Raw genomic sequence first — 288358 nt, 5'->3', positions numbered from 1 at the left:
TAAGGCAAGGCAAGTCAATCACATTTTAAAGGAGGACATGATCCAGGCAAAGTGAAACATTTTTGATGTGTGTGTTTGTGTTTAATCTCTCCTGATTGATCAACAATACTTTAAAAGGATTGTGCTTCAAATGTATAGACTGAATTTCAACCTTTCCCATTGGTCAGGGTCTAAATTCACCACCACCTTACAATTTGCCATAAACAATTGTGGGTAATTCACTAAATAGCAGAACAATAATGCATAATGAATAATGACTGTGTTTTAACAAATTCTTTGGCATAGAAAAATGAGGGAACTCTACTGAAATTTATTTTTAAAATATTAGCAGCACAGAGAGGAACAAAACTGACTCTCAGGAAGAAGGCAAAAATCTGCAATTGGCTAATGAAAGTGATAGGTAGCAATTTAACATTGTACAAAATGAAGCGCTAACTTCTATCTACACCTTCTGGGACACATTGCAACTGGGGCAAATAGCATAACTAGGTTTATACAAGGATCCTCTAACTACAGGATAGAATTATTGGTAAGTCTCCAGCAGCTACCCCTCTTCTTAGAAACATACCTTTGAATACCACCTCTGAATACCAGATATAGTCTGGGGCATCTTGCCTTGTTGAAGCAACCGATTGGCCATTGTTGGCAGACAAAATGTTGAATCAAGTAAACCATCGGTTAAACCCATCCTAGGAATCCTGCTTAAAATTTAAAAAATCTATTAGATCCACACACTGCAAGGTTATATAGAAATGAAAGACTGTCCAGGAATTGATAAAAAGCATTTGATTGGATTTTAATAACAAAAACTCAGACAGCCCAAGCCTAAGATGTAAAGAATAAGCACAGGAGCCAACTCCTAAGGGCCATGGTGGCTTTGGCACCAATAAAATATTTGAGACCCCCCCCCCCCATTGATTGGCACCAGTGTGTTGCACTGTGTCATGTGATCAGTTATGTGGGGCAGGGCTTACCTGGGTCCCCACAATATTTTATTCAAGCTGGCACTCCTCAGAATACGGAACACTTCTGCAAGGTCCAGTAAACTAGAATGCATGCTTTTTCTTTAAGCACTTGACTCAAAAGGCTGCAGTTCTTTGATGATGAACTGTACCGCACCCACTAAAGAAACCTGTCAGTGGTTACCTCTCCTTGTGTGATGGATAAGTTGTCTGTTGTTCTGATAAAATATTTTGACACCTGAAATTTAGAAGCTTGTCAGAACTCTGTGTGTTGGCACAGAGGTTTCTTCTTAACTGCAAATGCCACAAAACACTGTGGAAATCTCCTATATATTTGTGTAGCATTGGGCAGCCTTTAAAAAAAGCACCACCTAGTTAAGGAAATTTACCTCTCTCATGTGAGACCTTCTGTGAGATTGTTGCACTGCAATGGCCTATGATACATCAGGGGGTCTAACATGATCTGCCAGTGATGACAGGCCAGTAAATGATTAGGAATCCTCTATCTCCGTAAACCATATGGCAGATGATAGGAAAGCACTTTAAAAAACACACAACTGTTTCTTGAAGATGTTCTTTTCCTGGTGCTCCTCTCTAATCTTTGACCTGATCTGCAAGAAACGATCATTCTGGTTGCCTTCCTGAGAGGTTTCTGTGAGTCACACTAAGGTGCTTGCAATCCATCAAATGCCTACACAATAGTGTCTGTACAATATTTAGCTTGCAGATCTGCATATATCTGAAATAGTTAAAAAGTTATAGAATTTAGGAGAAGAGGGTAGTACTCTCATTTCCTAGGATTCAACAGCACCAGAATCATATATCCAAAAGTTTATTCAAAAGCATACAAGAATAAGAGAGGGAATAACACACTATTTATTTATTTTTTGCAACACTTTTATTAAAAACACACAATCTGCACTGGAAAATGTACCACTATTAAAATAGTTGGACTGATTATTAACATAAACAATAGCAACTTATAACTGTGTGCATATCCATTTGCTAATCCGGTTATCTATCGTATTATTGCTAGATAATCTTTGAAGAAAATAAATTGTTAACCTAACACAGCTCAAAAGATTGCTGGATTTTTCCGATCCTTTGTTTCTATGTCTGTCTGTCTTACTTTGTATTCCAATAGCACAATCTCAGGAATATCCATGACACATTGTTCTGATAATTAAAAGCTATTTCTTGTCCCCAACCGATCCATTTCACTGTGAGTGTGTTAACATGAAACATTACCCAGCTCTGAGGTCTGGATATTGATTACTTCCAACTGTACATCTGCTAATATGTTGGGTTTTTTTGTGTTTTTTTTTTTTTGGTAGAATAGATAAATGTGTTTACCCCGACACAAAGAAACATAGATAGATAGATAGATAGATAGATAGATAGATAGATGATAGATAGATAGATAGATAGATAGATATCCTACTTTCATAGCCAAGAGATATGAGAGAGAAAGAGAAAGAGATCTACAGGAGGTTTAATTGTCCCATTCCACTTATTTCTTTACCTCCTCCTTTGAATCAACAAGTTCCAAGCCAAAATCCTTTGCAATTGTTTTTATGAAGGGCAAATTGTTGTTTGGAAGTAAAACAAAGAAACAGCAACACTTTTTTTTATAAAAAAAACCCAAACTTTTAAAACAACAATGCAACAACAACTGAAAGTTAATAATCAGATGGAGAAGTTGATACGGCTATTTTGCTGGTTGTTAAAAAGAGTTTATAATACATTAAACTGACTCCAAGGAGTTTAATTTTCCAGTGCTTTTACAACCACCAACCTTTCTTATTGAGAAGGTCAATAGGCACAATATGAAGTCTTGTAAATCATAGCCTCACTATGCCTGTAATATCTAATGTGACCCTATTCACACATCTTAAAAATTATAAAGCCCAGCAAATGCTGTATATCAAACAAATAAATCAGGTGCCATAAATATAGGCTTCCTTTTAGTTCTAGACAGAATAATTCGCCCACATTTCCCATGTTTGAAATTGTTTTTCAGCTTCTCCAGCAAGTCCCCTTCTTGGTATTCAGAAAGCAGACCTCCTGCATTTAATCTTTTAAAACACTTAATAGGACCAAAGCTGCCTGAAAGCAGTTTCTTTTAAAGAAATGACCTCACTTAAGTCCTTAATGAGTACAAACATGAAAGAAATGAAACAATTACATTGCAATCATTCTTAATATTTGATTTTAAATGTTATCATTTAAAACTGTGGTATCCATCGAAAGGAAAAGAGTAATGGCAATTAAAGTACAAGGGTGACCTAATTTTCTATTCCACTGTCTCAGGTATAATATTTTATGTCTTACATTTATAAGAGATTCTTTGTATGCAGACGCCAAGCGATACAAGAACACCGGCCTTTTTATGTGGATCGGTTCAGGGAATTAACTCCCCCCCTCTGCCATTTGTTTGAGCCACAGCTGCTGCCACTTGTGTTGTAAATCTTCTGTTATAGTATTCAGAGTAAACTTCATACTTGGCTGAAGGAAATCAGACAATATAAGAGCTTGCTAACATTCTAAAAAATACATTGGTGAGGGACCTAGTACAAGGCCACACATCCCCGTGTTTTTTTTTTTGTGTGGTGGTACAGAATCTGCTAGAAGGCCTGTGGCCATTTTATAGCGCTAATGATGTGTTTCATGGAATATATTTCCCCTTCTCTCAGCCAAGCTTTAGTGCCTTACAGTAGAGAACCAGAACAAACCATACTGAAATAAATGAGGTTTGACTTTCTAATATAGCTTAAGGATGAGTTTGATAGTTCTACGACTGTTTTAGGAGAAATTAATCCACTGAGGTACGATATTTGTTTTATATGCCTAAAGTTCCCAGATTAAAACTTTGTTACCCTCTATTAAGGACTGGTTCCTTCCATTTCCCACTCCTTATCAGTTCCATCCACCCGTTTTTCTGTTCCCCTGACCTACTGGCCTCTCTGCAAACAAGTATTATCCTCTCTCAAATATTACCCTCTTTCTCCATTTTCCTATCCCAAATAGTTTCTTCCTTTGTTATTCCTTTGGCCGCAGGTGGCGATGAAAAGGACCACATTCTTCTGACACTAAAACTACACACCTCTGAATGCAGCATTGGCGAAGCAATGGGATGTAATAGAGGGTATTTCCCCATCTCTTCCTCCAATATTGGTTATCTTCAAAAGAGCTCAGGACTCCAGCCCCTGTGTGGAAGGGGAAATTTCAGTAAGTGTAGCTTGCATGACTATTTATTTATTTCATAAATTTATCTACCTTTAGATTGCTTAACCTCACCCTGCCCCTCCCTGCCAGCAACGCCTCCTAAATTCCACACTTCTACACAACTTATTAAAGACTCAGGAGCCATGTGCTCTTTTATTTCAAGCCATCATATGTAGAAAGTCATACTCCAGTCTGTTCATAAGGGACAGGGCTGAGAAACTTCCATCAGCCCCAGCTAACCATTGCCATGGGTCAAAAATCATGGGAACAGCAGTCCAGCAACATCTGAAGAACCACAGGTTCCTCAACTCTGTTTTATGGCATGTGCTCTGCAGTCAAAAACAGATGTGAGTTACGAACTAGCAGTAGCACAGTTAGATTCAGGCTCCATTCAGAAGGCACTTTATTCAGTCTTCCTGTTTCCCTACCTGTTGATTTCCACACTATGTGATCTTTCACATGACATAAACACCACTTCTGGAAGTCTAGTGGAACCCAGCAGAAGTTCAGTGCTAATTTCCATGTTACTTGTTTCCAGAAAAGAGATCTGTTTGCAACTCTGTGAACTTGGTTTCCATACAATCTCACATCTCAGCACTGACCAGACCCAGTGGACCCTTAAGGCCCTTAACTTTCTTAGCTGTGGACAGGCTGTTAGTCTTCAAGTTTTAACATGTAACAAACAAACAAACAAACAAACAAACACCCTCCTGGCTGTGATGTCTGCTGGAGGCATAGCCAGCTTTTATGCCTGACTGGCAGGCCCCATGGAAGACTGGCTCTGCCAGGTCTACTACCAGAGCATTACTCACCCAACAGTGCCTTAATTGGCACAGATAAATGTTAAATTTTGGAGGGCGATTCTGCCAGTCCCTGCGGCTGTCCGGCACCAATGCTGACATTGGCCAACCACGAGGCCTGATAGCTCTCCTCATTCATTCCCCGGAAACCACACTGGGAAATCGCCACCACTTTCTGAGTTATGGTAAGCAGTCTTAACATGTCAAAAAAATAAATTGTAACTATAGCATCCCGCTTTGCTTTGCTTAACTGTACAGTAAAGGATGAACCCATAGCTAAATTTTGGAACAAATTATTACTTTATTACAATAGCAACCTAAGCCTAATGGATCACACAATATCTTTGAATGCTTTCATATGAAAAGTAATAAATAAGCTTATAGAATTCTATTTATCTCATCTGACTATATGAACTATGAAGGTAACTTCCAAAACGCTTCTCTTTTCAAATCCTTAGGAGCGTGTTTTCCTTTGCTGCATTTTTGCATAGATATACTTCATAAATATGATTACAATTTTCTCTCTGATACACTTTCAATTTACTATTTATATTGGCCATATATTGAATATCAGTGTCACATCAACTACAGAGTGACTGGATAAAGAAGGTCGTAGAAGTAGCCATTATTTTCATTTTTTAATTTGCTTTCCACTGCCATGAAATTTTATAAGCTTAATATTCTTTTAAATTATCCTTTCTGCACCCAATCACGAGGGATATGTATGTGACTTTGAATGACATTTGCAGTTTAGAAACACACAGGTTGGTATCTAAAATTCCCAGCTCCTGAGGGAACCCAGAGAAAAAGCAATATTCCCACAATGGGAAAGGAACACATATAGTAAGGTTAATTAGATAATTCCAAAAAATGCTTACCTGCCTGGGCTGACCTGCCATCTCTCCCATCTCAAAGCAATGACTAGAAGGATAATAAGTTAAAATAATTTTGTTGCTTAGAAAATGCTGTATTGGCTGACCGTAATTGTCTTTAGGAGCAATCCTCAGAAGTTTAATCAAAGTGTCAGATACCAAAGGATTATTGGTACACTCACAAATATACTACAGCATAAGCTTTCATGGACCACAGTCTGCTTAATTAAAAGCATGAAGTGTTTTCTTGCGTTGCAACTGGGAGTGGGAATTGTAAACTGGGAGGTCAATTTAAAGGAAAACGGAATGCTGAATTTCTGTATTTCATTTCCCTCTGACTTCCCCATTTAAATAAGCAGCTAGTAAATACTGGGAGAATAACCACAATATTAATGACCACCCAGCATTTATAAAACAAAGCCATACACCAGAGGCAGATTTAGGACAGTACGATTGGTTCCGCCGCACTGGGTGCTGAGTGTAGGGAGCACTGCATGGTGTCGCAACTATGACATAGTGAATTAAGCAGAATGGAGGGCAAGAGGTGGGTTCGTATTTTGGCCTTGAACAGGGTGCTGCTGAAATTTTAAAGACCAAAATCTGCCCCTGCATACCCATCTGCTTGTAAGTACAATGGTACCCCTAGTTAAGAACTTAATTCGTTCTGGAGGTCCATTCTTAACCTGAAACTGTTCTTAACCTGAGGTACCACTTTAGCTAATGGGGCCTCCCGCTGCTGCCGCACCGCCACCACACGATTTCTGTTCTCATCCTGAAGCAAAGTTCTTTACCCTAGGTACTATTTCTGGGTTAGCGGAGTCTGTAACCTGAAGCATCTGTAACCTGAAGTGTTTGTAACCCAAGGTACCACTGTATCCCCAATGAGTTCAATAGGACAGAATTCTAAGTAGAACTGCAGCCTTATTTTACTGAGCTGAGGTGTAGCACCACATTTTAAAATCACCTCATGAGGAGATGTAAAAATGAGAGACTGTTCAAACATGAAGCTGGTGCTTCTCTACATAACCACCAGAAGGAGAAGGCAGCCTTAAGCCCACAAATAGGCTGAGGGAGGAAAGTTGGCAATGAGGGTGCAGGTGAAAGAGAAGCTTTTCTGAAGCCTCCTCAATCATTTTCACAAGGGACAAAATTTGTAATTACACATTTGCCGTATGCAAATTGAATGGAGGGAAATGGGAAGCGAAATATCAATTTTTAAAATGCATTTTTTTTTGGGGGGGGGGTGTTAATTCTCTAGACTAGATTAAAACACTCAGAAGTAATACACCCCAGTATGCCCATAGTGTCATTTTGTGAGATTGTATTCAGTCTTACCCAGAATCTTAGCAAAAAAAGAGAGAGAAGGAACGGTGTCAGGTTATTCGTTATGCTTCAAAATCCCTTGGGATAGAAAGATTGGGAGGGAGATAAAAGTGTGCTGAGGATACCACTGAAGGCCTACTTCAGACACTTACTGGCTCATCAATCCTTTTGTGTGGTGGAGGAAACAAGTGCCTCTTTCTACCACATACCTAAATTACATGTCATACAGACCCTTCATAAAGCAACTTATCAGTATGAAGCCCTAATTTGCACAAAAGAAGAAGAGAGGGAGATCATGACAGGGAACACATACACACAGAGCCTTTTTTCTAGCTAAAGGGGGGGGGTGATTTGTAATTATTTCAAACAAGTAGATTCCAATAAGGCATTGAAATGTGGCTGGCATATATGAAAGAAATAGCCAATTATCTCAAAGGTATGTGGTACGAGGGAACAAAAGCTGTGAAATTTGCATCTTTCAGGCTCCTTGTTTATACAGCTGTAAGCAAAAGACAGATGTGCAAAGGAAAGGTTGTTTTCTCTGAGGATCAGAAAATATAACATGGTAAACCTCACCTGTGTTTTATGGCTGACTTTCTGGGGAAACAGGCAAAGGGGTCTTTAAAAATGTAGGCCACAGATCTTAAAGGTGCTGAAAATCATTATATTTTAGTAGGACCAAATATGCTGTGGAATTTAAGGTTCCCAGCCGTCCTTCATTCTACAGGGATGTCCCTTTTTGCCAAGTCATGACATCTCTACAGAATATAACAAATGTCCCTTATTACCACACTCCCAAGTTCCAGGGCAGCTTATTAAAATTTTGTCACCCTGAAACTCAAGCTGGCTCCCTTATGTGAAAAAAGCGCTAGCAGCTCAGACGTGAAATGGATTGCCTCATATTTTGCTAGCAAAGTTAGATCTCTGAGCGACTTGAACCCAACTGAACAGCATCTTGCATTTTGCAGCTGAAGAGACCTTACTTTTTTTCCTAAGGAGTTAAGCAGCTCTTCTCCTGATATTTCAATGTGCAGATATACAAAAAACATAATACACACCCTGCTGAGGTGGCCTGGATTGGACCAAAACTCATCAATGGGATGAGCTCTTAGCCATCAACAGCTGGAGCCAATCTGAAAAATCATGGAAGTTGATGTGAATGCTTAGGCTTGACATACATCAGGAAAATTCCTGACGTGTTCTGGTTTTGGGGTGTAAAAATTGGTTTCTTTTTTTTAAAATTGGTGGGTTTCTTTAAAAAAAAGCTCAACAACTTTGCAGGTCTCAGGAATTTTACTTTTTGAAATGTGGCAACCCTATGAATGCTTAGCTTTGGCTGCTTCGAATGATGATATGTGCCTGCAGCCACCTTACATCTCCTTGCTTTCTCTTGGCCTTCAGGCCTAGGTAAAATCAGGTCTGAGCTAATGGTCTCAAGCTGAGGACGCTCAGCCAATGTCTTCCCTTTTTTGTGCAGCCTGTTTAGATGCCCTTATGAAGAGAATGCAGAGGCCAATTTAATCAAAGCTCCCAAAATGAAACATCCAACCCAAACCAAAGTAGTTTGTGCTACTATATGTCAGCTGACTTCTTCTGAAACAACTTCCTTAAATGGCCAAGTGCTTTCTTTTTCACCCTTGTCTGGAACTCAAGCTGCAAAACAAGGGTAGACTGTACATTGATGTCAGTATTGTGGGTAAAGGTAAAGGTAAAGGTACCCCTGCCCGTACGGGCCAGTCTTGACAGACTCTAGGGTTGTGCGCCCATCTCACTCAAGAGGCCGAGGGCCAGCGCTGTCCGCAGACACTTCCGGGTCACGTGGCCAGCGTGACAAAGCTGCATCTGGCAAGCCAGAGCCACACACGGAAACGCCGTTTACCTTCCCACCAGTAAGCGGTCCCTATTTATCTACTTGCACCCGGGGGTGCTTTCGAACTGCTAGGTTGGCAGGCGCTGGGACCGAGCAGCGGGAGCGCACCCCGCCACGGGGATTCGAACCGCCGACCTTTCAATCGGCAAGCCCTAGGCGCTGAGGCTTTTTACCCACAGCGCCACCCGCGTCCCCTAGTATTGTGGGTAGTAGAGGCAAAATCACCCATCCCATTGGTATGATGCCATTACTTTAAGAGGTAGTCTTTGTGGGTTGGTTTAAGCTAATTCATATCTCCAGAAAGTTGCCCTACTCCCATTTTGACTGCCGCTTCTATTGTTTCTGACTCCTGCTTTAACATCTGCTTCACTTTTTAGCCTGAGATAGGGCCTTCCTCCAGACAGCATCAAGCCTTTGAACTTAAGGAGAAAAACACTGGGACACTGAAACAGATAAGCCAAACTGGTTCACTGAGCAGGGAGGCATCAGGAAAGATATGTTCTGTCTCTTTTCTAATACTACACACAAAAACGCCCACTGTGAAGAGGCGGGGGAAGGACTAAAATTACGGCATACGGGATTTCCCCCCTCTTAAATCATTCTAAAATCACAGAGTACACTTTTCAGAACCCATCAATTAGGTATTAACTTTCAGGGGGCAATTTAGGATCAGGGGAATGTATTTTATTATAGTGTTATGAGTTTGTGGGTGCTAGAAGCTTCTAAATTCCTGGAACCAGTAAGTGTTAGAATTTAATCAAGGCTTGGGGTGTTAAAACTGGCTGCCAGATCCGTGTTTATCAAGCTGTGTACTAGACATTTCTAATTCCCTAGAATAGCAAGTGTCAAAAGACAATTGAGCCAGGCTAGCCTCCTGTATTGAGGTGATAGCCTGGGTGATGAGCCATTAAGACAACAAAGGCTGAAGAGAACTTGGTGTGATATGTAAAATGAATGTGGCCCCTCCCTCAACAGATAAAGCCTGACTGTGAGAGAAGCAAGACCCTCTTGGAGTGTTAATGCCACGAACTCCTCCCTTGCGAGCTGAGGCTTTATGTATGTGTAAATAAACCATAAATCTTAGATACCATGGTCGTCACCGTACCTCATTTCCAAAAGGAACACTAACCCTGGGTAAAGTGCACCTGGAACCGCTAAAATCTTGCACCACTTGGAGAATGGAGTAGCGTGCAACAATATGTATTTAAGTCATATACATATATATAATCAGATGGCATTTCTATCTCACGCATTTCCACTGACTTTTACTGTACATCAACAAACATGGGATGTATGTGGGTAATGCTGCAGAAGCAAAAATGGTGCTCTGTATTTGCCAAATGGTGTCAATATCCCTCCTTTCTCTCACTTGCTGCATTTTAATTGAAACTATAAGGTCAAGTCAACAAGACTGAAACTGGTGCATATTTCTTGTGCCCAAGATGCTCAGATTCATCTTCTTTTTCTTAAGAAAAAACAAGAATACTTTTTCACCCCTTCTGAACTATGCATGCCAATATATGGACATATTTAGCAAAGTGCCCTTGGGAAATAAAAGAACATGTGAAACTCATTTTTTATTTTCCAGTAAACTTCACAACACTCTCTGTGATTCCATCCTTTCGATGGATTTCTAGTTTATCTTATGTGTGAGAAATGACCTTCTAACCTATGTGTGACAGTTGTTTGGCTTTTATTAAGTGCCTTGTTCACTAGCAACGTTGGGGCATTACTCATATATATTTGTGTGTGCTACCTCAGTAAGCTATGGAGAATTATTTTTATATTGTTAAATGCAGTCTCTGGCTGCATGCCGCTTAAACATGGCTGGTGTCAGGGAGAAAGCTTGCCAATTTAGTTTTCAGATGTGTCTGAAAGACAGCTTGGATTTTCCCTCTATATGTGAATTTGTGAACATCTTCAATTTCTTTCTTTGGAAGTACAGCACTATAGAAAACACACACACACACACACACACACACACACACACACACAGCAATACAATTCACTGAAAACCACCCTGTGAGTGTAACACTCAATAGCCCTTTCACATCCTCCAACATCTATCTGATGGAAATAGGGATGTCCCATTCCATGATAATTTTGCTATTTATACTCCACACATCTTATTGGGTTGTCCTAGCACTCTGGGCAGCTTCTAACAGACATAAAAGCATAATAAAACATTAAACATTTTAAAAAACCTTCCATATGCAGAATTGTCTTCAGGCGGCTTGGGGGTTGGATAACTCCATACCCCCCAACATTTCTCCAATGAAAATAGGGACATCCTAAGAAAAAGCAGGACATTCCAGGAACAAAACATAAACTGGGACAGCTTCTGTAAATCACGGACATCCCTGGAATATAGGGACACTTGAAGGGTCTGCCCTTTGATGCTGTCAACCATTCTTTGGCATTAGAAGAGAAGTAAACTCTGTGTGGTTTATAATGAAAGCCAATATTAGCCTGTAGTCCTGTACTGTCACTGGGGTTTGCTTCTGGGTAGGCATGCATAAGATGGAACTGTTGAAGTTGTTTTGAAGTAAATGTTACTACCATCTCACTTTACTGATTTAACTAAGGAAAACATTTCTAAAAAGCATCCAGTATTAGCAATATTCCAGACAATGCAAGCTGTAAATTTATAATTTTGTTCTTCAAAAATAGTAGCTCAAAAAAAAAGCTGACAGGTTACTCTAATTTGCATATCAATTTATTTTCCAAATGAGGCTTATATAGTATTTTCCAGTTTTGTTTCACAGTTGTGCACAAATCGCACTAGACGTTGTGTGCCTGACTGAGAGCATCCTTCTGGCCATTCAGCATGTGAATCAGTATTCTGATCCATGGTTCCATTTATGTTCTCATGTTCAGATGGAGTTACTGCACAAAAAGAATTCTGAATTCAGTTCAGTGGAAGAAGGAACCTTGCATGCAGCTCTTTACGGACACAGAGACAGCCCTACAGAAAGGAGAGGTAGGTGTGCATGTTGGAGCCACCACACATAGAATGAAAATAGTTCAGCAGCCTCATACACCAGCCTCATACCCAGCACTGCCCTTCCCACGTTGAGCATATTTAACTGAATGTGCTTTGAAGCCCCCTGATGATTGGGAACCCAATTACAAGGAGGCTGTTGAGTCAAATACACATAGAAATCCCCTTCAGACCTTCTTGCCCAGCGTGGGAAAGCTGGGGTGGTACAGTCAGGTCAAGTGAGTGAAGAGATATTGGGAGCAAAGCTGACACTCACAGCCGAGTGAGAACCTGAACAGGACTCGCAGATCTAGGTGACAACGGTCTGTTTATTAGCGAGGTTCTGTTCAGCTCCTTAGCACAGTATTTTCCTAGGCCAAGGTAAGACCGAGGAGTCTAGAGGCTGGACTGTTAAGGACAGCACAAGCGACCCCCCTCACTTACGTGGAGGCTATGTTGTGAGGCCCGTGAGCATAAGTAAAATCGCATAAGGTGGGGAGCATCCTCCAAGCACCCTTTCAACGTCCTCTCCACTGCTCTCTCTTCAATCCACACCAAAAATACCGTATCCAAAAATATCCACAGCTAGAACTTGAAACTCTGGAGCTGGCAGGAGGCTGGAAGACATGTGGGAAATTGGCTATTGCTGCTGCGCTTCCCTGCACTTCAGCTGTTAGGCGGGGAGGCTGAGCAGCGTAAACAAAGCCCCACTGCACCTCTGGTCTCTTTGGGGCTTCCTCTGCCCTCATTGACGTACTCTTTGGACTCCATGGAGGGTCTACTTATGAGCCATGAGGACTCTTCAGCTCTCTCCTGCCATTTCTGACTTTGAGTGGAATTATTTAATTATTTCCCAGCGCTGCGTACATAAAAGTCAATTCCACGTAAGTGTGGGGATGTCTGTACATCGTTAAGTCAATGTGCCTGAAAACAATACACCCACTTAACATGTAGTAAGTTCCATTAAACCTAGTGAGACTTTCCTTCTGACTAAATGTGCTCATGATTGAACTATTTGCCTTTTGCTTCCTGTATTTGACTACTGGGAGAAGGGAGCCCTAATAGCGCCAGTACTAAATGAATGCAGCGTAATCTCTTCTTCACTTATTATGTTTTAATTTCAAGAAATAAGATAAATGTGTGCTAATTCAAGTTCCTCTACGGGAGCGGGAAAAAGAGCATGTGGAAATCTCCATTAAAGACTCCCAGCTAACTGCTTCCCACACCTGCAAGAGATTTCAAAGACATAAATTAGATTGAGCCCAGCATCAGCTTTGTAATATTCAGCTCTTTGTGCATCTGATAGGAAATCAGATTGCAAGTCCTTCCAGGAGAGTGCATTAAAGGTGACAGAACAAAGCTCTTGCGGAGGCCTCATGAAACAAAGACAATACCGAGTATTAATTCAGTGTCCATTTTGATTCCTTGCACTCAGAGGGGAAATGAGGATTGAGTGACAGCTTTATTTAGTAAGTCATAGGCTGCTGAAAATTTCATGAAAAGATGCAACTTGCATGCAAAACAGGAAGGCTTGTTATTAGCAGCCCCTGATAAGGTACAGTAAAAAAAGAGAGAGAAGTGAATAATTCTCATTAGATGTCACCTGTTAAACAGCATGAAATATAAATTAGCTGCAAATCTGATCTACATAAAACGGGCTTTGTGTTTGTGGTAGGAACCTTATCAGACCATCTTTCATTGACATGAGGACTTTTTATTGTATTTTTTTGCCCTTAGTTTGGAATAATAATAGTTGCAGTGTTTGTTGTGCTCCCGTTTGGTCACAAAGATTGCACTATAAATTTTGAGGGGGGGTTTTGGGGGGGGAGGCATATTTGCTTCTTATGTGTTCCTTTACATTTTTGTACCTTCCCTTTAAAAATCTGAGAAGTGACTACTAAAGTCTCATGTAGGGTTGGTCAAATAGGTGTCCAAGAAATTCATTCTGGGTAGGGTTGCCATATGTCTGGATATTCCAATGATGGGGGGATTTCAGGAAATTGGCAGAATGTCCAGGCTTTTTATTTTTTACTTCTTGAAATATGGCAACCCTATTTTTGACTTTAAGGCTACATGCACCATATATTTAAAGCACATGACTTCCCCCAAAGAGTAATGAGAACTCTAGTTTACCCAGGGACGCGGGTGGCGCTGTGGGTTAAACCACAGAGCCTAGGACTTGCTGATCAGAAGGTCGGCGGTTCAAATTCCCGCGACGGGGTGAGCTCCTGTTGCTCGGTCCCTGCTCCTGCCAACCTAGCAGTTCGAAAGCACGTCAAAGTGCAAGTAGATAAATAGTTAACTGTCCGGCGGGAAGGTAAATGGCGTTTCCGTGCGCTGCTCTGGTTCACCAAAAGAGGCTTAGTCATGCTGGCCACATGACCCGGAAGCTGTACGCCAGCTCCCTCGGCCAACAAAGCGAGATGGGCGCCGCAACCCCAGAGTCAGTCACGACTGGACCTAATGGTCAGGGGTCCCTTTACCTTTACCTTACCATATATTCAAAGCACATGACTTCCCCCAAAGAATAATGAGAACTCTAGTTTACCCCCCACACAGCTACATTTCCCAGCACCCTTAACAAACTACAGTTCCTGAGGGAAGTCATGTGCTTTAAATGTATGGTGGGTAGGCAGCTGAGATGTGGGACAACAGCTATCTAAGCCAAACTGACCTGATTTATTTAGTGCTCTGTGGTTGTAAGATGTGTGATTGTCACAAAGGATGAGAGTCTCCATATGATACCCATAAATGAGAATTTTATGTCATGCTGAAACATTGTGCCTGGTTTGTGCCTTGCACTGGGGATAGAGTACAAACATATGGACCACTGAGGTCATCAGTGACCAAAAGATCAGCTCATTCTGAAAATGATCCAGTGTTATTTGCAGAGTGACGATCAGCATCAATTGCATTAAGAGCCTTCTGTGCCGTTGGATTCCTGTAGTGAGATGGCCTGATAAATTTCTGAGATGGTGATCTTTGTGATCTACCACAGCTTGACACATTTGCAACAAATACTTATTTTGTCTGCTCATTGAGGATATTGTCGGGGAGAGGCAGGGCTAAAACCAGAGTTTCCCCATCAGAAGCTTACTCATCATTTTTGCTGGGCGGGCATCCATTTGTTGAGTGTGTACCTATGCCTTCATGTAAGTGCAAGCAGTGTGCAGCAGTTTAGGGAGGAGCAAATTTGAATCCCTAGAAATTATGTTCCTGGGGCATCCTTGAAATATCTGAGCTTGTGTCTCGCTGTCAATATTTGAATTCACAGGAAGCAGCTAGGCTTCTCAAACGTGCATGAAACTCATCCATGCGTTCCTCCAGCTTCTGCCTGGCCTGGTGGAACTTATAACCTCAAAATCAATATTTTTCTTTGGAGAAAAATGCTTTGTCAGTGCCTCCTTTGCACTGATAATCATAATCACCTCCTGCAGTTGGTAAACCTATCAAACACTTGTTCTCCAGCTTAGTGCAGAAAAAGTGCACACTTAGCACAGAAGAAAAGTTCCAGTCATTCATTTACCCCCACAGTTGTATGGGAATCATTAGCAACAAATGAGGGAAGGTTGGGAGAGCAGCCATAGTAGGTCTAGTTTTCTCTTTTCAGTTTTAAACATAGCAGGAAAGTGAAGTAACAACACTTACACTATCAACAGGCACGCAGAGGTTTTTGTCTGTGAAATAGTCCTCAGCCAGTGTCCAGAAGTCTCTCATCACAATTGTAAGATGTACTCTTGGCACAAAGGATGGTGACCGAAATATTTTATTTATAAACTGAAGCAAATATTGGGCATGATGAAAAGCCACCAGAAATCTATGTTCTCAGTTCCATTTTGACCTGCTCTCCAGAGCTTGTGTGTTAGATCTGGACTGGAACTGCTCCTGACCCTGGTGAACTAGAACACACAAACACAAAACATGGACTAGGCCCCTCCACATTACAGTGGTCAGGAATACAATGGTACCTCCAGTTGTGGACGGGATCCGTTCCGGAGGCCCGCTCGGATCCCAAGGTTTCCGCAACCTGAGGACCGCTTCTGCGCATGTGCAGAAGCAGTCTACTGCTCAGTTCTGGCACCTCTCGGGTGGGGACCATTGCCATTCTAAGAGAACAAGGAAGGCATTCATAATGAGTTCCGACACCTCTTTTTCTAGAAAAATAGCACTGGCTATATCACATATTTGTATGCATCACAGTATTGGCAGTTTTCTTTTCACCCCCCCAGTGCAGAATTTGCTTTCCCCCCTCAGCTTCACACGCAGTGTTTCTCAACCTTGGGTCCCCAGATGTTGTTGGACTACAACTCCCATCATCCCAGAGCTCTGGCCTTGCTAGCTAGGGATGATAGGAGTTGTAGTTCAAAAACATCTGGGGACCCAAGGTTGAGAAAGTCTGATAAGATTTTCACAGAGCTGTCCGTCACAACCCGAAGTGCTCTTCAATTCTGTTAGGATTTTTTCCTAAAATAGTATGATATGCTGACAGTAACAGGTGGCTCTCGTAATCTCAGTTCTGTATTTCACATGGTAGAATTTAGAGATGCAAATAGCCCAGGGTTGATGTTCAATTCTTTATAAATCTGCAGTCCACTGTCCCTCACAACACAGAGCAGTGTGGCCCTTCTGCACCTTATGGCTCAACTCATTCTGCACCCGTGATCTAAAACATGTGGCTTTCTGTAGTCTGGCCTCAGTAACTGCAGGCATCCTATCGACACAGTCTGCTGCCTGCTTAGGATCAACATAGGACACCTATCAACCATGGAGCTATACTCAGGTTCAACTCAGAAAAAAGTGAACAGAATGATAATACCATCAAAAACATGGAATGGGCATGGTTCTTTACTAACCAGGAAGTCTAACTTGGATGCCATCATTTCAAGGTTGACCAAAAAATAAATAAAAAAATCCTTGCATAGCATATGCCTTTAATACTAGGGTTTGTTTGTTTTTTACAAAAATGTGGGACTTTTATATTCATAGTATCAAAATTAGGGTCACTGCACATGATGTGTCATTGCACGAATCCTTATGAGTGCCTGGATGTGCCCATAACCCTGTGGCTGCACATGCAGGTGTATCTGTGATCTGCTTCCATCTGTTTTCCCTGTCATCCTTTTCTTGGGGAAGAATAAAAAGCCCTCTTCTTTTTGCAGTTGGGTGTTTTTGTTAAGGTGAAAAACCAATGGATCATCATTCACCAAAAGGCTTAAATATCTGCTGAGTTTTCTTTCCTGGACATGTTTATTGTCCGTAAGGTTGGGTTGCAGCTATTGTGCATGTTAGAAGGAGGCGGTTATGTTAAAAATATATATCAATAAACGAGCGACATGAGCAAAAAGATAAATGCTGCATTATTTAATGCTTTTATTTAATATTGATTTTCTTTATAGTGATCATAGCTGGAGCTTATGGTTATAACTGCTTTTTACAACGTGGGCATCTTGTATGAAATAAAAATATTTGATGACACAAGGCTTATCACTGGATAGTGTACACGAGGGGCTTTGTTAACCACCCTGAGTTTTTGCCTCAAGCTGTGTAACTTCTTCAAAGATATTAATTTCATATGTTAATGTCTGTATAATCAAAGGGTCTTATTTACAGACTGGGACTCGCTTAATTTGCACTCTGTGCTTACCAGCAAAATTTTTACATGTTTCAGGCATTAAATATACAACTTTGTCACTTGATCACAAAGCTTTTTCTCTACAATAATGGTCAACTGGTGAGCTATGGGAATACGAACACACTAATCATAAAACAGCTAATGTTGGAAAACTATTCAGGAAAAGGATACAGAAGTTAGCCTTCTGTTGCTCGATACGTATATGCATACTGTAAATTAATACAATGAATTCTCATTCAAAAGTAATTATATATCAGTGAAGTACATACACGCTCTTCAGGCATTTTAGTCATGCATAAAAGCAATGTATCGAGGAGGGAGAGGTATGCTAAGCTCTGAAATCAGTCCACACAAATTTGAGTGTGAACTTGCAAGCCAAGGCTTCATCTGACCCCAACCCACCTAGTAGAATAAGGACACCATACAGTGACTTTGGATCTCCTGAGATGGGAAACCTGTGCTTGTGAAGGCTCTCCACTTCAGAGGTTCACACTCCAACTCATGGAAAGTAATAGGGACAACAGCTTAGGACACTCATATCCACTCTCCCTGTTTGTGTGTTGCTTTTACAAGTGAATAGAATGCCTGAAGACTTGAATCTTTGCAATAAAAGGGATGTGCAGTGACTACAACATTCACTTTGTATCTGTAGCGTTTGGAAGCAGTCAGATCTATTTTGGATCTGCTCAGTGTCCAATATTTGTTATGTGTGTTTTGATCTGATCTGTTAAATCTGAAGGTCTCTCTCTCTCTCTCTCTCTCTCTCTCTCTCTCTCATACACACCTCAGTGATTACAATGGGGAACCTAAGAATGACTATATAGCCTTTCTTTCCTGTGGGTGGTTTTAGCAAGCAAAGGAGCTTCTCCAGAGTATACTTTTGATTTTACATTAATAAAAAACTTTAAAAATATGTATTAGGCAGATCCAGTCAAAGGCTTTCATGCAGGAAACTTTAAAGTCACCACTTTCATATTTCTGGACTTTATTAGCAAAACCAGAAGGAGCACAAGCAGTGAGATGAGCTAATCTTGCCACTGGTCAATGACAGTATAAGGCTGCAGGCTTGCGATGCTCACTTCTTTTTCATGTTCAGGGGCCAACAATTTGCCTGGAATATTTCTCAGTAGATATGTATCTGTCTGTTAAGCTTTGTAATTTCTGCAAAGCCAACCCTTCTGATGGGATGAAGCTTGCCAAATTTCAGAAAGATGGGTACAGTGGTTCTCCACAAGGGCAGACTTTACAATTGGGGTGGGGGTTAGTAAGCACATTCCCTCCCCTAGTTTTTTTGTGGGCAATTGGTGTGAAAAATGGTAACATGAGGAAAGCGCCCCCTGGATATTAAACTTGTCAAAGTTCAGACAAATAGATTCAGAAGCTATTGTGCTAGGTTATTTTACCCTCATTATAAATTGGAATAGTCAGGTTTTCCCCCCTCACTGACCCCACTTCTCTGACACAACCATGGTTTGCCGCCATGACTCAATTGAAGCCAGTTATATGTAAGGCTACACAGGTGTTTTTGTCACCTATGATGTCTTATCAACCTTGAACCTATAATTTCAAATACTAAGTTACAACCAAACCATGGCTATTATTGATGCAGACGTATAATGACAAACCTGGTTAATGCTATGAAGCAAAAGGGGTATGTATAGGAATTTACAAGTGAGATAATTCAGAAATCCATTTTTTATTCATATTGGACAATAGATCCCAAGCTAGCTAAATATTCCGGTTTTTGAACACGGATTAAGTGTATAAGCAAATCCATAGTTACAATGAGGGGTGAGTATATAAATATTTAGCTCTGTCAGCAGCTGAAATAGGAACTGCTCACATTTTAGTTTTGTGAAATAATGCATATTCAACCTAAAAATGCAAACCTAAAAAAGGATGCTCTGGCTAGCAATGTAAGAAATACAACTTTGTCCTATCACGGTAACTAAAGAGTTTCTGAAAAATAATGGAATGAAGTGGCTTTATTTTTATTATTTTTTTAAGAGGAAAGAAGTCTTTCCTTGGGCTATTATAATGAAGAAAAAGTGTTCCAAATGTGAACTAATGAAGTACTAAGTAATGAATATTTAATTTGTATAATTTACTGAAGTGTGCCACAGAATCAGAGCTCCATTCTTCACAAACATAACGTTCATTAGGCCCATAGTGTAGCCTGCCTGCAATTATTACTATTTTTTCCTCCTGGACTATTGCAATAAATAAAAGCCGCAAACTGAGAAGGAGGGGGCAGAAATCCTGGAAAGTACAGGAGGCAAATAGCAACGAAGGACTGTGGTGTCCACCAAAAAGAAGTAAACTACCTGTTTTCACTCATAATAGAAAAGGGATAAGCAGGCAAAAGAGCACGAAGAAAAATAGAAAAGGTAATAGAGGCTTAGCTTAGCAGGCTTTTTGCCCGTCAGTGAAAACATTATTAAATTAGCTTCGCTGATGGAAGGAATCTCACAAAAACAGAACAGTATGATGACTTGGTGTGAGACTGTAGCAGTATTGATGGCGGGGAGATAAGTGCTACCAAAACTGTGCAGAATAAACACATCAGACTGAGGCGATCATATTTTTCATGTGATGTGATGTGAATTTTAATATAAGCATGGAGGAAAATGAACATCTAAATAGCACAAGATGCCCATGAACAAAGGGGCAAGCTCCCATAGGCTGCAGCTGGAATGGTAAATATCAAGCATTCTTCTTCTTTTTCTTATATTGAAAAGAATTGGGTTCTGTCGTGCAAGAAATGCCTTGCTTCCCAAGCACAGATCCATGTTGTATATTTGCATGAGGGAAGCTCGCATATTTTAAGCAGAATCGAGACAAGAGGGATAAGCTGATGAAAGCCAACTCTTCATAAATTCATTTCACATGATAGGAGAGACAGTAGTAGGAAGTAGTTAGGTGTCCCCAGTTTAACAACCTAAGTTCAAACACCCTCCAACACAGCCATGAAGTTCATTGGGCAAATCCTAGGATAATCACTTCCTGTCAGCTTCACCTACCTCACAGGGTTATTGTCAGGATTCAGATGGGCTGGGAGGGAAGGTGGGATTTACATCTAACAAAATAAAAATGAAATGTCTGTTCCTGGTGAGGCATTTCCCCCCCCTTTATTTAGTTAATTGCAATGTTTATAAGCCATAGCTTATATACCATATAAGCCTCCATAGCCTCCAACATTTCTCCAGTGAAAATAGGGACACCCTATTCCAACATATATAAAAGCAAAATAAAACATTAAACATTTTAAAACTTTCCTATACCGTACAAGGCTGCCTTCAGATGTCTTCTAAAGGTTGTGTAGTTACTTATATCCTTGGCTTGGTGTGTTTTTTGCATAACTCTATACCCTCCAATACCTTTCCTATGAAAACGAGACGTCCTAAGGAAAAGAAGGACATTCGGGATCAAAACTGAAACAGGGATGACTCCTGTAAATTCAGAAATGTCCCTGGAAAATACAGGTAGAGACATTTGGAGGGTCTGCTCTACATTCAGAGAGTGCCCAAGCAGTGCATACTTTCCTTTGCCTGCAAAGGTGCGCCCAGGTTATCTGAAGTTGCAGCCTCACCAAGCTAATAACTCGCATTTCTTAGCAAAATATTGTGCCAGTGACCTGTTCTCTGAATACCTGATGCAATGTGACCTGGGAGGGAAAACAGCAGGCAGGCTTGTCCTTGCTTTTCAATCGATTTATCCAGCTTGGGCTTTGCATTTTCCCCTTCCCTCATGCAAATCTCCCTATCTTCTTTATTATTTCCATAACTCACTGTTTGAGTTATTAGAAATGATTAATATGCACAGGTAGAGGGGGTTGCTCTAGGCAATTATGATCTGTCAAAAGATGATGCCAGGCAGTATTTTAGCATAGTTTCCAAAAGGGAGTGAGAAAATAAAGAACAATTGTCAGGAAATCTGGGTGTTTTATGTGGGTTGTGTCCCCCCCCCCCCCCCCCGCTGTCTGTAGTTGAAAATGAGGAACCGTAATGTTGGAACTCTGACACTGGGAGGCCTCAATTACCATAAGAACTACTGATGCCTAAGGCTGGCACAGTAATCTAATAAGGTATTAAGAAGAACATGATTTTGACAAATTATATATTCTAGGGGTGTAAATAGGCATCACACTGTGTGCTGCGTTTCGTCTCCCGTGTCCCTGAATGAAAGGGTAAAATTGCCCTTGCTATGGGTCACACTCATCAATTTGCATTCCTTTTCTCAGTGCCGTAAGTTAGCAAAAGTGCTCCGTCTGGAACCATTTTTGGACAGCTGGCAAGCACAGTCTATGGAGAGGCCCCCTGCCTGTCTGCTGTAACTCCTGCCCATTTCAAGACAGAATGGGCAGCTAGTTGTACATCATCCACAAGGATCGGCCTTGGCAGCTTCAGGTATCAACATATAAAGAGCCTGGCAGGGTTCTGAACCGAAAGTCACTCCGTTTAACAAGCCATTTGCTGGAAGCAGCAGGAGGCAGGTTATTTTCTGAGCAGGAAAGGAGGCTGTGAGTTCTTTAGTGCATTATCTCAACTGTTCTGGAGAATCTATTTAGGTTGCAGGATGCAAAAACATGAGAGCTGAGAAACCACTGGCGGAAACACAGATCAACTGTAATAGCAAGCCGCTGATTCTAAGCCTCTTCACATGGAAGTTAGTCCTGTCAATGCAAACGTATTAGGAAACACTTTCAGGAAATGTCAACTGGTCACACATTTACAGAGCATCTTAGTGTCAAAATCGGTATTGCTACAAAAGTTGGGCGCTGCCCCCAAACACTGCTGAGCTAAGGCAAGATTCCAGGGGGGTTCCAAGCACTCACCCAAGGTCTGTGTTCCTTTGAGAATCAAGGCACGGTGGAGGCTATTGTAGCTTTACAAAATCTGATCAATTCACATATTTACACCTGACTTTGAATGGAAGGAGTCCAGATCTTACAGCGTGGTCATCTCAAGAGGGGGTTGTTTCCCACAGCAGTGCAGCCCTGGAGTCCAAGTCATCTTTCCCAGCCTGCCTTCAGCCAGCCTGCCCAAGATGGATCTCTCTTTGATCTACCTTCTTGTTCCCAGCACACCTTGTCAAAGGAACTCTTTTCCTGTCATCTCTCTCTCTCTCTCTCTCTCTCACTCACTCACACACACACACACACACACACACACACAATCAACTTGGCAACCTTCTGTTCTTTCCCAGGTGAGGCCCTGGCTTGGAAAGGAACCTTAGCCTGTAATTTTCCACTGCCCAGGAATCTTCCCATCAGTACTCCAAATATTAACTAGATTCTGACATTCATTAATTTCTTGGGTTTAGCCTCCCTTTCATAACAATATGTTTCATGATTTAACATATCATAGGATGTATGCAAGCAACCATGCATGTTCTTTCTGTTCCGAGTAAGATATCATTTACTCATGTATGTTTTGTTATAAGGGAACTCAGTGCTTCCAGTTTAGCACCTAAGTAAAAATGCTATTCAATTAACAACAATAACCACCACCCTTTGGGTTTAACATACTGTGTTAACGGCTTTCCATATTTACTCAAGCTCCAAAAATGCCACAACACTTACAGCTATAAAGGGCTTAACAAGTACATTATTTAGTTAATGTTTGTATGATATGATAAAGAGCCAGTGTGGTGTAGTGGTTAAGAGCGGTAGACTCGTAATCTGGGGAACCGGGTTTGCGTCTCCGCTCCTCCACATGCAGCTGCTGGGTGACCTTGGGCCAGTCACACTTCTTTGAAGTCTCTCAGCCCCACTCACCTCACAGAGTGTTTGTTGTGGGGGAGGAAGGGAAAGGAGAATGTTAGCCACTTTGAGACTCCTTCGGGTAGTGATAAAGCGGGATATCAAATCCAACACTCTTCTTCTTTTCTATCCTATGATTAGTTCCAGTTTCACTACTACCTTGGGTCTGGATGACTGTCAGTAGCAAAGTGAATGACCAAAGTCCAGGTTTTGTATGTTCACTAGGATCGACATATAGACAATCCCTGTGAAGTGGGATCAATTGGAAAATTGGAGCCCTGGGAAGAGGAATAAGGGTCTTCTAACAACTCTCAGCACCCTTAACAAACTACAGCTCCCAGAATTATTTGGGAATAGCCGTGACGGCTCAAAGTGGTATCATAGTACTTTAAATGTGTGGCATGAATGTGGCCTCCACCACTTATTGAAATGACCAATACATCTGCCCTTTGTTTCCTACTCTCTCTTCCATTTCCCTGCCTTTCCTTTCTCTTTCTGTTCCCTGTAGACATGACTGTCCTATGGGCATTTCCTAATTCTTCTTATGGGCTTCGTTCCAAGTCTGATCTCCACTGGATAAGCATGATCAGTTGCTGCAGTTAATGATACATGTAAATTATCATTAGCAGCTTTTAGAGTTGATGCTTGGGTGAGAACAACAGGGACCTCTCCGTTGAGCCACTCAGAATGCTACAAGGCATGTGCCCTGCATGCATTTTGAGCTTGAAATACATTCTTCAACAGGAGAAATCAGAAGCTTTATATGAAAAAAATGAATTCTTGTAAACTCCTGCAATGGATCATGAGATACTAACACAAATGAGCAAGTAGTTCCCTGCAAGGGGTAACTCGAACTGTATCCTAGGTGCCCTTTATTATTCCTGAAGCTGGTAATACAACAAAACAAACTGACTGATTTCTGTTAGGCATGCATTCAACCTTTTCAGCATAGTGTAAGAAAGAATATGGTGTCTGCAGTCCATGTCAAAGATGTAGAATCAGCATGAAATGAAGACCAGCCCAGACATCTCTGCTGGTGCATGGAAGCACGGGAAACACTTTCCAAAGGAGGATTTCTGTACTTCTTGCTCAGCGTCCATGTAGACATGCAGAGAGAAAATGTTCTTCTGCATTGCTACAAACCTCCATCTTAAAATGCAGTGCTCATTTTCAAACATTTAAAAACATATGGCTATTGCCCTAGCCCACAACCACAGTTAAGATATACTGGAAGAGCAAGAAATGAGGTAGAATGTTTCTCGAAAGGATTGTTATCCTAGACACAACCATCCTTTCAAATTCACATTTCCCCCAATGTTTCACTGCAGTTCTCTAACCAAATAATGTGTACAAAAATCTACGAAGGAAGGTTAATAAAAATGCATATATTCGCATGAAAATATCATGCAAAAATGCATTGTATTAAGTAAATTTGCTTTTAAAAAATGGGTATATGAGCCAAAATTGCTCACAGTGTATATTAGGATAAGTTTGTAGAAAAATGCCGATGACTTTTCCAGAGAATACGTTTTTTTAAAAACAAAAAAGTTGCAAACTCATAGACCTGGAGTGAAAAACTGAGAAACTCAGATTGACAGATTCTCCCATCCCCACCAGTGTGAGAGCGTAACAATGAAATAACAGAGCAAGTAGAAGGAAGGCGTATTGGAAAGGAAACAGCATGACTAGACTTGAGGCAGAAAAGCTACAGATTCTATCTACTGACACTATCTACTGTTGATATTCACATGAGAATGAAGTGCAGTCTGTAGATCCTCTTTTTTATTTATTTGAGACAATTTCAGTTGCTGCACTGCATGTTTGAAACAGTCCATGAACGTAGTTGAACCGCTAAACAATCGGGTGTTGGTGTTTATAGGCACAGAAAGGTTTTCTCTCAAGGGAAGGATAGTATCAAATGATATGTTTTTGGCAAGATGACAACCACCAGCATCTGAAATGATAACATAAGAACAACAACATTAAAAATGTCTTGGTACTTGTATGTTCCGTATATTCCATCCAGCATCTCTCTTTCCCCCTCCACACTGTCCTATCTATTAATGCTTCTCGTTTGCTATGGTGTCATGTTACTCATATGTAGCTTAGAACTACCTATTCCAATGATAAATTATTAACTTTGATACAAGTTAATCCTTTCAATGTCACTTCTTGCTGCATTATTAGAAAATTCTGTCTTGTCAATTTCGAATCCAGGGGGTTGGGGGGGGGAAATAACCATAGATTTTGAGTAAAACTGCCATCAATGCAGAATATCCCAAGAGTAATTTCCATAGGAATAACAAAGTGTTTTTAATCTTCCTATCAATATTAGACTTCTTCAACTTATTCTTATCATTTTTATGCATATTCCCTCTTCCTGGGAGAATTTTTCTCCCTTCCAATCTAGCCTTTTCATTTGATGGAATTATCATTCCTTCTGCACCTCCCCTGCTGTTTCATATCAGCACTGAATATTTGTTAAGTACAGTCAAATTAATGCATTTTTTAACCTGGCTTATGAAAAATGTTTGCTTATTCAGCAAATGGAGCTAAAGATGTAAATTATGAAATGATAAAGCATAAGGCTGCCACAACTTTAGGCCCCAATTCTGTATGGAGATGACTGCTGCAAACTGCTGCCCAAGAATAAGGAACAATAAAACATGTTTGTTACCTGTAAGAAACACTCAGCATCACACAAGATGGAAGCCTAGCTGGTTGGTAATTTTTAGAGAGCTCTGATTTTTGTTTCAGATGTTCCCAAAACAATGCATTAAAAATCGAGACATTTATAATTTGCTGGTGTATTTGCTTGAAATGCTTCCCTGTGTCCATTTGCACTTCACACTGTCTCTCATTTCCCCTATTCACACACATAAATACGCTTACTAATCAGAAAAAACATTCACATGCAAGTTCTCTCACATAACACTTGCACCTCTTTTTATCAAATACCCTCTTTCACAACATTTGACAAAAAAGGAGATTGTTCCCTTTTCTGTTCAATCAGCACACATTCCCATCTGTAACTAGGCTTTATATACTGAGTTTTTAAAGTTCAGAGTGCCAATCATAAACATTTAATAACACCTTAACTAGGAAGTGTGTCAAAGCACAACAAACTAAAATGGTAGGTCTTATTTGCAAATATGTACAGAGGTTCCAAACACCTGTATTTTCCTTGGCCTGTATTCACAGTGGTTTTCTTTTCTTTTGCTGAGTTTATCAGGGGGACAAGAGGGGTATAAATGACAAAGTTCATATATGTATTCAGTGCTTTAACTTGATATCGCAGCAACTTCTCTATAGATATAGGAACTGCTGTACAATATTATTCAAAGATGGCTTTGGCATCTCATTTAGATGATAGATAGATATAGATGATAGATAGATAGATAGATAGGTAGGTAGGTAGATGATAGGTAGATGATAGATAGATAGATGATAGGTAGACAGACAGACAGACAGACAGACAGACAGACAGACAGAGGGGGTTGTAGATAATCTGCCCCTGAAAATCAGCAGAACTCTCACTTCCAGGGTAAAGCAACCCCATCTGTTTTTACTGTGCCACATGCCATAGCTGGTTAATTTTATATGCCAAGTTTAGGACTTCAAAAACATTAGCTGGAGCGAACAAAAAGATAGTTGAAACTATGAGCTCCATTAGGGACCTAGCTGGAGGCTTCATGTATACCTCCATGCCAGAAACCGAGCTCCCATGTAGCTGTCCTGTTGCTGCCTCAGACAGTTTGTGTGACATCTCCATCCTCTAAAGTTCCAAGATGAACAGATGGATATAAATCTCATAAACTCTTGTTGAGGCTAAAATTTAAAATATGCAGCAAAAATGATAAACAAGCAAGCCATCTCCTTTGTATGCAAGTATATAAAGATGGATATTGTGATGATTTCCACAAATGGGGGGCACACACACGCTTTCTCTCTCTCGGGACTACAACACCCATAAATATCCAGCTATTTTCTCTGAATGTGTGAAAGGAACGGTGTTTCTCCTTCACTATTTTATTGTTTTAAACGCAGAAAGCTAAAAAGCTGCTATTGTTGTCATGCCGTGGTGACAATGCTTTATCAAGAGCAACTGAAAGGCAGAGCTGTTTGCATGTCAGTAAAGGATGCTGCGTGATTACAGCTGGCACGGTTGTAAATACTGCCAATAGACGTTTGCCCTAAGTTCGCATATGTAATGGAGCAGCATCATAGTTCATGAGGCCAGAGGAGAGACCTGAGAATGAATGCTCATAATACAGTTCTTGAGGCTAAGCATTAGTTTAGCTTTGTAATAGGCAGCTAGCTACGTTATACTGAGCCAGATCAGGAATTCATCTAGTTTAGTACTGTCTACGCTGATTGACAGCTGCTCTCCTGGGTCTCAGGTGCCAATCTTTCCCAGCCCTGCTACTTTCAACGTGAAATGCCTGGAATTGCACAAAGTGTGTACTCTATTACTGAGCTGCGGCCCTCCTTCTAAAAAGAAGATGCAAACACTATCGTACTCCTCCAAATGCCAACCCTGAAGCATGGAAAGAACTCAGGTTCCATGAGCTGTTAGTTACCATAGGTCTTCCCTCTGCTGGTCGTAGGCTGGCAATGCTACCTTCAGTATAGGGCCAGGTGGTGATATTTCAGGCAGAGGGGATCAAAAGTGATTTAAGAATTACAGCAATTCTTTTCAGATGATTGTGCTTGGATAAATTCTGGATTTTGAAAGCAAGTACCGTATTGATTTGTTGCAGATTATTTATTAATACTTCATAATACCTGCATTTTCCCCCTTTTTCATTTATAAGCAAAAATGATTTGAAACCCATGAAGCTCACTTGGGCTATGTTTACATTAGTGGCTAAAACAGAGCAAGGTCATTTCCCCATGTAAAGTCCCATTTACATACCAACGAGGAGGCAGGGATTACTTAATTTGTTTTCCTGTGCCTGTAAGCCACTTGCGTGGCGAGGCCCCGGGCCCCGTGGTTCCCTTAGATAATAAACACACGGACACGAATGTTTAGGTTCATGGGATAAAATAGGCTATAACTTTATTGGTTATAGATGTGAGCAGTTTGGCTTAGGCGTTGGGTGAAACTGGACTATATCCTGACTCCTGCCCGTCTGCAGGGGGTCTCATAAGGGTAAACCACTGGTAGGGGGAGCCCTATGATATACATCATATTGAGGCACCCCCAGGGTCACTGATGGGGTTGTGGCATGGCCCTAGCCCCTGCCCAGGGTTTGGGTAGAATCCACACCCCTGGATCCCTTTAACGGGATCCCCTTAACGAGGAGCGGCAGGCGGAAGCTACAACCTCCCCTCCCATAAACAAGGCTTACCCAGTGCCTAACCTTACAAAGTTGTGACGATTGCTACAAGGTAGACGAAAACCAAATAGCTGGTGCCAATTTGCCAAGTGGAAAAATTCCTACGTGGCCCCAACAATATGGCGGCTGACATTAGTCCATAGCAAGGCCGTTGTCAAGCAAGGCATAAATAGAGGGTGTGTAGGCTGGAAGATCCAGTGAGGTGGCGAAAGAAGAAGAAGAAAAAGAGTTTGGATTTGATATCCCGCTTTATCACTACCCGAAGGAGTCTCAAAGCGGCTAACAATCTCCTTTCCCTTCCTCCTCCACAACAAACACTCTGAGGTGAGTGAGGCTGAGAGACTTCAAAGAAGTGTGACTAGCCCAAGGTCACCCAGCAGCTGCATGTGGAGCAGCAGGGAATCGAACCCAGTTCACCAGATTACAAATCCACCGCTCTTAACCACTACACCACATTGGTCTCCCCCCAGCCGCGCTGCCATTTAAATAGCGTTGTTGTTGTTGTTGTTGTTGTTGTTGTTGTTGTTGTTGTTGTTGTTGTTGTTGTTGTTGTTGTTGTTGTTATCCTGGAGTTTTGATGCAGTAAAAAAAAAGTAAAATGCTACATGGGGAGATAGGAGCAGTGTTTCACCAATATAGCAGCATAAAACGATTAAAAATTAAGCAATAAAAAAGACAAGGTAATAAATCATTACAAATGTAAAAAGTAGGATGTCATGTGTCCATCTACATTATCAAAACCTTTCCTTAATGTTAAAAACCATGACTGTAGATCTGCCCATTAACTACTACAAAAAATGGCCCTTAATGACTTTAAAATTAAAACATGCAACAGTCAATCTATACCCTTCATCCATACAGATAACTAGGGTGTCAATATTTCGGGTGTCTATACAGATACCAGGGAGATAACTTATATATACAGTAGAATGCTGCCTCGTCCTTCATCTCATTCAACAAAGAAAAGTAAAAAGTATGGCTTCCTTATCTTAGTCCCACCCCTCTCTTCAGAGTATGCTTTTTCACATTCTAGACCTCCTGCACATAATACTTCTCTTCACTGTCAGTTTCAGGCCTTTCTTCCTTTCTCAACCTGTGACCACCATCACAGGATATTTGCGTCACCTGTTTGGCTTCAGCTGAGTTGAAATACAAAATAGAGAGTAAGAAACTTAAAGCTGAGATGACACAAAGGCAGAGCAGAGAATGTAGCTTGATGTCCTGAGGTAAATGTAAAGCATAATTGATTTAATTCACACAGAAATGAAAATGCATGTGTATCAATGAAGGTTTAAAATATGAATGCCTAAATATCTATTGGTGAAAAGGTTTAACATGGAGCTTTTCTATGGGGCTATATTAAAGCAAAGGAGAGCACTCTGAGCTCTTGCTGAGATAATGATTAATTTACTGATTGTTGCTCTCTGGTAACGTGAGTGTTGTAACCTTAGATGATGAAGGTATTGAGTTGCAAGTATCCATTTTGAAGGGTGTTGCCTTTGAGTCTTTGTCTCCCAAACTTCATGGACTGAAGATGTAAATGAAGCTCTCCTAAAGGGAGGGTAAGGCAATAAAGCCTGGAATGTAAGCTGTGGAGAGAGAGCTTTGCTTATAGGTCTGTTTGGATTATTTCATATTTTCTAAGATGCTGAGCCTGTGCTGGACAGTACAAGACATATTATGGATATTTTTGATGCACATTAGCTGTTTTAATTCTGTGAGAAAGTTAGTTCAGCCAGTAAAAGTTTGAATAATATTTTTATTTTTATATTTTTATGAGTCTGGATAATTCTTCAGTTCCAAAAGGAGTCAGTTTCCATGCCTGGTGAAATATTAATAACAGGAAATGCATATGGGAACTTCAGTATAACTTGAACCTGTCCAAGTACAGTGAACTTACCTAGCAAGGAGAAATATGCTAATGTGAGAGAAGCTGAAAGCTTCTGTGTGCATTATATAAAAAAATAAAGTTTCTTTCTTTCTGATTTCACAAGTCTATGGACAAAAATGGATCAAAGGACTGCCTTACACTAAATACATTGCCCTGTGAATCTTACATTGAAGGCTGGTGTCTCAAGTACATTTAAAAATATATGCAGTCAGTGGCAAAATGCTAGTCCCAGCTAATTCTTTTGTGATATCTGCAAAGGCAGTGTTGAGGGGGTCAGATATGATTTTCTAGATGTCTGACTTTATATGGAGATGACTATCATCATACATCCCCATTTGTATTTCTTTATCTGCCCCGTCCAGTTATGATGTGATGGCTGGATGAATTAAGATGTTATTGATTTCTTGCTAATCTCACTTGCTCCTCAAAATTGTATCACTTCCATTTTGACATTTCTTCAGAGTATGCACACATCCCATTCTGTGCTTCTTCAATTTACTACTACATATTACTATCCTTTTCGTAGCTTTGCTATTACTTTCCTGTCGTGTGATGATCATTTTTCCAAGAGAGTTGGTTTTATGCAGTTTTTAATTTCCACATGTGGATCTGTATTAGCATGTTTGCCTGTTTTAATTTTCAGACATTCTTAGCCAATATCAGCCACAAGCAGCATGGTCAGTGGTCAGGATTTATGGGAGTTCAGTAGCATCACACCGGGTATCCACGATTTTGGCCAATATAGAAAAGTGGTCAACATTTTATACAATTGCAGTGGATAAAATGGCTGCCACAGTAGGATTAGGGATTTGGCAAGGTGTCTTAGAAACCTTGCTGAGTACATTGTGATTTGCTCAAGCCAGACACCAACTGTGTTTGTTCTAGTCAGTGCTTCAACACATGCCCAAAAGAGTAGGTACACATCGTCTTGCTTAGTCACATCTGAATGTTTTCATGTTTTATGTCTGTGGTGCATATAGACTTTCCAAGGCTTGACTCAAAGTAAGTAAAGGTAAAGGGACCCCTGACCATTAGGTCCAGTCATGGACGGCTCTGGGGTTGCAGCACTCATCTGGCTTTACTGGCCGAGGGAGCCGGCGTACATGTGGCCAGCATGACTAAGCTGCTTCTGGTGAACCAGAGCAGCGTATGGAAATGCTGTTTACCTTCTCGCCGGAGTGGTACCTATTTATCTACTTTTCAAATGAATCAATGGCTTGTTTAGAGCATTTTATAAAGCCAAAAGAAAAGGTCATACTTTTCCGGAGTAGCACAGTCCAAATTAGAAATATCTGTCAGAGGTACCAAAGTTTTCTCTTGTCAGCGAAGTTTGGGACAAGTGTTGGAAGTAGGGATGCAAAACATCTATGTTCATTTTTTCCCTCATATTATGTTCCTGATCAGTTCCCCCCAGTAAAGTATTATCAGTTTCCTATCTCTCTGATCTCTATCTGCATTATTCAAATGACTCTGCTAACAAGTTCATTTTAACTTGAAAAAGGGGAATGGTTTTTGTCCCAGGAGCTGATTCCTTAGGGCCAAATACGTGGAAGGCATCTTTTTCCAAACAGGGATGAAGATGCTGTGATGATGCCATAAGCTGGCGGAGTATGTTTTTGGCTCCAGATAGAGCAGGCAGTGCTGTCATTGTTATATCAGTTTCCAGAGATAGGACGTTGTTATGTTTCTGTGTAACAGGATGCCAGCCTGCGTGACATGGGCTATTTCTGAACAGATTTTGATGCGACCCCTTTTCAGATTATTGAGCATGTGGCATTTCTAAAAATGTTCAGCTAGGTTGTAAAAATGAAAATAACAGCAGTCCAGGGTGTGGCCATTTTGGCATTTCCTAGAGGAACATAGAACCCAAATAAACATAGCTCAAATAAATTAAGCACATTAAAAAAAAACAAAGCATACTAATTCTGCTTGTGGTGTTTTGTCTGTCAAAAATTCTACACTGCCAATATTAAGGAAAAAAGCTGTCTATTTATTTATTTGTCACCTGATAGCTTCTAGGCAACTTACATTCAGGGTAAAAAAGTTAAAAACATAATGTCCATCAATAATGAACAAGGAAAAAACAGCAACCTCAGAATATCAAATGATAATTAAAAAGTAACATGATGGGAGAAAACACACATATTTGTGTTTTTAATGAACTACTTGCTAAGCATTCAATACTCTTCAGAACAAAGTGGGGTGGGGGGAGGAAAGCTGGAATGGCAAGAAGGCAACCAAACCAAGTGACAGATCGCAATCCCAGTGAATCAAACAATATGTAAATGGAGATAATCAAGAAGGATAACAGGAATGTGTGATCAAAGCGAAACACTCCCACCTATGCTCTTATACGAGTACATTAGCGCCATGCAACTGCAATAAAAGAGCCCAACAAATGTAACTTAGAATCAAAGAATATGACACCAAAGGAAAGCATGCATAATGAAGTCAGAAATCAGCTTGAAGTGCAATGACTAAGGCACCAATAATTACAAATTTCCAAAATCCAAGGACTTATTAAAATATATTGAGATAAACAATAAACAATATTTTATTAAGCACATTTAATAAGACGCATTTGGGTTTGTAGCAAGCACAGGACAAGTATAATTTAGTTAGCTCTTAAATAACATGGAGGGTTACATTTAGCATGAACCATATATGTATGTTACAAACAATAAACCACTAAAACCATCTGAGCTCTTCTGATTACCAAACAATGACAAAAAGGGCTACCTTTCCAATAATATACTCGTCCTCTCCCTTCATACGCAATTATAGGCACCCATCCATTTACCAAGTGCAGTAAATGCTTGAGAAGTAGAAGCATAGAAACTTTCCTAACTCCACCTTTATATTTACAATAAAACACATCCTAACAAAGAAATTCTTTGCATCCTCAGTCACGAAATTAAAAGACTCCTGCTTATTGGGACAAAGGTGATGACAAACCTAGACAGCACCTTAAAAAGCAGAGACATCACCTTGCTGACAAAGGTCCGTATAGTTAAAGCTATAGTTTTCCCAATAGTGATGTATGGAAGTAAGAGGTGGACCATAAAGAAAGATGATCACCGAAGAATTGATGCTTTTGAATTATGGTGCTGGAGGAGACTCTTGAGAGTCCCATGGACTGCAAGAAGATCAAGTCTATCCATTCTGAAGGAAATCAGCCCTGAGTGCTCACTGGAAGGACAGATCCTGAAGCTGAGGCTCCAATACTTTGGCCACCTCATGAGAAGAGAAGACTCCCTGGAAAAGACCCTGATGCTGGGAAAGATTGAGGGCACAAGGAGAAGGGGATGACAGAGGACGAGATGGTTGGATAGTGTTCTCAAAGTGACTAACATGAGTTTGACCAAACTGTAGTGGAAGACAGGAGTGCCTGACGTGGTCTGGTCCATGTGGTCACGGAGAGTTGGACATGACTAAACAACAACAACACAGGAATATGGAGGGTGGAAAATATCAGTAGTATATATTTAAGATAGGATGTAGTTAATAGGATGTGGAAATGCAATGGCTGAACTGGAAAGTCCCAGTGGGGAAAAAATAGATCTCTGGTACTCTTGCTGTGATTCCTTTAAGGAGGCTTTCAAGGGAGGCCTTGGAAGAAATGTGCTGTGGGAAGGCTTACTAATGTATAGCACACCAATGTAATTTATTAACTAACAGAGGATGTTTACAGTAAATCAATTAGCAGTGAATGGGAAACTGACACCTTTGCTTAAAACCACAGTGAGAGTGAGAAATGGATGTAATTTGGCACCTGACCCATCTCTCCTTAGAAGCAGTAATGACAAAGGCATTAGAGTCAATGAATGCTGAAGTTAATAGAAGTCAGTGGTTTGTAATTTAAGCCATGCAGATGATATAGGATTAATGGTCAAGCCTAGTCTACAGCTGCAAGACCTTCACAAGTAAGTGCAAACTATAAATTTGGACTTGGAATAAATATATAAAGCTGACTAACCAGACTCTGGGATGCGGGTGGCACTGTGGGTTAAACCACGGAGCCTAGGGCTTGCCGATCAGAAGGTCGGCGGTTCAAATCCCCGCGACGGGATGAGCTCCCGTTGTTCGGTCCCAGCTCCTGCCAACCTAGCAGTTCGAAAGCACGTCAAAGTGCAAGTAGATAAATAGGTACTGCTCCCGCAGGAAGGTAAATGGCATTTCTGTGCACTGCTCTGGTTCGCCAGAAGTGGCTTAGTCATGCTGGCCACATGACCCGGAAGCTGTACGCCGGCTCCCTTGGCCAATAAAGCGAGATGAGCGCTGCAACCCCAGAGTCGGTCACGACTGGACCTAATGGTCAGGGGCCCCTTTACCTTAACCAGACTCTGCCTATGGATACTCCTCAGTAGCTGGCAGAATAGCTCAATGGTAGATAGAGCATTGCATGCAGAAGACCATCTCCTCAGATAGGGCTGGGAATGCCTCCTGTGGAAAACCCTGGAGACCTGCTGTTGATCAGTGTAGACAAAACTAGCTGGCTTGACCAGTGGTCTGACTTAGTACAGTATAAGTATTCCAACTAGAAGATGTTAGGATATTTCCGTTCCACCTTAAAAGGGGGACAGGCTGTTGTGAGTCACAGCCTACGTATTTCCTGCTCACAGGAAGTTTATGTTTTTGTATATAGCTTTTGCCTCTCTCTGCACCTGGACATCGAAGCAGGCAGTCATGTTTTCTTTGTTCTGACCAACGCTGAATAAAGTTGTAAATAATGCTCTCCTGAGTGCATCTTCCGCTGTGCGAACTCTGCTGAAAGAGCGTGCACCAGCCTTGGAATGTGGCGTGTTATTTCTGAGGCTCGTGTCACTAATTGACTGATACTGTATCTACGGGAGATCGATGGATCGTCCGGAGACGGCATGGGGGCATGATGGCTTTTGTCTCCCTGGCAGTATCCCAACAGAAAACACCATATTGCATACCCTTCAACATTCCTCAGATGAAAATAAGGACATTCTATTCTACATCACTATCCTGGTCAAGGAACCACACAAAACTGCAGTATTTTAAGCTTAGAAAAATTTGATTTTATGTATTGCATATAGGGAAGCCTAGGGGGAAAAGAAAACCCCAAATCAATAAATACAACAAACTCACTCTGTGTGTGTGTGTCTGGAGACTATGTGGCGCCTATATGATTTTCAATAGTAAATAAATATTGCAAAATCAGAAAGACAAGGACTACCTATCCAGGCATTTGGATAGATAACTATTTTTTGCACCACACATCCATCCGTTCCTTTGCTTTTGCCAGCCAAAAAATGATGCGAGCTACTTTTATTTGTTTATTGTTGTTGTTGTTGTTGTTATGTATAAATGTAATAAATGCAAAACTGGGGAACAGAGCTATGTGAATTGCAAACTGAAGATTTAAGAGTGAGCAGGATTATTCTTAATCATTGCCAGTAGAGCTCTTGGTGTTGCTGGACCCTGAAAGGCCAAGTTTTGTAAAAATTATCTATATCTATCTATATCTATCTATATCTATCTATCTATCTATCTATCTATCTATCTATCTATCTATCTATCTATCATCTATCTATCATCTATCTATCATCTATCTATCTATCATCTATCTATCTATCTATCTATCTATCTATCTATCTATCTATCTATCATCTATCTATCATCTATCTATCTATCTATCTATCTATCTATCTATCTATCTATCATCTATCTATCTATCATCTATATCTATCATCTATCTATCTATCTATCATCTATCTATCTATCTATATCTATCTATCTATCATCTATCTATCTATCTAATCTATCTATCTATCATCTATCTATCTATCTGGTGTATGAACTGGGCTGTCTCACTCAGTGCTTCTCCTGCAATGCAATATTTAAACTAGAAAAGACCAGACAAAGCTGGAGGAGGTGGTGGAATAGAGAGCAAACAAACAGCAATGTGAAATTCTGCACATATTGGCTTTCAGCTGAGACAGACTTGTAAATCTCCTTCTGACATACCTGGAACCGTTGCCGCATGAACTGGAGTCTGGGATGCAGCTGTGGCAATGTGTAGGCTCTGTACCAGATGGGGACTTGGCTAAGGGCTTTATATCTCGCCACCACTTGGCAGGTACAGTTGCATCTCTGAGGTCACCATGCCCAAACCATTGATTCTGGAGAAGTGCTGGAAAGGTCTCATGGACATCAGAGGAGCTTTGAAACAATTCCAAATTGTTATGCTTTCCAAAGTATAAAGTCTTAAAAAAAATAAAAAGTGCTAAGAGTGAAATAAAGCATGCCGCATGAAAAGGCACATTTTCTGCACTGCTGAATGTCACATTCCTATGTAGATTTTATATGGGGTCTCTTGGACAATTGCCATAGAAGGTCAGAAGATGGAAATAGACTATCATCTTACCTGCACACAACACTATTCTCCTGACCTCTAGGATGAGAGACAGCACCCTGAGATAGTTGGCTGTTGATTGGCTTATACAATTGGCTTACCGAGGAGTTGTCCCCACATATGGTAAATTTAAATTACCACTTAGCAAATGGTAGTCTGCATCCTGCCAGGAAGTCAATAAAGGATGGCTTACTCCCAGTGATTCTTGATATAAATGAGGTATCTGATATTTGAACCTTTAAAATACTGCATTAAAAGAAATTTCCCGGTTTCTTGAGTTCTCTGGAGTAAAGTTTTTTTTTTAATGGCCTTGATAATATTTCCACATATCATTGTATCATAGTTATTTATTTGAACATGGCCTTCACTCACACAGATTTATGATGCAAAAAAATGTAGTTTAAAGTGGTTCTCCACTGCATGGATTTCAGTGGTTCTGCCATCACCCCTGGCCATTGACTGATGAGAATTGGGGTCCAACATCTGCAAAACCTCGGGTTCCTCGCCCTGCTTTGCACACAGTGCACTCCATTGAAGTTAATGGGGTTACACAGTGTATAGAATTGTGTTGTTAATTCGCTGAATACTCAGTCCAGTGCCTCAGGCAAAATTCAACTGTTACTTTAATTCATTTTTTATCATTTAAAATAATAATAATTCTTGAAACTAGATGTGGTATAGTTTTACAGTTTAATCATTTTATTACTTACAAAAGGGATTTTAAAAGCAATTCAATCCAAAATGGAATACATTTGCCTGAAAAGAAAAACAGAGCCAGATGAATAACTGAAACCCTCTATAAAGGAAATTAGGGGCTGTTACTGATAACTGGATGAGATTTATAAGCTGGGAGGAAACTATCAGGAGGGAGAGAGAGATAAATAATCCTCAGGTGGAACCATTAAGTAAAGATCAATTGTGACAATTGCAGAACAGCTTCCCAAAGCCCTGGCGCTATATTGCCTTTCTCCATATTAATTAAAGATAGTCAACAATTACAGCATTCAGTTGTTTGAAAAGAATCTTTATACTTCCATTCCTGCAAATACGGCTGCTCTGAATACATTGGGGGTTTTCTTTCTTTCTTGTCCTCCCCCCCTTCAACATCAGTTACATTGGGAACTTTCTTTGCACAAAATTATGTGGCTCCCTCTGATTCTGAATTATCTTCTCCACCCCCCAGGGATACCTGCCATGAACATTGTTCACAAGGGGCTATCTCCAGAGATGCTCTTTTGGTTCAGGCAGCGGCAGAGATGAGAAAGGGATGGGAAACTTTCCAGCCTTGAACTTCCACTCATTTAAGGTAAGATCCAAACCAATGTGATTTGCCTCCTATATTCCCAACCTGTCCCCTTCTCTCTGAAACTGAGAGCCATTCACTTATCTTCAGATCTAAAGCAAAGTTCTTAGATTAGAGCACTCACATGTAAAACTGATTTCATCTCTTTGGTATCAGTGGGAATAACCCATTTAAAATGCCTTCCCACACGCTGACTCTCAGGAACACATCTATTGCTGCTGTAAGGTGCATTGCCACAGAAGAGCATTGACATTAGATGCTGAGGAGGTTCTGTTTGCAGCAATTAATCTGTTGCTTCATTTACATCTTGGAAGTCATTCAACAAGCAATGAGCATGCATGTGAAAACTGGCTCTGAGGGGTCACTGGTTTCAAAGCCTTCAGCAGTTTCTGAACATACCGTGCCTGCATTAGAGAAAGGCTGGCCTGATCTTCATATGCCAAAGAGTCTATAAGTCTAGAAATGGGTGCCTATGACTTGCAGTTTTACTACACATGTGTGCAACCCTTTTCATACCTTTGGGCTTATGCGAAAAGGTCAAAAGATAGAGCTAGCAGGACATGCTATGTTGGAGAGGATGCCAGCAGTGCATCCCCTCCACAAAAGGGTTTGATTGCCTGCAGGATCAAAGGGGAGAGGTGGTCATTGAGATGATGTCTGGCTCCAATTCCCAGCAGCCCTAGCTAGCATTGCCAATGGTCAAGGATGATGGGAGTTAACAGTCCAACAGCTTCTGGAGGGGAACAGATTCCCCACCCATGGTGCATAGAGTTGCTATAATATTCTAATTAGAAGGGGAAATTTTGTATTTTGTGGTATTGACACAGCAACCAATAGACCCTACCATTTGCTAACAGATCAAGTCTTAGGTTCAAGGTAGAAGAAATTCAGTCTTAGACTATTGTTGCTGCTAAGATTATATCTAGAGAAGCCAGAGTGTACATCTTTAAAAGCCTCAATAACAGATTTCCAAGTCTTGAAATGCAAAAATGCAACCCTTTTCCTTTCCTGTCTGCCTGTCGTTTTTTGGGGTTTTTTTGAACAATCAAGTTAAACCTCTTATGAGCTGAAATCCCTTTCATAAAGCATTAGATGTTTGCTCTGAAGTTTGGATTAATGTGATTGTTACCATATTGTTTTTTTAAAAAATCATTTGCATTCTTATTTTTATCCCCAAATGCTTCCTTGCACATTTCAGCATCTCACGTGGATGATATATTTACTATGTTTGGCAGATGTTAAAATGTTTGTTATGGTCTGATGCAGATTAGCAGGTTTCATTTTACTGTCATGTTCCTTTTCTACGTTGGAATACAACAGTTTTTATTTTCCATTACAAGAAAAAGTCAATCATACCAGGAAGAAGTTTCCCCACATCATGCATAAATTTCCATATAGCACTTAGAAATGAATTTTAATGCATATGTTATTTCCATTTCATGTTCCATTTAAGAGCATGGAAACTATAATCACAGAGTTGTCTTGATTAATTTTTACTGAAATACGTATAAATTGTCATAAATACCAATTTGTACTTTGTTGTGCATTCTAATGCATCCCCCCCAGCTCCATTTGCATCAGTAAATATTTCCTGCCTTTAAAAGCCTGTCTTCTGTATAAGTGAAAAAAAGAAATTTCACTCATCCAAGTGCTTTCATGTATTGCCTTCTGCTCTGCTCATGGAAGAAAACAACGGGAGACACTTGCATTCATTATAATAGAGGGCAGTGACTAGACAGCACTGGCTGATAGTTGGATGTTACAGCCTTTCTATGTCCTGCATGTATCCCTCTTAAAATTAAACTTTCTGAAGGCTGAATAAGTGCTAACCAGGGATGGCTGGTGCTCACTGGGACTGGTGGGGTGGAAGCCTGGGAGACCAGCCTAGCCTCCCTCACATGGTTGTTGTGAGGATTAAATGAGGAGGGCAAGAACCATGTATGCCAGCTTGACCTCCTTGGAGGAAAAAGGGGAGATCTAAAGGCAGTAAATAAATAGACCTGGGAAAGGAGGAGGTGGAAGAGGACTGGAAGAAATTTAAAGATTATTTACAAAGATTTTATAAACTGTTTGAATGTTGAGAAAGTGCATGAAAGGAAAAAATCTGGCATCAGTAATCTAGATGAGAAATATATGAGAATAAGTTGAATCATAAAGATGAGATTTGAAGTAAGGTTATATCTAAACTAAGTAGTTAAATATTTGATGGAAATATTTAAAGTTAGAGGAATAACATATGAGAATTAGAACATGAGATCTGGAATAAGGTAATAAATTGCGGAACATAATTTTTGTTCGGGGAACGCAAGAAAGGGAGACGTGAGGAAGTCCAGAAGATTTTGAAAAAATACATGAAAGGATGTGATTTGTTATTTCTTTTTCTTTTTCTTTTCCTATAATATCTGTGTTTATTATATATTTGGTGTTATATACTTGGTGATTTTCTTTTCTCAAAAAATTGCAATAAAATATTTAAAAAAATAATAATAAAGGCAGTAAATAAATCAAGCAATGGGGAAATAGTACCTGCCATAGAACATAGTCAGGCACCTGTTCACCTGAATGTTGGCTCTCTGTATGATCACCTTGGCTCAAAAGTTTCCATTTTGCCCAGAAAGAATCTAAAATAGGGGATGCGGAGGTGGTGCCTGCTAGATGTTGTGTGCTACAACTCCCATCACCCCTGACCATTGGTCATGCTGCCAGGGCTGATGGGAGTTCTAGCAAATAAGAGCAGGATTCTTTTGCAGTTCCTATGGACTCCTGGTGTTTGAAATGGAAAATGGATCCCTCCGTGCTTGTGTGGGAAGCCTTGAATTCACAAATGCATGGTCTCCTCCATCTCCCAAGTCAATATATAGGAGTTGGGTTGAACGTATGTGCTGGAAGCAAGTTTGTGCATGTGCTTACAACTGGGAACCAAGCACAGAAAGGCTTCTGTTCACGTTGTAGCAGAATATAGTAGGAATTTCACTTCAGACCTTTGTGCTCCACACACAAGTGTCATAAGAGGAGCTGGACATGGGGAGTAGGGCTGGTGTACATGCCCAACCCACCTCCTCACTTTAAGTCAAAATGTGTTCATTCAGATGCCTGCCTAGGGCTCAAAATGATGCTGTATTCCTAGTAATCGGCTATTCAGACCCCTGCGGTCTTGAGAGCCCTCTTGAATACTGCAATATACACAATTAGAATCAAACATGTGCCCCCACCTTTGTCAACAAGGACAATCACCTTTCTTTTGTTCATCTTTAAAGCATCCTTCCCCAAACCACTCTCCATAGCTGGTGCATGGTTTCAATGCCCGTTTAGCGCACGTGATATAGCTCAGCATAGGCGCCGACTCCATGGGGCTTGAGGGGGCCCGAGCCCCCTCAAAAATTCGTTTGGGGGGCTCCGCCCCCCCAATAATCTCCGGCGCCCCTCCAGCAGAGCGCCATCGCCGCCCCTCCCCCAGCCCAAAATGCACAGGGAGGGGCGGGCTGCATGCCTCCTGCCCTCCTTCCCGAGCAAAAGCTCCACCCAATTTCCTTTGGAGCTGATTAATAGGCGCAGCACGCTCTCCCCTATTCGCTCACGAGGAGGCGGCGCCACTTTATTTGCATATTCATGAGCTTATTTATTATTCATGAGCTTTCCCGGGCCCCCCCAATATTTTTTATAAGTCCGCGTCCCTGTAGCTCAGTTGTATACAATGACATGTTTGAATGCTAAGATCTGATCACAATAATGCGCTCTCTCTCTCTCTCTCTCTCTCTCTCTCTCTCTCATACACACAATTCATTGAAGGACATACCTTTTTTCTGGCACATAATCTTAAAAATGCTCATTACCTAAATACTGGACATTCATGCCAGTGTAGCCAGGTTTGCAAGTAAAGATGAACTGTTTGCACTATGCGTGTTGGTTGAGTAGACAGCCCACAAGTGCATCAGGAGACTAATGCCCACCCACCCTGGCCACCGCCACCAAATCCTCATGCCCCAGGGTATCCTGACCCTAAATCTCGGATACATATCTGTTCCATTGCAATTTAAGACTAGTTCAGAATCATTCACAGCTGTAGTTACTGTTAAGCATAATTGGTTAATTTGACACTGAAATGGGAATGTGTGTGCATTGATGAAAAGGTTTAATGTGAAGAGATTCCATTGAAGCCAAAGCACAGGAAGAAGAGCTCTCTCTGAGCTCTTGCTGAGTCGATAACTAATTGTTTTTTTCCTGCTAGCTAACATGTGAGTGTTGTAACTTTAGATCAGGTGCCAAAGGTATTGAAATGCAAAATTGTCATCTTGAAATGGTGGTGGCTTTAGTCTTTCTCTGAACGCCACAGAGAACTAAAGGATGTAAATGGCTCTCCAAGAGAGACTGGAATGGTGGAAAGACATAGTCTAGATTTTTTGAATTATCATTTATTTCTGAGAAAATCCTGACCCAGTGTTGGACAGCACAAGACATTATAGAGATGTTTTAGATGCATCATTTGATGCTTTTGTTACGTTTTCAGGAGTCCTGCAAGTAAAGTTTGAATAATATTTTAATGTGTCTGGACAATGTTTTATTTCCAAAAGGAGGTAGTTCTTCTGTATCCAGTTGCTTCAAACTGCTGGATATTAATATCTGCAATAGTTACTGTGTGATGAACTTCTGTGGCTGTATTGTGATAGTTCACAGGTGGCTCTTGCAGTGTATGGTCTTGCCTTAAATGGAAGGGAGAACAGGATAGCCATTTTGTGCGTTCCAGTGCTATAATTCTCTGACTGAATAGTTCCAAGTTGCATTTCACAAATTAGCAGCAATTCCAGATTATTCTTATTTTTTACTAAGGCTGAAAACAGGAAATGGAAGCCAATTCTACCTCATTGACGGGTGTTCCTGTATGAAAAGCTATGGCTGTTGTGTTTACACTAAATGTTTAAATGTACATCTGAAAATGTATCCTACAGTGTGGAGCAAAATCCACATCAAGTCTAAGGAGATATTCTAATTCCAAGGGGTGAAGGGGAGAAACACATTACCAATTTAGTTGCTACTATTCTGAGCCCTGGAGGCTTAATGTATTCCACCGTAATGGTGCATTTTCACTATATTAGTTAAGATTGGCAGCACTTTCATCATGTTCTCCTTATTTTCCGAAGGTGGCAGATTTTGTGTATCATAACATTGCCATAAAAATATGCTTTTGGCTCCAATCTGAATAAGGATTGCCCTTAGAGCATAATAATTTTATAAAATTACAGGTGAAGGTAGTCCACTGGTTTCAAGTAATTTCCATGCAAAAATATGAATGGCTTTGGTGCATTTGGGGATCATTTTCCCCAGATATATATGGGAACATAGGCGACAGACAAAGAAGGAGTAGTTTATGTCTAGGTTTATACATAGCAAAGGGAAAGGGGTTGTAAGTAGGGTGCCAATGATGATGAGCTTGAAATTAACAAAAAATAAAAATAAAAACCCAGCAGAGCTGAGATGTTCAATATGAAAGTGACTTAATGACATTCTTCAATCAGATTTGTTTGCATGGATCCCTGTGGCTGATAGATTTTAAAGTATGTCATGGGTTTGCATTTCCCCTGTTTTCACAGCTTGGGCCACAAATGTAATGCTGCTTTAACCCGAGGGGAAAACAAGACCCTTCTGATTAGATTAACGGTGTCCAGCATTAACTGGAGATATGTCAGCATTTGGAAAAGATACAGAAAACTCTGAGGGTATGCAGAGGTTAGGAAATAAGCCCTGGATAGGTCCGTGAAAACTCTGCACTCGACATACTGAAAGGAAGTATAGCCTTATTTAGGCATCCTAATTCTTCTCGTGATGAAAGGGCACTATTGAGATAGCTTTCTTTCTTTTTCTAAGAAACATTTTGGCAATCTGTATCCTGCTTAATTGCAGTAGTCTCTAATCAGTTGCTAGTCAAAGCAATGAAGATAAAAATCAGTTAAAACTGTGAAATCAGTTAAAATGCCTACGGATATAAAAGAGGCTTCAGCAGGTGATGGAAATTCAACGGGGAAGAGGCCTGTCTGACCTCAGCTAGACCGAAATTCCATAAAATAGGGCCCATGCGACTGAATATGCAGCTGCTGGTGTCTACGATCCATGTATTTGAGCCCCAGGATACTATTAACAGTGTCTTCTCTGAGTATCTCCCTGATCAGACAGGGATACAGTGAGTCAGATAGCACTTAAGGTATCCTGGACCCAAGTTGTTTAGGGCCTTCTAAACTACTACAAGAAACCTGACCTAGTCACATATGAGCAGCCAGTGCAAGCTTTTTAGCACTGGGGTTATGTATTGGCAAGAGCCCACCCTCCTAAACAGTCTGTTCTGTTGCTGGCATCCGTTTGTATGAACAGAGAATGGAGGAGTGCGCCTTCGGGGGTCGTCAAACCATTGGGAGGTTACAGCGTCTGCTGAGTTTGATATAGGAGAGACATGTTTTATGGCAGGTAGGGCAGATGAAGGTGTCCAGCTTTGCTGCTGCAGGTGCACCATGTCATTTCTCCCAGCAGTTATTCCTCCTTTGGTCACTGCTGTGGATGCACAACCCAACTGTCTCCAGGCACTGTGATTGTCTGCAAGGGATTTCCATATGGTGGGGTTAACGTTGGCAGCCTTCTTGTCACGTTTGCAGACATCTTTGTAACGCAGAATTTGCCAACAGCATGGGGTGGACTTTGGTAATCTTTCATACTATGCAGCCCTGTGTGAGTGCAAAATTTGGCACCCCCTAATCGATCTTCTCAATTATGGATCTTCTTAATTTTGCACCCCCTGTGCAAACTGCCCACACCATCTTAAATCCATGCTGGTTTTGGGAAGAAAGCAATAATGTGGAATAGAATGCTGAAATGAATCTAAGATACAAAACAAAATCTCTATTGGATGAGACTAATAGTCCATCGGTCCAGCATTCCGTGTCCCACTGTGGTCAACCAGAAGGTCCTCTGGGAACCAATAGTTCTCTCTTGTAGTTGCTTCCCAGCCTCTGTTATTCATTTCCATAGTGCCTCTGAACTGGGAAGTTGCACATAGCTAATGTGATTGACAGCCATTGATTGTCTCATTCTCTATTAATTTGTCTAACCTCCAAAATAAGTATCAATTGATGGCCATTATACATCTTGTAGTAGTGAGTTCCATAAATTAATGGCATGTTGAGTGAAGATGCACATCTTTTTGACTGCTTTGAAACCCTTGCAATCAAAGACATGGCTTAACAAGAAAAAGAGATGTCAGTTTAGAATAATTCCCTTCAAAGTGGAGCTTATTGCCTAACCCCAACCATGGGTCTTCCTTGATTCTCTGTGTTTAGTACAATGTTGCTTTATTCCCATGAAAACCCTACTGAGTTTTGCAGCATTTACCTCCTCATAAGCATGCTTCGGATTACAGACTTATTCAATATGCCTATGATTCCCCCTACAGTGGGACTAATAAAGGTAAAGGTAAAGGTACCCCTGCCCGTACGGGCCAGCCGTGTCCGACTCTAGGGTTGCGTGCTCATCTCGCTCTAGAGGCCGTGAGCCGGTGCTGTCTGAAGACACTTCCGGGTCATGTGGCCAGCGTGACGAAGCTGCAGCTGGCAAGCCAGCACCAGCGCAGCACACGGAAACGCCGTTTACCTTCCCGCTATAAAGCGGTCCCTATTTATCTACTTGCACTTAAGAGTGCTTTCGAACTGCTAGGTGGGCAGGAGCTGGGACCGAACGATGGGAGCTCACCCTGCCGCGGGGATTCGAACCGCCAACCATACAATCGGCAAGTCCTAGGCACTGAGGTTTTACCCACAGTGCCACCCGCGTCCCTTTTAGTGGGACTAATAGAGTCTATTAAAAGACTGCTGAAAAGGAAGTTAGCACACATTCCATTGGGTATTTTACTAATGTTCCACTGAAATTAATGATGATATTAGTGGGGATATTGTAAAAGTATATTAAAATTAGGATGGATATGAAGCAAGAGAGAGATTTGTTCAGTATTTGTGTTTCCGTTTTACCCCTCTGCAATATGGTCTGTAAACTTTATTGTATGTACCAGGCCCTATGACAAACCTTGTACCTTTTTATCAGAAATGGATACCAGTCTTTTGAGCAGTACAAAACACAGGCATAGAGAGTTTCCCAGGTTCTGCTTTCTAAACTTTCTTTCATGACTCATTTGTACCTCAAAGATTTGTCTGTTTCTCAAGAACAAAACATTATTATTTGAAGGCTGCAAGCCTGACAGGGTTCAAACTGCAGCTTCTTGAACTGGATACCAACACAGTGCCTGTCTCCTGGTGGGCTTAAGTTTTTATTTTGAGTTGCGCCTCTCTAGCATTTCAATTACAGCCCACAGCACCATGACTATGTGAATTCTTGTGCTAAATTTAATCAAGTGCTCCTCCAAGGTGGAAAAGAACATATCTTTGGAATTAATGGAAGGAGACAAATGAAATCAGTCCCCAGGATCTTACTTCTGTCCATTCACAGCCAAAGGATGTCCCAGAGCAAAGACCTTCAGCAGCAAGTGAAGCCTGAAGCCTGATAATGTAAAAACTTAAAATCGCAAGGTATGAAATCTATGAAAAATGGTACACTTCATCTGGGCTGTAGAATCAACAAGAATCTAATAAAGTTAATCAGATCATCACCATTCAAGTGCACATCAATTTGAATTGTTTCTCCATTATGAAGTGCTTGTCTGTAAATTATTGCAGAGAAAGCCATTTTCAAATTAATGTTGGAGCCATTAGAAAATACAAAGGGCATTTTCATTAATTAGAGACAGCTTTCTCTCCTCTCTTTTCATCATTACCTTTGCTACCCAGAATCAGTTTAGTGCTCAGATTTATTGACATATGTGATTCAGTGGCAGTATTTGTTTAGAGTTCATCCTATACCTGGTGGGATAAACTCATTAAGTGTAAATGAATAGTTATGTAGTCATCATCTGAAATGAGTCGGCACAGTCTTCTGAAGTCATTATGAAGCACCTGAACACAGCTGGAGCAAAAGTCCCTGTGAAGGTTATAGCTTCACTCCAAGTTTAACCAACATTTATGCCCATTATTGTCACAGAATATAATCTTGGTGAAAGAAAATAGGATCTTCATTTTATTTGAGGTTGGAGTTCTTCCATTCTGTGGACATGAAGCTTCCCAGTAGCAAGAAATTAGTGGGTGCGGACAGTGCTAGAAACTCAGATATATAAGCTAGACATCAAATGGCTCCTTAAACCAAAGTTACAGTTGCCAAAGCGGAATGCAAAGCTTTTGGGCCAGATGGCCCTAAAGTCACATTTTTCAATACAACTTTCTGGTTCCTGAAATCCGTTCTGATTGTGCAGAGAAAATATCATGGATAGAATTATACAGGATGTGCTGTTAGTGTGTGGAAACAGTCAAGATCCAAGGATCCCCAGGCACGCACCTCCAGATGGTGGCGACATCAGGCGCCATCTTGGTGCCTGGGCATCTCCAGTTGGTCACAAGTGGCCAATAGTGGCAAATTGTGAGCGGGTGTGGATGCTTCTCAACAAACCGCACATTGTCAAACAGGATTGGCATTGTCAAAGAATGCAGAAAAATGTGTTTAGTCCAGAAAGCTAAGAACAGGAGATGCATATATAGCTTCCCTTTCTAGATAGGTATGGGGAAGCTGAGGCTCTCCGTTTGTTTTTGAACTTGTAGTCTCATCATCCCTGGCCCTTGGCCATTCTCGTTTGGGCTGATGGACATCCAACAGCATCTTGAGGGCCACAAGTTCCATTGTTGTTGCAGATATATGGTGGGTGGACCCATGTGTGACCAATCTTGCCCTATTCAAGCAGAGAACATGTGGGGGAAATTGAGGGGGGGGGTGTCTAAGTGTTGTTGGTGCCAGCTCCACCACCAATAGCCCTTCCTGACAACTTCCTGTGTTGAGTGGGTATGTCTGAAGGGGGACTTTTCATGCATTCGGCTGAAGCACTTAGACTCATTCCAATCAGTGGTGCCCTGTGTGACGCCCAGATTCAGTGCTCTTCTGCCTCTCATGCTCTAGTCACACTGCTGGAAGGATACTGTAAGCCAGGAACGTCCCAACAGGTAGATCACTGAACATTTGTGGTAGATTACTGGCTCCCCCCAAGGAAGCTCAACAAGTAGATTGCAGTCTTTTGGGAAATGGCCACCCCTGCTGTAAGCACAATGAAAAATACACGCTCTCCGCCTTTTTCTCAAAAACAAAAATAAAAATCATGCTTCATATGTGAGATGTCACTGCAAACTTTAAGAGGAATGACATCAAATTCCATATTTACATTTGAGAGTTTCATGCTATGATCCTAAATAAAATATGGGGGGAAATGCTGCACAACAGAGACAGGAGCAGGATCATCTAGTGTCAGGCTACTCAAGCAAGCTTTGGGACAGATGATGCCAAAAGGCCCTGACTCTAATAGAATTAACAGTTTTTATCAGTGTTCTCATAACCTGTTCCACATAATTCAGTTTTCCACAGACTATTATAAGCAATGAAGCCTTGGATCAGGTCATAGATGATGCCACCATCTGTTGTTTCAGAAACCAATGTCATCATCATTACTCTCTTGTTAATGACACACAGTCTTGTGGTAGTCAAGAAGGCCTTCTCTTCTCTTCCCCAACCATTACACCGATGTACCAGTGTGTCTATCTATATCTATATCTATATCTATATCTATATCTATATCTATATCTATATCTATATCTATATCTATATCATCTATATCTATATGAAAGATTATGGCACAGAGATGTTTAATGCAACTTACAAATGTGGCAAAGGAATATGACCACAGCTACCATAGCATCAATTTCCAATCTGTGATGGTGGTATGAAGTACAAAACTTTGTAGTCATTATCAGCTGTTCGTAGCAAATTGTTTCACTTCAAACAGGATGGAGAACAAAATGTTCTCCATCTTTGTTTGTTAGTTGAATACCACTCAAATATGTAAACAATGTTTTCCTCAGAAAATTAATGGGCATGGCTAAGTTAGGACCATTAATTTCAGTGGAGTAAAAGTCAATTGAATACCACACACAAGTTCAATCTCAAACCATCAATAGTGATTTTGTCCTATACTAGTGGCTAACAAATTCATATTTATTTATTTAAAAAACCCAATAATATTAAAATATTACTTTTTAAAATGTTTGCTCTGGTGCGGAAGCAATGGTGGTGTGGGTCGGGGCAGGCCCCTGCAGAGGTAGGGGGCTGCTGGTTGCATGGACTTAGGTTGCCATGCCAAGAATGAGAGTCCCACCCCAGACCTCAGACAAGGTCTGCCCAGAGAGGTTCAGAGAGCAAAATCTGGAGCCACCTCAGGATAAGTACTGCAGCAAAGCCACAACTGTATGTATGATTGTGGAAGTTCCAATTTCATTCTTTATGTTTCTGGAAACATGATATACAGTATACCATCAAGTGCTCAAAACTGCCACCTCTTGATTGCATAATCTTGTCATTTTGCACAGCCTTTTTTTTTTTTATAAACACTTAAAAATAATAATAATCACAATATCCTTTAGCACTGAAAAACCACAGAGGTTAATAGTCTTCCAGAATCTCTATTAAAGGTGACATAGTGAGCAGTGCAAATATGGTATAATGCCTGTCTTTGCATTTATTTGCAAATATGTACAGATATGCTCCATGCAAATTAATCCTCCGCTGCATTATAGGGAAGGAATCATGTTGTGTGGTCAAAAGGGTGGGGTAGAGGTAATCTGATTTAAGCACAGCATGTAAAAATTAATTGAAAGTCAGAACTCCATAGTGTTTATTATGAAGTAATTTCACACCAGCTCAGGATTAATAGGTGATTACTATGTTAATTGAACGGCAGCATGCTTTAGTAAAATACAGTGAATTGTTTTTTTTAAGCCCTCTATTTTATCTGGGGGATTTGGTTGTGGTTCTGTAAAAAAATAATTATTTTCTTCTTTTCCTTGAAGAAAACTGTTTGAAATTATTTTGGTGATAACCAGGTATTCTGCAAAGCTATGTAACATGGCTCACGTGCAAGCCAGCCTGCCAATTTTCTCTTCAGGGGACTATGCTTTGAACATGGCTTGTCCCTGAAATAAAAAACCCTTCCGTAAACCTCCGATTGGTTTATTTGGGCATGTTGACTGCTGTAGAGATGAAAATGGAGGTCATCCAAGAAAAAAATGTTAGTTTTCCTCACCTTGTTGCTCTCCTTGACGGTATGATATTGATGGTGATGGTGATGTTGATGTTGATGATTAAATTATACCCCACCCATCTGACTGGGTTTCCCCAGCCACTCTGGGCGGCTTCCAACAGAATATTAGAAACACAATAAAACACCAAACATTAAAAACTTCCCTTAACAGGGCTGCCTTCAGATGTCTTCTAAAAGTCAGATAGTTGTTTATTTCCTTGACATCTGATGGGAGGGTGTTCCACAGGGTGGGTGCTACTACCCAGAAGGCCCTCTGCCTGGTTCCCTGTAACTTGGCTTCTCGCAGGGAGGAAATTGCCAGAAGCCCTTGGCACTGAACCTCAGTGTCCAGGCAGAATGATGGGGGTGGAGATGCTCCTTCAGGTATACTGGGCCGAGGCTGTTTAGGACTTTAAAGGTCAGCGCCAACACTTTGAATTTTGCTTGGAAACATACTGGGAGCCAATGTAGGTCTTTTAGGACCGGTATAATATGGTCTCGGTGGCCGCTCCCAGTCACCAGTCTAGCTGCTGCATTCTGGATTAATTGTACTTTCTGGGTCACCTTCAAAGGTAGCCCTACGTAGAGTACATTGCAGAAGTGCTGTGATGCCAAATGGTTCGGACACATCTGCCCTCGCTGAAGCTCAGAGAGTTGGAGCTGGATGACCTTGGGGGACGATGGGGGAGCCAAAAAGGGGACCCCAAGAATTGTCTGAACTAGTGAGCTAGGAGTAAGGCGTTGGATCGAGAAGAGGGCTCCAGTCAGGTGACAGAGAAGTGTTCTGCTCTTGTGATATAGGATGCCTCTAGCCAAACACCTCCTCGAGTCGAACTGCTACTGCAACTCCTCCTGTCAGTGAGGAGCCCTCCCCTTCTGGAGAGGTGACCAGGAGTCAGTGCTGATTCCACCTCTGTCACCTAGGAAATGGAGATGCCAATGCAAAGAAATACCATTGGCTCAACTCACTTGAAGGCAGGGCTTTTTTCGGCAGGAGTTCACTGGAGCTCAGCTCCGGCACCTCTTTCTCTGGAAAAATAGCACTGCTTGAAGGAGTGCCCATTTGCTTGCCCACTCCCAAGTCTCTACCATTTGCTGTGTTAAGAGCTGTGTTTCAAAGGGAAGAGGCGTGTGTCCCTGTCAGATCAATGTCTTAGCTTGCACTTAGCCATGCAGTTCACTTGCTGTGCCTTGTAACCCTCACCTTGCTTATGTAGCCATCCACACGTGTCTCTCTCTGTGTGTGTGTGTGTGTGTGTGTGTGTGTGTGTGTGTGTTTGGCAGAAATAGGGCTGCAAGTTTGAGTTCTTTGTCCAGCAGTGAGGACCAAAACAATAGCATCCTTCCACGTTGGTTGTAACTTTGTTACACTGACTACAAGTTGCTATACAGTGGTACCTCAGGTTACATACGTTTCAGGTTACATATGCTTCAGGTAACAGACTCCGCTAACCCAGAAATATTACCTCGGGTTAAGAACTTTGCTTCAGGATGAGAACAGAAATCATGCAGCAGTGGCGCAGCGGCAGCAGGAGGTCCCATTAGCTAAAGTGGTGCTTCAGGTTAAGAACGGAACTCCGGAACGAATTAAGTACATAACCAGAGGTACCACTGTATAGCCTATGGGGTACTAAGGCTCTGTACACACCATAGCTCTGAGGCTCATTTGAAGCGTATTTTTACCCTCAAAGAATTCTGGGCTTGTTGCTCTGAATTCTGACTCTGTGAGGGGTAAACTACAGTGCCCAGAATTCTTTGGGGGGAAAGAATGGGCTTTGAATAGGCTTTAAAGATATAGTGTTAAGTACTTAACCCAAGGTACCACTGTATAGGGAATGTGTCATAAGCAGTTGAGGTTTCCACTTGAAAAGGATGTAGCAAGAGTTCCCACAGATCTAAACATGCCAATCGAAGCTGCATGTTTGATGCCACATGGGGTGAAATAGGATAGTTGCTGCCACATTTCTGATTCTGCCTAATGTTGAGAAGTGTTACGTAGGGAGCAGTTCGCTCCACAAGTTTTCCCCAGCTGACAAAAGTGCAAGTGTAGAATGAGGACATGCGTATGATCTTTTTTATTAGCTAAATAAAAATGGCCTCTGCTAATGGCCCGTTATAATATAAACCAAGTGTGTATGTTAAAAACAAAGTAATGCAACTACAACCTAATGAAGCAGACTGCCTTACTGGAGGGAAACAGAATAGCGAGGCACAGCTGGGATCTGAAAATGAGAAACTGCAAAGTTATTTGTGGAAAGAAAAAATGGAATCTCTTCTGCAGCCTGATGGAAGAGTTGATAGGGAGTGCGACCTTTTGGCTCACCTTTCCTCTGGAAAATGTTGCAGCCCAGACTGGGCTGTTTGAAATACCACTATTGAAATATGTTAATTCCATCACTGCACTGCCACAAATGCTGAGCACGATCCCTCCAACTTTTTCTCTGAGAGACACGGTTCTTTCAGACATAACATACTTCTTTCTAAGTACTTTAGAGGGCAACAAGGAAAGAAAATAAGAGGCAAGGGAAGTAAAGAAAGCTAACCTAGATTTTATAATTGTGGGTAATTACAGGATGGAATAGAATCACATAAGAAAAAAGTATTTATTTTTGAAATATTCCAGTTACAAAGTAAAGGGCTAGGATGGATCAAAACGTTGTATAAAACCCCCCTGGCGCTGATGTGCCATTTTGCACATTTTCCTTATCAGAGTGAAAGATCAATGTAGCAGTGGAGTAGAGGCAAATGACCAGTTCTGTGTTTTGAGCTACATGCTACAGGCTGGCTTTCCATGTGGATGAGCAGCCACTGTGGACAGCCATTTACATCACCCTTTATGCCACTGTTTGCTCATGTGCATTGGGCCTAAACACAGTTGGATTAAGAGAGGGCAAATGCTGAATTATTCACATAGAGACGATGAGGTGTGAGCTGATGCCATCATGAAGAGTGCATCATTCACTGCTTGACTTGCCCTTGGTCTTCTTAAGTTATATAAGTTGTGGTTGAAGTAACTTCATGGTATGGGGTAGGAACTCAAGTGAGAGTGCAAGGAAAGAGTTTACCTATACAGTCATACCTCATGTTACATTTGCTTCTTGTTACGTTCTTTAATGTAATGTCCCGCGGCGACCCGGAAGTACCAGAAAGGGTTACTTCTGGGTTTTGCAGCTCGCGCATGCGCAGGAGCACAAAATGACATTACACGCATGTGCAGAAGCACCAAATCACGACGTGCATGTGCAGACGCGCCGCTGTGGGTTGCGCTCTTTTCATGTTGCAAATGGGCCTCCAGAACGGATCTCGTTCTCAACCAGAGGTACCACTGTATCACATTTCAGTTAGAAGTGGTAGTTACTGATTTTGTTTAAAAACATTCCTAGACAATGGGACACCGGTGGTGCAGTGGTCTAAACCACTGAGCCTCTTGGACTTGCTAACCTAAGGTCGGCAGTTTGAATCTGTGTAATGGGGTGAGCTCCCGCTGTTTTAGCGCAGCTTCTGCCAACCTAGCAGTTCGAAAGCATGCCAGTGCAAGTAGATAAACAGGTTCTGCTGCGGCGGGAAGGCAAACGGCGTTTCCGTGAGCTCTGGTTTCTGTCATGGTGTCCTGTTGCACCAGAAGCTGTTTAGTCATGCTGGCCACATAACCTGGAAAGCTCAGCCTGAAAGCAGAGATGAGTGCCACACCCCATAGTCGATTTTTACTGGACTTAAACATCCAGGGGTCCCTTAGCTTTTACCTAGACAATATCCTAAAGTGGCTTAAAACAGTATGTTAATACAATCACAATAAAACATATTGGTATAATAGAAAATAACCTGAACTATGTTTAAAAACTGGCATCAATGGTTGGGTTTCATGGTACTTACTCAGGCTGCTAATCTGACATCACTGGCATTGATTTCATTGAATTCACTGAGGACATACGTCATCAACAAGAGATAAATATAGCACAATTGACCCTTGGCTTGCTAAACCACCCTGGGAACTTGCTGAAAAGCTGGGCATAACACAAATAAATAAACAAACCCCACTTAGTGGTATTCATTGTGCTTTTAAACACACCATATAATCTTATATAAATATCAGTCTCCTCTTCAAGAGATTAACTTGAAGAGGAGATCCCTTCAGGCAGAAGATCCCATGGAAACATGCAGTACATCTGTATAACAGAAATCTGGTTGAATGAAGGGGAAGTAGATGTCCTCAGGGTTTTCTGTGCAGTACCAGGCATAACTTGAAGGGTAAGAGGGAGAAATAGCTGTGGTTTATTAGGATAGCATCCCCCTAATTAAGTGTCCTGTCCAAGAGTATTGTTGAGTGGGAATTTGAGACAGAATTAGGGTTCTGTAACATACCACCCACTGCCTATCTCCTGGTCCGAGATGGCAGAGCTGGGTTTGGGGGTGATGTTGAGGAAACCGGAGGTTTAGTATTTGGGGATGCCACGTTTGGAGTGACTTGGTATTTCACGGCCACCAGGACACCCATGGGATTTTCTCAAATTATATTGGGCCCAATGCATGTGGCAGAACTAGTCTTCTGTACAGTATGCCTGCATCTTACGCTGGAATTCGGTTCCAACGGCAGTGTGTCTACATCAAAGGCATGTATGGTCAAAACTTGCGTTACCCACCACTATCCAGCCTGCCTTCCACGAAGCAGTGAGAAAGGGCATCCACAGCAGTCCCAGAGCTGGTGTGCCAAGGATGCCCTGCCCAGGAAGCAAAGCTGAGAGAGCATAAAAGCTCTTTGTGCCTGGCGCTGCATGGGGTCCTTTCAGGTGCTCCCCTGCTTCAGGGGTGTGGAGCCTCAAGCCTTCCAGTCCTCTCTGCCTGACCTTCAGAACACTCACTAGGCCACACACCTTCCCCCAAGTGTTTCCCAAATGTTGTCACCTGGTGGGAAGGTGTCCTTTAACTCTGATAATGCCTCTTGCTTGTCTGGATAAAGTATACAGAGGTTGTGTGTGTGTGTGTGTGTGTGTGTGTACAAGCTAGGCTACTGTACAAAGGTAAAATTTGCCTTCATTGCTTCTCCCTCTTGCCCCCAACACACCATTGATGTGTGGATTTCGGAAGGTTATGCAAAAAGGAAAGCAACCCTCAGGTTGGAAATCTTTCCGCACTCACGCAACTTCCTTGGATGTTTTCGAAGAAAATGTTAAAATGAAGATTGAACAGGCAGAGCTCAAGAGAGTGGGCTTGAAAACCTTTGATTCTGTTGGCTCATACGCAGAAGTGTGCATATCTTTTGATGTCATCGTCATCAGGTGACGAACACACATCGGTGAATGGGAACCTAGGAATCCCAGAGAAATGAAGAGAAGAAGAAGAAGAGTTTGGATTTGATATCCCGCCTTTCACTCCCTTTAAGGAGTCTCAAAGTGGCTAACATTCTCCATTCCCTTCCTCCCCCACAACAAACACTCTGTGAGGTGAGTGAGGCAGAGAGACTTCAAAGAAGTGTGACTGGCCCAAGGTCACCCAGCAGCTGCATGTGGAGGAGCGGAGACGCGAACCCGGTTCCCCAGATTACGATGAGCAACATTTCCTTAGCTCCAAGACACTCTGATAGGAGGAAACGAAACAAAAAGCAGCCGATGGAGAGGAGAGGTTTGGTATGCAAGGGAATTTCACGTATAGGATGTGGTGCCTTGGTGTTCACCAAAGGCTATCAGCCAGGCATTTATTAGAGATGTTTCCCCAGCTCTTTTCGTCTAGCGCTGGGAAGATAGGGATGCTATCAGTTTGACATTTCTGTCAGAACTGGTATTTGAACCACTGGATGATTCTGACAAATGCCATTGCTGTCATCTGCTATTCAGTTTTAATTATGTCTGACTGACGCTTTCAATGGTAGCAGGAAGAAAACTTAATTAGCTGCTGTGAAGGCTGATCTACAGGGCTGGAGGACTTCAAGCAGTTTTGGAGGAGACACCTTAGAGTATCACCATTTCACAATCTGATTAGACGTAGAAGAAGGATTAATTGTCCTATGCGTGGAGGCTTCTTTTTATATTATTATTCTCTGGAAAGACTTTAATAGGAATATACGTCAACAGGAAACACAGATTCTGCAGCTTAACGTGTCAGAGCAGCTGCAAATTTGAGTTGCAAAGTACCTTAGTTCACAAGGAACTGCTGCGCTAGCATGTTAGACGAGTCCAAAACTAATGTTAAGGGTGCAAAGGAAAAATATTATATGCTCAAGGGAACATCCGGCAAATGAACATCTGTTACCTTAAAGAGAAACATGCACACCTTCAGCAGCAAATCTGCAAGCACCACACAATTCGAAACCCCTGAAAAGCAGGTATTTTCCTAACCTGTCACACGCTGTATGAATAACCAGTTTGAAAAGGCTGTACTAAGGATTTCTACCACCTATCACTGTCTGCCATCAAGTTGTTAATATGCCTACAGATCCGTATTAGTAAGGGGCAGTGAAAATATGCTTATAGGATGCAATTGAAAATTGTGTTTCTACTGCTGGCTGCAGATTCCCTGTGACCGTGGCCTAGAAGCAGCAGACAGGCTGGTAAACCTGAATGCTAATGCGAGTTCATATTGTTTTATATATATTTTTAATGGAGTCACTATAGGAAATAGATGTCAGGAAGGGTTCTAGGCAAGACTTCTCTCTAGAGCTGGCCCAAGACATGTTGTCCCAGTCCCCCTACATACCATTCAATGCATGGAAACTACATTGAAACTTACCGTATTTTTTGCCCTATAGGACGCACTTTTTCCCCTCCAAAAATGAAGGGGAAATGTGTGTGCGTCCTATGGGGTGAATGCAGGCATTCACTGAAGCCTGGAGAGCTAGAGGGGTCGGTGCGCACTGACCCCTCTCGCTCTCCAGGCTTCAGGAAGCTCTGCGCAACCCTAGGGAGCCCGGCGCGAACTGCCTGCATTCCGAAGCCCAGGGCACGCTGAAGAGCGTGAAGAGCTGAAGAACGTGCCTGGACTTCGCGCAGCTCTCCGCAAGCCTGGGGAGACCGGCGCGACTTCCCGCCGGGCTCCCTAGGCTTGCGGATAGCAGGCTGTTCTCAGGGCTGGGGTTGGGGGAAGCTCGGGCTTCCCCCGCGCCAGCCCCGCGCCTGGGGGGGGGGTAAATAATTTTTTTTCTTTATTTCCCCCCCAAAAAACTAGGTGCGTCCTATGGGGCGGTGCACCCTATGGGGCAAAAAATACGGTACTTGAACGCTGGGGACAGGGCAACCATGTCCCATTGCTCTTGAGCTTGGCAGTGCAGAGTAGGGTTCACTGGGGAGCCCGTGTCCTCTCTGCCTGCACAAATGCTGCAGTGCAGCAGAGGTGGTGCTAGCATGCATTATGAGAGCCAAGGAATGCACGCACAAGTGTGATGCTTTCTGGACTGGCTGGCTGTTGCTCTGCGTCCCCCAACAGGGAAGAGAGGTTAGAGGCAAGAAAACCAACTAGCCGAGCTGGGACAGTAATACAGACTGTCTCAGGAACTCATATATGACACTATCAAACTTATAGTTACGCAAATCCAACTAGTAATAACACCCACAACATAACTGGCTGTGTTTAACTACAGTGGTGCCCCGCAAGACGAATGCCTCGCAAGACGAAAAACTCGCTAGACGAAAGAGTTTTTCGTTTTTTGAGGTGCTTCGCAAGACGAATTTCTCTATGGGCTTGCTTCGCAAGACGAAACGTCTTGCGAGTTCTTGCGAGTTTGTTTCCTTTTTCTTAAAGCCGCTAAGCCGTTGATAGCCGCTAAGCCGCTAATAGCCGTGCTTCGCAAGACGAAAAAACCGCAAGACGAAGAGACTCGCGGAACGGATTAATTTCGTCTTGCGAGGCACCACTGTATATGACTTCTTTATACATCATATAAACATACCTCTTTTCACATTATCACATTAAGTAGAAGCAATTAAAGACCAAAATTTTGAACAGGAAATACAAATAGATCAGTTCTTATATACGTAATGTCCAAATAGAAGCTTTTTTGTGTTCCCTGTATGTCTTTATGAATACAAGTGTCAGACGTGACAACTTTAAGAAGCAGTAAGGTAAAGGTAAAGGGACCCCTGACCATTAGGTCCAGTCGTGACCGACTCTGGGGTTGCAGCGCTCATCTTGCTTTATTGGCCGAGGGAGCCAGCGTACAGCTTCCGGGTCATGTGGCCAGCATGACTAAGTTGCTTCTGGTGAACCAGAGCAGCGCACGGAAATGCTGTTTACCTTCTATTTGTATTTCCTTTTCAAAATGTTGGTCTTTAATTGCTTCTACTTAATTTGATAATGTGAAATGAGGTATGTTTATATGATGTATAAAGAAGTCATATAGTTAAATATAGCCAGTTATGTTGTGGGTGTTATTGTCACTGTCTCAGGAAGACAGAGACAGCTTTTGGAGGTGGATCAGAAGGAAAAGATTCAGGCACAGCCCTCTCTATCTCATGCTCAAGGCAGCCACCTCATTTTGTTAGTGGTAGGGCTGGCTCTACAACACTCCATTAATAATAATAATAAAAAATGTAGAGGGATTTGTTGATTTTGTAATGGGCAACAATCAGCTCTGTCCACAGGCTGGAATGAATACCACCCTGTCTCACACAGGGTTTCTCAGTTGGATAAATGGGACTTTAGCATGAGTGGCCACTTGTCAGGGCTTTAGTTTTGCTTTAAATGTAGCTGTTGTTTTCCATAAATTAAAGGTAATAAGAATGATACTTTTCTGGGCAAAATATTTTTGTTAGGAAAGTGCACTGTAAGAATTTGCCGTGAGATTGTCAGACAAAATGTTGCTTGGAAAAGTTTCCTTGCCCTCTTTCCCCCATCCTCACCTCCAAAAAAGGCCTCATTTCTGTTTCCTATCTGAGCAGTTGTAAATTACATAGTGGAACAAGATTGCCATTCACCATTCCACCCAGCCCTAGCCTGGGTAGAATACCCTAGCCTGGGGCCGAATAGCTGAGGTTGACTAAATTGCTTGTTGTGGCTTTCTGACTTGAAGCAAATGCCCCTACACAGCTCCACTTCAACATACATATTCAATAGCTTCTGAGAAGAAGGAATTGTGAAACTTTGGTGAGATGGGCATTCATTCTTGATGAACGTATAAAAGTGAGCCAAAGATGAACACCTTCCACATTCTCTAGTACTACCTTGTGAATATGCTGGCTTTTAATTTTTGGAGAACTGTTTTAAGCAACATGTTTTGTATTTTTCAAAAATATATATGATCCCACCCTCCAGAAAAAGGTTAGTTCCAGCTTTGGAAAGCTCAACAGATAGGTCATTAAATAGCAACCCGCTTTTCACTATTCACTGTGATCATTTTAGGACTATCTCCAATCAACATATGCTTGTCTATTATCAAGGTGCAACAGTGTAAAAGAAGACCCTTTGTCTTATCAGTGAGGAAATGGTGTTGCTTTAGAAACCACACTTGAAATTAAATGGTGCAACATTTAGATATGAAACCTTTATAATAAAATGATACAGATGACATAGAAGTATATAAAAAATAGTTAGCAGGATGAATAATTCACTAACTATTGCATGGTATAAGTCGCTAACTAATGTGCGTTGCCTGCCATTTAATAGTGGATATATCTGAAGAAATATGGAAATTGGAATAGTTTAATAACTTTCTATATGAAAGATGATGAGACTGCCTAAATGATTAAAAGGGAGATATGTTATAATGAACTAAAGCCACTCAAGTGTAAGGTAATTTTAATTCAAACCTCCATCTGCTTATGTATAATTAAGACTCATTTAACAAGTTAATGCCTAACAGAGAGAACTGATAAGTTTGGTATTAAAGAGCTTAAGAGAAGTAAATTAAACTGTCGAGTTGGAGGAGCTCTCATTTTAATTTCCTACACCTGAACCTCAACCAAATCTTCTAAGGGGGCATTTCTTGACTCTGCCTAGGCAGCCAAGTAGTAAACCTGAAAAGAACGTAAGGGAACTAAAGCCAACTCTCTTTTTCGAATTCTTGATACCAGGGTCTTGTTCGGGAGGCTGAGGGAATTTTTGCCAACATGAATATTTATTTAGCCCAAACTGCTCACTGGCATAGCATCTATATGACATTAAGAAGATACTTTGCATGCTGTCAAAATATTTATGCATTGCAGATCTTGCCAGAGGGGTTAAATAAGCTAAAAAATATGGATTTCTTTGAAGTGCAAAAAAAGGGAAAAAGAAGGAGATTTTGAATTCTATGATATTCCCACTGCCTAAGTTTATTTTGTTCTTTCTACATATATCAAGGAAGTCCAGCAGTTAAATCCACGGCTTTTTTCCCATTTCTATTATACAATTTTAAATATCCCATTTTGTTTAAGTTATATTTTCTTTTGACTCTACTGTAGGGATGGGCATTTCTTAAAATTCACCCCACTGCTTAAAGTTCTCCCCACCTTTTAAAGTTGTCAGCACAGCCAGCCTTGCTGCTAGCACTGAACGTGTCTTTTGAAAAGTATTTGCAAAGCAGGTCTGAGCTCCAGCCTTCACTGCTGGGTGGTTATCTCTGCCTGAATTAAGACAAAAGATTCAGTTGCTGACAAGCAGAGGCAGCAAAATGAAAGGACTGCAAAGTCTGCATGGTTAAATAATACTTGCAGGTTCTTAAGTATTGGCTCTGCCTAGGCCCGATAAAGATTCATAGGGATAAGTAGTGTTTGCCCTGGGGTGCCCCTCGAATAAAGACACAAGAAACATGTTGGGGGGTTTTAAATGAGCAACAGCTTTATTTAACTACTAGGCGCTGCTGCCTCTGCTCATGTTGCTCACCAGCCCGATCCTGCTTTGTTGCCACTTTCTTACTCCTCAGCCTGCAATGTTGCTGAGACGAAAATGGCAGCCCTGATAACACAGTAGCAACTGAGCAGTATGGTTTCTGGGGGGCTGTTGTGGCCTGCCCTGGCTATTTCTCTGCTGCATGTCTGGTCCAGCCACCTGTGCCACTTGCTTGCTCGCCCTCCTGCCTGCCTGCTGTTCTGTCATCAGGCTGCAGTTGGTGTGGCCACCTGTCACCGACCCTCCAAATGTCCCTATTTCCCAGGGACAGTCCTGGATTTACAGAAGCTGTCCTGGTTTCTTGATTTGATCCCACAGTGCCTGGCTTTTCCTTAAAGGTAAAGGGACCCCTGAACATTAGGTCCAGTTGTGACCGACTCTAGGGTTGCGGCGCTCATCTCGCTTTTTTGGCAGAGGGAGCCAGCGTACAGCTTCCGGGTCATGTCGCCATCATGACTAAGCCACTTCTGGCAAACCAGAGCAGTGCACGGAAACGCCATTTACCTTTCCGCCGGAGCGGTACCTATTGATATACTTGCACTTTGACATGCTTTTGAACTGCTAGGTTGGCAGGAGCTGGGACAGAGCAACGGGAACTCACCCCGTTGCGGGGTTTCGAACCGCCAACCTTCTGATCAGCAAGTCCTAGGCTCCCTATTTTCACTGGAAAAATGTTGGAGGGTATGGAGTTAGGCGTCCCCTGAGCCAAGGAGATAAGTAACCATACAACCTTTAGAAGACATATGAAGGTACAGGGAAGTTTTTTTTAAAAAAAATGTTTAATGTTTTATTATGTTTTTATGTATGTTGGTGGGTGGTGGTTTCACAGAGTCCCCAAATATAAGTGTCTCTAGCACCCTGTGTTAACATGCCTTAGGCAGCAAAATGTGTTGGGCTGGCTTTGCAGGTATTAATGGAGTTAGTGCCTCCTATTCTCAGCTGGTGCTCAAGTGCATTCTCAGACTGGCATTGAATATCGCTGATGAGAGCACCAGAAGTACCATACGAGATGTGCTCTCCCTTGTCTGTCGTCCATGGCAGGTCATCCACCACAAAAGCAATGCAGTTTCTGAAAGCCAGACTAGACTGGATCCTGATAATTTATCACATACATGCTAAGTGATGCTTATAGGAAGCCATTCGCAATCTCATGGGCCTATTTTACTAGTCTTCTTTGACTATAAGTTGTTAGATATAATGGGCAAGGTCTGAACATGCAGATGGCAATTTGCACTGCTCCGGCCACCCTAGTCATATCTGCGGGATGCATAAACGGCTTTAAAACATGTAGTTTAGCTTTAAAATATGGAGATCTACTCCTCATAATACTTTTTTTCTCTGCAGCATAAATGTAAGGCTTCAGTCTGAAGTATGGCAAATTTTAAAATTCTGGGTCCAATTATTTTAACCTTACTGTTAGCAAGGGTTATTAAGCGTGCTATTAAAAATAAGAATAGTAAGTAGATACACTTCTTTACCATGCTCTACAGTCCCAAAGGCTCCCACAACAGCTTTCAGATCAATTAAAAAAAGTCAGGTTTACAATCTAAAAGACATGACGAAAAGCAAACAAAGTGGGAAAAGGGGCTGTATACCCGCTGGGATGTGGGTGGCGCTGTGGGTTAAACCACAGAGCCTAGGGCTTTTGCCGATCAGAAGGTCGGCGGTTCAAATCCCGTTGCTCGGTCCCTGCTGCTGCCAACCTAGCAGTTCGAAAGCACATCAAAGTGCAAGTAGATAAATAGGTACTGCTCCGGCGGGGAGGTAAACAGCATTTCTGTGCACTGCTCTGGTTCGCCGGAAGCGGCTTAGTCATGCTGGCCACATGACCCGGAAGCTGTACGCCGGCTCCCTCAGCCAATAAAGCAAGATGAGCGCCGCAACCCCAGAGTCAGCCACGACTGGACCTAATGGTCAGGGGTCCCTTTACCTTTACACAGCATACATTTAATGGACATGAATTCCTCCAAAGAATTCTGGGAATTAGTTTGTTGAGGGAATTGTAGCTATATGGGGGAGAAACTACAGTTCCCAGGATTCTTGTGCTTTCAATGTATGGTATGTATGCAGCCAGGCACGGGAAGGGAAAATGCAAGCAGAGATAAAAATGCACTCAGGCACCAGCTGTTCTTATAATAATGGAGCAGGAACAGTTCACATAGCCTCTCTAAGCTGGCCCAAGACATTTAGTGGTGTGAAGCAAAGAACAAGTTTCCTGCTCTCCCCAATTCCATGTACAGAAGCCCACTGGGTTGGCTGTTGAATCTTACCTCTATCTTGGCAGCAAGGTATAATTATCCGGTGCAGGGCTAGTTTGAGAGGTGCACAACAGGCCAATGGTTTACATATAGCTCTGATCTCCAGTGGAGAGGAATGTCAGGGGAGGGGGAGCTAAGGGCAAACAGCTGTGTGTTTGTATGCTGCCCACCATCATCTGCTGCCTGAGGCACATGTCTCATTTCGCCTGGTGGCAGAGCTGTTCGTATAGCCTGATGGAATGGCTGCTGCTAGGTGACAGTCGAGGGAGATCCAAAGGCAGCTGGTCTCTCAACAGAGCTAGTCCTGCATCTTTAGAAACAGAAACCGGAGAGCAATACCAAGAAGCGGCCTCCATGGCCTAAGTCTGCAACTTCAGACAGTTATTAATCAGGTACTTTCATTTCATCCAGATGGAGCCTGAAACATGCTGTGTCTGCATGTTTCTTTGCTCTTTGGCAAGAGTTTGGGGTCTCTGAACAGGGATTTTTTAGTTTTTTTACTAAAAAAAACCCCAACCCCCTTAATTGCTGAAAATATAATATTCCTCAAATGAGAAATAAAAATCTGTTTTTTGTTAACTACACGAAATGAAGAGCTTTTAACTTGGCAATCAATTGTCTTCATCTAAGAGATATTAATGAGACCCCTTCCTAACATGAGGAGCTTAAAGCGACTGCCTTCTTTTGCTATAGCCCAAATTTTATGTTACATTTTTTTAAAATAAAAACAACAATCAACATTAAATAAATTAGAACTGAAGCAGACCAATAAAACCTACATTGCAGAGAACTACTTAACATATACGTGTTCATGATAGCCAGCTGGAAGGTAAAACCCCAACAAAAATACAAAGTGTAAGAAAAATATTGGCATGAAGATTCCTGCCTTTTGTCTGTGCAAGGCAGTTGTTTTCCCCATATAAATGTTGACAAGTAAAAACACACCAGTAAAAGTATCTCAGATTGCTAGTTCTTAGTGGAAAAAGGTTTCTGGTGAATTTTTCAGTACGTTAAGTCTCACTGAATGGGCTTACTCCCATGTACATAGGAGAGCAGCAGCTGTGGGAAAAGGCAACTTTCCTGCGTGGGATCACTAGGACAGGAAGTGAAAATAAACTGCTCCTATCATATTGCCATTACACAAAACTATGGTGCAACTGTACTTGAAATACTGTGTGCAGTTCTAATTGAACCACCTAAAAAAGTATATTGAAAACACAACCAGAATGATCAAGGGGATGGAGTAAATGAGGAAAGTTTACAGCATTTGGGACTTTTTAGTTTAGAGCAGGGTTTCCCAAACTTGGGGTCTCCAGCTGTTTCTGGACTACAACGCCCATCATCGCTGACCACTGGCCCCCCTAGCTAAGGATGCTGGGAGTTGTAGTCCAACAACAGCTGGAGACTCAAGTTTGGGAAACCCAGGTTTAGAGAAAAGGCAAGGAAGAGGTGACAGGATAGAGGTTTATAAGATTATGCATGGCATGTAGAAAGTGGATCCAACAAAGCTGAATGTTGGAAGATTCAGGACAAATAAAAAAGTACTTATTCACGCCACACATATTTAATATGGAACTCGCTCCAACAGGAGGCGGTGAGGGCCATCAACTTGGATGTCTCTAAAAGAAGATTAGACAAATTGATGGAGGACAAGGCTATCACTGGCTGGTAGGCACAATGACTAGGTTCTACTTCCATTTCACAGAGCCTCTGAATGCCAGTAGGCAAGGTGTGGTCGAGGTGCTTGCATCTGGTTGGCCACTGTGAGAACATAATACTGTACTAGATGGGCCATTGGCCTGATTCAGCAGGCTTGGCTTACTTTCTTAGTAGGATTGCATCCTAAGTCTAGCAGGTGGTTTAACGTGGCGGCAGGTGGCTAAGCAGGTAAGCTTCGCGTTTAGTGTGCATTTTTCATTTCCTTTTTTAAAAAAAGCATGGACTTAGATGCCTTTGAGTTAAACTCTTGAAATCAGAAAGATGGCTTAGAAGTAAAAGAAGTGCTGCCTCAATATTTTATATTCTTTTTGCTTTGTTTTGTTTTGATCTTAAGACATTAGTAATTCTTTAACAGTAGACCAGAGAACTGACATGTCTTGTGCAGTTTGTTTCAAGGCAATCTTTTCCCAAGCAACTGGTGTCAATTTTTAATGCTGAACACAGCATTTTTAGCATGAAAACCTGTTAAAAGAGAAAAAGACATGACACATTTCATGTTTCCATTGATCTCACAGGGAAAAATAAAAGTGCTTTTTTGCAACCGAAAACCAATTTTCTTCCAGGAAGGGATAGAAGGGGCAAAAAAAAAAAAAAAAAAAAAATGTTATTCAACTGGAAAGCATATCACATTATTTCCCCAAACATATCTCAATTACATATTTATGACTATTTATTATCCACCAACATTGCTGAATGAAGTTTTGCCTGGTGTGATAAAAGTTTGCTACAGTTATTTCCTTCATTTTCTGATTGCTTTGGGCTCATTACTTGTACAGGCTGAATATTAAGTCTGCCAATAATGATAGCAGAATTGCATTATTTTATTATGCTTTAGCGCTCCTACCTCACTTCTCATTTTTTTCATTAATAAATTAAGGGTTTTAAGACCTAGAAAAACTATATGCACTGTTTCATATACCACACAACAACTGTAGGTTGAGTACCGAGTCCACAATCACCAGAAGCAACAACTGACCCTTTTTCTGATGCAAAACTAACTACTGGGGCTCCTGCCTTAAAATAATCAGCACAACCCAGCAATATTATAGAAAATCTGCTGAAAAACTGGGAGAGTAAATAAGCATTCATAGGAATGCTCATAAACTAGTTCACATATTTGACATTTTAAGCAGAGTTCTCAAATATCACGTACGCAAGTGGAATTTAAATTAAAATCAAAGGAGCCCTTGATCATTTTTCTTAAAGATAAGAAATAATTTATTTCTCTTCAGTCTTCACAAATACCACATATCACCTAGCTACACAACCAATGCTATTAACATATCACTGAAGAGTTTCTTACCAACACTTTACTTGGACAAAGACAATTGCAATTTAAAAATTACTGTACAATGTGCTGTTGGATAAAATGCAGTTCTTGAGCTTCATGAGGAGATGTGGCATGTGGTTTAGAAACAGACAGAACATACAGTGTTAAAAAATTTAAACTGCCAAAAAGCAAGAGTAAGGTAGAAAGGATTTTGTTTTGGCATTGTAGTTTTTAGTAAAGTATTAAAAAAGAAATCTAGAGAAAAAGACCCGGTTTTTAACTTCCAGTACATAAAATTGGGTACGAAAGTAATCAGTTCATCCTTTTTAAGTTTTGCTTTTTCCTTAAAATAGAAATCAATATTATGAATATATTGCAGAGTAAAGAAAGACTGCAAAATTACCAGTTAACGAAAATACTATTGTATGAAAAACCAAATGTAAATTTACCAAGTAATTTGCTTACAAAAAAGATCAAACTATAAACAGTCACAAAATATATAAAAAAATGCCACTTTGAACGAGGCAATTGTACTCTACCGAAACTGGTAGTAGACTTTCCCCCCCCAGAATAGACATATTCATACTGTAGTAACCGATAAAAAAGCATTGTGTACTTTTGTGTCGTCCGGAGATTTAGCACCATGTGTCATAAGTTCCTGGATAGTCATCCAGTTATCCAAGATCTTCTTGTTCCTCTTTTTCATCATCTTTTTGTGACTGAGTTCAATGATGTTAATTTCCTTTTTGCCCTCACTGCTGCTTTGAGGGCTCTCTTTAAGACACTCTAGTCTGCTACGCATCATGTATTCCCGCCGCCGCCTCTGCTCCTTGGCTCGCACCAGGTGCTGCTTCCGTTCCTCTTTGCTCCAGTAACGACCCATCTTCATTTCGCTCATTGTATCATCATCCGTTGTCATCCCGCTGCGCTCCTCTTTAATCTTTAAGGCACGTTCCTTCAGGATTCTGTCTCTTACAGGTCTTTTGGTGATATACCTCGTCCCGTCGCTCCTTATTTTCACTTTCCACTCCATCTTGGGCTCCGCACACTTCTGCGAATCTTTGCACATGTTCACTAGGCTGAGCTGGCTCTGGGCATATTCCACAGCAGATTTCTGCTGTATCAGCTGCATATAGCTTTGATAATGCTTAGCGTGTGCAGGGATATTCCCATACCTGTATGAGGAGCCATGATATGGGGACAAATAAGGAATCTGCTCGGGGCTCTGCCTTTCTTGCTCTGTCGATTTGCTACTTTCTGAAACCGTTTCCTTCTCCTCAACAGAACTGTTTTGTTCAGCAGCTTTGGTTTTGTTTGGTGTTGTCTCCCTGCCACTCTGCCTCGAAGACAACTGGTTAGCCACAAGGGTACTCCTGAGGTTTTTCCTATTGGTGATGCTAATCATCCGCTGGAGAGAACTGTCAGGGGATCGCTCCACATTCAACGGAGTGCTTCTGCAGCTCTCTGCTGTGTTGTAAGCGCTGGAACTGTCTTTGTCCGATTTCTCTGGGTGCTCGATGATGTCGTCCAGTTTACCCCCTGGAAGGTCTATACTGGTGTTATAATTCCTGAACGTACCACCCTGCAGTGCCCAAATGTCTCCGTACTGGTCTTTCACTTTTTGAAGCCGGTGAGCCTGCATGATGCTCTGACACTCGAGCTCAATGTTCCTCAGTTCCTCATTGAGCAGCTGCAGCTCATGCTCCACCCCATCCTTTTTCCTTCGGTTGCACTCTATGGTACTGCTTGAGTAATACAAGTCATACTCGCCATGCTTTCGGATCTTACACTTGAGTTCCAGCAGCTGGCGAAACCTTTCGCAGTCCTCCTCCTGGTTACCAACAAAATCAGACTCAATGTATTCCCCAGACACTACGCTCTTGTTGCACTGGAGCTCGAGGCTTCCCAGAGTGTCCGGGCTCTGCCTCGGTTCCTGCTGGGTCTCTGGGGTCGGCTTGTTCTGCCCTTCTGGTGCGTTTTCTTGCTCTGAGCTCTCGTCGTTGCGCTGGCTTTCGTCGGTGGGGCCCACCCCACTGTCTTTCTCGTTGTTGTTAGATGATGAGGTAGCAGTATCTGTTGTGCCGTCTTCCTCTTCGTGCTTTTTGGGCTATAAAATCAAAACGGCCCACAATTAATCTTTATCACAGGTATTAAATTAAATATCTTAAATCAAGTTCTCTTCTGTGTAGTCACGCCCACCCTGTGGAACACCCTCCCATCAGATGTCAGACAGATAAACAATTACACAACTTTCTGAAGACATCTGAAGGCAGCCCTGTATAGTGAATTTTTTAAAAAAATGTTTTATTGTGTTTTTATAAATGCTAGTGCCTGGGGCAACCCAGTCAGATGGGTGGGGTACAAATGAATAAATTTATTATTACACTGCTGGCAGCACCTGCATACTTGTGGAAATGAACATGCTCCTGTGCAAATGGGAGAGAGAGAGAGTTTTGAATTTGGAACAGGAACAGCTGCATTCAAACCTTGGCTCAGTTATGGATTTACTGATGTGACCTCAGACAAATCACATTGTCATAGCCTTTGTTCTTCTTTCTGTATAGCATGTGAATAATAGCGATCTAAGTTAAAGAGTTGCTACGATGACCAAAAAACCCCCCAACTGATTGACATGTACATTTCCATCAACATGTCTTGAATGCAGCCCTTCAGACCACTTCTCCAAGCCACCCCTAAAGCCACACTCCCTCTTCCCAGGCCAAAGCCCTCTCCAGCCCTGCTCCATGGCCTCCTTTAATGCTGCCAACTTGCTACAGGGCCTAGTCCAAAGTGTTGGTACTAACAAATAAGGCCTATGCAGCTCAGGATTAGGTTACTTAATAGGGCCACCTTTTGCTTTATATACCCCAGTATCTGCAATCTGCAGAAGAGCTTCTTCTGCAAGTTCCAAACATCTCAGAAGCCTGCTGTACAACAGTTAACAACAGTTAACAATGCCAGTGGGGTATGGGGAAAAAAACCCAGCATGGACTATTGTAGGTGGATAGTATTTTCTGTGTTAGTTACTATCAGGGCTTTTTCCCCAACCAGAACTTGCTGAAACTCAGTTCCGGCACCTCTCAGGTGAGTGCCATTGCCATTCTAAGAGAAAGAGAAAGGTGTTCATGGTGAGTTCCAGTACCTCTTTTTCTAGAAAAATGGTGCTAGTTGCTGTGTTTTACTATAATAACAATTTTTTCCTACTCTATCAACCACTCTGGGAACATAAATAACTACAGGGCATACATATCACTGAAAAGAACACTGTGCTAGAAGATATTTGACTTGGATATGCATTCAATGCATGTTCATGTTCTGTATATTCCTCTCTCCTCTTAGCTTGTGCAAGACTGCATATCCAGCTGCCAAATACATATACATTTACATATACAGTGGTACCTCGGGTTAAGAACTTAATTCGCTCTGGAGGTCCATTCTTAACCTGAAACTGTTCTTAACCTGAGGTACCACTTTAGCTAATGGGGCCTCCCGCTGCTGCCACGCCGCTGCAGTGCGATTTCTGTTCTCATCCTGAAGCAAAGTTCTTAACCTGAAGGACTATTTCTAGGTTAGCGGAGTCTGTAACCTGAAGCGTATGTAACCCGAGGTACCACTGTACATACATACATACATACATACATGTGCGTGCCTGTATTGCACTGGCAGAATAAAAGCCAAGAAAGGTTTGCAATAACATGTACCAGCCAAACAACATCATCAGCAACCCTTAACAGAAATTGACCCTGGTGGATTACCACCACCTTATCCCTATTGATGAATTTCAAATTATACTAGGAATGCCATCCACAGTGATGGGAATACTATTTGTACCTTGGGTGCTATTATAACAGATATTAGTGTTCACACTGGCTCTGTACCAGTAGAAACTGGCACCATGGTGTGCTCTGCTAAGAAGCATGTCTATTTCAAATGCTAGCTATAATTGTGGCATGCAGTTGGCAGTAATTCTGTATAGCTGACTCGGGTGTCATAGGCTGAGGGCCCAATAAGGTAGTTTGTCTGCCAAATTTGTAGAGGATGTATTTGTCATTGGTGGTTGGCAGTCCAGATAATGTCTTTTACTTACACACACACACACACACACACACACACACACACACACACACACAGTATCTCTTGCTCTCATCTGCTGCACTCCTAATGATTTTGTAGAAAATTGCTAATAGAGGTTCTCCATTTCGAATATACCAGTAAGGGGATTATATGTGTCACTGTATTTTCCTTTGGAAAACGTCTAGTTAAACTCTAGTCTCCCATATAGTTAAAACAAAATGGTCTGCCTTCTTTGGCCATTATGTCAAACATTTTTGTGGATCCCTTTTAACTCACCCTCCATTAACTGCACCTATTTATTTCACCTCTAATGCTAACAGCATTATGTGTCAGAGCAGTGAAGAGGGGCATGTTTTCTCCCACTCCGCCCCCCACAACTAAATAGTGAAGTCATTTTGTCCCATTTCCCTTACACAATTTTCATCCAAAGTGCGCGTAGTCTATTTACAATAAATCTAAGTGCACACAGCACCAGGCAAATGTGCTTTCTCCTTTAAGAGGTGTAATTACACAATTAAGCATAATGGCTAGTAATAATAAAACACGATGTGGGAAAATATAGGGTACCCATAACAGGAAACAAAACTCTATGAGGCTACACTGTTAGTAATTGCTATTTTCCCTCTACCTAGACAGACAATGATGGACAAGGCAGGGGAATTAGTGACATACACATAAAGCCTCATTATTACCTTCAAGAGCACAAGCCTACCAGCTAGTCTTTTATGCACAGTTGTTAGAATAAATTGATGCCAATAGGTCACAACAGTTAGAATAAAAGCAATTAAAGTGTGTTGGAGTGTAAACTAAACTAAAAATGAAATCAAAAAGTTGACGGAAGGGTCTACCTGGCCAGTTCTGAGCCACTACGTTGATGCCTTAGTGTGTCTGTCATTAGGATTCTCAATGAGTGCTTGACAGATTACCCATGTGTTTGCTGATATTATAGCTGAGCTATAATTCTAATGTTCCCTCCCATGTTGTACAATTTTCAGCAAGCAAGAATGTTAAAGTTTCTAAAATGAGAATGGTAGAATCTAAAGTTTGCCTTAAGACATGGCCTTTGGCCTGTTTTCCACTATGAGGAATACTCTATGTGTATGATAAATGGTTCGTATATATCTGTAAGTTCTAGGGCTCAGCCTTGATATTAGCCTGTTGGAGACCTGACCCACAGTTGTCTATCATACATAAGACTCTCTCCCTCCAGATGTCTCAATTTACAGTTGTTGATTCTATACTGTGACTACATTTTGAAGTCAACAATTAATGAGGTCCAGATGAAATCTGCTGTATAGATCCTAGCCCAACCACAGCCATTGCTCAGCTTGAACTTGATACATCAGAGGCAATTTGTTAAATACCTGTCAATCTTTGGGATTAAAAGTAGGTGTGTTGCACATTGTCTCTCCCAGGGAATGAGCAGTGTGGGTCAGTGCAAACATCAGCAGCCATACACAGAAAAAAAGATTCCTCTGTAATGCTAATTTCATGCCTGGCATCTATCACTATATAGAGCAGGGGTTGGTAACCTGGGGCCCCAAAGACCAAACGTGGGCCTTGTCCTAATTTAATGGGGATGAGGAGACTGGAAACACAGGAGGGTAGGAGAGGAAAAAGGAAAAAAGGGTCAATGGAAGGTGGTGTGTGTGTCATGGGGGTAGCTCCTCCATGCAAGTGGCCAGCCTTAACCTCTGAAAAGAGTGGGTTCTCCCTTCCCTGGCAGGCTGCTGGGCATGAAGGAAAGTGACCTGCACAGTTTGGCTCTGCCCATCACTGCTATGCAGTCCCCAACAGACTACCTCTGAGGGAATGCTGCCCTCAGAGGGGGGAAAAGGGATTATCCCAGCCCTGATTCTGTTTCTCGTGCTGGGCAAGCTACAGTTTTCCTAAATTCCCTCACAAACATGCTATGACCAATCTTAGAGAGCAGCTGAGGGAGCCGCTTTTTAAAAAGGCATTGTTAACTTCAACTACATTTTAAAAAACAACAACCCTGTTGCCAAGGGGTGTAAAAAGAACAACAGGGTAAATATGCATTCCAGAGTTAAGGTCCGCCTCTTAACTGGCAAGCATTGGTGTGGTGAATGTGACGCAGTAAGACTGAATAACAAGAGCTATGTCTTACAGTGTAACCGGTTGATTCCTTTCTTTGTTCAAAATGAACAATTTCAGCACAGAACATGTCGTATTAATTGTTCTTTATGGGTGCAAATCTCAATGCTTCATGTCACTAATTAACCCACATTATGAAGGTTTGTGGGAGAATGCAGAACTGAAAGAGAAAAAGTGCCTTTGATTAAGCTAATAGGATTTGGGTGAACTGACTCTAATTCAGCAGTATTTATTACCACTGAGAAGACATGAGCTAGTTCCACCACTGCATTTATTAATCTCTATGCAGGATCTTTCAAGAAGATTAAAAGCGCTACACTGTCACTAGCCAATCTTCAGCATCATTTTATTTAGCTTATTTACCCTGTTCTATAGCCTCAAGAAGCTCTAAAATGGCTTGCAAAATATTCTCACAATAAAATCAAATTCAAGTCCAGTATCAGGAACAACAGCAACCCTGTGCTTATATGGAGCCACATTTACTTTTTCTTATCCTGCCCTCACTCTTGGTCTTTCCTTGTCCTAGGACCCTCGTACCTATGGTACCGCCTCTCCTGGTATGCCCCACGGAGGACCTTAAGGTCCATAAATAGCAACACCCTAGAGGTCCTGGGCCCTAAGGAAATCAGATTAGCCTCAACCAGGGCCAGGGCCTTTTCAACGCTGGCTCCGGCGGCCTGGTGCAACGCTCTGTCTCATGAGACCAGGGCCCTGTGGGATCTGATTTCTTTCCGCAGAGTTGTTCCGCCTGGCCTTTGGCTTAGAATCCATTTGATTCCCTCCCCCTCTTTCTTTTTTCCTTTCTCCTCCTGTGATGAGGCTGCATTTTAATGTTTTAATGTTGTGTTTTAATCTTGTTTTTTAAGTGGGGAGGGTGGGGTATAAATACTTTTTTTAAAAAAATATTATTATTATTTCTCTACTAGGCAAGAGCTCTCATTGAAGACACCAGAGGCAAAGGGATGGGGACAAGAAACCAAACCTCACTCAGCAAGTCTTCCCCTGTTGGCACCAGCTCTCACTGAAGACTTCTGAGGCAAAGGAATGGGACCAAACAACTGAAACTTGCTCACCCCCATGATATCCAGGCCTGTGTGTGTGGAAATCATTTTTGGTTCTGAGCTTTTTGTGTGTGTGAGGTTGTGGAATATATCAGGGCTTAGTGGCTGGAGGGATGGAATGTGCAAATGCTGAGTAAAACAAAGAGAAGACAAATGTTTGTGAATTGGCAGGGCATTGCTTAGGAAGGAGGGGAGTGGGCAAACCAAATTAATCTGGTGGGAAAGTAAAATAATAGGGATGCAAAAATGTATTAAAATCCTGACCTTCCTCCTCCTCACATTTCGTCTTATACTGCAGTTAGAACCCCCCTCATTTGTCACTATTTGTGGCATGTTAATGGCAACGCTCTACCGAAGCCTAGGAACAAAATTTCTAAATTTATCATTTGATTCCTTGTTTATTAAAAACGTGAACCTAGTAACATTTCAGACTCTGCGTTCTGTGTCAAGCCTACCTGCTCCACTTCATTGCCTGCGTATTGCACTGCTTCATTAGGTGGTTCTTCCAACATTTCCAAGTTTAACTCCTCTATGAATTCGTTCCTTTCATCATCCAGCCATCCTTCTTCCAGCTGTAAAGAATATATTAGTACATTACTTTCGGTTAGTGGGGAATGCATGCTAAAATAAGGTAAACCCAAATGGCAATGCCTGACTAGTTCTTTTTTTATCATAATGACTCTCTTTGGAATACTGTGGTCTTGGAGCTCATCTCTCAAAAAGGCAGAGGGGGGAAAAATGATCATTAAAAAAATTGGACTCTTAGGCCTTTTATCCCTTTTTGAAACATATCACCGATTTTCTCTCATAATGAGGAGGCTTGCATGCACAGAACATCATTTCCTTTCAAAATGTGCAGAAGGCATACTGCATAATACCGAAGCTGTCATGTTCTTTACTTCTAAGGGTACCAGCTTAAAAGAATCCAGAGATACTAATATATGGCCATGAGACAATTGGCTTCTTTCTCCCTAACAACCTCCACCCCAGTGTTATGCCTCACCGCCTGAACCGCAACAACATCCTCATTGTGTATTTCAATCACATTTGTCTTATTGATTTCTCAGGTAAACTTCCAGCAGCAGCAGCAGCAGCTACAACCACAACAACTACTACAACAAAAGAGTAATTGATTGACAATGTGCCTTTAAGGCATGTTTTGTTTTCCAGCTGTTCCTTAGGGATGCCTTTTTTAAATAAATAAATCAGGAAGTACTACTTTAAAATATGTTGGTAAACTAACTTGCCTAAAACAGAATGAAGTCAATTCTGGGCAATATAACCCAGAGCATTTTCTGTGTGCATCTGAGTAAACTTTTCTGTGTAGAAAGCTGGGGGGGGGGGGGGGAGAATACATATAGTAGGAAAGAGGAATACTAGTGTCAATATTCTTCGTATCAATTGGATAAGTTGAAAGAGTTTTCGGTAAATAAATCCAGCCATCCTTGCTGGATTCAGAAGTAGGCACTCAGGAGTTAGATTGTCCCTGTTTCAAGTTCAGGGCATGGATATAAGGTAAAGGGACCCCTGACCATTAGGTCCAGTTGTGACCAACTCTGGGGTTGTGGCGCTCATATCGCTTTACTGGCCGAGGGAGCCGGTGTACAGCTTCATGTGGCCAGCATGACTAAGCCGCTTCTGGCGAATCAGAGCAGCGCACGGAAATGCCGTTTACCTTCCCGCCAGAGTGGTACCTATTTATCTACTTGCACTTTGACGTGCTTTCTAACTGCTAGGTGGGCAGGCGCTGGGACTGAATAACAGGAGCTCACCCCGTCGTGGGGATTCGAACCGCCGACCTTCTGATCGGCAAGTCCTAGGCTCTGTGGTTTAACCCACAGCGCCACCCACATCCCTCCAGGGCATGGATATTAGACAAGAATTGTAATGGATATCAGATTAATCATATTTGCTGCTGGTTGCTTCCTATTTGTCAGAAACTACTTTGTTAACAACAGTTTTATTCTACTAGATCCTTAATGTGCCTTAACTTGCTTTTTTATTTTACTGAAAGAAAACCTAAAGCATGTAGAGACATGGGACACATTTCCTGGTTTTTAAATCGTTAGTTCAGATGCACATAATCAGAATAGGGCAATTTCCAATCTCCACGTCTAACCCTCTATATCCATAACTTTCATTGTATTGTCACTGAATGGTGAATGATAGCTTGGGAAGAATAATAGGAAAATATGTAGCTGACTTACTCATAATACTCTTGTCTTAGATTAGGCAAGAATATCTTAATGATTATTATATAAACATTGGTGGGGTTTTTTCTTTGCTAAAATACATGTATGAGAAAATGAAAATTTACAATACTGCAAAATAAAAAAATAAAAAATTACTCTCAGTGATGGCCCTCCTTCAAAACATCGATCTAGAACATCATTTCTATGTCAAAGATTGTAATTACTAATTACCTACAAATCTGAGCTCACAGGCAAATATAGAAATTCAAAACAGCAATATTTTATAAAGATTATATACATGTATATATTTACAGTGCTTATATTCTGAGCTTAGCTTTTTAACAGCACTATCCTATGAATGTCTATTCAAATGTAAGCTCCACCGAGTTTTGTGGGACTTACTCCCAGGTATGTGTGCATAGGATTGCAGCCTAAGTCAGTGTTTGACTTCAGACAATGCAAGTACTTAGTCACATGCTTAATTTAGGGTGTAGTTCTATACACACTTAAGTTACACTGAGAGGATGGTCCAAGACCACCCAGAGAACTTCATGGCTGAATTGGGATTTAAACATGGGTCTCCCCAGCCCTAGTCCAATACTCTAACCATTACACCACATCAAAAGTGCTTCTAGATCCCACTCCTGGCAGAATTAGCATGGTTGAAACAGTAACTGTAACAGGATGTGCAGTCCCATTGCGGGAATTTAGAGCTACTTTTGTTATTTTGTATCAACCACAACCGTTATTTTGTATCAACCACAACCATGATGGCCATGCAAATTTTGCTAGCAATAAGCAAGGGCTGAAATGGGTGATTTGTACTTGACTGCAAATTGTATATCCATAAAACACTATGTCTGGATGTGTCATTGCTGTACTTTCTCGGTCACTTCTGTGCCTTGATAATTTCTGTGCCTAACCAAGAAGCTTGGAAACCAATGCCTTCCAGATATGCGTTGCAAATTAGGATAACATCTTTTCTTTTCCCTTGACCGTTTTATCCGCACAAGAGAGGCAAGAAGAGACTAATGCTAGGCCCCAGGTAGTCATTGTTTGTTGTACAACTGAATCCCGAAAGACAGATGCATCACTGATATAAAACCCCTTAAGAGCCTATAAGCAGAATGTTTCAGCAAGCCATTTATAGTTTCAGAAAGTTATCTAAGCCTACAAGAGCCACAGCCAAGCTACATAAACCTGAGGTGAATTGCTTTCCTCTGCCATACTATACAGCTGCTTTTATCAGCACCATTTAGAATGTGTAAGACTATAAAGGAAATATATGCTTCGAACTGTGATCCTCTATAACTACACTAGTCAAAGGAAGGCTTTCAGGTGACATTGAATTACATTTATTCAATGTAATTTATAGAGATTGTGCAGTTACCAGTGCTGAAAAATATCAGATCAATAACACAAGAAACAAGTGGCAATATAACCAACTTTGCCTGAACCAAAGACAGATGGATACAACAGGGGCAACAGAACGTCCTTTTTGCTTTGTAGCAGGATATAAAAGGAAGTACAACTAGGTGTTTTTCTTCCACTTTTCTCCCTCCTCCTTTTAGGAATCTGCATACTAACTCTGCCTTCCAAAATATGGAAACGTTTTCACAAAGCAGCAGAACTGTTTTCAGTCAATGAATGATGGTTATTCATATTTGCTACAGACCTTCAAAAATACGATTAGTTCCAAACTGTGTGTGAACATGATATTGTAATTCCATGTACAGTTTAATACTTGGTTTGCTGTGCAGTGAAACTTCCTTGTACTTATAAATATTCTGGAAATATGTGGAAATCAGAAAAGCAGCCCATATTGGAATTTCAGACCAACTTAGATCATATGAGAAATCAACATGCATTTTCTGCTGCATATGGGCAATTTCAATATTTCTTTGTGTTTGGTTGTGTATTCTACTAGACAATCAGCTGCGTTCTTATAGGTATGTATGATTTTAAAGGCTCATTCAGCTAGTACAGTGGTATTCAAGCTCCCTTTAACTTTGCATCTGCAGCTACAAAACAGTAAAGGCCATCTATTCTCATTTTCTCCATTCTGACAGGAACTTCTGTGTTGTCATTTCCCCGCCAGCTGTTCATTATCTGCGGATGGCAGTGAATGTATGTGCCCTGCGAACCACCCTCATTCTCAATGCATCTATTTACTCTAACCTGCATCTCTGGTCTTGCTACCAGCAGCACAATTTTCTTGCATTCGTCGCTGGAGAGCAATGCCACTGCCTCCTCCCGGTTCTGGACATCTTGGCCATTTATCTATAAAACAAATGAAAGTGGCACATTAGTTTCCATTTCCACAGCGCAACACACAATATAGAGCAAATACCAGCTCATTTGTGGCAAATGTATGGACAATGAAGCTCACACAATGGGCTCATCTTCAGCCCCCTCAGTGGTAAGTGCCTTCACTCAATTATGCGCTTACTGTAAGAGCCATATCGATCGTTGAAGGATGGCGGACATCAGAGGAAGCAGTTATGTTCATAAATGTCCAACCTGCGCCCTGGCAACATACATCTAGCAACACAATTAACCAGCCCTTGACAGGTGACGTTCATCTTTCTCTGTTCAGAGTAATGGAAGTGTCAGTCTGAGATAATAGTGCTGGTGGAAGCAAGACTGGTAATACTACAGCTGAAATCAGTCATACTGGAAGCTTAGAGAGAGCCAATTAGAGGTCTACAGCATTATCTCTCACCAGGCAATACTTACAGGCCACTGCTGATTGCTGGTTCATTTAATCATTTGATATTTGTGTGTGCGCACCAACACACATGGACGGACACACACACACACACTGGGTGCCAAAATTCATACTAGAGGCTGAAAATCCCATACACCCTTACTAGGGAGAAAACCCCATGGAACACATTGGGACTTCTGAGCAATCATGTATGCTGTGCACACTTAAAAGTGAATCTACAGTTGTTGCTTTTTAACTTTCTAAGCACAACTTTGTGATAATGCCAAACAGTGGCCAGTGTTAAGTATTTCTTAGTGGGTTTGGCAGCAAATCCAGGGACCAGATGAACAAAATACAAAACTGCTCATCTTTGAAATTCAAACCATTCTTCTTATGTGAGCGTTAGCAGAGAATATTGCAGTATCTTTATGCAGCGCAGCCAACCTTTCCCCATATCTTATCTTTCCATTTGCTTTCTTCACAAGCCTTTTTCAAGGTGTCTTCCCTCACATGAGTACTATCATGTGATGGGGGCAGGTGGGCATAGTCCCCCTCCACTGCACCACTACTGCTATTCCCGCAGTCATCCAATGCGCAGAGGCAACAGTGACACACACATAAAAGAGTAGAGCTAGGGAACATGCCACTTTGCTTCCAGATGTGCAGTGGTGATTATGGAGGGGGAAAGAATGTCTGAACAGAGTTACAGTCATGGCGGGGAGAAAAAGAAAAAAAATGCATGAAACATTTACGACATCTGAAACTGAAATTAGCAAATTTAATTTTGGATTAATTGGGAGCTGCCAATGTAGAGCTCTCCAGTTGTTCTTGGGCTGCAACCCCCATCTTCCCTGACCACTGGACAAATTGACTGGGGCTGAAAGAATTTGGAATCCAGCAAAATATGGAAGGCAACATGCCAACTACCCCTGACCTGCATTGACGCATCAAACATAAAGTGGCTGGTTGTAAGAATAATTTTGGCCAAAATATATCTCTCATCTCAAACCTCCAGGTGTTTGTATATGAAGTCACCTGTGTGCATGAACTCTCAAGTCAGCATTAAAATCTTCTGTTCAGTTCAGAGAAACTGAAGAACAAATCAGCAGCGTATGAAATGAAGAAGCTAATTGCCTTTTAAAAACTCATAAATTTATTGTATGAATGCTTTAAAATATATCGTATTTTTCTATGTATAAGATGCCCCCATGTATAAGACGCCCCCTATTTTAGGGGACTCAAAATTAAGAAAACACCCCTCAGCACTACCCGTATATAAAACGAGCCCCAATTTCAAACCTATTTTTTTGGTAAAAAACCCATAGTCTTATACATGGAAAAATACGGAAAATATATTTACTGCAACTTCCTTAATTGTGTATGGATTCAAAGGAGTTAAAGTATCTCAAAAGGGACCTCAACATTTTCACTTTATGGTTGCAACCAAAATCTATGAAAAATGTTTTAGAAACAGTTTTAAATTTTGTTTTATATCTATTGCATATTGGCTAGGGGATATTTTAATAAGGTGATTAATAAATGGAATGCATAAATGAGCGAGTGAATTAATAAATAAACAGGGATCTTCCCCCCACATGCTGACTAGCTATGGAGGAGAGGGGCTCTTTTATGCTTTCATTTTTTCTCTCCTACGGATTAGCTATGACTTGCCTGCCATATTTCCCGAATTCCAGTATAATCATGAAAATGTTTAAAATAATTTGTGATGTTTAAAATAAAATGTGATGCTTGCTGCAGCTTTCAGTTATCTCGGTTCATTTGCCTCTTTTCTCCTGCCCCTGTTGCCAATGCCTGCATTCAGAAAATACTGCAAAAATGGAATCTTGATGCAATTGTGCATAAGACTGCATGAGGAAGGACTACCTTGGTGTGGCATTTCATCAACAAACAGAAATGCACATGGTGCATTTTGGAGGAACGCCGCACAAGAAGCCCCTAGACAGAAAGCACACTCTAACAATGACATTAAGTTTGCTTTCTTGCAGTGTTTTTCTACTGTGAACTTATCAGCAACAAGGATGAGCAAGAGGGCACAAATGAACTGGAGGAGGAAGGCCTGGCTCCAGATTCTTTTTTGTGGGGAAGGAAGGGAAAGGCATCATGGGCAGTTTGCCACCAATGGGCCACTGTAAGTGCCAACCATTCTCCACTACAGTTCCTTGGTCCTTCTTCTGTTGCATCTGCCAGCCTTGCCCATCCCTCAAAGCAGTGATGGTGTTGTAATGGGCCGTGAATTGAGCAGCTTCACTCGGCTCCTGGCCAGAGCTAGGAAATTCTGTAAGTGAGCATGCAGGAGAGTAGCAGGGCAGTAGTTTCAGGCATCATCAAAGGACTCAATGGAAGTGGGCCCTAGCAAAGGACCCAGTATGTTGGGTACCGACACTGTGCCTGGGAGGAACTGAAACCCCCACATGCACTGCACTACGAAAAAGTTGGAAAACAAAAATGGAGCAATGGAAAATGCCAAGTATGTAAGTCCTCCTTTGACATAAGGCCACATAATTTGGAACTCCGGTATCCAAAGAGAAATTCAGATGGCAGATGTAGGAGGCTGCCTTCTACTACGGCAGGCTTTGTGTCAGCTCAATATTGTCTGCACTGACTGCCAGTGGCTCTCCAGGGGGCCAGGCAGGGTTATCTCCAAGCTGTCCATGAAGATGCCAAGGATGGAACATGGGACGTTCTGCATGCAAAGCAGATGCTCTACTAGTGAATAGCCATTCCTCGAGGACTTTTTGGAAGTGCCCATGACTCCAGTGGGTTGTGTACTACAGCCATAATCCTGTAAAATAACTACGTAAAAATCCAACAACTATATATTTCATCATGTTGGAATGGCTGCATAAGTGAGTAGTAATGGCATTTTATTTGGAAAATTAGACAAACACAAGGAAGCAGTTCAGCATCCTGAGAAGAATTTGGCCTGCAGAATCCTGTCTTTTAAAAGAATTCTTTTCACATAAACCTTGTATAATAAAATTGTCAGATCCCCTTGCTCTGAGTTATCTCATCCATAAGAATGGGTACTGAGCCAGCACATTGTCCAATATGAAAGGAACCTCCTAACCACAACTCATTTTCCGTTAAACTTAATGATCAGACTCCAACTCGTATATCACATTGCCACACACATAGAAGCATAGAACCAGAGAACTGTAGAGTTGGAAGATATATCTCCAAGGGTAATCTAGTCCACCCCCTAAAATGCAGGAATCTCAACTAAAGCACCCATGACAGATGGTCATCCAACCTCTGCTTAAAAACCTCCAAGGAAGGAGAGCCCACTACCTTCCCAGGGAATCTGTTCCACTGTCAAACAACCCTTACTGTCAGAAAGTTCTTCTTGATGTTTAGTCAGAATTTCATTTCCTGTAACCTGAATCCATTGGTTCAGGTCCTACTCTCCAGAGAAGAAAACAAGCTTGTTCCATCTTCCATATGACAGCCCTTTAGATATTTGAAGATGATATCTCCTCTCATTCTCCTCTTTTCCAGGCTAAACATACCCAGTTCTCTCAACCGTTCCTCATAAGGCTTGCTTTCCAGACCCTTTATCATCATGGTTGCCTTCCTCTGCACATGTTCCAGCCTGTCAGTATCATCCTTAAATTGTAGTACTCTAGGTGTGGTCTGACCAAGGCAGAATAGAGTGGTATTGTTACTTCCCTTGACTGGGGCACTATGCTATCTTAAATCCCAATTCTATCTTCTGCAGCATTAGCTATCCCTCCTAGTCTGGTGTCATCTGCAATTTTATATCATGGGTATCACAAATATTGGACATAATTCTTATAGATTAGTTAACAACATTGCAAAGAGAACACTGAACCGAAATAAGAAATGATGTTTTATATGACATGGTCCAATTTTATTGAGTATATGCAATCTATTGAACATGGCTTCTGTCTATCAGCTTCTCATGGGGCACTGTGGAGAATTCGTAGAACTGCTAGCATATTGGCAAAGCTAAGTAGGGCCCACTATGATTTAAATTTGCACATATTTTTGTATACCACTTAGCAAGTTTTTCAAATATTAAGCAGTTCAGAAATGGTTTAAAATATAAATAAGTAATATTTTCTTGAACCAGAACAACCTGCCTTTGACTGGACCAGAAATGGGCTACCTAAGCATCAGGGTTTTTTTGCTTTTATCACAGTGTACACAGAACTAAAAATGCCCGTAACATCAAATTTTGTTCTTTTTTTATCATTTTCAAAAAACAGTTCAGTGTTCAGATCTGTTACATGGCCCATTACTTTTTAGTCCCTCTCTGCAAATTCATATCAGTCCAACATCTAGTCAAAGTAAGGTAATGCAATATGAGAATTCCCTCCTTCCCCCCATCATATGATGTGTGCACTGCAAAAAAAGAAAATAAAAAATCATATCCCCCACTATACAAAGAAATAAAATAACATATCCTTGCAGAAGCCCTCACACTGAAACACGACTTATTATATGCCTGCAAAGCAAGGACTGTTTTAGCCAGGCAGCTTGTAGATCCTATTGTGTTCCAGAGATTTGTTTGATTCTCAGAACTGATAGCAGAGTAAGAAATAAAGCTATGTTTCCCAGCAAAGATGTTTCCTGAGGAAATGAAAGACCTGGTGGGATAGAATCAGATTGATCTTGTAACATCCAGCAGGCTCTCAGGAAGGCTGAATTAATGCCTAGCAGTTGCAGGGTTGTTTGTACAGAAGCAACTTGCTACTATCAACAAGTATCACCAGACAACAAAAGGAAAACTGCACAAATTGCATAAAAGGGATAATTGGTTCGCGCACGTGTGAGCTTGCTTCAGTCCCCGTGCTGGGGAAGCAGCGGCCATGGACAGGAATGGAAAGTGTTAGGTTACTAGGGAAGGGATGCTTGATTTCATATTTTTGACAACAGATGCTGCCACTAACATGTATTATAGATCCCACCCGTCTACTTTCCATCTTCTAATGTTGTTATGCATTGGCTGAACACAGCAATGCCATGATGGGCATTTTCTTCAGAATTTCCACTGGACTTGAAAAAGGCTTGCTGGGAAGAAATGTGGTCTTAAGTTTCTGTTCTGTGGAGTATGGTAGGAGCTCTTCCAGGCTTTTCCTGGGCCTCCATAGTTTCTATTAAAAATGTATTTTTTACTCAGAAAGCCCTGGCAACATGAGTCCACGGTGCCCGGCTCTTCCTTCCTTCTCCTCGCTCCTCTGAAGCACGTCTCTCCCTTGTATGCTCCCTTCTCTGAGCATCCATTAGCCCCAGAACCAGTGCTGTGGCTTACTCAGTCAGCCATCATGTGTCGATGTCACCACCAGGAGATGGCAGCTAAAAATGAATAGAATGGCTTCCACTTCCATTCTATTTATATTGTTATACTTTTTTTGGGGGGGGGAGTAACCCCTCCTAAACTCAAGAAATTAATGAATGCCAGAATCTAGCTAATATTAGGGATATGAATAGAAAAAACATGTTGCAGAAGTGCACCAGCCAGGCAAGCAATCCCTGGGGCTGGCTTCTGCAAACCTGCCTGACCAGGGTAAAGGTAAAGGGACCCCTGACCATTAGGTCCAGTCGTGGCTGCCTCTGGGGTTGTGGTGCTCATCTTGCTTTATTGGCTGAGGGAGCCGGTGTACAGCTTCCGGGTCATGTGGCCAGCATGACTAAGCCACTTCTGGCGAACCAGAGCAGTGCACGGAAACGCCGTTTACCTTCCCGCCGGAGCGGTACCTATTTATCTACTTGCACTTTGACGTGCTTTCGAACTGCTAGGTTGGCAGGAGTAGGGACAGAGCAACGGGAGCTCACCCCGTCGCAGGGATTCGAACCGCCAACCTTCTGATCGGCAAGTCCTAGGCTCTGTGGTTTAACCCACAGGCGTCCCTCTCCTGACCAGGGTAGTTAAGAGGAAAGCCATTAAGAGACAAAGGTGCTGATTGCTGGTCATTATCACATCGTAGGAAGGGTCTCAGGTCTGTGAAAAACAGGGGTTACCAAGGTGACAGGGAGGGGTATGAGGTGAGAGGGGAAAGTGTAATTTTACAGAAGGCCTGGATTTTTGGTGAGAGGTGTGCTGGGAAGAAGGAGGAGGACAAAGTCTACTCCTCTAGGAGCTCCTGGTGAAGCCAGAACTCCATGTGGGGACTGGAGGTCAGAACCATATTGGAGGAGAGACTGTACCACGACACCTGGAGCCATGACTGACTGACGAGAGGGGCAATGAGAGACACTATTGGGGTATAATGTTCTGTATCCCCTCCATTGCAGACTTCCAGGTGTAAATATGTGTTAATGAACCATATTTCTTAAAGGCACTATCCTCCCAGGCACCCCAAACCTGGAACCCCCTGGAAGCTTGCACTGCTCATGAAGATTGGGGGTGGCGTGATACAATATTTATAGACTGCATTAATCAATAACAAAACCTATAAGCAGTTAACATAAACCATTGTAAAATATGCATAAGAAAATAGCAATAAAATAAATATTTGAAAACAAGAAGGTAAAACAGAAAAAGATAAAACCAGCTGTCGTAAAACAAATACTAAAATCACATATTTGGGTGTACCTTAACAAGATTTTGCCTGCCTAATATTCTACAGAAACAATGGACTGTACGTTTTTGAAGAACCGTAGTGAGAAAGCATGCTCATAGTTACTTACTTGCAAAATTCTATCTCCTTCCCGGATCCGTCCATCTCGGGCAGCGATACTGTTTGGATCAACCTACATGAGGTGGAAATGCCATAGTTAGTTCTAAAATAAGTTTGCATTTAACATATGTTTAAGGCGCGGTGGGGATAGACAAGTAAACCAAATCACTATTAGAAGAACCCTAGATGTGGGGAAATCAGAGGAGTTGGAGCTTGATAATGCTCAGGAGAGACTAGGTGTGTTAAAAAGTTCATACCCTTTATAAAATGTTTTGCATGGCCACTTTACCTATCAAGCTAGACTTCTGAGTCCTTATATCACAAAGAAAAATAAGAAGAAAAGCCATTACAATATATGATTTACCTTTCTTCAACACTGATACAATATACTAAATGGTTGGTTTACGTAGTTAAATTTTGCTTTAACCTAAATATATCTTGAAGGCTCCATTCAAGGTTTATCAGAGTCGCAAAACTGTTCCTTGACTAATGGCCACCTTTTCCTTGATGGAAATCTGAAGCCATTTATTTTTCCTTGCCATGCTAAGAGTCATTTTTTGCAGCAAAGCCTCTCTAAGCACTCGGCTTGCAAGTTACATCTTATAAAGATGACAATACCTCCCCCTCCCAAACAGGTATTATTTTCATATTGTGTGTTGTTGGAGAGAAAATGTTGTGGAAATATTTCATCTGGTATGAAAAGAGAGCAATTGCAGCCACTCAAATGAAGGGAAAGGCAGAATGGTTCAAAACAGAGCTAAGGAGAGCACTTTTTAAAATTCAAAGACAGATAAAACCAGCAGAACTCTTTTTAATCTTTGCAAACTAGTAAGAAACCTATACTGTAGGCTTATCAGTTACCTAACTGACCTCAGCTGCTGAAGTATGATGGGATCTTGATGGGCTTCAAAAACAACCAGAAGTTTTTAATACTATCAGTACTAAAGGCCTAGGGACGGATAGGTCTGTACACCAATTTTAGGAAACAAGCTAAAAATGGGAGTAAATAAAGGTGTAAAAGCACCGTCCAGCAGTTAGGCTGCATTTGTAAATACTGTAAATATTTTATATTTTTATTTGTTATAGTTATACATCACTCTTCCTCCGGGGATCTCCAAGCAGCCTGCATACATTCTACAGGTAGCAATCTTGACCCTTGGCAGGACCAAACCCTCATGGTTTCAACATATGAACTGAATGTGCCTTTGGACCAAATATTTTCACCAGATATAGATTACAGATCTAACTTCAAAACAGTACTTTCTACTCCTTGGGAAAGGGGAAGGGGCAGTGCCTGGGAGGGGGGAGATCTGGTCCTTGGGGGGAAAAGTCCTAGATTTCATTGAAGCACATTTCTTGGAGCTCTCTGATGTTCTGCAGCTCTGAACTACTTGGCGAGGTGTCCAATCATGGTCCATGGCTTCTGGGTGGCAGGAGAAATACAACTTCTGACTAAAATGAATGTACCCCCACCCCCCCAAAAAAAATCCTCCAATGGTTCTAAAGAACTCTAATGAGATAAGAGACAGTGAGTCCTTGTTAACTAAGGTATGCACTTGAGTAAGCACTTCAGGAAGGATGCTGAAAGGCAGCAAATAAACAGGAAATGCTCCAAGACAGCATGAATGTAGAAGTTAGAGACACAGAGGAAGCATAAAAAGAATGCATATGGCAAGGCAATTTTATTGCAGTGCAATAAAAAAAAATATTGATTGGAATGGCACCAGTGGACAGAGTCAACAATTTTGTATAGGGGTAGTTCATGCAAATGGTATGGACCAGAAAAGCAAGCAAGCAAGCAAGCAAGCAAGCAAGCAAGCAAGCAAGCAAGCAAGCAGAAGTTTGGTGAATCTCGTAAACTCTGTAAGTATGGCATGTAGAAGAATTATTGTTTTAATTTGTGGAATGGAGCCAGTCTCTTCCCAGTAATCAGAGCTACTCTGGTTCTGGAGCGAGATTAAAGGGAATAAATCCTATAAACTTCAAGGAGTAAGAAAAGGATCACCAGGCAAGTCAGAAAGCCGAGGGAATAAACTCTGGAATGAAGGGGCAAGTGGGAGGCAGGCAGAAAAAGTTGTCAAGGAGCTGCAGGTTCTCTCAAAGAGTCCAGTTAACAGTACTAAGACAATGTTTCACCTAACTTTTAAAGCAACATTCTGACTTTTCAGGCAATTCGCTTCATGGTAATGTTGCATTTGACACATTTACGTTAAACAAACTTGCCTGCAATGACAATTATATTACTTGGGCGGCATAGTTTAGGCAGTTTGCTAACAGTTTACATTGGAAAATTGTCAGAATTCTGCTAGCCAGGCTACAGAAATGCTTATTTCTATTTCCCCTTTACCACCCCCCTCACAGAACTTTACCTCACTGATATAAATTCCTGTGTCTTCCTCGTCATCCGTGCGGTAGCAGACAGTCAAGCCCAGCTTTTCCTGGCTGCTAACACGACAAAGTTCAACTTCCTGCACAAAAAAATAAAAAATGCAGCACAGCGAGGTGGTTATTTTGAGACTAAAGTCTGTTGCGGATACAATATTTTACATTGCTCTATAAGGGCGTACAAAGTCTCCAATCACCTTACCCCAATTACTTGATTCAGGATCGAATACTTCTGGTAGTAGTGAAAGCTATTTTCATTTATTATTGCCCTGCTCCAATTTTCACAGTAAAAGCATTCTTTCCCCAAATAAACTAAAGTGGGAAGCCATTAAGCAAAATTTGGCATGCCTTCAGGGGTGCCAAAATCAAGAACGAGAGGCCGACAATATATCACACAGTCATTTTACTTCTGTCAAGCCAACTATTGATTTATGGGTCAGGGGAAAGACAAAGTATTCATCCATCAATCAGTCAATCTCCTATGATTGTCAGCCTTCCATCAGCCACATAAACCATAAACCAGAATCAGAGTTACCTGCCAAATCACATAAAGAACACAGTCTATTCTTAGGTCCAATATAAATAATAAATAATAATTGGCAACTTAATTCATTTCATGTGGTAGGTTTGTCCCTGAAGTTCCAAGATATCAGAGTTCCTTGGCTATTAAATTATTCACAAAAACATTTAACACACTTAATGAACATGAAGTTAGAAGATACCTATAACCGAATGTAAACTAGGAATATAGGCAGTTGCTTTATACTGAGCCAGACCATTGGTCCATCCTGCACTGACTTGTAACAGTTCTCTAGGGTTTCAGGGAAGGGACATTCCCAGCCCCACCAGGAGATGCCAGAGACTGAACCTTCTGCATGCAAATCATATGCTGTGCCACCAAACAACCAGCCTTCCCCTGACTGCACCAGTGTTTTGAACTTAAGGTAGGCAAGTTGACCCCTCACGTCATCCTACACCAACTTTGTGCCTCCCTGAGGTTGGCCTACAACGCCCATCACCATCAACCAGCACAACCTGATGGAAGCTGTAGTCTAAATTTTAGACTACAACTTCCATCAGGTTGTGCTGGTTGGTGGTGATGGGCGTTGTAAGCCAACCTCAAGAAGGCACAAAGTGGATGAAGGTTGCCCTACAGAAAGCCTATGTGTACGAGTGTCTCAACAGAGATGCTGTCAGACAATTCATTACAAGACATTCCTTTACACACACACACACACACACACACACACACACACACACACACACACACACAAAATTATTTGTATGCTGCTTTTCCACTGTTTAAACCATGCTCAAGGCAACCTACGACATGAACGAAATACATAATTACAATGTAACAAAAGTAGTCATAAACAAGAAATAAAACATCACAAATACACAATCAAACTGAGCAAGTTCCACGTATAAGATAACAAGATCTAAAATAAAGATACAAAACCCCCCACAAAAGCAACAACCCTCCCTGCAGCAAAACACCCCAGTCCAAGAGACTGTTCAGCAGCACCGGCTTTTGCAGCTGGAGTCAGTCAGGGCCCTGCCCTCGCAGGCCAGGTGGCAGTACCAGATGCCACTAAGCTTTTTGTGGGGCAGGGGGTGAGGGAAAGGGGAGAGCCAATTCACTTCATAGAATGATTTAGGTATCACAAAAGTAAGAAACTATCCAATATGTTTCACAGCTCACCTACTTTTTCCTTCCAATGCACTGTCTACTCTGAACACTTGGTAGTTGTTGTTTTTTTCCAATTGTTTATGTGTGGGTGTAAGTATGTAAAAGTGTACAGTGGTACCTTGGTTCTCAAACGCCTTGGTACTCAAACAACTTGGAACCCAAACAATGCAAACCTGGAAGTAAGTCTTCTGGTTTATGAACTTTTTTTGGAAGCTGAACATGCTCCGTTTTGAGTGTTACGCTTCCGATCTGAGTGCCACACTTCCATTTTAAGTGTTACGCTGAGGTCTGTCTGTTTTTGCTGTTTATTTTGTGTTTTTGTTTTTGCAGCTCTTTTTTCGTGACTGTGTGGAACCCAGTTCAGCTATTGATTGCTTGTTTTTGTGACTGCAGCGCATTGTTTACTGTTTTCATTTTATGGATCAATGATCTCGTTAGATAGTAAAATTCATGTTAAATTGCTGTTTTAGGAGATGTTTTTAAAAGTCTGTAATGGATTAATCCATTTTGCATTACTTTCTATGGGAAAGTGTGCCTTGGTTTTGGAATGCTTTGGTTTTGGAACGGACTTCTGGAGCGGATTAAGTTTGAGAAGCAAGGTACCACTGTATGTGAATAGTGTCTTCCACAAATGGGAAGATGTGCAAATAAAAATATAGCACACTACCACCTTTTCTCAGAAAACACACCCCATACTCCTGTGCTTCAATGTGTTTGCTATTTAACCTCCTCCTCCTCCTTCTTAAAGTACTAGCTATATAGTCCACTCTTCCTCCCTGGAGTTCAGAGGTCAGAATGCTATACATGGAGTTATTCTATTGTATCTTCACATAAACAAAAGAAGGTAGGTTAAGATAAATTATAGTGGCTTCCCCCCACATTACAGCTAGGCAGGGGTGCGCCTGATGTTGTTCCTTTAAAAAGGGAAAGGATCCCTGACAGTTAGGTCCAGTTGCGAACGACTCTGTGGTTGCAGCGCTCATCTCACTTTACAGGCCGAGGGAGCTGACGTTTGTCCACAGACAGTTTTTCCGGGTCATGTGGCCAGCATGACTAAGCCCCGAAACCAGAGCAGCACACGGAAATGCCGTTTACCTTCCCGCTGGAGCGGTACCTATTTATCTACTTGCACTTTGACGTGCTTTTGAACTGCTAGGTGGGCAGGAGCTGGGACCAATCAATGGGAGCTCACCCTGTCATGGGGATTCAAACCTGCCAAACTTCCGATCGGCAAGCCCAAGGCTCAGTGGTTTAGACCACAGCACCACCTGCGTCCCGTTGTTGTTCCTTTACCAGCTCACTATTCAAAAACACCACATTGGTCCTTATCTTTTCTAGGGTTGGGTTCAAGAATATGACTTTCTGCATTTATAAACGTAGTTCTGTGAATATAATGTTCTCAGTATTTTGCCACAGAAATGACCTTTTAGAACAATTAATTAAATGACAATGACTCATACTGTGAATGATGAGAAACTAGGTAAAGGTCATCTTTTCCTTCTGAGTCGGAAAAGTACGTTCAGCAGAAGAGGTTATACTCTCAAAGGATAGGAGAAGAGGTTAAATTGCTCATCCTCCAGGGTGATGGAATAGTGGGCTGGGGACTATAACCTTCCATTACCAGGTTAAAAGTCGTTATTCCCTCCAGCAACTAGGTTAATACTGCAATTTCTTCAGGTGATAGAAGAGTAGGTTGTAAATGTCACCCACTGTGTTAAAACTTTTCTTTGACTTACTCCCTGGAAGGAAGAAAGAAAAGATTTACTCCTTGAAAGAAAATGGTTTAAGTGCAATTGTTTGGGATTCTGCAAAAGTTTGCTAGAGAGCCACTATAGGAATCTTTAACCTGTATGTGAACGTATATATGTTAAAAGTCATAATTTTCACACAGAGAGCAAATCGCTAGTTATAAAATTATTGCAGAGTTTTCCTTCGTTGGAAAAAACAAACCAACACACACATATCTCTATTTTAAAACTGAACTGCTCTCAATTGACTCATTACCTTAATTTTCTGATTGGGACTTGGCTTAGGAACAGGATTCGCCACACTAATTTAGTCCTTTTGCTCTGTGTTTCAAACAAAGTAAGGATAGACATATGGGGAACTATTTATGTGGCTTGATATAGACTCTGCTTAGATTGAAAATACCCGGAAATATGTAGGTAATAAATAAATACCGGAAAACACCCATTAGTGTATTGGAAGGATATTAACCGAAAACCAATAATGAGCTTTGCTTGTGCTTCTAAGAAATGGAGACAAAAGAACATCTGCATTATTTTTGTCTTGCCCTTATCAGAGCTAAATCTTTAGAGTATATTTTGTGGGAAATATCTTTATGACCTCTGCTTCTCAGATTTGTTCATTTGCTAACTTATGAGATGTCAATGGACATGATACACACATTTTTACACCTATTTTCCCACAGTCACAAAAGCTAGAATCTTGCTTGTAAGAAAAGAACACTAGCATTGATGCTGAATCCCGCACACGGTGCAAAAGTTCATGCTTTCTTTCCTTCACCTTCTTCGCTTGTGCAGATCAAGGAATATACATGCAGCAATGCTGAATCCTATCTTTTCAGTTCCACCATGGCTGCCCATCTCTATTCTGTGCATGTGAAATGCATTAAATTCAGCCCCATTGTATTTGCAGTAAACTAAAATATTCATTTCAGTCAATTAGCAGTCTCTTGTTTTCATAAATATTCTTCCCTATGGCAAATGGAAGGCCCACACATGTCAATGCCATTATGTATAATACATGGAGTTTGAGACTGCAAGACGCCCAAGAAAGTATTGTCACAACAAACTACCCTATCCTTTCAGAACTACTGTCTCTACTAAAGCACCAAGTCAATTTCCTTTATGTATTAATAGTTAGGAAACATAAACATAACAGATGGCTACAGCAGAAGATTCGGTGGGGAGGGGGGGAACCTGTTGGGGGAAGAAACACCTCTCTCTGCCTTCAAACTAACTAGGTTGCTGGGGCAAGAATTGTAGCACCATTATTACTGTTGCTACTACCACAATTTGCAAGAGTTTGAAGTGGTACAAATGGATTTCCTACCACAGTTATATGCAGCATTAGCTAATACAAGCAATGGCTATCTAATCAGGCTTCCTGCAGAAGTTACTCATGTCACTCTTCATATAGTACTAAATATATGGATTTCATAACAAATGACAATCTGTATCCATCCCCCCCCCCAACCTGGTGCTCTCCAGATGTTCCCAACTACAACCATTATCCCTAACTGTAGGGTGTGCTGGTTGGGCTGATGGGAATTGGTGGCAACCACATCTGAAGGGCATCAGGTTGGAGAAGGTCTAGACACTGAAAACAGTAACATGAAGTGGCTCTTATTTCGTAATAGACATGCATAGGAATGTGCTGTAAGTCCCACCGAGTCCAATGGGGCTTATTGACAGGCAAGACAGTTTTAATGGGGGGCAGCAGGGATAAAGCATTTTATAGGAAATGTTTCAAAAGCTACATATTGTGATTCTGCCACAGTATATGTATGAAGCATTACTATACTGATGCAAATGCAAGTAATCAATGTCAGACTCTATACAGAGTTATGCCAAGGTTCCATTTCTTTCCTTAATCAAGAATCATGTTTATATTTCCAAATTTCTTATATGTTTAGTTAAGTTTATGAACACTGACCTCCACTCCTTTCTAAAAGCAGCACTGAACTCCTATTCCTTAGACATTTTCATTGTGGGAGGTAATGAACATCTTAGGATTTTATCAGCATCCATTCCAGTTACCCCTTGAGCTTTTCTAGTTTGCAGAATTTACAGCCTATCGTGCCAAAACGTCTACAGAGAATTGGCAAAGTTCAAGATTTCTCTTTTAAAGCCACTGAAATTCTTCACTTGTGAAAACAACTTAACGTAATAGTCCTCCTTTCCCTCTCCAACGTTCCCAGAGTGTTATGATATGCAGATTTCACATCAGCAATGCATCTGCGGCTATTTGGATGGAAATAGAAAAGCTATGGAGCAAGACAACCTCAATGTAAACAAGCTGGAGCTGCTGGCAGTTGTGCATTTAACAAAATAAAATTGCATTCCCCACTGTATTTCCACTTATCAATTTTGACAGAAGACCCTTCTGGCTTCTCATATACAGAATTGAAAAGGACAAATCGCACTGGATGCCAATTTCCCCCAGAATTGATTTGGTTGTTATCTTACCAAAAAGAAGTGGAGAGTTATCTCTATTTCACATGGTGCAGGTAAGACAAAGATCCAGGGATTTCTCCCTTCATAGTATATGTACCTTTTAATCCCCAACTCCCAATGCTTGTCTCATTGAATTTTCAGTGTCTCAATGATTCCAGCAAGCAATTTCTCAGACATCTTTATCCTGTTTTCAAACTCAGCTTACCAAGGTGGGGATATAGCAAAAGTAGAACGAGCAGGAAACCCAAACCCCCATTCATCCCTGGCCACTGAAATAATGAACCAGACCGAGGCAGTCTTCAGCCAGTGTTGCCAAGGGATGCATAATGCTGTTCTGCAAGCTGGAAGGGCCTTCAGAGAAGTGAGTGGGGCTAATATTGATATGGGATTGTTGAACTGCGTATTAATAAAAATCCTGGAAAGATAATGTAAGTCTGGCTTTTTTGTGTCAACTAAGAAATCTCCAAGGTCGCTTGAGATGCTTAAAAGAGCGCTAAAGTAAGTTGAGTAACAGAGAAGGGAATGAGCCAAACGCAGCTGGTCTCTCAACAGAGCAGATGGAGCAGCTCTGCAATCCCATCTCTTCCTTCTGCATCTATATACTTTTTCAGCATACTTAAGTCTTGAGCTTACACTGTCTCTGCAGACTCTTCGGGGAGTATGCCTCATAAGTAAGCCAAAGAGGAAGAAACAATTTATTAAGGATTAAAGACTTCCTGGCTGCAGAAATCTCAGCAGCTGTCAGCACACTCTTCAGTAAGTTACAACTACTGTAACTACTTCAGAATCTTCTCTGTTTACCAGTTGCGTATTTCCAAACCCTTGCTGGAAAATGACGTCTTGATCAAAGCACTGTTTTCTTCACAAAATAAGGTGCTTCAGTTTATTAGGAGGATGTTTAAGCTCCCTCAAGAATGATGGGTCCTCTAATTTTGACTAATATAAAACCAGCTTTTCTATTCATACTTCACAGTTTCTACAAGCAAGAGGGGAGCCCCAGCTGATGTCAAGAACAGCTCTGCCGGATGAGGCAAATATCCATCTCACCCAGCACTAATTCTCACGCTGGCTAACCTGATGCCTCTAGGAAGCCCACAAGTATGAGTTCAGCATTGTATTTTAATATTTTGTTGGAAGCTGCCCAGAGTGGCTGGGGAGACCCGCCTATTATTATTATTATTATTATTATTACATCAGAGCAATAAGGCAAACCCACAAGTGAAGAAGCTCAATAAACAACAATAGCAAGTGTGATGGTAGAAAACCAGCAGCAGTCTGGAGTTATCCAGTGTATTGTTCAGAATGGCACATGTATACTACTGTCTCCTGTGGTGTAGAGGTTAAGAGTGGTAGACTCGTAATCTGGTGAACCGGGTTCGCGTCTCCGCTCCTCCAAATGCAGCTGCTGGGCGACCTTGGACTAGTCACACTTCTCTGAAGACTCTCAGCCTCACTCACCTCACTGTGTGTTTGTTGTGGGGGAGGAAGGGAAAGGAGAATGTTAGCTGCTTTGAGACTCCTTAGGGTAGTGATAAAGCAGGATATCAAATCCAAACTCCTGGATGGAAGTTGTGGGTGTGTGCTTGGTGCACACATCCAGGGGGACATGATAGCCACCTGATAGATTGGTGCCATTCTAGAGGCCAGAACACCATAAGGGAAAACACATGTTTCAGAAACATTTGGGGAAAGTTGTCGTGCACAGGTGTTTATATGCTAGTGCTAGAAGCCTCTGAACCAAGATGAGTGACTTGGAATGCTTGGTGCTCTTAAAGGAGAACATAGATACAGTGGGCATAATGATAATTTGTTTGAGCATGGTTATATCTGAACAAAAGCTCCATAGAAAGGGCATGAAAAAGCATACTGCATGTTGAAAAGGATGTTGATTCAAAATAACTAGAAATATGAAAAGGGGAAGCTCACCCCCAGATTCACTGTGGTTTAGGTTTAGTAAATTGATATTTAATAAATTACTTCAAAAAGTCCTGAAATGATTTACAACCACAGGCTAAGGAAATGCATGCTCTGATCACAACAAAGAGGTAAATTTTCTAGATACTCTACGTGGCAATGCTCTAGAACAGTTGGTCATACTATCAACCAGAGGACAGACAACCCTGGACCTAATCTTAAATGGTGTCCAACGTGTTGCTGAACCGAATGACCATAGTATTATGAAACATAAATCATAAGTGAACAATTGCCAAGGTAATTCAACAGAGTGACAATTGACATAAAAAAAGAAGCTTCTGCAAAATGAAGGGATTGGTAAGCAGGAAGTTGAAAGGCAAAGTCAAGAGGGTCAAATCTCTTCGAAAACCACAATAATAGTTCAGCTTGAATGTATATCACAGTTCAGGAAAGGTGCCACCAAGACCAAGACAATGCCAGCATGATAAATGAGCAAAGTCAAGGAAGCTATTAGAGACAATAAGGCTTCTTTCAGAAAATGGAAGTATTGTCCAAATGAGGGGAACAAAAATGAACACAACCGTGGAAAAAGAAATACAAGCAAGCAATAAGGAATGAGGGAAAAGAAATGGGGGGAAAGGGAAAATGTTTCTTGAAAGCAACAACACTTATTAAAATAGTAGAAGCAGGAAACCAGCTAAGGTTGTAGCCAACAAAGCTGTCCCATTGGTGCAAGGACTTCCACTAGCACAACAGGGCTCCCCGCACCTGTGGAACCCAAATCTATTTTGGAGTAGATTTGGGAAATGCATAGGGAATGAGGCGAGAGAAGAGGGAGAGGAAGCCCTGCTGAACAGCCAGAGGTCCCTCCTGGAAAGTGGCCAATATAGCAATTTTTAAAAGGCACCCAGTGTTAGGGCCACAGCTCAGTGGCAGAGCATTTGGTTTGCATGCAGAAGGTTTCGGCTTTAATCCCTGGCAGGGCTGGGAGAGACTTGCTTGCAACCCTGGAAGGCTATGGGCAGTCAGTGTAGAGTCATAGATAATGCTAAGCTAAATGGATCAATGGTCTATCTCAGCACAAGGCACCCAAATGTAAGGGTTGCATTAAAATGAAGACTTTCACTCCAAGAGCTGTCCTTTTGTATATAATGATAATATTTAGTTTCACAGATGGTTGCTGTGGTTCTGCCCCATCATTTCAGATTAACTGAATGTCAGCATGTCATAATTAGACTTCACCAGTTTCCCCCTGCATAATAGTGGAAGTCCTAATTTAGTTTTGTTATGGGTTCATCCTCCTCCTCCTCATATTACTATTGTATACTTTGCTGAGCAAACATCGCTGTTGCTTCTTTTGGCTCAGGAAGTAAGGGGAGAGATTTATTTATCGCATCATCATATTTCTCAGCAGATAGCCACCCAATCAAGATGCAGGCAATACAACAGATGTGCCGGCATATGTTCCGAGGAACATTCATCTAGCCATCAGAATACACAACTGCATTTTGAAAATTGCCACAGTTGCTGCAGTTCCACACATCTGAGCATTTGTTAGCTAAAACTCTGTGAAAACTATTTTGGCATGTTAATTAAAGTCAAGTTGCAGAGCAGAGCGCTTGCATGCTCGACATCTGTTGGAAATCTGCTTATTTTGCCTGAATTGCAGTTTAGGGCTCTTGCATATGCCAAATGCTGATAAAACACTAGGCTAATGACCATTTCAATCTTTACTGCCTCTATGCAGAGGTCACTGAAAAATGTTTTCTATGTGGCAGAGGTCGGCATGGCAGTTCATATGATTTTTATAGCACTTGTCAGGCTAGCTAACTGCTCAGGGCTAGCAGGAATCACCGTGGCACTGAATGGCCATGAATGAAGGAGGAGGAGGAGGAGGAGGAGGAGGAGGAGGAGGAGGAGGAGGAGGAGAAGGAGAAGGAGAAGGAGAAGGAGAAAACTGCAGACAGTAACTGATGTTGCAGTGCAGATACCAAGGAATGGTGTCTCCAGTACATGCAGCTAATCCAGTGATACCTGTAATGCAAGAATCTCCCCTTATTTTTATGCCCAAACACCTGGAGTAAACCTCCCACTCACAATTCAATTGCTATGTGATCCCATGTTTACTGGAATTCACATGCCATAAAATTGGCTCCCTCTTGAACCAATTCAAAAGCCTCTTTTAAGGCAGACTGAAAATATGGCTTTGAAATATGATGTGCATTTCTGAAACATTTCTTGAACAGTTGCATGTTATGTAGAGAATACATGATGATGTGATGCATTAGCATCCATATAAACCTACAGAAGTGGGTGATTTATATCAGCTCATTCACAAAAGGAGAGAAAATTGCAGGAACCTTCTGCATGGAAAAAAACAAACAAACGAATAAAAGGTAGCATAGCCATGCCAAACAACAAGCTCACTTTTCTTCATTTCCTTAGGGGTGGGGTGGGAGCCATAATGTGTGACATTAATGCATAAATTTTATTTATCTTTCAAGTGAAATGAGGAGTAGGCCTGTACTTGTTTTATGAAACAAAATGAAAATCACCAGCTTGATGTATTCCCTACTCTATTGTTAACACCAACAGGATGATTAGCGATAACATTGATAGATTTACCTATGTCAGCTTTGTGTCCTTTTTCCTTCCTCCCTAGTGATACTCCTGAGTTAGGGACACAATTGAAGTCCATAAATTGGGATATTCATTACCAGTGACAGCTACAGATGATGGCAATCTCATCTGCTCTGAATGCCAGCCTTTCCCCCCTAAATGATGAGCACTTCTAAATAGACGTAAAGATTAAGAATAAACAAGCATGACAGAAACTGACTTGATATCCTGATTCACCTCAGTGATCCACTTATGTCTAGATTAGATAACAAAAAAATAAAGAATAAAAAAAATACAAGGAAGTGTGATTTAGAGGTTAGAATAACTGATACGATATTGGCTTGCCATCCCGATTACCAACTTCCTCTATGACCTTAGACAGATAGTTTAACCAAGTTTGTCTATTTCTGGCCCACTTAAGACATGACTAATAATACACAAGTGCATTACAGCATGGCATTGCCCTCTCTTAATGTTTTTAAAATGCATTTGCTTAAAAAAAATGGGGGACAGATAAAGCTTGATTACAGTACAGTACCAAGAATAATGAATACATGTATTTATAGTCCCAATCAAGGTAATCCTATGAGCTGCTTCCTGGGCATAGCAGTCCATACCAACAAGCGCAAGGCCCTGAGAGCTGTTGTGAGCTGATGTTTTCCCCTATGAGCAACATTGGTAGCCAGAGTATTGATGCACTGACATCAGTGATCACTATCATTCTCCCCTGCCACAATGGGAATTATTTCCTCTTCCATTACAAGCCAACAAGACATGCCCTTCCATGCACAAAATGACCTCTTCTATTTGTGAAATAAGACACGCCAAAGCAGTTTTTGGGTGAAGCAGAGGGGCATGCAGGGGGAAGGAGGAATTTACTAAAATTGCATCACCCCATTTCACACGTGGGAACATCCCATTGGTGTGGCTTTGCTTATCCATTGGATTCAACCCACTGTGTTTTCACCAGACAGCCCAATTCCCACACTCTCCCTGTACTCTCTATATAGATCCGTTTGTCCTCTATACTAGTCTTCTGTCCCTTCAAATGTTCCAGATATAATTGCAATGGAAAATTATAACCCTCTTCATGACTTTGACTGTTCTAGGCTATAACAAATATATCTTTTATTAGGACTGTGGTTAGAGAGCACAATATTTCTTCAAGGCCTTTATTTTAAATTATTTCTCGTGGCTGCTGAATTTGGAATCTGACTTTTACTTGCTCAGGGCTCCTTCTGATTTATATCAAGTTTTGGGCAGGGGAGGGGGGAATGACCTCAGCTGGATATAAAGGAAGGGACTGAAATTTTAACGACTACAAGCATAAATGTTTTCTACAGTGATCTACTGTACGGTTGTGATATTCGGGACTGCAGACAAACAGAGAAATCCTATAGTTTGGATCAAAGGCAGAGCTGGACAGTTTGTTCATCCCTGGAAACTTCATTGAAAATATAATTCAAAGACTTCAGGGTGAGCAACAGATGTTCTTTTCCAAGGTGCAGGCACACAGGCAATTAACGGATTCAAGTTATAGGAAAGGAGAGTCCATCTAAATATCAGGAAGAACTTTCTGACAGGTTCTGAACTTTCTGCATAGCCCCATACAGTGGCCGAGCTTCTTGCTCTGGCACCAGGGGGCGGAGAGCAGGCGGGGTGGGGCTGGCGCATGTCCCAGGGCATGGCGCATCGCCTGCAGGGGCGTGGTGCGCATCCTGGGGGCAGAGCGTGCCACCTGCAGGGGCGTGGTGCCCAGCATGGGCGGGGTGGGCAGCCGTGATGGCACCCTACCGGGATTGCGCTACTGGGGGCGGTGCGCTCCCCCCACACTCCTCTTCCTCTGCCAGTGGCCCCATGCTATATTATGCTACACAGTAGCTACAACTCAGCACTGCACATTTTAAAATAACAGATGAGGAATGGACACCATGGCACACAGCAACTGGCATTGTCAAAAGTCTGTTCCTACAATGGTTATGAGCTACCTTGCCCTTAAAATAACTGAGTTGTGTAAAGCATGGCAAGCATAACCCCAAAGTGTGTGACACGGTCTCTGGGCGTTATGCGTGACACGCTGATGCACAAAAAATCCAGAGATAAAATTGTCAGTGGCAAAAATTGCCAAAGTTAAATTCTGACCAGTATTCAGGGGAAAGGCCCTGTTAGGTGCAAAAGGTCAAACACATGAGGTTAAATTGATTGAAAGAAGTTCATCTTTGGAGCAAGAAAGTTCAATGGGGGGGTGGGGAGTCCCAATAGTTCATTAAAACTTAGTTTCAGATTTAAGAACTAAGATTCAAATGTGGCCCACTAATAAATAAAAAATGGACTTTAGCACTGCTACAGTAAGTTCTTTCAGCAAAAAATTAGTGTGTGTGGTGTAGAAACGCATAGCTTTTAAGCATGCACGAAACATAGCCACACTTACAAAACTAATAGTAATATTTGCAAAGGGTTGGCTAGAGGCTATCAGAGCTCTGAAGGGAGCTGTTACAGGCTATCAGTTTAGTAATCCTTGTGTTTAAAAAGTCCCTAAATATGGCTTTACAAGATAGACAAATCTGTTTTGGTCTAGTGGGCAAATAAGCCATGTGTTGAAAAGACTCTAAATATGCATTCACAAGATAGACAGATCTGTTACAGTCTATTGGGTCCATCATTGGCTTTTTGAAAGGCCCTAAATACTTACATAGAACATATTCTTGCTAGACCACCAACAAAAAAATGAAGGGGAATTCGGGAGGGGTTGAATAAATCTGGAAATATCTAATTTTAACTCCGCCGTCACGAATACCTTATGTGAATGAGACGATTAGCCTGTTTTGTGTGATACATTTGCGAGTAGTTTTGGGTTGTCCTGGAAGCCTCCCTTGCACCCCATTTTTCTGTTCTAACCTGCATTAAATCTCCAATCAGAAAGTGAAACCTGAGACCACAGGGAGGGCATGTCTGCATGAGGCATGCCCTGTGCGCTGACAAAAGTATATAGTCTTCAGACCATTCACTGCCTACAAGCCATGTAGCATCTAATTTCAGTATGCCCCCAACCTCTGACTTTTTTGCATCACTGCTGATATAGCTCTGATCACTGGAAGTCCCCAGGCGAGAATTTAGGTGCCGGGCACTCCACTATGCCATATGACTCAGACTTTTTCTCGTACTTCCATCTTGCATGTAGACGCGAGTTTGATCCAGTTTTACCACTGATCCCAACAGACTTTAGATCAGGCTGATAGTGGATAACACAGTGGTGACTCATAGTACAGTATGTGTGCAAAGCTGTGCGAATAAAATGTTGTCTCCTTATTATCATAACTGAGATTATTTTTAACACGAAGCCAGGTAGAGCGGCTTTGTTCCATCCTATGTCACAGAAATTGCCTTTCCTATCCGGATCTGACAGAATGGAGACTGTCCACTTCTTCGGGAACATATCTTTCTTCTCATTGCAAACCAGACAGCTCCTTTCCTATTTAAATTTCATGTGAAACATGCTCTATTTTAGTCAATCAGTGGGTTTGCCTTGGGCTACTGAATCATAGCTGACAGCAAATTAATGAGTCGGAGGGTGTGATTAGTAGATATTACCGACTACTGAACACCTACCTGCTCATTTACCACTGTCATAATACTTATACTGGCTATTATTATCGATTAATAATAGTCATGAAGAGGACATGATTCTACGGTGCTAATCTCTTTATATATACACATACAATCAGACTCCATTTTAGTATTTGTAACATTCCCATCACACAAATAATTGTATTACACATAAGCTTTCACACAACCACTCACTCAGTAAACAAGCTAGTATATTAACCAGGAATTTAGCAGCTTTTTCTTGATCTTCGCAAGACTAGTTTTATTTTTTTTGGGGGGGGGGGAGGGATGAATTTTCTTACCAATCCCTCAATGATTTATTAGAACAGTGCAAATAAATTTTATCCTGGGTAAGCTTGGTGAGCCAACATTATTTCATTTTCCTTTGTCCTATGGGAAGAATTGCAGACTTCCCTAGCCTTGTCTCAATAACGGGGGGGGGGGGGGTTGCCATTAAAGACCCCCATTTGCCTTTTTGTCAAAGCTTCAACTACTCTGTTTAGTTTCCAAATATCAAGCAAGGTTTCATTACATGTCCTGAAGGCAGACCAAATATAATAAAGACAAACAGGGTTTTTTGTGGCCGTTTTTTAATCCCAAGTGCTATTGAATGGAAGCTATCTAATGAAAAAATAAATAAATTCTATTTGCAACTTAAAACCCATACAAAGCCTGAACATAATATATTCCTAAAAGGGTACACTTGGTCTTTTGCCACTATGCTAAAATAAAGGTAAACATCTAATGGCTGTCAAATAAAGAGAACCTTTGGATTTTGAAATGAAAATCTAACAAAGGACCAACATTTCTATAAGTGTGCTATTATTTGGGGAAATGATAAACCACAGTTTTTCAATAGCCTCTCAACAGATAGAATAAATACACAATAGATAAGATACTCATGGCACCACATACAATTTGTTCTCATTGTACTCCATTCGGGAATCATAATGTAAAAGAAATAGACAAAGAATCTCTCATTTTACAGCACGGGCCTTGATCTGCAAAGTCCAGGTTCCACGATCCTACAGGATCAAGCTAAGGAAACGGCAGAACGTTTCTGCCTTTCCTCCCTTTGAAAATGAGCAATTAGACCTTTCTAATGCACTCATAGGAAAGGACGCAGCATAAAACTAGCACAGCTTAACAATTTGACATGAGAACCATGTGGGGCATTTAATCAGCCTTGTGAACCCACAATCTGATGCCCATCAATGTTCTGCTTTCATTCATACTGTTCCAGACCCAGGGGCATATCTGACTGAGACATTGTACAGGTGTGACGGAGGCCAGAGTGAGCTTTGCTATTTTATTTTAAATTATGTCTTTCGAAGGCATTCGACTGCAGCTGTGCAAATGCTATACTGTAAAGGGGATGGGGGTGGGGAGCTGTACCAATGGTCTTACCTCGTACTCAAAGTCCTCAGTTCTATCTACATCCGCAGGCAGACTGGAAAGATATTCATTACCTTCGTAAAATTCATGTTCAACTGGATGAAGAGAATGGCAGCTATGTGGAACAACATAGAACAAAAAGAGCAGGTTAGGCACTTAAAACCAGATTTTTTAATTTTTTGAAGTCCTCAATAAACCCCAGCTCTGTAGCTTAAAAAAAAAAAAAATACAGCATATTATTTAGAAGAGCCTGAGATTTGAAATAGACCCATGAAGATCTTCAGGCTGTCCAAACCCCTTAAAATAGGCTGGACAGAAATAATACAGCAAACTGTAGTGTTGCTTCAAATACAGAGATATTCAAAAAGTTTGGATAAATCTTTGATCGAATGCATTCAAAACAGAATTATTGGAGACACCCATAAAATTCTGGGCATTCAAGGAGGCAGCTCTGGCTTGAGATCACCATTTCTGCCTTGAAAACAAAGATGCAAGAAAACAGAACAGAAATCCCAGAAGTCACTGATACAGGGTGGTACCTGAGAATGGAGAAAGCCAACAGCCTTGTCAGAGATTTGCCTGAACACACAAGGGGTTAAAAGCAGTAAAAGCACATGGGCACACAGGTAAGATTCACCCTGGTGTCCCCAGGCATGAGGCTCCATCTCAGACCTTTGCACATTGATGACACAGGGTTCTTGATCAAGCAGACTTCCAACCACCTCTAGTCCCTTTCAAAGCTTTGCAATAAACCCTACACACATTTGGATGCTCAAGCTTAGGCCAAACACTTGAACAGGACTAAAGCCTGCATTGTAGTGGACATTTTATTTTTTCTCAGTAGAAGAGTTCCAAACTCATGTGCAGAACCTGGAAACACACAGGTCTGCATAAGAAGAGCCCTACTAGATCAGTTCAAAGGCTCACCAGTTGTAGCAACCTGTTCTCCACGCTGGCTAAGAAGATGCTTTGGTGCATGAGACAAGAGCCTCTTCTGTGTCCTAATGCAACTGTATTCAGCCCCACCACACACTACACCCGAAAAACCTATCCTCCATAAATTTGTCTGATCCACAATGGATTACGGGTTTCCAAGTCATTACAGGGCACTTTTCTTAGATTTTATTTATTTGAATAATTCCGATATTGAATAATTTATTTGAATAATTCCGATATTGCTTTATTTTTTAAAAATAAATAAAGTGGTTTACAACCTGAATTAAAGCATCACATAAAGCATTACAAAATGTCAAAATAAGACATTGCAGTTGAAGATGGGGGCTGCAGCCCCCTGTCCATGGATCTCCTGGTTTACTGAAATCAATGAACTTCAGAACAGCCAGCTTCTGCCTAGGAGTTCCAGTCTTGTTTTGGTAGTGATCATTTGTTGTATTGGTTCTCAATGCCGCAGAAACAAATCCTACATCATACCTGTCAGAAAGCAGGAAGGGGCAGATATCCGGTACCGGAGGTGTGGTTGGTCTTAGCTTGGCCAGAGCCATGATGTGCTCAAACGTAATATCTGTCTGTGTGCAAGCATCCATGAGCCGAACATCCTGTGAGCTCCCAGGTGTTTTGATGAGAGGTGCTCTCCGAAGGACCTGGACTACAATGGGCTCTTTTGCATTCCGAAAAGCCTCCACTGCCTCTTCATGGGTGGCTTTGGAAAGATCCTTGCCATTGACCTAAGACAAAACAAATGTCACCCAGCTTAGCATTAAAGAAAGGATATGGGAAGCAGAACGTTGTGATTTATCTAATCTTTTATCAACATTTATATAATCCTTAACCATAACTCTTCTGTGATGCCAAAGCAAGACGGAAGACAAGTGTTAGATAGCAAACAAAACCCTGTTACGGCTTTTCTATAATATATAGAGCGACTCCCAAATATTATTCTCCTGGAAATAGAAAGAAGCAGAGAAAATAAAAAGTACATGTTTGTTGCATCCTTTAAAAAATACATCTAGGGAAAAGAATGTAAGAGAAATGGATGATCCACCCTGCCTTGTATTAGTGATTTACAGTTAAAGGGTGGAAATGAGCATTGCATGAGTTGACATCAGCTCAGGCAACAGGATGTCATCTTCCTCTCTACCTCCTTGCAGCACCCATGCCCCAAAATCTGCTCTAGAGGGTCCCCTCCAGGGGCTGCAGGGAGAATATAGGAAATGTACATACAGTGTTAGATACAATCCAATATAACAGATATACGGACATACTTGGGTACATAAGAAGCAAGCTGCAGCAGCAACAGCAGCAGCCAGATTATTAGTGGCAAAAAAATGGAAAAGAGGAAAAACACCACAAATATCAGAATGGAGAGCTAAAATCTGTGAATTTGCCAAGACGGCAAAATTAACAGCGACAATTAGGGGCTGCTCAAATCAAAAACTTAACAAAGAGTGGAAGTGTGTAAAGGAATATACAGTGGTACTTCGGGTTACAGATGCTTCAGATTACAGACGCTTAAGGTTACAGACTCTGCTAACCCAGAAATAGTACCTCGGGTTAAGAACTTTGCTTCAGGATGAGAACAGAAATCACGCAGCGGCGGCGCGGCGGCAGCGGGAGGCCCCATTAACTTAACTGAAGTGGTGCTTCAGGTTAAGAACTGTTTCAGGTTAAGAACGGACCTCCAGAACGAATTAAGTTCTTAACCTGAGGTACCACTGTATAGAAAGATTAAGTTTTAGAGCTTAAATTTAATATGCAAACCATGCAAGTAGATAAGACGCTGCTATAATATATATGGAATAATAAATATAAATTTTGGTTAACACAACGAGGAATAATATTGTGTAAAGAAGATCATACATGAGTGAAGGGAAGTAATGGGTATGGGGGGAGGGTGGCATTGGGGTGCATCTGGAAAACTGTTAAGGATATATATGTGACTTAAGAGGTTAAAATGATGGAGTCTAAAGAAGGAGAATGAAGAGCAAAACAAGGGATTTTGTGAAGAATTTGGTACTGCTGAAAACATACGAGATATGCTCTTGACTGTATCTGGGTTATTATCATTGTAAAACCTTCTGATGTTAATGATGTTAAGACTGTATAAAATTGTCTTCAATTAATAATAAAAGAAGAAGTAAGCTAAGAAATAACACTCTTAGTGGACAATGTAATGTAGCATTGTTACACTAATGTTTAGCCGCAGGCAAAATAAATAAATAAATTTAGTAATCCCCTTTTATGAATGTAAACCAAAACCAAAAGAGCACAGCAGTAGAATGTAGAACCAACTACTAGGTTGAAAAAGCTGGTGCAAGGAAGAAATCTAACCTGCTAATGACTACACAAGAAGTATTTCACTTCACAATTAAATTTGTTCTCCCTCAACATTTCTTTTTTACCTCAAAGTTGGGGGGGGGGGGGAGAATCCCATGACCTTTAGAACGCTTCCATCCTCATATGATTTCCTTTGAGGATGTAAACCACTGAGGACACAACCCTCTTCTTTTAATCATCATTTGAAGTTCATCAACACTGTTAGTTATTCTGACTAAAGGTCACCCATTTTAGAAATCCTGCCAATTTTGGTAAAAAAGAAAAGAAAAGATATACGCAGTATATAATGGCAGTTAACATCTCAGTAAATATTAAAAAATAAAATATATATTATATTATTATTATTATTGCTATGCATGTGGAGTTTGCAATACACTTCTTTGCTCCTAGTATGAAAGGTGTCTTTTTCACCTAGTAGCAAATCTCACCACAATGTGTTCCCATTAAGAGTTACCTTTGGGGAAAGCACATGCCTCAGACCCCCTATGTCTCTTACACTGACTTTCTCATGCTTTAGGCGTGGGCTTTACTGTACACAAAAACATTCACTGGAAAAGAAAAGTGCCAATCTGCCTGGTTTCTGTGCTCAAAGCAGGTGGGCAGACTGCACAGCCCACTATGGCGCCTCTCATTTGCATAGCCCAGTAGAAATATCGGATTGCCTGGAGCATGTGCTGTGGACATCAGATGTGCTGATGTAACACTGGTCTAAGGCATCTAGCATTTTGAAGGGATTCCTATATCAGGGACCCTGAGGCGCCAGTTGCCTAAATTATTATAGGACAGGTAGACAGGGGTACAGCAAAAGGAGAAAGGACTTTTAAGGTAAGCAGCCTGGCAACTAGTGGTAGTTGCAAAATGCAGAATCCTGCAGTTAGTTACTTGCTGCAGATGATTGCCCTCATCCAGTGAAACCAATGCTCATCTCTAGTCATATAAGGGTCTAGGTTGTCTAGCTTAAAAATCAATGTGTTGGCTCTCCAACTTATGAATTCATAGCACCGGCAACACAACTGGTGTATCCAGTGCTCTTTTTTTCCAGCCAGAGTGTGCCAGAGTGCAGTTCTGGCAACTTTCAGGTGCGCAACATTGCAGGCTGGTGCTCCACCCAATCCGCTTCTTGCCTTTATGTACTTCTGAGAAGCCCAAAATGAACATTTCAAGTCAAAATGGAAGCTGGCCAGCATGTGAAAGTCTACACTTCTTCTTCTTCTTTAGATCTATGACTCCACCTAGCTCCTAGCTGCGATTGGTCAAGCTATGGTGCGGGGCCAATTCATATTTCCTTTTCTTCAATTTGTCTCCTGTGTAGTGGTAGCAGGCTTTAAGCTTTCCATCTAGACCTCTACCACTACACTCGCACACATTTGCACGAGGGCCATTCCAAGCTGCCTTAGCCATCTGCCTAAATCTAAAAGAACGAGGGAGGTGGGGACACATTTATTTGACCTGCACCAGAACCAAAGATGACTGCCAAACCAGCTATAGAGACAGCTTGTCGTAGTTTTTAGAACCTCCACCAGTGATGAACACAGCTGTTGTCAAACCGGCATCTGTTCAGGGCTGCCCTGAGTTGCCCGGCAACTTACCGTAACAACTTCATGGTGGGTTCTGGCAACTATTTTTCTTGGAAAAAAGCACTGGGTGTATCGCTCAAAAAATGTGCAGAGAGGGCTTTAGTGCTGCCTGCAGGCCTGCCCTTTGCACCCTCATTTTGTCCCAATGGGCTGCTCTTTCTCCCATTTAGGGCTTCTTCCATCACCTTTCCATCTACATGGATAAACAGCACTGGGAGCATGATGAAAACATTGCCTATGATTACCTTTCTGAGCTAGGGATTCATCATCTCTCCAAGACTGCTTCTCAGAGCATAAAGAACGGTCCTTGAAGAATTCACACATTCAGAAATGGAGTTTGAACATTTTAAGTAAAAATAATTTAGGTGCCAACAGATACTAAAAAGTAAGACAGTCCCTGCCCACAGGCTCACAAACTAATAGACATGATATGAAATGAAAAAAGGAATGGAGAAGGAAGAAGAAAGCAAGCACCTATTCATTCTCTGGCCAATGGATGGGGCTAGGTTGGTCTCTCTCTTGCTAAGCTTTACTGCGGACTATTTATAGTTTTCGGGTATGTTTTGGGGAAAAGAACACTTTGTTTCTAGAATGTTTTCACCGCCCCCCCATAGAATCCAGGAGGCAGATGATACATACCGTATGTTGTTAAAGCTTTAAGGCAGGTGACTGCTGGGACAGGTGGCTGCTTACAAAGAGCAAGTACGTCACCTTGAATTCCATAGGTAGAATTCAGGATATAACTGTAATCAATTAATAAAGAGCATAAAAATATTGGCTTCTGTGGTTGGTCTCTTTGGTCACAACAAAAGAGGTTGGGATGCATTTGTTGGAGCAGATGGGCTAATTAATCCATAAGCAACTTGTGAATGTTAAGTAAAGAGCATATCTCCCCACATAGAAACCATATTACTGCCTTGTTTAATAAAGCTTCTGTTTAATGAACACTCTTCGCCTTTTGGATAAACTGTGAAATCTGGGCCACTTGTCAAAAACTTCCCCAGAGTGGCTGGTGGCCGCTGCTTGGAAAGGAGCCATCCCCCTTTGATTATCTCTCTAAACCCAGCCACGTGCATAAATTTATCAATATCAGAAAACAAGAAAACAGGGGGTTCTTTTTGTCTTTGATGCACACACATGCACATGCTAGCAGCTCTAGCAACCAACTGGCCCTGGCCCACTGCCATTCCCAAAGGCAGTCAAACCATATCTTTGGCAAGCACACAAGCACATTTGTGAAATGAAGCACAGGGAAGGAAGAGGAGTTATAAATAGATGATATAAAGGACAGGAAGTAAAATGACTATCCAGTGCTATCCTAATGATAAATTGTGGTTCCAATGTCAAACCCATAACAACCTCAACAAATTTGTGTTGGTTTCTGTTTTGTTTTTAAACTGCAAGAGGCCCACTCTTCTTGTTGTTTTGCTGTGTTGAGTTTGGCTCAGTGTTGCCAAAAGCAAACTGTCTCTTTAAGAAAAGTGCTTCCTTGTTTGTTGTTGCATATTACAGGTACTGGCATCCTGCTTTATTAGTGCAAGGCCATGGTAGTTATAAAAATAAAACACAAACTACAATAAATATGAAAGCAGCCGCAACAGAAGCAAGTAAGAGAACAAATACAGCTTCAGGATTTATTTATTTTTAAAAAACACCCTAAAAGATGACATTAGGGATGCGGGTGGTGCTGTGAGTTAAACCACAGAGCCTAGGGCTTGCCGATCAGAAGGTCGGCAGTTCGAATCCCCGCGACAGGGTGAGCTCCCGTTGCTCGGTCCCTGCTCCTGCCAACCTAGCAGTTCGAAAGCACATCAAAGTCCAAGTAGATAAATAGGTACCGCTCCGCTGGGAAGGTAAACGGCGTTTCCGTGCACTGCTCTGGTTCGCCAGAAGCAGCTTAGTCATGCCGGCCACATGACCCAGAAGCTGTATGCTGGCTTCCTCGGCCAATAAAGCGAGATGAGCGCTGCAACCCCAGAGTCATCCGTGACTGGACCTAATGGTCAGGGGTCCCTTTACCCTTTACCTAAAAGATGACATTAAGAAACCTGGACAAACAAACAAACAAACAAACAAAAACTTGCTGCCCCAAAGCCAACAAATCAGAGTTAGCCAAACCTCACTGGCAAAATTCCACGGCAGGGACACATGTTAGTGTACATTCCACTGTGAGATTCTATCTAGCCACTACTACATATGCTGACATACAACAAGCAACTATCTTATCCTTGGGATAAATCAGTTTGACTTGAAGATTGTCTTCAACCTGAAGAGTTGTGGCCATAGCTCAGTGATGCAGCCATAATGTCCTTGTTTCAATGGCTTGCTGGTCAGCAAAGGCAATAGTTATCTAGAAGAACCAATGGAAGATCCTCACGTTTCCTAGGCCTCCAGTTCCATCCATAAGAGTTAAGCAGAAAAGAGCAATTATATTTAAAAAAGGGAATCCGCTGGATATTGTCAACACTAACAAGAATATGTATATGACCAAGCATCATGGTGCTTCCAGTTGTATCAACAACTAAAGTGTTGCCTGAGAGAAAGCTTTCGTTACCTGTCAAATTTACCTGCACAAAGGGAACAGTAGACCCTCTAAGCGTATCTATTTTCCAGGGACAGTCCTGGATTTACAGATTGGATCCCAGAAGGTCCTGCTTTTCCTTAGGAGATGTTGGAGGGTATGGAGAAATGCAACACACGAACCAAGGAGATAAGTAACTTTTATATATGTTGGAAGCTGCCCAGAGTGACTGAAGCAACCCAGTCAGATCAGTGGGGTATTATTATTATTATTATTATTATTATTATTATTATTATTATTATTATTATTGAATAAGGTGTCCCTATTTTCATTGGAGAAATGTTGGAGGGTATGGAACAGCATGGTATTCAGGAGTGCCTATCCAGACTGGAGAAAACATGTAAAGTATGCAAATCACCCGGCTCTATCACTCTTCCTATTTATATACATACATCTTTCTGTAGGGGTTCCCCATTTTTCCAAGTTCACTAGCTTATCTCACCATATGTCCTGTCAAAACAGCCACTGTTCAAGAATTCTGGTTGTATCAAACTGTATTGGGAGCACTGCCATGCTGTCACCAAACAAAATGGGGTGTCAGGAAACTGGAATAAATGTAGAATCTGCATATATCACATCCGGATGATAATCCACATTTCTAGGCTTTCCCAGATGGTGGTTTAATGAGCCCAGAGTGTATTTATTATGCAAATTGCATGTTATATTGACCAACTGATTTTTAATTACTGTACTTCTGCCTTATGGTGATATGCATTCAGCTAGCTCTAATACACATAAAATATATGGATTTATCATTTAGCATAATTAGAATTTCTCAGTCAATTATTACAAACTTAAAAATGCTTTATTTTGCTTGGCAATTTACTGGCCCACATATTACGTAGCCATTGTGAAATATGTTGTATATGGTGGTGTTTTCATAGGTAAGGGGCAAGATGGTTGAATTTGGACGACTATTTCCATGTAAGTTTCCACTTTCCTTGCTTTACACTAAACATCATATTTCAGTTTCATTCATAAGAAAAGCAATGATTTCCTTAGTGAATAACCATACTGCTAGCTGCTTTAAATGCTACATTAGATCAAATTAGACATGTTCAACTTACCTATAATAAATGCCATCTTGTGTGTTATTTATAGGCCCCAACACTTCCTCAGAAACATCTTTCTTTAAAAAAATGGAGGAGGGAAAGAGAAAAGGGGGGGGGGGCCCACAAGCTGTACGGCAAGGACTATATGAGCCATATGAATGGGCAACTTATCACTGTCATCACAATTCATCCTGTACCAGTGCTTGAAACTCCAGGTCTTCTCTGAGCTGAGCAGTTTAAAAAGATAGATGGTTGCCTTCTGGCTAATTGTGGGAGTTCTTTCATTACTATAAAAAGTCTTTTTATATCTCAAGTGACTTTATAAGCAGTGAATAATGAGACTTAAAAGTCTTTCAAAAAAGGAGTCCGCTGATCAAATGCTAGAGTAACTTATGGGCATGGTGACCTTTTTACTCATTGAGTTACTTCAAACTGCTGCTGTTGGCACATTATTAAAATTATCCATTTATGGAGTGCAGTAAGGCATGAGGCAGCTCCCCCCCCCCCCATTCTTCCTTGAGAGTTATATCCACTTCAGGAATCAGCTCAAAAGAAAACCTGATGTAGCTACCTACAGCCACGCATCACCCATTTTGCTGACATGAAACAACACAGAAAAAACTCAGACATCTCCTAACAGCTGGGCAAGATCACTTGGCACCAAGACTAGCTTAGTCTGCCAGCTTTGGCAGTCTAATCCTAAGAGGTAGCGCTTTACTAGCTGTGGGCATATCCACGCCTAGTGATACTCTGTCATGTTCAGCAAGGCTCCTGGAGCAGTAGATACATCTGTCACTGCTGTCACTGTTCCCCCTGGCCGTGTCAGGACCAGGAAAGTGCCAGGAAAATCTATTCCAACACACAAAGCAACACAAAAAAACATCTACAAGGGAATCTAATGCAACTCTGCTATATCCTCATAGCTAAGAGCCCAAGTGTTATCGAGTCTACATGTGTCCCTGATCACATTGACATGTGTGTAAACATGTTATTGCCAGAGAGACATGATATTTTGAAATCTTGGGCATGGCACAGAGAAGTTTCACTGTGCTTTAACTGCTAGATGAGATTAGCAAAATTCCCATCTGGGTACAGAAGAAATTCATTTATTATTACACACACTGCCAAGAAGGGACAGGAGAATAAAAATAGCTGTGGAGCTTGAATCACTAGAATGGTTGAAGGAAATAAAATTGTTACAGGAAACAACACACAGGGACAGATTTCCTCAATCCCATGTTGAATGAATTGACAGTTTATACTTTGCTGGTTTCTATGAGATTCACAGAGGTGGCACATATTCCTGTTGTCAAATAAGAAATGGGGAGGGGTAATAGGGGTCTAATAGGCTGCCATGTCTCAAAGCGACAGGCTAATGCAAATGGCAGGGGTTTGGGCTATGTGGGCGGGGGGAAAGAAAGCAAGATCTTGGAAACGAAACAGACAATGAGAGACAGAAGAGCTGAAATGCTTCTAATTTCCTATTCCCAGGAGAGCAGAGAATTTCTGAAGTTTCACAATGACCTGAGAGTCTGGGGTCACAAGCTGCATAATGAGGCTCTATAAGTAGCCAGGCATGAGTCTCTGGATGCAAGCTGCAGTCTACCTTTCAATATTTGTATTCTGTTCTTCATCCAGGGAATCCCGTCTGGAGAGGAACTGGGTTCAGTTCCCTTGAAATATAGTTCAACTCTGCAAACTTTGTTCAAAGGTAGACAGATTCCCTTAAGGGGGAACATGTTGCTTCGTGCTGCTGAATGGTATCTGACTGGCCGATAGAAAACAACAGACATGGAGGAGAGGCAAGGCAATGAGGTAGACAAAGTGAGGAAGGGGACTAGCTATAGTTGGAACAATCTACCCTAGGAATTATTATTAAAAATAACTTCATTTATCAATCACTTCCCGTGAGGCATCCGAAAGCAATTTACAATACAGCAATATATACATTTCAAGTACTAAATTCTGTACTATTATTCCTGACGTATAAAAATTGGTTTAGATTCCATGATCATAGAGCAAAGTGGTCCCTTGGGAAAACAAGGTTACAGCCAATAAGTTCTACTCTGAGAAGGCCTATTGAAATGATGCCTATTCGTTTCAAGGGATCTACGCTGTATATGACTAACTTTGGATACAATGAAGTTGAGACAGAGGCTAAAGGTGGGAGAAGATTTCATAACAAATTATTGGTATGCTAAACAACCAGAGGTTGGGTGCCACCAGGTGGACAGGTGGTCTTTGCGAGTAACCATGAGGGTTGTGAGCCAATCCAGATAGGTATCCTAAGTATGTTTGGTCTTGACTGCAGACCTGTTCCCACCAGAGCAAATTACTTCTCAAAACTGAAGAACCAAACTCCTGTTGGCAGTGGCGCTTGGACACATCCAGAGTTCTTGCTCTATAAAGGCAATAATAATTATAATAATAATTTATTATTTTCCCAGCCACTCTGGGCGGCTCCCAACTGAATATTAAAACCACAATACAGCATTGGTTTGTCTCCTATTAATGAGAAGAGCTGATGTACCCCAAGCTTTGCTTCTTCTGTCATGCTTAAATAGAGTTCATGCTCTGCCCTGTCACCTGCAGAATGAAGTTAAAGAAAACAAGGAATTAAGGGGTATGGTTAGAATGCCAGTCAGACTGAGCCTTGGGGTGACATCAAATGTGAGTTAGAAATTACCTAGTTGAAATTTCAGCTGGGATATGAACACCTTTTACTTCAAGAGGAATAGCCGAACTAAGAGCAAAAATGACAAATGATCTTGTAGCAAGTTAAGAATTAATATATTATATGATAAGTTTTCATAGTATAAACTGCATCTTACTGTATCTTTAATATGGGCATACAAATAATGGCTAGACTAAAAGGATTGTCATAAATTATATTGAGATATAAAATGCATGTGAAGTGCTTTGAGGACTTAGAAAAAGTATGATATAAATATAAGTCATATTCTAATGGTCCATGGCTGATTTTTTTGATTTTTTTTTAAATGCAGACCCAATTCACAATTCACTGGCATGTGAAATATGTGGGTTGATGCTGAAACCAACCCAACATCAATCCATAGTTCACCAGAATGCTGCCTAATGTGGACAGACCAGTAGCATAGTAAATGTAGCTTGAATTACTTTGAAATCACACAACCATTTTACCAAATGCTGAACTCTGAAAGTATCTGTATAACTCATGCTTCCTATATGCTGATCTGATCACGTGTCTAATTTTGTTCTGGGTATAAGCTTTCGTAGAAGAAGTGTGTATGCACACAAAAGCTTATACCCAGAACAAACTTAGTTGGTCGCTAAGGTGCTACTGGACAATTTATTTATTTATTTTTTACTGCGTCAGACCAACACGGCTACCTACCTGAATCTTTTTGAAAGCAATTCAGCAAAACATATACCGAAGTACTACGGTGATTTGCTCACAGTAGACTTTATGCCATTTGGCCATGTTTTCCCAATAAGTATAAATTATTGGGGAGTGATAATCATTTGCCCATGTCAATGCTAGACTATGGCTACCAGGTTTGGGGCCTGCTGGCAAGTCATACTAGGCAAAATGCCGAAGTATGAGATGCCAGAGACTGGCTGACTGGAGGATAAGAGGGACTGGAAGGAGGAGACTGTAGAAAGAAGAATCAAATGTCAATATAAGGCTTTGAGGATGAATCTGAGTGCTGCATGCCTCTCTCCTATTGTGTATGTTGGATTTGAATTTTCAAAACTCTGGAACACTGCATATAAGTTTTATTATGCATATATATTGGACACTTTTTTTAAAAAAAATTGTCATTTTTAAAAATTCATCCAAGTTGCTTTGAGGGTAAAACACACACAAACTCACGCCCCACTAGCTCCACTTCCCTTGTGTATCATGTACTGATTGTGAAGAATAGTTGTGGGAAACATGCTTCCACCAATAAGATGCATCTTCCCTGAACAATCAGCTGCTCAGTGGACAATGTAATTTTGAATTCGCAGCACAGAGAAGGGCAATCGAAAAACAGAGGCTCCTAGAAGAAGAGAAATGTCTCGTGCAGGTTTGAAATGGCACTGCAAGATCTAAGCAAATACTCTGCACCTGAGGAGAAGGAGAAGTCTATAAATCATTCTCGACAATCAATTCTGCTATTTGATTTTGCCCTGACACTTGTTGGGCTTAGTCACTGACATGGAACTGCTGTAAAAAGGCCAGGCCACCAGGGAAATCTGGCAACCTCAACATCTGAAAGTGTACTAGATGACCTCCTGCCTTCATCCCTCTTAGTACTATTTTTCATCCTTAGCATAATAATATGCTGTCTTCCCGGCAGGATCTTCTCTTTTCATCATTGTTGCAAAAGCGGAAAATGCAAGGTGGAAACAACAGCTAGAAATCTGGTTCGTACATCTGGGTTGTATTATAATAAAATGGTGGAGAGGGGTCATTGCTCCTTGGGTGAAGCACCATGCTTTATGTAAGAAGGTCCCAGGTTCATTTCTCAGCATCTTCAGGTAGCAGGGCACTTCCTGGAGTGCCACTGCTGGTTATATGAGACACTCTTAGGCTAGATGGATCAATAAACAGTCTACAGAAAGCAGCTTTATTTGTACACAGTACACACTATCCCAAGTGTGTCTTTTGTTATTGCAAAAAGCCCTAGAATTGAGAGTGTAGTTAGGTAGAGATAGTGAGCTAATAACAAAACTTTCCCCCCCAGATCAAACACACACAATGCAAATACATTAACCAGCAGGGTCTCCTGTCTCATTACAATAGCCTGTAACTTCCTGCTGGTTAATGTATTGTATTGCAAGTGTTTGAAGTGAAATTGAGGTGTTAGTCCTCTAAGTGCCTAGAAAAAGTCTGAAAAACCATAAGAATATGAATATTTACTTCTAAAGACTCCCACGGATACGTTTCCATGAGAAATGTCTCAAGTCTATTTTCGTGCGGAACATGAATCAATGCCTTTTATTCTGCTTTAAAAGAACTTACTTCAAACACATAGTTAATTTTCATTGTAGCTGACATAGCTTTACAAGTTAGTTTCCTTATTATATGGTTACTGAAGAAGATTCCTAAATAATTTTCAGACATACTGCACTCATCAAAAATGACAACATGCTATGTCAAAGTACCACTTGACTATGCGTGTGTGAGCTTCAAGGGGGGGAAAAAAGCCTTTGGTTTGTTTATTAATGATTCAAATGTGAAGAGTCTTTGTAGACTCTGCAGAGCCACTACTTTCAAAATGTCTTACAAAAAATAAACGGTAATTTAAATTTCATCAGTTCATGCTTCCTAGCAGGTTCCTGCTTATAGACTTTCTCAGGGCCCAATGACATGGGGTTTGGTATCTATGTTCCAAAATATATTTAGTACTGTAGAACAGGAGCGGCCAATTGATGATCAAGGGGGCTGCAACCAGAGTCGCTTTGATTTTTCCTAAGTGCTCTCCCATAACTGCAAGATACTCTCATTTTCCAGCAAAGTACTTGCAACGTAAGAAGCAATGCTGCACAACACAATCACAAAAAAGTATTGAAATGGGAGGCACATGCTGAGAAAGTTCATGTGCTTCCTTTTCTTATCAACATAATTCCTCTTTGTCTCACAGAGAGCCTCTCATATCATAAGCCAATGGACCCCTGCAAGGTTGAAAGCTGCATTATGCCCCCCCTTGTGCACAGCTTTTAACCAAGCCAGTGTTGTGGCTGGAAAAATAATACAGTCATACCTTGGTTCTCAAACAGAATCTGTCCGGAGGTCCATTTGACTTCTGAAAATGTTCAAAAACCAAGGCGCGGCTTCTGATTGGCTGCAGGAGCTTCCTGCACTCAATTGGAAGCCGTGGAAGCCTCAACGGACGTTCAGCTTCCCAAAAAAGTTCGTAAACTGGAACACTCACTTCCAGGTTTGCGGCATTTGGGAGCAAAAACGTTTGAGTCGCAAGGCATTCGAAAACCAAGGTACGACTGTACATCAGCCAAGTATGCTCTGTTTTTGATCTACCATTGCCTGTCTTTTTGGCAAATGGCAGGTTGCTCCAGAGACAGAGAAGTCTCTGGGGTGATCTCCTACTTCCCAATAGGAAGGGTGCCTAGCCTGTGAGATAAGAAACAATGCAACTCTCATCTAAACAGCTTCACTTTTGCAAATTATGAACTTTGGGGAGATGGATAGGCCAGGGAGAATCTGTTCCTCCAGGTGTCTTATCCCTGCTCTAAAAGCAAGTCAGCACCTGTTCTATGCATCACATGGATGGTCAAGACCAGAGCTGTAAAAACAAGGTTCAGTCCTGTTCTTTACACGTGTAACTTATGTCACCTTTAAATAAAGCCTTACAGTATTTTAATTTCATTTCATTTATTGCTTACATTCAGCTTCTTCTTCCCAAGGGAAGTATCATCAACTAAACCAGTTAGTTAATTCAATAAAGTCCCCCCAGACTTAATGTGCCCACACGATGTCTCTATACTTGGCCTTCTTCGCGCAGAGCTTCTCAGTGGTGTGTTTTCTGCAAGACAGCCGAGACAGGCCAGCCAGGTATCCACTTATTCACTGGAAGTTGGTTAAAAGCTGGATCTTAATGTCCAATGTGGGAAGGATTCTCTAGCCTGTAGCTATTTTCCTGTTACTGTACCTGAGTTCTCCACTCACCCCCAACACTTCTTTGAAGAAATAGAATACATTATCCTTTGAACAATTTATTTCAACAATTTATGTATTGTTTAACACCAAAGTTTCTAAAGTTTCAGTGTAGAATAATGTTACAAAAGATATATACTGGATAAATTATGTTAAAAATAGCAATGAAATTAGAAAAGTTAACTTTAAATGCATGCTGATTTTTTTAAAAAAATGTCTTCACCAAGCACCTGAAGTTTACCAAGAGAGGGGGCCTGCCTGACCCCTGCCAGCAGGGATTTCCAAAGAATTGGGCCCACACTGTTTAATGCACATTTCCTGGTGGATGTAAGATATGCATCTGAGCCATATGGGGCCACTAACAGCAACTGCACTGAAGATCTCAATGCCTGGGCAGGGAAATAAGGCATCAAGTGGTCCTTAAGGTATCCTACAATAACCTTGCACCTGGCCCTGGTAGCATATGGTAAACCACTGCAAGCTCTGGAGCACCTGGTTTATGTGTTGGTGGTAGTCTGTCTTCACCAACTGTCTAGCTGCAGCATTTTGTACCAGCTGGAGCTTCTGAACCATGCCCAAGGGAAGTCCCATATGGTATCAATGAGAATGGTTGCATGGTATGCTTTCAGCAGGTAAGGCAAGGCCTTCATCTACCTGGTGCCCTCCAGATATTCTGGGCTACAACTGCCACCATTCCTGACCTTTGGCAATGGTAGCCGGGGTATTAATGGGACTTGTGGTACAAAACATCTGGAAAGCACCAGGGGGTGAGGAAGGGTGGACTAAAGGTTTGCTTATGGGTACACTTAATATATACAGGTGAGGAGTTTTTTGTTTTTTTAAAAAAGCAATTTATATTGAAGAGCACATATAACCTTTTTAAAAATACCTTGTAGGAACTATAGCAATGCTATAAACTTAGGACAAAGGGCCACCTCATTTTTGAAATAAAGATGTTTGTGGCTCTAGCATGTACTTTTAAAAGTAGTTACATTTTGTTTATAAGAATAGATATTTGGTGTGTTGAACCAGTAAACTGGTTTCAAATACAGGTGGTCCTGAGCAGGGGTCAGCAAACTTTTTCAGCAGGGGGCCAGTCCACTGTCCCTCAGATCTTGTGGGGGGCTGGATTATATTTGGGGGGGGGGGGAAATAAAAAATGAACGAATTCCTATGCCCCACAAATATCCCAGAGATGCATTTTAAATAAAATCACACATTCTACTCATGTGAAAACACTAGGCAGGCCCCACAAATAACCCAGAGATGCATTTTAAATAAAAGGGCACATTCTACTAATGTAAAAACACGCTGATTCCAGAAAGGGAGCAGGGTTCTGGAGAAAATTACTTTGGCAATCCCACCCGCCATTGAACCTAATATGTTTTGCCTATACACAATTTTAGTTTAGGCAGGATCCCTAGAACGTAACCCTTACACAAGTTTCAGGCTTACTGTAATTATATGTGGTCAGAAACATGCTGTGTGCAAATGGCATTAGAGAAAGGGATGGTCTTATCCCAGCATAACTAATGCTACTTCTGATTAGGTTGTTTCTCAGAGAGAGAAAAAAAGTGGGCCTTAATCCAGGTGGAGGACTGGGCCAAATGGAACAAAACATTTTAAATGTAAGTTTCCCACTTCACATGGTTTTTGGAATACAGCCTTACTGTAGATTTAAAGAAAATGCAGGCCAAGTTTGCAATTATTGCTTTATGAGCTTCAAAGAGGATATGTGATCAAGCTCTTCCCACAGTTGAACATTTTAGATGGTAGGTAGCCTGTTTCTGATTAAATATACACACACAAGTATACAAACACTGATCAAATATTTTCTTGGGAAATCAACCCTGTTTTAAGGTCTGCACCGGAATGAAAAACAACACTACAGGCAATCTCCTATCATGCACTTATTGCAGCAGAAATAGTGTTCAGGGCATAATCATAAATCAGTACCGATTCCTGGCTGACTCTACATCAAAGCTCTATCTACTATCTGCACAAATACTTGCAAGGAAGTGTAGGAGATAGAGAAGTAAAGCAAAGGAGGTGACAAACAATGTTGTCTCTTAATGTAAATAGCAATATGAGACAAAGTCAGGGGCCCCAAGGATTCAGGTTAACATCTCTTCTGCACCAGACCCTGACAAGTCAGCATTGATCTTACCAGCTGCAGCCCATTCTTCAGAGCTACCAGGTGATTATTCTGGAATATAGAATAAGGGGAGAAGCTCCCACTCGCTGGATCATCACCTTGTCGTGGCGAGTGGGCTTGCATGTTCCTATGGCCCTTGTGAGTGAAGCCATTGGGAATCTCGTATTCCCAGCAGGGTCACCCAAGGCGGTAAGGTCAAAGGAAAGAAGCTAGACAAAGAATGATCCAAGAAGTTCTCAACGGAAGAACAGGCGGATGATAACAAGCGGTATTTTACAATGACTGTGAAGGTGGATGAAGGCTGCAGCAGATAGGAATCTACCGGTTTGTCGTGACTACTTCATGCCATCAGAACAGAGCCCTACTGCGAAGACTGTGCATTGGTCAGCGTGCATTGATCTACACACATAAAACAAATTCACATACAGGCATCTTCCAAAAACCCAACCCAAACCCAAAGAGTCCCATGGCGATCGGCAAATGGTAACGGGGGCAAGATTGTAAAATCTGGAAGCCCCTAGTCATGAACCGGCACATGGGCAGTGGATACAGATTCAGTCATTCTGACTCAATGAATGAGGCAGTTGAGCAGCTTGGCAGCTGCATCCATGACTGAGCAGCCCCTTTTAGGATCCACTCTGCTCATTCCGAAAAGGGGGAGGGGCTAGAAAAGGTGCCCTAAACATAGTCTGCCTCCCTTTCCCCCTGACTGAATTACCGCACGCAGTGGGGTCACCACCTAGCAGTCGTAAAAGACAATTAGTCACTTACGGCCACATTGTAGTCACTTACGGACTCATTGTTAAAACCGTGTTTATGGAAGACAATCTTACTCAGCTACAAGTGATCACCAAGAAGATTCTGGAATATAGAATAAGGGGAGAAGCATACAGAGTTTCTTCTCACATCCACAGAAGTATTAGGGAGTTGTGGTGGGCACTTCCCAGCTACCCTGGGCCCCGTGTTATCTGAGGGTATGGTGTTACCAGGTAACAGAGTGCATCCCTTTACAGAATAGCTGCCACAGGACAAAGGGTTGATTATTTCCACAAGGGTGCCCCTTTTCAAATAGCCTCCAGATTCCTCTGGAGCTTCTTAAGGTAGCAAGGCATTATAGCTTTGAAGTGTGATCATTTTCTTATTTTGAGAGACCACACCAGATTTATGACCCAAGACCTAAAGTTTCCTACAACAGGGAAATAATGAGTTTTAATAGAATGATATACAATTCAAAAGTTACAGAAAACAAATGTATTTCCTTTGGAGCAAATCTGCAAACACTATCTGCTTTCCCTGGACTAAATAGTCCCTCAGCTCACCAGGCTCTCAGAAGAATCTTACTCTCAGATGTTCCAAACTTACAAAGCTTTTCTTTAGTATGCTGAGTTCCACCTGGAACAAAAAAACCCAAAAACTTCTAGGATGGCTGCCTGTTGATATTGACACCCACTGTCAATCACAGGCTCCACCCAGTGAGCCACGGGAATTTGTAAAGACCCTTAGTCAGAGATGAGTAATCTCTGACATAGGTAATGGAGATTTCCCTACCTTGATATTTGAACCTTATAGTATTCGCCAGGTTCCCAGGTTAAGCCTATAATCCCCCAAACAAAAAGGAAAAAATATACATTTCCATACAAGTAAAACATAGTATCATAGAACTGTAGAGCTGGAAGGGACCCTAAGGGTCATTTTGTCCAATACCCTGCAAAGCAGGAATCTCAACTAAAGCATCCATGGCAGATGACCAACCATCCATCTTCTGCTTAAAAACCTTCAGTCAAAGAGAGTCCACCACTATCTGAGGAAGTCCATTTCATTCTTGAACAGCTTTTAATGTCATAAAGGTCTTCCCAACGTTTCGTCTCCTTTCTTGAACCTTGAAGCTATTGGTTCAGGTCCTACTCTCTGGAGCAGAGGAGAAAACAACCTTGCTCCATCTTCCATGTGACAGCCCTTTCAATTTTTGAAGATGGCTATCATATCTCCTCTCCGTTTCCTCTTTACCATACCAAACATACCCAGTTCTCTCAACCATTCCTCATAAGGCTTGGTTTCCAGACCCCTGATCATCTTAGTTGCCTTTCTCTGCACACGTTCTCATTTGTCAAGATCTAGAAATGGAGACAGTACTCCAGGTGTGGTCTGACCAAGGTAGAATAGAGTGGTACTATTATTTTTCATGATAAGGATCAGGGCTTTTTTCCAGCTGGAACTCAGTTCCAGTACCTCTCAGGTGGACACCATTGCCTTTGTAAGAGAACAAGGGAAGCAATCGTGGTGAGTTCTGGTACCTCTTTTTCTAGAAAATAGCACTGATCAGGACACTCTCATTAAAATGTGTCGGGATTATACAATAGCCAGAAGACAGCTACTTATAAAGTATTATGTAAGAGACAATAAGTAATCTGTTCCTTCTTAGTTGACCTGATTCTCCATAGGGTGAAAAAATTAAAACCACAGTCCATTTAATATTGGTTTTAAAGATATAAATGAAGTCCATTGTTATGGTGTGTTGTCCCTCTTTGCTAGCCATACTCAGAACTGCCTGAGTCAGCTACCAGGCAACGTGCTTGTAGTTTTCAGTTCCGCATTACAAACAGTTGCCTGCTGCATGGTTTTTCCCACCATAAACCATTTTATATTAAAGTTCTTCTTTGTTGATGTAACCTCTGTGTGTCCTCTTCTTCATGATCCTTTTCAATCACCACACCTACTGCTCTTCAACAGCCATTAAAAAATTGTTTTAACGAGGACATGGAAAATTTAGTTTTATTGGAACAAGACAAATTATGATTTATTTGTATTATTTACTTTGAAAACAATTCATTAATAACTCTATACACATTATTAAAATGATACAAAGTTATCTCCAATTCATCAAACAAAGCAAAAAAATAAAAAATAAAAATATCAGACTATGGAAAAGGCTATGGTCAAAACCAGAATTTAAACATTAGTTGTTGTTGTTCATACCTCTTTATCAATAGTGAATTATTGTATTCCAATATATCTTTCTTTCTTTCTTTGGCGATCACTCGTAGCCGAGTAAGATTGTCTTCCATAAACACAGTTTTAACAATGAGTCCGTAAGTGACTGTGGAGGCCAATTCTGGACACACGTGTCCTTCCACAGTGGGGACATTGGTTCCTGGGTGGGAGTTGACCGCGGTGTGGATTTGCCAAGCATGCCTTCCTCTTAGCACGTTTCTCCCTTGCGTTCTGAGTTTGAGTGTCTTCAAAGTCCATGACACCTTTGGTACAGGCTGTTCTCCAACTGGAGCGCTTGCAGGCCAGTGTTTCCCAGTTGTCGGTGTTTATACTACATTTTTTAAGATTTGCCTTGAGACAGTCTTTAAACCTCTTTTGTTGACCACCAGAATTACGCTTTCCATTTTTAAGTTCGGAATAGAGTAGTTGCTTTGGAAGACGATAATCAGGCATCAGCACAACATGACCAGTCCAACAAAGTTGATGTTGAAGAATCATTGCTTCAACACTGGTGATGCTGAGGACAGAACCACAAGTTTTATATGGAAAGATGTGGGTGTGACAAAAGTCTAATGGCTGCTTTTGCTAGGTATCATCCCTAGACAGACTGCTTTTCCTAGGCAGCTTCAGTTGGGAGGGAACAATTTGTAGCACAAAGTCACCACTCATTTCTCCACTCGAAATCACTCCCTCAGCTTCTTTTCTGTCCTGCAACAGGTTTTCAAACACACGTGAAGGACAATGTCCACTTGAACCCTGCAGGGGAAATCATCTGGAGAATCTGTGGTCCTCCATATGATCTTCATGCTCCTGTCTCAGTGACGCCTATGCTGGCTTGGTCATTGTCCACAGAATGGAAGATGACAGGATCCCCAAGGATGTGCTCTACAGGGAGCTGGCTTCAGACACCAGGTCCATTGACAGACCAGCTCTGCATTCAAAGATGTCTAAAAATGTTTCATTAAGGCTAGCAACATCAACACTGCCCTGTGGAAAGGTTGGAGACAAGACAGTCGGGTCGTGTATCCATAGCTGTAACCAGATGAGGAACGGCCACTGGGAGAAGCACAGACAGAAGAAACACTATGGTGCACCTGCAGCAACACAACCGGATGCCTTCACCTGCCCCAGCTACAACAAAATATGTACCTCCAATATTGGTGTCTACAAACACAGCAGGCACCGCAACATTCCAACAGTCTGACTTCACCCACAAAGGTTCACTCCTCCATTGTGCCCTGAGACAGACGGATGCCAACAACTCCCATCACTCTGAATATCAGCTATTCTGGCTGGGGCTAATGAGAGCCACACAATATCTCCCTGATGTCCTCCCTGATTTAGTGGCATCAATTTAGAGCTCAGAAGTGACAAGAAGGTGGAAGGGGTAAGAATACCTCTCCCTGCTCTGCCTTGTGCCTTGCTTGTACACATTTTCGACTAGGAGCTAGTGAATACATATACATTTTTTTATCTTAAGAACAAATCTCAGCATTAGTTCTTATTTATTGAGACATGGTGTAGACAAATGTTTCCCGGTCCCTTAATGTGTTCATAGAAGTTAGCTCAAAATTGTTTAATTCTTTCAAAGTAATATTTTTCAGGCTATTAATCTGGCAAGTGGATTATTGCCCTTGGGTATTTCATGGAAAAAATAAAATTGAAAAGAGATAAGGTGTTTCATTAAAATAGCTGTTGTTCTGCATGAGCAAACGGTGATATTTCTTCCATAATATATTAGATTTCTGAACATTAAGACTTTCTAAAGCATCTCTGTGGATATGCTCAGCTGTAACTGTTCCTTCTAAGCTGTTATGGTCAGCTATATCAATCGTCTGTGAATTTAGAAGGGTGTAGACAAAAGACAGCAATGAGTCAGTGTCTTAAAATTGCTCATAATGAACATATTTATTGCAGTCAGTCAACTCTATCTGTACAGGATAGATTAGTTTTCTCTTTTAAGACACTGAAATGAAGGTTGGATGTTTAGTGCACAAACACAGCACAGGGGCTAAGAAACAAAAACTCAGGTCACATTTATATTTGCTGCTTATCATCTTGCTGTACCTGCTTGCCACAGTCAGCCCACATGCTTGTGTCACAGTTCACCTCTCACTATGGCAGGCTATGGACAAATCTATACTGATGAGTTATAACATTAGAAATGTGTTTAAAAATGTGACGCCAAAGTGTGCTGGAAAGCAGTGATCTTTTGCCAACGGGAAATTGCATTGGGAGATTTTTTTTATAGCTTTTTTAATATTAAAAATAATGTTTTCCAGATCACCATAGATTCAGCCTATAATAAATATTCATACAGATAGGCTTATTACTCAGTTCTAAAACTGGTCTTATAGGTTCTATAAGCACTATGATGCTTCCCCCCCCCCCCCCAATTGTGAGTAAATTTGGCAACCACATGCAAGTTCATTCCAGTGATAAATGGTGGGTGGGGGGGAAAAACTGCCAACATTAACTTAGAAGACAATTTCTGTTCTTGGTGTGTATTTAGCTTGGTCACCAGTTGGCACACACAGTTGGCACCACAGATGGACCTGGCTCCCAGATGCAGCTTCTGGAGAAAATAAAATCTGCAAAGACTAATTCCCAGATGATACAAGCTTAGCACAGCTCCTACAGGCTTAGCTGGAAAGATGCTTCCTTTTTGGCATGGGTTGGGGAGCTGCAGTCTGGAAGCCACCTGAGTCCCCATTCTGAAGTTCATCTTCTGTAATATAAGTATTGCACCATCAAGTCTGTCTAGGGTTTGGTTATGTGAATCTATTCACATAGATTAACCTCTATAGAGCTATATACATCTAAAAAAAACCCCAAACCCAAACAAACCAGGATATACACTTTCAATTGCAGGCAATCCCCTTTGTTGGTGGTGTGGAATTTCACATGCCCTGCATTCATCTGTATCAGAATTGAAGACTACAATGGCTTACAGAGAGCTGAAAGAACCATCAATAGGATTTCTGTTGCTATGCCTTACACTCATTCATAAGAGCATATAATTCATAATTAATTATGTCCAGTGATGTAGTATGCTATGAACCTTGTAGAGAGAGGCGGAAGTGATTACTTGTGCATCTAAATGTCTGCAGCAGAGACAATATTCTCCTGGAGGTCCATTTATGAATGACTTATGCAAAATCAAAATATCAGATGCAGTAATATCAGAGTTTTTAGGGGTTTTAGGGGTTTCTGAATGTTTTATGTAGTTTTGTAGTAGTTTTATGTAGTTTTTAAATTTCATTGTTCTGCATGGGACAATGACAATAAAGATATTGTATATCGTATCGTATAGTTAGAGAAGGCAGAGGCAACCTTCTCTAAGGAAGGAAATTATATTACAGTCCTATTTGACTTAACATTCCCAGAAGGTGGTTCAGAAGGACTGTTGCTCATCCCCTGGTTGTTGGTCCGTGGGGTTTCTGAAGCCTCTGTTTTGTCCCCCATGCTTTTTACCATCTACATGAAGCCAAGGAGATGTCACATGTCACCCCTAGGTTGCAAGTTGGGAGATATCAATATGTTTTTGAAACCTAGCTCTCTCCTTTCCTGCTAATGCCAAGGAGGTTACAGAACCTCTAAATGATCTCTAAGGAGCATGAATACAATGTGGATTCAATGTGACTAACAAGCTGAAGCTCATTCCAGAAAAGGCAGAGGTAGTACTGGTGGTTGGTAAGCTGATGGAGGGCTGTATTAATCGGGATCTTACCTATAAAGCCCTAAACAGGATATCTGAAAGACAACTTCCACCCATATGAACTTGTCAATAAGTTGCAATAATTGTTGAAGCCCCTGCTTTTTGTCCTGCTACCTGAAGAGGTTTGGGTGTGAACTCTAGACATGGCCTCCTCTCTGGTAACAATCTCATTATGGAGTCCAAAAAGAAGTTAGACTTGTTTCATCTCTGATTGTTTTCAGGTGAGTAGTAATTATTTCATCTGGCTTTCAAAGGTGTTGAATTAGAATACTGAAGGTGTTTTTGTGTGTGGAGTGTGTGGGTGTGTCTTTGCTTTTAACAATCCTGTGAATCCCCCACCAATAAAATAATGTTAATATGGAGGAGTGTATACAAAAGGTGAGATTCATTTTGGTGACATCAGGTGTTGACTTGCAGAGATTTACCCAATGAGTTTATGCAGCCTTTGCATGAACATCTCATCACTCAGATTTCTTTTTGAATTCAGTGGGGGAAAAACAACCCATAATATATCACATTTAATATTTCCTGTTTCCATTTTTATGAATTTATTTATTCTACTTGTAAAGATGGAGGGAGTAATTACAGCATATGGAGGTTAATGGGAGAGAGTATACCTTCACACACTAAAGAAAGTAATCCCTATGGATCTCAAACAAATGATATTTTGAGGAGTCTCTAAAACTGCTATATGAATGCTGATAACAGTAACAATAATAATATTAACAACATTCATAACTCTATGTTAACTACCAAAAAGTGCAATAGCTGCTGGAATACACCTCTGTTGTGGAGTGTAAGCAGAATTTGACTGAGCTTCTGGGTCTAAGAATGGACAAAGAAAAAGTTAATTTATTACTATATCTACAGAAAGACAGATCCATTTCTCCTTTTTGGTTTCCACTATGGAACTGTAGTTAGAATGCCTGGGCATGCCTCAAAATTTGCTTTTTATGAATTTTGGTCAACTCAAGGTATGATATACTAGAAACCATTTAATATGCTTATTTGTAATTAATAGTGGTGCAGTGAAGATCTGTTTGCATTCTTGTTAAAGAGACCAGCCTTTTATGGATCTATTAGGGTAATCAGGTCTCTTGGAAGTTACACCTTTTGCAGTTCTTCCTATGAGTAACAAGTATTTTTTATTTTTTCTGTGTTGACACCACCTTTTCTTGTTTATCACCCCCTACCCACAGAACAGTCCCAATGTCCTATAGTTCAGCATCCATTGTTTACAACTGAAGACTATTTCCCCACACCTCATAACTGTTTCCATTACCTTCCCCAAACATCTTTTGAATATTGGAATATTCTAGACAGTATGATTTTGTTGATGAAAATGAGCCATGAAACGTGCACCCAAGTAACTCTAGTAAAACAAGTCAAAAGGCATACCAACTCTTGGCAATAGTTTGTCCTCTTTCTACAGATGTCTCTTTGGAATGAATAATATAGCTTCTTGATGATGCTGTTTTTGCTGTGTTTGGCAGGTATGCTTGCACGTCTGCCTCATCAAAACAATTAACATCTGAGGCCTTTGGAAATAATTTTCAACAGATAAAACAATCATGCCAAGTCCGGGTAAAAGCTCTCCACTGTTCCATATCTACACAAATTGCCTTCCATTCAGATGGTTTTTATGTACATTTAATCACTAAAGATTAATTAGGAGGCATGCAGAAGGCAGCAAAATACTGAAGAGCTAACTTCAGTTTAAGTGTGTATGCAGCTAACTTGTGGTTTTTTAAGAACAATTTTAATTAAAACTACTGGAAAAATCACCCAGCTGAAAATATTAGGGAGCTTTGGGATGGGCTTAGCATAGCTAATTAATTGTATATTTAATCAAAGCAGCCTTTGGCTGTAATTAATAATCTGTTTTCCTCTGGTAATAAATATAGTGGTTCTGAGAAACAGAATATGTAATTTGCAAAATGCCAGATGTACAAAATATTGGTACTGAAAAGGATTAGCCCACCTCAAGCTTTGGAGTCAAGATTGTTTCACTGTTAAATAATTAATACTGTTTTGATAAATCAGTTTTAAACATCCTGTTAGAGCAGCAGCTTACAAAACAGATTCTCTGGAATCCTTTGACTGCTGTCAAGAGATGTCACCAGAGAAGCAACAAGCTGTTTGTGGCCAATCCTAAGGAGAACCTATGAAATTAACGGCCTATTTATTATGTCTCAAAGAAGCAGAAGATGATGACTAGTAGATTTCTATAGCCTCCGTTTGGCTCAAAGGCTTGAACACACCAGTAGCTTAAAAGAAGTAAGCATAGGTCATGATTCTAAAACAACAACCAATAGCTAAGAATCTTACACATTCCTGCATTGCAGGGGGTTGGACTAGATGATAGTCAGCGTTCCTTCCAACTCTACAATTCTATGATTCTTAAAAATTTACTTAGGTATAATTCCATGCATGTTACCTGGAAATAAGGCACACACACACACTGAGTTCCTGGATAAGGGTAGATTTTGACCCTAGGCTCCAAAAAGCATGGAAATGTATCAGCACACTTAGCTTAATTAGTAGAGATGCTGTACTGAATTCATGTTTCATGCTCACCGTTAGCCTATATGACCTAGGCTTACAATAACCACTCCACTTTTGGCCTTGTTTGAACATACAGCTAAATCAGGCTGCATCATGGAACTGGCCTGGACTGGGGTTCTTTCATGGTAGTAAAGGGAAACAACAGCTTGCCGCAGGCATTCATAGTATTGCATATTCTGCTTAGAAAGTCCTTCTTAATTAGATTGTGCTGACAGTCCAGTAGACACATGTTTGGTGGACGCAGTGTCAGGGACTGGCTGGATAAGGAAGAGTGGTGGGAGTAGCCCTCTAAGGAGGACATGGAAGAGGAGGGCCTGGACCCCAGACTGTGGTGATGGGACACTGGAGAGCAGTCTGGAGAAAGGATGAGCGGGGAGGTGCTAGAAGCAAGAGGTTTGAGCAATCATGGAGGGGTCAGGAGAAGGAAGGCCTTTCAGGACAAGACCAGAAGCTGAGAGTCTCAGTGTGAGCACAGACTCAGAGAGGAATCAGATGTTGCACCTGCTACTCAACAGCAGGACAGTCCCAGTCCTGCTGGCTCTTCTCCCCCACTGACACCCCGCTAGAGGAGAGTCCTGCACGTTGCTGAGCAATGGGCCAGAGAAGCCCTGAGGAGGAGCGTACCCCCTCGATGCAGCCTTCATCTGCTTGTTAGGGATCCAGTGTGAAAGGCTAGTGGTCAGTTTCAGCAACATCTCAGACGGATTAAGATGAACCAGAGGACTCTACTTTGTTGTCATTTTCTGTTAACAAAAAGCTAATTGCATTCCATGCCTCCCCTGCTTTCCTGCCCTGTGGATGACCTGGGCTCACTTGACAGCCCCTTGACAGACAGGGAGTGCTGCTGCTGCATTTATTCTCTTCTCTTGAAAGGTGGAAGAGGGTTTAAGCTACTGAAAGTCGAGGCTATGGAAATTAAGAGCTTTTCATCCCAACTGTTTCCAGATGTGTAGCAGCAAAAACGGACTTAAGAATTATACTGCCATAGCTTCAACAGGACCCCATGAGCAACAAGTCCATTTTGATAAATAACAGCCCACAATCTTGCTGTAACGAATTACAGTAATATGCCTAGTATGTAAGCTCATATTGACAACAGTTGCTTCTAGAATACTTTCGTGACGATATATTTTAATGCAGGGGTTATTCTGATGCAGTCTTTCTTGTTCCCAATTCTAAACACATTGTGGTCGCTACTGATTATATCCATCTACCCCAATCCATCTTTCTTTATTATCATTCTCAGTATTACTTTTTGTACTCAAAAAACTATTCTGAAGTATAAAACACATCAGTCAGTGTTATTTATGAATAGTGCATACTGCTTTAAAATATTTCCTATAACAGCAAAATATGTCTTAATCCATACTTAGTAGAGTGACATTTCCTTTTTTGCTGTTCCCTTCATAATATCTGTGTTCACAGGTGCCCTTTCTAAGTAGACTGAAGCAGCAACAGATGTCAGTTGTATCAGAGAATTGCAGGAAAAAACAAGAGCATTTATAAAGCTCACATGTGCATCATAGTATTTTAGGTGAGCCACAAAGTTTGGCTCTATCTGGTATGGAGTATTAACAATGACATTAACATTTTTAACACAGGCATCTAAGAGACAGCACAGCAACCTTGTGTTTCCAGAATAATTTTTGTCTCTCAGTCAGCTGTTTGAAATCAGTGAATTGGTGGTAGTAGTGGAAAAGAGATCAATAGTACATGGCCATAACAACAAGGCTATACGAGAGAAATAAAAGGAATGCATGGCCCAGTGCAAGTCTATGTGCAACACATAGCTTTTGAATTAAACCACCAGGAACTAGGTATATTTGATTAGTTGCTTTCAGGAGATGCATCAGAATCACGGACTGATGCTTTAATAAGGACCCTCTTTTTTGTGAGATAAAAGGAACTAGCAATTGTGATGCTGTAATTCACAAATTCTCACTGTGCTGGCCTTTGACAAGCACCATTAATAGTCATTATGTAACTACTTTCTGAATTCACATATATCCAAATTAGTCCTCCTTGTTGCAAGATCTAGGGAGCAATGACAACAGAAGGATTCTAATATTGGTTTGATGGGGTTTTTTTTTGCATACAAATAACATGCTATCCAACAGTTCTACATATTTTGCACCCTAGCTCTCAAAGAGAGAAATATGCTTGGATGCTGCAGACTTCTGTACTTTCTAAGGATATGTGATATTTAAGAGTATTAGATCTTCTGAAGTTGTCTGGCATGGCAAGAATCCAAAGACATCTTACGTGTTTCCTTCCTTTGAGGGATGTATAACATATTAGACAGTGCCTGCACCCTTCTTTCTTTTCTATTTTTCCTTCTTCTTCCTCTTTTATCTACTGAGATGCTTTGTTGTTCTTTGGCAACTACAAAAGATAAATGATAAATCATAGTGGAAGCCTCCTCAGCTATTCCTTATTTTAAAGGATACCTTAAATTTTCCTGAGGGGGGTTTATCATGGCAGCTTAAAATATTTGGAGTGACTAAGTAAATGGTAACAGAAGTAATGGTGAAAACAGACAGACATATACAGAAGTGGCTTTAATACGTGCTTCCTTAGCATTTATTTTCAGGACAAGGAATGTGTGTTCAAATGTATTACTTCCTTCATCCTGGCACCTTCATTACATGTCTACTTGGCCTCTGTCTTCACCCAAAAGGAAAGTGATGCCCAACCTGGTGATAACAGAATAAATGATGTAAGGATGGAGCTGCAACCCAAGATAGGAAAAGAGGTGGTAAAGGAACAGATAATTCAACAGTTAAGTCTGTGAGCACTTCGAAAAGGATGCTTTGATTATTAAGACTCAGCATGGGTTACTCAAAAACAAGTCATGCCAAATGGATCTCATTTCCTTTTTTGATGGAGTTACAAGCTTGGTGGATTGGGGGAATGCTCTGGACATAGTGTATCTTGATTGAGGGAAGGCTGCAATATATATTCTGCAATATGATATTCTGCATGTGATACTCTTGCGAGGAAGATGCTAAAATGTGGGTTGAATGAGATAGCTGTTAGGTGGATTTGTAGCTGGTTGACTGACCAAACCCAAAGAGTACTTATTAATGGTTCCTCTTCATCCTGGAAAAAAGTGACAAGTGGGGTGATGCAGGGTTCTGTCCTGGCACATTGTTGTTCAACTTCTTTATAAATGACTTGGATGAAAGAATTGAGGGAATACTCATCAAATTTGCAGATGACACCAAACTGAGAGGAGTAGCTAATGCCGCAGAAGACAGAATTTGGATTCAAAATTACCTTAACAGATTGGAAAACTGGGCTCAGACTAACAAAATGAATTTTAATAGGGACAAATGGAAGGTTCTACACTTAGGCAGGAAAAACCAGCTGCACAAATATAAGATCGGGGACACCTGGCTTACTAATAGGACACGTGAAAATGATCTAGGGGTCTTAGTGGACCACAAGCAACATGTGATGCAGCAGCAAAAAAAGCTAATGCTATTCTAGGCTGCATCAACAGAAATATAGTGTTGAAATCAAGAAAAGTAATAGTACCACTCTATTCTGCCTTGGTCAGACCATACGTGGAATACTGTGTCCAGTTTAAGAAGGATGTTGACAAGCTGGAACGTGTGCAGAGGAGGGAGACCAAGATGATCAAGGGTCTGGGAACCAAGCCTTATGAGGAATGGTTGAAGGAGCTGGATATGTTTAGCCCAGAAAAGAGAAGGCTGAAAGGAGATAGGCATCTTCAAATATCTGAAGCGCTGTCATATGGAAGATGGAGCGAGCTTGTTTTCCTCTGCTCTGGAGAGTAGGACTCAAACCAATTTACAAGAAAGGAGATTCAAACTAAACATCAGGTAGAATTTTCTGACAGGAAGAGCTGTTCGACAGTGGACCCGACTCCCGTGAGAGATGGGAGGTGTAGGTTTTTATGTGATCTTTGGATGAAGGGCAGTATACAAATTTAATAAATAAAAATATACAGGCCCATGCATATGCAGGTAACCCATCTCAATAATGCAGTGTTTCCCAACCTTGTGCCTCCAGCTGTTTTTGAACTACAACTCCCATCATCCCTGACTAGCAAGACCAGTGGCAAGGGATGATGGGAATTGTAGTCCAAAAACAGCTGGAGGCACAAGGTTGGGAATCACTGCAATAATGACTTGAGCCAAATAAATATATTATAAAGAGCGAATGGAATTTCATTAATGAAAGTGAATGGGCTGATCCATTATGCAAGACATTCCAGTCCTGCTCTCCCAAGTGTTTAGCTAAGGCCTTACAGAGTTTGCCTTTTTTAGCCTCCAGCTGTTGGTGTAACCTCTTTAACCCAGACAAAAAGTGATCTTGCTCCAGAAGAGATGCAACTTCTTAAACAGAAACAGCATATCCTGTTGATCATAAGAACCTACTGACCCCTTTTGAATATCAAACGTTCCCGGGTGCTCCTGAAACACCATGGAGGAGCGTTGAACATGTTCTATCAAAATAACTTGGTTAATCTGACAACTCTTATAGTGGGTCACAATGACCCTCTCTTATGTGATACTCACATATATATTGCATACTACTGTATTATTGAAAAGTGGTATAGAAATTTATTCAATGAATAAATATCAATATTATTACCCCCCAAACTTTGTATTGTTGTCCATTCATTAAATATATGGCAATCGTCATGCTACCTTTCTTTATATTTTCTGACAAGGAGAAGAGATGGACTGCAAAAAGTTCACTGTATTCTGTGTCTATCACTATAAATGTGTAGGACAATAACTTTCCAAAACTGCATACAATTCATTCCAAAGGTCAGAGACTGCTTTAGGCCTTGGCAGACAGAATTCTATTGATTTTTGCGGAACTGAAAAATCAAGAAATGATAGTAGGTACATCGTAATGCAAACAACAGGATAGGAACTACTATAAAGACAATATCCTAAAATCAGAGAATGACTTTTGGGAGTATATGCTAGTATTTTTACCACAGAATCTTTACAACAGAATCATTAAAGTGGTGTTTGAGACCATTAGTAGGAAGAAATAGAAAATAAAAATAAAATAATATAGAGATAGAGCAGTGGTTCCCACCCCACAAAAAAAAACCATTTGAAAATTGCTGATTGTCTTGGTGGACTGCCTAACAACTTTTCTGCCTGTTCTAGAAATAGCAATGTGCTGAGCCAGATACTGTATGTTTTTAATTGCATCTTTACAGCCATGCCATGGAACTGCTGAATGCAGCTCACAGACCGCTGGAAGTCTGCAGATCAGTGTTTCAGAACCCCTGGGCTAGAGTGTTTCTTCCTGTCCTGAGCACAGCACTCACTTTTATATAGCTCCCTTCCCTGATTTGAAGAGTATGCAGTGCCATGTCTCCTGGGCTCAGGAAAGGAGCCAGAGTTACAGCTGGATCCTGCAGTGGGAGCTGTCCAGCACAAATAGGCTGGATTTCAGCCACAGACACATCCTTTCCAACTCTAGAAGCCAACAAGCTGAGCAAAAAGCTTGTGCTTGGTAGGTCCGGGTGATGTTTGTGTCTCTGTTCCAAGCTTTTTGTTGGTTGCCATCTGTGATTCTACTTTTTCTCTCTGAATCATCCATTCTCACAGAGTATTTCCTTCTCAACAGTGTAAGGGTTAGTTACTGCTATCTACTTGCACACAAGTGCCTGCCCATCCATTCTTCCTTCGCTACCATGTGGATTGACTGGATTGGGCAGACTAGTCACTCCAAGTATCGCTTGGGATGGAATGATAATGCTAGTTTGTTTCAGTATGGCTAGTATTTCTCCTGGGAGAGTTTAACATGCAGTGACATATTTTCAAACAATGCTATGTCCAGGAACCATAAGAATCTGGGATGGGTGAGAATTAAATAAATTAAATCTACAGTAGTGTGGTTTCATTTTTGGTCTAAAATTCTTACATTATATACTTACAGAGACCAAGAGGTGATTATACACCATCACTAAAGGAGCATGTCAGGGATAATAGGTCCCTCACAACTCACTTGTCTACATCACAAGTACCTGCATCTGTTTTCTTTAATCTTTTGCTGCCACCAATTTCATCAGAATGCTTCAGAACTTCTTAAAAACATGGTCAAGCTTGGACATGAGATGGACTTTGCCATAAGAGAATGGATAAATTTAACCTGGGTTTATTAATGGGGTTTTAAATACATATGGGGAAACTAACAGACATATAGGAAGCCATGTTTTCTCCCCCCCCCCAACAATTCTCTTGGGATTGATGGCATGGCATATCACTTCTAGGGCCATTTGAAGACCCACTGAGCTGTGGCAGTTTTGACCCACAAGTGAGGTGCGGACCAGGTGAGTTCACTTGGAATTTGGATCAAGCAAATTCCCTGAACATCTCTACTTGTGACCTGGCAGGAATCACGTGGGACCACTTGACCGGACAAACTCGCATCTCTGGTATCATGTTAGGCCAATTGGGCTTGAGACCCAGATGTGATATCACTTCTGCAGGGTTGGCAATCAGCATCTCCATGTGATCACAGCTGAGCCAGAAACCTGGTCCCACATATTTCCAGAGGTGGTTCAAGCACCTGTGTAAATTGGCACCCCAAATGTAACCCTTTGGGAATTAAAAATACGTAACTGGCAATCAGTTTTGGGCTTCACAATTCCAGTGCTTAATGCCTTAGAACATCCAAAATGCAAACAAAGCACACTGGCCCTGTTGTTGTTGTTTAGTCGTTTAGTCATGTCCGACTCTCCGTGACCCCATGGACCAGAGCATGCCAGGCACTCCTGTCTTCTACTGCCTCCCGCAGTTTGGTCAAACTCATGCTGGTAGCTTCGAGAACACTGTCCAACCATCTTGTCCTCTGTCGTCCCCTTCTCCTTGTGCCCTCAATCTTTCCCAACATCAGGGTCTTTTCCAGGAAGTCTTCTCTTCTGATGAGATGGCCAAAGTATTGGAGCCTCAGCTTCAGAATCTGTCCTTCCAGTGAGCGCTCAGGACTGATTCCCTTCAGAATGGATAGGTTTGATCTTCTTGCAGTCCATGGGACTCTCAAGAGTCTCCTCCAGCACCATAATTCAAAAGCACCAATTCTTTGGCGATCAGCCTTCTTTATGGTACAGCTCTCACTTCCATACACCACTGCTGGGAAAACCATAGTTTAACTATATGGGTATGAGCTATGCAGTGCAGGGCCACCCAAAACAGACAGGTCATAGTGGAGAGTTTTGACTAAACGTGATCCACCTGGAGCAGGAACTGGCAAGCCACTCCAGTATCCCTGCCAAGAAAACTCCATGGACAAAAACTGGCCCTTATAACAACATTAAAAATCTCATACAAAAGTAGATTGCAACTATAGACCAAACTTGTATTTTAAACTCTGTTATAGCCAGCTATTTACTGCATTCCCAAATGCATTAGTGCCTATCACACTCAATCTCTGCAAGGGGAGAATATTTGCTCAGGTTAACTGGTACTTAACTGGTACTGGTCCTTTTTTCAAGCACAATGCTTATCACAGAAATGACTGAAAGCCTTACAAAAGTATGGACCATTAATGGCTTATATTACTTGAAACGATGAAAATTGCAAAAGATCTATACCATTTATGAATACTTATGTACATATAATGCAGAAAGAAGCAAAATATAGCAAATTTCTCATTTTCCTCCCCGTCCCCTGCCCCACCACTAAACAAAAGAACAAGAGCATACCACATATCTGTTTAGGAATGAAACCTTTCAGACTAGCCATTTTAACCACACCAATTAGATATAATTTTCAGTTTGCCAACACCAGCTTTGACTAAAATCTGTGAAGTTCACAGCTTTCTGTTTCTACACAAACATGATGCTGGTTGCTTAGATACTATGTGCCTTAGGTGTTTGCATATTATTTATTTAACTCTTTTCAAGAGCATTTCACAGAGTTTGTATTCTTCACACTAATTTAAACATAATGAAATACACTCGGCGTTCAATACAAATTCTCAAAAAAAGGCACACTTGCTGTCATCTCGTATCCTAGACCTAAGAACTTAGGAATGCACTCCTAACTAGGAGAATGCTTCTGCTCAGTTCAAGCTACGTCAAGTTGATCTGCGCTGCAGTGGATCATATTATGCGCATGAGACATTTACAGGCATTTGCAGTATTTTTAAAGGGTCAAAATCTATTTTTAGAGGGTCACCCATAGGGCAATATAAATTAAATATTAATTATCTGGAGAAGATTCTAATATGATGCACCCCAGGTAGATCTGGCTTAGCCTTGATAAGGTGATTACTGTGCAGATATCTGATCATCTCACATCACATGGGCATTTTACAGACATGGAACATCAGAAGTCCCTGGATATTAGACAATGGCTGAATCACAAAGACCTGGGTTTTCGGGTTTAGGGAACCAGCCCTTGACAGGTGGTTCTACCCACCCCATCCTTACATTCAGGACAGAGAAATACAATACTTCCTCATAATATGCATAATTAAGTTATGGGGATCACTCGCATAAAATATTGAGATGGCTGATGGTTCAGAAAGTAGATTAGTCATTATTTTGACTATGTATCACCAGCTTCCAGCCACAGCAATTAAATGGAACCTCCCATTTCAAACCTATATATTCAGAATATTAGTTGTTAGGGAACATACAGAAAGGGTGGCTCTTGCCTTCATGGCCTACTTGTGGGTTTATCAGAATCATCTAGCTGACTCCTATTGGAAATAGGATACTGTGCAAGATGGACTCAAGATGGAAAATCCAGCAGGGATTTTCTTATGTCCTCTATCTATCTGTATGAAGGACCTACAATCATGTGAGCAAGCCACCGGACTTTTACCGAGGCAGAAATAGTTATCAGAGATGGAGGAGTGATGAAAATAATATTTCATTGTCGCTTTGGTGAGTCAAATCAAAATGTACGTGAGGACATCTGATTCAACTTGGACCCAGCAGTTATTGCAGAACTCATGTCTGAAAAGTCATTAGTAACATCTAGCTGTGCTTACTCACAGCAATTCCAGCTGTTTTGTTTTAGGATGGATGCAAATGGACTTTAGAGACATATGGGCAGCAAGCTATGTTCTTGAACCTTTTCCATATTAACTGATGAAACTTTGCTAAGACCATGGCCCCTTGTTGGAGGTCAACTCTTAATCCTTTCAGAGAAAGGATGTTCCCATCAGTGTCAAAGGATATAATAATCAACAATATCTTAAGAATGATGGGATATTATTCATTCTTCTACTCTTGAACAAGATTATGAAGTGTACATCTCTGCTCCAGACAGTCTTACATACATGCTCTCCATACATACAGTCTGATAATTTTCTGGATATGTTTCAAACTCTGCTTTCGTTCATGTTAGAAGGCCATGTCGGTAGTTCTGGTAGTACCTTAGAGCGACATAGGTAACATGGCTCCTTTGATTCTCGTTTTCCATATACTACCAGGCCCAGATACAAATATGCTACTATTTAACAAATTCTGCCTCTCTGCCATATGACCCACCAGATGGCTTACATTAGCCTCCTACAACCTGGTGGCCTCCAGATGTTTTGGGCTACAATCCCCAGCTAGCATGTGACTTGTAGTATGAAACATCTGGAAGACACCAGATTGGAGGAGGCTGGCTTACAGAATAATCCAAAACACCATAACATTGCAAACAAAGCCACATTAAAAAGACAAGCAGCAGCAGCAGCAAACAAAACAAAACAAAACAGCCCATGACAGGGCTGTGAGGGCAGTGGTGGCCCCACCACTTTGTAAAGCCCCCCCCCCCCGAGGGGGGTAAGGGTTCCTCCTTAAGACAATTACCTCAAAATATTATCTAAGCAACAGCTTGAACCATCCTGCTTTCAAAGTGGTTGTTGACCTTTTTCTAATTTAATCAATGAAGATAGAGATTTCAAACATTATTCATTAACTGCAAACCAAGGCATTCGATTCAATCTTCTTCAGCAGATGGAAATTCGTAATACCTCTACCGATATTGATACTGGACAGTGTATCAAATCACATTACACATTTTACATACTGTGTCAGTTTTCTGTTTCCACAACTTCCTGTCCATTTGAAATTACAATTATTTCCTGCCCTAGTTCTGGGTATGACCATTCTGAATGCAGAATTTCAGTATTTGCTGCCAGTTTACCAACCCACAGAAATCACTATCTGAACTTGAACATGTTGGTGACTTGTTGGTAGTTCACCACACCTCAACCAGTGTGATGCATCAGCAGAGCATGAGGAGACCCAGCAGAGTCTACAGAGATTTTCTGCTCTCAGCAGAACAGCTTCCTTCTAGAGTCTCTAGTAAAGTGAAAAACTGCTTTCCCACACAGTTCAAAGCAACAAAGTGTTTATGGTCTCCAGACACAAGACAAAGCCAGACACTGTTCTCTACCATATACAGTTCTTCTGGTCTTGAAGTAAAGATACATATGTACAGAGAGATCCACCAACACTATCACCATGCTAGCCAAGGCTGCTGTGTAAAACCCATAGCCTCTTCCGCTGACTCTTATAGATTCAGAGTCTGATCCTGACAGCAAAGAGGACAAAACACAAGACAGGACATTATGAAAGCCATGTCCTAGAGACTATTATGCCCATCTCTACATTCCTGAGCCAATGGCAGAGCAAATGACTCAGCAAGTTATACACTCGACCTTGTTGCTGTAGTAGCTCAGTGCAACTGGCACTCTTATCTCTGAACATCCAGACAGTGAGGATGTGCTCCTCAAGCTATGGGGCCAAGCACTGTTCACATGACACCAACCTGTATTTGGAAATCATAGCAGAGAATCACTCTCAAAATGTATTACAAAGCATACTCCACCTATGACCAAATGATATCACATGAAGTCACTAATTTGTGTAGTTCCACTGGAAGCATAAGGAGCACCGTTTAGTCTTTGCCCCTCACACTGAACAGTTACGAACCACAGACAGTTAAAAGTGCATGTTTGTGGTAGTATAACAGATGAGTCTCATTGTTTCAAAGTGCTTCCCATGTCTTCAGATCCGTATTGCTTTCTCACAGGTTCCAAAAGGCATGGAAAAGTATGTTCATGTGTGGTTCTGTTCCATTCCGAGTGAATTCAAACCCTGGGTCCAATAACCACATCAAGAGGTCATGAATGCAATATAATTGGTTACCTGCCAGGTAAGGTCATGACTAAAGGCAGGTGTGTGCAGCCAAGAAATAAAACTTTTCCATAAGAAACTTACCAGAAGAAGAAGTTTATAAAAAGGGTTCTTACCTGAAAAACATAATAGAAAACAAAATTTTAGTATTTTCATATATATTTCTTTTAGACTTTGAATAACTATTGCAGAATTTGAAATATTCACTGCACTATATGAGCTACTGAACAAAAGAGGCCATTTTTTATTGTAAGTCTGTGGAAAGGAGCCCTTTATGTATTAAAAGCCTGCACATGTTAACCACTGTAGAAATTGTAACTGAAAATGAAATGATTCTTTTCTTTTCTTTTTTCATTTAAGGACAAGTGCATCACTCTGTGTCACTGATGTCCAAACCAAAAATTAAGGAAATAAGTTTGCCACCCGGCAACCTGGTCATTTCTTTCCATTCTTTTTTTCCACAAACATGTGCCAACATTTCTTGTAGACATTTTCACCTTCAAATCTTGGTGAGGACCTGCCCACTAATAACCATAATGAAACATGCTTTATGTGAGAGCCTGTTCATTTATTTTCATTCCCGTGAGTGCCTTCAGAAGCCAGTGTTGCAATCACGGCTATTTACTATTTAATTCCCAGCCAAATTTATGGCCAAATTGAAAAATGGATGCAGGTTGCCTGATGCAGGATGCTATTGTACGAAGTGTCCTCACGGAATCATTACACTTGCATTAATCTTTAATCTACAATTAAACAATCAGTTCTATGTAAAAGTTAACAGAAAATTGATCTATGAATGTATACTAGACGATATATCTTAATTTGTGAGTATGGTGGCAAAGGGATGGATGGATGCAGGGATGAAGAAGTTGATAATTTAGAGAAGAATTCATCATTAGTCTTAGGGTCAGCAAAAGGTTATGCAGGGAACAAAATGTTTATTACCAGGCTACATCCATTCTGCACATTTCCAGTACTTAGCAGGTTTATCTTTCCATGGGTTGGGAAACACATGGGGGAAGAGAATACAATGGACGAAGGCACAGCTTAACTGATAAATCTGGTTTGGCAGGAAATGCAACCTGCTTTGAATCTGCTTTTGTTCAATTAAGAGCCCAGCTTCCAGCTCCAGCAGATGCTTAATTGGTGGCTGAGGCTGCCAGGCAGGCACCAGCACTACAATCATTAACAGGTAGTTTGAAGCCATTAAGGTGCTCTTGCTTGTCAATTTTCTTCCCATACACCACTGTCATAAACCACCTTCCTCCTGGAGGCAGCCTGTCTCGATCAGAGAAGCTACATGCAGCTGAAAGCTCTGCCTCAATTCCAAGGCTTTGCGAGTTATTAAATTTGGACCCAGGTTTTCAAATGTGGAGGGCATGTAACGGGCCATTCTTGCCGCTCAACATGGCACCAAAAGGCAACAACAACAGACAACCACAAGAGCCTCTGCCAGGGACATCTGACACAAATTCCATAATTAAATCTTAGTAACAAAGAAGGCACAAACATCTGCTTCTCACCCAACTCTTCATATGGCTGAGGAACTAGAATCATAGAATTGTACAGTTGGAAAGGACCACAAGGGTCATCTAATCCAGCCCCATGGAATACAGGAACCCACAACCCTGAGACTCATGCTCTAACAACTGAGCTAGTTATTCTATAAGGAGTCAGCACAAGGAAACAGTCTTGTGATCCTTGGATGAAGGGCGGCATATAAATGTAATAAATAAAAGCATCATTTCACATAACTATAATGACTATAATGCACCATGATCATCAGAGAAAAGAGAGAGAAATAAGCAGCAAACTATGAAAACTTTTCAGTTCACAGATCTGGATAGTATTCTGACCTCAATATCCTATGCCTCTTTCAAAACAAAATCAGTAACTTCTATCTTACAGGGGATTAGCAGAAGTCGTTTTTGTGCTGCTAAACTAGTAATGGTGGGGCTTTTGCTTTTCAGTGTACTTTCCTTTTTCAGCAGCTCCTTATATGACTGTTATTCACAAAGAGCGGCTCTGGGTTGGCAGACTCATGGTCACATACAGCTGTCCTGGATTGATCTTTGACTCTAGAGGTCCAGGTGACCTCAGCAGCTAAGCCCTCAGCAGCTTTTTACCAGCTTTGGCTGGTAAGTCCACTACAGCTGTTACTGGACCGGGATAGCCTGACTATGGTCATCTATGTGCTGGTAACCTCCAGACTGGATTATGGCAATGTGCTCCATGTGAGGTTGGTCCAGAAGTTGCAGCTGGTGCAAAATGCAGTGTGGCTCGATTGCTCACCGGGGCATGATATCACCATGTTGCACCACTGCTGGAAGAACTGCATTGGCTGCCAATTAACCACTTGGCTTGGTTCAAGGTGCTGGCTTTGTTGTATTAAAAATGTCTAAAATTTAAAAGATAAGGAAACAAGAAGGCCTTACAGTATAGGACAGCTATATGTCCTGCTTTGACAATGGTCAGTCCTCTACTTCAATGTTCCCCAACCTTGGGCCTCCAGCTGTTTTTGGACAACAATTCCCATCATCCCTGACCACTGGTCTTGCTAGCGAGGGATGATGGGAGTTGTAGTCCAAAAACAGCTGGAGGCTCAAGGTTGGGGAACACTGCTCTACTTGAAGGACTGCCTTGTAAAGTTTTAAAGATCAAGAACCATAATAAGGGGAAAGGCAACCATGAATCAGTCAGCATTTGGGCAGCATAGAATCATAGAATTGTAGAGTCCAACCCTATAGAATCTAGTCCAACCCCAGGAATCTCAACACAGACTAATCAGACACACAGGTCATAGTCTTCCCTACTATGGTGTACTGTAATTACTACTTCAATTATGAAGAAGTGTGCATGCACACAAAATCTCATACCAATAACAAACCCAGTTGGTCTCTAAAGTGCTACTGGAAGGAATTTTTTTATTTTGTTTCGACTGCAGCAGACCAACACGGCTACCTACCTGTAACTACTTCAATTATAGTACTTATTTTGATATTTGCACATATATGCATATAAATGAACACACACAACTTTTATATGGCCCATTTCCTTTCTTGACAATATAGATGGCCATCTAGATGCCTTTTTATTTCACATTTCCCCCATGATCTTCCCAATGTTTTCATTTTTAAAGGCTTTGCTGCATACACAGCGTGTAACGCTACATTTTGCTACCCTATCATTTAACTGTGCAAAGAACGCACTGCCATTTACCAATTACTGCCTACAAATCAGGCAATCTAGACAAACATGCACTAATTAAGGACACAGAAGTCAAAGGCATGTGTTCATTAGAAGTACAGAAGATCTGGAAAATTGATTAAATATATATTGTTAAGAAGTTAACCAATGATAAGAGCCATTACTGTACCATGCTTTGCTTGCACAGCTGATTCTTGGCTGAAGCTCATGGTTAGTGAGGAGACAGCTTAACTGTGAAGCTGGGTTCAGATGCCATGTTAAGCCAACTCTTGGGCTTAGCTTAGTGTGCCACAGAAATTAAAAAGAGGAGCAGAAAAGCAGAGGTGTGCTTCCCTCCAAGAGACTGAACATTTGCGCAGTCCCAGTAACACACAGATATCTGATCAGCACTGAATCAACTGCTGGTTGTATGTATTTGTAGATGTTGCACCTGCTGAAATGGCACCATTCACACATCTACTAAAAGACTAGGAACATGTATGTCCTCCTTTAAAACTGGCTATTTTAGTCCTAGCTTGTTCCCTTTTGGTCATTCCAGTTTTTTAAAAATATGATGGCAAAAATGCTAATTCAATCTGTTTTCTTTTGGTGGTCAGAAATATTACCTCAGTCTTTCTACCAATACTGCTAGTAGCACTGCATGACAGGAAAAAAATATACAATGACTGTATGGTTATCAGTTCTCTCAAAATATCCAGATGGGCTTAATAACATGTTAGGGTATGAATCAGGCATGCTATAAAAACACATATTGCCACCGTTCTATGCTGCAAACAATGGTTTATTTATGCTGTTATTAAGAATAAAGATTGTGTAATAAGGATAATGTGGACACTTAAGCAAAAATTGTACTTCTTGTAAAATAAATAAAGGAAAGGGAGAAATTGGACAATTTCTTTAAAACACACATTTTTATAACATAAGTAGAGTTGTACCAATTGTACCAAAACAGCTGTATTAAAGTTATAATATCGTTGCAGAACAGGGGGGAAAAAACAAACTGAAGGAAGTTGAGATTGAAACTACCAGCTTAAAGTAATAGATTGCTCCAGAAACTCAAGTTGTTCTTGTTACTGGAGTGATACATGTTTAGACATGACACTCAATACTAATTTAAGTTATTTAAACCTGCTTTAGGCAAAGCAATTAATGCTTTAATGTGAAGCTGCCTAAATGCCTCAATACTCAAATGAAAAGGAAGATAAAACCTTCCAGACAAGGCCTGAGAATTCGTAATGAGCAAATCTTATCACAGAGTTCACACTGGATAGAATTGTTTCCAGCAGTCCCTGTGGCTTCCAATTTATAAAGAAAAAAAAATTAGTCTTACGGGTCCTTGGGAAAACAAGTGATCAATACAGCATACCACCTTGCTAAATGATATTTGGTAGATACAGGAATCTACCAAATAGCTAATACAATGTTTGCTATATCAGAGTGGTGAAACAAACACATATTTCTAATGGACTTATCTTTCCCCTGAAACTAAACCTAGCATTTTCTCAGTTTCTTCAACATCTGAAAGAGCATCTATAAAGCCCTATAGTTGGCAGGCAACACTTCACCTCCTTTCCCTATCTGCCTTCATGGATGCAAAAGTCGGAAAGGGCTTTCCTGTGTGAAAAAACAAACAAACAGATGCTGGATGGATCTTCTTTATGCACAGTTCATAAGCAAGGGTGGGGCGGGAGCTACATGGCATGTGGAACAGCAACTCTGGATGCCAGCCATAGTCTACTCTTGTCTCCTTTGGTATTGGCGCAGAACACCTAGCCATGTGGCCATCAGCCTGAACATCTTATCCTCCCCACCCCCGAACACCTGTGCCAGCTGGAAAACATATGACGCTTCAGTATTTCAGAACTAGCTGGCTTAACAAGGGTTATTATTTCACAGCTTCTCACTCTCTTAGCCATCCTGAAACAACATATGCTCAGGTGGATTCTGAAAGGTGGCATCATGTGACACAGCCATGCCCACCGAGTCTGCCTCATGTGCTGTTCATTAGCTTGTTACTTTTCTTCACTAGCACATTTTCTCTCTCTTCCTGATGGTATATCTTCCTTTTATTTCTTCGACGACTATGGTTGATTATGATTATTTTAACGATGTAATCTAGCATAGCTGAGTGGTACAAGTATCTGCCTTGCATGCACAAGGTCTCCAGTTCAATTCCTGGTGTTTTCAGGTAGGGCTGGGAATAAAACCCAGGAGAGAGGTTACCAGTCAGTGTAGACAATACACTGTGCCAAATGGACCAATGGTCTGAGTCGGTTAAAAGGCAGCCTGCCATGTTTCTGTGTAATGCAACAGTAAATATAAAAGCAAGGAAGAGAATTGATGCAAGCAGCCTAATTCCTGCCACCTCTGATTAATGACACCTTTCCTAGGTTGGTAGAAAGCAAGCAAGCAAGCAAGCTTTGGATTTCCATTCTTTCCCCATTGTACATGTTGCTAAAATACTGCTAAAAACAATCTTGTTTAGGCAAGTCTACCTAGATGCTTAGAAAGTTAGGTTGTTTTAATCTGTTTTAGTATTCTAACTTTTGTAATATTTTGAGGTGTGGCTGTAATTTTTTCTTGGCTTTTTAATCATTTTGTAAATTGCTTTGAGGGCCTTGTTTTACAAACAAGCAGTGTATGAATTTTAAATAAGCAAATAATATTGCGCTTGTTGGTGATTTTTAAAGAATTCAACGAAGAAATATCAGGTACAAAGTCTAGAAATGCCCCTTAACCCATTATTATGCCTAGATGCTCATGTTGCCTTAGTAATAATAATAATAATAAATTTTATTTATATCCCGCCCTCCCCAGCCGAAGCCGGGCTCAGGGCGGCTAACAACACTAAAACAATGCAGCATTATAAAAACATTATAAAAATTAATTAAAATACAAATTGATGGCAACCATAAACTAAAGTTTTGTAAAGATTGCCAAAGGAGGGAGTCAGGCTGCGCCCTGACCAAAGGCCTGGTGGAACAGCTCTGTCTTGCAGGCCCTGCGGAAAGATGTCAAGTCCCGCAGGGCCCTAGTCTCTTGCGACAGAGTGTTCCACCAGGTTGGAGCCGCAACCGAAAAAGCTCTGGCTCTAGTTGAGGCCAGCCTAACCTCTCTGTGGCCTGGGACCTTCAAGATGTTTTTATTTGAAGACCGTAAGTTCCTCTGTGGGGCATACCAGGAGAGTATGTTGCCTTAGCATGTTGATATACCTCTTTAATTGATTTGCCAGCTGTGGCCTCTTCCTAGAAATCAGAGACCCTGCTTCCATTCCATATGCCATAGTGACTTCTGAACGTTATTACTGCAATGCACTATCTATATTTTTCAACACACTGAATTAGCACCAGTGTGCTCACTCCATTAGACATTTTGCTAATTTCTTCTTGGCAAATATAAAATATCATGAGATGTTTCTACTCTTTTATCCAGAACACTTTTTGAAACACCACATCTAATTCACTGGGGAATGTATAGGTTCATATGTCTATTTGTTTGTGTGTGTGTACACACACACACACACACACACACACACACACACACTGTTTTCTGCCTTTCTGTGGTTGGGCAACTTTCAAATTACATTGCACAGGTTTTGATTTAGGAAAGAAAAAAGTCCAAGCCTTCAATTTCAGGTGGAGGAATCTCATCTGAGAACAGAAGAATGCAGACAACAGCTTCTACCAAGACAATGAGTAGAGGAAAAATAAAAGAGGGAGAGACAGCAATGAAATGTGAAGAGTGCAGCCTGGGAAGAATGGTAAGAGAGCAGGAAGCCTGCTAAAGATGAAAAGGAGATAACTTAATTTCATACCAAAGAAAACTACCCTTAAACTTAGGCTTTATGAGTCTTTTTCTTTATTATAATTGCAAAGTTTGAGGAACTACCTTGCACCCTTATTTATCCCCTTTCATCCAAAACCAGTGGCAGTTTGCCATCTATATCTAAAACATAATATATCAAGGTATTTCCCCTCCTCTTAAATTTGCTTTAATGCAGTTACATTGCCACATTGGGGTCCTTACTCCTTTGGAACGCTTTACATCAATAGATGGTATCAGAAAATGCATATGTGATTATGACCACATACTTATATATTAGTGTGTGTGTGTGTGTGTGTGTGTGTGTGTGTGGTGTACGTATATGTGTGTGCACACACACACACACACACACACACACACACACACACACACAGTATATATGTATGGCGGTTGCAGTAAATACCCTGAAGCCATGACATAATTTTTTCAGCAGCACTCCAGAGTGAAATTTACTTCAAAATATATGCGGCATCACATCTGTAAATTGCAGCTCACTCTATTCCTAAGCTTGTCAATGAGAGTGGAACAGCAGGTGGTCATTTGTGCTATAGCTACGTTTCCACATGCTGCACAAAATCCTGAGAGATATTTCAGCAAGAGCACCACTGGAAAAAAGGGTTTTGCAATCAAACTAAACTGGTTAAGAGAAACAACTCCCATTTATCACATACAACTGAGAGATAAAAAGTGCTCTCTGCAATTTTCTAACCCTATGCTCCTCGATAAAGAAGGCTGTAACCTATTTTCCTTTGCCAGGGTTATACCAAACTCTAAAGGGAAATTCACAAACAAAATGTGAGTGAGAGGAGAACCTACTGGTACTGGCATTAATGTGTGGAGATATCAGACCACCACACCTGAATGCAGCATTTGAACAGAGCGCTCAGTTGTTATACACAGAAGTTTGGATCCATATGAACTGGAACAGTATTCTACATGCACACTAGCTAGCCGTTGTTACTGCCGAGAGCTGTCCCTGAAGATCCTCTCCTGATTTGTGAAATGGTTCAGGGATATGTAGCCAGAAAGCAAAAGTTACTACTCTACTCCAGGCTCCGTCCATGTGTGGAAGACTCAGAACTAAAGACTGGGTTTTAAAAGGTTTTAATTTTGGTAACTTCTTCATTCACTTTCCAGGGACTCAGCGTAGATTACTTCTTCTTGCTAAGTATGCAACTACCCGAGGACCCATCCTGATAGAACAGTGGTGGTTGGAATCAGCTGCACTACTATTCTCCTTCTAAGAGAAGTACAGTGGTACCTCAGGTTAAGTACTTAATTCGTTCCGGAGGTCCGTACTTAACCTGAAACTGTTCTTAACCTGAAGCACCACTTTAGCTAATGGGGCCTCCCGCTGCTGCTGCGCCACGGGAGCCCGATTTCTGTTCTCATCCTAAAGCACTATTTCTGTGGGTTTTGCAAAATGAAGAACATTTGTTCACAAAACAAGTGATATCTCACTGAGTTCAGGGAAAAATATCTAACAAAGAAAATGATTTCTTTAAATATCACCCTTCTGTTTCGTTTTTCCTCCCTCCCCCCAATTCCGTACATTTCAAACATGACAACAAATAAAATCCTATGTATACTGTTAGGTGTCATTGCAATTATATCTCTAATATTTGTAGTTAATACTACATTTTGCCACTGGGAGCAAAGCTACTTTGCACTGCAATGCAAATGACTACATTCATCATAAGAGCTTTGTTAGTTGTTCTTTGTGTTCCTTATCATTCCTTTCCAAAAGCCCACTTCTTCTGCAGCAAGCACAGAGGTGTGTCAACAGCAGTCTCAGCCACTGTAAAAAGCGTCCTTATCAGAAAGAACAGGGTGCAGTGGGAATGACCTGCCAAGTCACAGAATCCACTCTCGTCTTCCTAACCCTTTTGTGCAAAGCGTGGCTTTTTGTCCTCAATGATGTGATCTGCCTTTCGAAATAGCACAGGGCACACAGACCCTCTTAAGCATCTAAAAGGACAATGCAAAATGTGGTCCGTTTTGAAAACTTTGCAGTTGTTATCCATATATCTTTACACACACACACACACACACACACACACACACACACACACAGAGAGAGAGAGAGAACACAATATGAATAGGTTTCCAGGCTTTAAATGAAATCAGAAAGATATTAAAGAAATCTCAGTGATAGCCATCTGACTAGCAAATACCATGATTATACCAATGATTTTAGGTAGGGCTTGGCAGGCCAATACATGAGCCACAATCCTGTGTGTGTAGAGACCAGGATGAGGAGATAAGTTATTATAACTGTAGCAAGCTGTGCAATGTGCCAAGTGTTCCACTACTGTTGTTCTCAGAAAAAATCAATAATGTGGTGTGTGTGCGTGCAGATATAGTGAGGAAGAATGAACTGTTGGATGTGCATAGGGGAGGTGTGAAGGACTTTTCACATCTCAAATTGCCTAGTTGTGTCAAAGGACATTTAGGATAGCATTGGGCACCTTGTATGGTGGCGCCCTAAATCTTTAATTGCTTAACAGAGGTCAGCATGCCCTCCTGTACTGTAAGAGGACAGTCTTTCAGTGTTCTTACTGCAGATGAACCCATCTGACATTATTCCACTGTCAATTTAATGTAATACCAATATATCTTCCCCAAGAAAACATGAAAATGTTTTAGATCCTACACCAGGTTTAGAAATAACTCTAATAAAAAGACAGATAAGCACAGAATCTAGATAATCACCAGTTTTATCCACTACAACACGGTTTTTTAATTTTAATTATAACGGAGAATACATGCAACATGTAATACCAACAGATGCATGGTATAACACAGTTAACAGTTTGAAAATATTAGTGTATCTCAAATGCTATTTCCAGCAGCCCACCAATTGCATCACTTTTAAATTCTTGCCAGCTGAAGTATTTGTGACTTTTTAGTCTAGAAAGGAAAACATGATCAGGAAGGCATGGTAATATGTTTATTGAATTTTGCATTGTCTCTAAACCGTCTACAAACCAATTGCAAAAGTCTACAGTGTTAACCAAAGTAACATACATGCTTCTAGTAATTTATTGACTCAGAATAATTTTACATATTCTGTTGTCAGCATGTTTCACATTTTAATAGCAGTAGCCAAACATCTAGCTGTTTTTTTGTTTTTGTTTTGTAAAACAAGGTCTGGCATCTTCTAACTGCCATAAAACCCCAAATACATTCCTGTGTAAGATTCAGACAGTAGGTAAATAAACTCTTTATGCAAACTACTGTAGAATTGCACTGGGGAAACATATTTGAATATGTTCCCCCACTTCCTCAGACCCACACTGAGACTGATATTCTGTAGCAGAATTATCACCATACATCCCATAATTTTTTGTGTGGAAGAGTATCCCCTGCTGCCATCACACACAAATACTAGAATCTGTGATCACCCAGTAAAATTGATTGGGAAAAGGAGAGACAGAAACATAAACCAAATTTAACATAATTGCCACAAAATGGCTTAGAGGGTTATTCAAATTCATGGAAGATAGGTAAAGGTAAAGGACCCCTGGACGGTTAAGTCCAGTCAAATATGACTATGGGGTTGCGGAGCTCATGTCGTTTTGAGGCCGAGGGAGCTGGCGTTTGTCCACAGACAGCTTTCTGGGTCATGCGGCCAGCATGACTAAACTGCTTCTGGCGCAATGGAACACCATGAAGGAGACCAGAGCGCACAGAAATGCCGTTTACTTCCCCGCCGCAGCAATACCTATTTATCTACTTGCACTGGTGTGCTTTCGAACTGCTAGGTTGGCAGGAGCTGGGACAGAACAACAGGAGCTCATCCTGTTGTGGAGATTTGAACAGCTGACCTTCTCATTGGCAAGCCCAAGAGGCTCAGTGGTTTAGACCATAGCGCCACCTTCTAGCACTCATGGCTTCTAGCACTTCTAGGCTTGATGGAAGTTCCATGTTCAGAGGGAGCATATTTCTGAAGAACACATACTGATGAGCAGTCATGGGTGTGTGTATGTGTGACCTACGTGCCCTGCTTGTGAGCTGCCCATCAGTATCTAAATAGTCAGTGTGGGACACGGGATACTAGACTATATGAATAATAGGTCAGATGTATCTGGATTCTTCTTATGCCTGTGAAAAGGCCTTATCAAAGGTCTTAAGCCACTCTGGTTCTGCTATAAAATACAACTGCAAAATGCGGATTTCGCTAATTTGTCATGATATTTTTGACATAACTTTGCAAGTGGATAGTTGATTGAGGTGTCCGTTAAGGTCAAAGCAAAGGGGGCATAACACCTTCAAAGAGGACAGGAGAGATCAGGACAGCGCCAAGGGCTTTTATTGCTTAGGGAGTCAGAGATGTCAGCCGACAGCAGGTGCCATTTGTCTGGCAGGAGTTAGAGAAGACTTGCCTTGTCAGGGGTCAATCAGTAGTAGAGCCATGCCAGGTTTCAGGGGCATAGGGCCTCTCTGTTTTGGTGACAGTTCAAATGTCTGAACGGTAATTGTTATTGAATAAAGGTTTTAACTCGTTTAAATCCATTTAAGGCACCTCATTACTATCTGCAAACAGCTTACCTCTTATGATCTGTTCCTCCTAATTTTAGAATAGTTTTTTTGTTTCTTTTTAGTTTTTAATAGTCTGCATTATTTTATACTGCATTTTGTTGTATTTTTTGTGAGCTGCCCAAAGAACTTACAGTGTAGCTACATAAAGAATGAATTGATAAATAATTATTACAAGTGTAGGCATCCCTCTTTAGAGACCTTCAGAATGGGATTTGCTGCATTAAGGTAGAATGTGAGAATGCCACTGATCATCTCCCTCCAAGACCTCCAAGTCAAAATGTTTTGTATCATTAAATAAAACCATTCTCATGATATATTTCAAGGAATCCAGATGACAGGAATTTATTTATTTTTTACTTAATAGAAATGAAGATCTACAATATGTTTTAGTGGAGTAATGTTAAAAACTGATAGTTGGTGGAACAATTATACTGAAAAAAGGAAAACAGCATGAACAAAGATGTTAACAATTGCAGCTGCTTGGTCAACATAGCAAACTCTGGGGAAGAGGAAAAAGAATAACCACTAGCCAGCAGTTTGGCAATACTGAAGACTATATTTCACTATGGAGTGGTCAAAGACACAGAAATCCATATTGATTGTGCCCTTGCCCAATGAAAAAGTAATATTTTACCAAGATGACACAACACAGAATCACAGCATAAAGACATACAGTCCCATTACAAGATGTACTGAGTGCATAATTAACCATTGCTAATACTTAGTGAAGCATTTGAAAAGGAGAGAAATTTATTCAAGTGGGGGCATAAACTATTCACCAAGCTGCCAGAATTATAGAAATGAAAATGTCAGAATGAAAGCATGCACTAGGCGAGCTATGTTTATGACCCCCTGCCAAAAGATGTATAAATAGGAGGGGAAATTACCACTCATTCACTTGGGGCTAATGAAGCAGAACTAAGATCACATGCACACCATCACTCAAGAGCAAGGCATTTGCAACTTCTCAATTTCATATGGAGCTGCCTTGTTCAAGTCACATACCCTGTAACAATGGTCATTATTTTCCTCTCTTGGTTCTGTTTCAACAGTAAGTTGTAATTGTTCTGGAAGTTTCATTTTTCTCAAGCTAATGTTCATTTAATGTGCATTCATTCCACGTCTGTGAATGCCGTTTGAAAGGGATTTATTATTTCTCCTATCCTTCACAGTGTGGTGTAGTGGTTAAGAGTGGTGGACTCATAATCTGGTGAACCGGGTTCGCTTCCCCGCTCCTCCACACGCAGCTGCTGGGTGACCTTGGGCTAGTCACACTTCTTTGAAGTCTCTCAGCCCCACTCACCTCACAGAGTGTTCGTTGTGGGGCAGGAAGGGAAAGGATAATGTTAGCCGCTTTGAGACTCCTTTGGGTAGTGATAAAGCGGGATATCAAATCCAAACTCCTCCTCCTCCTCCTCTTCTTCTTCTTCTTCTTCTTCTTCTTCTTCTCACGTGTTGGAAGCTCCACACAACCAAACAGCTGTGCTTCTATGCTGCTGGCTCAGTCACAGATGTCACATGTTTTTTCCTGGCTCCAATCCAACATCTATGTCTTAAGTGTGGACCTCAGCATAGGTGAAGAATATGCATGCAGGCTTACTGGGAACTGGGGAGATCTCTTACTCCAGGCTTCACAAATGCAAATGTCCATTGTCTAACACAGGGTTTGTTAACCTGGTCCCTACTGCCCACTAGTGGGCTTTTCAGGTGTCTAGGTGGGCAGTAGGGGGTTCTACAGCACAAGCTGAATCCTCCTTCCATCGAGCACTGGTTGGAGGTAAGGAAATTCTACCATCAAGAAAGATGCATTAGTGGGCGGTAGGTATAAAAAGGTTGACTACCCCTGGTCTAACACATGAATGCCATGGGTGGAGCCAGGTAAATTCATACAATCTGAGACGTGGGACCAGTGTTGTAGCCCTGCTGCCTTCTTCTGGCATTGAGATCCTCCTCAGTCCCATCAATCCCATTTGATATGCCACACCAAACAGATTAGGAGAGTTACATCTGCACCAGACCAGCTTAGGTCTGTGGAGCTCAGAGTAATACCGTGGTACCTCGGGTTGCATATGCTTCAGGTTACATACGCTTCAGGTTACAGACTCCGCTAACCCAGAAATAGTGCTTCAGGATGAGAACAGAAATCGTGCTCCGGCGGCGCGGCAGCAGCAGGAGGTGCCATTAGCTAAAGTGGTGCTTCAGGTTAAGAATGGTTTCAGGTTAAGTACGGACCTCCGGAACGAATTAAGTACTTAACCTGAGGTACCACTGTATAGATCAAGTCCTTTGGAACTCAGGCACTATGGTTCAGTTGTAGAGCACATACCTGTCCCTGTCAGGGGAAAAGGTGGGATATTATTATTATTATTGATGATAATAATAATAATAATAATAATAATAATAATAATAATACTCAGTTTCCATCTAAGGTAGCCTGAATTGCTTGCCTGCTGACTATTCCGCTCAATTCCATTTACAGAAATGTGAGCCAAAGGGCAAGAAGTTAAGGGTTTAGCTATTGATTAGCCTCTTTGACTGGGACTTGCCTAAGCTCCGTACCTGTAATGGTGCCTTTATGACTTTTCATAACTGTGGTGCTTTTATTAGGGTTTAGTATAATTTTACTAGATTTAGATTCTACTGTAACACATTAACCTGTGCTCTGCCTGGCATTACTTATATCGTGGCTCTGCTCCAGCGATAGTATGTCCTTGTGGAATAGGAGGAGGGCTATTTAAATACCTTTCAATCATTACTATATGTTAACTACTGGTGATATTTCACTGAATGTTTTGTAGTTGGTCTTGTTCTGGAAATAGAATTGTTTTGGATTCTGGAGACAGAATTGTTTTGGATCTGTGAGACTTGATATTGTAGCAACTTGGAAAATTGTTTAGGATGCCTGGGGTGGAAGATCTTAGCAAAGTAAGACTATTAGCATTAGAAGGACTGGGGGTATTGTGGTGGTCAAGAAACGGGATATTTCAGTTGTGGATGAGCCATATAAGGGGCAGGTGCAATAGACATCTGCACACTGCTGCCCCTTCTGGTCTATCCTCTGAATTCAATAACACTGGTGGCCACTTTATAATCGCAACGAGCCTGGAGATGGGGCTTTTAAATGTCGGATCAGATACTGCGAAAAAGAAACAGCTATGTATGGCTTCATCCAAGAAAATGCTGACCTGGTCCTGTAACCAAGCTCTGGCTCAATTAAGAGGAGAAAATAAATCTCCCTCAGATGTCTCTGCAAGGTTTCTAAGTCAAACACCAATGAATGAAATACTACTTTTCTACCATCAGTTCCCCTGATCAATGTCAGCCAGCAGAACTGTTGTGCACAACTGGTTGATCCAAGTAGCCTCAGAAGACCAACTTTTTGAATATTTAGGAACATACTGTTAATAGTTTGCATTACATCTTGCAGATGAAATTGTTTGTGTCCACTCCTACTTAGATGGAAGACTCTGAATCACAGGCGATTTGATTATATCCCGCCAATTTTGCATTGATTGTACTGGTTACTGATTGGTTTCAAGGCACTCTTTAAACTGCTAATAGTAGCCTTTAATATCCTGAGTGGTTTCGAACCAGGTTAGTTGAAGAACAACCTATCCATATATGAACCTTCCCATGCTTTAAGACTGGCCTCAGAGACCCTGGTCTCAGGGCTGCTACTAAGGTTCGTCCAATTGGCAAGCACCACGGACAGGGAATATTTAGTGCTGACCTCACACATGAATTTCTTCTTCTAAGAACTCCACCTGGCCCCCTCTCCAGTGGTCTGAGCAGTCCCAAAATACTTCCACCAGCATTGTGTGATTTTTTAAATTTTGCTGGCTCCTTGTTTTAATTTTTGTCTTCTGCTGTTTCATTTATGTTATTTGTCAATTATTTCATTTTTTATCATTTTAATTTTAAATCACTTTGGTAAGTCTTGTTCTCAAATGTGGGGAAGAAATATACTGAATAAATAAAACACATTTGCATACAAATTATGACAGCTTCAATTGTTGCCATCCTCCATTGCTAAAGGATGTCAGATTGAAGGTTGAGAAGGATTTTGCCTGAGATCTAGGAGAGGCAACGTCAGTCTAAGTAAACAGTAGATAGGCCAATGGCAGGAATTCAGCACAAGAAATATTTACATGTTCGTATATACTAAAACATGTGCATTGGACTGCCTCACATGTGTTCAATCCCAAAATCATCGTATTTTAAAACATTCTCATTTCTTTAATGTGTACTTAAAGAAAGCCATAATGTTCATATTGGTTTTTTGATGGTGATGTTAGTACAATTAAATATCAAAACATAAGAGAATGTCTCTATTGGCTAAAGGACTTTGTAATGGGCAATCAGTAGGCTTATTTCCGAAAGCAAGTGTAATTAAGGACTGCATTCTTAAACAAAGGGGCACTTTCATTGCCTGCAGGTTCATTTGTATTTCAATTTGGAACAATTCTCTGTTAGCCAAGACAAAATTATATGGAGTTTATAACAAGTCATTCATGTTTTTATAGTTAACCATACTGAAATGACAAAAACATTTATTATTTCCAGCATATTCTCTAGTAAAATGACATCATTTGCTTGCATCAAGGGGGAGTCTCTATATTCATGAAGCATGCTGTAAAAAGTACCATTGCTGCTGAAAGAGACCCAAGAAAATTGTCCATTGTGTATGTTTTTAGGGAACTATATAATTTTTAATACTCAAATCCATTTCTAAGTGTTTTAGGATTACCTATTTCTTCACGAGGTAAGAGACCCCAGAAAAGCCACTACAAGGTCACCCTTGGAATAGAAGACATCAAAACATTCAACTTTTGTAATATACATTTAGTTACAAATATATAAGGAGCATGGGAGAATAGGGCATGCCATTTTAAGGAGTGAAACTTAATTTTTGCAAATTTCTTCAGTAATTGGTGTTAAAGATATGTTTTTGGGTGTAACGAATTCAAATCCGCTATTATTTTTTGTGATTCGACAACATACAACTTGGTAAATCTATGTTTGATTGTAAGGCACATGAACTGCCCCCAGAAAACCAAAGAATTTGAATTTTACCTTCTGAGAATGTCAGGCAAACCTATAAAATTTTAGTTTCAATTGCACAAAACAACTCATACTAAGCATACAACATTACCTTGTAATCATAAAACATTAGAAAGTAATGACAGCAGTTAGTAAGAAATTTAAACAACAAATTTCATCAAGTCTTGCCTTCATTCATTCTTGGACATCAGCTGCCGATTTGCTTCTTGGCCTCTGATGTAGCCCTCATATTTCTCACATGTCTACACCCTGCCTGCTGCCTCTGGGACTTGTTTCACACACCTCTCTATGGTATAGATGGGGAATGATAGGGCCACTGTGGAACTTGCATGGCCTTGTCAATGAACTTCTTTACTTCCTCTGTAGTTAGTTTACATGTCAAAGGAGCCATGGGCTCATCAATGAACTTCTTTATTGCCACTGTTGTAAGTCTACATGTCAAAGGAGGTCCATGTACCCCATCAGACCAGTCTATTAGCTCCAATAGGGATGAAGCCCCTCAAATCAACAAGCTTTTGAACACCAGCTTTCCTCTCCTCACTGTCACCTGAGCACAAGAGTGTCTGGATTATCATTGTGCTGAATGCATACAATGCTGAGCGCTGGATGGTTAGCAAAATAGCATCCACTGTAGCCTTTTGCAGCCTAACTTGCTGCAGCTGCAATACACAGCAGTGCACACTTGTCTGAGGATATTCATCAGAATCTGAGGCCTGGCTACATGGTCTGCCTCCCTGTGAAGTGCAACAGCTGACAACATGTATCAGGGCTTTTCAGCGTTTGTCTCCAGGATCTTAAATTTTGCTCCCTGGGACTTTGTGTCGGGAACAGCTAGATCTGCCTGCAGCTCTCTTCTATGGCGAACTGTAGGTGGCAGCTTCTCAACGAAGATTTATTTATTTATTTATTTATTTATTTATTTATTTATTAATGGAATGGGGAACCTGTGGCTAATCAGATGTTGTTGGACTCAGACTGCCATCAGCCTTAACCACCATGTTCCAATGGTCAGGGAGTCAAGGGACTTGGAGTCCCATAACACCAAATTAAACCATCACAATTAAAAACATCTTAATAACAGCAGCAGGTTAAGACGAATATGAAGAAAACCAAAATTCTTAAAATGTAGATGGCCAAAGCACCAAATAGACTATGGCCTCTAGAAATAACTACCCAAAACTAATTATGCTTGTAAATGGTTCGGTAGCCAGTGTATACATTTTTCCTGCTCCCAGACCTAATCATTAGTTAGCTGCTTAGATACTTTATGTATTGAGGAATGACAGAAACACTTTAATGATTTACACCTTTTAGAAAGTCTTTTAGAAAGACTTATCACTAAGGAGCTTCACACTACAAACTGCAACAGTATGCATATAATTAAAGTGAAGTAAAACACATGCAGCTTGAGAGAGAATCAGCCAGGGCTGGCTATAGCTACAGGGCTTTCAGGCGGAAAAGAAGCATTATTTGTTGTGACAAAGTGGCAATAACATGCCTATCTCCCCTACTCCTTCCCCTGGGCTCCCAGGTCCAAATGTGGAGGCATGTTACACATGTTGGACCAGAACTGTAAGAACCAGAGACATACTCTTATTTTTTTAAAAAAAGGCTCCCAATGGAAGGCTATCACCCACTTCACTTTAAAAATAGTTCAGCACTACCTTTTTTTTTTTTACATCACTTGGAACTGCAATGCAAGTTTTGTACCCTTGGAGTAGAATATAATAAACAACTCTGGTTGTAAGGACATCTTCATATGAGCAAAGGCTGCCTAACCAGCAGCAAAGCTGAACTAAACTATTGTCTGGAAACTTCGGCAGAAACAGAATGAAAACAACTTTGGGGGGGGGGGAAGGCTCAAGTTCACATGATATCAAGTTCAACCCTATACAAAACACACACACAAACACAAAATCCCCCCAAGTAGTTTTGAAAACTATGACTGGAATTCAGAGATTAAAGAACATGGATCACTTCAGTTTCTATACACATGCCAAGGCTTACCTAAGTCTTGGTTTTATCAGAACTCTGCATACTACAATGGAGATCACTTTCTAGCATTGTCCCTGAAACTATTTGTCAAGTGGCATGGAGGACTACGATCAGAAAGGAGACCCTCAACGCCCTACCACAACTGCAAATACAAAAGCTCCCTACACAGTGGTTGAGTTCAGATATAATACAAAGCCAGGGTTTAATGCAGGAACAAGGAATATTTTTGAGCCTGAGGGCTACATTCCCTAGAACAGGCTTCCTCAAACTCAGCCCTCCAGATGTTTTGAGACTACAATTCCCATCATCCCTGACCACTGGTCCTGCTAGCTAGGGATCGTGGGAGTAGTAGGCCAAAAACATCTGGAGGTCCGAGTTTGAGGAAGCCTGCCCTAGAGGGTAATCTTCTGGGGAGGGGGGTCACATGACAGCAGTGGGTGGGCCAATGAATGCACCTCTCACGTACAGTAGGCTAGAGTCCAGACACACAAAATAGGAGGTTTCTACACATACAGGGAAGAGAGAGCCCTGTTAGAATTTCCAGTGTGGCAGCAATTGCTCATCTTGTGAAAGTCTAAAGGGCACCAGGTAAGGAGGCTGAGGGTTGACTGGAGTTTCCCCTTATTGTCCATTTTCATTCTCGATTTCTGGGCACAACCAGAATGTAAGTTCAGGGGGAAGTCTATTAATCTATTGCTGTTTTAAAAGGCAACAGCATAGGCAAATAGGCACATCTCATCCAAGTTATTGGTACCTGATTCTCATTTTACTTTTCGCACCAAGGATTTGAATTTGTGATCCTTTAAAATACACATGACCAGGGACAAAATCCTTTCCTAATCACCACTCGAATTTATTTTAAAGGAAGAACTGTTGAAAAATAGTGTATGTACACTTTACATCTGATGTTTGTGAATGAATGCAAACACTTAAGTGAGAATTGGCCCTTACGGGTTTGTAAGTATTGGACTTTAAAGTCCTGTCATTGTGTCCCAAGAAAAATATTAATGTTGCACTTTACAGGTGCCATATACACCACCAGCGAAACAGATGCAGAATTGTGTCTATTGTTAATTGTGATGAATCAGTTATTGATTAAATAAATAGCAATAACTGCTTAGCCTACTGTATATATCACCAGAAAGTCTGATTTGCTCCTTTAAAATGTAGGATCAATTGAAGGGCACATTTTTCTTCTCTTTGTTCTTTCCCATCAATTTTAATGGGTGCAGAACATCAGTCACATCTAATATAATGAGACAAGAAGATGGATGGGTACATTTGAAGATACCAGTCACTGGACAGAAAACATCGTGAAGTAGTGAGTGTTGTAGCATAGGTTCAACATTGCAGCCTGGACAATAGGTGAAACTACAATGTATAATTTGGTATTCACATACAGCAAAATCCATTTTCTGCCACTATTCATCATGTCCCATATTAAGTCTTTCAAAGGCATTTTTTTCTATTAAACATAGTCAAGTAACAATTTTTAATCCAAGAAAGTGAATAAAGCCAGGAACAACGAGGTCATATGGAGATAAATGGGAAAAATATACTAGGTACGAAGCAAAAAGCAACAGCTTTGGCTAAGAAAGTTTCCAACACTTGTATAGCACGCTTCTGGAATTCAAAAAGCACCATACTTAAAGAGCAAATAACCAAAAATGGTAATTGTCAGGGAACTGCCATCAGCTTAGAGGCAAGAGGTGGAAGGGCAGTTGTATTATAGGGAACCTCCAAAAATCTTGCGTAGCAGTTCCTCCTCTGGCGAGAGGGAAGCCCCACCTCCAGTGGAGAGGAAGTGGTGGGAGCAGGGGATGTTACGGAGAGCCTCAACACCGAGCCTGAGCAAACTGGAGGGAGGGAAGTACCCCTTTGCCAGCGCCCATTCTGCGCAGTAGGTTTAGGCGCAGGGAAGGGAGGAGAAGGTTGGGGGTCACGCGACTGCTATGGTGGGGGAGGTATAAGGACCTCCCACTCCCAGATTCTGCTAGCGAGTGAGCCAGACATGAATTGCGACGCTCTTCACTGTAAATAGTTTGCACTAATAATAAAGCCTGGAAAAGACAGGTCGGAGTCTTGCCTGTTTGCTCTCGAGCAACCACACCAGCACCTGACAGCCATGCATTATATTTTTCTTCACCAAGACAAAAATCTTCCTAAGCAAGATCTGCATCTATAGGCCATGACAGGGGCTAGAAGAAAACCCATTAGAATTTTCAGTCTAATCTGTGGAAAATAGGTCTCCAGTTTCAAATCTAGCAACTAAAAGCTGCACATCAAGCTAAGAAGAAGAAGAAGAAGAAGAAGAAGAAGAAGAAGAAGAAGAAGAAGAAGAAGAAGAAGAAATTTATACCCCACCCATCTGGCTAGGTTTCCCTAGCCATTCTGGGGGACTCCCAACAGAATATTAAAAACACAATAAAACATCAAATATTAAAAACTTCCCTAAACAGGGCTGCCTTCAGATGTCTTCTAAAAGTCAGATAGTTGTTTATTTCCTTGACGTCTGATGGGAGGGTGTTCCACAGGGCGGGCGCCACTGCCAAGAAGGCCCTCTGCCTGGTTCCCTGTAACCTCACTTTTCACAGTGAGGGAACCACCAAAAGGCCCTTGGAAAGTGGAATATTAACTACAAAGTGAAATACTACCATTTTAGCACTATTATACAATGTTACAACAAAACAAAACAAGCATTATCACTGGGATGCCCTATTTGTATTCAGTAATTTCTTATTTTGTTTGTTGAATTCCCCCCCCCCCATACTACTAATAAAATGCAAGAAAATTCATAGAAATTAAACACACAGGGCTGTATCCAATGCTGTCCATGCATGAGCAGACTTCCATTCGTGCAACAAAACTTCATCTTCCTCTCATTCTTCCTGCACCCCCACCCTTCAGCACCCTCAAAATATGGTCCAGAAAGTTGGGGGGACAACTCTCCAGAATCTCCAGGACAGAAGGTGGAGTGGGGGGCTGCAGGAGGAAGCAGTGACAACTGTTTGCCCTCCTCTTCTGTGGACACGTTTGCTGGATGAAAACCTCTTCTGTGTATCACGGGTGCTAATTTTGTATTTCATACATTGTTGTTACACACCCTGAGCCCTTGGGAAACAGGTGGGCAGAATCTATATTTTAGGACAGTTTCTGGTGTGAGGTGTGAGCAGAATTCACAGCGGAACAACTGGATAGGAAGGTGCTTGGTTCTCATTGGCTGGATTCACTGGGAGGCATGATCAGATTTATTTCATACTCACTTCACTTTTTCCAGTGTAAGTGAATGGTTGCACTTTGCAAATTCATTGGTCAAACTCTTCCCTCAACGTCCGACAGTAGGAGGCCACATTCTAGGTAAGGTGGGGCGGGGGAATCCTTTACAGAATCCAACATGTTGCCATATTCAGAGTGCATAGGGATGCCCAGCACATCTCAAATGTGGAATAAGCCAGTACTAGCTCTGGTCATGCTCTGACATGAGTCATTTTGCTGATATTATTATAATTTATTGGATTTGTTAATTGCTTTATCTTGCCCAGGAAAATGCAAAGCAATTTACAACCAAACGAACAGACAACCCCCCCCCATCACATATATGCATTAAAAACAAGAGGAAAAAAGAAATACATTTTTTAAAAAATCCCACCCACTTCTAAAAGGCCACATATAATTAAATGTCAATGGGCTGGTTATAGAGAAAAGCTTTTGCCTGGTGCACTTGGTACCTAAGTGTGTATGTGTGTGTTACATATACTCTCTTCTCAATAGGTTATCAACCAAGGCACTACCACCAAATAGTGGGACCAAGTGAAGGACAAACAAGTATCGTCAGATAGGTTCTCTTTCAGCACACTTGCTGTAGTTGATAAGACCAATCTGGTTGCAAATGTAATTTAAAGGTTCATCACCAATCATTCATGGAGGTACTTCAGTCCAGTTGCAATATCTGGGATCACTTACTGTAAACGGCATTTGTTTGTTGTCTGTCTCCTAATCCTGTAAGTTCCCATGCTTCAATGCTAATCATGATGTCTCCCATGGACAGCAATTAATCTTAAGAATGAAATTGTTTTCCAGATTCCCCAAGTAATCTCCACATGACTCCAGTATTTCTTCTGCTAGTTTTCCATATGGGGGCTATAGAGCTCTTATTGATGCAAGTTCCTGCACTACTTAAATATGTAAAGCTAATCACTCTTGGATCTGAACATTAGGGCATCAGAACATGGTCTAAAGAATGAAGATATGAATCCAGTCAACTGTCAGGAAAGGAAGAAGCAGTTGTTTCCCCAAGAGGTTCTGTAACCTCTTTCCACCACCCTGTACCCTTCCCCAGACAGTGGACTGCAATCTGTGAGACAAAAGAGAGCACACTGGCTGTTTCCAACTTCCATTTGTTGCAATGACAAATCCATGGAAGGCCTTTTTACTGCAGCAGCATCCATCTTGAATTAACAGAGAAGAAAGAAGACATAGCAGAGGCACACTGTTGTCCTCTCATGGTGCTGTAGAGACCATCCAAGTTAACGTTCTTAGGATTTAATCACCAAAATGGGAAGTGTGTCATGGCTTGAAGGCTTGCAATCAATTTCACCTTCAATTCGTAGATGGGTAGAATAAGTTGACTGATATGAAAATCCTCTAAGTTATTTCTAATTGGCCATAGAGACTACTGGTTTGCTGGTTTAGGCACAATAGGAATCTATAGTTTCTGCAAACGAAATTCAGAAGTAGGAATTGCATGCCAGGTGAGGAGGAGACAGGAAGAGGATGAGATGACATGTGTTCCTAAGATCCTCCTCTGTTCATGCGGATGATGTCAAACCAAATCTGAACCACCTGAGAGAGATACCAAAATCCATTGATTTCATAATTGCCTCCCTTTGCCTCTAAATAGATAAAGAATATTAGCAGTACGTAGTGTAAAAACCTATCTAGGCTGCATGAGGAAAAGTTTGTGAAGAATTTCTTGTTCCAGCAAGCTTTCGAGAACTGACATTTTAAGAAAAGGGCTGGTGCTGTGATGTTTTTTATTGGAATTATCTGTATCCTTAAAAGGTCTTTAAATCTTTTGATTTTATTAGTACTTAACTGTTTATTTAATGATGGTCTTTTCTATGTTTTTAGCTATTTTATTTTACGTGTAAACCCCCTTGAGTTCTGGCCTGGAAAAAAGGTGGGATATAAATAAATAAAATGATGATGACGATAATAACAATTCTCTATGTGATCTACAGGTTCTTTTTAGTTGTAAATAAATCAAGTGCTCTATTTCATTGAAATATAACATTTTAAAATTATAGCAAGTAATTAAAAAGGACTTTTGTTTAGGAAATATCTGAAAAATAAACAAGAAACTTGATTTAAGCACTGACTTAAGCTGGCTAGAAATAAATTATTGAGACAGACAGAGAACAACAGATGAAAGGTTTTTAGAAAACTATGAAAAACATTACATTGATAAAGATAAAGCGCATGGCAATAGGTAACTTCATTCTGCTACAATGTCATACAACAACCACCATTAACAATTTAGGCCTACTGAATAAGAAGTAGAAATTCAGTATTTTTCTTTACATGGTGATAATCACTCATATACGAAAGCTTCTGATTGTAATTCCCAAGTATATAGTTCATTTGCCAAGTAATGTTTGTTCAGTGTACTGTATAGGAAATGTACAAAGATGCATGAATGTACTGCAATTAAGCTAGACTGTAAAATAGAGGAATTTATCTTACCATTCAGTTTGCTATACTTTGAACATTAGATTTCTAGGATAAAGAACGACCAAGAGTATTGTGACAACAATGTTAACGACATATGTTTTCATAGGTTAGACAGCAAGTCAGCTAAAAGTGAGAACATGCAAGACTATAGTGCAATATGTTTACACAAAAGTAAGAACAATTAAGTTCAACAGGAGTTTAAAAAGGTAAAGGACCCCTGACAGTTAAGTCCTGTCGCAAACGACTCTGGGGTTGCGGCACTCATCTCGCTTTACTGGCTGAGGGAGCTGATGTTTGTCCACAGACAGTTTTTCCGGGTCATGTGGCCAGCATGACTAAGCCGCTTCTGACGAAACCAGAGCAGCGCATGGAAACACCGTTTACCTTCCCCACCAGAGCATTACCTATTTATCTACTTGCACTTTGATGTGCTTTCGAACTGCTAGGTTGGCAGGAGCTGGGACCGAACAATGGGAGCTCACCCCATCGCGGGGATGCGAACTGTGACCTTCCGATCGGCAAGCTCAAGGCTCAGTGGTTTACACCACAGCGCCACCCACGTCCTCTTCACAGGAGTTACTCCTGATAAATGTTGATTGATTTATTGCTCAGATAAATCTTGACGTCCGGCCCGCTTCGGCTGTGCTCCCTCTCGGCCAGGCCTCGGACTTCAAAGGCCACATTCCGATGCTCTGAGCGAAGCAGAGTTCAGCAGCGGCAAGAGAAAGCTTCCAAAAAAAAACTCCAGTGCTTGCTTCAGCGTGCTTAAATAAAGTCCACACAGGATCTTAGCAGCTAAAAGCAGTTTTTATTTACAGCAGACTATCCATTATCTATCACAGCGAACAGCATCGTGAAAACACGTCCACTCTCCTCAAAAGCGAAAGTAGAGAGAACAAAGACTTGAGAGACTCGGAAATGACGCAGAGTCTCCCCCCTCCCAACAGTAGGCAGGGCGTACACTCTGAGCTGTTTAACCCTGTAAGCTCAGGTTCCCTTCACACCCCCTCTCATCCTGCGCTACTGTGGGGAAAGTAAGTACAGAACTTACCCCCAACTCCAAACCACCACAAAACTCCCCATGACGCTGGAAGCTTAAAGGTTTGGTAAATCCATCGGCCAGGTTAATGTGACTGGCACAGTACTTCAGCCGAATCAAACCTGACTGAACACTCTGACACACATTTTGGAAACGTATGTCCAGATGCTTGGTTCTGGCCTTGAATTGCGCAGATTCAGCCAATTTCAAACAAGGTTGATTGTCTTCCCAAACCGTGATGGGCAAGCTACAATCCCCATAGATCTCTTGCACCAAGCATCTATAGAACTCTAGCTCCCGGCACAAATCTGACAGTGCACTGAATTCAGCCTCAGTAGAAGACAGCGCAATGAGACTTTGCTTCCGGGACTTCCACCCAATTAGTGACTTCCCAAACTTTACCACCAATCCAGACACAGACTTGCGGTCCTGCGAATTCGCCCAGTCACTGTCCGCATAGCATGTGAGCTTCGACTCACCTTCAGCTGGCAGCTTAAGACAGAAGTCTTTGGTATGCTGCAGGTAGCGCAGTACCCGCTTGATACCGTGCCAAGCACTCACACTGGGCTTTGACGCTTCTCTACTTAGCAGGTTGGTAGCAAAGGCAATGTCTGGTCTGCTCCATTGGGACAGATACAACAGACTACCTAGAGCTGACTGAAAGAGCTCAGCATTCTCGAACTCAGCACTTTCTGCTTGCTGGCTCTCTTTCACGAAGTTCGTCTCCATGGGTGTCCGAACTCCTGCACAATCGGACATTCTGAACTTCTCAAGCAACTGTTCAATCTTGCCTTTCTGACTGAGCAAGAAGCTACCATCCTCAGTTCTCGCTATCTGGACGCCTAGGTAGATCTTTACTGCACCCAGGTCCTTGAGCTGAAATCGTTTCCCAAGCTCTTTGGCAAACTTCTGCACCTGTTTGTCTGCCTTTCCAATGTGGATGATGTCATCAACATAAAACAAAACCAGTTCCTGTGAGTCTCCTGATCCTCTAAGGAACAGACAACTGTCAGCAAGACTCTTCCTGAAACCTAGCTTCTCCAAAGCTTCATTCAGGCACAAGTTCCAATTCCTGGCCGACTGCTTCAGGCCGTAAATTGACTTGTGAAGTTTCCACACAGTATCTTGCTCATTGCCCTCAAACCCTGGAGGAGGAAGCATGTACAGATCCTCCTGGAGGTCTGAGTTCAAGTAAGCAACATCCACATCAAAGTGATGCACCAGCAACCCTCTTTGTGCAGCAATGGCCAAGAGCAAACGTAGAGATTCACTCCTACAGGTGGGAGCATAAACTTCCGTATAATGCAACCCCCTGCGCTGTGTGAATCCTCTCGCCACTAATCTGGCCTTATACTGCGGTTCTCCTGTCGCTGTGGGCTTAAGACGGTAAACCCAGCGGCTACCCACGGCCTTTTTGCCCACCGGCAACTTCGTGAGGGAGAACACACCTAGAGACTCCATTGAGTTCATTTCCTTCTGCATCGCCTCATGCCATTTCCTGGCTTCTTCCTGAGGCAGTTTCTGAACATCCTCAAAACTCTCGGGTTCACACTGTGCCATTCCAACCCACACGCTAGTGACGGCAAACCTATCAGGAGGTTTCCCCTTGGTCGTCCGAGCTGATCGACGCAGCACTACTTCAGGAACCCCTTCTGACCCACTAGGGCCAGCTAGAACGTCCTTGGCATCAGAGAGCTCCCCCTCTGACTTACTGCGCCTTCTGGACTTCTCAGCCGAACCTGTGGGGGAAGATGGAGCACTGCGTTGCTCAATCTTCACAGCCTTGGGAGAAGTTCTCCCCTCTGCCTGCACTGGGTCTGGACTCTGAGCCTCAGTAGCAGGTTCAACCTCTTCCTCTTCTTCATCAGCAGAGTCAAGCAGACTCTCTGACAGGATGTCAGGGTTCCCATGTATCCTTGCCCAGCCACTCTGCTCACAGAATTCAGCACTGTTGCTGAGCAGAATCCTGGACTGATTCCCTGACGGATACGCAAACCTCCACCCCTTGGTCCCTGGCTCATACCCACAAAAAATCATCTTCTGGGACTTGGGTTCACCTTTCTTGCGTTTGGCTTTTGGTATCAAAACGTACGCCTCACAACCAAAAACGCGAAAGTAGTGCACTTTCGGTTGCTTTCCATGCAGCAAAAAGTACGGTGTGTCACCTACCACTGAATTGAACGACCTGTTCAAAACAAAGTTGGTCGTTCGCCAAGCCTCCCCCCAAAAGCGCTGTGGGAGCCCGGCATCAAACAAAAGAGCTGCGGACATCTCCCCTAGAGTCCTGTTCCGTCTTTCTGCAATCCCATTCTGTTGGGGACTGTGCGGAGAGGTCAACCTGTGTTGAATCCCCTTCTTGCGGAAGAAACTTTGCAGTGCAGACCCGGTGAACTCCCCACCGCGATCGCTCTGAAAGTTTTGCACCCGTGTGGAAAACTGCAGTTCCACAGCCGCAATCCAGTCTTTGATTAGCGGTGCAGCTTCACTTTTGTGTCGGATCGTGAAGGTCCAGGAGTTGCGCGTATGGTCATCAATCAGAACCAGCGCATATTTGGCTCCTCCCAGACTACTCACAGACATCGGACCAGACAAATCTGCATGAATTAACTGAAAAGCCCTAGTGGTCACCCTCTCAGACCTAGGGTATGTGCACGTTTTCACCTTTGCGGACTTGCACGCTCTGCAATCTAGAAACTTAGCACATGATTTCATTTTGCACCCTTGCGTACACTCTGGGATCTTTTTCACTGACCCCCAGGACACGTGTGCCATGCGTCTGTGCCAGAGGTGAGCACACGCATCATGAACTGGAACATTGGCACACTGTGCTTGAGCCTCCTCCGTGTCACCTGGACCTGCAAAAGAAGCATTCAATACAAACAACCTGTCTTTACATTCAACACTAACTAGGTGCTGTCCATTCTTGGAAATAGAGCACTTATTGTCTTCAAAACACACTCTGTAGTTCTCAGCAAGAAGTGCACTGACAGACAGCAACGCGCAGGACAGTCCTGGAACAACAAAAGCCTGGATTGAATCCTGCAAGAAAGGACAAAACAGTGAGCCAGTCTGTGTGAGTGGGTGTCGAGTCCCATCTGCTAAACAGACAGTCTTCCCAGAAGTTACAGAGGTGCAGTTCTCCAGAAATCCTGCAGATGGCACGAGATGATGGGAAGCACCTGAGTCTATGACAAAAGCCAGCACAGCATCCTGTTGACAACTCTTGACTACAGCCATAGATGCTGCCAAATGTTTACGTTCAGTGTCTCTGCCAGCTGCCTTCGGCTTGCCTTTCCCACGCTTTGAAGAAGAGCCCTTTATCTGGTTGCTACGGGAGACGGCCTTCGGCTGTTCCTGTGCCTCCACTGGACATTCTCTCACCAGATGGGAGGGGGAGCCACAGCGATAACAGCGACGCGTAGCAAAAGCTCTCACAGCTCCCTCTTCAGCCATTTCTGCGTTCCCAGCACCCCCACCTTTGGGTGCACAGCCTGGGCCTGCACGCTCCCCAGCACTCTGGTTGTAGGCCTCAACATCACACGGCCCCTCGGAGACAAAGCAGCTACTCCCAGCTGTAACTTCAGGAACATGGCCAGCAGCCCCCTCTGGGCTCTCGGCTTCCTCCCTGCTCTCGGCTTTCTCCCGGCCCTGGGCTCCTGCTGAGCTTTCACACAGACTCCTCAGCACCTGCCAGGCGGCCTGAGCCGACTCAACGCCCTCCAGGTGGGGCAATAGCAAAGAGTCCACGCTAGCTTTCAACATGCAGAGCTCTCTTTGCTTTCTCTGCTCTCTATCTTCCAGCAAAGCAGCCTCCAGGTCTGCCGCGCCATCTTCAGCAGCAACTGGCATGGGTGGGGCCGGCTCCTTCTGGGCTATACTCCAGAGCCCTGTGGCCAAAAACCACCCCCTTACTCTTCTAACCCAGATATCCCAGGACTGGGTTGTGAGCTTTTCAAACGGGGCATCATAAAAGTCCTGGAGCTCAGCCATCTCCTCCCCCGGTCCCCCCTTGGGGCTTTGGAGTACTCACGCGTACCAACCGGCTCCGAGGATAGGCCTCCAGTGGCTCTTTGCAGCACACAGCATTGCAGTCAGCCTCCCTGCTTTCTCCCAGGCAGAGCCTCAAAGCAGGACGTTTCCCTCCGGCAGCAAAAACAGCAGCTTCTCAACACACAGCACTTCAAAGCTTTCTCTAATTGCAGTAATTAACGTCCATAACCTGATAAATGTTGATTGATTTATTGCTCAGATAAATCTTGACGTCCGGCCCGCTTCGGCTGTGCTCCCTCTCGGCCAGGCCTCGGACTTCAAAGGCCACATTCCGATGCTCTGAGCGAAGCAGAGTTCAGCAGCGGCAAGAGAAAGCTTCCAAAAAAAACTCCAGTGCTTGCTTCAGCGTGCTTAAATAAAGTCCACACAGGATCTTAGCAGCTAAAAGCAGTTTTTATTTACAGCAGACTATCCATTATCTATCACAGCGAACAGCATCGTGAAAACACATCCACTCTCCTCAAAAGCGAAAGTAGAGAGAACAAAGACTTGAGAGACTCGGAAATGACGCAGAGTCTCCCCCCTCCCAACAGTAGGCAGGGCGTACACTCTGAGCTGTTTAACCCTGTAAGCTCAGGTTCCCTTCACAACTCCCAGGTAAATATGTGCTCTTTTGGCACAAAGAAACGGCTATAACACGACGAACCTTCCATTGGCCATATTCCAAGGATGGGCAGGGCGAAAGGCTGAACTGAGGAGGAAGTGGGCAAGGTCACAGACAAAACAAATATATGAATAAATAACAGCAGACAGGCATGCATTCAGGTAGGCACACACACAGGTAGGCAGAGATCCTTCTGCCTGATCTTTAAGAATAAAAATAGCATTTCACCCCCACACACCCAAGAGCTGGAGTGGGTGGAAATGCCATTTTAACTCTTAGTGATCAGCACTTCACTTATCTTAGTGCTGTGGGAGTACAGCACTATGAGCAGAGATAAATCTCTGCCTGCTACATTTTACTATCGAAGAGTGGGCAGAGGTTTGTCTCTGATTTCAGTGCTAAGCTGCACAGCTTCAAGATAAGATATTATCCGATCTCGGCTCACAGCACTGTGATGCTTAGCACTAAGATCAGATGTAAGATATCCCTCGTCTCAGCACTTAGACTGGACATAACAGATCTATGCCCCAGATGTCAAGTGACTAACAGGGGGCAGGGTATGATTTTCCCCAAACAGCCTCATGAGGCATGCCAGGTCTGTGCGCCACAGGGTTTCCCACAGCTGACATATAGGATTTCAGGCTCCCAGGTTAGGTGACAAAAAATTCAGAGGCACAAAGTGTTTCTCTACTACCCCACAAGCAAATATCAAGGCAGAACTACATATTACAAGCGGAATTAAAGCAGCATCAGAAAGGGGTAATATTGAGAAGCAAAAGGTCTCAACCGTCGTCTTGCAACCCTGTTACTTCAGCACAAATTGTTCCCAAGTTTCCTTCCTCCAACTGGAGTTACAGATGCACATTTACTCCTGCAAACATTTGTTAAAGGACTTTGGTACAAGAAGCAGCCAGGGTGATTTAAAGTGGAGGAGAACATTCTTCTCATGCTGCTACTGTACTCAAAATCACCACCGCCCAGAGTAACTTTTGTTATGTGTGTATGTGTATGTGTAGAATGTGAAGCTCTAGTCTCATGCTGGCTTGGAATAATTATGCTTAGCTGTCTTCCCACCTGAAAACGGAAGGCACTGTAGTTGCAAAAATTTTTGCAGGACCCTCTGCTGCTACACAATAATGTTGTGCAACCTACTGCCGCTGTTGTCCACCCCATATGTTGTACCCCAATACAGTGGTACCTCGGGTTAAGTACTTAATTCGTTCCGGAGGTCTGTTCTTAACCTGAAACTGTTCTTAACCTGAAGCACCACTTTAGCTAATGGGGCCTCCTGCTGCCGCCGTGCCGACAGAGCACGATTTCTGTTCTCATCCTGAAGCAAAGTTCTTAACCTGAAGCACTATTTCTGGGTTAGTGGAGTCTGTAACCTGAAGCGTATGTAATCTGAAGCGTATGTAACCCGAGGTACCACTGTACTTCTTACTGTTCTCTTCCCTTTATTGCTATGTTCTGTCAGAGAAACACAGTGCAGCTCTACTTTAGCTACATGTATACTTTTGGCTACATTCATTTGGATGAATCTGAATCGAATAGTGAACTGAACACAGTGACAAACATGAAGTGGAATTAGTTCCTTTTTGAACATGCTGATCTATAACTAGTTCCTTTTTCAAATAAACCTTCCAAGCTCTGTATGGCCCTACTCACATCTTGCTTTGGTTCAGTTCTGCCCCACAACCCAATGACTTTCTTTGTGGCTCTATGGCCCTTCATGGAAGAAGTTTATCCACTAATGCTTTGGCATGAGAACAAACAGAGTTAAGCTGTAGCTGCTATAGAGCCATGCAGCAGGTACTTCTCTAGTTAGACAAAACAGCAGCTATAGTAACAGGGGAAAGGCAGAATAATAGGAAAAGGCACCCAGTGCCATGAATGCTGCCTGTACATTCCTGATGAAAAAATGTGTGATTAAAAAGAAGGGTTTCACTTTATGGGAAATGGGACTGATGAACCAGCACAGGCAAGGATGATAGCCAAGGTAGCTAAGAGCCCATACAATACGGGGACGCAGAAGGAGCTGTGGTCTAAACCACCGAGCCTCTTGGACTTGCCGATTGGAAGGTCAGCGGTTCGAATCCTTGCAACGGGGTGAGCTCCCATTGCTCTGTCCCAACTCCTGCCAACCTAGCAGTTCAAAAGCACACCAGTGCAAGTAGATAAATAGGTACCACTGTGGCAGGAAGGTAAACGTGTTTGTGTGAGCTCTGGTTTCCGTCATGGTTTAGTCATGCTGGCCACATGACCCGGAAAGCTGTCTGCGGACAAACACCGACTCCCTTGGCCTGAAAGTGAGATGAGCGCCACAACCCCAGAGTCACCTTTGACTGGACTTAACCATCCAGGGGTCCTTTACCTTTTTACCTTTACCTGGTAGCTAAGAGCCCACACAACAGGGTCAATCCAAGACATAAGGGTTAGGATCAGGCAGCCAGAAACTAGTTGAGAAATCTGTGGGACCTCAGCTTTTAATCTTTTGACATATCACTAACTTTTAGGGTGCTTTGGGCACCCTATCCAAGGTCCCTTGGACAGCCCTGTTTGTGAAAGGGTACAAAATTGTTTGCAGAATGGAAGAAATATATTGGGGTAAGAAAACACAACCCTGCTAGTGAGGCAGTCAAATTACATTCTCCCTCCTGATCAACCACACTTATTGGAAGGTGCGTTTGGGACAAAATGTGAAGAGGGATGTACATTCTGAATGAATTGAGACTAATGCAATTTGGCTAAAAATTATCTGCAACTGGGTTTACTTCCAACCATCTGCCTGGCTTTACTTTCAACGGGATGCATATTTTGAGGCATATTCAAATACACAGCCTCCTCATTGACATTCTCACTCAACTAGGCATGCATAAATGGTATGTGACTAGAGTTAGCTAGATCAGGATGAAAGGCTGGACACACAGCTTTGGTAGACAATGAAACTTCCAATACAGTGTGGCAACATAGAAGTATTTCCACGTTTCCTAGGCAACAGGGGGAACATTTGCTCTCTACTACCATACAGACTGAAAATAATAGGAGTGTTTTCATTTACCTTCAGTGATGTCATAAAAGCAACCAAACCTTACTGGCTATGTGACACCATGATATCATTATGTTCATTACGTGATCCCTGAATGGCTGAAATTGTGCTATGAATTAGACGGAATCCCAGAATTGGCAACATATTAGGGCTGTGGTGCAAAAAAACAAACACAAAGCACCTCTCAGATGGGAGTTTTCTCAACAGGGGTTGAAAAGCAGACTTTTAATCAAATCATAAATTGACCTTTGTGAAAATTCTGCATAATGCTCATTTTGACAACTATGCTCACCACATTTGACCTACTGTCATATTAATGAACTATTTCCAGTTGCAAATTGTTTAGTAAATGCTTATTGTGCATTTCTCACATCAACTTTGAATCCTTATTCCTATTTTATAGATGTAAAACTAAAGGGGGCATCGGTTATCCAAGACCATACTCTATGGCAGAGTTTGGAACTGAATCCAAGTCTTCTAGATACAAGTCCACAGACTTGGACATACAGTTGTAAGAAAGAGAAATGTGGAAAAAACAGAACTGCTTTCTTGCAAATAATACAGCTCACATTAGTCTCATGGCAATATTAGCATTTTTGTTTTTGTATAGCAGAATGGAACATTCTTTTGTGACAGCAGTTGCTAGCGGGGAACACTTCTCTAAAATATGCTTGATCTGACATGTGATCATAGAGCTGCATATATACTGGAGCAAAAACAGAAACTAACTCAAAGATCCACATAGTAGCAGCTAGAAAAAGGCATAACACTACAGTACTGCTTTCTTTAAAAGCCTTTATCAGTGACATTTTCCCCACAATCCAGAACGCAAAAAGCTGGAGGTTTGCCTGTATACTGTTCTCCTGGAAGACTCACACAGATTCTTCCAGGGATTATACCTTATCAGGTAAATACCAGGGTTAAAGTGAAAGTGGTAATTCATTTCCCTCCTCTGTCATTTCTTTATCATGAAAGCTGCAACCTCTGGCAGAGGAGGAAACAAACAAGTAAGAGGATGAATACCTCTGGAATCCCCTAACAAAGGCAGACACTTTTGCATGCTTAAAAAGCTTTAGTATTCAGTGTCAACTTCAAGCAAATTTCACAAAAATGTACTTAACATATCCCCTAGCTCCAATGTAGTTAAGATATTCCTTATGAAATTCAGACGGAGGCTTGATCTGTTTTCTTATAGCATGGTCTGGCTTCTTTGATCTGCAGTACTGTAATCTACTGAGCTATTTACATTTTGTATTTTTTAAAGGTCTCTTTGGCTACTTGCAGTTGGAAGGAAGGAGGGTGGGAGGAGAGAAGTAGCGCTACTTTTCTATTCCCTATCTTGCAACTGTCAGGGAAAAAAGCAATGATGGAATTACTTCTAAACTGAAGGAAAGTGTTCCACCTAGAGTCCATTTTCTGAGCTGAAAGCAACTGACAGGTTATCTGCCTTCGGATGCTATTTTTAGTATTTGGGAAGTACTTGATTCTTTGTGGGGGGAAGATGGTGTTAAAAAGAAGCAGAGCTATTGTCCCTGGTTATAATTGACAATGTTAATCTTCTTTTTCCCCTCCATGGTGATAAAAAAGTCATTTTTTTATTTAATTAATGCAGGGGATCGTTTTGGAAACTGGCTAATGAGGCTCTGATCACATTACCATGAAAATGTGCATTAACTCTGCAACTGAGGAGGATGTTTCATGTGCAGAGAATCCACTTTGTAATTAGTCCACTGTGAAATGAATCACGTCAGGAAGAATTTGAAGGGGGGGAAATAGAAGAAAAACAGTAGGCAATGGGTACTTAGTCACTGCTGTGCCAACAGACCACCAACATTCTACACTGTTTTGTCCTCAATCCTTAGCTCGTCATCTACAGCGCAGTCAAAAACTGGAAGTGTTCAGACCTCTGTCAACAGTGACATGCCAAAGCATGGGAAAATTACAAAGAGGAAGAGAACAGATGCTGAGGCACTAAACTTTCATCTGCCAGATCTCCAGAGCAAAAGCCAAATCAAAATGAAATCCACACAATTCAAACCTGGTTGCAATAGGACTTGTGCAAAATTACAGGCTAATAGGGTAACATTTATTTCCTTCATCTCTCCCTTCTTATTCTAATTGCACAACAAGCCCGTGTTATCGGATTACAGAAATATTCCTGCTGTTGGGACACAGACTTAAGTAAGGACATGATAAATCAAGCTCTCTGACTAATATTGAGGAACAGTACAAAGGACAGAGTAACGACCGATAAAAGCATCCTTTAAAACCAGGCAGCTCAACCCCTGTTCAAAACGAGAGAAAGAAAAATAGCTCTGATAATTTACTGTTAAACAAAACAGTCATTTCTAATTAAAAAGAGCTATCTCTATAGCCTTGGTAGCACATGCTAAGCCATAAAACTTCCTCCAGTAAACTTCTTGAAAACACTTGAGACCCAAGTGCTGGCAAATCCTACCTGTTAAATCCTAACAGCTGCAAAAGTGTCATCTGTGTAACTGATAGAAAATCCACTTACCAAATCTAAAGATGCACATTACGATATGGTTCAATGATAACGCATGTCTCTGGCTGAGAATTTGGCAAAAAAAGATGTACAGCAATTTTTAAAAGAAACACACAGGGAGCCAAATATGCAATCACACACACACCAAAACACAAAATCAACACCCCCTCATTTTCACCAAGTGCTTTGCAAACAGCACAAAATTACAGAGCTTCTTACAAAAAACCTTCTGCACTCACCTGGGAAACTTCATAAAGCAGTTTGTAGTGTTCCTCCCTCTTTTGAAAACTGCACAAATTGCAACCCATTCTAGTAAGAAATAATGAAAGAGCAAGGCTTCTAATTTCCCAAGGACTGAGAGGCAAATGCACTGACAGGGAAGCACCCTCCAGACTTGACTACTGTTTTTCATCAGTCTCTCCGGTGCAGGAACACAGACACGCCACTGTTAGCTGGAAAGCACAAGCCAGGGTAGTGTGTGTAAGCAGCAGCATGCTCCTCTTCTTCTTCTTCCCCAAGTATCTTACACTCACGTATACACACAGACATACACAGAGTTTCATCTCAGTTCGCAGCAACACTCCCCCCTGTCTCTGCATCAGTGCACATGACTACACAGATTCCAGCTCATGAATATTAATAGAGCCTCATTGATTATTTATGACAGAACGTGTTAGCAGGGAGGGGTGTCATCGCTGCCGCTGATAACAGATGAATATTTACTAATTAAGAAGCAAATGTACTGTGGTTAAACAAAATACACGTGCCGCTAACACTTTTGTTTATTAAAGGTGGAGCTCGTAAGGGGTACCTTTTTCAAACAACAGCAACAACATTTGCCCTTTACCTTTAGGATCAAAGGGATAATATGCATGAGTAGTAATTTTGGGGGAAACATTTTTGGGTTAGGACAGCTCTCCAGCGTGGGCAATACAATTATGGCACTTGTTTTCAAGTACATGTTTATTATCCCCCCCCCCCAACTCAATGGGAAAAAATGGTTATTTTTCTTAACAGCTGAACCAAGCAAGACAGAAAAAAGAAAATAAATCCAGATGGTTGTACTACATTCTTTATTTGCGTAGTACTATCAGATCTGCCAAAATACTAAAATTAGAAGGAAGTGTGTTCTAACATTCTGCAATACATAGATGTACCACTTCTAGCATTTATAACTCACTTGCTAGTGAAGAGCTCAATGTCCTCTTCTATTTATTTTAATTCACCCTGCATATATGTGTATCAAACATGCACATATATAATAGTACATATATCCAAATATTGTACCATTATCTCCAGTACATTCATTTGGAAGCAGCACCCATTGATTTTAGTGGAATGTACTTCTATCAATCTGAAAGATTGCACGGTCACCTGTAAAAGCGCCTATGGAAACTTGTCTTCCATGGATGGTTTGCTCGCCTGGATGCAGAGCTGCATGCGAATTATGAGGGGGAGGAATCCCATCAACACTTTTGCAATTCAGTGGTATAAATGCTATTGTGTCACATGTGCATCACTGCTAAGATAGCTGATACTGCCACCTTCGATCAGCTGTATGGATTTGAGAGATGGCCTTGTAAGCACCTTCTTTCCTTCTGTCTTCAACAGGTGATCAATGAGGGCCAGCTTAGCCTAGCGGTTACTTCGACTCAACATTTGGAGACTCTCTAATTGCTTAACGGCAGTTTGATACCCCGCAGGCGCCGTCTGGTCTTTTAAAAAAAACAACAAAAAAAAAACAGGTGATCAATGCAGTTAAAAGCTGGTTTGGGGGGGGGGTTGTTGTTTTTTTAAAGAAAAATCTGTTCGCTAGTAGTGAAGATCTTTGGACTGGGCCCAACAGAGATGTAATGGCGGTGCAGAAATGGGGTGGGGGTGGGGGAAATAACCTGAAAGTCAATTTCTGCTGAAATCAATGCGGCTTCCTTACATGCAACTTTAAAAAAAAGAATTGGGGTGCTAGATAAATAACTCTCCTAATTAATTTGCACAATGGGGCATAAATTTTTGAATAACCAGGGATGGAAATATAACTTTAATGTGAACATGAATTAAAGTAATTATGTATATGATCTTTATTTTTAAATATTAAAAAGCTTCTGTAAGAGCTTGCCACAAAGCCTAATTTTGCCATTTGTCAATTAGCTTTTTATAGCTCTATGGTTCTCTCTATTCGCATAAAAACAAGGACACATTTAAATGAAACTTAGATCTTTAAAAAAGTGCAAATTCCTCACATTTAAATCCAATCCCAATGTCATATGTTATACAGAATGCAGCTTATACTTCTTAAAAAATAAACTCACATCATGGTAAAAATCTGGTCCTTTTCCATGACTTCTTTTGTTTAAAACCAGTGCTATCTGACACATTCACTAATTAAATATAGCTGGCTCTTGTTCTGAAAAGTCTTAAACTTAATGGGATGCCAGGTGGACTCTGGTGCAAAAAAATAATTACTTTATAGCCAATGAAATCAGTCAAGTTAATCTTGACATTGGCTCCTAATATGCTTAATTGATAAAGTACTGCAGGGTTTTTGTTTTGTTTTTTTCCCAAAAAGTGCTTTGTAAAATGTGTGGGTTTTTTAAAAAAATCAATACTAGGAAATGATCCTAATGAGTACTAATTGTTAACAAATTGGCTTTGCATCTAGCAGCACCTCAAACACCACCAATGCAGCATGGAAAGCAGACCCACAGCCATACACTGCTTATCATTCCTTTCCCTTGAGATGTAATAATCCGATTTTCTGGGCCTTGATTTTAACCTAACTGGCTGGATCAAAGCCAGGGAGGGCAACCTATTTAGAAACAGCTTCACTGGTGTCAATGTGGCATCACGGGTGTCAATATGGCACATGTAAGTACCGCTATACAAATAATAAATGAACCTGTGCCCAGCTAAAAATGAAATTTTACTTGCTCAATAAATAAACTTAAAAGTTCATAGAAGTAACTGCATATTTTAGGTATGTATGTGCCAAACCATGCAAGATGGGAACTGTGCCAGCTCTAAGCGTCAAGAATAAAATATGAAATTTCCCTGTGGGCCACATGTTCCCAAAGAAGGGTTGCCCCATAATCTTTATTTTAAGGAACGTGTAGATAGAACATCACAGTCCAATAGAGCATGATTGGTCATAGGAAGGAACTTTTTGAATGCCACAGGCACAACTGACACTGAGTGCAGGGCCAAAGCTCACACAGAGAAAGTCCGCTCACCTGGACTGTGGGCAGCAATTACGGTGCAGCTCACCTCCATCGCTAGGGCTCCTTTCCCTGCTTCCAATGGCTGGTGGTTGAAGCTGTGGCCTCTCCCACCAGCTGGCGGGGTGGGAGCAGTTTTTAATTTAGAAATTGACCCATCATGGGTGGGCTCAGGAGGCTGGCACAGTTGAGATGGAGCTGAATGAAGAATCCTGCAGGGTCTTCATTCTGGTCTGCTTCCCAGGCATAAATTAGGCCCGCCACTGAGATGTTTCTGTCCATACACCCAGAAGGGGATGAGAGGCCACAGCACTCCTCAAGGCAGTGAGTATAATGGGCTGCTCCTATTTGATGTATGTCACAGGGCAATCCTATCCCAGGATCAACTCCCAGGTTAGCAGTCAGCAGGCAAGCTGACTGATTCTGGAAACACCCAATGCCGGAGCCAAAAGTCACATCTGTAATCCATAAATTTGTGGCTTATTGCAATCCAAAAGGTTGTCCTGAGATTCCTTTCCTTGTGCTATCATGAAACCCCAGTGGCAGGCTCACTGTGCCTGGGCACACAACTGTGCTTAACTTACAACAGCTGTTCCCATTCTCTTATTTATTTGTACAGTGGTACCTCGGGTTACAGAGGCTTCAGGTTACAGAGGCTTCAGGTTACAGACTCCGCTAACCCAGAAATAGTACCTTGGGTTAAGAACCTTGCTTCAGGATGAGAACAGAAATCGCACGGTGGCAGCAGGAGGCCCCATTAGCTAAAGTGGTACCTCAGGTTAAGAACAGTTTCAGGTTAAGAACGGACCCCCAGAACGAATTAAGTTCTTAACCCGAGGTACCACTGTATAGCACTCTTCAATTAAAAATGTCCACAATTATTTATAACCCCCACAAAAAATACCAATGTAACAGTTAGCAACAATATAAGGTAGTTCTGAAAACTATCACGGCAGGATTTAAAAAAACCCACAAAAACCAGCAAATATTAAGAGCTTCAGAAAAGAAACAAACATGACACTTAGCAGGTATTAGGATAGGTACCAAGTGAAACTGCATTTTGTGCTAGATGCAGGTTTTGACTAGGCATCAGAAACATAATGTGCAGTGCAGCAATCCAATATTGTGGTTATCAGAGCACAAATTACTGTGGCCAGCTTATCCCTGCCTGGATAGGCTGCCTACTATGACCTTGAAATAGTGAAGGGCACTCCATGCCACTAGGGCCACTTGTGGTGCCAAGAGACAACAGTAGATCCAGAAAGACCCCAAAACTACAGGCCCACTCATTCAGAGGGAGTGTGACCCCCATTGGCACCATTTACTTATACTATTTTTTTCCTCCTCTAATGCTTGAAATATTACTTGGAATATAAACCACGGGGGCATAGAACTTACTTGTGCTACTACCACTAATAACTTCCTCCTCCCCGCCCTCCATGGGTTGAATCCAACTAAGTTCTGTTCAGAGCAGACCAACTGAAATGGGACCAAGTTAGTCATGTCCATACCTGTCAACGTTTCCCTTTTTAAAGGGAAATTCCCTTATTCTGAAAAAGATTCCTCGCAAGAAAAGTGAAAAGTTGACAGCTATGGTCATGTCCACTAATTTCAATGGGTCATATGACTAGCACTGGATGTAACCCAATTATTTCACTCTGTTTTCATTATGTCTGTACCTGTTTCATTTGAGCTGCTTCCAACTTCACAAATCTCTTACCAATAAAACACATGTTCGGGAAAGATACTATAAACTTTCCATAGATCCATGTGTACACAATATGGAAATTTGCAGCTGGTTGGGGCTACCTAATTTGCGCATTTCATGAATATGGAAAACACAACCGATACGTGTTGGGACTACCTTGGGTTGTCCTCCATGGAAATGCTTTTCATGCAGGAATTTTGTCACGTAGGGATGAAATTTGTTATGTAGGAATACTTCCTGTAGGCATCTGATGAGCCACTGTGAGAACAGAATGCTAGACGGAGCTTTGGCTTGATGCAGCATGACTTTTCTTACGTTTTGTTCTTATGTTCTTAAGCGGCCTTTCAATTCTGACATATGTGCTCCATTCATTTATCTACCCTTGGCTTATACAAAGCAGAGGTTTTGTTTTCTATTTACAGATGTCTAATCGGCTGAGGATCCAAGTCTGAGAAAAATTATTTCTTAAAGAAAAACATTGTATGATATTCTGAGGTTCATCAAAGATGCTGTATTCATTACATGTCTGCTCAAAGCTACTAACCCACTTATGTAAGGATGCAAACACTGAGGCGTATCATAATTGGATTAAAGATTACATTGAAAATACTGCATTTTAACAAGTCCTTTCCTTTCCTTTTACAAAAGATATTAAAACACAATCAACCACTTTGTATTCAATATGCAATTCGAAGAGGAATGAATTATTCAACAAGCTTCCTGATTGAGCAATTTCTTCTCTACGTCACCTCTAATGTGATGTCACCTCAAAGGTCCATCAAAGCACAGAGGCAAACTAAGAACCAGCTAAGGAAAGCACTAAAACTCCTGACGGATAAAATTTAATTGCTTTTTTAATGCAGAAAGTGGTTTTAACCCCAACAAAAAAAGTGAATTTCTTATGTACTAAGCAGCAGTGGCTTATTCTGTCATGTTTGCAGTCAAAATGATGAGGGGGCTTGTACTTCTTGAATAATTCTGACTATGTTTTATTACACTGTATATCTTGAACACATTTACTCCTGTAGAAACACTGTCATTGTTCAGCCCAATCTTTCGAAGGCTTACTTGGAAGTCCCGTTTCTTTTATACAGTATAACCAATTGTTTATGAGACCAGGTTTTAACCTCCTGATTTACGTGTGGCCATTATTTAATTGCCTTCAAAATCTGATATATTTCATATTTCAACTCTTTTTTTTCAAAAAAAAACCTGATAGCAAATATTTTTTTAAAAAGATTGCTACTTCCATAAATATTAAAACAGATTTTTTTGAAATTTTGATGCCACTCTTTTGAAGTATAATGCTTTTAACTGAAGTCTTAACTGAGCTATGTACACTTTTGTTCAAATAGGCAATTAATTATTACATGTGGCCTCAAATGAAGAGACATGGATGAACGCACCTGTTTGTTTATAGAAAGGGTACTACTGCATGCCTCACTCTTATACAATCACCTGGTTTGCACGTTAAAGGTAAAGGTACCCCTGCCTGTACGGGCCAGTCGTGACCGACTCTAGGGTTGTGTCCTCATCTCACTTAAGAGGCCGGGAGCCGGCGCCGTCCAAAGACACTTCCGGGTCACATGGCCAGCGTGACGAAGCTGCCCTGACGAGCCAGCACCAGTGCCGCACACAGAAACACCATTTACCTTCCCGCTATGAACTGCTAGGTGGGCAGGAGCTGGGACCGAACAACGGGAGCTCACCCCGCCACGGGGATTCGAACCGCCGACCTTACGATCAGCAAGTCCTAGGCACTGAGGTTTTACCCACAGCGCCACCCGCGTCCCACAGTTTGCACGTTATAGTCATCCAAACCATGGGTTAGCATGAATGTGCAGGCTTCTGAGGAGGAGACCATGACCACTTTGATCTTCCCTGGGGTTTTGGGGCAGCAGCTAAGCCATGATTTGGCTTAGTGTACCATCTGACCTGGGATCACAGTCTCTCCTCTTTAACCATGATCTTTAGCTAAGGTACATCCTAGGGTTCACTTAGGGTGAAGGAGGAAAGGCCTTAACAACACTCTAAAGCAAATTTTGTCTTAGCTGGCATCCCACACTGACCAAAATAGAAATGGCTGCAAATCCATGGTGCTTAAATACAAGAGTATATCATTAAATTATAAATGGAATTATGATCATTTCTGACTGTAGGCTGGAACATGATTATATACAGACTTCTATGTATTCAGATCTAGAGAAAAGGCATGTGGAGAGGAAAAAAATGGTTTTAAACACAGTGCTTTTGATAGCGGGCTGCCTCAGCTTGGGAACTGGACAACATTGTGCTTCATTTTGTATCTGTGGTAAATCCTTGCTTTACTTCATATTCTAAAGCTTCATATGACCTGGCAATGAACTATAATGGGAAATCAACAAATGTCCACAGCTTTTTCCTTTTCTGACAGAAGTTGATGGCATTTGCCAGCTTCATACTCTGTTCTGAAGGGATGACACCCCTAATGTTTCAGATATATAGTCTGAGATGTTAGACACAAAGAGCAGTTAGAAAATATGCTTAAAAATAGGATGCAAGAGGTTGGATTTTAGGAAATTTTTGGTCTGGATAGAAATAAGGGAATGTCATATAAGCAGAGTGCAACCAACAACAACTCGACAAGCCTCTGTGAGTGTTGCTGCTAAAAGAAAGTCAACTGGCAAAGATGAGTGAAAGCAGTGAAAGAGTTTCTGATACGTCAATTTAATTTCTCTCCTATTGTGACTGGAGTGCTCCTTCTAAAACCAATCCTTGCCTGGGTGCTACCAGTGCTGTCCCTCTCTACCTCCCCCATGGCTGGCATTTTCCTTTTATGGAGAGCTTATGGGAGGTTAAAAAATGTGTCAAACCTGACTTGCAAAAGGAAATAAGGCAACCACAGAAGGCAGGTCTGAAGCTTTGGAACCAGCCTGCTTCAGTCTGGATAGGGTTGCCTTGATTTCGAGGGAATCCAAGTTATCTCCAAAGCAGGCTGCTTTGCCTCAGAACTGGTGCTTCATCCAAAGTTAGTTCAAAGTCCTAACAGAGATTTCAATAAGCAGCTTATCTTTCATATTTACCTTTTACAAACATCTTCACATTATGCAGATATTATGCAGCTCTGTTCAGATGAGCACTTTTAGAAGTGGGGGAGTATCTCAGATATAATATTGAAGCAACCAATTTTCTCTTTAAGGGGCACCTCTGTATGGATAACTGCGAGCCATGAACTCTTGACTTCTCTGCTGAGAAACTAGATCACTATTCTCTGCATTTTGGCCACTGACGACAATGTGAGCACATCTCGAGCAATGATGTACTTATTCCAGCCCTCCTTAATACTAGCTAAAGTGCCAACCAATGGCTATGGCCAGTTTAGCAACCAATGTACAATAGCATATTGTATGGTACCATTATCTATCTATCTATCTATCTATCTATCTATCTATCTATCTATCTATCTATCTATATCTAAAAAGCTTCCCAGCTGGCTACTAAAAACCTTCAGGAGCAGGACAACTGAAAAGGGACCCATCCAGTTATACAAGATGAAAAACGATAAACTTCCAAACAGCTTAAATACTAAAGACTCAGAAACAAGCCCAAACTTTAAGCAGGTTACACAGAGCAGACCCTGGAAGCTTAGGATTATGTGGCAAAGGTTTCTTTGTGCATGCAGAGACATGTATGTGCTTTCAAACAGATAATCCCACAGTATGAATAATCCAAAGTGTTTTTTGCCAGACGCCTTCTTTATGGCCTTTGGCTTCCTAATGTGGCCACAGCCCTGAGGATTTTTATTTTTATTTTACATTGTCTGGGGTGTGTGTGCTTTATATAGGTGATTGTGAAATTACATTTTTAAAAATTAGCGTTAGTAATCATAACAATTGTAACTGAAATCTACAAAAGAAATTGGCACTGGAAGAATGATAATTCATTTTGATGACATCATAAAAGCCTTATAGCTAATTTTTAATAATAATAATTATTTATTTCTTTCATTTCTATCCTGTCTTTCTCCCACTGCAGGGCCCAAGGTGGCCCACAAGGTGAATTAAAAACAGATACAGCTAAATGAAACCTACCAATAAATTATAAATAGATGTGTGTATTTCAAAAAATTAAGTAAATTATATTAAAACCAGCACTGAAGCAAAACAACTTGAAACACTGCAATGGATTTCCTTAGCGTGAAAGTTCCAAACTGTCTCTGAGAGGCAAGCGGGAGAGTGGAGGGCGGTTAACAAAACGTAATTTGCTTGCCAAAATATAGGAACACCAAGGACACTGCCAATTCTTTGAGAGCCTTCAATAGACACCAAGTGTAAGAGCATTTTAAGACATGCCCTTCCTCTTAGATACACCAACACTACTGCCAACTCTTTGAGAGGCTTCAGCAGACACTCATATTTCAACACAAACAGTCTAGATCTCGGGTTAAAGGGAAATAAAAACATTCTGTTCTTTCATGCCTGGTTATGACTTTTTGTCACTTTAAAACTAATATGACACGGTATATAGGGCTGCAAGACAAAATTCGGTTTCCAGCTAATAACTGAATAGGATGATGGATGGATGAGAGGCACAGTGCAATACAGCGGAGAGGAACTGTGCAAACAGTTTAAGTGTCTTGACAGCTGGCTAGTTTGATTTAAAATTACAATTTGAACGGAAATCAACTCTTATTTCTTGATGGTCATTAAAAAAGAATTATGTGTGCCATTCATTTTGTTGTCGTCAACAAAAACATCCTGCAATGATCAAAGACTAATCTATCTCCTTCTACAAAACCCTCACAGCAGTAAAGGCTTGCTTCGTACACTATGTGGTTTCCCCCCTCAAAACCCTCATCACTGCCAGTGCACCTGCTTTCCAGAAGATCATTAGGTATAAATCCCAATGTACTCCAATCAACCTTGCTTTAGTTACCCTGCCGTCTGCTCTAGAAGAAAATTAATGTTATTAGACTCTTTTTCCCTCTTTCAAGATTGGCTGGTGTTTGGTTACTGTGCCAGCTGTCTAAGAGGTGCTGAGGTCTGTTCTACACTGACCCATCTTATTGTCTGGGCATCGCCCAAGTCCCAACATGCGAGCACTAAAACCGCAACTAAAGCCTGCACCAGCTGTTTAACTATTGTACAGGTACTTAGAGGGATTACAGCATTCTAAACCACAAGCTTGGCAGCGGATACTCAGCCATCAAAGAAGAGCTATGCTGGCTCTTCTCACTAAGGAGCATCATCAGCCTGGGATTCAGCTTGCAGTTTTAAAAGAGTGAAGCTGGGGCAAACGTACACAGAAAGCAGAAAAAGTCGTAAGAAAGAAGAATTCACGTGGAGCCTCATAGGCTACAAATGGTGAAATCCCAATTGAAAAATACTTTTTGCTTTAATTAGAATTTCCCGTGAAAAGCAGAAATTAGCATAGCAAAGTTTGCTTCATCTCTGAACCAAACAGTAGAGCATGAATCTCTCTTCTCTCCTACTGAAACAAAGCCTTGTTGAGTTCAGAAGGAGGAACTTGTTACAGTCCAGTACTTCTAAGGCCAGCCATTTGCCAACGGTTGATTTCAGAGAGCAGAAGTTTGATTCATATCTACACCATATCTTGGGCATCCCGCCACCAAACTAACTTTTTCTCTTCAGCACTTCTGCCTCCAGCTCAAGGTTACTGCAATAATACTTCTTCTGTTTGCCATCTTTGTATTCTGCAATGAAATTGCTTCCTTTCATACACTGTTACGGACAAAATATAGCCACCAGGAAATACAGTAATCAAACTCAGACACCGAATACAAAGGATGATAACAGAAGGCTTATTAAAACTCTCCATCAATTATTTTTGGATTTTTGGGATTTTCAACTTTTAAAATACAAACTCGAAAGTAATGTAAAGAAGCCTGAAGGAAGAATTGTTGCCAGTCTAGGAATTTACAAAGGCTACAATACATGCTACAATAAACATATTGAGTTTATTTCAGTATTGCATTTCCATTAACAACAAAAGTAGAACAAATACCGAAACAATTTATGTGGGATGCTAGTCATTTCAAATTTAGACATCTTACAACGGATACTGTCTGCCCAAAGATTTTCCCTGTTGATTTCAAGAAATTCTTCAGTTAAAAAGAGTTTTTACACTTATTCTCCAGTGTCTCTCTGTTGTCAATACCATTCATAAATAAATATGAGTCATAGCTTAGAAAAGAAGCAAGCCAAGAAAAGAGGAAATTCTCTCAGAGAGCCCTCTTTGAAATTCCATGTTGACTGTTCTTATTGAATTATGTTAGGGGGAAACTCATATATAGATAGGCAGGCAGGTGAAACTCTTTTTGTTGTTGTTGTTGCCTTTCTAGGCAACAAAATGCTATAGCGCCAATGCAAAATGCAAGTTTGAGATGGTATTCTCATAACAAGGAAACTACTACCGCAATAGTTATAAGCACCTGCTGACAGTGCTATTGTATTTTTAAAACTGATCTTATCATGGATTAATATGTTGGGGGCTTTGGGGCCAAAAAGCAGTACATGAACATAAAAAGCACAACATAACATAGGAATATGAAAGAACCCCTCATTTGACCATCCTTCTTTCCCCCACAAAAAAACCTTACCATGTCAGAAAGAAGCCAAATTTATCTCTGTCTAAAAAGTGTGTGTGTGTGTGTGTGTGTGTGTAGTGGATTCACAATAGAGCTGCACATATATAGCTTACTGAAATGGAGGAGGGGAAGTTCACCAAATTGGGGAAGGGCTGTAAGTTCAGTTTGGGTCATGTGAGACAAAAATATTTTGGGAGGGTGGGATTTAGTTATAAGAGAATAAAAACTCAGAAATGTGTATGCCACAGTTTTATATGTTTTATATGTAAAAGTAGAACTAAAATTGCATAAGCAGTTTATAAATTATATTTAAAAGGTTCTGTAGTTTCCAGAGTCTTTCCTTTGTTTGTACAGACTTGGAGGAGGAGGAAGGACCAGAAAATTCAAACGGAAGAGGATCATTCCTCCACACGCACCCCACTTGCCAAAAGGGAATTCATTACATGTTAACCAACTAAGCTGAATCGGCTTGATTGCCAATGTGTTCTTTCTTTCTTTCTTTCTTTCTTTCTTTCTTTCTTTCTTTCTTTCTTTCTTTCTTGGGGTGTGGCGCTTATCTTGCTTCAGGCCGAGGAAGCCGGCTTTTGTCCACAGACAGCTTTCCATGTCATGTGGCCAGCATGACTAAACCGCTACTGGCGCACGGAGGACCGTGATGAGTGCCAGAACGCATGGAAACACCATATACCTTCCTGCCACAGCGGTACCTATTTATCTACTTGCACTGGCGTGCTTTCGAACTGCTAGGTTGGCAGGAGCTGGGACGGAGCAATGGGAGCTCACTCCATTGTGCGGATTTGAACTGCTGACCTTCCAATCAGCAAGCCCAAGAGCCTCAGTGGTTTAGACCACTGCGCCACCCACGTCCCCTTGGAGTTATATACGGTATATCAGCCTAACTCAATGATAACAAAATCTGTACTATAAATCCTATCATGTGGGACAAATCTGCCAAGATCTTGATCATCAAGACAAATTAACAGTCAAACGTATATAGTATATGTAGCATATACTATATACAAGATATATTAGCACTAACAAAACAGGGTGTAGCGGTGTTAGGGCTGCTGTGTCAAACAATGCATTTTCAAACAATATTTGGGGGTGCGTGAAATGAGCCCCTGAAAATAAAGATCCAAAGAAGTCTAGCATTCTGAAGAACAGCTTCCTATTATTATCCCCCCCCCCTTTGCTGGCCATTGCTCCATGCATTTTTTGCAGCTTACCTTTGGCCCAATAATTGCACCCAGACCAAACCTGGACACCAATTAAAGCACGGCTAACAAATCTGAATCTTCTATAGTACTTAAAGCATTTGAACTGGTTCATTTTAAAACCATTTTCAGTCTATTGTGTTGCCACATTAGAGAACACTCTATACATTGAATCATTTACTTTATGGAAGAATAAAACACTAAAGACTGGCCTTTCCTTCCAACAATGAGTACTAACTAAATCACTAACTCATAATTAAGAGGAAGCGTAACTTTCCAAAATCCTGAAAAATACACCTCTCTCGAGATTTGGGTAAGATGCAAATTTGCTTAAAAGCATGTGATTAACTGATTGAAAGGCAGATGATTAATCAACTAAAACATATTTAATTGGTTGGTGGCCCTGGTTAATAGAGGAGGAAGAAAGGGGACCAGATGGGATGATAGAAGTGAAGAGAAATGGGTCTGGGGCATGAAGAAAGGAACGTGGGAAATGGTGCAATGACTGAGGGGCTGAGGAGGATGAGGTGCTGGAGAGAAGAGTAATGAAGTAGTTGTGATGAGGACAAGAATGAGGAGGCTGAGGGAGGGAAATGGGATGAGAGAGCCCAGACAAACTGTGGGAGGGGGGAGAAAATATGTGAGGAAATGAAGTAAATCACCAAGGTGAAATATAGCAAAATTATAGCATATACTGCCCAGAGTGAGGCCTGCCATTTGCTTGACATCTCTCCTACTTCCACTCCAGGAAAGTAGAAGAACCAGAAATTGTACTCAGTCTTGGTGGGCTACCATACATGGCTAGGGGGTTTGGTGGGTTGCAAGATGTACAGGCCTTGAACAACTGGAGAGAAAGAACAAGCTCAAGGGTACAAGGCATGCCAACAGCCTAATCCTAGTGAAGACTTCGTGACAGGTCCTCAGGAGGACATCTGGTCATTGAATGCTCAGCAGTTAATCTTTCCAGGATACTCATGGTTTTAAAAACAAGCCTGGAACAGCTGTGTGTCTATTGTGCCGCAGAGCACAAATAAGCCAGAATAACTCTGTCACAGGTTTAATTGATTTTTTTTGTCTTTCATGCCACTTCAGAAGTCATCCTGATCAATGCTACTTCACACTCTCCCGTCCAAGTTTTACTGCTCTAGGCTCTGACTAAAAATAGATTCATCAGACAAACACCAAGGGAGGCAATAATATATCTTGTGCAGAACACTGGGGCTGTCACATTACAACTCCCCTCTTTCCCCTCTTCTGTTGCATTGAGCGAGGGGAAGAGGGAAGCTGGATTCATGGTTTTGAAAGAAGCACTAGTGGTGGAAATGGATGTTGTGTATTTATCCACTCATATTAAGTATGGAACAGGCAGGCTCTGTGCGTGCTCCCTGTAGTGCTTTTGCAAATTTGTTTCCCTTCCATCTTCCAGCAGATGACAGAAAGTAGCAGTTACTAACAAATGCTGTTTGGGGGTGAGGAGCACAAGATCTAAACAATAAATAATATACGTCTCTATATTTCTCAGTATTCATATACCTCCCTGCACACCTTGACAAAGGTAAATATCATTATCCCCGGAAGACAACAGGGGAAGTAATGAAGGTGCTGGAACCTAAAGATCAACATGCTTTTGTGATAGCCTGCAATGCAGTCAATTGCAGCAAAATTTATACCAGCCTATTACACCAAACAAAAAAAATTCAGAGCCATTTCTTCGAGTTTGAGAAAGGGGAAAGGGGCAATTGGTATACAACACATCTTCACTTCTACTTGCGTGGCAACAAACATATGGCTATTTACTTGCAAAACCTTATGATCATTCTACTTGTCAATGTTAAGACCGCCACAAGGATTTAAGCACACAGGCAGCATCAGAAGAAAAAATTTAAAAGCATCACCAACAACATAGTTTGAAAATGAAACACATACAATCTGAGCATCAGAGCTGGGAAAAGAAACCCTGTTTAATTAATAGTCCTGGACAAATAAAAAGATCTTCTGGTGCCAGAAGGACATCAGCATCATGGTCAGGCTAATCATTCTGGGGAAGGCACTCTATAACCTGAGCACCACAACAGGAATGGCCCTTTCCCCATCACCCTCACAAAAACCCTGCGGAATAAACTGAGCTGGAAGAGAGCAACTGGCTCAAAGGTCAGCCAGTGAGCTTCTCGGGTGAGTGGGAATTTGAACCCAACTCTCCTTGCTCTGTTGTCTAACATTACATCACACTGGCTCAGTTTAAGCATCACATATACCCTTACATATATGCCACCAGGAGAAACTCATCTTATTACAAAAAATACTCAGCTGAAATCAGATCTAAGGCTCAGCCTAGATATGACACGAGAGCTCTGTGTTTGGAGCTCATGATATGATTTTCTACCTCACAAAGCAAACACGTGGAAGTGTAAATTTGGATACAATTTCCATACTTTTATCTCCTTGCTCACACTGCTATTAGCCAAGGAGAAGAATACAAGCTTGGTGTAAGAGCTTAATTCTGTATATTTTTCTGTCTTCGGCTAATGCAAGCTAAATCATGGAATCAGCAGAGTGACAAAATACTAAGGCGCACTTCCCACATGCTATGGTCCCAATGCAAAATGACCTCATCATGTCGGTCTTTTGAGGAAGTAAAACCAAAGCTTGCATACTGCATCTTGTTTGTGTCCAGTTTTGTCTGAGCGTGAGGCTTACGATAGAAGCAGAGAGCAGACAGGAGGAACAGGACCTTGGACAGCTCCAAAAAACCCTGCTAAATCATCTTCAGCCACAGAAGATTAGGTCTATACATGGAGCTCCTGAAGCGTTATGTAGATTGGCCAGACATGCAATGTGGTAGGCTATGTCTCCCTGGAGGCAACCAGCTGGATGGTTATAGGGCCCTCACATGGCATTTAGTCTGACTTTTGCAAGGCTGCAAAGATAGAGGGACTAGAGACAGCTCATCTTTTGAGACAGAGAACAGTGGTAGAGCTTTGTCCACCATCTGAGAGGGCCCTGAACAAGGCACATGTGGTTCTCTCTCCCCTCCCCCAATGATGTAGCCTGAATCTGGTTCTCATCAGAGTCCTCTGCCACACACTGCAAGCTCCTTGGGCCATGATGCCTTGACCCCAAGTTGCACATAAAATCTAAGGCCAATAATGAAATGGTCCAACCAGAAGGTTGTTGTTCATGACTTTATTGATCATGTAACCTCTGTCACCCACAGGCCTACACTGATGGCTTCCAAGAAAAAAATAGGATGGGAAGTTCTGTGACCGAACTTAATTTTACAAAAAGTGATTTCTGAAGTGCCCTTCTATTTATAATTCCTCTCCTCAGGGGAAAATGAGGCATAGAAATGAGGGAAGAAAGGAATTCCTTTAAAAAAATCTTGGGAGACACAAATGATGTGATCCTACTGAATAACTCCTGTAAGATGAAAATTCCCCCTTGCACCTAAAAAATAAAATAAAAATTATAGCATCCCTATAATTTCTCACTTGGAAAATCTTTCATTCTGACCTGCTGTCAATTCCAGTTCTTTCCTGGCTGAGTAAATCTCCCAAACCTTGCTTCATATATTCAGTTCCTATTGAGCTCAAAATGCTGTGAAATGAATTCTCAACCTTCGTAAGTCTTCAAATTGCAAACCCAAATGGGACAGCTATTAAATGAAGCATGCAAACGAGTATTACTTCAACAACAAAAAATATTGTTTCTGGCAGCACCTCTTAAGGTTCCATCAACAGGCGGCTCTGCACCGACTCAGGTTATGGCTTTTTTGTGGTGGCACCCCGTTTATGAAATTTCCTCCTTTTTCGAGTTATGGCTGTGTCCCTCACCTCACTGATCTTTCAGCATCACCTTGAAACCTATCTTTTCACACAGACATTCGTGGAAGGACTGTAAGCCTAGGCAGGACTATTTATATGCTTGCTGCCAAATTGTTTTAATGTTTATTTATTTAACAGGATTTATATATCATTGTAAAATCCTCTAAGCAGTTTACATATGCTTTAATCTTCTTTAATTTAATGTCAGCATTGTTTAACTTTTGCCATTTGTACACCACCCTGAGATCAAACAGCATGAAGGATGGTCAAAAAGTACCATTATTATTATTATTATTATTATTATTATTATTTTGAAGCTGAATTCCAGTACCTCCTGAGCAATACAGCCTGTATGGCACAGTGTAAGGTGAAATCAGCACTATACCTCGCAAATCAATATTTGCCTACTCGAGAAAAGGGATAGGAAAAAGCTTGACCTTAGAGCAGAGTTCAAGAGGAGTCAATTAATTGTTTTGTTTGCTTATGTTAATTGCCTTAATATAACATTACAAAACTACTAATTTTCAAAATCATTGAATGTTCTGAAGTACTACTTTAATTTTATAAGGTTTCTGCATTCTCTCATGCAGAATTTTGAATAATGATTGCACCACTCAACATACTGCTTAACTCAGATTTAGAATCCTGGCAAAAAAAAAAAAAGTTCACACTGTTATCATAGGATACTGGGAATTAAGATATACCTGATGAGTGCCAATTTGGAAATGATCACTTTGCTTTTGCACTTGAAAGACTGATTTCAAATGCATAATTCCAGTAAAAATACTTAGCTTATCTCTGTGAAATAAGTACTCCACACAGTCTACCTTAAATAATTCCCATTTTAGTTTACAGTGCTTTGGAAAAAAAATCTTCCTTTGTGAAAATATTACCAGCTCATGTTTTCCTCTAAACATCTAAGGACTGCCAAGACAATTACAAAATTATACTTGCCTGGGTAGTTAACCAAGAGCTCCATCACGAAAAACCATATGAATAAACTCCTGACTCCTGTGAAATAACTGTTTGTAAAGTCACTGGGTGCATGTTTTAGGAATTTTAATTACAGTTATGATTGCTTTACATTCAAAACACAACATTCAGGTAATACAGCCTTTATGATGATAAGCAGTTTAATTAGCAAGGTAAGATAAGACAAAAATGCCTTTTAAAGTTATTGAATTTGTTCATGCTGGTCATGTGATAACTTTAGCACACAGTTTCCCTTGGTAGTCTAAAAATGTGAAATGCTAATTCTTCCTCAACCTTTGTTTCCATACACTGTAACAACTGCTTTTTATGCCAATGGGTTCGCTCCCTGTTGTGTGTGTCAACACCACACTTATAATTAGATTGCAAATCTCAGTCTGTCTTTAATCTTTTTGCCAGTCCAAACAAATAAGTTCTGCTTCACACACCTCCACTGGCAGAACAGTGCAAGACAAGACGCAAATGTTGCATTCTGCCAATAGTGTGCTTACCCCTTTCAAACAAACTGTCTCAGAGGATAGCCATTGATTTCCTCGTTATTATGAACATGAAATTATTGAATGACAGATGATAGAGTGTTAGGTCCTACAAGTATATTCCCAAATGAGTTATCTAGCCAACGTTGTCATAGCAACAGTGCTGTTTGACAGAGCTTATATGACAAAGAACTCTCTTCTCAGGACTGCTACAAAACAACACAGTCCTTTTTTTTGTTTTTGTTTTGTTTACTTTGTGCCCAAATCTGCAAATGGTGGAGCAGGGGCACTAAATGGTGGAGAAGAGCGCCTGAACATAGCCTATCTAAACTAGAGGCAATGGGTGGTTGCAGGTCAGTAAGCTTTCCAACAGAGGGCTATGCTCAAAAGTGGACAACTGTACTATTAACCAAGCTTGTTAATTCCCCAAAGTTAAATTAAAATATCAGACAGCACTGAGTCTACAGGGAATACATGTTGTGCACTGCAATACACAACTGACAGAAGAATTGGCAGGCAATGATCACATGTCACCCGTCACTTGCACCATGATGCATTAGTTAAGTCCCTGCACACATTGCAAATGTGCCACAGGGACAACTTCTCATTCAGCCTGCACTCTGCATTAGCCAGCAAGAAGGTGCTTGTATATATGTATTGTTGTATGCCAACCCAATCTCTGAGTGGTGCAAGAGTCCAGGTGTTCCAGACACTTACCCAGGGTTTGGTTTCCTTGGAATGGGGGGGGGGGCAGCGGACACTGCGGTGTATTTAGGATATACTGTTTCTTTACACATCTATACAACCTGAGCCTACGATGGAGGGGATCACAGCATTAACACCTCAAGAGGGTCTTGTTTTCCCCAGAGCCACAGCCTTAGATTCAAACAGGAATCAGGCATAGCTCTGTCTCTCACAACTGCCCAGCCTGCAGCTTCTAGCTCTCTCTTACACACAGCTCTCAGCTCTGCCCTTTGTCTTTCTAGCTACCAGTGAGCTGAGAGAGGGAGGCCCACTCATTTGTGTTCTGGCACAGAGCCACTTCGTTTGTTCCCTTTGTTGCTTAGAGGGCCATCAGCAAAAACTTATCCGGCTTTTCCAACAATCTGAATGCTTGCTTAGATTTTAACCCTTGCTGGATCCAGGGATTAGAAGGGACTCGGACATACAGCCTACCGCTCGCCTTAAACTCACAACAGTATTTGTGACTCTGCAATTCTTGTTTTCATGCAATGTATGTAAGGAACTTGGGAACTCATTGGATGAAGGGCCCAATAAATATGGCATCAGAATAATGTACTGTTATTCCTTTAAGACATACAACTGAATCTGCCCCAAAGTTCCACCCTATCTACCTCCACAGATATAGCTAGGGGCCTCCACAACAGACCTGGCTCCCCACTGGTGGCGTTCTTCCGTGATACAGGCACCTCCATCATTTTCTAATCTCCCCAGGCAACAGATTTGGGGGGGTCAGGATTCCTCTGTAAATTTTAAAGATAACCTTCATTGTCAGAAGGATGGATGATTGCTAATATTTTCTTTCCTAGCAGCTTGGTAATATGGAATATTAGCACATTCTCCTGCCATAGCTGTCTTCGCCCAGCAGGCAACCACCAGTGCAATCAATTATCAAACTTATTGCAACATTTCTTTATATTGAACCCGTCTATACCTTTCCTTTAGTTTTGCTTTGCAAATTACAACCGGAGTTAAGGGGACACAGCCTTGTCGTATTTTACAGCTCTGTGGCTTTTTATGGAGTGATACTGTTTTTTACGCAGCAGTACATCTAATTTTGTTTCACTTCGATGTTTATGGTCACACACAAAGCCAGTTTGCTGACTCTGAGGAAGACTCAGTGATAAAGAAAGAACTAATTGTGAATTAAGAACACAAATATGTAAGAAGGGCTCTTCTGAAGCAGACCAAAGTAATATCTAGTCAAGAATTTTTTATCCCTCAGTGGCCAACCAGGCATCTACAAGAAGTCCCATGAGCAGGTTTCTCTGCTGTTGTTCCCCGGTGGCAGGCACTGAGAGGCATGCTGCCTTTGATCCTGGAGGCAACAGACAGGTTTGGGCCTTTTTAGTGGTGGCACCCACAATGGAATGAAATTAATACCCCAATATGGTCCCAGTGGGTTTTTTAGGCAGGGGGTTGCTCTACTGTAAAATAAATTCAAGGCTTGGAATTCTCTTATACTTCAGTAACAAATTTTGGGGTTGAAGGAAATATCCACCGGATTACACTGGCTTTTGACCCACAAACAGGCTGAATGTCTTTTGTCACTTGCTTAAACCATTTATACTGATTTCCCCCCCCATACACACCCTTTGAACAGTTTGGGCATTTCCCCCAATTATATATCCCTGCTCTAGAAATCACAGTTGCAATGCTCTGAAAAGCAAGGAATGTTCATGGAGCGGCATGTCCTTTAGTAATTCATCAAGGGGCAAACTTTTGCCAGAGATGAAAGCAATGCAATCTTAAACACGTTCACTCAGAAGTAAGTCCCAACGTGATTTATAGTGCAATCTAATACATGTCTGCTCAGAAGTAAGCCCCACAGGAACATAGGAAAATGCCTTAACCAGAGTCAGTCCATCAGAAAGTATTGTCTATACATTGACTGGCGGCATCTCTCCAGGGTTTCAGGCAAGGGAGAGTCCCACACCCACCTAGCAGGGACTAAACCAGATGCTTTCTGCATGCAAAGCAGATGCTCTACCACTGAAATACTACTCCCTGGTGCAGAATTTGGCAGCCAGGTTGCTTACTAGGGTAAGGCAGTTTCAGCATATAACACTGATCCTAGCTTGACTGTATTGGCTACCAATTAGTTTCCACGCCCAATTCAAACAGCTCAGGACCACAATACCTCAAGGACCACTTCTTCCCTGTGACCATAATCTGAGGTTCTTCTTTCTGTGTCTCCTCCACAAGAGGTCTGAAAGGTGGCAAGACGGGAATGGGCCTAGTCTTCAGTGGCTCTCTATTTGTGGAATACACTCCCCAGGGAGGCTCACCTGGCGCCTTCATTAAACACCTTTAGGTACCAGGCAATTTTTTTTAAAACAAGGCCTTTAGCTGATTAACATTCTATGTGTTTGTGGAAGCAGGGATTATTGGTTTGATTTTTGTCTTTGTTATTGTTTTTATTATGTATTTCATGTTCTCATTTTTTTTATTCTTACGTTGTGATCTAACCTGTGATATTCAGATGACGGGCGGTATACAACTTTAATAAATAATAATACCCTTCCATTACATTCAGTAGGGCTTTACTCCAAAGTAAGTGGGTATAGGATAGCAGCCTTATTGTCTGTTAATGTGTGCTTAGTACATGAAACACTTCCTTAGTCATTAACATAACAATTAAAGCCTGCAGGCCTAGTTCTATGTTAAAACCTACTCTTGGCAAAAAAAATATGTGGCAACTGGCAACTGGTCTCTCTTGGAAATAGTGATGCGCAGAGGAACAGAGGAAGATAAGGTTTCAATGAACTAACTAGGCAGGTTTGGTAGATGCTTTCAGATATATAACATTTAACCTATATAATACTTGCTATGGTTCTTTTTTTGGGGGGAGGGGGTTCCCCATAAAGCAACATCTGCTTTAGTAGCACTTTTACACAGCATTACCAATTAGAATAGGCTTTCAGTGCCTGCTTGGGTAAGTTGTTTTGTAAGATACAATAAACAAAGCACTGAGAGCATACTGAGAAACCAGGGTTTATACAGTGCCATTACCACCATTGTCATATTTCCACCTCCATTTCTCTTACTATGAATAGAGCTACAAATGTTTTAGGACTACGTGACAGTCCCAGAGAAATGGGAGAACATATGTAGAATATTTTCAAATGGAAAAGATTTTTTAAAAAACAACAACCCTGAATTTCTAAAGTGTGTCTTCTGTTCAAAGTGTCCCCTTGATGCTTACGCAGCTGCGGCGCTAACCATTTAGCACAGATTACTCACCCATAGACGATAATAAGGCACTGCTGCATGTATATTAGTCAACAATTTCATATAAAACCCAATTACATGTTTTCTGTATCATTCCCTGACTACCCACTAAAATTCTGCTGATATTAACCCATCCAAAGGAATTTCACGGACTGGGAACAAATATAATATCCATTATAGCCTAATCTACGCCTCCTGTCCTGCCTAAGTTAAATGCACAAGAGGGACTGGAAATCTGCAGCAAAACTGCAGATTCAGTAGCTACAAGAAACAAAAGAGTGTGCATCTGTGCACAGCTGTTTTGCTCTGTGGAGAAATCATTTTGTTTCTGGGGTCAAGCTCTGTTTTAAAAATGTATAAAGGGGTTTAAACATAGTTAAATGTAAAGGGTTAACCGTCGGTAAACGGTTGTGACTTTCTGCTAGGAGCTGTGGAGATACAGGGGGCAAGATCAGCAGGGGGCTGGCAGCTAAACTGCTGTTGTTTATAATGTGTCAAACCAGGGATAGTTCAGTGAGTGGGGCTTCTGTCTGTATATATACAGAAACCATGGCATCAGAAATTATAGCTGGTCAGTTGATGGTAGGGATGGATGGTGGTAAGGTGAATGCATCATCATCTTCATTGTTTCTAACCAGTAGGCTGCTGTAATCATGAAAACCAGCACGGTCCCTTCCAATATTACTTTTTAACAAATATTTCCATTTGCCAGGGTGGTTAACATCATATGCTAAAACATACCAATTAAAATTGACTCAGTAAAGAAGTACAGCCACTACAGTGCTATCTAAATAGCTTTTGAGGGGCCACAGGGAACTGTAATGGTGCCTGGCAGACAAAGATAGAGATACACCTCTGCACTACTCCAAGACAGGCCCAAGATAGTTTAAATTGTCTGGTGGATCCCAGATGCTGGGTGGGACTTGTGACCCACTTTTAAAGATGATGGCATCTGAAGTAGCCCTTTCCTTTCATATTGCTTCTTACACAAACAATGGTCTCAGCTTGTCCCAACCTCTGCTCATCTGCTTGTTCTAACCATTCCAATTTAACATCTTGGTGCACAGGAATGAGCTGGAGAGCTTCCAACAGTTGACTTTAAAGACCTTTCCATATCTAAATCTCAGAAATTCCACTGAAGCTGCTGGCATCCGATGTCAATGAGAAGGGGGGATGAAGTCTCCTAACTGTTAGAATTTGAGCTCTACCATGGTCTACAGATTATTTACATTAAAATACTTTGCATAAATAACGTTCAGTCCAGTCTTTTCTGACCCAGTACCCTTCTACACATCTACCTAGTGTGCTATTTCATTGAATACCTGAACCAAATCTGTGTGGCTTGAGTGCATCCCTTACCTTCCTATTCACAGAACTTGGAAGGATGTAGTCAGACATTTATACAGATGATAGGCATGGCAATTTAAAAATCTATCCTGAATTAAATAGCTATGAAATTAAGTAATATGGCTTTATACTTAGCTTGTGGCCAATGAAATTCATTACTATTACATGTCTGTTCAATGTGCTATTATGAAATAAACTGGTAAGATTCAGGCCAGCTCATACAAAACTAGTGTCCCAGTCATTTGAAACAACTCCATTTCATCTCTAGCTTCCTTGGTGGCAGCATAAGGAAGACCCATTTTTCAACAAAAGCTTGGAAATGGCTTTGGATAGGTTTATGTAAGGAGAATAAAATAATATACTGTTCTATCAGGAACAGGAGTGTATATCTTTAATTCACTTCAACACACTATGGAAGATTCTATGAATTTTCCAGCTGACAGGTTTCTTAACAGGGCAGCTCTTAAAGTATATTCACAATGGACTGCAGTGTCAAGACTGCACAGGGTGGCTCCTTTTAGAACCACTACCCAATGCATTTTCTTTAACAACATTTATAAACAGCTTAACATTTAAAATCTTTAGGCAGGGTACAAAACTGCAAACAGTAATACAGTAAAACAGGAAGATAAGAACAGAGCTCAAGCCATAACAATCAAATCTTACAAGGTCAAGAGGGACTTGGGATGGAAAGAGACATCTTTACAAGATTTCCAAAGCAACTGATGTAAGCAGTGGCGTAGCATGGGGGCGGCAAAGGAGCAGTGGCCCAGGGCACAAGTCATGGTTTGGATGACTTGCTAAGTCAAAACTTGGTTTAGCTCAGTGTGGCAGTATAAAGGACTGGGGAAGAGCAAATCTACTTCAAGCTCCTCTCCAAAGCCCAAAGATTTACACAATCACAGTATGCCAAAGTTTGACTTCCCATGTCATGCAAACCACACCACAGAGAGTCTATGCTCATTCAAGTATGAATGTTTAGGAACCTTGAACACAAAGATTCCACTGCTCCATTCATTCGGTTCTACATTGGCTGACAGTTTGTTCATGGCTTTCAATGACACTGCGTAAGCTTTCCCCCCCACAATGGATGAACCAACCCCAACAATAAATTAGGCCTGCTTTCTCAGCTGTTCCACAACCATTTTTCTTCCTTCAATCCTGCTTTTAAAAATTACTCCATTCTGTGAGCAATTAAGCTGGGCATTGCCTCCCTTCCCCCTCCCTGTAAGACTTGTCAATCCTATTAGACCAAAGTCTAATTAAGGGTGGGAAAGTGGTTGTTTTATCTGCCAAATGAAAATAATTTAGTGCAAGTTAATGAGGATGGGCACAGAACTGATTAGTCATTTTGATTCCTGCTTGTTACAGTGGCAGAAATTACTTACTCAAAGGTATAGCAATATCAGCAGTCTTTTTCACACATTATGTAAACAAAGAGTGCTTTCTCCTTCATGATAAATTTAAACATGAACATATTTATAACCCCACAATAATATACCAGTAGCATACAAAACTAATAACCAATGGTCAGCCATGAATACAAAATTTTCATTCAGAAATAGTACTGCAAACATGCAATTTTCTTCATATAAAAATCACATTCCATTGTTTTCTCCTTTACCCACTCAACTTTCCAACAATAGCTAGTTTTTCTTAATTACCCATCTGTGACTTCAGTTTTCTATAGTCACCACTTTGGTTCCCTCCATTAATACTCCAATTAATATTGTTGCCACAAGAAAGATGCCTGCTGCTCTGTCACCAGTGAATGCCTCTAATTGCAGGGATATTATAGAGCACTTTTTTCTCCATTGTGCTTTCAGCAGAGCATTTCTCAGTGGATCCATGGTTCTTGGCCTCTATCTGTCTGTCTATCTACTGATTGAATTTCATACCCACCTTTCACCATAAAGTCCCTGAGTGTGTTAAAACAATATAAAAATACAGCAATACCTTGGTTCTTGAAGAGAATGTGTTCCAGGAGTCCATTTGACTTCTGGAACCATTAAAAAACCAAGGTGTGGCTTCCAATTGGCTGAGGAACATCCTGCAGCCAATCAGAAGCCACGAAAGCTGCGCCAGACATCCAGGTTCCAAAAATCGTTTGAAAACCAGAACACTCACCCTCAGGTATTTAGGTCTCAAGTAATTCAGAGTTTTATACATCAAACCTTTTGAGAACCAGTGTAACACAGTTCTAACTAGAGATTCCACACAAAAGACAGACCACACAATTTTCAGTCTTCAGGGGGAGCCCTACATTTTGATAACGTGCATTATTGTGATTCAAGCAGGAGGTGAGCAGACCATGTATCACTGTTGCCAAGCTCTCCCTCTCCAGGAACAGTTGGGTAAAAGAACTCTGAACCATTGAAAATACCCGTGTTTCCATGGACAAGGTGGTATCAAGGAGCATGCCCAGACCACACAACTCATCTGTCAAAGGGAGTTCAGTCCTATCAAGAACAAGGCATACATCTAATTCCCAGACCTGGGAACAACCAAGCCACAGTATCTTCTTCTTTCAGCTTCTTCATTTTCTTTCACTTTCATCCAACCCATCACAGTGACCAGACAACCAATCCATAGCTTGCCCAGCCTCACCTGACTCTGATAACAAGGAGGAATAGAGATACTGCAAGGAAGAATAATGCTCTCAAGTCACAACTCCAGTCCACCTTCTTCTACACTGCTCCAAAGGACAGCATCTGAACCTATGGGTTCAACACAAGAAACCTGTCCCTACTGAACAGTAGATCAAACATTAGGAAAAACACCAGACAGGCTCCCTTGAAAACTCTTTGTTAGAGATTTTAAAGCAGAGGCTGCTTAGGGAAGGGCAGATTCTGAAGCTGAGGCTCCAATACTTTGGACACATCACGAGAAGAGAAGACTCCCTGGAAAAGACCCTGATGTTGGGAAAGATTGAGGGCACAAGGAGAAGGGGACGACAGAGGACGAGATGGTTGAACAGTGTTCTTGAAGCTACTAACATGAGTTTGACCAAACTGCGGGAGGCAGTGGAAGACAGGAGGGCCTGGCGTGCTCTGGTCCATGGGGTCACGAAGAGTCGGACACGACTGAACGACTAAACAACAACAACAGGGATACTACCGCAGTGGAGTTCCTTTACTGGCAGGACTGGACTTGGAGTAGATGGCCTTTGAGTTCCTTCCATCTTTATGATGCATTTTGTTCCTAACAGAAGCAATGTTATGCTGAGTCTCTCAACACATATTAAGGTTAGGAAATAAAACCGTAAAAAGAAGATCTGTGCACATAAAATGGTAACAGAGAAAGCAGTACTCATTACTTGTGCATGTATGTGAAATTCAGCCACCAGGATTGATGAACCTCAGGTTTGTTTGTTTTTCCCTATTCTTATGATTTTACTTTATGAAAGTTTACTTTATGAAAGCAGGCAATTCCCCCCACCCCTCTAAATATTATTTAGTGGGGGGGGGGGAAGAATACTGTGGGCTCAAGCTCCACGTTAACATCTTCTCTTTCATTTTCTTGCTTCCCCATTGCTACTTATATGGGGGCTTTTTTTTTTATTTAACAAAAATGTAATAACATTTAAATTTTACAAAAAACAACTAAGCAGCTTAAATAAAATAGTATAACTTTTTCAAATGAAAATAAAAACAGCAAGCATGACAAAATTATCAAAATATTAGGTAAAATCACAAGTCTGGGTAGGCTTGCTGAAACAGTAAAGTTTTTAGCAGGTGTTCAAAACTGTACAATGGAACTATTGTGATATTCATAGGGAGGGAGACCCAGAGCATGGGTGACGCCACACTAAAATACTGGTTCCTTTCAAATGCAGAATGGGCACTTGTAAAAGTGCAAGTTCTGTTCAAAAGTGACAATGTTATCATCACCCAAGAGAGAAAACCTTAAGAGATTGGGTACGCTCCTACTGACAAAAAGTTCTGATGATTTTGGCTGTGTTTTATGTTTCTGCCATTTCAGAGGCTAGAACACATATCTATACTCTAGTAATGTATACAGTAATGTCATAGATCTTTAATTCTAAGTAGTATACCTAAAGCATTTTGCAACTGAATTGTCTGTAATATGATTTGAAGCGGACACTTCTCCAGGGCCTTCTCATCTTCCTCACTTGTTTGTTTTGACCTTGACATTGATTTAATTAGAACCGATTTGCCAGTCATGCAAAGCACAAAGTCAGTCTCTTTATGTAGCTGAACGGGCCCCATCCAGTTAGTAATGATTTAGCAAAACTATAGAAAGTGAGGCACATTTCAAGTTGCTAGGGCACTTGACTTGAGGAATCTTTTATTTTCTATTATGGCTTTCAATAAATGGCAAATGAAGCAGATACATAATATATATACTGGCAAATAAGGAACCTGAATATGGTTCAGCGGTGTGAGTTTATTTAATCAGTCCCTCAGTGGAGGGCAAATCTCAAGTTTGCTCAAGCAGTCTTCGCTACCCAGGTTAGTATGTCAGCTCTTTTACACCTAGAGAGAACAGAGGGCAGTATGCAACTGGCATCACGTGTTTGTCACACATTGCGCTCTGGGAGAGAAGGACTTGTTAAGATTGTCAAGTACCATTCACAAATTTATGCCTAGGAAGTCTCTCCTGGAAGAGAACCAAATAACTCATACTTTTTGAAAATTGCTTATGACAGCTTTTCAGTCTGCTTCAGGCTGGCTCTCAATAGTGATTTGTATTTTCATATACTCCTCATACATTAAGAAATTTACACCTGTCAGGCCCTGACAGAGCGTCTCCATCCCTAACCTTTTCAGGGAGGTGGAGTGGGAGAGAAATGTTCACTTGCAGACATTATCCAAATAAGTTTCTATCAGAAGTACCAGTGACATAACAGGTGGAAGAATAAGAAATATGGAGCAGACCTGTTTAGAATTTTAATAAGACAGCGAGGTCTGTACTATTATAAAAGGGATGGAAATTACTACACTGATCCCTGACACCTCAAATTGAATGTCACGCCCATAGGCTAATAATAATGGAAAGGCATGAATACCGTGCTAAGAAACTTGCATTCTCCTTTCTTTTTGAAAACCATGCTAAAGTTCAAAGGAAGAGTTGCAGTTAAAAAGAGATCCTTTATAAATTAATAGTTACATGGCTCTTATTATTATGTTTGCTTCCAAATGCACATGAAGACCATGTGCAACACAGAAATGAATAGACAAGGATGCTGAATCCCAAGAGACATTACTCAAGTAGTAAGAGCTGTATGGAGTTTTGGTTGGTTGGTTGGTTGGTTGGTTGGTTGGTTGATTTGTTTGTTTTTAAAAGCTAACACTAATGCTAATAGGGCAAGGCCATCTTGAGACAAATTATGCACCTGATTAATGCCATAGTTAACTGCAATGAAATGACTTGTAAGAGGATCTGCTCAGAAACAAAGCAAAGATGGAGCTGGCTGTGCTCTCTTCTTTTCAGGAGGACATAACTGAGTCTGGTCTGGTACCTATCCATGTTCTTGTGTAATGAGTAGGATAAAATCCAGGTACCTCAACCCATCATGGAAGAAGTGAGCTTTAGCCAGGGTTGGCAACGGACCCAAGTTTAAAAGGGCAGTTGTGGTGGAGAGGATAATAGCAAACGAATTCCCCGAAAGAGAAAGACATCAAACACAACAACGTACAACTTTGGATAAGTGGTTTTTTTAAAAATAATATACAAGGACTTTGTGCACCTGACTGTTAAGAATAATAGCAGTACAAAGTCACAAAATGGACACATGAAAAACCCTTTACTTGACCAAAAAATGCACCCATGTGTTTCCATAAAGAGCAAGTTCAGCACTGGCAGATGGGCAGTCACTGAACCCATTTCTCCAAAATCTTCATTAGGAGCTAAGTGATTTCCCTCAGCATTAAGATATTACATTATACTTAAGCAAATCTTCCTCACACATATACAGACCCATTTCAGATATGTCTAATGAAGTTACAAGTTTAATTGTACATAAAATGCTGTATTTGATTGCATTGCATTTAAATTGTTGTAAAAGAAGCTTTAGGCATATAGCCAGTATTTTTCCACCACCGGCTGTGTTAAGCTGCCTTGTGACTAATGCCACCGCACGCAAAGGGGTTGAGCGGGCTTGTGACTGCATCACGAGTTTTAGGTCTCATCATGCAACAGGAAACCTGAGCACCTGCCTGTGTGTACAGCGGTACCTCGGGTTACAGATGCTTCAGGTTACAGACGCTTCAGGTTACAGACTCCGCTAACCCAGAAATAGTACCTTGGGTTAAGAACTTTGCTTCAGGATGAGAACAGAAATCATGCGGCGGTGGCACGGCGGCAGCGAGAGGCCCCATTAGCTAAAATGGTACCTCAGGTTAAGAACAGTTTCAAGTTAAGAACGTACCTCTGGAACAAATTAAGTTCTTAACCCGAGGTACCACTGTATATGTAATGAGGCTACTTGCAAAGCAGAGACACACATGTAAGCAGATGTCAGCATGCAAAGGAAAGAGAGAGGTGCAGTATGTAATTTTAGCAGAGAAGTTACATTTTAGTAAATATGTTTAAAACTTCATGCTGGAATCAGTGTGAACAAAGTCTGTAAGACTGAAAGGCATTGCTAATAGGCAATGTAGCATTTTGTTGTTTCTTACCAGTTTTTGTTTGTAACTAAATGTTTAAAAACCAAGTTCTGCAAGCAAACTTATTTAAAATCTATTTCCTGTAGCAAAGAGGATTCATTTCTACAAAAGAGTCAGATCAGAAACTTTCTGTTGGCACTATTTTTAACAATGTCCTCAGCCCAACAAATAGTTTGTCCAATAGTTTATTGGAGTGAGAACAGCAACAAGCCTGATCACTTCCTCTGCATTTTAGGTATGTTTGATATGTGTGCGACTGCGCACACGCGCATCACGCTGAACCCAGAAGTGACCCAAAAGTGTCACAAAAACATCACAAAAAGGGTCAGAATGAGGCAGGGACAGAACAAAGTGTTTGCGGGCTTTTTTATGGTGTTTCAAATATACACAATTTGACTTAAACGCATGGTACCTTGGAATGTAAACACTGCAAAAATTGGAGTTGCCTGCATGTTGCTCAACATGTTTTATCTTAGTATGTTGACAATGGTCTGAAAATGAAAATTAAATATGATAAAACAGGCCTGTAGGAGATTAGGCTACTGTAAATATATTCAGCAGCATATAAATACTGAGAATGCTTGAATGTTTAACATTTACTTTGAAACTTAGTTGCCCATTTACCAATGTACCCTGTATAAGAGCTCCATTCACAGTAAATCTTGATAACCAATACTGTCTCACATTGGATCATGACTGATGACAGTGTCACAATAACTATTAATAATCTGTTGGTCACTTCCTGCCACCTTCAACTGTCTGTCCATTTCATTCAGAAAATCTGAAGAACTCAGTAATGAATTATCCACCTTCAGCAACCAGTGTTATAATAATGTCCTTTTGTAAACTTATTAATGTCTACTGAAAAAAACAACATGTGTGTGCTTCTGCTCCAGAGAAGTCACAATAATTACATTATTGCTAGAAGGAATAAAGCAGATATGGTTTTGAAAATGCAATAAGAATTAAAAATGTAAAGGACCAAAACAAACTGATCCATCTTAAAGTTCTAGCCAATTTAAACAAATTGATCCTAGAATAAAAATACTGCAACTTGGAGTAGGGCAAAACCTCAAAGCCTTACTTAAAAGTCAGCTTTCATACCTTGTCAGATGGCAAAGATTCAGCTTCTTTATTTGTTATTTCAAGAAAAAAGTAAAATAAGATCTAAATAATAACATGGAAACTCATTTTAACTTGAAATCATTATCACCCTGAGCATTCCTACTAACACCTTAATTCCCACATCCCTAGGGATCTGCTTAGAGTTTTCACTTGAAAACTCTAAGTGCTCCTAAGGTAGCTGAACTGATATCAAAGTAGGAGAAACTGTGAGCTGGTTAATAAAGGGCAGTTAGAGAGACAGACTTTCATCACTGGAACGGAGTCACTTGAACACATTTTCAAAAGTCCAAGCTAGAGGCAACTTTCTTCAGTACTGTGTGCTGGCTCGGAAATAATAACTGTTTCCCTTGGGTTGAAACTCAGTGAATGTGGTGCATACAAAATATAGCCACAAATTAGAAACACATTGACAGTGATCCCCTGTGCACGTTTACTCAGATTGAAATCATATTTTGTTCAATGGGCGTTTATTCCCAAGTAGGGAATAAAATAGGATTGGAGCTTATGAGTCTTACAAACTACTATGGTATCTGAAGAAGTGTGCATGCACACAAAAGCTTATACCAAGAACAAACTTAATTGGTCTCTAAGGTGCTATTGGGCGGGCACACACACACACACACACACACACACATATATATTGACTGCATCTGACAAACACGGCTGCCTACCTGAATTTACAAACTATAAGGTAGCCTCAGAAATAAAGATTAAACATAACAATGAATGTAGATTTCTTTTTAATAAAATTACTATCAACTTTTAAAGTTGAACAGCGACTAAAGGAATCTAATCTTTGTCAATTCTGATATGAACTGATCTAATTGGCACCTCTCAGAACATAGCCTATTTGCCAGTTTTTACAGTTCCTGAATGTTCTAGCCCGATTCTTGGCTCAAAAAATGTATCAAAATACATTAAGAAATGCACCATCTTGTGAAAAAAATACTACAGACATGGGACACAATGAACTTAGGAGTAAAAGTGTGGAAGTGTGGTGTAGTGGTTAGAGCATTGGACTACGTCTGTGGAGACCCACTCATCCATGATGCTCACAGGGTGCGTCCTTGGACCAGTCACTTCTCTCAGCCTAACCTGCTTCAAGGGTTATTACAAGGATAAAATGGGGAAGGAGGGAAACTGATGTACATCACCTTGAATTCCTAGGGCAAGGAGGTTGCATGCCCTCAAAAATGAACAGAAGGACTAAGCATTTAACACATGGGCATTTAGTACATTCTGTCATTCCGACCCCATGCTTTCCTCTAATGAAATAAGAATTCAAAATGGAAAGGTAAGAGCAATAAATCAGACTGCTGATTGTTAGAAAAACAAAGGCTGTGGCTATGACGGAACCAATACTCTTTTGTGGTGTTAATGCTGTCAGCCCCATCATAGGCTCAGATTGTATATATGTGTAAAGAAACCATATAACCTGAAGACACCACAGTCTCCACTGTCCCTAGTTCCAAGGAAACTAGGCTAAATACCTGGAACCCCTAGAATCTCACCCTGCTTGGAGATGGTCTGATGTGTTGCAATACTGATCAAAGAGCAGAAGAATGCTACAGTCCAATTCCAGGTTTCATTGCACACCAGCTATAAAGAAACACAGAACTGATTGGCTCTCAACATCACAGGGAAATGTAGGAGAAACAACAGTAATCAACACTTTTATGTTAGTATCCAAGACTATTTAAGAAGCTACTGTATACTGTTTCTCCAGTTATCAAAGCTGTGGACATAACAATTGAAAATGATGTACCGTATTTTTCGCTCTATAGGACGCACTGTTTCCCCTTCAAAAATGAAGGGGAAATGTTTGTGCGTCCTATGGAGCGAATGCAGGCTCCTTGGCTTCAGCGAAAGCAATGCGAAGCCTTTGGAGCGCAGCGCGAGGTCCCGCTGCACTCCAAAGGCTTCAGGTGGCTATCCCTGAAGCCTTTGGAGTGCAGCGGGACCTCACACTGTGCTCCAAAGGCTTCAGGGTTAGCTGCGCAAAGCCTCCGCAGGGCAGCGGGGTGAAGGCACCCCGCTGCCCTGTGGAGGCTTGAAAGGCTGTCCCCAAAGCCAGAACAGCGAGACGGCATCTCGCTGTTCTAGCTTGGGGATGCCGGGGCTTTATGGGGAAACCCCGGGCTTCCCCCTTCAGCCCCGACACTGATTTGATTCAGAATTTTTTTTACTTGTTTTCCTCCTCTAAAAACTAGGTGCATCCTTTGCTCGGGTGCGTCCTATAGAGAGAAAAAAATGGTAATTGAATAGCAGCATGGCCCATGGCATGCCACCGCATATGCTTTACATTGCTTCCTATATACATAAAAATGGAAAATGTTGTCACACTATGTAGTTCACATGCTTGCCAATTGGTGACCATGGCATCTGCAGGGTGAAGAACAGCAGACTGGACTGGGCAACTTGTTTAATGGAAGGAGGGAAGCCCTTCACACAGCAGTTGAACAAGCTACTGGGGGGGGGGGGATGTTAGGACAAGAGGGGAATGATGTGGGGGTCAGGCGAGGGGTGGGTGAGGGTTAAAAGGAGAGGTCTAGTCAGATGTAGGCAGAGTTGGCAAGAGAAGAAAGCAGGGACAGCAGCCCGAGTACGAAATACTAGGAGAGTTATATAAAATGGCAATGCATTTTACAAAATTTATATACCACTTGATTGTAAATGAACCCTCTAAGCAATTTTGCAAAACAACAACAACAACAACCAACCCAAACCATTACAAATCATTCAAATCATTATTTGAAATAGGTCACCATGGGAATTTAAGGTGGGTCCATATAAAAAACAAACAAACAGAAACCCTCTCTAGCATTCCAGTCACTATTTTGCAGGTGGATTGTGTATAAAATCTCAAAAGGCTAAATGTTTAATCTCTTCAGTACAGAGTAGCCAGTAGGTAGCCTAAGCAAATATTTGCATTCATTTAGACATACTCAGATTTGTAAGCAATTTTACAGCACTGCTGCTCAGGAATAATACTTAGGAATAATACTTAACTATTATTCTCTTAGAGATCAATAAGTGGTTTGATGACTGGTTTTCCTTTTTTCTTTAAGCAACACAATTTGTCAAGCACAAATGATTGTTATTCAAGTTAATACTTGATTTTGCTATAAACCAAGATTTTTACTGCAATTCATCCACTCAGAGATTTACCACCGTTTTTATAACAATTGTGAAGCATAAAACAACTAAATTATTAGACCTCTTTAATCTTTTTAATATTCTAGTTTATTACACAGTGCCTCCTGTTGCACATTACAATGATCTGTCATGCTCAGCACTTCCAAACATAGGCTCAGTTTAAAAGAGAATGAAGAGGATAACAGAATGTGTGATCAACCATTCATTTTAGAAAATTCATTTTCCTTTCGGGGCAATAGTTTTTGTACAGTTCTGCCATGAATTCCACCGGGGACTGAAGGAGATCTATGATATGCATCAAGGCATCTCTCTCTCTCTCTCTTTATTTGGGAAAAAGGATTCAAGACCATGTAAGCTCCCAAGGTAAAGGCAATGGAAGTATACAAGAGCACAGTTTGATTTAGCAGAGGGACTGAAATTCTTGGTGGTAAAAGGTCACTCCAGTTCTAAAGACAGTGGAATCAATCCCATTAACAAAAGGCTCTTCTGCCGCTGCCAGCAACATATTGTGATGGAGATAAACCTGTCTCCTTTGAATTTGAGCAACTGAACGCATCCACCTCAAGTAGGAAAGAAGTAACTAACACAAAAACGTCAAATGGTATTTTAGTCGCCACCTTTATTAACAGCATGCTAATGAAATCAATAACATGTTAATAGAATCCAAACATACAATAGAGTGTATAAAAGAGTACACACTCTAAAGCAGTGAGAACAAAAGGGAAGGAAGCCACATAGAAAGGAAATATAATTAATAGGAAATATGATGCAAGGTTGCCTGGACGAGGACAAGCTAAAACATTTGATGTAACTGGCTGAGAACGTATGTGTTTAAGGGTCCCTAAAATCAGAGAAAGAGAAATCGAAGGAAGACAGGCAATGTAATGGGTAAGAGTCTGCAGTGGGATATAAGTTGGGACATTCAGATTTATTTATTTATTTATTTAAGGGGGGGGGTGTCACACTGCTAGTTTGAAACTGGCTCCAAAGACTGCCATGTCTCTCACACAACTGCTTTCTTTAAGACAGGGACAGAAGAGCATAACTAGCAAAAGGGCTATTGCCAGAACAAAGCCACATGAAGCTGAATTAATAAGCAATGCAGGGGAACAGAAGAAGCCATAAGGAAATGGGAGAGAGGTTCAATTTTGCTTTCAAGACTGAGAATGATTAATAACTGGGTTTATTCTAGGCTGCATCGATGGATGCATAGTGTCCAGAGTAGAGTGGAGTAGGCAAAAAAAATTTAAGCACCCCAAAGGGCGCACTCAAAAATTCTTACGCAACCACGTTTTGCAAATGCTAAAGAGTGGAACAGTGGGATACCATTGCAAAGCAGAGAAGGAAGCCTCAGGGGAGGTGCAGACTCAGGGAAGCCTCAGGGGAGGTGGCTGTGGAACAGGCCACGTATGGAGGTGCGCCACCTTGTCCCCGTGACCGAGGGGGCTGGAGCCATGCGACACAAGGGGCATGTCAGTCCATACGCCCTGTGGCTTGCACACTTCTCCATTGTCTCCCGAAACAGAAGAAATGCAACAACAGGTCAACGCTCCATTCCTATTGTTTACATTTTCCCTTTTGAGTAAAATTGTTATAATAGTGGACAAAATTTTGGAAACCTTTGGGGGAAAGCGTATTTCTGAAGTTTGATGGCTCATAACACCACCTTTTTTTTAGCAATACGATAAAATTATATATCAATTGAAAGAAAATTGAATGAAGAATGCAATGCAACAAAGTTTGTTCAATTATCTGTATTCTATCAAAAGTTATAGCCAAATAACCAGAAAAAGGAAGCATAAGGCTGCTCGACATCCCTGTGGGGCAGTGTTGCGGGCAGGCCATGCACTCTCCCCGTGCACAGAGGGGGCGTCGCAGTGCCCCCGCATTATAAGGGAGTTTCGGTCATGTCACACCCCTGGCCGATAGTCGGTTCAGTTCCAATGCCTAAGCCAATACCACTCACATTCTGTAACCAATAAAGTTATGGCCTTAATTTGCCCATTAACCTAAAATAGTGGTGTCCATGTGTTTCATTATTCAACAAATAGGGGAGGGCTCGGAGCCTTGACACTCAACTTTCTTAGGATGATATGTAGTAGCTTTCCTTCAATTGAATGTAGCCAAAGAGCATGAGTGTTTAGAGAACCAATCAGGTGTTATGAGTCATCAAACCTCGGAAATACACTTTTCCCAAAAGCTTTCCATAATTTTGGCCACTAGTCTATATTGTACGTATGTTAGTACTGCACTGCTCTCATACAAGGTCACTTTTGTAAAATTTGTCATATTTGCACCACCAATTTGACAACTTTCCACATTCTTTGTGTAGCACATGCTGCAAAAGTATAGCTTGCTACTGACAAACATTTCAACAAATAAGGTCATGTGACCTTTATTACTATTTTCTTACTATTGAGAAAATGATTGTGCATACAGCTCTTTCGTCCAATTGCAATAGCAGCTCCTACCTTTCTCTCTCTGCTGCGTTCATGCTCTGTCAAATCTGGTAATGCCCATTTTATTGCTAAAAATCTTACAAAAAGAAACAGGCTACCAAAAAAGGAAACATTATGGTCTATTCCATTAAACACGGTAAAACTTAAATCTAACATAAAAATAGGTCATCCAATTACATGGTAAAAGCATCACTTTTTCATTGTCCAGTACACAATATATTTACAGGAAAATTACCAGAAACCCCTCAGCTGTATCAGAACTCAACCTTATATTTAGATGCAGTCATATATTACTGCTGATAATGTGATGTCAGTGAATAGATTGGAATTTTTCACTGTCCTTTATCAAGATAAATTGTTCTGTCAATAGCAAATGGCTGCCAAGTATTAACACTCTGCACACTATATGACTTTTCATTCCAAGCAAAAATTGTATTTAATGCTTTTGCACAAAATCTATGGCCGTGACTACCCCTATTACCTATTTAACTACCTTTTAAAAGGAGGATTTATTTCTGCAAATTAGGACCTGGGTAACACGATGGTAACATGCATCATAAACTTTAAGTCAATACAAAGCAGGACACTTGCAGTTTGAATGGGGAAATACCTTACTCTCATCAGTTGGCCATCCAATAATATTATCAAGCTGTGGTGGGAGCAGCTGCTGAGAGCAGAACTTTATCTTGGCCTCCTTCCATCTACACTTCCATAGTGTCCCACAGTAGCAATTTCCTCATTGGTCTATTACTTTCAATAGGTATTCTAGTAATTGGCTATTTCACACTTGTAAGGCTTGAACTGGCGGAGTGCAAAGGCCAGGCAACCAGCCTGTCAGGGTCCAGCAAGCTGGCCATTCATCAATTATTATCATCTTTTTACCAGAACAAGAGTATGGTCTGAAACCTTGTTGGCTTAGATAAGCTTTGATGCCCATTGCAACTCAACCCCAAAATGCACTAACTCCTTATTTAAGGAACAAGGATGTTGCCAGGGAGTGACAAAATATGTTTGTTAACTGGCACATGTTTGGAATTGGAAGGGGGAGACGTGTCAGAGAGAAGGGCTTTCATTCTTAAGAGGGTAACAGTTCCTGCTGGTTTCTGCAGCCGCCTGCTGCCATGCTCACCTACCACTGTTCCCACTCTCAAGAACTGTTGAGGCAAGATAAAAATAGTTTCCTAGAATATTCAAACGCACAAATCAATATTCATGTAATTAATCTGTGATCAGCTTGAATGCTGCATGGCCTATTTTTACACTCCCAAAAGTGGAAAATGCTTGATGTTATTTGAAAGCTGAATGTAACCATGCATATTTTACACTAAACATCCCCGGAATGATTCCCTGTGTCCTTAACCTTGGTTATGTGTTTACACAATCAGCATTTGCAGTGAATTAATGATAATGAGGATTTCTCTTAATGAGGAACTGAAACCAGCTGATTAAGAAGAGGGAAACCTAGTAAGGTTAACCATGGCTTACTCTGAAGTTATTGTAATAATCACAGGGGTTAAGGCTGGGGGGAGGGAGAGGAGAACTCACAATGGAGAGGGAGTTTCAAGGGTATGGAATATGTGAGTTTAAGAAGCTGCCTTAAACTGAATACACCAGTACCGCTCACCAGGGTTTCAGACAGAAGTCTTCACATCCATACCATGAACTGAACTTGAGGCCTTTAGAGGGCACATGCTATATATCCTTCTCATTCTTGAGAAGATTGTTAGCCGCCCTGAGCCCAGTTTCGGCTGGGGAGGGCGGGATATAAATAAATTTTATTATTATTATTATTATTATTATTATTATTATTATTATTATTGAAAGGCAATCCGCATTCTCCCATACCATCTGCCCAGGACAGTGCTTATATCTATGGCAATACAGTACTTGCACAGACTGTACTTACAGCACAGTACTTGCACCTTCCACTCATGCCATGAGTTAAATATGTAGCTAGACCGAGGCACCCTTGACAAACCATCAGCATTTTGTTTTCTTTACCAAGCCACCATCTCTAGCCTCTTTGGGCCAAGAGGTCAATTTAAAGTTGTATCACTCTGTTTCATTATTGGACTGTAACTGGAATTTCAGGTGTGTAGATAGTTCACTTATCAACAGGCATCCTGTTTGTTCTTTTTAATGCCACAATACCAGGTTTAGCAGTCAACACCGCTTTATTTGTGCTACAGGTCTAGTAGATACACAATATTTAGATGCATTTGTCCTGAATGTAAAAACAAAAAACAAACAAAAAAATCATCTCACGGCACTGCATATGACCATATGTAGAACTGAAGCTACATTTCAATAAAGAGTTGTCAGAGCAGAAGAATCTGAAAAGTTGTTCAGAGTTATTTTATCAGCATAATCACATTGGCTTTCTTTACACACTAAGGGAATCCCGCTTGCTTTAAGAATTCCTTTCCCCACTGTCTTGGATAACGGTTTGGACGCACTGTGCTGGCTATGACCTTTATCTACTTAGCTCTAGCCAAAGTATCTAACGAATCCATGGCCCAGATGAGTGTTTATACTAAGAGAAAACACAAGCGAGGAACAGATTCCTCTTGACTGGCACACATTTAACCAGATGTCCCATGGTATTCAATAGGACTACTTTGCTAGTTGGGTAGGTTCGGGATTGCAGCCTTAGGTGCATATACACATACAGCAAGTGGCACATTAGCTATTTGCAAACATTGTGTTAAGGCTGTTCTGCACTGCAAGTATCTGCATGACTAACCACACAGTAACTAAGAGTAATAACAGAGGAGTTGTTATGACTTGGTGAAATTTGCTGGGGCTGACTGGGAAGCAGCCTACTACTACACAATGTCACTTACTGATATGTGAATTGAGCCTTAGTCCTTCTTTTCTTTTCTTTTTTTTTACAAGTGATTGTACAACTGAGATCTAGTCTCTGCATTTTAAATTGGTTTTTCTAGAAGCCCATTCAGATAGTTTGTTCATCTCAGTTGGGAGGAGATCTGGTTATCTACAAATAAACTGAGCATAAATGCAGATCCTGTAACCAACAAATTTTAAATTTGTCTACAGCCTACATGAATAAAATTCCCAATTCTTAAAGTGGGGGGAATATATGTGTACAGATATTGTAGTGATTTAGAAAGCTGTTAAGGGTTTTCAAAAATCAATTCCAAATTTTGAGGGAGCAGTACTATGGCTCTCAATAAATTTACCTGCAAATGGATCTAAGAGTTATGCACCCTTACTAGCTGAATAAATGACGTGACACTGAAGCATATCTAATTGTAATACATCACAAGATAATCTGTCAACCCCCAGTGCTCAAGCCCTGTCACCCTTCTTCATCCATTATTTATATGTATCCTTCATTGCCAATGAAATCCCTATGAAGTATAGTGCAAAATCTACAGCCTGTGGATGTGCCATTCTACCAATGTATTCCGGCAGTGTTTTTAATTTTTCTTCTTAACAGTGCAAGCCTATGCAGTAATGGTTAATCTCACAGAGAATTGGTTGTGATAGAAACAAATATGCCAGGGTCACAGAATCAGCAATCATTGTGCATTGGCCCAAGGCATTACCTTGTGCTTTTGGCCAGGTACAAAAGCACAGCCTTGCAAATTCTGCTGCCCAAGCTTTCCTTAATCATAGAACCATGTCTTTCCCCTCCTGTACACACTGCTACCAGCAGAAATGTGCAAGTGAATAGTTTTAGAAGCATCTGCTACAGTAATAGGAAATCTAACTAATGGACCATCAGAATTTTTTTCATTCTGAAGTTGCTGAAGATGTGTGAAGGGCAAATGACTGGTCAGATTTACATACAGCCATGATCCAAAAAGTCTCAGTTCAGTAGCTGCCGCTGAAAAGGCTCTATCTGTTGTTGTTGTTGTTGTTGTTGTTGTTGTTGTTGTTGTTGTTGGACCATCTTTGCTTCTTAACATGCTGCAAACTGTGGTGCTTTTCTTTTAGAGCTTAACCCATGCTGCTTTTTAAAACTAAAATAAAACCACATATTGCACTTTCAAAACAATCAAAAGGACTCTCGGTTGCTCAGAAGAGTCTGCAGAATAGCTCTATAAACAAAGCTGGAGCAGAACACACTTTTTAAAAGGCATTTTGAGAGCTCAGCCAGAAACTCTTTCTTTCTCACGAGGGGACAGTATCAACAGGGGGAAAAATCTGCTTCAGGCATGCAATACTAAAACATTAAAGGTCCTATAAAATTAGGGGGTCATATTCTTCTTGCAGTCCAATTACAACATTTACTATTTGTCAATAAAGTTCCACATAAAACACTAACCTTCAGAAAGGCAGCTGCCCTTTGGTGGTGTGGCTTTATTTATGTTCCATAACTTTCTGGTCTCCAGGTCGCTGGTAAAGCATGTATATTAGTAAAGCCTCTCCCACCTTCGTATAGCCTTTGTACCCATAAGACAAAGTATTTAAAATGAACCATAATAGCTTTTTACCAGATGAAACCAAATTTCTAAACAATATTATGCATACGTTTGTGTCAAGCTGTTGTGCTACCAGTTTGAACAAACAGCAAAGCACTTCCTAGTTAATATGGTTTGCATGTGTCAAACAGCCCCCATAGACTAAGTATTTATACTGCATCACCTCAGACAGAAGTCTTTTAAAATGGGAGTAGTTCATGCCTTCAACTGAAAGTCAGCATTTCATAGGATACTGAATGGTGTACATGCATTCATAAATAAGTCCTTAGACCTTTATTGGCTGGCTTCTCCAGTGAGTCCTGGGCTGGATCTACACTGACCTGTTTAACGTTATTAGAACGGTATTAGATATGTCGTTCTAAAACATCACAGGGCATACTTGTAAATAAAAGCCTTTTTTACCTTGTCCCCCCCCCTTTTTTTATTGAAACACTGTCTCCCTGCTGCTGGTTGCTTTGCAGTGTCCTCTGGTGTCACATTTTAATAATGCATGATGAACATTAAAAGTAGGATGTCATGTATCCATATACATTATCAAAAACCTTCCTTAACAGTAAAAACTATGCGTGTAGATCTGACCCTGAACCTATGGATGGCCTTGGACTTTGATGACCTGGGGCTTTTGAAAGCATGCCAGAGGACTCTTATAAGGACCCGGTTTAGACCATTTCCCAGGTGGCTGGAAGAACCATCAGTATTTTATTCCAGCCCTTCTGGCTGGGACACTGCCGTGCCACCATCCTCAAAGGATGATTCCCCCACAGTGACTGTTTCCCCAGCATTACAAAATTCAATAATTAAAAGTTCCACTTAACTACCCAGTCAGCTCTTCCAGAGTGGGGGAACCAACCACAATCCAAGTCTAGTCTGCCTATATTAAGGCTCCATTTGGCTCTAGCTTTGAGCAGAGACAATATATCCTATAGCTGTCTTAGCAAGCCTCCCTAGAGCTGGCTGCACTCTGTTTGACCAGGCACTACCAACTTCCCCTGAGTTCTAACAAAAGTGGACTTGGGCAAGCTTAGAGCTGACATCAGGGGCTGGCACTATGGGGTACCACCTGCCCACTGTGCGTCAGCAAGCAACAGGAATGGGGGGGACCCACAGCAGCTTCCTGCTTACTCATCTCCCGTTTATTTTGCATCAGCAGTGGGAACTGAGCCTGAAGGTAGAGTGAAAAGGCAAGTAAACAATGGAAAGGAGGAGGAGATTGCCTTAATGAGGTCATACAGCCCAAAGGTCACCCAAAATCTGGACCCAGCACTGGGAAAGATGCAATATTCCAGTCTTATTTAGATCTGGGCCTTTAATCATTGCCTTAATTCCGTTGTTTGCTGTTTGAAAAGCAAGAGACTGCAGGCCTTTGCTACTAATGTCCATGGTTCTTCTTAAATCTCCCTCGATGATACTGAACACACATTTCATCCTGTCTTCACATTATACTAGCTCACATATTTCAAGAGAAATTTCCCCAGTTACTTGCAAAGCAAGGAATATTCCTCTCCTAATTTCTGTCAACTGCAGTTTATTCTCTTTGCTCATCCATTCTTACTACTTGATGTGAGCTTTATTCTTCTCTTCCCATTCCCATTTTGTGCATAGTTAAAAAGGTAAAGGTACCCCTGCCCGTACGGGCCAGTCTTGACAGACTCTAGGGTTGTGCGCCCATCTCACTCTATAGGCCAGGGGCCAGTGCTGTCCGCAGACACTTCCGGGTCACGTGGCCAGCGTGACAAGCTGCATCTGGCGAGCCAGCGCAGCACACGGAACACCGTTTACCTTCCCGCTAGTAAGCGGTCCCTATTTATCTACTTGCACCCGGGGGTGCTTTCGAACTGCTAGGTTGGCAGGCGCTGGGACCGAGCAGCGGGAGCGCACCCCGCCGCGGGGATTCGAACCACCGACCTTTCGATCGGCAAGTCCTAGGCGCTGAGGCTTTAACCCACAGCGCCACCCAGTCCCTATTTGTGCATATTTGTGCATAGTTACTAAGCCACTAACTTCACACACCCATTTTTTAAAAATAGAAATTAACAAAAGTGCTGTGGGGCTTTGTTAGGTTTTTAAAGTAAAACAACACACTATCTTCTAACTGGGGGAGGGCGAATCCTTTGTGAAACAAAAAGGAATTCCATTTCCCCCAAAGACTAAAACAGAACTAAAAATTAAAGTTAATATGATAATGCTATAAGAAAATTGAGGAAAGCACTCTTCTGATTGCATTTCAAGGACTCTCTTGCTTAACTAGTTCCAAGAGTCCTTTTTCTGATCATAATAAAATTATTTGCCATATGGTTCAGATGCTTGTGCTACTCTTTCAATGAGGGGATTATGCATGAGATGTAATGCCTACTGTAGCTGCCGCCAAGCACACAGCTGGCTCAGATAATGCCAACAAATGGCTTCATCTATCTCAATGTCACATAGGAGCTGGTGCGATGCGAATCAGCCCGGAGTACAATTAAAATCTACATCATCTGTGAGAAAGGTGATGGAGGTTCTGACATCAGAGCTGTGCCAGATTCATCCTCTTTCCATTGCAACAGAAGAAACATGTTGCCCCTTTCACCCTGTCACACTAATGATGTGCTCAGCACATCCTTCCATGTGCTCATTAAAGACAGTAAATCAGGAAGATTCCTCTTTTAAAAACTTCACCTTTATCTGACATTCAGTAACAAGAACAATTTCTAAATTTAAGTGCCTTCCTTGTTCCTTCTCTCTGATAATGCCACTGAATCGTCCAAGTGGCATACAAATAGACTGCAGTTTATGATCCATAGGCCCCTATGACTATGACAGTGTGCAAGAATTTACTTGTATTTAGTCACAATAATAAAAATAGGTTTGCACATTCATTTTGATCATATTTCTACTGCAAACATACCCATGATTCACAGCAAACAAGCTCAACTCCAATCTCCTCTTTCCACCCTTTAATGTAAGGAGAGTTTAATGATGTTCACTTACTGTCATATTTATCAAAAGGGAAAACCTACAAATATATTTTATAGGCATCTCAATGATTTTGCATAAATATAATAATAACTGAAAGCAAGACAGGAAATAACTTCACATTTTAACATGTTTATAAGCTTTGAAAACTAAAAAAACCCCAAACATTTAAAGCCTTTATTTGTTTATTTTTAATGGTAAGCATTTCTGTTGTGGCTGCCACTAGCCTTTGCATTTTTCTTGCTAGTGATGGTGACTAGTCAGTCCAATGCTGCAACAGCATCAGGGTCATGAGAAGCAAAAGGCAATGATACCACCCAGAGGCAGAATGAAAAGCAGTTCCAGAAGCAGCTTCAGGATAGTAGCAATGGATACGGGGCAAGGAAGCAGGGAGGCAAGTAGGGAAATATGATAGTAGCCTAGCCTAGCCTGGTGCATACTGTAGAGATGTGTTGCTCAGAGTGAACTGTATAAGGTGAGGTGTCATCAGCTCCGTGGGTCACCTGACGGACTGCTGATACAGCGGAGTTCAAATATATGAATTCAAGATAAGCAGGCTTCTGTTAACAGCACAGAGAATTACAGGAAGCAGCATGGAGGAGGCGGAGAGCACATTTTTTCAATGGCAGCATAGTGGTGAGACCTAACTTCTTGACTATTTAAAAACAGAGATTAAAAGGGGGGAAAGCTAATGTCAGAAACACAGAAAGAAATTATGAAAAATGAAAGCCATTTCCCCTAAACTTCAGCATATGAAATACAATAGGAAGCAGAGCCTGGAGTAAGGCTCAGTCATAGAAAGTGTCTGCTTAAAATTTTCCTCAGAAACAGGCCCTGCTTGTCCCCCTTTTCATCTTCCTGCTCCTGTGCCTCCAGTGGAAAGCAATTCCACACTTCTTCTTCAGTCCAGCAATCACCTGCAAACTAACTCTGGCCTTGATCGAGAGCCTGCAATCTTAATATTACAATGCCTTTTAGGACTGCTACAAATCCAGACAGACGATCTGCCCAGATACATGTAAAGCCTAACCAAAAGTGTCAACGGGGACAGATTGATAAATGTTGTTTCTTGATACACTTCCTGACCAAACAAAACAGAAATACATTTGTTTGGAATGGCGCAATTGTAGCAAGGCAATACATTACCCTCCTGCAGCTCACAAGGGAAAATATGGTGGACAATATACGAAAGCTTACAAATACTGTATGAAAGAGACCACAACTCCGATTACGTACACACCCTTTCCTCTCCAAAGCTTTTTAACAAGCTGAGGCTATGGTGAGGCTGTGGTTAAACTAATAGCCATAAAATAGAGAAGAATAGTTTGACCTTGACCTCAGACCATGCTACATGAAAAGAGAGGGTTGCTTAAGTGTAGCTTCTCACTGATGAGCACTTTTAATTAACTTAAACATTCAATATTAAATTTGTCTATTAGTGGTGCAACTTCTAGCACATTTGCAAAGCTAAGCAGGGTCAGGTATGGTTTCAAACTGGATGGGGCAATATGTGTTGAGATTCCTGCATTGAAGGGGGTTGGGACAGATCACACACACACACACACACACACCAAGATCCCTTCCAACTCTTTGATTCTATGATTTTGTAGCATTCAAAGTCAACAGATCAAAATATGCAATGTGAATGTTTAATATGGTACCATACAATGAGACAAACCGTTAGATAATTTTTGTGCCTATTATCTACTGAATGCACAATCAGAAGCTAAATTTCATGCAGGCCACACACATCCCTCATGGAGAAACAATGAGAAAATGTGTTCATTAAAGCAAAGAAAAAACAGACATCCTTGAAAGAAAAAAAGCCATTCGTTCTTCAATGAAAGTAATAAGTAAGTTCTTCAGTGAAAGTAATAAGCAAAATAATATTTCTTAGAAAGAGAGGTGGAAGTATGATAGTGGCTGCATTCAGATGTTACTATCCACAAATCTCTAAAGGTTAAACCATGATTTGGAGGACTGGGACTGAGACTTATGCATTTGCTCTTTCTCTTTCCTTTGGCATACTTCCTGATTGGTGAAACCATTGTTTTCTGTGTAGTCTGAGCACAGAACTAATCTCTAACCTTCTAAACCATGGTTTGAAGGATTAGAAAATTGACAGTCAGAATCTAACAGCTTGACTATAGATCTGAATCAAGCATACAAATTAAAATTGTATAAAAATATATGCCATTGTTTCTTCCTCTGATTCTGAGTATCATCTATTTGAAAATAAAACTTGATCATAGTGATAGCTAGCATGTACAAAATCTGTGCCAATATTTGAAGTGGTGCTGTCTTTGCTTGGGAAAGGCACCACGCTATTTTGCTAATGTGTTCTAAATCTTTAATGTGTGCATGTTGTGAGAATATATTGCCTTTTCAGTCATTACAATTGTGTATGCTGCCACACAATAAGTTCTCTTTGTTGTAGCGCAATGTACTTCTTCAAGCTAATCTTCCAAAAACATGGAAATGAGGACCACCAGATTTAAATGTAAGTGGCTCTGTCATCAGACTCTTTCAATACATGCATTCCCACTCTGCAACAAAAAGCACTTCCCTTGTTGAAACTTGGAAGTTATATTATTTATTTCTCAGAGGATTAAACATATTTAAATATTGTTCTTTAAATTAGCCTTGATTGAGTCTCTAGTCAGCCTCACAATTTTTGCTGAACTTTTGTAACAGTGGTTAGTTCTGCTTATGCTCAGAGGTGGAGCAAAGTGGCTGCGGTGGGTGCAGACCTCCCTTGGGTGTCATCCCTGAGTGGGGTTGACATCACTGCCCCGCCCCCAGGACATTTGGCATGGCGGCACACCCCTGGGACACACCCCCAGGACACTCGGTGCAGCAGAGCACCCCTAGGACGCTCGCCCCGCCTCTGTGGGCAACTAGTCCCGCCCCTGGGTGCACGCCGCTCCAGGTGCCGGAGCAGCTAGCTCCGCCATTGCTTATGCTACCTTTTCTAGTACAGTCATACCTTGGTTTTCGAACAGCTTAGCTCTTGAACATTTTGGCTCTCAAATGCCACAAACCTGGACTTGACTGTTCCAGCTTGGGAACTATTTTTGGAAGCCGAACGTCCGACGGGGCTTCTGATTGGCTGCATGGGCTTCCTGCAGCCAATCGGAAGCTGCACTTTGGTTTTCCAAACGTTTTGGAAGTCAAACAGACTTCCGGAACGGATTCTGTTCAACTTCCAAAGTATGACTGTAATTGCTTCTCTAGCAGAGCTGGCTGAAGAAAGATGCAACAGGCAAGACCACCAGCTACAAATCAAACATCTGAAGTTCAGTAAAATATTTCCTGTAAGTAAGTAGGCACTCTGTACTGAGACATGGTTTCAGTTGTGATAAAATATGGCACATATGGGCAATATTCAATGTCATGCCGGTGGGTGCTTTGGGAGACCCTCTTCCTCTTCTCCACTCTGCTGCCCCCTGCCCACTCCCCATCTCCTGCCAAGGATATCCTCAACCCTCCAGAGCTGATTTTAAGGGTGCAGGGAGCAGCAGCGGGAAGAGAGAAAACCCACCACGCTATTGGATATCACTCTATGTGTTTTGTACTGCACATACAAGATGAACAACTATATAGTTGTTGGCTCAAACATCTGTGAAGTTTCAATAAATTATTAAAAAGGAGAAAGAAAGAAAGAAAGAAAGAAAGAAAGAAAGAAAGAAAGAAAGAAAGAGAAACTTGAAGCAAGAGGAATGTTAAAATATACATAAATGGCAATATGTTGTGCAACAGATCAAAAGTTATGAAACAAATTTTCTTGCTCATTTTCTATTGCAGCATGTTCTGGATGATTCCAAATTTAGGGCATGAATTGCTGTTTCAGCATGTTACAGTTGAGATGTGCCAGAAGCCCATGCTGATCAAGATCCAAGATCAAGTCTGAAGAGGACTAATGCCAGAGCAGATCAGACTAGCTGGTTTCCCATGAGGAACAAAGAGGTGGTCCTGAAGACAAGGTTATGTGTCTTTTTACCAGGCCTGGGCGCATCGCATGGTATGCTCACTACCATATTATGCTGCCTATGAGGCACATCATGTACAGATAATATCAAACACTAAAAATGCTTTAAGGTGGACCACAGAGCAAACCACACTTACTTGGAAATCACATCTACTGAAGCCACAGTCCTTTCTCCCAAGAAATGAGGTACAGAATAAGGACACCAAATACTTTTGATTATTAATATTTGTCATCCTCTACATTTGTATATTACTAGATCCAGTTCCACATTCAAAATATTAACAAGGTCTCACCTAATATTCTTGAGAGAATATTATCAGTTTTTAAAAAGTTTGAAAAATAAGTTTGGTTTGAAAAGCACAATGAAATATAGTTCTTCTATTTTCGAGGGATAGAGAGACATTATACACACACAGGTAATTAGATACAACACCCCATTTTCATGACACAATTAACATTTTTCAGGCTATCTGGCACTGAAGGCATCTAAATTCCTTTGACCTATTATGTAGCTTAAAGCAGAATATGGACAGGGGAATGGTGTGGTTCAGGAGAAAAGCAATTACAGAGGAATATGAAGCTTCAAAGTTAGAGTATACATCAAGTTTCCTCAAGATTATCTCCTTTTATAATATCACTTCCATATCTTAACTGTTCTGAAAATATGTAACAGGTTGATTTTCCTTCTTTAAACTCTAAACCCTTTCACAGTCTTTAGCATTTACTGTCATATGAAATAGTCCAGTTTGTTCAAATCAAATGAATAGGAATCTTGCTATTGTCCAGACTAATACATGGAATCCACTCACATGCCTGATTCATGGATTGCTTAATGGGCACAGGAACACCAGTGTCTACATCAGGTCAATCCCTTCCAAAACAGCTGCTCAATTTATTTAAATAGAGTTTCCTAATCTTCAAGGGCTCATCAGTTCATTTGAATGAGGTCTGGACCCTGATGTTGGGAAAGATTGAGGGAACAAGGAGAAGGGGACGACAGAGGACGAGATGGTTGGACAGTGTTCTTGAAGCTACCAGCATGAGTTTGACCAAACTGCAGGAAGCAATGGAAGACAGGAGTGCCTGGTGTGCTCTGGTCCATGGGGTCACGAAGAGCCGGACACGACTAAACGACTAAACAAACACTATCTTGATAATTTGGTGGAAACTTCTCAGCTCATGTTCTTTAAAGGAGAAGCATATAAACTGTGTTAATTTAAAGCCTATTCAGGGGTCGCAAACCTTTTTCAGACCATCAGCACATTTCACATTTTGAGAAAGTGCTGTGGACATCAGTCACAAAATTGCTGCAATGGAGCTCTTGGTATAAAATTAGAGAGAGTACAGAAATTTCTGCTCCTCATATTTCTCCTGTAAGCAACCTCCTGTTTGCAGTGGGAAGTCAACTCTGTCCTGCTGGTTGTCATTGTGTAGATCACACAAAATTGATTGTGCTTTCTCTCTTTCTCTTAAACACACACTGATGTTGTGCTGTCTAAGGATAACAGGGAGCATTCCCCAGGATCAGGAAAAAATACAAGGGGGCCACACTCCACTTACTCTCACACATGCACATACATCACATATACAGACAACAGATACATATACATCTACCCTCTCTCTGAGTCCAAGTGCACATCTCCCTCCCTTTCATACATTAATGGTTCAATGTGTCCTTTGTGATATTACACAAGTCACTTTTCTTCAATTTGTTGATATTAGGTTTATTTATAACATTCCTTGTTTGGGTGAGTGGGGTTTGTCTTGAATTGAATAGAGACATTTTTGTTTTGTTTTGTTTTCAATTGGTATAGTACTATAAACCATTAAAATGTTTTTTGGACAGTATACGTTTTACGTTAGCTTGTATACATGCTATTGATCCCATTTCTTTTTCAATAAGTCTTTGTTTTGTTGGCATGTATTTCCTCTGCATCTTTCACAGATCACACATACATATATTCCCCTTTCCCTCTCTCTCTCTCTCTCTCTCTCTCTCTCTCTCTCTCTCTCACACACACACACACACACAGAGAGAGAGAGAGAGAGAGTGCACATATCTATCTTCTTCCCTCTCTGTGCCCAACTTAATCTCTCTTAGTCTGTCTCTCACTCACACCTCCACACAGCCCACATTCAGAAAAGCCCCTCCATGGCTGAAAGGCTCAACATTCCTGTTCTGAAAAATCCAAAGAAAACCAAATGAAAGGATACTCTCATATCCTTCTTTTGTTTTTATTTCAAATATGTTATGTTAGTATCAAATGATTTTTGTTGTTAAGAGCATGGTCAATTTATCATGTTTAAGGTATTCTGTGAGCGTGTGTGTGTACATATGTGCACACATGTGCGCTCTGCTGAAAAGTGGGGTGAAAGAATTAATACAGAGAGCAGCGAAAATATAATTTGTCAATAATATGTTAAGAAGCACTAGAAATAGGATGGAGTTCCATGATGTATTAGTACATTCTTTCCCCTTTCCTTAAGCAAGTCCTTCTATTATTTGCTTCTGCTCATACTGAATAACAGCTATTAGCAATGCTAACCAGTCCAAATGCACAGGTTAAATGCAGTTGAGGTTGAACATGAAATGGTTAAGAAATAATTTCTCTAATGTTCTCTAACAGAGGGGATGCTTCTGTGCTGCACATCAATACAGCATCAATCACTGACTAACTGCTTCAGCAAGTCTAATCACAATATTCTCAAGCCAACTCCATGTGCTGTGCAGATAGCTAGAAGGATAATTCACACATTTTTACATTAAAACAATGTAAAGCAAAGATACAGATTAATTAAAACTTAATTAAAGCTACAGAATTTTGGGTATATTAAGTCTTTAATCTGAGGACAATGCAAAGATAATATTAATACTAAAAATGCCAAAAGCATTTCAATGCATAGTTGTTGTTTTTCCAGGAAACTGTTGGATGTTATAGCTAGAGCAAATGTAAATGACCCAACAGTCTTCAACATGCAGATGAGTAATATGTTCACATACATAGTACATTCCCAAATATTGACTGCATTGTAAGACTAGGACACGTTGTCCACAAGACAGTGGGGAAAGGTTATGAGGAACCTTGCCTTATACAATGAATAGCATTAGTTTGTCTCATTTGCACCAAGGGGAACTAAGCATTTCTTTTACCATTTGTTTAATTTATCTCCACAGATAAATTAAACCCCAAATTATTATTTATCTCCCTCCTTTTATATACATATTCTCTCGGACCAACCTTTCTCTCAGCTCATAAACACACACCCTCCTTTATCACACTCAGACCACGAAGAGTACCATTTACCGAGAGCTACTTTTAAATATATAAAAATGAATACACAGTTTCCGTCTTCAACACAAATCCTTCAACTAGATACCCATCTCTTGTGCTGAATTCCCTAAGCAATATAATATGTACATATAAAAATCTTCATTAAAATAGTGGTTAGCTGGTCACACAATCTCAACCAATCCAAAGCAATGCTATAATTTCAGTGACAAATGACTGAAAAAGAGAAAAATCACATCCTAGCATCGGTTCTTTCCCATCACCCCATGGAATTAAATCCAATCCCAGTTTGGCAAGTTATCTGTGGTGTGCAAGCCAGACACCATCCATTATATATCCACTGTGAGTGACAGCATGAATGGCAGCCTTTGCCAGTTAAAACCTTGATAAGGGATGGTGTCTGTGAAAAGTTTCTGCTCCAGAGAAACCTCCATTGTTGCAGCCATCAGTTCTGGCAGGACAATTGATAGTCGAGATAAGAAGCTGATGATGCTAAGGTTTTTGCATTTAAAAAAAAAAATCATGGCAAACTAATCAGTTCATCTGCATTTAGAGAGACATCCACTACTTTTTTTAAAAAAAGCATTTACCATTCAAATGTGTTAGAATTAAGAATTGTTGGTTCCAAAGAATAAGACACAAAGATTACTGTGCCTACTTTGTAGCTTAACATGTTAGAAAAAAGGGGTCATTTTATAATTTGGGTGCTGCTGCCATGCTGGTAACATAATGTAGTTTTATTTGCCTTTGAAGATTTTAGTGCTGTTTGCATGAAGCTATAAATGTAAGAATGCCTTGGCAATTTTTTGAAGTAATGTCTCTTCTTAACAGTTGAAACCAGGATCATTATTCCTATATGAGTCAGTACTGCACCATCTCTGCTGGATTAGCCTTGCCTAACTGTAGTTCAATTAATTCCACCTTGTTCAATAACTGCTCCTATTCTTGAGCTGCTTTACACTTTATAAAAGGAGAACTCATCCCTTAAGTTATAAGAATCTGTACTTATTATACATTTCTTATTAGAATTGCATTTATATAACTGTTTTAATTTTTGCATTGTACAAATATTGTATTGGGCATCAACATATACTGTCTATGTTCTGTGTTGGAAACTGCCTTGTGGTCCTGTGCCCCAAAGGGCGGTACATAAATTTAATGAATAATAATATAAATCTGTAAAGTATTGAAAGGCAATGTGAATATGTTAACCATTCCGAAAGTCCTCAATTCTACCAATGGATAGCTCATTTGGTTAGAGCGTGGTGCTAAGAATGCCAAGGTTACAGGTTCTATCCCCATATGGGAAAGCTGCATATTCCTGCATTAAAGGACTAGATGATCCTCAGGTTTACTTCCAACTTTACAATTCTGTGATTCTAAGTTCAATTAAACTTCCAAGCAACAGTGCAATTTATTGAATTTGCCATTATCAACAACAAAAATAAACAATAGTATAAAAAAATTTAGAATCATGACTAAATTAGGAAAAAAACAACCCTAAGCATTTTGTAAGGTGGATAGAGCTAGTGTCATCAGACATCTGCTGAAGCACATGAATTAGCAGGGAGCCCACAGCTGACTAGCAGAGCTCTCTGGCCCTGCTGCTTCATCTCTCGCCATTACTGCCTTCTCCTTGTCTAAAGTGAAAGCATCTGTGATTGAGTGAGTAAGCAAGGAGAAGGAGCAGCAGCACTTGGCCTTTCCCCCTAGGAAGAGGTGGGAATTGGCTCTAGAAACAAAGAGTGAGTGGGCAATGGCTGGGAGTAGGAAGTAGCATATGAAAGGGATATTGACGGAAAAACACAAAAATCTGGACTGGGCGCTGGATCTAAGTATTTCTAAGTATGTTGCGCTAGTCTCTTGTCATTTTATACACTTGAGAAGTTAAGATTGCATTGTGTGTGTACAAACATGCACACACCCTTTGCTTTTTTCCTACATAGAGAAACAGAGCCAGAAAGATGCGACATGTTGAAATATTCATGTATAATACGGTGTGTACCAATTCCGGCACTAGTTTCACACTGTGAGTTTGTTCTGAATGCCAGTGAATAGTGTCACATAAAGACTTGTGAGTTTAAACCACAATTAATACACATCCCAACTGGCTGCTGGGATAGCTCAGTTGGTAGAGCATAGAATCATATGATTGTAGAGTTGGAATGGGTGCCAAGGGTCATCTAGTCCAACCCCTTGCAATGCATGGGGCTCAAACACATGACCCTGAGATTAAGAGCCTCAAGCTCTCTCAACTGAGCTATCCCAGCATGAGACTCTTAATCTCAGGGTTGTGGGTTTGAGCCCCACGTTGGTCAAAAGATTCCTGCATTGCAGGGGGTTGGACTAGATGACCCTCGTGGGACTCTTCCAACTCTACCATTCTACGAATCATTCTAAAGGTAAAGGTAAAGGTACCCCTGCCCGTACGGGCCAGTCTTGCCAGACTCTAGGGTTGTGTGCCCATCTCACTCAAGAGGCCGGGGGCCAGCGCTGTCTGGAGACACTTTCCGGGTCACGTGGCCAGCGTGACATCGCTGCTCTGGCGAGCCAGAGCTGCACACGGAAACGCCGTTTACCTTCCCGCTAGTAAGCAGTCCCTATTTATCTACTTGCACCCGGGGGTGCTTTCGAACTGCTAGGTTGGCAGGCGCTGGGACCGAACAACGGGAGCGCACCCCGCCGCGGGGATTCGAACCGCCGACCTTTCGATCGGCAAGCCCTAGGCGCTGAGGCTTTTACCCACAGCGCCACCCGCGTCCCCGACGAATCATTCTATGAATCATTATATGGTTGAAGAAAGCAATTCTGGGGAAAGATGCAGTTTACCACCTTCCATATCAGATGACAAACCATACAACCCAAAAGCACAAGCAGAACAGAGACAGTCAGGTACTGTTTCATTTCATACACATAATAGGGAGCAATTTGTGTAAACTGGTTGGGGGAGTGGTCTGCCACAGAGTGAAATGAAGTGTCCAATGTGGGCGTTTGTACAGTCTAAAAATGCTGGGATACCTGAAAAGTGGATCAGCTGGATCTGCAGCTAAACATATGGTAACATTTTAGTGGCATTCTCAACAACCACTAGAAGCAGATAGTTCCGAATTAAGAAATCAGGCATCTTTGCACCAACACAACGGAGAAATGCCTGCTTATTACTATTCAGGACCATGGACAGAATCATGAAATGAGCACAGATATCACGGTCTGGTAGTGATTCAGGACTGAGGATATTCAATTTATTGCTTCAGCAACCAAAATAAGTAGTGTCTACTAATTGGGATCAGTGCTGCAGGGCAACTCTCCTGACACAAGTGTTGCTACTTAGTACTGGGGTGGGGTGGGCACCCATACAGCCCAAACTTTGACACTGGCCTGCCCCACCCCATCTCAGTAAGTAGCAATGACTTGATTGCCAGGAGGGTGCCACCACCCTACTGAAGGAAATGAACAACTATGCGTTTAGCTAGGATTATAAAAGTAATCAACTAGCATGCTTCGAGGTACAAATGAATAAAGGAAGAGCATTTTACAGGAGTGATATGAATACGTAGTCACTGCCCAGAAAATACTTCACACAAGACAGATCAGGTATTGTGACAAATGCTACAAGTTTGGCTTTGAGAGGTAATACATTTTCCTCTGCATCATGAAGCCGAGTTCAGATTAAAACCACATTGTCTATGGAAGAATAGCTTTAAGGAAAGAACTGAGGGACAGAACTGTTAGCCAGTAATTACAGAGTCCTATGCTGTGAATTCTGGCAGTAATTATTCTAACATAATTCTTAACAGAGTCTATTAAAGAAGAGATGCCAAATTAGCAGTATGTTATTGCACAACAGAATAATGACTGCGGATATAATTTACTATCCCAAACTATGTAGGAGAATTGATTGTTGAAAACAGAGGATGTTTAATTAGAAATGGAAAACATCTGTACAGAGCCTTGTAAAACAGAGGTTTGATTTCAACTTCCAGATACTACCCCCAAAAATGAAGAGAGCTAGGCAGGAAACATTGCATACAATGTAAGAACTTATTTTCAACACGTTTTCCCCCTGAAATACAGAATGTGTTTGTGTTATTTTTCTTGCATTAAATGGTCACCCTGCCAGGCATGGCTAAGCTTCCCTGGGTCCATTTAAATGTCTTTACCAATTGTCCTATTGCCCTAGAAAATCAGTAAGGTCAATTGGCACAATGAGCAATATACAATAAGACATTTGATGTGATAAATTAAAGCACTCAAAAAGAAAAGCATGAGCCGCCAATCAAACCCATACTATGTGGGTAAAGGTTAAGATGGGCAAAGCAGAACAGGGACCAAATTCAATTTCACTCATGGACTAGATATTACAATAGCAGCCTGCTGCATTTCACAACCATTTTCTTTACACTTAAGAAGAAGAATAAATTTTAATATAATTTCCCATAAACCAAATTATGAAAAGCAAATGCTAACTAACTCACATCCATGGCCAAAGGTATGAGAATTTATTGGCAAAACCTAATCTATACCTAATGATACTATTACAAATTCATTCATAGTGACTTCTCATTAGTTTTAAGCCATGTAAAATAAGAAAGGCATTAAAATATTATTATTTTTCTTAAATTTCTGGCAAAGTAATGCTAAAATGTTTGAAACAACAACAGTTTAACTTTTGATCAATTTTATTATTTGATTATCTTTTAGCAGTAGTTTGTCTTCATAATTTTTAGTAAATTGTATATATAAACATGATTACTAGGTAGCTGATTTATCTAGTAATCTCCACTCCCATCGTTCAGCCCAGACACTGAGGTCCAGCACCAAGGGCCTTCTGGCAGTTCCCTCACTGTGAGAAGTGAGGTTACAGGGAACCAGGCAGAGGGCCTTCTTGGTAGTGGCGTCCGCCCTGTGGAACACCCTCCCATCAGATGTCAAGGAAATAAACAACTATTCGACTTTTAGAAGACATCTGAAGGCAGCCCTGTTTAGGGAAGCTTTTAATGTTTGAAGTTTTATTCTGTTTTTAATGTTCTGTTGAAAGCCACCCAGAGTGGCTGGGGAAACCCAGCCAGATGGGCAGGGTAGAAATAATAAATTATTATTATATTATTATTTTGGATACCACATAAAGTTGAGGAGCAAAGAAAAGGGGAGTATAATTTGCACAACCAAAACCATATATAATCACTTTTCATTCTTATTTATCAGCCATATGTGTGCATCTCTTAAAACTACATGTAATGTTTTAATAGAATTGTTTTTGGTGTACTTTAATTATGGGTGTTTATATTTTAATGTTTGTGTAACTGGTTTTTATACTTGAAAACAGCTTAGAAGCATATTTTGGCATTAAATAGTATATGAACTAAAAATAAATAAATGATGGGGACCATAACCTTTCGGAAGCTATTCCATGTGTCTGCAGTTGAAGATATGTTGGACCAACGTCCTCAGCACTGAAGAACCAGTTCCATTTGGCTCCTCTCCACCCTCAACTGTTTTCATTCAAGTTGATTGTTATATAATGGCTTTGGTTCCTCTTCCTTCCTCATTCATTTTTCCTTTTGTGTTCTATTTTTTAGATTGCAAGTCTGAGGGCATGGAACATTTTTTTAATTTATGTAAAGCACTTCCTAAAGTTCAGGTGGGTTATTAATGATAAATAATAACAATTAGCCTGATGTAATTATTTCAGTTGAGCCTAACCTCTTGTGGGAAATGCAAAATATATAGGCCATAAAAGTGTTACCACTCTTTGCAAACAAGTTTAACACAGAATCAAGCCCTACCCAGGATAGAGGAATTCTACTCTGCCAATCTTTTATGACAGAGAATAATATGACATCATAATGGCTATATCAGCTGTAATAAAAAATGTATCCCCCTGACAGATATTACCCGTAAGTGCAGCATGTAAATAAATGATTCATGCAAGTACAATTACAAGGGTATGATGTGTATAAATGTGGGGGGGAAACAATCCCATGATATAGAGACGTAAAGGAAATCAAGCCAAAGCAGAATTAAAATGCCTTCTAGCTATATTTCAGACCCATTTTAGCGTATTTTATAATACATAACCCTTAAGCCATGTTAACAAACTGTTAATGGAAATTGACAAAAAAATTCCAAGCAGTTCAGAATATCACCCAACAGCTCTTTTCACCAGATTATGGTCCTGATTCAGAGAATTATATTGCACAGCAAAGTGTTGCAGCTGACTAGTGACATGAGGTAATAAACCTTCAACTTTCAGAGACAGTATGTCTCTCTCAGTACAAGTTGCTAGCAAATGGTAACAAAAGTGGTCTGTTGTCTGCATGTCCTGCTGGCTGGCTGGCTGCTGTGGAAACAGAATGGACTGGGTGGGCCTTTGGTCTGATGTAGCTGGGGTCTTCTTATGTCCTTACATGTAGACCAGGTATGAGGAATCTTCAGCTCTCTAGGTGTTGCTGAACAACAACTCCCATCAGCCCCAGCCAGCATGGCCAATGGCAGGGGATGATGGGAGCTGTAGTTCAGCAACATCTGGAAGTCCAAAGGTTCCCCACACCTGATCTTGATATATGCTACCTAGTATAACTAACAGCAGCTGGTATTATTCTGTAGTGCTGACCGTTATGGTACAAGCATAAACAGTTGCTTGTGCTAGGGCATACAGTGGTACCTCGGGTTACAAGTGCTTCAGGTTACAAACACTTCAGGTTACAGACTCCGCTAACCCAGAAGTAGTACCTCGGGTTAAGAACTTTGCTTCAGGATGAGAACAGAAATCATGCAGGGGTGGCGTGGCGGCAGCGGGAGGCCCCATTAGCTAAAGTGGTACCTCAGGTTAAGAACAGTTTCAGGTTAAGAACAGACCTCCGGAACGAATTAAGTTCTTAACCAGTGGTACCAGTGTATAAGACAACGTTCCATCTTTGTCAAGGGAATCAGTAGGACATTGCATAAATGCTACTCTGACAAAGGTACAATGGGAATGACCATATGGGGCAAGACAACAGCCTTTACTGATTTGGTCAGAATCAAGTGTTTTTGTACCAACATCCTTTCACTGAGGCTAGCTGCTGCAGCCAGAACAGAACTCAAGATTGGTCCCAGGGCAACAATATTCAACAACCAATGTGCTATTACTTAATGTAGCATCAGGGCTTTTTATTCAATATACTGTACGGTAACAGCACTCACCAAAATATTCGGATTTAGTTGGTGGCTAATTTTCATTTCCTATAGCAGAGTACATAGGACATTAGAAATCATTTGTTCATGATTTCAGATAGCAATCCACCGTGCATGAAACTTCCACTCCTCCCTCTGTGCACAGAGAGGATGAATCTTAGCCAAACCTTTTAATTTAGAATAATTTGCTCATCTGCAATAATTTGAACTCTACGGGATGTATCCGTATGTATCTGCGCATAGCCCTGCAACCTAACATTTTATCTGCAGTCACAAGTGAATAAAAAAGCAAACTGTACATTCTGCCAGCATCTCATTTCTATATCAGCTTCCTTCACACACTGAAGACCAGAAAGTAGCATGCACTGCTCTGTCCTCTTTTGAAAGACTAAGTATATTATGTAGCTGCAGAGATCATAATTTTGCTTTGTACATCCATAAAAAGACAAAAAATAAACAGAGAACCCAAAGACATTTCAAATGCATTTTGCACCTACCAAATTAGGCTAGCTAATGGCTGCAAAATAACCAGACACTTAGGTTGTCATCAAATGCACACTTAGCTAGAAGTGGGTGGGCTAGCCCTGTTTAAGGTCCCACAACATGCACCACTTTGCCTGAAGGATGAGATCAAAAAGTATAGAATCTTAATATCCAAAATAGGCTCCTTGAATCTAGTCCACTATATCTCCTCCTGCCCCATCTAAAATATACTCATTCAACTTTCATTTGAAAGCATCTAGAGCAGGGGTAGTCAACCTTTTTATACCTACTACCCACTAATGCATCATTCTTTATGGTAAAATTCTTGACCACCCACCAGTGCTCGATGGAAGGAGGATTCAGCTTCTGCCGTAGAACCCCCTACTGCCCACCTAGAATCCTGAAACGCCCACTAGTGGGCGGTAGGGACCAGGTTGACAACCCCTGATCTAGAGGAAGGAGAGATTAAACAACTTTACTAGGGACAGGGTCCATTCCTCAGCAGCTCTGACCCATAGTTATTTAATCTCATTCTAGATTAAGGCATGTCTGAGATGTAACACCACCATTCAGTGGAAGCTGCTGCCCACTGAGCAGAGAAGAAGACAAAGGAGGCCAACAGTGGGTGGAGCCAGGACCAATGTCAGTAGAGCAAAAGCCAATGGCAGACAGAGCTAACTACTTTGGGTCTTGCCCCCATCATCCTCCCTACTGAATTATACAAATGTGACACTGAGACTAAGGAGCAGGAGGCTAACAGTCAGTGCCACCCCCTGGACTGTTTTTAAGTAAAACCAGTGGGGATTACTTAGGGCTGACATACGTCTGGTTTTTCCTGGACACGTCCGGGATTCGGGCAGCAAAATGGTGTCCAGGCATGGGTTGTTGTTTTTTGCTGAATCAGCAAATGACCGTGGAAACCCAGACAAGTAGGGCAAGGGAAGCCTTCGCAGTAAAAAAGAAAAATATGATAAGTAATTGGGCGACATATGAAGATATACTGGAAGAAGAAAATAATCAATTAAAAATCAAAAGCTTTGAAGAAATGAAAAAATTGGGTCTGGGTAAATGAGATATTTAGATTAGACAAAAAAAATGGATTTGAAACACAGATATCAAAATTAGAGAAATAATTATTATCAAATAATAGGAAAACATTATTGAGAACATATAGATTATTATTAGATTGGGAACTTCAGGATGAAGAAGCGAAAGAGGTTATGGTCAAATGGGTGCAAGATTTTGGATATTCTATTTTAATGAAAGATTGGGGGAAATTATGAAAAACAGACCTAAAATTCACATCATATTATGAAATTTTTTATGAAAATGATTTACAGGTGGTAACTGACCCTAATCAAATTGGCTAGAATATATAAAAATAATAAGAATACATGTTGGAGGTGTAATCAGGGGGAAGAAACCCCTGTGGTGGACTTGTCCCAAAATTAAAAAATTCTGGAACATGATCTATAAAGAATTAAAGAAAATGCTCAGAGAAACACTCAGTAAAAGACCAGAGGTGTTCTTACTGGACATTTTAACAATAAACATCCCCAGAACAACAACAAAAAGTGTATTTCTTTATGCAACAACTGCGGCTAGAGTATTAATTGCCAAGTACTGGAAAGCAGAGCAGATCCCAACTAAAACAGAGTGGCAAAAGAAACTATGTGAATATGTTGAATTAGCCAGAATGACTGAAGCAATAAGGAATCACTCAAGCTCAAGAGTGAAAAATGAATGGGATTGTTTTAAAAATTGTATGTTTAAACATGGTTCCCAAATCCAAACTTGGATGTGCTTAGAGTAAATTTCACAGAATGAAAAGTAATTGGAGGAGTTATTCTAGATAAAGAAACGGTTTAATGTATATTGGAACACAGTACAAAAAAGAGGAAACAAAGAGAGAAGTTGTTACGAGGTAGAGGGGAATTAAGCATCATAGAGAAATAGATGAATATGAATATGTAAGGAAATAAAAGGGGACGCGGGTGGCGCTGTGGGTAAAAGCCTCAGCGCCTAGGGCTTGCTGATCAGAAGGTCGGCGGTTCGAATCCCCGCGGCGGGGTGCGCTCCCGTTGCTCGGTCCCAGCGCCTGCCAACCTAGCAGTTCGAAAGCACCCCCGGGTGCAAGTAGATAAATAGGGACCGCTTACCAGCGGGAAGGTAAACGGCGTTCCGTGTGCTGCGCTGGCTCGCCAGATGCAGCTTGTCACGCTGGCCACGTGACCCGGAAGTGTCTGCACCTATAGAGTGAGATGAGCGCACAACCCCAGAGTCTGGCAAGACTGGCCCGTATGGGCAGGGGTACCTTTACCTTTTACCTTTAAGGAAATAAAAATGGATTACGAATGTAATTGTAAAGAGAAAAGATGTTGTAAGATCTGTAAAGTTTTTAAATTGCAATAAAAAAATTTTTTTAAAAAAAAATCCAAAAAATCCCAAACAAAAACACCTCAAGAACTTTGCCCAGATTTTCACTTCGGGGAATATGGCAACCCTAGTTTACTTAAAAGTAGGTGGGGGTGTATCGAGGGCAGACTGCTCATGGTGCTGCTACTCCAAACTGGCTTGTTGGAGCAAGAACCAACAATACACTTCTCTCCCTGCCCTTAATTTCACAAACCTATCTTGAAAGGAGGCTTCCTCAGGAAACGACACAAGGGAGACATATACAGATAGGGCTATGTGATTTTCAGTGGCTGTGTAAACCATGTCATCTGGGACGAAGGCAGCAGAATCTGGTATGCAGTTAAAATGTGCTTAAAGCTTGCTTCTCCTTCCAGTCACTGGGAGCAGGTTTAGGCACATAAAATATTGTTCCTCAGTGCACGTCTATTATTTCTCTTATATAAAACAGTACAGCTGAAATGGAGGGTTCTTCCAGCTGGGTGTTCATCATGGGATTAGGGTTCCTCATGCATGCACATTTTTTTGCAGCAGTATACAGCGTCATTGACATCAAAAGGCCAGCCCATACCCCCACCTTCCATTAATCCAGATTTTCTCTTCTTGGTCGAAATCCCATTTAAAAAAGCAAACCTGTTGCCAATGACTAATTTGCAATACCATGCCCTCCTCTAGATGTACCCTGACCTTTATGGAAAACTAAAGTGCAGACAAACCTAGACAGCATCTTAAAAAGTAGAGACATCACCTTGCCAACAAATGTCCGTATAGTAAAAGCTATGGTTTTCCCAGTAGTGATGTATGGAAGTGAGAGCTGGACCATAAAGGAGGCTGATCGCCGAAGAATTGATGCTTTTGAATTATGGTGCTGGAGGAGACTCTTGAGAGTCCCATGGACTGCAAGAAGATCAAACCTATCCATTCTTAAGGAAATCAGCCCTGAGTGCTCACTGGAAGGACAGATTCTGAAGCTGAGGCTCCAGTACTTTGGTCACCTCATGAGAAGAGAAGACTCCCTGGAAAAGACCCTGATGCTGGGAAAGATGGAGGGCACAAGGAGAAGGGGATGACAGAGGACAAGATGGTTGGACAGTGTTCTCGAGCTACCAGCATGAGTTTGACCAAACTTTGGGAGGCAGTGGAAGACAGGAGTGCCTGGCGTGTTCTGGTCCATGGGGTCACGAAGAGTCGGGCACGACAAAACGACTAAACAGCAACAACAACAACAACATAGTGCAATACTTCTGATAATTTTTGTGTGTGTGGACAAGGCAGGCCTGCCTACCACTTGACACCAAGTGGTTTTAAGCAGGCACCCAAGGCTTATCAGAGCAACTATTAATTGGAATTCTATTAAATAATGTTCTAACAGCAGTCTAGAGCAGACTATCATGCACATTTGCATTTTTGGAAATAATACATAATTTCAGAAATGCAAATGTGCTTGATCTGAGGCACCCATAACCCCCACCCCAATCTTCAGAAAGAATGTGGAAATTAGGTCTTAATAACTCAGATGCCGTTAAAGTTCCCAGAATATTGAAGCATTTATCTTTAAGAATTCCAGCAGTGTTTGCTAATTTCTTTTTAAAAGAATGCACATTGTTATAGCGCAATATTTAAAAATATATATGCAAGCAGTCAAGCAACTGCATGTGTTAACAAATACAGTTCCATTAAAATTAGACATAGCCTATTAACTTAAAATCATGAAGGAGCATGGATAATACCTTCCCAGCTATTTTTCTTAATTGTTTACTTAAGGAGATGAATCGCTGGATCTTGGGCACTGAATCATTTGCAAACAGAGTTATGTAGGATTGTTCACCCAAATGCCAAAAAAGGCACAAACATTCTGGTTGAGTGGGGCTGCTGAATCAATAGGCCCATTCAGTAAAAACATAATGACCAAATATATCTGAGTTGGAATCCTAATTGATGTGCAATGGGTACCAGCACCATGGTTTGGGGGGGGGGGGGAGGTCTTTCAGGCATGTTTAGCCAGATGGGTAAAAAGTGTAAGAGATATAATAATAATAATAATAATAATAATAATAATAATAATAATAATAATAATACCCCGCCCACTCTGGGCAGCTCCCAACAGAACACTAAAAACAGAATAAAACGTCAAACACTAAAAACTTCCCTTCAGATGTCTTCTAAAGGTCAGATAGTTGTTTATTTCCTTGACATCTGATGGGAGGGGGTTCCACAGGGTGGGTGCCACTACTGAGAAGGCCCTCCGCCTTCGCTCAGAGAAAGGCACGCTCCCAGGTTTCTTGTGGTGTGGAATAAGCTTTGGCACTTTTCCCTTCTTAAACCAATATCTGACATCACTATGCTATACTTCCTAAACCTGGACACATAGAATCCAGTCCTACTGTATTTACAAATGGAAAAGGAGACATACGGTACTTTTGCGCAAGCTCTCTTTAATTATCCTTAAAAGCCTGTAGCATGGATGAAGAGGCATTGCAAGTAATTGGGTCCAATATTTTAATTGGTCTTATAAATTGATGATGTTGTGTAATAGTTTATTCTGTTTTATGATATCTGTAACCTGCCCTGGGACTGCTGGGGAAATGCAGGCTTAGAAATGTAATAAATTAAATGATCTTGTGGTTAGACAGAATACTTAATCAAATTCAGGCTTCTGATTTAAAGCATATTATTAAAGCCTTCAGATAAGAGAACAGAGAAATAGTAGTAGGCTGCAAATGCAAATAAAGTAAACAGTAATTTCTAAGTGACTCTACACTGATCTCTCTAAGAAGATTCAATAACTTACAAGCGGAATATCTTCCACTGACATACAACTATCATGGCACTCATATCATAGGGAAGATTCCCCAAGTGGCCCTATTTTCCAGGGACAGTCCTGGATTTACAAAAGCCAGCCTGGTTTCTGTTTTGATCCCAGAATGTCCTGTTTTACCTCAGGATGTCCCTATTTTCATTGGGGAAATGTTGGAGGTTATGGAGTTATGTGACACCCGAGCCGATAAGTAACTGTACAACCTTTAGAAGACAACTGAAAGCAGCCATGTATAGGGAAGTTGTTTAACGTTTAACAATTTATTATGTTTTAATATATGCTGGAAGCTGCCCAGAGTGGCTTGGGCAACCCAGAGTATAAATAATAGGCAGGACATAAATAATAAAATTGTTGTTGCTGCTGTTGTTGCGGTGGTGGTGGTGTTGCTGAATAGGGCATCCTTATTTTCATCAGAGAAATGTTGGAGGGTATGTACTCAGAACCATCCCATTGTATGTTGTGTGTTGTGAGGAGTGATGGGGAAATGCAATCAAAAGATGGAAAGTGTGTGTGTGCGCGGGGGTGTCTGTTGATTCCAGAAGGATTGAAGAAAACATATTCCATATTTGATAGGATGCTTGGGATCTTTCAAAGGGATAAACTGCTACCTGAATGGTGATGTCAAAGGCCTAGACATCTGATCAGAATAACTTGATCCTCAGCTAACTTTTAGTGGACATTGTACCAGTGGCTAGAACAGGGTGGTCCACCATATGCAGCTCTTGAGGCTTTTTTTGTCAGCCCTTGGCAACATCTGACGCTCCCCTAGCCCTCGCGCTGCCTTCCTAAACTTGGGTAAGTAAGCCAGACCCTGGGCTTTGGGAAAAAGCCATGAGGGCTCTGAAAAGATGGTCCATGCTCCAGGCATTTAGATTTGGGCTGTTTCTGAGTCATCTTGTGGAGCTGGTGTGCTAACTTTAAACAGAATCCAGACATGGGGACATGCTGCTCAGGACATGGCCCAAGCGCTTAGTGCAATTTCACCCACTTTTCCAAATTACACCAATAGAAATAAGAAATGAAGATGCAACTTTTTTTAATAAACAAGAGAGAAAGGTGATCAGTAAGCACTCAGGCCAAATGGCTGCAATGAAGAAGGATGTACCAAAGTAATTCGCTTAGGAGATTAACATATTGAGTATAGACCAGTGTTCTCAAGTATCATCGCGATCCGCTTGTAGGTCAAGAACAAAATACTTAGCTTTCTGACATGCATTGGATTAAATGCATCTGACGAAGTGGCCTGTAGTCCACAAAACCTTAGCCTTATGCCATACATTTGGCATGAAAACAGGGACCTTATATTGCTTTAGAATACAAAGTCCCAATTTTCTTGCAGAATGATGAAGAGTATGTCATAATAAATTATTAGTCTTGAAGGTGGGACTAGACTTAATTGTTTTAGCTTACCAACATATACCAAAGACAGTTTTACTTTCAGCCAGTGTTATAAACTGAGATATGAAAGCTAGGAGTTAAATGACACCTTAAACCTAGGTTATGGGTGCAACAACGGAATGTCTAGGCATGCTTTTTTTATATAACAAGAATACAAATCTGAAAATGAATGGACTGCAGCTAAAAACTTATGTTCATTTTTCACATGGTCTAGTCCTCATCTCAAGACTGCAAAAAGCAAAGCCATGCTTCCCCTACCAGCTCCCCTAATATTCATAAGAGGGTCTTTTCTCCAGTCTTTAGAGAGTGGCTGGAAGCAGGGAGGCAGAAAAAGGTCCTCCTTTCCTTCCACTGAGCAGTTTTAACCTGAAATCTTAGGCGCAGTACTGCATCCAGAGCTCAGAAACTGCTCACGCTAATGAGATTCCCTGTCGCAAAATGCACCTAGAACAATGGGAATTTTGAACGCTGCTTTCAGCCTGAACCTAAAAGAATGGACTGAATTTTAAAAGTTAAAGAAAATGAACTTGCAATCTTAAAACATTAGTTAAGTTCTTCAGGGAATCACTCCAGCTACTGGCCCACGGCATTATCAGATCAGTGGAGGTACACCACAATGTCACGCAGCTCTGGCTATGGGGGGGAAGCACATAAATAGGGAAGTGGGTAGATATTCTGCCTTATGACATTGCCAGGAGGCCAATTCACCATTAAAAACGAGGATAGTTCAAAAGAAAACATATAACTGGATAGCTCAGTTGGTTACAGCGTGGTGCTGACAAGAGTGTGGTGCTGATAAAGTCAATGTTACAGGTTCGATCCCTGTATGGGACAGCCTCGAATTCCTGCATTGCAGAGAGTTGAACTACTAGATGATCCTCAGGGTCCCTTTCCGACTCTACATTTTGATGATTCTATGACTGGAAGTTCCCCAAAATGATTTCTCCACAGGGAAGACCGTCTCAAATGCTGCTAATCTCTGTGCTCAATTATGCGTGACATCAGCAGAAGGAAACTCTAAAAGGTTTTTAGAACTGTCTGAATGGCACCTTTTCTCTTATTTACATCAATAGGTGATAAACCAGACACAGCACTCATTAATGGAGGGGGGAAAATGAAGTGATTTGCAAGCATTTTAAGAGATTAAGGAAATGTAGCAATCTTTAGTAACTGTGTCTTTTGTTCTTTAATTTCAATAAAGAAGCATGCGAAGATATCTCCGGCACAAAATTTTGGCCCTTTTCTTTATCCGGCTATTGTGCTACACAACAGCAATCTAATCAGCCAAGTGTGGGTGGGAAATTGCTTCCAATCCAGCTGAAGTCTCAAGCATAGTTACTAGGAAGATCATTGTACTCAGAGGAATGAACTTCCAGGTAAACATCTATGGTAGTTCACTGCAAGTGCAAGGGTTTTCAATCAGGTGTGACAATAAGCTCAGACCCTCCAAGTGTCCCTAATTTCCACGACTGTCCCAGATTTACAGAAGCCTTCCAGGTATGCAACTGTGCAATGAACAGACATTAAAATATTTGAATATGGAAAAAGCCCATGCCAAGCAAGAAATTTCAGAAGGCAGGAGGACCTTTACAGAGGCTAATCTTTATGCCCATAAAGATTACACAGAAAATGTGGCAATCTGTTAAGTATTAAGAACTAAACTCACTCAGAACTTGATGAATTTCATTTAAAAAATTTAACTATCCCAAGCAACAGCCTGCATGCTATGAGGTATACAGAGCAAAGATGCAAGGCAAAGTTCCTCTTAGATTCTTCTCTTTCAAATAGTGAAAGACAAACATATTCCATTAAAAAGAATGAGTGAGAATCACCTCTGGATTCTTACTCCTTTCCTAGTCAGAATGATTCCTAACATTTCCCCTTGATTGGATGCTACACCATACAGAGAAAGGTTATATATTGTTATATTATAAATGGCCCTGTGATGTTCAGATTAAGGGAGGTATAGAAATTATTTTATTATTATTATTATTATTATTATTATTATTATTATTATTAGTCAAGTCAATATGCAAATGAGACGGATACTGATGGTACTGCAGCCAAAAGTGCTTACATATTTCTCAGTTTAATCTCAATTTCACACTGAAAAATACAGAGCCCCAAGAGACTCTCCAACAGAGGGCTCTTTTGAGTGGATGTGCAATTGCTAAAACAAGCAAAGCACCTAGGTGTATACACTCCAAAGATTATTTTCTAACCTATTAATATCACCTTATTGTCAATTATATCAAAGACCACTGATACATATAAATATAGGGTCCTCTTTCACATTTTGCCCCTCCAAATTTCATTTATCAACATGACAATACCAGACGATTTTGCATTAATCATAATCACAATTTTATTTTTTTAATATATATAAAAAAGATTGTAGACAGAAAGTACCCAAAGTGGCCTTAGCCTTCTCCTTTGCTAAACAGCCTTTAGTAGCAGTATCACACAATTGTTCTGCGGCAACTAAAATGAATACCATAAGCAAAAACCAAGCAACTCTGCTCCTATGCCTTTAATAAATCCTACAATTTACCTTTGCACATATCTCAAGGAAACTGAGTCACTATAGTAGCCCTTTCGAATATCTGAACATTGGAGAAGCAAGTCTACCTGTTGTTCCATCTCTACTGAGTCCTTTAAAGCTTCCTATAAAGCACAGGTAGCCTACGAAGGCAATACTTAGGAGTCAAGCCCAAACTGCAGTGCTAGGACAGATAGTGCCTTATGATATTTTTGACGTTTGCACGCAACAGGATCAACTTGCATGAGCATCAGTCTGACTGCTGGATGTCCAGCCATCATTTAATTAAGAGAAGACTGTCTATAAATCTAAAACTGGTGCAGTCCCTTTTCCTAAAGTGAGCTTGAACATCAGACCAAAAGCCATTCACACAGATTCCACACATTAAGGTTTCCTGATTCCAATGAACCAATTAATACACGTCATATTGAACACAGATATAATAGCTCAAGCTACTAGAGTTCTGACTGCTTTTGAATTTTTGTTACTTAATCTTAATCTTAATCTTAAACTTTTCTTATAAATGGCTAATATCTGTCCTTGTGAGTTGAGAACTGTGTTATACTACTTGTGGCTTGTACGAGTCCGCTGTTTTATTTGATTTGATTTGTTTTGATTTGTTTTGTTGTGTTGTGTTTCATGACGGGCGTAAAGCCGAATAAACATTTTGATTGATTGTTACTTAATATTTCTTTAAAACATAGTACAGTGGTACCTCGGGTTAAGTACTTAATTCGTTCCGGAGGTCCGTTCTTAACCTGAAACTATTCTTAACCTGAAGCACCACTTTAGCTAATGGGGCTTCCCGCTGCTGCTGGTGGACAATTTCTGTTCTCATCCTGAAGCAAAGTTCTTAACCCGAGGTACTATTTCTGGGTTAGCGGAGCCTGTAACCTGAAGCGTATGTAACCTGAAGCATATGTAAACCGAGGTACCACTGTATCCATATTTTATAACCTTCTTGTTGAATCTAGTGAGGTTCTCTGATTCCTGCTAAAGTATTCCGGGACCATGAATCTGATCATCCAATATTGGAAGACAAATGAAATGCTATGTGGCTGGGGGTGAAACCCATTCCTTTTCAGCTCAAATAAAGCAAAACTCTCTTAAATTGATTCACAAATGGTGTATCACTCTGGAGAAATTGTAAAGACTCATGGGTAATGTTAAGTCTGACTGTTGGAGAAATTGCAGAGGGCTAGGGATATTTATCCATTTATCGTGTTTTTGTCCAATAGTACAAACCTTTGGGTCAGTAGGGTTTTCAGTAATATCCTCCATCATTGTTCAAGTGTTAAACTTGTTGGCTCACACGGGCTGATGGGAGTTGTAGTACAAAACATCAGAGAGGCACCAGATTGGGCCATTCTTCCAACTAAAGTTTCCCCAAAAGTGCAAATTGAAAATAAAAGTTCCATCATAGCTTGATTACAGAATTTTAGCCCTATTCAACTCAATGCAATGGAGAACCATCTTTGTTCCTTGCCGAGTTCCTTCACATCAATGAAGGGGAAAGTTTGGCCAGGGAAAGCAAAGCTTTTGTTCTCACTAAAAAGAGGAGAGAATAAAGATTGTAGCCCAGCAGCAGGAAGCTGAACTAACAGCTTTCCTCCGCCCAGAGAGCTTCAGAGCAGCTGAAATTTCAAAGCAATGCTTGAAAACTGTCATTCTTAGTGGTATACCTTCAGCTACATAAAGTGTCTAATGCTGGCCCCTATGGGAGGCAATCAGAGGTTAAGGTACACAAAAGTATGAGATTATGACACAAGTTTATAACAACCTGGCATTGCCAATTTAAACCTGTTTCTGCCTACTCTGATTTCTCACCATATGGATAACTGGATAACAGTGATTAACTGATTTAAATATATATGCACATATTATGTAGTTTAAGGCAATGCAGTTTGGCTAAGACAGCAGTTTTCAAGCGGATTTAAAAACAAAAAACAAAAAACACCCAAGCAAAATGTAACAGTTTGCCCTGTTTTCCAACTATAACTGCATTCAGGAACTGTGTTCAGGTTGTCACTCAAAAACATTTTCATGGTGCCGCAGTACAACATATTTTCAAAAAGACTGACAGGGAGCCATATTGCAAATAGAGACACAAAACATCACAGAAGAGCTACAGTTCCAATTAGGGCAAAATCAGACACTCTAGGCAATAAAACAACAGGAGGCATCACAACATCAATACCTGAGAAACACTGCCACTTGTTATCTAACCATATCGCTCAGTAAAAACATTACCCAAGAGACCCTGAGCCAGTCTAAACACTTCAGAAACCACCCAGTGCCGTATGGCACGAGATTCTTTCATACCTCAAGAGTAAAAGTTAGCCAGAGCCCCCTGACAAACTAAAATGATTTATTATCACAAGGCAGAACTAATGCATTCTGCTTTACAACTCTCCTGGTAGTCTAGGAGAGACACTGCATTTATTACCTACAGTGCATAATGCCCATTGCAAAGCTCTGTATTATTCATAAGGCTAGCTTTTTTGCGCCATCGTAATGCTGATAAATTATGGAAAAAAATTGCATATTTTATTTCAATTTCTAGAATATTTTGATACACGTATCAATACATCATGCTGCTGCAGGAGAAATAAGCATCACTGCTGACTGTTCTTGACATGCTGACCTCAATAAAAAACCAAAGGGCTGCTGAGATCATTCTGACTAATTTTAGCATTTCACATAAAAGCTCAAGTCTTCCTCCTCTAATATTTGGAAAGGCATATGTACAAACGTCAGGATTAAAGCATACAAGGGAAGTGAGTTGTTGGAAATTCATTTTGAAATGCATCAAATTATATTTCAAAGTAATGGGCCTGAAGCCAAAGTTTTGGTTAATGAATTCAAATCAATATGTAAAATTCAGCAGCTCCCTCTCTTTAGGTTTGCTATCTACAATTTTCAAAATTGTATGTGTCCATCCCACTACATTGATGACAACACCTCGGAACTTTTCCTCTTCCTAGGCTGTTTAAGATGTTTTCCTTCTCCTATCTCAGATTGACTTGTTGATCCCCTGAAGTCACATATAAGGATCTCTAATATACACAAACATTTCTTATATACAAAACAATCCATTCCAAACAGAAGCCTTCCCCAGGGTTTCAAATTTGTGCAAAGGTTTACCCACAGATAAATTATGGCATGTGTTTCCACTACTTAGTGTAAGTAATGGAATATGAAATAAGGAGTACCTTTGAGCATGTAATGAGTACATTTTCCTCAATAATTGCAGCTTATTTCCATTGCCTACCCCCTCCCAATTATACCTCTTAGGCTTATCAATGGCTATTAGCTATTACCAATGAAAGCAAAGTGGAATCTCTGTGTCCATAGACAATGACTCTTGTCACACATAACACTAAGCTATTGATTTGTTTTAACCATAGTTCATTTAAAGAAATCACAAGCTGGATTTTTGGGCTTTATGGACTTTGGTCTAATCCCTTAAAATGCAATATTTATGTATTTAAAAGCCAAGAACAGCAACAGTAAAATATCACCTTTGAAGCCCAAGGAGCACATTGTGACTATTCCATTTTGTCCTCTCAGCCACCTTACAAAGAGAGTTTAGTGTCAAAGTGTGTGTGAATGACCCAAGGTAATACAGTCATGTTTACAGCTGAATGTGCATTTTTACCCAGGTGTTCTTATTCTGACCAACATGCTAAGATATCTACCACATTGAGTCTCCATATGTGTGTAGAGATGCACTTAGAGATGAGGTAGTAGCTATGAGGGTATTGTGCGAATGTAGAAACCAAGAGTAGTTAGCTCTCAAACAAGTGTCCTTAACCACTGATTACATCATTTATTATGCATTCGTTTAATTACAGTACTGTTATGCAGTCCCATTAAAAGTGTTTTCTGAGCAGCTCACAGCAATAAGGGATGGGGGTGGGAGCAATAAACCTCAGCACAAACTGACCCACAGAATTTGGGAGCAGTGTGTGTTTTCCCTGTCACACAAAGCCCTGTCAGAGCAGGTCCCATCAATTCAGCCAGTCAGCTGCTGGGTGACATCCTAGATCACACTGGATGAGACACTGGAGGGTGACCAAGATGATAAAAGGTCTGGAAACCAAGCCTTAAGAGGAATTGTTGACAGAGTTGGGTATGTTTAGGCTGGAGAAAAGATGACTAAGAGGTAACATGATAGGTAAAGGTAAAGGTACCCCTGCCCGTACGGGCCAGTCTTGCCAGACTCTAGGGTTGTGCGCTCATCTCACTCTATAGGCCGGGAGCCAGTGCTGTCCACAGACACTTCCGGGTCACGTGGCCAGCGTGACATCGCTGCTCTGGCGAGCCAGAGCCGCACACGGAAACACCGTTTACCTTCCCGCTAGTAAGCGGTCCCTATTTATCTACTTGCACCCGGGGGTGCTTTCGAACTGCTAGGTTGGCAGGCGCTGGGACCGAACGACAGGAGCGCACGCCATTTTCAAAGATCTAAAGAGTTGTCTTATGGAAGATGGAGTATATGGAAGATTGAGAGGGTGGGACCCAAACCAATGGATTCAAATGACAAGAAAGGAGATTCCAACTAAACATTGGGAAGAATTTTCTGTTGGGAAGAGCTGTTCTAGCAGTGGAATGGACCATCTCAGAAGATGATAGACTCTCCTTCATTGGAGGTCTTTAAGCAGAAGTTGGATGGCCATCTGTCATGGATTGTTTAGTGGTGATTCCTGCATTGCAATGGGTTGGACAAGATGACCCTTTGAGCCCCTCTATAATTTTATGGGGGGGTGGAGGAGAATAGGGCATTCATTTCTATTTGCAATGGTCAGCTGAGCTAAAGGAATTTCTGAAGCGGCAACTGGAACAAGGTACTCAGTGGCAAGTCAGGATCATGACACCGGGGCAGCATCTCGACTCTTCTCACTGGAAGCCTCAAACAGCTGGTCCAGAATTGACTCCTCTTTGTATCCATCACTGCCACTTTCCTGTTATTTGAGACAAGCTTTTCTCACACACAGCATCAGGCAATTCAGTATTTGAGCCCTAGGGCTGCAATGGGGCAACTGCTGTAGCAGCTGCCTTGGTTTTACCTTCCTCAAGAGGGCACAATACCAAAACAGAGATGTCAGGTCAGGGAAGCAGCAGTGGGGTCAGGCAGTAGGAAGGTGAAGGAAAAGAAAGAGGGCTTGGGTCTCTTGTTCTCTCTCCCCTCCCCGCCCCCCACCCCAGCATTAAACTTGCACCAGGCTTCTCAGCTACAGGTAAAGGTAAAGGGACCCTGACCATAAGGTCCAGTCACAGACGACTCTGGGGTTGCGGTGCTCATCTCGCTTTATTGGCCGAGGGAGCTGGCGTACAGCTTCTGGGTCATGTGGCCAGCATGACTAAGCCGCTTCTGGCGAACCAGAGCAGCACATGGAAACGCCATTTACCTTCCCACCGGAGTGGTACCTATTTATCTACTTGCACTTTGACGTGCTTTCGAACTGCTAGGTTGGCAGGAGCAGGGACCGAGCAACGGGAGCTCACCCCGTCGCGAGGATTCGAACCGCCGACCTTCTGATCGTAAAGTCCTAGGCTCTGTGGTTTAACCTACAGTGCCACCCACATCCCATTCCTCAGCTACAAGTACAATACAATTTAATATTGTGCCTCCCAGTACTTTAGGTGCTCTCTTGCTAAAACTGAGACTGTGTGCGATGAATTGCATTCCCTTTGAGCACAGTGCCTCCAGATCTGATCTTTGAAAAAGAACTACAAAACTGCTCTGATATTCCCATTTATATTCTGAATCACAACAGAGGTGCTGTGAAACAAAACCATAAATATGCTGCAGCTGAAGCAGAAAGGAGATGAATTTTTAGTCAAGATTTTATCTCCTCTAGCAAATGCCTTGTCAAAGCCTCTATCAGCTCTTTAATATTAGTGGGGCTTCAGAATCAAGGAAGTCCATTTAAAATTAACACAAACCTACACAGCTGGAGCTTTTTTCCAGATCTAACTAGTTTCCCCATAACAGTGAAAATAAGACATGTCACAGTCTTAAATATTACTACAAACATTGTTCCTAACACCTTATTCGACACACACAAACACACAACAACAACAACCTGGGGTGGTTAGTCCTGCTTTTGCAGATATAGAAATTAAGGCTGGGAAAGAGACTGACAAAGCCAAGGTCATCCACATAAGTGGTAAGATTTCTCTAAGTTGCACTGAGTAATTATTGAGAAAGGTAACATAGGAAATTTAGATAATAACAGCAATGTCTCTCTTCACAAACCAAACCAAAATAATGTATTGCTGTCACAATGTTCACATGTATAGTATAATTGAAATGTAAGTTTTATGGTAATCTGTTTGGTGAAAATACTACACAAATACTACACAAATTCTAATACCATGATCTCACTTGAAGCTACCATACCAGCATATATCTATGCCTTTCCAAAACTCAATGACCAGTGGAATTCACCTCAAAGGTATGCTACGGGAATCATTTTCCAGTCCAACCCTTGTTCTATGCTGCTTAAAAATACAGCTATTTGCCTGTCCATTAGAGCTGGCCCAGAATTAGAAACGGAATTAGAATCAGAATCGGAATTAGAATCACAAGTAACAGGGATCATTTAATCAGGAAAGCAGAGTGCCCATGGGAGGTACTCAAGGGAGCAACAAAGACGAAATTTGGACTTTTCAGGTAAGACAGTTGTATTTAGAAAACATAACAAAACAGAAATTACGCTGCTCACTATTACAGGCTGCCCCAGAAACAGAAGAGGGGGAATAGGGTGGGGGAAGTTTCCAGGCAACTGGGCATTAAACTGCTTCAGCATCTGGAAAGGGTCCAGAGGAAGAGGGGGGAGATTCAACGAGAAAGGCGAAGCTACTGGAGGAAAGAGTTAAGGGGAGAAATACAGTATGTGATACCTGCCATTTCACTGATGTGTCTGAGACAAAAGGAGGGCGATCCAAAGTGCAAAAATGGGCAGAATGGGATCAGAAGAGGGATTCACAAACTTTAGGGATAAAGAAGCGTAGGATTAGGAAGGAGGATTTCAAGGTATTCAAACAGAGAATTGTGAAGCTTGTGGAGGAATCTGGAAAGACCTGAGGAACTTGGGATGCTCCAAACTAGCTGTAGGATTGTGTGCTGAAAGTCATATAAAATAATTGGGTGGTCCTGGACAAGTGCATTCCAGGAGAACAAGCATAGAATTATTGTTGCTTACCATAGGCACCAACTCCCCAAGGCCCTGGGTGCCCGAGCACCCACAAATTTCAGTGTCAGAGCCATGCATGCTTCATGGCACCCACAGCCACAGGCACCCACGGTCGCGGGGCCAAGCTGGCACTCCTGTCGCTTAAAAAGCAATGGCAACTAGTACCTCTGATATAACACCCATTCTGGACTTCCGGGTTAGCGCCAGCGTCTAATGGCGGATTCCCTCCGAGCTCCGGAGGGAATCGGCTCAACAGGGGTCGGGTCCTGCTGCGGCGGCGACGCGGGGACCCTTAAAAACCACAGGCGCGGAAGCCTGTGGACTTGGTGACTCGGTGGGCACCATTTGCGCCCCCCCGACCCGCGAAGGAGCCTTTTTAAAGGCTCCGGAACGGGGGACGGGGAGCGGCGTGGTGCTGAGAGTCCTCTGCTTCCCCTGCTGAGTGAAGCCGCATGCCATGGACGGAGAGCGCTGACTTCTTCCTTTGACCATTTGGATTAAAAGCAACAACCCGTGAGTAACATGGAAATTGGACTTAAAGGTGAAAAATTTTCTGTTTAATTCGGCACGACCGGGGAAGGCGCAAAGAGGAAGTCCGCCTCCCCCGCCTTGTAAACAACTGAAAACAAGGACTAGATATCTAAGGCTGAAGAACCCTTTTTCTTATAAAAGTTATTAATTTCATGATTGGACAATACAAGTATTTTTACTGGAGGATAAGAAGTGTTTTGAGAGCTGAAGTGCAACCCCCCGGGAACCCGGGAGTGATCCACGAGAGAGCCTGTTGAAGAGACACAGAAGATTTTGACAGCTGTCAAATCAGCTGTCAAAGTGGGGGAATAAAAAGAGAACTTTGTTTCTGGTGCCTTTGCCGGCTAGATTTGTTACAATGATGGCACAGTGAGATTTTGATTAGATTAAAACCAGAGGAAGCTTTCAGGAAATCCCTTGGTAGCTGAATAGTAGGAGGGGGGGGGGATATTCCCTTGCCCATGCCAATACAGAATTTCATAGGGATGCTTTCAGGGTTGATCAGCTACGCTTCTGCTATCTCACCCAATTTGGAACTTATTGAGCCAAAGCAGCCATGAAGGAACACACAAATGGTGACAGAATCACCATTCTCCTGTAGAAACACAGAGAAGATTACTTTCTTTATACATCCAGGAAGAGTTCATGCAATCCTTCAACCTTGATATTACACTCACATAACTCAAGTAAACCACGTTGATCCCACAAGAAAGGAAGCGTGCTGGATTCTGTTCCCCACTTCCCCACCAACAGCTTTTTAATATGCTACAATGCAGACATTCAATAAGATCAGGGCTGTTATTATTTCCAAAATGTGGATGCTTACACAAAATAGGGAACTCACAACCAGTATGGTGCGGAATTTCACTATTCAACAGGATAGTCAAGTCACATGATTATTATTTTCCCTCTAACCATCCCCTGCTATAGGGAGGATCAGATTAAAACACATTTTCCAGGCCCACATACTTCAGCCGGGATCACCAGAGCTGATTCCTTGCCTGCCCACTCAGTGCCTGCCAAAACGTAGGTCCACCTGGTGGCTATGCTGCTTGGGCCTCCAACCTCCTGCATTATTCCCCACTTGGCCACTTGGCTTCCCAACCCATTACAGCACTGCCGCTATTGGGCAAGCTAAGGCTGGGCAATATATGTGTTTTTCACCATCGTGATACATCACCAGCTAAACATTGTGATTTACTGATGTATCACAGTATCTGAAATCAGGATGTAACTATGTAAAAGCAAATGGGGTAATATCCTGGCAACTGCTATTACTTAGGGGTCCAAAATGGACACATTTTTTTATTGTTAACAACTGTTATTTTATAGTACAACAGGGGCAGCAGCAGGACTCATGGGAGAAGTGATGACCAGCTTCACAGTTTTCCCCATCCTGTGATCCCCCCCCCATAGCACACACACACATTGTGATTTGTAATATATCAAATATTATGAAAGTATTATCACAATGTGGACTTCAAACCGACTTTGGATGATGTGTCGACACACTACCCAGCCCTAACAGCTTTCTCCCCACCCATTTTCTCCATCCTCTCAAATGCCAGCAAACACCCCTGCTGCAACACATCTAGTGAGCCAAGTAGCTATTCAGGTTCTGTCCCATTATGGCATAGTCACCAGATAAGCATAATAAGAAAAGAATATGCCTAGTTACTTTTTTCAACACACACACACACACACACAAAAAAATATAATATACAGTTGCCCATGGTAACAACATGTGAGATGCCTGAAGATCAGTCTAAGAACACAACCAGCAGTTTTCTCTCTTTTTAAACTCCCCAAGGCAGATCTTCAATCTACAACCCCCATCTGCATGGTCAAGATGATAATAGTGACCCAACAGATGGAAGAGAAGTGTGGGCAAAGAGACTCATGGAAGAATAGGATGAGAAGTGCAGTGGCCAGTCGCACACATTGCATTAAAAAATGAAGAAAGATAAAAAGCCATTGCTGGTCCAGGGCTTTTTCTCCGTTTTGAAATCCAAGGTTGAAGAAATGAAGGGCTTATCTAAAAATCAGACTTTCCAAATGCATATGATTTAGCTTTTCAGATTAGTTACACACACACACACACCTGTGCAATGTAGCTAAACCCAAAGGTCAAGGCAACGGTGGCAATGCAGATATTAACAGAATTTTAACATCCAATACCATGAGAGTTTACTTGAGCACCTGAAATAAAGTTCTATAGAGCAACAGGTTATTAAGTACACGGTTGTAAGTGCATTCTCAGTGTGTGTGTGTGTGTGTGTGTGTGTGTGTGTGTGTGTGTGTGTGTGTGTTGATTTTTGCCTTAGAAAATTACATTTCCAACAAACAGAAAATCCACAAAACAGTCCGAATTGTTGCTTTTTAATTTTTTTCCACTTAGCCTGGGATATTCTGCCACCTGCTGGTAGAATTCTGAGTTGTAGCAAACATAAATATCATTTCCATCCAATCATTGTCATGAATGTTTGGTGCCCTTGTTTTATGGTTGGTGGGTAATGTGTGTCTACAATGTCCAGAACAAGAGATAAAGAAAAACACTGGAAAAATATATAAAGCATAGATCAGAGGAAATATGAGAACAACATCAACTTTCTTCCTAAACTGGAAAATGTGTGTTTTGCTTAAGACAGATCTAGGAAAGTCAAGCTTTATGTTCCGGGGGGGGGGGGGGTGTTGTTTCTTTTTTGTTTGTTTGTTTTTTGAAGGATGTGAGTAGGGATCAGCCATTACTTCTTCATCTCAGAATCCTAAGTGCACCAGATACCAGTACATAGCTGTAGACACTAATACTGTATGCAAGTTCCATCTTTAAATACACACCTCAAGACTTCAATATCCAACCCAATTTTTTAAATATGGGCTTCCCATCCCACCAATTCCTACTTTGTGCAACATCTCGCCTGATGCAGAATTCTGGTGAACTCAAAAGTCGTGTACTATTTTCCAACGTTTTGGTTGATCCTAATAAATAAATTGCCTAAAGTCTAGGCACTGATTTTCCATTTCCATGTAAAAATATATTATGATGGTTCTTTGCAGAGATTGGTATGGAATTAAGTGCCACCAATAATCTAGACCATGAGTCGGCAAACTAAGGCCCCGGGGCCGGATCTGGCCCAATTGCCTTCTGGAGCCGGCCTGTGGACGGTCCAGGAATCACTGTGGATCAGTGTGGGGATTCTGATCATTTGGGCTGCGCCATTCCCCGCCCCCCAAAACTGTGGCAGCGCCTCCTCCCTCCCTCCTCCTGGATTCTCCCCGCCCTGCCTGGAGGAGGAAGGGGGCTGGGTTTTGTTGAGCCGTGGTTGGCTGAGCGCCATTTTAAGCAGACCCTCTTCGGAGGCAGCCCTTTGGTGCCACTCATCGTCCCTCCGCTCCCACCAGCCCCTGCCGCTTGCAAGGCACAGGAGATGCAGTTGGCTGAGCGCCATTTAAAGCAGAGCAGCCCCTCTCTGGAGCCAGCGCTTTCACATCACTCATCGTCCGTTCCCCCCCCCCCCCCCGCCACCAGCCCCTGCCACTTGCAAGGCATAGGTAAGCAGCCACCGGAGCTCGTCCAGTGCAGTGGAGAAGGGAGGGGAGAGTCGGTGGGGTTTTGGTTTTTCAAGATATAGTCCACCCCCCCCCCACAAGGTCTGAGGGACAGTGAACCAGCCCCCTTTAGAAAAAGTTTGCTGACCCCTGATCTAGACATCTGATAAGATACTGAGAACTTATATGGATCACATGTGCTGTCTTAGGAATGAACTCTTGAGAAAAGTATCACTGAAATCTCAATGCTGCACCCCAATAAAAAATGGGAGATAAAAAATATTTCACCAAGTATTTCCCCAAAACTGAGCAACAAGCATTACAACTGGTAAAGGAAACCATTATTATGCATATAGCCAAGTAGCATACAAGAAAGTTGTACACGTTTCTATTTTTAAAGAACTAAAGACTGAAAAGTGCAGTCAATAACTTTAAATGTAAGAATTATGCACAAACTACAGTTTCCCCAAAATATGTCCAAATACAAAAACTGTCAGGCTAAATATCAATTCCAGACAATAGGCATGATGGATCCAATCAATTTATAACATTAGCCTTCCAGCATGCTATGCATAGAGTTCCTTTCATAACCACCCAGCCCCATTTCCTATTATTCAGACCCTGGAAAGGTAGTCCATTCTCAGTGAAATGTCACAGCTGTTTCACAGCAAACACAGCAGCAGATTAGGTCAAAAAGCAAAGAAAATAGCTTTTAGCACCTGAGGAATGTAACTAGGCAAAGGATAATTACCCACATTGGAATTTGGCCAGGACCCTGGGAATAAAACCCTCTCATCCCATGAAAATTGCTATGGGCTTTTAATTAGCGCATAGGGTCAGGATCTTCATTTTACATTTAAACTGGAAAAGGAAGCCGCCAACAATGCAGCACTCTCTACAACTGACTGGTTAAGAACCCCCCTTAGGAGGGGGGAAATGTCATTTTCCACAAACAAACAAAATTTACAGCACAGAACTTAAGTGCACAACATCAAATTAAGTTAATTTTTCTCCGCATAATGACTTGCTAAACAACATCTTCGCATGAATCTTTTATAAATATATTTTCTAAGCCACCATCTCATTTGTATATGCCAGTATTAATTCAAACTCTACTTCAAAGCACTGTCAGCCTAATTAGACAACAACACAAGCCTTATTCCTCTTCCAAACACACACACACACACACCAAATGTTGAATTAAAAATACTCACTGCATAAAAAACACAGTAATAGTGAAGCATACTATTGTAGATAACAGCAGTATAGGCATTTATATACCACAGTCATTTTCAACTTAAGTTCTGGGAAGAAATGGAGCTCTTCAGAAGCTTAGCAGGACCTCACCAATGAGTTGGTCAGTAACAGTAGACAACCTTTACTGAAGACATTCTTCCATGTAACACACAGCTGCAGAAGTGTGTGGCCTTTTTTCTAGAATACAGTATACACATGAAAAAATGAGGAAGCCAACAGACCTAGCCAGCGTCACATGTAAACTAGATTTTATCAAGAATACTCTGCATGTTTAAGAGCTCCATGACAGATAAATGTATGTGCAAAGTGTCCTTTAAAATAGAGAAAGATGAAAAAGTCATTGTTCTCTTGCATTTGTATAGTGCCCTTCCTTCGAAAAAATGCAAGGGGCCCTCATTCTATCCTCACAACACACTGAGGTGTTAGACTAGAGATCTCAGATAACACCTTCCTTCTTCTTTTTACAAACATCTAATACTTATCAAGCACAGGATCACTACCCAGGAAACAATGGGTTATAGCCAATGTTAGCTCTGCTCAGTGTTGACCCCTTGGAATTAATAGGCATGGCTAACTTAAGTCCATTGATTTCAATGGGTGTACTTTGAGTAGAACTTAGTTGACAATAACTCAAAAATTATGCTTTCTGTACAACCAGTTTTTCAAAATATTCAGGGTTTCCTTAGAGAGGGAGTCAGCCTATGGCACTATGGTGTATTCACCACTGCAGCAAAGCAATTGTAGACCTAGTGAGTGCCTGGATGTGGCAATGGAAGTCTAGGTGTCAAGGACGGAATGAAGCAAAAACGACAAGCATTTAGTGTGCTAAAATAACTGTATGTCCTTTTAGCGGAGAAGATGGGTTTATTGCATGGCTGAAAAAAGCATTCTGACCACTCTTTATATCTGTCTTCTCCCTATGCAAACAAATTCGTAGCATATCCAAACTGGCCTCAGACAGACAAAATAGAGAGGAGAAGAATTCACCAGAACTACAGATGGAAGTTGCAGAAGGGGAGAGAAAAAGAGGACAGAATTTCAATGTATATGAGAGGGGCTAGATATTAGTAATGAAATGGCTGATTTACCAGATTGTCAAAGATTCTACACATTTAGTTAACAAGTTGTAGATGAGATAGATTTGCTCAAGAAGCATTTACATTTATCATTTTATTTTTAGCAGGGGAAACTTAGTTTGTAAAATTCCATATAGTTCAGACCTCTAGAAGCATATACATTTGCATCCAATAGTAATGCCTTTAAAATTATCTGGGTTCAGTTCCCTGATTTTAATTTTGAAAGACAAATCAATTCAGGCATGTGACAATTTCTGGTGGTATACTCCCATTTTTGTTAACACCTTTGGGTCTATTTGCATGACTAAACATCACAGAGGTTATCAAAAATGTTCATGATTATGTTGTAGCTAGGACTAAACCATAGGTGGTACAGAAAAGCAAAAATATTATAAGAGCTCAAAACATTATTAATTGCTGGGCTATGTGTATAAGAATTTACTACTATGTTTGCATATTATTGTATATATTCCAGTAACACGTCTTAAAAGGTCATTACACTTGCAATCTCTTAAATAGTTTCCAGATTTAATGCTCTTTTTGCCAGATGAATGACCCTTTTTGGCAAGCTTGTTGTTGCTCAAGCAGGTTGATTAGATGTGTCCTAAAATCAATCTATACCACTTGTGAAGCACATTTCATGTAATAGGAATATGTTAATTAAGAAAGCACAAGTCTCCTAATAGCACACACTCTGAACTATGCCAAATCTGACTGAAGAGAAATCTCGTCACGGGTTTGTGACTTTTAATTAATAATTTAAACAACTATACAGAAGACCATCAAGAAATGGAAAAATATATAATAATTTCCTTCCTGCAAATTCATTATGTTACAGATAATGATACTGAACATAATCACTTACAAAGGGATAACTGTGTAAGCCGTATACAAAGAGACTTGTAACAGTTTAATGTCTAAGGGAGGTAGGTGTCTAACTAAACAGTTTTGCTAGCGCAAACCCTTGGGGGCTGCGCAACTTCTCACCCCCTAAATCTATTAGCTTTCATTAGCCCCACCAACCATGGTCAGTGGCAACATCTAAAGGGCCAAAGGCTCTAGATAATCTGTATCATCCAAGAATGCCCACATGACCTGCCACAACCCTCTCTACCACTTCTCTAGAAACAGAAGTATTTGCAGCTGATAATTAATCCAAGCCAATGGGGCCAGGGATGGCTGTTTCACCACCTGTTTCAAGATGATACATTCATGCAATGAACCAAACCATGCTCCAGGCCAAACCAATCAGATCTCTTATGCTACATGTAATAAACCAAGAGGGATAAGGAGGCAAGGGAGCATGAGCTCAGGTATAGAACTGCAAGCACTTTGGCCACACCATCAAGTTGCCCATGATGGTGCCACAGGGTGTGGCACTGAAAAACTTCCAGCTGGAACTGCAATGGTGGAATCAAGGTCAGAGCAACTTCATTCTCAAAATGAAGTTAGTCACGGTGGGTACTTGATGGCTACAGGGGTTCTTCCCCCACAATGGGAGTCAGCACTGTGGGTTATACAAAAGAGGTCCACTGGCCACGCTACCTGAGGATGGAATGCAAGCTGCGAAATGTGCCTTCTTCGCCACCTGCACTGCTATAGGGTAGGCACAATTAGGTGCACTAACCAGTGTTTGGTCAATCTCAAGAGAGCCTTGCACTCTAGTCTCAGTGCAAAATTGTATACTATTGTGTGGTTCCATATGTAAGGTATGCCGGAGAGAGGAGCAGCTATGGAGCTCTTATAGTTGGGAATGAAGGGATTCATGGAGGTTTCAAACCAGCAGCATTCTAAGTCCACTGTGGATGCATCACAAGGGTAGAATACAGAGTTGCCTGGGTTGCTGGCTCCACCTCAGGTCATTATCTGTTCCATGGGTAAGTACCTGTCTATATGTGGTGCCTTTGAAGCAAGACAGCTCATTTTTGGAAAGGGCTCGTTGACTATCTCTGTTTCTGGGCAGGCTGTGTGGTAGGTGGGTGCTCCTGAATTCCATGGGCATGGCTGCTATTTTTTCCTCCAACTGTTGCATTTCTTTAACATGACTTTTCCTCTTCCCACCAGTGTTAAAAATTGTTTCGATGGGGCCAAGTTTTCTCGTGGTGCAACAGTGGTGCATCTGCCTCCTGCTCTGTAACTGGCTCTGATTGCATTCATCCAACACTTCAATTTACTGTTATCAGTAGCCAGCTGTTTCTTATTTAGCCCTTGCACTGAACTATTCAATCCTACACTTCGCAATTACTATAATGTACAAGACATTAACTCGGTTGTTGGCCAGTCTTGAATACAAATGGAGAGCTAAACAAAATTGAAAATTGAAAGAAGTACTTGTCCAAATTGCAAGGATTCCTCGGAGATGATTTGCAGATTAAAAATTGTCAATATGCATGTCGGTTCTCTAGCAAAAATACTCCAAAGCAGCAACAGTTGCTTGCTAAGGCCAACTGAAAATCACAAAGAACCAGGCAACTTTCAAGAAAATACTTCTCCAGAGAGTAATTTCTCATGCGTGTGGTGAGTGTGGAAGAAGGAGAGAATCAGCTTTACAAGGCATGATAAGGAAAGCCCAGTCTGTAGTTTGTAATAGATTTAAGACAGCAAAGGGGAACTTGTAACCCTCTCATCATTGCTGACTATTGGCCATGCAAGCTGGGGCTATTTGGAATTGAATTGCAACAACATCTAGAAAGCCACAAGGTGCTCTATCCCTGTTTTAAGAGGTCTTAGGGCTATCACTATCTCTATAGCGCAAACTACTCACAAGCTGGTTAAATGACCACTATCTTTTGAACATGTCTTGCCATGGGCAACCAAAATGGTCAAAGGCCTGGAAACGATGCCTTATGAGGAACGGCTAAGGGAGCTGGGCATGTTTAGCCTGGAGAAGAGGAGGTTAAGGGGTGATATGATAGCCATGTTCAAATATATAAAAGGATGTCACATAGAGGAGGGAGAAAGGTTGTTTTCTGCTGCTCCAGAGAAGCGGACACGGAGCAATGGATCCAAACTACAAGAAAGAAGATTCCACCTAAACATTAGGAAGAACTTCCTGACAGTAAGAGCTGTTCGACAGTGGAATTTGCTGCCAAGGAGTGTGGTGGAGTCTCCTTCTTTGGAGGTCTTTAAGCAGAGGCTTGACAACCATATGTCAGGAGTGCTCTGATGGTGTTTCCTGCTTGGCAGGGGGTTGGACTCGGTGGCCCTAGTGGTCTCTTCCAACTCTATGATTCTATGATTCTATGATTTTGATGCAAAGGTATTAGTTGTATCAAAGATTCAGTTGTAAAAAGACATTCTACTACTAAGAGACTCTGAAATTGTTTCAGGGCATACCAATAGAAGTTTTTAATACTCGTGCATCAACTGTATAATCAGGAATATAGTACTAAATGTGGCTAGACTAGACCTATTCTTATTCATTTCATACAATGAGGCACTGTTTGAACTATTTCAAGCTCAAATACCATATTTTTCTGTGTACAAGACTATATTTTTTCCTAATTTTTTGAAGTTTAAAATAAGGGGTCATCTTATACACGGATAGTGCATAGTGTGTTTTCTTAATTTTGGGTTTAAAAAATTAGGGGTCGTCTTATACATGGGGGCATCTTATAAACAGAAAATACGGTAATTGCAATCTTCTGATTACACTATAGTCAGATCCTATTGAAATAAATCCTATTGAACTAAAAGTCTGCTTCCTGCTGCATATATTTCTAAAACTTAAGTGAAAGTTCTGCTGTGTTTACTTGCAAGTTTAGGATGGTATAATTTCATGGGACAGGTACTGCTGCCTTCCTGAGCAAGTCTGAAATTTCTCACTCCAACAAGCTGTCTTATACTGCCCTCTAATGGATCGATTACATAACTGCAATATGTGCACCTGTATTTGTAGTAAAATCATAGAATCATAGTTGTAGAGTTGAAAGACACCACAAAGGTCATCTAGTTCAACCCCCTGCAATGCAGAACTTTTTTGCCCAACCTGCGACCCTGAAATTAAGAGCGTCATGCTCTACCCCATGAGCTATGCTCTCCCATCTATGCACCTGAACTGGTAAAACAATTTGTACAAATACAGTCCTATGCAACACCTACTCTGTGTTCAATGGAATTTAGCTTCAGTGAAAAGTGTGTATTTAATAGGGATATATATTTAAATGTGTGTTTATCCAGACTGCCCCAAGTACACAAATGAACCACACATTTATTGGAAAACATTGGCTTCTGCTATTGTAGCACAATTAGGTGGAATATAATTGATGTTGGGGACGCGGGTGGCGCTGTGGGTAAAAGCCTCAGCGCCTAGGGCTTGCCGATCGAAAGGTCAGCGGTTCGAATCCCCGCGGTGGGGTGCGCTCCCGTTGCTCGGTCCCAGCGCCTGCCAACCTAGCAGTTCGAAAGCACCCCCAGGTGCAAGTAGATAAATAGGGACCGCTTACTAGCGGGAAGGTAAACGGCGTTTCCGTGTGCGGCTCTGGCTCGCCAGAGCAGCAATGTCACGCTGGCCACGTGACCCGGAAGTGTCTCCAGACAGCGCTGGCCCCTGGCCTCTTGAGTGAGATGGGCGCACAACCCTAGAGTCTGTCAAGACTGGCCCGTACAGGCAGGGGTACCTTTACCTTTACCTTATAATTGATGTTCCTAAGAACATCCACTCACACGTCTTTGCAATAAGAAAAACATGCAAGTGATCAGAGAGACTGTGCCTCAGTGGGGGAGCACTATATGGCATTATAGTATTGGCAGTTTTGTTCTTAATCCCTTCCCCAAGTTTCCTAGCATACAAGAGCAGCTGCACACTGGCTCAACATCTTCAATGAGCTAGCCACTGCTCCATATATATGAAATTAGGATTTCCTGCTCCAATGTGCATCAGCAGGAATCATAGGTTCATATCAGAATGTGCATGTACAATAAGGTTAGCAGATTTTTTTCAATGAATCCAGGGACATTTTTCAACTAAATAGATGGACTTTGTCAGGGGACCGATTTGTAAATCCAGGGACTGTCCCCGGGAAACGGGGATGTCTGGTAACCTTAATGTACAAACAAATTATGCAAGAATTGCAGCTGCTTCAGTAGGTCAACTTACCTTAAATGGTCAGGCGGCAATGAGGCCTGGCCATGGTTCTGGTCAGCGATCCAGCAGCTGGCTAGGGAGGACTATAGGCCTGACTACTATGTTCTGAACAGAAAATATCCTTAAACTTTGAGAAGGAGAGCAGATTGTCCATTTGCAGCTGCAATCCTACACCCATTCATCTGGAAGCGGGTCCCACTGTACTCAATTAGACGCGCTTCTGAGTAGGCATGTATAGAATTATGTTGTTAATTTACATATTGCTGGACAGGTAGAAGAAATCTCTGATCTACCAGTGGCTCCCCTTCTCTCTGCACATGTTATGATTTTAGTGAATGCACTACATATAACTGCATTGCCTAACAAAACAATACTATCTGAAGAACTTTATCTAAGAAGGTTCATGACGACAGGACTGATGAAATGCAGCAAACTAACTTTTCAGACCTCTGTGAAAGTCAAAGTGAAGTTCCGTATACATTGGCAGAAAGCCTACATTCAAAATTATGTCTTTCCTCACTTAATTCATCACCACCTGAGCATTCTTTTGTTTCGGCCTCCCTCATTATTTGAGGCAGCATACCCATCAACTCTTCTTCCATGTGTGGAACTTCATGCTTGTTTTCATTATTTTAAAGCTACTCTTTCCTTCAATAACCTTGTGACGTCCAACCTTATCTTTTTCAATCTTGCATGTATCCTAACACTAGGAAAGCAAGTGTGTGTGTTTTCCCCCCCCCGTGTGATATTTGCCATAATGAAAAACAGTTGAGAGGTATGACTGGCAAGACTCCAGGTTTATTATAATTGCATCTACAAATGTGAGGATCTACTGAAACGAAGCAGCTAGCTTCATAATAATTGGCATCTCTTCAGCTATCATAGAAAACAACAACTAACCAGCATCTTTCTTCATGATAAACCAGTTAATATAGGCCATTTCCCGTTTCACACTTGCTGCTTAAAAACAACAGATCTCTACTGTTCAAATCTGAAAGGTCTTTCAACATATGGACTAGAGCCAAATTCCTGTGCAGTGTAAACTACAGATGACTATACGAATGTCCTGATGGTGTGTGTGTGTGTGTGTGTGTGTGTGTGTGTGTGTGTGTATGTATGTGTATATATAAATAGAGAGAGAGAGAGAGAGAGAGAGAGAGAGAGAATTACTTCCTCCTCTAGCAAACATATGCTTTCCCCCTTCACTCTTGCTGCGTTTGGGTCAAATACAAATTTAAAAAATAGGATAAAGATTAATGTATTCTACCACTGAGCAATAATCTTTATTTAGGAAGATACCTGATGCTATAACTGTTGCTAAGATAGAATGGGGAAAAGCAAAAATAAAATAGTAAAGCATGGAGCATTTAATTACAGCACAAATCTGCAATCCCCCCAAAAAAACACTTGCACTGAACAAAAAAATGAGTTGTACATGCTTTCTATTCAAGACCTAGCCTCAGATCCTAAACTCACTCAAGTAGGACACTGCACTATTGAATTGGGTCATTCTGTAACTTCTTGCCCCAAATTAGGTCAATATGGAAAGGTTTTATTCAACCTTTTCACATGTTGGACTTCAGAGGTGTGGGACACCCTCACTTTTAATCCTACTTCCTTATATAATTCCAGGCTCAAGATAAATAAACAATATCTACTATTATTTCTAAAGCAGGACTCCATTGCCTGCATGACTCTTATGAAAACAACATGCCGCTTACAGAATCACAACTCTTGGAACACTTGAAAGATTCAGGCATAGACTGGCTACATAGCCCCCAGATTAGTATAATCTTGAAAGATCCTGTGGTATAGAAACTAGAGTCCTAAAACCTTATCAATATCTAGCTGTAGCAAGTACCCAGAAAGGCAGGGTCACTGTGATATATTTGCTACCAGGTGGTGCTGATGTCTAAACCACTGAGCCTCTTGGGCTTGCCGATCAGAAGGTCGGCAGTTCGAATCCCCTCAATGGAGTGAGCTCCCATTGTTCTGTCCCAGCTCTTGCCAAACTAACAGTTCAAAAGCATGACAGTGCAAGTAGATAAATAGGTACTGCTATAATGGGAAGGTAAATGGCGTTTCCGTGCGCTCTGGTTTCTGTCACAGTGTTCTGTTGCGCCAGAAGCTGTTTAGTCATGCTGGCCACATGACCCAGAAAGCTGTCTGTGGACAAACACTGGCTCCCTTGGCCTGAAAGTGAGAAGAGTGCCGCAACCCCATAGTTGCCTTTGACTGGACTGAACCATCAAAGGGGTCCTTTACCTTTTTACCTATTTTCTACTGATACAATACTAGCTAGCTTCATAATAATTGGCATCTCTTCAGCTATCATTTCCACTCATGACTTTGAACTGAAATATTCTCAGTGGCTTAAGAACTGATCCAGTTACCCTTCAAGTCAGCATCTACTAGCATTAAGAGAAATTCTTTGAAGGTGGCCCACCACTGGTTTTTAACCATGGTCCAACTAGCTCATACAGTAAGATTTGGCTCTGCCTTATGCTGGTGGGGTTGTAAGGTACAAGGAACATATTAGTGTTTGTGATCAGGGAGTAACTTATGTACACAAGTTCTCAAAGCGGGTTGTAATGGAGACTGGTATTATTGTTGGCAAACAAGTCACCTAGGATGCTAAGTTATGTCTCTTATCCATCTCAATGGAGGAAATGCTGACCTTATTGTCAGAGCTGGAGTGAGATGCAGGTTAGCAAGAAAGGAAGCAAATCTCCGATGTCAGTGAAGTTAACTCCTTATTCAAGGAAACGAAATACAACTCAACCTAGTGGGCTCAGCAACCCTTCCCAGTGTGACTTCCCAGGATCCCCTATGGAGCAGTTTGTCCACACCAGAACCAAACTCTCATCAGTAGCACGTTTCAGAGCTTAGTTAAAGTCTGACATCCCCTCTCTGCTGCTGTTTCTCTGATGCCCATTTTACACTCCCCCCCCCCAACTTCCAGTTTTACTCCAGTTAGGAAAATTAGTTTCAAAAGGGAAAAATGCATTCAAGATAGTTATGATGCTTTAAACATTGAACCTGGACCCAGGAGATATGTACAACACTGACCACAGCAAAAAAACAAGCAAGGAAACCCAACCAACACCAACTCCACCAAAAAAAACCCCCCACACGTATCAGCTCTGTGAGACTCGTGAGATCAAGTGTACATCTTTTTTTTTTAAAGTATAACTTTACTTTCCTTGTCTAAGAAATAAAGCAGTGCCAAGTCCTCTTTGCAAATATATTACAAAGATGTGCATCTTAGCGTAAGTTGAAGAGGTCAGGTTTACTGAAGCCTTTTGTTAACATGTTGGCAGCAAACTACTGCACCTGAGACATCTGAATAGAGTTTCAGTCATGTAAAAAAAGAGAGAGATGTAAATGGTACTGTATTACTACCATTTCTTTTCAGCTACAGCACACTCTTCTTTAAATTATACTTTTTAAATAGAACTTACTTTAAACAACGTCCTGCATTCCACAATGTGACAACTATGTAGAACCTAGTAAATTACTTCAGTCACCTAATCTTGGTTACTTTTGTTCTTGAAACTCGCCTAAAAAGCCTATGTCTCAATATGCAGCATCAAAGACCTTCACTAATTTGTAAAAACAGCCAACTGGTGTGTCCTATAGTCCTCAAGAGACACAATTCAATCTCCCAGACCAGAAGCTACATGAACAAATGGAAATGCCTTCTGCTCTTGCAGCAGGATCTTTGGATCCAAGCCCACATAGCTGTATCTGTTAAGTTGTGGGTTGACATAGCAGACGACACAGCGATTTCTCCAAAGCAGCTATTTATTTTGTAAGCTGGAACAGAACTAAACTGAGGAGCTCAGTCAGCCTGCTTATATAGAGCTCCAGAACAATGTAACTGTTGCCATTTTCTAAAACTACCCAATCACTGAATGTCACTTTTCGATCCTTCATTTGCATAACTATCTACAGTATCCCCCTGCTGGCCCAGGGTGAGAACTTCAGTACATAACAGTATCAGAATGCATTTCTGGGAAAATAAAATAAAAAATTAGCAGGAAATTCATTATGCCCAGCATTGAGAAAGCGGATAAGATGTTTTTAATTCCTCTCTACTAGAATTCAAGGTCTTACAATGACATTGGTTGGCGATACATTCAAGTTCCATGCCACAGGACTTCCCTTCATCTCCTGTCCCTACTCACCCCACTCCGCCCCAAATCTGTTCGAGGGTCTACTAACCTCTGGAGCAGATTCTGAGGGTGTGTGGAGGGCTGCAGGGGAAAGTTCCCTTGTGCAAGTAGAAAGAAGTCTGGTGAGCAAGCAGAACAGCAGTATTAGATACAACCCTTATTCTTCACTCAGTGAACAAATACATGAAATTCTTTGCTACAGCATGCGGTCATGGCCAGTATCTTAAGCTTTAAAAGAGATTTATACATATATTTACTAACATTCCATGTGTGTGTGTGTGTGTGTGTGTGTGTGTGTGTATATATATATATATATACACACACATACGCATAGATATGAAATGTTAGTAAAAGTTATGTTTGTATGCAGTCTGCAACCAAGTAAGCAAAACGGAAAACAGTGCTGTGTTTATCAGGAAACCACAAAGAACTTCATATTAAAAACAATTATGAGGCTTTTCTTTGCAGAATGATCAACTTTATCTGTCGTGTATTAACAAGTGTCTACAACCTACGAGAATGTATCATGAAAGAGATACATGTCAGATTATGAATTGTTCAAAGTTCTCTATGTATCTTTAATTGAAGTTTAAATTGTAAACAAGCATCTAACCGTTAGCAAGGTGGCAGAAAATACATTTAAATCGCCAAAGGAATAGTGGGACTATTAGTACTAAGGATGCAAAACAAAGCGTACACTGTAATTATTTTCTGCACTGATGCAATCCATTTTTCCTGCCCTCTAATCCCACTTAATGCAAAAGATTGAAATGGACTTGGAATGCAATTGGTCCTTCAACAAGGTTCTAATAAAATATGGAAGCTGAAGTAGCAAATTTAGCAGGTCGCGTTGAGCTTATTTTTACCTTGAAGATATTCAAAGTTGCAGATACCACCAATCTTACTATAGCCGATTCTGACATTGCACTGAAGTGTTGCATATGCTGGAGCTGTGTGTGCATCAACACACACAACTTCCTGCACCGAGTAGACTGTATTAACATAATTTACAGCATTTCTATAGATGGCCTGTAACAAAAAGTTCTCAAGGCAGTTCACAACATAAAACAAGTTAAAAATGCAGCAACAAGAGGGATGAAAGAAAACAATGCAACATCCTAAGGTCCTAAAAACTGGTAATAAGCCAATAAAGGTAATAATAAATGTAAGAGGCCTAGGAAAATAATGCCCTGTGAAACTGTCTTTTAAACAGGAGCCACCTGGCGCACCTCACCTGATGGGTACACAGACAGCAACTGATTTGCATGGGAATGACGTTCTGAGGCACCACGTGCTTATGTGAAATTGTGTATAATCGGAACACCCATTGCAAAAGTCTGCAAACACCCTGTTCTGCCCCCACCCCGTTCTGCCCCATTTTGCGACATTTTTTTAGTCACTTCCAGGTTTGGTGTGATGTGTGCATGTGTGGTCACACACATCTCGGATGTGCCTAAAATGGTCTCTGCCTGTATCTGAAGATTTCAAGGTCCATGTAAGCATATGTGCCAGGAGGCAGTTTTTCAGGTACCATCTTAAGCCATACAAAGGGCATTTATAGTTTATCGAAGTGCATTTCACAAAAACTTTAACATTCTTAGGGAAGAACACATTTTCACACATGCTCTCTCAGTAGCCTTTAACAAAGGCCAGTCGTGCTCTATTCATATACTCACAGCACATATTCAATTATAGTTGTTAATGTATACAAACTCACAAAAACATGCACTAGAGTATAGCCTACTGTGTAGAACACATTTTAATAAACATGCACACCTCTAACTCGACAAAAGAGAAAAACAATTTCATGATATCCTATTTTTCTCACAAGTATTTAGTCTTCTGTCTACGAGTCATTTTGGCAGCTGCAAATGCCTCATTTTCTAAAAAAAAAAACCTATGAAGTATTTAAGTGAAAACTAAATGTGAAGACATGTTAAGGATAGCAGTGATCATTATCAATAAGCCGTGAAATGAGAAACTTAATGTACATATTGCTTAAGTGGGATGAAGGTACAGGGAGAAAATGAGAAATTCTCTGTTGCAATTAACATTCTAACTCAAAATCCATTCTTATTTTTAAGCCACACAGACACACACACACACACACACACACAAACCTTTTAAAAATCCTATTTGAATTCATTGCCTCTCCTTTGCTAACCTTTCAAGAAATTAACTAGAGCATACAGATGATGCCTTTCTGATCCAAACTGAGTTGTATCAGATATTGAAAATATGAAGGAAGGGAAAGATTTTTTAAAATGTTCTGCAGTCAGTCAGTCTAACTATTGACCCAGAAATCTGGGATAGCTAATTAAAATTAACCTGGAGCATACAAGCACTGAGCTATGACTTTTCCTGCTGTATTGCCAGATCATTACTGTGACATGTGGATCGTAAGATGAATGCCTGCCACTGTTCAGCTGATTGAAAGAGGACTCAAAATGCCCTAGCTTTGCTCTCTGTTACAGGCAGATGAAGGAAAGGATGGTTAATCGCTTTTAATATTGCCCTTAGATGCAGAATTCAGCCTGTCTGGCACCATTCTTTGTAATTACTGGGTCTATGCTAGTGCCTGGTCTCAGGACTTTCATTTTTCTTAAGAAATGTCAGAGCTTGTGCAGTCACTTTGGCAGATGGACGGCATCATTAACTGTGCTCTAATTATTTCATGGTGGAACAAATAATTTAACTAAACTAAAAGTAAAAATAAACCAGCACTCATTACATTTTAAGTCTGCTCAGACATTTAACCCCATATATATATATATATATATATATATATATATATATATATATGTAAAACCTATGTTGTTGGCATTATAAACGTCAACTGCAGAACAAAAACAGAATGCTCCTAAAACAGTGTTATATGCTTTTCTTCTGCTTTTACTGCTTGCAGAACCCTGTAGACACCAACAAAGCACAAACATTTTTATTTCCTCTTTTGCTTAAAAATTTCAAATATAAATTGCAAAGGTGAATTAACGCAGATGGCGCTGAGGTCTAATTGCCAATCAGAAGGTTGGCGGTTCAAATCCCCACGACGGGGTGAGCTCCTGTTGTTCGGTCCCACCTAGCCTGGCCACCTAGCAGTTTGAAAGCATGTGAAAGTGCAAGTAGATAAATAGGTACTGCTGCAGCGGGAAGGTAAACAGCGTTTCCATGCGCTGCTCTGGTTCGCCAGAAGCGGCTTCGTCATGCTGGCCACATGATCTGAAAACTGTCTGTGGACAAACCCAGCTACCTCGGCCTATAGAGCGAGATGAGCGCACAACCCCAGAGTCGTCCACGACTGGACCTAACGATCAGGGGTACCTTTACCTTTATAATTTGCTACAGCAGACTATATTTTCCCAGTTTAAAACTAACAGCATTTATGTATTTAATTATGTAGAAAAGCACAATGTGTGGCTAATTCAGACACACGATGGGCAACAAGCAACTAAAGGAAGAGCAAATCATCTTACAACCTAGACTAAGAATACATCCTGTCTCCTGAGCAGTGTTTGTCTCTTCATATTTGCCATATCAGGTATAGCCTAAAGCCAAGGGGATTAAGCTACAGACTTTCAGAATGAAGGAATAACAGTCATGATATACACCTCTTAGCTCCTGTACAGCATGGAAAATATTTAAATATTTTGGGGTGGCTTAACCACCAGCCAGGATTTCTTTCTTAGCTTGCAACTAGATAAAAGGTACCCATTTTAACAGCCTTCACTTGCTTGCTTGCTTTCCCCACTTTCAGAGCTGCATCCAAGGAAATGCATTATTATGAAAGCTATCATATATATTTCACACTTAATAATAATAATAATAAATTTTATTTATATCCCGCCCTCCCCAGCCGAGGCTGGGCTCAGGGCGGCTAACAACAATCAAAATAGTCCAACATTCTAAAAACATTCATTATAAAATTAATTAAATCAAATTAAAATCAAATTAATGGCAACCATCAAGCAAAATTCTGTGCAGATTGCCAGAGGAGGGGGTCAGGCTGCGCCCTGACCAAAGGCCTGGTGGAACAGCTCTGTCTTGCAGGCCCTGCGGAAGGATGTCAGGTCCTGCAAGGCCCTAGTCTCTTGTGACAGAGCGTTCCACCAGGTTGGAGCCGCGGCCGAGAAAGCCCTGGCTCTAGTTGAGGCCAGCCTAACCTCTCTGTGGCCTGGGATCTTTAGGATGTTTTTATTTGCAGACCGTAATTTCTCTGTGGGACATACCAGGAGAGGCGGTCCCGTAGGTACGAGGGTGTAACTTACGCGAAGTTACAGAGAAACCAGTGGGGGGGGGATCTGTAAAAAGACTACGATCAAGCCATCTAACCAGAAGATTTTAGAACTGACACTATTGTATGTATAGCTCTTTCCATTTCATATTCAGTTTTTGCCACCTGGGGGGCAAATAAATTAACACTGAAATACATCTCCAAACATCACAGTTGTAATACTGTACAGTCTACTGACAGCATCCTATGGGGGGCAAAACCAAGTGCCAGGCAATTAAAAGTACAAAAGACAAGCAGATGACAAGAATTAAACTCATTAATTTCACACATAAAGCTCCAGTGAATGAAGTGTGAAAAAGCTTTTGACTTCTTGCCAATAAGAACATCAATTCCTCATTTTTTTTCTTCTACAGAATTGCAGTTTCCACTCTCAGCAGGACTGGCAGGGTATTTATCAGGGAGTATTTTACCAGGGAGAAAAACTTGTACTTCGAGCCCTGAGGGTAAACAAATTATTTCTAGTTTAAGGCACAGTTATATTTCATAATCATCTACTGTGTGATGAAACAACTGTCTCCTTACAGAGAAAACTGTATCAGATTACAGACAGTTGGACTTTATTTTTCACATTTTAATTATCTATCCAGAAAATTCAAAAATAGTTGTCATTGTCAAACAAAGCACATTCTATGGGTAATATCTGGACATTATTCATTATTTAATATTGGATGCCCAAACATATGTCTGGTTTTAAATTAAAATAAACAGCAAAATGTATTTATTTGCAAGCAGTTTGAAAAGAAAACTAAAAGGAATAAAAAGATAGCAGAAAATTAAACGCCAAGACAAATATCAGAAGTCCTGGGGTGAATTAACTGGCAGCAGCGTTCAATAGGGCTTACTCCCGTGAATATAGGCTTGATAGGATTATACTCAACAAGTCCTGGAAATAATAGTATAAAAAGGAAGACTGCTAAATCTAAACCCAACTGCTATGCAGCAATCAGGGCTAAAAAACATTCAGGGAATTGGTTGGCTGGAGAGGAAGGCTATTCATGGCAAAAACTATCCAAGTTCTTTCTATCACTTTCTCGAGTCTAGAAAGAGTACAGTGAACCAAAGTCATGACGGAGGCCAGCTATCATGAGTTGCATGAGTTGAAATCACATCATCATCATCCACCCAAGGACATGCAAAATGACAAAACAGGGATGGATAGACAGCGGTGCTCTTGCTAGTTTCAGTGCTTCTCAGCTGCATTAAAAATATATGCACTGACCATTCTTCCTAAGCTACTTGTCAAAAAGCTATAGAACAGTGCAGTCGCTTTAGAAGGTTTTCTCAATCTGCACTGTTGTATCTACTGCATTGTTGCATCTACAGCAATGAGGCCGGGGGTGGGGGTGGATTGGGTTCTTTCAAGCCTAACTGCCACACCGATGGGGTATAAAGGGGGCACAGCACATGGAGAGAGTTATTCTTCCCTAGCCGCAACACACACAAACACAAACAGTACTGGTGATGTTTTCACACACAGAGAGATTTCAAAAATCCTCACCTTGCCACTGAAAAACTATGAAAAATGACCATGTTCAGCATATAGGTCCATTCCTGAACTCCACTGCTGTATCCCAAGTCAGCAATATTCAAAGCGGAAAATCTGAACACACTTCAAGAGCTGTCAACTTAATACAAAACGTACCTATCAACTACTCTTAATGTATTGTATTTATTCTCCTTAGCGAAGTAGCAAAGTCGAAACTTAAGAATCATAAATAGTCATACCTCGGGTTAAAGATGCTTCAGGTTGCGCATATTTGGGTTGCGCACCACGCAGAACCCAGAAGTTACTTCCAGGTTTTGGTGCTTGCACATGCGCATAAACACTGAATCGTGACCCACGCATGCGCAGACGCAGCACTGCAGGTTGCGAATGTGTCTCCTGCATAGATCACATTTGCAACCTGAGCGTCCACTGCATTGAAGCATCTCTTTATTAGCTGCAGCCGGCAACATTCTTGCAAGAATCTTAGCCAGGCATAGGCAAACTCCGGCCCTCCAGATGTTTTGGAACTACAATTCCCATCATCCCTAGCTAACAGGACCAGCGGTCAGGGATGATGGGAATTGTAGTCTCAAAACATCTGGAGGGCCGGAGTTTGCCTATGCCTGATCTTAGCTAACCATCTCTTAATAATATCTGAGACAACCCTTCCTGAATCCCAAAATGGTTTTAGACCTTCTAGGCGACAGTGGATATGCTTTTCACAGCCCGACAGCTTCAAGAAAAATGCAGAGAGCAAAACCAGCCCTTGCATATGGCATTTACTGACCTGACAAAGGGCCTTCGACACTGTAAATCGTAATGCCCTGTGGACTGTCCTTCTGAAAATTGGCTGCCCAGATAAATTTGTGAACATCCTTTGGCTCCTCCATGATAATACAACAGCAACAATCACAGATAATGGCTCTCAAAGTGAACCATTCACAGTGGGATCAGGTGTAAAAAAGGGTTGCCTTATTGCCCCAACTCTATTCATTATTTTCATTGCCATGATCCTACACTTTGTCAAAGGGAAACTCCCCTCCGGAGTAGAAATCATATATCAAACAGATGGAAAGCTCTTTAATCTGAGCAGGCTAAAAGCTTGGCCTATCGCTCAACATCCCAGAAACCAAAGTGCTGCACCAACAAGCACAAAATAACCCCTCTGCCGTGCCACATATACAACTCAATGGTGTAACATTGGAAAATGTCAGTCACTTCTCCTATCTGGGCAGTTATCCTTCCACAAGGGCAGACATTGATACTTTATACTTTATACTTTATTGTCACTTGTACAACTTGTATACAGTGAGATTACACGAGCACACCCCCCCCACTCAGCTCTCTTAGTCTTAATTCCCCTCATTTACTGACGCACACTCACCAAACCCAAAAGTCAGTTGCCCTGTTGTTGTCTTTTCATTCAGCAGCCTAACAGCCCATGGATAGAAGCTGTTCTTTACCCTGTTGGTGCGACTAATCATGCTTCTATATCTTCTGCCCGAGGGCAGGAGATCAAGAAAGTGCCGGCCAGGGTGTGAATCATCCCTGAGAATTTTCCTCACTCTCCTGAGGCAACGTTCTTCCGCAATGTCATCCAGTGGATTCACGGGACAGCCCATGATATCTTGTGCTGTATTCACCACCCTCTGTAGGTACTTCCTATCAGTTGATGTCAAAGCAGCGTACCACACCATGATGCAGTATGAAATGACACTTTCTATTGTGGACCGGTAGAAGGAGATCATCAAATGTTGATTGACATAGTTCTTTCGCAATACTCTGAGGAGATGGAGTCTCTGTTGGGATTTCTTAACCACCTGGGTTGTATTGATTTTCCAAGTAAGGTCTTCACTGAGATAAACTCCTAGGAATTTAAAGGAAGAGACTCTCTCCACACAGCCCTCCCCGATGTACAGCAGGGTTAGTTCTCCTCTCTTCCTCCGAAAGTCCAACACCATCTCCTTTGTCTTGCTGATATTAAGGTGCAAGTTGTTCCCTAGGCACCATGTAGATATTTTTTGGACCTCCCCTCTATATGCTGATTTGTCTCCACCTGTTATTAAACCCATCATGGTGGTATCATAATGACGCCGAAATCCAGCGTCACCTGAGCTCTGCAAGTGCAGCTTTCTTCCAATTGAAGTGCAGAGTGTTTCAGGACGGGGACATTTGCAGGGAAACCAAAATGCATGTTTACAAAGCTATTGCACTACCAACCTTACTGTATGCTTGTGAAACATGAACCACTTATAAACACCATCTCCAACTCCTCGAAAGATTACATCAACGGTGTCTCCGAAAAGTTTTACACATCACTTGGGAAGACAGTCAAACTAATGCCAGTGTACAGAAAGAAGCAAAGATCACCAGTATCGAAACAATGATTCTTCAACATCAACTTCGTTGGACTGGTCATGTTGTGCAGATGTCTGATTATTGTCTTCCAAAGCAACTACTCTATTCTGAACTTTAAAATGGTAAGCACAATGCTGGTGGTCAAGAAAAGAGGTTCAAAGACTCTCTCAAGGCAAATAAAAAAAAATAATGTAGTATAAACACCAACAGCTGGGAAACACTGGCCTGCAAGTGCTCCAATTGGAGAACAGCCTTTACCAAAGGTGTCATGGGTTTTGAAGATACTCGAACTCAGGACGAAAGGGAGAAATGTGCCAAGAGGAAGGCACAGTTGGCAAAACCTCATCATGATCAGCTCCCCCCTGGAAACCTATGTCCCCACTGTGGAAGGACATGTGGATCCAGATTTGGCCTCCACAGTCACTTACACACTCAGTTTTAAAACCGTGTTCATGGAAGAAAATATTACTTGGCTATGAGTGATCACCAAAGAAGAAGAAGAAGAAGAACTACTCTTACCTCTAGGATCCTGTCATTCATTTGCATACCATCTGCTTGGTCAGCAGGCCCATTTTCCACAATTCTGGACACATAAATTCCTTCCTGATTGCCCTATAGATGAACATACACATTTTAAAAGGCATATTTTTATAAAACATTAAAAAAAAACTAAGGGGACAATTCTGTGGCAAGTTCTGACATCTTTGGTTCTCCCAGCATTAAGACCCCAATCCTGCCTCAGCCAGCTCAGCTCCCAAATAGAGTGTTTCTTGGAGCAAGAGCAGGAAGCGGGGACTTAAGTTGGATCCTAATTCTGTTCAGCTCAGCCATGTGACATGGTAAAAAGGGTAGTGTAAATCAAACTCTTTTTTGTAGGCTTGTTTTCCCTCTGGCCTGCTTGGGCCAGCTCAGCTGGCAGCCTAGATACTGAATGGGAGTTGCATCTGGTGCAACTCCACACCAGTTAATGCTAGATTCTTGACTACAGGATTGCTCCCTAAATCCTGCAAATATCCAGATGAGATACACCAGTTTTTTCAAACATAACCACATAGAAGAGCTGTGAATCAAACTGACAGCCCTTGCCAACTTTTTTACGTGGTTGCGCAAGGGAATCCATTTCAGAGTCGATGATCAGATCTTAGTTTAGCTATTTGAAGCAGGCCACACTTTACAACAGACATTGACCAGTAAGAATCTTTAAGAGGAAACAGCCTTAAAATAAAAGGCATTGTTTTTCTTGAGGGGGTGTCACTTGTCAAAATGTCTCTGCTTGTATTACCCTTGAAAATAAACATTAGTTGAACATTTAGGGGCATACAGTTGTTTTTATTCAAAGGAGACTGGAATCACTAAACCTCTGAGGATGAGAATCTGTCTCTGAGTGCTGCTTTTGTATTGCTTTAATACAACACATGGTCACATAAATGTTTCACACATAGGCCTGGCCATGGATTATTCTGCAGTCAAGAGAATAATGGCAGAAGGGCACTTGCTTAAGTATATAAGCAATGCTCAAGGATGGTTTTGGCCATCACTGAGAGATTTAAGTCCTACACAGACCCAAATGGAAAAATGCAACAGTAAGATATGGAAGCACAGTGCACTTTGAGAGGGAGGGGAAACAGACAAACCATGGACCTGTGGCTTCCTAATCTCAGGGAGAGTGATAGACTTGTGGCAATTATACTTTACAGAGTTGTGAGGAGGTTGCCCCAGGTCGTTTGACCCTTTTTAACAGTTCTCTTTTCTCCTAGAAAAACCACACAATGCTTGCTTTTAAAGTTTAAAAATAACATACGACTTTTACTTACTGTTACTTGCTCTTGTCAGATTGAATATACAAGAGAGGCAGGTGTTACTTATGTTACTGAAACATATTTCCTTGAATTTGTATCTGAGACTGACTGATATTTACAGATTGGCTCTGAGGCAGGTAGCAGCATAACACAACACACTTGCTGCTCTCACAGTTAAAACACACACACAGTTGATAACTGAACTAACTGGGGGGGGGGGGATTGCCTCAGTATGCATATGACATCACAAGATTCTATACTACAGCACAACTGAAAAAAACTACCTCACTGCATAGATGACATCACAAGATTATATGCTACAGGATTAACCCTCTGCACAGTAGTTTGGATGCACCATTCCTACAAGACTGAACATCCAAATATGGGTCCAGCAGTTCGACCTACTGTCATCCCAGTCCATTAGGTAAAGGACCACCGGACGGTTAAGTCCAATCAGGCCTTAACTTTTCACTTTCAGGCAGAGGGAGTCAGCATTTGTCCACAGACAGCTTTCCAGGTCATGTGGCCAGCATGACTAAACCGCTTCTGGAGCAACAGAACACCGTGACGGAAACTAAAGCGCACGGAAACGCCATTTACCTTTCTGCCGCAGCGGTACCTATTTATCTACTTGCATTGGCGTGCCTTCAAATTGCTAGGTTGGCAGGAGCTGGGACAGAGCAACGGGAGCTCACCCTGTCGCACGGATTTGAACCACCAACCTTCTGATCGGCAAGCCCAAGAGGCTCAGTGGTTTAGACCACAGCACCACCCACATCCCTTCTAGTCCATTACACCCTTCCCAACATTCTTTTAACTTGGCACCATGCATAATAAGCACAATTCTCATGGCACTGCATCAACCTTTCTGTTTACCTGGTTAGCTTGTCCTCCAACAATATTAAATCCCAGGGTATTGTTTTCTCTGTGTAGCATGATGGTTAAGATCTGAGACTCTCTTTCCTAGAAAGAAAGACAAAAAAAAGACTACTTATAAAACCTACTTAACAATATCCTACTGCGGCTTTATAAATCAAACCATTTAAAACCTCGCTTGAGATCTCCAGGAGATCCTATTTTGAGAAGTGAGTCTTTCAAATTTATTCCACATGATGGATATTCTGTAGGTCAAACGGTTTATGTGTACCAGCTCAATCTCTCCCGCGTGGTTTTTCTACGTGCCAATATCTGGAACTTTGGCAACAGCCTGGAGACAAAACACCACAGTGTCCAATCTCCATGGTGAAACTACATTTACATGACACAAAACATCTCACTGCAAGGAGCGGTTGAGAAAACAGACCTCATACAGGACAACATTTTGAAGTCAGTTGTGTTCAGTACTAGGATAGTCAGAGAAAAAGTACTTCTGAATGAAATACAGGTACTATACTAATGAGATAAGTGATTAGTAAGTAATTTGGTGCAATTGTTTTGTCATTATCACTTAAGATATCGGCTCCATATTCATTAGCAGTCAAATAAGTATGACAAATATGTATGACAAATAAGCGCAGAGAACTATTACAATGTTCAGAATTTTTATGGCTATTAACGTGATGCTATTTTAAATATGGTGAGAGATGGGGAAAATCTGTTTGAAATGCATGGTTCTAGATTCAGGTAGGTAGCCGTGTTGGTCTGACGCAGTAGAAATATATAAAAATAAAAATTGTCCAGTAGCACCTTAAAGACCAACTAGGTTTGTTCTTGGTATGTGCTTTCATGTGCACGCACACTTCTTGAGATACAATTTTTTATATATATTTCTACTGCGTCAGACCAACATGGCTACCTACCTGAATCTAGAACCATGGAAGGTACCATACTGAGCCACATGAAATGGAAGTCCATCAACTGTATCTGAAAAAGTGTGCATGCACATGAAAGCTCACACCAAGAACAAACTTAGTTGGTCTCTAAGGTGCTACTGGACAATTTTTTATTTTATTTTTAAATACATGATTATGCCAATTTAGTAGTTCAGTACCAGCATAACTTCTGTTCACTCAGTTTCAACAATCTTTGGGCTGTTGTATGCCACACAGCACAGTACTATATATATGTGAGGCACTTATAAACAAATGGTTTAAACTGATATTCGATACAGATGATAATAACAACACACATTTGTACAGTGGTGTTTTCATTGCATACTTTCTCTACTTGGTTTATCTGTTTTAATTCAGGAGCCCCTTTAAGGCAAAGAATGCACATAAGAAGTGCTAAAATAAAAACAAATTTATTTTAGAAACAACAACACAGAACACTGTGTTATTGATTGAATGAGTAGTTTCTCTGAGGATCATAGTTTCCAGGAACACAAGAATCGGCCTTTTCTGTGGTGGCTCCCCATTTGTGGAATGCTCTCTGCATTCCTCTTCTTCTAGGCCTTTGGCTAATTAAATCATCTATGGCTTTTTAAACTTGGGGAATATTGTTTTTGTTTGTTACTATGGCTCTGTGTGTATGTGTATGTGTATGTGTGTGTGTGTGTGTGTGTACACACACACACACGTGCACCCTGTGACCCTCAGCTGAAGGGCGGTATAGAAATCTAATTAATAAATACATATTTCAGTAATTATATATTGTAAACAAGCTGCAGTGACAGTTGTGTTATTAAGTCAAAGAATTGCAACATCTAACAACCCTATGGTATCATAAAGGTCAATGAATGATGCTAGTTATGAAGAGAGCAAAGCAGTTCAGATCATTCCTGCTGGTTGTTGTGTCTCAAAAGTAAGCAGCATTGCACAAAACTCTGAGTGGAGCTTAAATCACCACTCAGCAGCAAATAACATTTTCAGGAGTCCCTAAGGACCTTCCAAACTTGAAGAGAAATAAAGAATGAAGACGCGAGAAATTAAATCAAGGGCTGTCATGCACAACAAGCCTGTGTAAAGTCGTCTTAATCCGCTTGTTTATTTAATCAAAAGCAAATTATTCAATGCAGAAATCATGCTCTCAGGCTTAACAAAAAGGGCGATGATTTCCAATCTGTGCCTCCAGAGAAGATTTTGAGAGGAGGGGCAGCACAGAGGCCTGTAGAGGCAAAGGAGAATCATTTTAAAATGACATCTTCCTCTTTCCACTGATAGATGCCTTCCATCAGATGAGGAGATCACCTTTAGATTGTACAACTGAAGTAATAGGGAACCTGGAAGCAAGGCACATTGAACTGTGTAATATGCAAAGTATCAGACTATTAGAAGTGCAACAATAAACTGCTGTTTGCTGAACCAAAAGCCACCTGTCATTCTCCAGCTTTTAAATAACATACACAGCAACAGTTTAGCAGAGTGGCTGGGACAACCCAGCCAGATGGGTGAGGTATAAATAAATCGTCATTATCATTATTATTAGCAACTCTGGGTAGTATTCAACAAAGTTTTACTCAGGGCAGACACACTGAAATTAATAAATATGACCCAGTTACTAAATAACATCCAAAGAAACCAAACTAATTAGTATCCCAATAAAACAATCTGCTGTCTTGAATGATTGACACACATATCTGCCATCAGCTTTGCCATGCCCTACTCTCCTACTTTTGCATTTTTTCCAATGGTCTAGACAAAATTCAACACAATATTCACTGCAAATGCATTGTTTATTCACCACACACACTAAAGTACTCTTAAATCTGCAGGCTACATAAAGAGATGACATGTGCAGTTTCCAACTTTCAGAGGTGGGGTGTAAATAAAGATGCAACTCAAGTTTGTGCCTTTTCCCTACATTACTACCTGCATCTTTCTACAAGATTTCTCCCTCCTCCCAAATTTTAAAAAAAGGAACTGATGGAGAATTTAGGAGCCGTTTCCATCATTTTAAGTCATTTAAAAGTCTAGCTTTTCAAGAATACCCAAAGCACGAAAGGGCTACTGATGGTTAAAATTAAAGACTTGCCCTAGTACAAAAACAAAAACTTAAGTGTACAAGTTGCCTTTTGATAAACAGCAAGTGACAGCAGAGCTCCATGAATCTGATTCTATTCCCTGTGCCTTTGCTTGTGCAGGAAAATGCTGTTGCATAGCTGCACAGTTGAGATCTGTCTATTACAGAATCAAGAACTCAGTGGAAATCAAAAAGAAATGCCCTTCATTTCACAAGTCCCATGACAACAACTCAGCTTAAGAGGTACCACTGCCACTGGTTGTACCTCCTGGAAACAAGGCTCACGGCATACAATCAGGCTGAGAAGACCCTCTGGGGGGAAAGGGGGAGGGCCAGCACAGGCATTGCCTTTGTTCAGAGTCTCTGATCTGTATATAAGATGTGTTCCAAGCCAGAAGTATTCCTCTTAGCTTTTTCCATAACAGCATCCCTAGTTTCGAGATGCTAGCAGTCCATGCTTTTTGTGATGGCACTGACACCTCTATTTTTGCTGCCCATGCCTATTATAGACTAGCACCCATGTCACTTTTATCAAGATATGGGATCCAGCACATCATCATCATCACCATCATCATCATCATCATCATCATTATTTTACCAAAAAAGCACTGCTGAGACCCAAACTGAACCACCAATTTATGGGACAAAGATTAGCAATGCTGCGAAAAAGCAACACAAGAAAAGCAATTCACCCATAGTTTCAAAGAAAAAGGTTTGATTTCAAAAAAAACAAGACTACAGCACCCAGCATCTGTTGAAATACCTGCTCCAAACGAATAAGAAAGAGTGCATCTCTGATTATTTCCAGGATAGGTTCCTCTAACACTCAGCAATGTAACCAAAGTCAATTTCTTCCACAATTCTTATACTGTCCTGAGTTGGGGGCATTTTCAACACTCACCTTCCGAAACTATATCAAGACTCCAGCCTTCCAACAAGTGACATTTTATGAACCGGGTACATTCCTGACACTGAGATTAGAGAAAGAACATCATCATAAACTCAGGTGCACCACTTTGCAAACCTCAGGCACTGACAGCAACTTCTGGAGCCAAGTCCTTGCAAGCCCTAGTTCAGAATTAAACCCTGCAGCAACAAGGCTTAGGCCTGTTGGGTTGCAAGCTCTCCTCTTTATGCATGCTGCATCTGCTGGCCTTCAGGTGACGGGGAGTAAAAACCTCAAACCAGATCCCCCTTATAAAACAAATTAAGCACCACCAGTTATTGAGGAGCAAGCTGAGAAGCGGTTGACCAGAGTTACTTCACCAAGGTGAGCTGCTGAGGAACAGGGCAGACCTGCAGGTCACCTCTTAGAATTGTAGAGCTGGAAGGGACCACAAGGATCATCTAGCCCAACCCCCTGTAATGCAGGAATCTTTTGGTCAACATGGGGCTTGAATCCATCACCCTGAGACATAGAAGCCAACTCCAATAAGTTGAGCCCCCCCCCCCAAGTTGATGGGCACTGACCTTCAAATGGCGTGGGTGCACCCCATTATGTCATAGATAACACAGGGGACCCCATATTTTATTCAACTTGGCAACCTTGCCCCAAGCTCACGAGTCAGGCTCCACCAAGTGAGCCATCTTCTTCCTCAAAGAGCTTTAGTGGATGGGACAAAAATAGTCATCCATCTTCCCACAAGAGCCACCTTGGCAGCCCAGCCAGCTACTTCCAAGAAGCCCAAACACAAGCTGAGCAGGAAGGCGACAGTCCTACCCTGCCATTGCCCCCTATCCGGGTTCCGAGGTTTCAGAGATCCACTGCCTCTGAATTCGAAGGCGTCCTTTCGCCGCCACAGCCAAGACCAATCCTCCCCCGACCCGTCTCACCTGCGAACCTCCCCGCGTCAACAAAACTGATGCAGCCGCTGAGTGTCGACTCCACCTGGCGCTTGGCAGAAGTCACAGCGCCCACGACAGTCCGCTACAGCCTCCCCCAACCTGGCGCCCTCGGGGGGCTGCAACCATCCCAGCGCGCTAGTCATTGTCAGAGATGGTGGGACCTGCCTGAGAGGAAAGTCTACCCCTAAAGGGCCCTTTGCTCCGCCTAACCCCCGCCCCCCACCCTCTAACAAACAGCGCCCCTGCTCACCTCGGGGCCGTCGTGCCTGCCGCTGAGGTGACGGACGTACTGGCTGAACTTCTGCTTGTACCGGAGCGCCGCCAGCTGCACGTCGCTCTGCAGCGCCGCCAGCTGGCCGAGCAGCGCCGACTCGCTCTCGCGCCGCTGCTGCAGCCCGGCGCCGCCGGACCTCGCGCGCAAAACGCTGCTACTGCTGCGGCTCGCGCTGCCCTCGTCGCCGGCGCCAAAACCTTCCTCCTCGTCGTCGTCGTCGTCCTGTTGCTGCTGCTCTTGCGGTCCTTCGCCGCCGCCGCGCATGTGCAGCGCCTCGCGACGGCGGCACCTGCCCGGCGCGTAGGCGCAGCCCTCGACGTGCGCCGCCAGCTGGTGGAGCGGCACGCGCCGTCGGCAGCCGCGCGCCCGGTAGTCGCACTGGGCGGGCAAGCGCAGCACGAGGCTCCTCAGCGGCGCCACCCGGTGCAGCTCCTGGCGGGACATGGGCCGGCAGCTCACGGGGCACAGCCGACGCCGCGCCGCCCAGGGCAGCAGGCAGCCGGCGCAGAAGACGTGGCCGCACGGCGTCGACAGGGGCTCCTCCAGCACCAGGCCGCACAGCCGGCACTGCAGCGCCGGGTCCACCGGCTCCGCGTCCAGACCCATGGCGGGAAACCCGGCGGCGGCGGCGGCGGCGCCTCCTTCCCTCAGCGGCCGGTCTCTCGCTGCTGCTGCTGCTGGCGGCGCTTGCGAAGGCGGAGGAGCCGAGCGGAGATGTTCTGGCGCGCGAAGCGGAGCGAGAAAGGGAGAGAGGTCGCCAGTCGCAGTTTTGGTTTGAAGTTTGCAGTTGCTCGCCAGAGCTTCGGAGGCGGCCGTATTCTGCCGAATAGGCGCTCCCTCGCAATGGCTCTGCTCTTTCTCCCCTGTCATCACCTCCACCCTTCCGTTGCTGCTGCCGCTGGGGAGGAGGAGGAGGAGGAGGCTGGCTCGCCCCGCTTTCGAGAGATGACAGACCAGCCCTCTTGTTTACATCCCACAAGCTCCAGAAATGAAGGCAGACGCATCCCTGCCGGCAGAGCGTGTCCCTATCATCAGGAAAGAGATGGAAGAGGATGCACCTTGAAGGACTGATTCCATCTGGTTCTCCGGCCAGCTGATTTCTATGGCAAGGTTTACTTTGCCGCCAGAATCGCCACCCATGCCCTGCCTGGCTCCCAAGAGTCTTCCGAGTGTCTCTTCTCCCCACTTCTAACAGGAGCTCCCTGTGCTGCATTGGCAAAGGCTTTTGAAACTGCTTTGAAGGAAGAGCTTCCGTGTTTACTTTCAGCCACGCCACTCGTTTCTTATGTATGCTATGCATAGTGAGTGATAAGGGCAGGTGGTGCTGTGGGTTAAACCACAGATTGGAAAGTCGGCGGTTCAAATCCCTGCGACGGGTGAGCTCCCGTTGCTTGGTCCCTGCTCCTGCCAACCTAGCAGTCCGAAAGCACGTCAAAATGCAAGTAGATCAATAGGTACCACTCCTGCGGGAAGGTAAATGGCATTTCCGTGCGCTGCTCTGGTTTGCCAGAAGCGGCTTAGTCATGCTGGCCACATGACCCAGAAGCTGTACGCCGGCTCCCTCGGCCAATAAAGTGAGATGAGCGCCACAACCCCAGAGTCGGCCACGACTGGACTTAATGGTCAGGGGTCCCTTTACCTTTTAAGCCATTTCTAAACCCACCCTGCTTGGAGTGTGCTCTGTCCCATCATTAATAAAACCTGCACTGCTAGATAAGCACCGGGGATTAACAGAGGGCTTCCAGATCAGAAGCCAGATTGAGGCAAAAAAAACCCCATCATTATAATAACAGATGAAGGCTGGTCAGACTACCCCACCTTTTTGTGGTTTTGGTTTGGATGATTTATTTGTTTTTAGCAAGTATTTGTCTCCCCCGCTTTGAGATAATCTGGCTGGGCTTTTTTTCCTGCCTGATCTGTTTGTACAGTTTTCCAGCTGCACTTGGGACAGGAAACCAATTTGCTGAAAGGCTGAGGTTGGGAGCTTGTGTAGGCAGCACATCCTGATTGGAAAAGAGAGTGAGAGAGGAAGGGAAGGGCTGGTCTCTCTGCAACAGGAACCTGTGCCGCCTTCCATGCTGCTTTCTTCTGCTGGCCTGCCCCAGCAAAGCACACACCCTTCATTACCAGGGTAGGACTCCTCTTTAAAGCCCACACGTGCACGCTTATGTAAAGGCAATAGCCTGAAAACACACTGGGTTATTTAAGGCTGCATTGTGAAACTGCAACTAAAAACACAAAACTTCTGCCACCTTGTCCTCTGCCTCTCTGTTTCTCCTTTGGCTTGCCTTTCCCCTTTAGGGTGAATATAATTAGACAAGGTGTGATTTGAGCAAGAACCCGTGGCTCACCAAAGCATCATCCTAGAAGTTTATTGCAAGCATCAGCACTTAGGCTATATGTTGAGCAATAGAGAATAGCTTGCCTATGATGATGCACAGACCACATTCCTCCCTCTCTCTCTCTCTCTCTCTCTCTCTCTCACACACACACACACACACACACACACACACACACAACAACAACACCAAGAAAATCTTGCTTGACAGAGGACAGGATGCTCAGACTGGGCTGAGCCTTGGTGCCTCTCCCTTTAGAACATTTATTTATTTATTGGATTTATATTCCGCCCTATACCCAGAGGTCTCAGGGCGGCTCACAGAATAAACCCAGAACACAAAACCTCAAAACATGAGGTAGCCACCTTCTAAAGCAGGGGAGTGAGGGGAATCAATGCTGTGCCCTCCAGAAGTTATTGAACTATATTGCCAATGAAACCATGTTGGCTACCTCTGCTTCAGAAATTAAGAACAGGGATTACTGGTCCTTGTTTTTATATGACTGCTCCTTAGTCACAAAGAATTGTGTAATGATTTCAGGCACAGGTTTCTCTCTCTCTCTCTCTCTCTCTCTGTGTGTGTGTGTGTGTGTGTGTGTGTGTGCACATGTTTCTTTTAATTTATGATCTGACAAAACCTAAAGGGTATAGAAAAAATGCAGATATCATGCTAAAACAATGCACTGATTTGCAGCTCTGCATAAAAAGAAGGGGGAGCAAAAGAAAAAGCAGAACGCCAAGTTTCAAAAATGTTATTTCGCAGAATCTAAATCATAACAATTACAAGCGTAACAGAAGGAGTCATAAGCAATAAAGGCAATGTCAAAATGTACACAAACTGAACAATTTCCACATAAATAATAAAATATAAAATCAATATACAAAGAATTAATATTGATAACGTCAGCAATCCCCAACACAACCCACTAAACATTACTCCAGCCCAAGAGTCTGTTCAGCAACCTCAGCTTTTGTAGCTGAAGTCAAGTCAGGACACCCGAAGGACAACTGCTCCTTGGGAGCAGTTACATGCCAAGGCACAACAGCAACATGTTTGCTGCCTACATTCTGCATTACATATGCAAATAGTGCCCTTCCTGTTCCCACAGCATGTCTAGTGAGACGCATCACTTCAGGACTTCAGCTAAATGTCCATGCTCCCAAGTATATATTTTGAGTTTTGTTTTGTTTTATATTTTTGCCAGTGGGAACTTTTGAACATAAGAGGAGCTTGATGGATCAGCCACTGGCTTATCTAGTCCAGCATCCTTTTCTCAGGGCAGCCAACCAGATGCCAGTGGGAAGCCTGCAAGCAGAACCTAAGCACAAGCACAGTTTCCAGCAATTGGTATTTGGAAGCACTACTGCCTCTGACTGGGATGTGGGTGGCGCTGTGGGTTAAACCACAGAGCCTAGGACTTGCCGATCAGAAGGTCAGCGGTTTGAATCCCCACGACGGGGTGAGCTCCCGTTGCTCGGTCCCTGCTCCTGCCAACCTAGCAGTTCGAAAGCACACCAAAGTGCAAGTAGATAAATAGGTACCGCTCCGGAGGAAGGTAAACGGCGTTTCCGTGCGCTGCTCTGGTTCGCCACAAGCAGCTTAGTCATGCTGGCCACATACCCAGAAGCTGTACGCCAGCTCCCTCGGCCAATAAAGCAAGATGAGCGCCGCAACCCCAGAGTCGGCCATGACTGGACCTAATGGTCAGGGGTCCCTTTACCTTACTGCCTCTGATGGGATGCGGAGCACAGCCATCATGGCTAATAGCCATTGCAATGCTTTTATGTAAGCCACCACCTGATGAATTTTCATGGCTTAAACAAAAAAAGTTCTGTGATGGGTTGGGAAATTATTTTAAGTCTTGGGTAATCACAAACTTCAGCTGGTGGGAAGGACAGTGAAACAATTTGTTGCTGTTTGGATGCAAGTGGGGGGGGGGAGAAGGAGGAGGAAAGAGAGAGAGAGAGAGAGAGAGAGAGAGAGAGAGAGAGACAGCCAAAGGTTTAGCTAAAACGGGTTTAGCTATAACTTCCTTTGTGGGGGAAATCTGACACAGGATTAGTGGTTGTGTTGCTGCTTTAAGCATTTGCTTGCACCCTTGTAAATAAGCAAATAATTGCAATTTAGGCACCGTGGCCAAAATCCAACACAGAGTAAGGCATGCGTAAGCCCATTTTGTTGGATGTTAGCCCACAAGTCTCCAGTGTTCAGGAAACAGATTCTGTAAGGAGATTGGCACTGGATTCAAGGAAGTTGGGTGAGCCACGCACACTTTTTTTGACTATCAAAATGCTTTGTGATGAGATTTGCAAAACTAACTAATATACAGAACCTCTTGCGTGCACTGTAAAAGTCGTTTGCTCACAGTTTCATTCATAAGGAAAAGCAAAAATGCTACACATCTCTCTTTAGATTCTGTACGTCGAGGTAGCCAGTGTGTTGCCTTCTAACTGTTGCTGGACTACAGTTCCTAC

The 288358-nt window shown here is 41.4% G+C and overlaps 1 protein-coding gene across 3 annotated transcripts; it reads right to left on the bottom strand.

Moving 5' to 3' along the window:
* Nucleotides 1-66501: 66501 nt before the first annotated feature.
* On the bottom strand, nt 66502-284521 carry PDZRN4 (PDZ domain containing ring finger 4). Of its 3 annotated transcripts, XM_028746972.2 has the most exons (10): nt 283522-284521; nt 278403-278489; nt 276247-276339; nt 104631-104884; nt 103212-103314; nt 87761-87859; nt 85402-85464; nt 78201-78302; nt 74286-74402; nt 66502-68687 (listed from the first exon to the last, which is right to left on the bottom strand). In XM_028746972.2, the coding sequence occupies exons 1-10, from the start codon at nt 284413-284415 to the stop codon at nt 67161-67163; spliced, it is 3339 nt and encodes a 1112-aa protein (XP_028602805.2). In that variant the 5' UTR covers nt 284416-284521; the 3' UTR covers nt 66502-67160. The 3 variants fall into 3 exon arrangements, with proteins under 3 accessions (XP_028602805.2, XP_028602807.2, XP_028602806.2); XM_028746974.2 differs by lacking the exons at nt 278403-278489; nt 283522-284521 and adding an exon at nt 277542-277695; XM_028746973.2 differs by lacking the exons at nt 276247-276339; nt 278403-278489; nt 283522-284521 and adding an exon at nt 176754-177094.
* Nucleotides 284522-288358: the final 3837 nt, after the last annotated feature.

This window comes from Podarcis muralis, chromosome 10 (assembly GCF_964188315.1).
Source record: "Podarcis muralis chromosome 10, rPodMur119.hap1.1, whole genome shotgun sequence".
Classification (NCBI taxonomy): domain Eukaryota; kingdom Metazoa; phylum Chordata; class Lepidosauria; order Squamata; family Lacertidae; genus Podarcis; species Podarcis muralis.
Note: the sequence above shows the minus strand (reverse complement) of the source record. Positions and strands in the feature narration are given on the sequence as shown.

Excerpts from the sequence above, each read along its gene's own strand:
- PDZRN4 (XM_028746972.2), bottom strand. The coding sequence starts at position 284,415 with ATGACAGGGGAGAAAGAGCAGAGCCATTGCGAGGGAGCGCCTATTCGG. Across the intron at positions 87,860-103,211 it reads CTGAGGACTTTGAGTACGAG|GAAGTTGAACTTTGTCGTGT; the intron begins GTAAGACCATTG and ends TTTTTTGTGCAG. Across the intron at positions 74,403-78,200 it reads TAGCAAGACCAGAGATGCAG|CTGGAAGAAGGATGGCTGGA; the intron begins GTTAGAGTAAAT and ends TATTCTTTACAG.